The sequence below is a fragment of the Malaclemys terrapin genome, chromosome 9 (genome assembly GCF_027887155.1).
Source record: "Malaclemys terrapin pileata isolate rMalTer1 chromosome 9, rMalTer1.hap1, whole genome shotgun sequence".
Lineage (NCBI taxonomy): Eukaryota > Metazoa > Chordata > Testudines > Emydidae > Malaclemys > Malaclemys terrapin.
In genome coordinates this window covers 27,222,254-27,486,820 of record NC_071513.1, presented here as the reverse complement: position 1 = coordinate 27,486,820, position 264,567 = coordinate 27,222,254, and the positions used below count along the sequence as shown (strand labels likewise).

The 264,567-nt window shown below is 42.7% G+C and overlaps 2 protein-coding genes and 1 long non-coding RNA gene across 6 annotated transcripts; 2 read left to right on the top strand and 1 right to left on the bottom strand.

Annotated features, from left to right (window-relative positions):
- The first annotated feature begins 26,877 nt into the window (after positions 1–26,877).
- HMGN5 (high mobility group nucleosome binding domain 5) lies at positions 26,878–39,081 on the top strand. Its single transcript, XM_054039867.1, has 6 exons — positions 26,878–27,132; positions 28,906–28,935; positions 30,573–30,602; positions 31,628–31,678; positions 37,096–37,239; positions 38,404–39,081. Exons 1-6 carry the CDS (start codon positions 27,118–27,120, stop codon positions 38,449–38,451), a joined length of 318 nt encoding a protein of 105 aa, XP_053895842.1. The 5' UTR covers positions 26,878–27,117; the 3' UTR covers positions 38,452–39,081.
- An 86,307-nt stretch (positions 39,082–125,388) lies between these two features.
- Positions 125,389–128,552, bottom strand: LOC128842967 (uncharacterized). 2 transcript variants are annotated; one of them, XR_008446152.1, is made up of 2 exons: positions 128,255–128,552; positions 125,389–127,797 (listed from the first exon to the last, which is right to left on the bottom strand). It is a non-coding gene; the product is annotated as an uncharacterized LOC128842967 (long non-coding RNA). The 2 variants fall into 2 exon arrangements; XR_008446151.1 differs by lacking the exon at positions 128,255–128,552 and adding an exon at positions 128,089–128,201.
- Positions 127,810–221,669, top strand: BRWD3 (bromodomain and WD repeat domain containing 3). Of its 3 annotated transcripts, XM_054039359.1 has the most exons (40): positions 127,810–127,995; positions 128,078–128,136; positions 128,276–128,305; positions 128,641–128,700; positions 136,593–136,743; positions 139,783–139,881; positions 150,231–150,391; positions 153,465–153,686; positions 155,307–155,407; positions 156,379–156,449; positions 158,705–158,805; positions 160,545–160,585; positions 166,830–166,934; positions 169,826–169,979; positions 170,484–170,618; positions 171,087–171,215; positions 181,076–181,301; positions 182,324–182,494; positions 185,767–185,944; positions 187,047–187,140; positions 188,982–189,131; positions 191,341–191,417; positions 192,757–192,934; positions 194,065–194,181; positions 194,588–194,695; positions 196,202–196,326; positions 196,563–196,645; positions 197,916–198,027; positions 200,030–200,091; positions 200,194–200,349; positions 200,968–201,088; positions 202,051–202,176; positions 202,265–202,346; positions 205,500–205,556; positions 206,340–206,480; positions 207,112–207,264; positions 209,453–209,616; positions 210,122–210,219; positions 210,639–210,797; positions 213,866–221,669. In XM_054039359.1, exons 1-40 carry the CDS (start codon positions 127,959–127,961, stop codon positions 214,636–214,638), a joined length of 5,367 nt encoding a protein of 1,788 aa, XP_053895334.1. In that variant the 5' UTR covers positions 127,810–127,958; the 3' UTR covers positions 214,639–221,669. The 3 variants fall into 3 exon arrangements, with proteins under 3 accessions (XP_053895334.1, XP_053895335.1, XP_053895336.1); XM_054039360.1 differs by lacking the exons at positions 209,453–209,616; positions 210,122–210,219; positions 210,639–210,797; positions 213,866–221,669 and adding an exon at positions 209,248–209,332; XM_054039361.1 differs by lacking the exons at positions 166,830–166,934; positions 169,826–169,979; positions 170,484–170,618; ... (23 more) ...; positions 210,639–210,797; positions 213,866–221,669 and adding an exon at positions 161,891–161,965.
- The last annotated feature ends 42,898 nt before the right edge of the window (positions 221,670–264,567 follow it).

Here is a 264,567-nt window from a genome sequence, read left to right as displayed (position 1 = left end):
AAGCCCAGGGGCACAGGGAGGAGGTAACAGTTACCCCGGTGCTGAGATGAGCCACCTGCCGTGTTTGCAAAAAAAAAAAAAAAGGGTGGGGTGTAGAGGGGCTTTTTTATTTCCCCTCTCACAGGACAGTACCTCTCAGCATGGGCTTCCCAGGACTGGGTTCTTAAAGGCATGCCACTACCTAGGCATGGCAGCTCCTCGCTATCTGTTATAATGTGCTGATGGGCTACGGGAGACTTGAGCCAGCAAAATATTTTACATATTCCCCCTCAAGAATTATGTATCACACATTTTGGGTATTTAAAAGAATCCCTTATGAGATTATACGTCTACACAAAGTCTCATAACAGTTCACAAATTTGCCGTATCAGCTGCTGTGAGTCCCTGAGATGCACTCCCTTCCTTAAATGTAATCCATTTAAACACCGATTTGCTCCTTTTAAAATGTTACTTTTATTACTCTTTCCACTTCATCATTTGCCTTTATTCTCATTGTGCAGATGCATATTATTGTGCCATTTAATTTCTATTTTAATAACAAACACTCAAATATTTATAAGTAAATAGTTGCTAGTAGTTTTAGCAATGATGTGTTTCTAGTAGAGCACTTGCTATGTTTTTTACTGTGATTTTTAATTTGAAATTTTTAATTCTAATTTTTTCTTCTTATTTTTATAGTACATGTTTATTCTGTTGGCTCATGTGACTTCCAGTCTGACTGATTTCCTAGCCTGGTTTCAAAACTTCATTTGCATTTGATCCACCAATGGGGATTGTCTTTTGCAACTATTATTTTGCCTCTCAATCCAGCCCTTAGTGATTTTTCACATGTCATTGATTGTGCGTAGAACTTGATTCTCAAATATTCAATAAGGGCAGTGTACTATCTCATATGACATCCTTCTCAAGGGCAAAAATCTTCTGTAATTTTTGCTGAACATAAGAATAGCCATAGTGGGTCAGACCAATGGTCCATCTAGCCCAGTATCCCATCTTCCGACACTGGCCAGTGCCAGGTGCTTCAGAGGGAATGAACAGAACAGGCAATCTTCAAGTGATCCATCCCCTGTTGTCCACTCCCAGCATCTGGCAGTCAGAGGTTTAGGAACATCCAGACCAAGGATTGCATCCCTGATCATCTTGGCTAATAGCCATTGATGGACCTATCCTCCATGAACTTATCTAATTATTTTTGAACTAAATTATTGTTTTGGCCTTCACAACATAATGAACACATATCTACAATCCCAATATTGACAATCACAAGAATTCCAAAATCATGAGTTATACACCCTCAAGTCATGACATTTAAAAAAAATAAATGAATGATATTGGGTTCTTCTTATGTGTTAATTTGTTCCTGAGCCTTTAGAGTGTAGTAGGCCCGGTTCCACAAAAACAGGAGCCTAAACACCTGTATGAATCTTGGCCTATTCTCATACTTTTCCTGTTACCACTCCGACACATTTCATATACCTAAGGCCATATCTACACTTCAAACTTACGTTAATTCAAGTTATGTCATCATAGAAATCACCACTGTTAGTATGTCATGTGCACATGCCTACTAGACTCCTTGTGTCGGTGCTGAGCGTACTCACCAGAAATGCTTGTATCGATCCAGAGTGTGGTGCACCATGGAGAGGTATCCCACTGTGCAACTTGCCACCGTCCACCATACTGTATTTTTGCTGGGGTTAAAATGGGTCGCACAGGAATCAACTTCACATAGTGCAGTGTTCACCCTCCCCTAATTTTATATGTATCCCAAATGTAAAATTATACATAATTTTTGCACTTTTTTCCTAAATCTCACAAACCCGTGTGGTCCTTCTCACTGTCTGCCATCTCTGACAGAAGCATGGAGTCTGCATGGCTCTGCATTGTCATGACTAGCATTGCAAGCTCAGGGTACACAATCCTGCTGTATTTGCAGAGCTGCAGAATAGAAGTGGGGGCATGACAGAGGTGAAAGTAAGCCGGTACGGCATACCGGACCAGCTTCCCCAGGCGGCAATTTAAAGAGCCTGGGGCTCTCAGCAGCGGCTGGAGCCCCAGGCCCTTTAAATTGCCGCCAGAGCCCTGCTGCCAGAGCCTCCGGGTAGCGGAGGTGGCCAGGACCCCCGGGGCTCCGGTGGCTATTTAAAGGGCCCATTTAAAGGGCATGATGATTCCATGCAGAACAGATTGCTGTGGGAAATAGCGACAACCAATTCAAAACTGTTGGTGGCATTCATGGAGCAGCTGCAGATGGTGAAGTACCAGTTCTGGGCCCGAGGAACAACCTCCAACTGGTGGGATTGCATCGTAATGCAGGTTTTATAGCAAAATGTGTCGGTAGTGGGCTTTTAACCCAGTGGCTCTCACTAGCCAGGCAGTGTGGCACTCAGCGCTCCAGAGCCTGGAAGAGGCAAGGAGATTTTCATAGTGTGTAAATGGTGAAAAGGTGCAGGGAATTCTCAACTAGCACTGCGAGATATGTAGAGAGATGGGTGGCTGAGGTGTGCCTCTTCCCTGCTCTCTGCACCTTTCAGCACAGGATCATACAGGAAACAATCCTCCAAGCCCATTAAGGGTTACCTATTAAAATGCCACACCTAAGTAACAAATAAGGAAAAGAAAAGCCATAGTGGTATGTTTTCCTGCAGCTCGTCTCATGGAAGGGTGATGTCTAGTTGCTAGTAGGAGCAGTAATGTACCTAGGAGGATAGCTGAAGCCCTCTCCATTCTGTAAACAGAAACTGGTATAAAAATCAGTCCAGGGTTTGCTAACACCTCCTGGATACTTAGACCTGAGAGCACGTTCCAGAAACTGTGGAAAGGAACTAACATGCACTAAAGCAAACATGGCATCAGGCAACAGCATTAATGCCAGGCAATCAACCCTGCCAACTAGCAGTAATAACTGGGCACATTTTGCACGCAGAGACCATGTTTAAAAAAAATCTAAAGCGTTTGTTGCAGACACAAATTACCCCCACTAATTAACAATGCAGCAGCCACAAAATAGGACAAATCCCCAGAGCCCCAGCCCTACTTGTAAACAAAAATCAAAAAAAGAACAAAACCCACAGACATATTTTATGAATTGAGATCACATCCTTTTTAAAAATATGGCATGAATCTTGAAACCTAACCACTACAATTCCTAGCTTTGGATGCACAGGAGCAGATTTTTTAAAATGCACCATGATGCATGTGTGAGTAACAGAAATGAAAACTGAACCCCAAGTGGATTCATTTTGAAGTATATATGCTTGTTTAAATAGGTCTTTCTTCTTTACAGCCACTCCAACTTCATCATTCTTAAGTAAAGTCAGGACTTGTTACATTGTAATCGTTTCACAACGCCCAGTAATACAGCACAATCAACATTGAATTATAAATTAATTACAGTGTTCAGCTGAAAGAAGAGCTGTGAGAGGAAGAATCCTAGAACCTGATTCTGCAAGATACTAGTTCTTCTTGGGAAGGGCTGAGTGCCCTCAGCTCCGAATTGAAGCCAATAGGAGTTAGGAGGCTCACCCCCGCCCCTTTGATGCACAGCACCTTGCAGGAATGGGCTCTTACTCAGGCACATATATCTTCAACAACAAGAAGGGAGAGAGAGTGTGTATTTCTTTTGTATACGGTCATTGCATTACACTGCTTTTGTATACAGTTGTTGCATTGCATTACATCAATTCTGCAGTCAGTAATTTTCTGTTTCCCCTTTGCTGTTGTTGAAGATAATTGCTAACACAGTGCTATTCAAAGGGGGCTCCCGGTTCCAAACAACTTACAATAAAGCACAGGTGTAAAGAGAGGAAAATAAAATATAGAACAGACGCACAGCAGGGCTCATCTCTGTATTAGGAATGTTTCATGAACAGATGGGTCTCCAGAACTTTTTAAGAAAGGAGACTGGGAAAGGTGAATGAGGTGGCTCTTTCAACCATAAGACATGGCATAAAAGAAGGCACAAATTCAGGAATGGGTGAGGGAGATAAAGGGCCTTCTACTCCTATTTCCATTTCAGTTAATGGCAAAAACTTCCATTGATTTCTATGGAGCATGATCAGACCCCCAAAAAACTCAAAGAGAGCATAAAGAGTGGGCTGGGGTGTCCAGTAACAGACGGGAACAGAGATGTAGTGGTGCAGATCCTACAAGCTGGGTACATAAAGACGGCTTAAATCTGGTGCTGACTGAAAGGCATATATAAAGGGGAAGGGGCTGGAATCAGGGCATACCCCCTCCAGCCCCCTGCCGTGAGCACCCCCACAACCCCAGCCCACACCCACAGCCCTCTGCCCACCCTGACCCCGCACACCCCTCATACACACACCCAGCCCCCTGCCCTGACCCCTGCACCTCCCCCCACACACCCAGTCCCCTGCACCTCCCCCCACACATCCAGCCCCCTGCCCTGACTCCTGCACCCCCCCTCCCACATCCCCACTCCCATCCTGAGCACCAAACATGAGCTCCTGCACCCCCCACATTCCCACCTGCACCCCTTGCACCAAACAGGAGCTGCCCTAGGTAAGCGCTCCACACCCCAACCTCCTGCCCCAACCATGAGCCCCCTCCCTGACCCTAGCTCCTGGCCAGACCCCGCACCCCAACTTTTTTTACAATATTTGGAAAGATCATTAAGTGGTCCATCGAGACCCTCCGCAATTTTCAAGTGGTCTGTGGAAACATAAGTTAGACTACAAGAACAATCAAGGTACCTTATTTTATTTTCATTTACTTGCTATTAGTTATAGGAGGTGGATGAAGAAAAAAAGAATAAAAAAAACAGGGCCCACAAAAAGTTAATCTGGCCCTGATGACCTCAGATTACCTTAATTTCCATCATCTGAGGACACATACCCAATATGGCCACCTCATAAAATAAATTAATATAATTTATTAAATGGTTAGTCTGATAACTTTTTGCTGATTTATTATAGAAAATTCAAATTTCAGTTCCATAATGAGTAAATGTTCCAAATTTCAAGATTCTAGCTCACTGGGAACATGGAGATTTATTGTGTAAGCCAGTCACCATTAAAAGTGTCTGCATTATGGAAACTTTTTAGCTACAACACAGTTTGCTCTGAGTTGTTAAATTAGGCACCAATCATGCAAGGAGCTCCATCTACATGGACAGAACACTACAGCCACATGGACTACCTTGCATGGGGGTTGTACATTGTAAGCTCTTTGGGGCAGAGATCTTTGATTATATATTTGTTTAGCAGGAGAAGAGGCCTCTGGGTACTACTGCAATGGAAATAATCAAAATAACAAGGTAAGTATTAAGTACTATACAGTTAAATTGTGACACATTATAGCCTATAGGTTTCCTTTGGGCCTTTTGCTCCAATTCTAACAGCTAGCACTTGTACTCACAGCAAAACGCTGAAATAAACCATTCTCAATGGGCTAGGAGACCAAAGAGTGGCAGAAGAAAGTGAAGCAGAGACAAGATGGAAGTTGGCAGTTCTGAATGGAACATAAGGAGAGAGTTAGTTGAATATCTATTCATCAGCTCTTCTCTCCCTCATAAAAACTGTGTTTTTCTGTGTTGACACTCTAGGGACTCAAGCTGTTCCCTCTCTTCCTTGCCTACTAAAAAACCTATTCTAATCATCCATCTCCAAAGTGCACTTTAACAAGCAGTTTAGCTTCATGAAGGAAAATGTATTAAGTTAACAGCAATAAATGTGCTGGGCATTATTATAATAACTAAGTTTTCCTGACTCATAATAGTAAATTTTCTATAATTTGGCAGAATATTACCTATTATCTATTCCCATGCCATTCATCTAAAATCCATGCTATTTTTGTTTTCACTACTAATCAGTTGTTGAAGAGCTTAATTATCCTTCTCAGGGAAGACCAAAACCGCAGCCAAAACAAGGGAATCAGTATTTTCATTCTAGGGGGGAAAGGTAAATGTTTTATGCTGCCACCAAAGCAACACCTATTTTATTTGTATAAAGCGCTCAGAGCTAAGAGTTATCTCTGTGCTGCTAATGTCATATATATACACATATGGGGTCTTCATGTTAGGCTGTTTCCCTCCCTTCATCATTTACTGTGCATTTCACAACAAACTGCAGACACAAAATACAGGAAAATTAAAATAGTTGCATTCAGTTTTAGTTTGTTATATATATGTAGGTCTATAATATAATAAACCAAGGGCTTGATCTTACTCTCATTAAGGTCAATGGCAACAGTCCCACTGCCTTCTGTGGGAGCAGGAGTGGTTTTAAGTGTGTCCTGGATCTTGACATAAATCTTTTGCTCTTCCTATATGGTTTGCTGGTTGCCTGTGAATCTAAAGGCCAGATTCACACAGCAACTTAGGTGCTTAACTCTCATGGATTTCAAAGGAAGTTAGGTGCTGAAGTAGGTTTGTGAATCTAGGCAGGCCTCAGAGAAGAATTTTGCATCTAGTGAGAGAGAGAAGAAAAAATCTTCCCTTTTCTGACGCTAGAGAGTGGTGATGGTCTCTGAGCACTGACCAGTTAAACTGCATCTCTATCTAAAAAACAGATGTATTAAGATCTGGGGACTAAATATTTGTTTGAACACCAGTGGACTTCATCTTGTACAAAAGGTTAGGCTCTCCCCCCTGCACTGCTGTCTGCATTTCATGTAGCTGGAGCAAAGAAATAAGGAAGTTCTTTATATCCCTTTATTCCCTTGTGTGGCTGTGTAAGACCACTCAGAGCCTGTCCCTATATGAGGTTGGGAACCATGCAGAACAGAGTGCTATCTTCATTTTGTGTTTCCTTGCCTCTGATTATTTGTTTTACAATCATAGGACAAAAGGAGTTAGCCCTGCTTACAGTGGGTCTGAATTTGACTCTTCGGAATATAAAGCTGGATTTAGATATGACATAAAATCAACAAAAGTACCATAAATAATATTGTGTTACAACCTGAGCTAGTATGAATTTATATAACAAGTTTACTGTGCCAAATTCATCTCTAATGCCACTCCACTGAAGGCCATGATATTTGCCCTAAGAGTTTTAAGAGGGAGACCAATATCAGACACCTTTGCAAAACTCGGTCACACCTCGAAAGAGAAGGAAGTGCTCTCTTTGGAAATGAAGCAGACCATATGAGAAAAAATCTTGGATAAATAGCTTTTTGTGGCTTTTGTGACAATTCCTTTTTCCTCCCAAAATAAGTTAATTCCAAATACTCATGAAAACTTCAGTGACCCAGCTTTTATTACATAAAAATAAATATATGTTCAAATTAATATTCAAATCAGTTTTGAGATATCCCTGTCATTGTTTCAGACCTCTACTAATATGCATGGTCCCTCAGCAGAAGTTGTCACTTCTGTGCCTTCTAAGCAAGAGGCCCAATCTCATGATGTAGAGCAGAATTCAGGGAATTCAGAACACACTGGCGTAAAGGAGAATTTTAAAGCTCATAGACTCATAGACTCATAGACTTTAAGGTCAGAAGGGACCATTATGATCATCTAGTCTGACCTCCTGCATGCTGCAGGCCATAAAACCGTCCCTACCCCTTCCCTGGACTCTGCTGTTGAAGTCCCCAATCCTGTTTTAGGTGACTTCAATCGGCAGAGACCCTCCTGCTAGAGATCCCTGCCCCATGCTGCGGAGGAAGGCGAAAAACCTCCAGAGGCTCGGCCAATCTGCCCTGGAGGAAAATTCCTTCCCGACCCCAAAAATGGCGATCAGTCAGACCCCGAGCATATAGGCAAGAGTCACCAGCCTGACCCCTGTCAGCCATTATACGATTTACCTACCATTGTTTGGTTTTCCTTGACTACTATGTTTTACCATTAAACCATTCCCTCCATAAATTTATCTAACTTAATCTTAAAACCAGACAGGTCCGTCGCCCCCACCGTTTCCCTCGGAAGGCCGTTCCAATATTTCACCCCTCTGACGGTCAAAAACCTTCGTCTAATTTCAAGCCTGAACTTCCCCACGGCCAGTTTATATCCATTCGTTCTCGTATCCACATTAGTACTAAGCTGGAATAATTCTTCTCCCTCCCTTGTATTAATCCCACTAATATATTTAAAGATAGCAATCATATCCCCCCTCAGCCTTCGCTTTGTCAGACTAAACAACCCAAGCTCCTCTAGTCTCTTTTCATACGACAGGTTTTCCATTCCTCTGATCATCCTAGTGGCCCTTCTCTGCACCCGTTCCAGTTTGAGTTCATCTTTTTTAAACATGGGAGACCAGAACTGCACACAGTACTCCAAGTGAGGTCTCACCAGCGCCTTGTACAACGGGAGCAGGACCTCCTTATCCCTACTAGATATACCTCGCCTAATGCATCCCAAGACAGCATTGGCTTTTTTCACCGCCACGTCGCATTGTCGACTCATAGTCATTCTGCGGTCTACAAGGACCCCTAGGTCCTTCTCCTCTTCCGTTACTTCTAACCAATGCGTCCCCATCTTGTAACTAAAATTGTTATTAGTCATCCCCAAATGCATCACCTTACACTTTTCACTATTAAATTTCATCTTATTTCTGATACTCCAATTCACAAGCTCATTCAAGTCTCCCTGCAGGATATCCCTATCCTCCTCCGAATTTACAACACCTCCCACCTTCGTATCATCCGCAAACTTTATCAGCCCACTCCTGCAATCGGTCCCGAGGTCAGTTATAAATAGATTAAATAAAATGGGTCCCAAAACCGAACCTTGAGGCACTCCACTAGTAACCTCCCTCCAACCCGACAGTTCACCCTTTAATACGACCCGCTGCATTTTCCCCATTAACCAATTCCTTATCCACCTCTGGATTTTCATATCGATCCCCATGTTTTTCAGTTTAACCAATAATTCCTCATGGGGTACTGTATCAAATGCTTTACTGAAATCCAGGTATATTAGGTCCACCGCATTTCCCTTATCTAATAAATCCGTTACTTTCTCAAAGAAGGAGATCAGATTCGTTTGGCACGATCTGCCCTTCGTAAAACCATGTTGTAATTTATCGCAATTGCCACTAACCTCCAGGTCCTCAACTAGTTTCTCTTTCAGAATTTTCTCTAACACCTTGCACACTACAGATGTTAAACTAACAGGCCTGTAGTTACCCGGATCACTTTTTTTCCCTTTCTTGAAAATAGGAACCACATTAGCTATTCTCCAGTCTAACGGGACCACCCCCGAGTTTACAGATTCATTAAATATTATCGCTAACGGGCCTGCTATTTCCCGCGCCAATTCCTTCAATATTCTCGGATGAAGATCGTCCGGTCCTCCCGACTTAGCCCCATTAAGGCAATCAAGTTTTGTTTCTACCTCGAATACGGTAATCCCCCATCCCGAATGCCCCTCTGTAGTGGTGCTAGTATCCCTAATACCTTCATTGGCCTCATTAAACACCGATGCAAAATATTCATTGAGATATTGCGCCATGCCTAGATTGTCTTTAATCTCCTCTCCGGCAATAGTCTTCAGCGGTCCCACTTCTTCTTTCTTTGCTTTCTTCCTATTTATGTGGCTGTAAAACCTCTTACTATTGCTTTTAATTCCCCTCGCTAGGTCCAACTCTACACGGCCTTTGGCCTTTCTCACTCTATCTCTACATTCTCGGACTTCACTAAGGTAAGTTTCTTTACTAATCCCTCCCCTCTTCCACTCTTTGTACGCTTTCTGTTTTTTCCTAATCACCCCTTTGAGTCGGTCGCTCATCCAGCTCGGTCTAAATCTCCTGCTTTGTAATCTTTTTCCCTTTTTTGGAATGCAGGCCTCCGACAGCTCATGCATCTTTAACTTGAAGTAATCCCAGGCTTCTTCTGCCTTTAGATCCCTTAATACGTTTGCCCAATCCACTTCCCTTACCAGTCCCCTTAATTTGTTAAAATTGGCCTTTTTAAAATTATAAACCCTAGTCTTTGACTTAATTCTGTTACTCCTCCCATGTATTTTAAACCGAATTAGCTCATGATCACTGGAGCCCAAATTGTCCCCCACTAGCACTTCCTCAACGAGGTCCTCACTGCTTACCAGAATCAAATCTAAAGTGGCCTCCCCCCTCGTCGGTTCAGCTACCACTTGATGAAGGAATTGATCAGCAAGCACATCTAGGAACATCTGAGCCCTATTATTACTACTAGCGTTTGTGCCCCAATCTATATCCGGGAAGTTAAAGTCCCCCATAATTACACAGTTTCGATTAGTAATTACTTCTCTAAACACATTAAATAGTTCCTTATCCATATCCTGGGTCGATCCTGGCGGTCTATAGCACACTCCAAGCACTATCCCCGGAGAGGCTCTAGTAGTCCTATTACCCAGTGTGAGTATTGCCCAGACGGACTCTGTGTTATCTAATCCATCCACTATTATTTCTTTACAGCTTATTTCACTGTTGACATACAATGCCACCCCCCCACCTTTACCTTTGTTCCGGTCTTTCCTAAACAGCGTATACCCCTCCATACCTGTGTTCCAGTCGTGACCGTCATTCCACCACGTTTCTGTTATTCCTACGATATCCGGTTTCAGCTCTTGGACCAAGAGCTCCAATTCCTCCATTTTATTACCTAGGCTTCTCGCATTGGTGTATAAACACCCTAATGTATGTCGTTTAGCCTGTCTCCCATTAGTAGCACTATATGTTGCGGGCCTCCTTGCGCCCGTCCCCCCTGTCCTTCCTATGTCCAATCTCGTCTCCCTGGCTATGTCTCCTCTCATTTTACTCACCTTTTCCATACTGGAATCTGGCGTGGAGATTAACTGTGCATCTCCCAACCTTCTCCCCAAACTTCCTAGTTTAAAGCTCTTTTGATAAGATGAGCCAGCCTCCCTCCCAGAAGTCTATTTCCTTCCCTACTCAGGTGAAGCCCATCCCGCGAGAACAGGTGTCTGTCCCCAAAAGCCTCCCAGTGGCCATACATCCCAAAGCCCTCCTTATAGCACCACTCCCTTAGCCAAGTATTTATTCTCACAATCCTATCAGCCCTTTGCTGCCCTTCCCTCGGAACGGGCAGAATCCCACTAAAGATAATCTGAGCCTCTATCTCCTTGAGCGTCTTCCCCAGCCTGGCATAATCTCCCTTGATTCTCTCTAACGAGAACCTAGCCGTGTCATTCGTTCCTACATGAAGGATTATCAAGGGGTTCTTACCTGCTCCTTTTAGGATCCTTTTCAACCGCAGGTCCACATCGCGTATCTTTGCGCCCGGGAGACAGCACACCCTTCTGTTCTCCGGGTCCGCCCTGGTCACAGGCCTGTCCAATCTCCTCAGTAATGAGTCTCCAATTACATACACCTGCCTTCGCCTGGCAACAGTGCCATCTAGTAATCTAGTCTCTAATCCCTCTAGTCCTGACCTGAGCCTGTTCCTATCTTCCCTAATGCTCCCCCTTATGCCTTCCTGAATCCTCCCGGGGCCCAGAATTGGTGCTGTCTCCATCAACTCCTCCCCTCTCTCTCTCGGACTAGCCGCTCTTCTCTTCTTCCTCACTCTCCCACCTTCAGCCGCCACCTGCTGCCCCTCCACCTCGCTATCCAAACACTCGAACCTATTCCTGAGTTCTATTCCCCCCTCACTGGCCCTTCTTTTCCTTGGCCTGCTTCTGACAGTCACATGGTTCCACCTCCCATGCTCTCCCCCTTCCATTCCCCTATCACCCTCCTCTGCCTCTACCTGTGCCGCAGGGCGTTCTCCTTCAGCCCCTCCTTGCCTGTCCTCCATCAGCTGCTCAAACCCCCGCCTAAACTCCACCAGGGTATCTACCTGCATCTCTAGCCCCTTAATCTTTTCCTCCAGTAACACTATCAGGCGACACTTCATACACACATACCTGTGTTCCGGCTCCCCTGCTAGGACCATATACATACCACAGCTTCCACATGCAGCCATCTGCATTCTGTCTGCTGCTGCTGCTTGGCTCATGCCTGCTGGGCTCCCTGCCCACGGCGCCTGTGGACTCAGAGCACACACCACACCGTGCCCTCCTGCCTCCCCCCTTACCTCCCCCTGCAAACTCCCTCTCAAACTCCCCTGTTAGCCGCCCTGTTTGCTGCCTCCGGTGCCGCTGCTCGCAGCTGTTGTAAAGTATGTTCAAATTTTATTAAACAGTGGTTTAACCGGAGTCACTGGTGCAAGCAGCTAATATAGAAAGCTGACCAGAAATCCTAATGTACACTAGAGTAGTTCCTTTGAAGTTGATGACCCAAGACTAATTTACGTTTCTCTCCCCTTACTGTAATAAAGAAGCAGAAAGGATCACTGAACTGTCACTCTTGGCTGGCAGGTTGATAGATGAGGAAAGCAGAATGAAGTTCTGCCCCTATTCTAAATCTTTTAAAGGGACTAGAGGGAAAGGTTGATGGCCTGTCACAGCCCAAGGAGTGAATCAGGCCGCAATATCTAGTTTGGAGTGAAATAAAATTCTGAATAGTTGAAGTAAAAAATTTGTGGATTTGATCATTACAGTAGAGGAAAAACTTTACAACTAAACAGAGACACCTACTGGAGCAGATAGAGACCTTCAAAAACTTCTAGGCAAGGAAAACAGTTTAATTGCACTTTAATTCAAAATAGAAAAGCTAGGTAGTAGTATACTCTTAAAAACTGATGAGTCTTCATTGCAACTAGTATCAAGCCATTGTTTTGCTAGCCAGGGTCTACTTCAGCCTATCTTGAGTTCCTACAAATTATGATGGGAATATTTTTGACTTGCTGCACAGAGTTTCAGCCAGACAGCTGACACTGAAGGTGAATTGCAAAGGTTTTACAAAGAAAAAGAAAAAGAGAAAAAAACCCACACAGCTAATAGAATGGGCATGCCAAGGTAAAAATCACAAGGACATTTAAAATATATTTTAAAAGCACTTCCTCCTTCACTTATCTGCCAAGACTTGAGTTCATCCTTGGTGCAATCACACTGGGAGGTAATTTGGCCTGTATTCGGTTATGGGCCAATCCTATCCCTTCCATGCTGACAGGTGGGCATGACTTACCCTTGGATGACCAGAGATGCAAAGCAGTTTTTAGCCCTTGCTAAACACAATGTTAATGGGAGTCAAATGACTGCATAGCTGAACACTGTGATGAAATTTCATACTTTTCAGTGATTATTAATGGGAACTCATGATTTTCAGACATTCTGATAATGTTATTTTGCAGTGCGGCCACTTTCACTCCAGGTAGACTAACTCAAGAGAAGGATAGGATTGGCCCATAATCCATACAGGCCAAATTACTTCCCAGTGTAATTGCACCAGGGCTGAATTTTGGCCCTATAAGTGCTGAATTATGACTATATGATTTTTAAAAAAGAAAAAATCAATTTCTGTGTTACTTGCCTGACAAGATATGAGTTCAAAATTTTGTCTGTATCCTTCAAACAATCATGGCATCTGAACCTCCTCTGCAGTATTCCCTGTATTGTTTTTTGTAGTTGTGATATTATCAATAGTTGTACATTGAAAGACTTCTTTTAACTCTAATTTTATTTAAAATGTGTAATATACTAGAGCAAGGTGAATACTGCAAATAAATTCTGAAAATATGTGTTCTAATATTTACACAAATTTACTCCAAATGTGTTCATTCCCCTTTTGGGTTTGATGTCCATAAATATCCTAGATTTGTTTACTAACAGGAATTGTGGAGTGGTTATGGAGTTCCTGGTCAACTACAGTTACCAAAGAGTGTTGCAGTGGGGAGCTTAATCAACAAAGGAACTTCCTGGTTAGGGAGCTCTCAAGTTGCTGCTTAAAGCATGGCTCTTTGTGTCTATGTCTTCACACTACATGGTATCAGAAGTGCAAAAATGAGAACATGGTTTGGAAGGCTACAGACTTGATAAGGAGACATAGTGTAAAAACTGTAAATAGATCTAAGGAATTTGAAATTTATTTTGAACTGTTGTGCTTATATACATTGGTTTATAATTTAAGTTTAAATCTTTTATTGTAAAGAAAGGGAAATGTGGAGTGGTTATAGAGTTCCTGATCCTCTACAATTATCAGTAAGGAGAGTACAGGACGTGTTGCAGCAGGAAGCTTAATAAACATAGGAACTTTCTGTTTAGGGAGTTCTCTACTTGGGTCTTAAAGCATGGTTCTTCTTTGTGTTTATATCCTCACACTACAGGGATAATCATGGAAACAATTAATTTTAAGCCAATATCAGAAAATATTCACCAAAAGTAAATCTTGAATTCATAAACGCAAGGATCCTTCCTGATTCTCAGAGTTAAATTAATCCAATCTGGGAACAGGAACAAACCATGTGACTATGTCCAACTAATAGCTAATCAAAACAGCTCAAATTTTGAATACTGTACTCATAATGAACTGCTCACACACAATCTGTGAACCACAAGAATTATTTGTAGGAATTATTGAGCAAACAATCAAATGCAAAATAAATTTTAGAAAACTATAAGATTATGGAATATCCAAGATAAGGAAAAGAGGTACAATTATGTAAATAAATAATTCACAATACTTATTTGTTCAGCTTGTACAGATGACAGGGTAATTTTATTTTTATATATATATATATATATATATATATATATATATGCAATTATGCTGAATGTATGAAATGATAATTATGAATACCTGTGGGATATACTTAGCTAGTTATTTTTTATAACTTACAATATTTTAAGACTAGTTCAGGTTACTGAATAAGTGGAAAGAAATTATCAATGTTAATTGACTTGTAAAGAGGCTGGGGCAGCCTTGTCACTTCACCATTTCATTTCCTTGACTCATCAGAGTCCTTTTCAAACTACTCTCCTTGAGAAAGTGTTAGTACTTCATAAAGCAATGACAGAGTCTCTGCTCCAAGTATCCTCTTTACCCTTCACCACTACAATCTTCTGAGTAGGCCATCTTGCTTGGACTACCCACCATTTTGTGACTTTCGATAGACGTGCTGACCACTGGTGCAACACTTCACTTTTCAGTGCTTTGAGGTATACCTTTGCGTCTTCTAGCCATGAATTTGTTACTGTCACTGAATTTTTAAAAAAATGAAAATACCAACAGAACTTAATTTCATTTTGGTATTTTAATTCATTATTACGCTCTGTGCTCATTACCTTTTGATAGTCATCATATTACATTGGCTGTTTTTCTTAAGAACGTATGTGTTAGCCTAGATTCAGGACCGACTGTCAAAGTACATTAAAAATGTCAAAGTTTTATCATTTTAGAAGAATTGCAAGATTATAACTTTCTTTTTGCACAAAGGTGATTTACAGATTTTAATCTGCATATTTATAACATCATTGTTCAATTAATTTGCTTGATTACCCACTAAACTGATTGGCACACTTGAGCACATTAGCCAACTGGATGTTGCTGTGTTGTGTGTGAAGGATCACCTTAACCATGCATTTCCTGTTTTTGTAACACTAAAATTCCTTTTGGGGACATATGGGGAGACTTTAACTGGGCACTTTCTGGTGTGCAATAATAGATTATTGGTGCATACCTTGAATGCGTTGTGAGGCATGAGGCTTATGTTGCTACTAATCTGGAGCTTAGTCATTTAAATTTGAAAAAAACCCACCACAACTTGAGGCCAGTGGTGCCATGCTGGCCTGGTGCATTCCCTTCTTCATAGTTCAAAATAACAGAATTCTTTTAGCCACAACAGGTGGAGGGATTCTCTTCTTGTGGGGGAGGTGCCAACTGAGCACCATTCAATGCTGGTACAGGTATGAGTTGGATTAAACTGCTTTGAAACCAGTATGTGTGAGAGAGACAGAGAAAGAAAGAGAGAGAAATGGGGTGTACAAACCCCAAACTAGTGTAACCCTTCTGCCCCTCTGAGTTGGCAGCAACAAGGGCCGGGTTCAGTATCTAGAGGTTCCATTTCAATAACGCAATGCAAAACCGTCTCGAGCCCCCACCCAGTGACCTGGGACAATCACCCCGGGCGCCTCTAGGAGGCAATACTTCCTCTCTCGCAAGCATGGAGTCTGAGTGTAGCAAAAGCCTTTTAATAAAGGAGGGAAACAATGCGGCATTATGTTGGGGAAACACCACAAACAGGATTCATAACACAAACCATGAGCAAAAGACCCACCTCCAAGTAAGTTTGGCAGTGTCCTTTTCCCCTCAGGGTCCTAAGTCCAATCACCCCAAAGTCCAACAACCCCAAAGTCTCTGTCCCTGGTCAGTGCCGCCCCAGAGTTCAAAAGTTTATCTGCAAAGTTTTACCCCCCCAGCGTGGGCAGAAATGGGGGGAGGGGCACACAGGATGCTAAGGGGCACCTTACGTGGTCCGAGGCCAACTGCCCCACCTCTCCGTGGAGTTCTGCTGCAGCCTTTACCACGAATGGCTCCGGTCTACCAGCCGTCCCCGCAAACTGTTCCGCTCTGCTCCCCGTTCCATGGGCTGCTCCAACTGTCCCACAAACTGCTCAGCTCTGCCAGCCGCTCCACTCCACCAGCCATCCCATGAACCGCTCCAGCTGCCCCCGCAAATGGCTCAGCTCTGCTCGCTGTTCCATGGGCCACTCTAACCATCCCACAAACTGCTCGGCTCTGCTAACTGCTTAGCAATATATCTTCAGGCTCCCCCATTGGTTAACGCAGCACTCAGTAATCTCAGCTCAGCAATTTTAGTTCTTTTAGTGATTTCAGCTTGTAGTAGAGGAGCCCCAGTGCTAGTGCACCATTAGCCCAAAGTGAATTCAGTTCAGCAACTTCTAGCTAGACTCCTAATGGAAGCGAACTTAGCTCTGCTATTTAACAGTGGAGAGAGGGAGTAGTGCAATTGGTGTTCCAGACCCTCAAAAGGTGCCCATACCATCAGGCACACATACCTATCCCCAACCTCTCTCAATTCACTGGGTTTTGTAACCCATGCCCCTTGTCTAGCGAGTGCTACTTAGTTACTGGTGAGTCCCTCTGTCATACAACAGTTCCACTGGCCTTGATTCACAGAATCAGGGTAACAACACTTTATTCTTCCTGCCCCAATAACAGAGAAAGTGGGGATCCCGCACCAGCCAAAGTAACCACTTTCAGTTGTTGTTGTCCCAGGCTAGGCGGGTGGGTGTGCCTATGCAAACAAGATCAGCCCCTGAAGTTCTTTTCCACCCTCACCATAATTCACCACCAGATGTCAGGGTAGAGCTTATCCTGACTCTGCTTACACTAGAAAGGAAGGGGTTAAATAGTTACTTTGGACCCAGGTAGTCTCATCCTGCCACACCTGCAAAGCATGTATGGAATGGAGAAGGAGCTTAAAAGGAAAGCAGAACAGCTGAATAGTTGACAGACAGTGTATGCGTACTGACCTACACTCTGAGCCCTAGGAAGGAGCACTACAGGAGCTCCTGCTGCTTGAGACCTGGCTATAGTGACTTCGCCAAACCCACAGAGAAGAGGCTGGTGACTCTCGGAAGGACTGGCTGTTTATCTTTGATTTCAGTTATTAAGGGCTTAACTTTATCCATTGTGAAAAGAGGGGACTGGTAGGAAATTATCCAGGGAGGCAGAAGTATAGCACGTTGAGGTGCAAAACTTGGCTGCTTACCACTGGGCCCTAGATTGGAACCCAGTGGAGAGGGTGAGCCCTGGTCCCCTTATGTGCCCCTAGGGTTGCCAAAGGCATAAGTCAACCCATGATATGGGGAATAGATGAGAGAAAGCCCTGAAAACAGAAGGGTCAAGATCCTGAGACCTCTGGCCATAGGGAGGCCCAGAGCCCCTCACCTAATCCAGAGGGCTACCCCATTACTGGCCTCCTTATATAACGTGAAAGGGGTGGACATCAATGTGTGACCTGGTTGTAGGGATGAATCATGGAAAGGGCAGACTACTGCAGGGCTGGAATGCCTGTCAATTGGGGGCACCAGGAAAGAATGGAGACTGCTATGGCCTATCTGACCACTTCACAGTGTATAGCCACCACTCTTCATTTAAGAGAGTTGTAAGATGCCATTAAGCTCCTTTGTGGAACCAGGTGGTGAGACAATAGCAGCCTGTAGCCCAACCACAGGCATGTCATTGCCAAAAACAAAGGCCCATCTCAGGAGGGGTTTCGCTAGCTATTGTTTTGTGAAGGTTCATGTGTCTGTGAGAGACAGTAGAAAGACCAGAGATGCTGAGAGGCAATGCAGCAAGGAAGGTGGACAGATACTATGGTAATGAGCGCGGTATAAGAACTGAGAATAGGATAGAAGGACCAGACACAGCCTGAACAAGCACAGGTAACATGGCCCTGAGGAAAACCTAGAGACAGAGCTTATTGGGCCATGTGTTGGCTGAAGGGGGCTTGAAGCTGCAAGCTAAGAAACTATCTCCTGTGTTTGTTTCCTCCTGTATTCAGGGAAACAGGAGTTTGTACATTCTTTGTAAATAAACAGATACTATGCCTCATGATAGTGAAAACGGCAGCTCAAGTGAGAAACCAGCTTGTCAGTTTTTCTATGGACGTTGTCCTGGCTGTTCATAACTGGTATGGGGCACTACCAGAGATGGAACTAATCCTTGTTTCCTTGAGATTTGCTGAGGTGTCTTGGACAGAATTGGAGCTATGTTTTTGCCCCATTTGCCTGGTATATTAAGCAATTGTCAAATAGTTAAACTCCAATGTATATAGTACAGATAGTATTCTGACTGAAACAACTAATTTCCATGTTCTCATTAGATACAATATCCTTCTTCTTTCCTATGGAAGTAGCAACATTTACAAGTTAATGGAAAGGTTTGAAATCCATTTGTGGGCTTCAGGAGGATGCAGCCGTCAGCTTTGCTATGCTCATGAAAATGAAAAGATGGGGTACTTGTTCATAAGATGTTCGATAGTTTGGAGGTCTCCATATTCACACTGTGGTGAATCCTTGATTCTCCATTTGTGCATTAAATGCATGCATCTTCCATGTAATGTCCTAATACAGTTATGGTCATCCGCTGTCTTCGGCAGAGCAAGAAACCAGGTAGTTTGATGGTGGGATAATTTATAAGGCATCCGGAAAGTTTTCTGGGTTGAAGTTGGATGACAGAACACCTTGTCCAGCTGCCCAAAAAGGTCAGTGGAATGTAAGGTGAGTATAAGGCAGATTAACAAGTTTCTCTTGGCGTGAGAGGTTTTGGTTAGCAAGGATGTTGGAGGAAGGATGTTGGCGAGGACTGGAAGCCAAGGCAGTGGAGTGGACTTCAGGGTACCAGTCACAAGTCTCAAAGCTGCAATTAATTGAATATCAATGGATAGTGTACAAACTTCTTCCCCAGATAGGTGTGCAGTGCTCAGCCATGGAATAAACTAAAACCAGCGTTGCCATTCATAGCATTTGAGCCCAGCTAGAGCCTGCTAGCTTTTGAATTATATTGATGCAACTCTTTATTTTATGGCTCACCTGCTTCAGATGTTGTTTATGCAACTGAAGGTGACTCCTAGGTAGCAGAGGTTAGACTCGTGGGCAATTGCCTTGCTACAAAAGTTTACGTTCTGCATCCTCTTAGCTTCAGAACTGCTCAGATGGAAAGCTGACAAAAATGTGTTTGATGGATTGGGTGTGAGTCGTCACTATGGAATGACACCCTCGCCCCTTTAAAATCTGACACAGAGCCAGATTTTCCCATTTGCTTCTGGATCCCAGTGCATCGTTCTTTGCAATACAACCACAATTGCATCCCAAAAGCCCCACAACATGCCTCATGCAGCCGCCTGGAGCAGTGATGAGACCCTGGATCTCATCACCATCTGGGGAGAAGTATCGGTTCATGAAACTCTTGTGTCCAGCCACCAGAATCAAGGTCGTTTTGTGGACATTGCAAAGTGTATGTCCATGTGGGTCACGACCAGGATGTCAATTAGAGCTGGATAAAGAGCAAGCTGCTCAGGAGAAAATGCATTGACACGTGGGACAAAAGCACATAATCCGTGACCTGTCCATTGTTTATTCAAACAATGGTTTGATGATAAATTGTATAGTCAGTTGCCTGGCCACACTTTGGTTTGTTATGAAATATATTCAAGAGGCCACATAATCAATGTCAGTCAGCTTTAATAATATAGTGCAGGAAAAAGGTTCAATGTGATACTAGTCTCTGGGAAGCCGTCTCACACAGCGATGTTACATTCACCGTACACAGAATGTGGGCTCCCAAAGTTACACACTGCAGCTGGTATCATTTATGAGATTTAACAAATTACACATCTCTTTACACATCATTAGCATCCAGCCCATAAGTCTGTCCCAGTTCCCTAATCTTCCTTTTCTTTGTTTGGGATACTAGCATTACAGGTACTGGTCCATGAAGATACTTACCTCATTTGTGTTAAGTCATAGAATGAACATATCTTGATTTTGACAAATCAAAAAAAAAGTTGCATCCGAAGAAGTGAGGTTTTTACTCACGAAAGCTTATGCCCAAATAAATCTGTTAGTCTTTAAGGTGCCACCAGACTCTTTGTTGTTTTTGTAGATACAGACTAACACGGCTACCCCCTGATACTTGATTTTGACAAGTTTCCTGTTGATGCTAAATGTTTACTTCAAAAAATGCAAGGTGTTAGGATACATAGCATAAGTGAACATGATTTATGTCAAAGGTCTGTGTAATGGTATAGGCCAGTTTAGACTATATTACTGTTACAATATTTGTGCTTAATGTTATTGGTGCTTAATCATACTAATATATAAAGTGTGTGTGTGTGTAGATAATACATATTATTAATATGATATTATGCTAACCAGCATGTATTAGTCAACAGAAAATGTGGTTAATGTTCCTAGTTCACATGAGATACAATACTCATGATGTGATTACATTTGTTGTGTGCAAACAGTAATATATATACTTGGCGCTTTAAAACAGCCAGTTTCTCAAAGGTGAAAAGAATTATGAGCCAAATGAGCTGGGAGAAAGAATTTTAAACAGAAGAATGTGAATGATAATAGTAACTGTTTAGGAACATTTTAGTAGATGCCCAAAAGTCCACAATATAGAAAGACCACCATACTGATTTAAAAAAAAAAAAACCAACCTGGCTTAGATGGGAAGTGAAAACAGCTATAAATATATATAACAAATGTAAGAAATGGAAGCTGATAGTAATAAATATAAAATTAAAAGCTAGGGATTGTAGACAATTGATAAGGGAAGTAAAAGAATACAAGAGGAAATCTGTGGTCAGTAAAAAGAACAGGAGTACTTGTGGCACCTTAGAGACTAACAAATTTGTTAGTCTCTAAGGTGCCACAAGTACTCCTGTTCTTTTTGCGGATACAGACTAACACGGCTGCTACTCTGAAACCTGTGGTCAGTAAAGTTAAGGATAATAATAAGGAGTTTAAATATATTAGGAATTCTAACAATGGTATTGGTCCATTAATAGATGGAAATGGTACAATTCTCAATAAAAATGCACAAAAGACAGAAGTATTCAAAAATATTCCTGTTCTGTATTTGGGATAAACCCAGGTGATGCAGCCATATCATGTTGATTACTTTCCATTCCAACAATACCTAAGGATGTTAAACAGCAATGACTAAAAAATGACATTTTAAAATCAGCAGGTCTAGATAACTTGCATCCAAGAGTTTTCCAAGAGCTGGCTGAGGAGCTTTCTGGACTGTTAATGTTGATTTTGTTGAGTCTTGGAACACTGGGGGAGTTCCTGAGTACTGGAAGAAAGCTAATGGGACAATCTGGGTAATTATAGGCCTGTCACAAGTCTCCATTAGTCCCTCTCCTGCTATTGGATGCTCTATTCAAATGGATTGAGGTAGGGCTGGTTGCGACACAGAGATCCAAATTCCAGTAGCTGTGGGTTTATTTTAGTAATTGTGGACTATGCCACATGATACCTGGAAGTTGTGCCCTTGCACTTGGCAATGTCACAGGCCATAACTAATGAGCTATTTAAAGTATTTTCCAGAACAGGGATCCTGTATATGATATTAATTGATATGGGGAGTGCATTCATGTCCCAGCTAATCCAAGAGGTATGTTCTCCCCTTAATATATGATTAGTAAGAACCTCTATTTACCACCTACAGGCAGACAGGCTAGTAGAATGCTTTAGCAGGGAACTTAAGGGAATGCTATGAACATTTGTGACTACTGAATCCTGAACTTGGGATAAGATGCTATTGTACCTACTGTTTGCAGTCTGAGAAGTCCCATGGTCTTCCATGGGGTTCTTGCCATTCAAGTTACTATATGGGAGACAGCCCAGGGCCAGGGGTTTCTTAGACTTCTCGCAAGAATCCTGGCATGACCAAAGTACTGAGGCCCAGAATGTAACTCAGTATGTCCTCAGTCTATGGGAATGACTAGACTTAGTAGGGGCCTTTGCCAGAAAGAAGATGTGGGCAGCACAACATTCCTAAAATACAGGAGGACAGATTAGATTTTATAATCACAATGGTCCTTCTGGCTCTACAGTCTATGAACAATCTCTGAGGAACAGATTCACAACAGTACTTTGATGACTAATCTCTACAATCAGGTGTCTAAATCTCATTCTTAGGGCACCACTGCGATTCATAAAACTCCCGTTCAGTTGCGGCCTAACTCTGTGGACACCTAAACTTGGTCAGAGCCTACATTTTTGCAGCAAAGGCACCCATGTTTCTGCCTCTGGGCATACACGCTGCTCTCTCACTGTAGGCACCCAAACACCTCGCTCCTGCCTATGCTCCAGAGCGATTCACGAACCAGGTGAAGATAGACACTCGTCTCACATATGGGGCCTGATATGGTAGGCTTGCTTAGAAGCTAACTCCTTACCACATCAAGTCGATCCTTTAGTCCTGGGGTTTGTGCACTCACCCAGTCTATGGGAGACCACTGCTTCAAGTCCTCCTCTTCCCCATGAGAAGAAGGGATTTGAAAAGGGATCTACCACCTCCTGGAAAAGTGCTCTAACCACTTGATTAGAATCAGTCTCACTCTTTCTGGCCCAATTAACATTTAATTAAAGTGAAACATCTTCAATAGGCAAGATTGAGGGAACCCCACATCAGTTCATTCTTTAGCTCAGGAGTTAGGGCACTCTCCTGAGAGGTGGCAGATCCTTGTTCAAATGCTTTCGTTCTCATCATCAGAGGGGGGAACTCAAACCAGTGGTTTCCTGCATTCTGGTTGAGAGCCCTTACTCCAGACTAAAGTTTGTATGGGGGATCTACCACTGCCACAGCTGTTGTGTGTGGAGTTAGTTGGTCTGAGAGCATGCCTACCAGATTGGGCCCCACACACGAGTTAGATGGAATAGCACCTATCTTTCCCCAGTTCATGAATCGTTAGCAGAGATAGGCACCTAAGTTGGACTGCAGGGGAAGCACGTATAAGAGAGGGGCAGAGCTTAGCACACGCTCCTGTCATCGGCATCTCCCATTAGCTAGCTCCCCACCTAATATGCTGGCTTTGTGAATCACATTGTAAGACACCTACCTCTTTTCATTGTATAGAGTGCCTTTGTGGATCACAGAATTGTTCCTGTGATTTTTTGGATGCCTAAAAATTAGGCATTGCAATGCTGAGAGTCACAACACCAAAGTCCCTTTGTGAATCAGGGCCTGAGTATGTGGGGACACTTATTCTTACACCTAGCACTCTTTAATCTGAAACCGTCTTTGGCCAATGGCTGACTCAAAATGCGTTGAGTATGGCACAATCATATTGTTGCCCCTTTTGGCCCAAGTGGGCAGGCAATATTTGGGGACTTGCCAGGCTGCTTCCACTGGAAGGAGAAATTGACAATACAACTCAGGTACTTCTTTGGTGTAAATGTGTTTATTTACAAAGAAGGTACAGAAAGTCCTCTTTCCATGATCACAGAAATAAATAACAGCAGGCAGCCCAAGTCTGCTTTTCCCACAAGTAGTGTGTCCAAAAGAAGCTCTGTCTCATCTTCCTCCCAGGGACACGCTTTGTCACAATTTCAGGGTAATTGTACCTGTATCCCTTTCCTCCATGGTCCACTCCAGGAGTTTCTAGTTTGGTCTCAAGTCTCCAGCTGTCACCTGTCTCTGGGCAGGGACCCTTCTGACTGGTAGGTTTTAAACCTGCACTGCTCCCTGCCTTATATTGCAATACCTCCAGCAAGCCAATCTGCCTAAAGGCCAGCACTTTCTCTCAACAGGCTATGAACAGTGTATTGCCAGCAGTTACAAATTATCACACAGCCCTTTCTAAGCAAGCCTATTTATTCTTAAGGTAAAAGCATTACCAAAGAGAAAACATACACAAATAAATAAAAACAATACACATGCTAAAAGCTTACCAAAGGTCACCTATCAGTCTTATGGGACCCTGGTAAGACAAAGTCTTTCCAACCTTACGGCAAGGCTTGGGGCCCTTAGCAAGAAGATCCCATTTGTTTGCTGGATCGGAGAGAAGACTGAAGTCGGCTTAAACTCAGCATTTTTCTATCAAAAGCCCTTTCTTGGTCTGTTAGTTTCTGGAGAAACCAGTTTATGAAAGTCTCCTCCAGATGTGATACCTCTCTGTTTATAATCCAAGTGATTCACCTTAATCACCCCCCATTTTTCTTGGCTCTTAGCAAAGCTGTGGCAATCCCCCACTCCTCCAGGGTTGTATACAATCCCTGGCCCACAGTGATACATAAAAACACTCATACACTACAATACCCTCCACAAAGATATTGCATGTGGTTGCAATGTCTGTCACAACACTCACAATTGCTTCTCTCAGGGCAGATCTACACTACAGAAGGGATCCAGGGTCTAAGATCGAGCCACCGGCAGTCAGTTTAGTGGCTCTAGTAAAGACCCACCAAATCAAGTGCAGATTGCTCTCCAGTCGACCCCTGTACTCTACCCCTGACGAGAAGAGTAATGTAAGTCGACAGGAGATTTTCTCCCATCGACCACCCCCCCATAGTAACTCCAGCTAAGGTACATCGACTCCAACTACAATAGCCTCACTTTCTGTTTCTAGCACACAAAGATGCATACTGCTACTACCAATCAATCCCCTCACCTGTGCACTTGCAACTAGTCTCAGGGAAACCCCTTAGCCCACACTGCTTATGCTGTCCATTGCCTTGGGATGTGGCTTCTGATTGTTTGCAGCTATCACTATCTTCAAGAGATATTTAATTGTTCTTTTTATTTAGTTTGAAGGAAGGGTGCTTAGCATACCCATCAGCATTAATGAGGTCTGTGATTGTCTATAGATCAAAGACCCATTTCATGACAGCCATTAACACGTTCCAGCATAACAATATACTGCAGAAGTATCTAGGGAAAAGTAATTTCCTAGTGATTATTAAAATCAATTTGTTCCATGAACATTTTCAGAAAAATCAAAATATTTTTGTAAAACAACAAGATGAAAAGAAAAGTGTAATAAACATAATGTAAAAGTTAGTTGTGGAACTAACCCCATATGTTATAGTTTCTAAAACACTCAACAACACAAAGATGTTCACAGGAAGCCTCATATGATCTTGGGTCCCAGTTTAAAGTTATTAGGATGTTCACAAGCTACCCCAGAGGATCTTAGGTTGGTTTCAATGGAAGTTAGGAGCCTAAATACATTTGAGGACCCGCGCCTGCGTGCTTTTACCATTGAAGGATGCAGGTTGGACGGGCAGAAATCCTGAAGTGAATGGTGTCAATTAGCTATTGTGGAATCATCAGTGGAACTTAACCACAGCAGCAACCTGTATCTGAGACTTCACCACAGGACCCACCCTAAATACCTGGCCCTCCCACTCTAAAAGTGTGGTTGGAACAATATTCCAAATTTCAATAGTTTGTGAATTGCTTTTGAATCCTTCATGACAACATCTGTTCTACCATGCTCTCCAACATTAGAGGAAGATACAGAAAGATTTCGCATATCTTAAAGAAAGCGACTGCTTTTTTCAGAAGTCAGAGGAGAGGCAGGGGACTTGCCACACCCCAAATATAGGCACTTACTAATTTAATATGCAATTTCTTGTGATCTAGAAAGCACACCTTAAAATATAATTAATCCCCCCCCCCCAAACACCTTACTAATGTAACTGGTGCCAGTCCTGGACCTGAAAAGGATTCAACATACCTGCAGGAGGCTATGGCATGCACTATATACCTATTCATGCAGCAATTAAACTGTGTGACAGTACTTTTCAACAGGTAGGCTTATTAGGCTGGCAGGGCAGGGTCACCAGGGTTCATTCTACCAGCATAAAGCACCGTGTGCAAAGCCACAGGCTGCCTCCATCCTAGTAACACATAATAGTCATAAACGGGCTGTGCTGGGTATTGCAAATTGGCAGGGGAGCTCTGCCATGTCGTGCCAGGAGGGTGGAAGCAGAAGCCCCCATGGGATCTGGTGTGGATGGAGCCCTGCCTCAAAACCAACGGCATGAGACAGCCCATAATTACTCTCCCCCCCATGACTCCCAAGCCCATGGCACGGAGTGAGAGGGGCCCTGCTTTCTCCCTGGCTGCCCCCCCTCTGCTGGGCTCCAGGCCCTGCGGGGAGAGGGAAGGTGCAGCTGGCTAGGCAGCCATGTTGTTGGGCTCAGGGACGAGCAGACACAGTCCTGCTGCCCGTGGTAACTTTCAGGGAAGTTTCTGTCATAGCCTCTGGGGGGATGTGGGCGAGGGGGAGGAGGGAAGGGACCCGCAGCGGCTGCCCAGCGCGGCGCACACGGCCTGGAGACCCCTTCCCACTGCCCAGCGAGCCCCTGTCTGCCGACACCAGGCACCCCCGTCAGCACAGGCAGGCCACCACTGCGCTACTTCCCCCACCGGGCTGGGAACGGGAGCCTTATTCAGCGAGCGCTTTAGGCCGGCTCCCCTGCGCAGACAGCGTAAAGCCAGCAGCTTCCCCTTGCGTGCGCTGCGAGTCTCTCTCGGGCTAAGGCTCCGGCCCCGCCTCCCTTGCTCTTGCCTGAGTCTCCCATTGGCCAGCTGGTGCGTCACTCTCAGGCTGGACCCATCTCGCGCTCCCCATTCATGCAGTTTGGTTGCGTGTTGGTGTATTTTACTGTTTGCAATAAAGAGGGGGGGATTTTTTTTTTGTTCAGTTTCTGCTGCAATTAACTCTTGGTCCCTTATAAATTTTTTTGGCAATTTTGCAGAACGGTTGAAACAGTTTTTTGTTTTGTGATTGCATTTATTTTTTAATAGATCTCTTATCTATTTTGCAATCAACTATTAAGGTGCAACTATGCCCAAAAGAAAGGTAAGTACAAAAAATAGGGGGGAGAGAAATGGGGAATGAAGGGGAGAGATTAGGGGAGCGTTTGCAAAAATATCTATAATTTATGCGTGTGTATGTAGAGTTTTTGCATATTAATTTTTTGTGCATGTCCTAAAGTGGAGCTGGAACTGAAGGGCGATTATTAGAATGTGCGGTCGGGCTCATCTGTGGGAGCAGGGGAGCGTCTGAGTTCACTTTGGGCTGTTTTGTTTGCAAGGAGAAGGCTAAGCAGTGTCTCCATGCTGGATTACAAACAGCCATAGTGCTGCTGCTGCCCCTATGGAGAATACTGGCAGGCAGAGCTAGCCACGGAAGGCTGTGCTTCTCCAAGCGCCCCGAAAAGCGCACGGCTGGACAGCCAGAACCTTCCCATTAAGCGCCGGGGGCATTTTAGTGTTGATTGGGCCATTGCCTGGGAGAATTTGAGTCTAAACGGTGCCTCTTTCTCCTGCGTTTGCCTTTGTTCTCCCTTTTTTTTCTCTCCCACTTCTTGTCATACCAGATGGTTGTGCAATGGTAATTTGGAGCCATTAGGCGGCGCAGAGTTTGAAACTGTCCTTGAAGGGAAGAGGGGCTGGGAAGGATTCACAACCAGAATTAGTAACTTTGGCTCTGCTCAGCAGCTGGTCTTTCCTAGCTCGCTCTTCAGCAAGCCCAGAGCAGTTTGCAAAGGGGCAGCCTGCCCCGTGAAATTCCAGCTGCTAAAATGTTGCTGCCTAGCAGACGCCAGTACAGCTTTGCCTGGGTGTGCATTTTAAGGGTCAAACACTTGGTTATCTCAGCATCTCCCCTTCATTTATCTGTGTTGCATGTTTGCATTTTGAAGGCATTCTGCTATTAAGTGACGACACGGGCATTTCCTGCCCTCTGAGAAATACACTAGCTGGGGGCTCTTATTTCCCTGGGTGTGCTGGAATTGGGTGTAGCCTGTGCTGCAATGTCTGAAACGCCTCCCTTCCTCCCACTAATCCTGAGGGCACTAAAGCAGGTCCCCATCCATCCAACTGCTGCTGTCTCTTCCCCCTAGTGTAAGTGAGATGCCTCTGGGCGAAGCTAGTACAGCCTTGTCCTTGCATAACGCTGACAACGACCTTGTTGTTGCAGGTAATTTGGCGGGAACTTTTTAAATGTGGGGACGCTTTGACGCAATGACGTTAAACAAAAGTGGGAGTCCGAGGCATTCTGGGACTTGTAGTCTTTTGTCTGGGAACTTTGAAGTGAGCTTAGACTCTTGCACTGATCTGACTTGTAAGCACAGCTGCACATTTTTAGCTGTGGGAAGGGGGAGGGGTGGAGAAGTTACACAATTTTTTTTTTTGCTTGATCACTTCGCAAACTTTATTTACTGCCAGGGATAGTATGACTAAAAAGTGCACAAGGTAGAAGGGCAATGAGAAGAGCTGGTAATATGAGAAACTGCAAGGATATGAAACCAAGGAGATCTGTTTTAACTGGTGAACTAAGACATGAAGATAAAATTGACTGTGATATATTTGAAATTCGTGAGTTTACTTTTTAGTAGGTCTCCCCATGCTGCATGTAGACTTTTATTTAGAGAAAATGGCATGTTAGTATTTTCCAACCTCACACTGCAAATAGGTCCAGCATTAATTCCATTTTTACAGACTTTCTTATTCTGGTCACTGCTATGATAATTTTCAAATGCCTGTTTGCTAGCACTTGGCCTAATTTCCCCTTCATGACTGTAAAGAATGCAAATCTTTTATGTTTTCCTCTTTTAATTTTTTTATGTAGGCTGCAGCTGAAGGCGAGGTGAAGGAGGAGGTAGGTTTATAAAATATTAATAAAGTAAACTTATTTCTCTCAGAATTTGTGTGGTGGTAAACAGTTTAAAACAGTGATCACCAACGGGTAGCTCACGATCGACTGGTTGATCCTGGAGCTTCTGACAGTCGATCTTGATCTCCGGCTGCTAAAAATCTGACGGCACAGGAGGGCTAAGGCAGGCTCCCTGCCTGCCCTGGCCCCATGCCGGGTTCTTGGGAGCAGCCAGCATGCCCCTGTGGCCCCAGGGACGGGGGATTTGTCTCCGCGTTGTTCCTGCCTGAAAGCACTGCCACTGCAGCTCCCATTGGCCAGGAACGGGGAACTGCAGCCAATGGGAGCTGTGGGGTGGTGCTTGCAGGGAGGGGCAACATGCAGAGCCACGTGCCCTCCTCCAGGGGCTGCAGGGGCGTGCTGGCTGCTTCCGGGAGCGGCATGGGCCAGGGCAGGCAGGGAGCCTGCCTTATCCCCACTGCACTGCCGACTGGGAGCCGCCTGAGGTGAGTGCCACCTGGCGGGAGCCCGCACCCCTCCCACATCCCAGCCCTGAGCCCCCTCCCAGAGCCAGCACCCCATACTCCCTCCTGCACCCCAACTCCCTGCCCCAGCCCTGAATCCCCTCCCAGAGCCAACACCCCATAACCCCTCCTCCACCCGAACACTCTGCCTCAGCCCGAAGCCCCCTCCTGCACCCAAACTCCCTCCCAGAGCTTGCACCCCCTCCTGCACACCAACCTCCTGCCCCAGGCTCATTGCGGAGCCCCCTCCCACACTCCAAACCCTCAGCCCCAGCCCAGAGCCTGCACCCCAACCCCTTGCTCCAGCACGGTAAAAGTGAGTGAGGGTGGGGGAGAGCGAGCAAGGGAGGGAGAGGGGATGGAGTGAGCAGGGCAGGGCCTCGGAAGGGGCGGTGTAGATCCTGGGTTGCACTTAAATTCAAAAAGTGATCTTGTGCCTAAAAAGGTTAGAGACCACTGGTTTAAAAGGAATTACTAACTGAGGCCCCCCACTTCCATAGAGGTATCTGCTTGCACAGACCCTTGTCTGTGTGCACAGTCACATGGGTCTGTGCTAGCAGATTTTGATGCAGGTTCTGGAAGTCAGGAATGAAATATCAGGTGATATGGAACCCTGGGTCCAGTCCATTGGACTATAACATGAGAGACAATTTGGAGAATTCATTGCCTATCCCAGCTGTTAAGCTGTCTGAAACTGGGAGCTTCGATGAACTAACATGCAGAGATTTAGAGAGAGCTGTTCCTGGTACAGGAGAATTTGCAGTTCCACAGCCAAAGATCATCATTTTCAGGTTAAATCTGGTCCTTAGGCCACAGTCTTGGAGACTGCTTCTCTTAGGCACAGAGATCTAACTGTGCATAGGAGCTTACTGTATTGGGTCCTTGCTATTTACCTGGGTGTGGTGAAAAGGGGGGAAACGGTGAAAGAAATAGCAATTCTGTTTTGCTTTTTAAAACAAGGCAAACCCATTACATCCATAGCTCTATAAATGATCTTGGTGTTTGTTTTAATGCTTCATTAAATAATGGTTGCATCAAATTATTTGATGATGATGATATAATTCTGAGAATGTATGGCTCTTTCTTTAAATTTTAGTGACACCTCTTTCTTTTATGCAGCCAAAAAGAAGGTCAGCTAGATTATCAGCTGTGAGTATCTTTTTTTAAAATTGAATTTGTGATGTGATGATGACAATTCAGGAAGATTGGAGTAGGAAGAATCTCATGCTGATGAGCAGAGTATAGCTATATAGGTAGATGTGTGTTCACACTTACATTTAAAAATAAAACTCGTACTTCATGCTTCCATGGCTTATGTACCAACATACTACTGAATCTATTTGCTGATTTTACATGTGAGATAAAGCCGCTATGCTGGTTTGACATAAAAAACATCATATTCAGGAATGGCTGGATCCTGCAATCCTTACTCACATGTATAGTCCCATTGATTTCAGCAGCACAGCTCTTGGGAACAAGAACTGCAGATTGGGGGCCCAAGATCTACAAATACCAAAGAGTTTGAAGATAGGAAAGTTTAGGGCAAAGCCAAAGTACTATATAAGCCCAGTCCTGTAAGTGCTCTATGCCTGGGAGTCTTCTTCCTTGTGCAGAACACTCAAAGGATTGGGATCAATGTATGCTACCAAGGAAATTATTACAGGAAACAAAGTAAATGAATGCTGCCATATTGGTGAAAAGTTGCATCTCATTTTGGTAAAACAGAAGATACCTATGCATACCAGGAACCCTCTGCAAAGGATAGGGGTAAACGTCAACTCAGACAGCAAGAGACTTGAAAAAAGTTTAGTGTCCATTTCCACATCCTGTGGATCTTTACTTAAGATGCTGTCACATGTGTAGTAGTGCAGGACTCTCATCTCTCCCTACACAGTACATGTACTTATTAAATATTTTAGCCATAATCACTGCCACATACTTCATTTTTTCCTCATGTATCTGAGTGAAATGACACATACTAATTTATATATCTCAGTCTTGTAAATGATTATGGTTCATATTCTTTTCTGGTCCTTTATACACAGGGCCTGCATGTATGCTTTTATTATGTTTTAAATTTGTATACGGAGTAAGTATGTTGAGGTTGTTAATAAGACCACTGTAGTGCTCTTCAGGTGGTATATTTCTTATTTTACTATATGCTTTTTGTACAGAAACCTGCTCCACCTAAACCGGAGCCAAAGCCCAAAAAGGCAGCACCTAAGGTAAATATTTAAGACCTCTTTAATACAGCGGTTTTCTTTTTCAAAATGTTTTTATAGGAATAAAGTGCATAGCTAGTCAACTAGCTTTTTAATATTTTTAATGAGATTATGTATTTTGCCCAGTTAGAGGAATCTCCATCAATATCTTAGAAATTACAGATGGCAAAGAGCTATTGAGTGTTCTTTTTTGTCCTACTGCCAGTGCAGGAACATTCCCTGTGGTAAATTCTTGAGTGATTTGTCTGATGAAATTTTAAACAAAGTGTGGTGATTCTTTCACTGCTTGCCATGGGAGACTATTCAAAGCATCATTCTCCTAACAATATGTGTGGAATAGAGACCACAGAGCCATAATAGTAGGCAGTGCTGGTAGCTATGCCTATAAGTAAGTGTGTTTTACATTTTACATAATAAGGCCCTGTTTTCAGTTGCTTATTAATTTGTCAGACTTTAACCATTAGGATTAAAATTTTCCATTCTTTATCTTCTTCTCAGGCTAGATTTTTTTTTAAAATGTTCAGCAAAAATACCTTTTCTGAGAATGAAGTTAGCAAAACTACCTATTTTTTTACTGATTTTTTTATATATTAAGTTTCCAACCATTGATTTAAAGCTCCTTGATGCTTTAGAGCAGGAACTCAAAATTTGGCAGGGGATAGTTGTGGGATCAAAGAAGTGTCTTTTGTTGACCTGTTGAAAATTCACCCAGATGTGGCCAAATTATAGGCCTCTGAGCATTACCATTTGCACATTCTCAGCAGAGCAATGTTAGAGGCTTCCTGCTAAAATATCTGAAAAATCCAACTGTCTGAGCACGCTCTGCGACTCACAACTCCCTTTGTGGCTCTGAATGGATACCCAAGCAAAGCAGCAGCTGCAAAATATCCTTTACCCTATGGGAAGGAGTGCTAGGATGAAAGCCAGGAGATCATGAGTTCTGCTTCCACTTTCTGATGTTTATAATGCACTCTTAACAGCTTTTACTATTAAACCAGGGCTCATACACCTTAAAGGACGGCAACTATCATTCTCCCTCCCCATTTTACATTTGAAGTAACTGAAAGGTTGCACAAAGTCACTTCAGGGACAGCTGGGAATAGAACATAGGTCTCTAATATGGCAGACCCAAGTCTCATCCACTTAGGCACCGGGCCTTTCAGAACAAAGGTTACAAATCTACATACTTAGTTCTACAGCTGAGCCAGTAGGCCGCAATCCAGAGCCAGGAACAGAACTTAGGAAGCTTGAGACTGAGCATTCCTCTCCTGTCTTGCAAATAGACATGCGCAAGTCACTAGCAAAGTGTGATTGGCTATAGTGGCTAATCTACATAGAAGACGAGAACCTACTGCTACCATGAGTTTCCCTTTTAACTGTTTTGTGGGTCAAAAGGTCCTGGGTTCAGACTCCGCTGCTGACTCGTGCAGAAATCACTGTGGTGCCTCACGCTGCACTTGGTTTTTTTCAATTTGCTTTTTTAAAAACCTAGGAAACTACAAACAAAAAACTGTTAATAGAATGTTAGTTGCAAAATTAATCCTTCAACAGTTAGGAAATATCACAATTAAAGTCGACTGTCCATAAGTACAGGTTTCAGAGTAGCAGCTGTGTTAGTCTGTATCCGCAAAAAGAACAGGAGTACTTGTGGCACCTTAGAGACTAACAAATTTATTAGAGCATAAGCTTTCGTGGACTACAGCCCACTTCTTCGGATGCATATAGAATGGAACATATATTGAGGATATATATATATATATATATATATATATATATATATATACACACACATACAGAGAGCATGAACAGGTGGGAGTTGTCTTATCAACTCTGAGAGGCCAATTAAGTAAGTGAAAAAAAACTTTTGAAGTGATAATCAAGATAGCCCAGTACAGACAGTTTGATAAGAAGTGTGAGAGTACTTACAAGGGAAGATAGATTCAATGTTTGTAATGGCTCAGCCATTCCCAGTCCTAAGTTGATCGTATCTAGTTTGCATCTCAATTCCAGCTCAGCAGTCTCTCGTTGGGGTCTGTTTTTATATGATCTTGGGAGACAGACCTGTCCTCGCTTACAGACAACCCCCCAACCTAAAGCAAATACCAGCAACCACACATCACTGAACAAAAACACTGACCCAGGAACCTATCCTGTAACAAAGCCTGATGCCAACTCTGTCCACATATCTATTCAAGTGACATCATCATAGGACCTAATCACATCAGCCATACCATCAGGGGCTCGTTCACCTGCACATCTACCAATGTGATATATGCCATCATGTGCCAGCACTGCCCCTCTGCCATGTACATTGGCCAAACCGGACAGTCTCTACGCAAAAGAATTAATGGACACAAATCTGACATCAGGAATCATAATACTCAAAAACAAGTGGGAGAACACTTTAACCTGTCCGGTCATTCAATAACAGACCTGCGGGTGGCTATCTTACAAAAGAAAAACTTCAAAAACAGACTCCAAGGAGAGACTGCTGAGCTGGAATTGATATGCAAACTAGATACGATCAACTTAGGATTGAATAAGGACTGGGAATGTCTGAGCCATTACAAACATTGAATCTATCTCCCCTTGTAAGTACTCTCACACTTCTTATCAAACTGTCTGTACTGGGCTATCTTGATTATCACTTCAAAAGTTTTTTTTCACTTACTTAATTGGCCTCTCAGAGTTGGTAAGACAACTCCCACCTGTTCATGCTCTCTGTATGTGTGTATATATATCTCAATATATGTTCCATTCTATATGCATCCGAAGAAGTGGGCTGTAGCCCACGAAAGCTTATGCTCTAATAAATTTGTTAGTCTCTAAGGTGCCACAAGTACTCCTTTTTGTCCATAAGTAGTGTGCCCCCCCAGTACATAGCATCATGATGCAGTCTAATTAAATGGTCACATACTATTTGTTCTCCAAACTCACTGCAATGAGTAGTGCCTCATTCATTGCACAGTGAATGAAGTAGTGGGTTGCAAGGAAAAAGAGAACGTTCTCTTGTGTGTAAGGCACTGGCCTTGGATCCAGAGGAGTTGGGTTCTGTTCGTGGCTCTCTCAGAGACTCCGAGGAGATGCTGGGCGAGGCTATCAATATGTGCACACAAGGGGATGAAATGTAGGTTGCAGAGGCTATTGTAATTCCGGCACTGTACAATTTTAACTTTGCATCCTTAACATCTGCATCCTTAACTGTGTGTTTATAATTGTAAGAATAACTTTCATCCTCTTAAATATATCCATATTAAATAAAGTAGGGCTGGAAAAAAAACATGATGTATTAATCAGCTGGTGTTGCCATCTTTGTGCATCCCATCCGTTCAGGAAAAATTAGTAAAATGACATTGGCCCTCCTCCCATGGAAACAGATGCAGGAGGTGACCTGGGAATGAAAAACTCCATCAGGATTCCCTTGTGCAGGATCATTCTGTTCTAGGGAGAGATATCACACACCAATGTTGCAGAATGGCCAGTAGTTTTGTCCCCAGAAGCCAGGGATTGACACTGATGTCATGGGATCCTTAGCAGGCTATGGCTTTTTGTGTAGAGATCCTGTGTCTCCAGTCAGATTCCATGACAGCATGGCTCCCTAAGAGTTGTGCTACCAAGGAATCCCCAGTCATTGACTGCTCCTGGAACCTCTTTTAAGATGGTGCTTTCTCAGTAAAGAGGGGGCTGTGGAACAGTTAATAAGACTCCATTAGTTTTCTGTGGGAGAGAGACAGGAATGGATTCCCTTCTTCAGCCATCAATCCCCAATCCTATGGAAGGGACTTCACAAAGAAGGTGCTATGAAGGTAGATCACTACCATTCTTTTGTTTTGGAAGTGGTGGGAGGGACCATGAAGGGGACTCTCCACACCCCTAGTTCTGGGCAAATATTTTAGCCCATTAACCTTTATGAAGGTCTCTTGACGCTTTATACAAATGGTCCCATTTAGTGAGTTTTGTCATGTTAGTATAAAGTTATTGCCATACATTACTAGGCTAAAAGTGTTGAAGAAATAGGTATAGTTGTAACTGTGTCAGTCCCAGGATATTAGAGAGACAAGGTGGGTGAGGTAATTGGTCCAATAAAAGATAGTACCTCATTCACTTTGCCTCTTGACGAATTTATGAATTGTAATCTCTGAGACCACACCATCTTTTAAAGGATTTCTTATGAGCAGTAATTTTCCAAGTATTCATGGTTCCTCTGTCTTTTGGAGTGGAAGAAGATGTTAGGGTTAATAAAATCAGAAGTTTTGGCACTCAGGTGCAAATCCTTGGAATTGAAATCGGTGGGAGTCTTGGTATTTACTATTATTATGAAGTGGTGGTTTGATCCAAAAGTATAGAAGGCTGTTATGGTTATGGTGTCAGAGGGCTTTTTTCCTTGTTTTGATCTAATTGTGACTCCCATGTAAAAAGTTGCAATTATTGCAATATGCATTAAAACTTAATTTCAATGTTTTTTCTTTATATCTGTAGTGATTGTTGAATTTACACAACTCATACATGATATATATTGCTTGGAACAACAAGGAATACTTCTGCAATATTCTTTGGTGACTTCAGCTTTCCTCTCTCTCTTCTAATTTATATTTAGAGAATCTCTGAAGAATTCTAGGGTTTCCATTGACTGTACATATCTTTCTTTTAATGTCTTTTGGCAGGTAGCTCAACAGCCAAAATGCAAGCTCACCAACATTTTTAGTTAACTTAATAAAATGTATGTTTAAAATGGGAATTCCTTTAACCCCAGACATAGCTACCTTTGACCTTGCTTCTCTAGATTATTCATTCCCAATAGTATATCAAGGACAAGATAGAGGCAGGGCCGGCTTTAGGCCAATTCCACCAATTCCCCCGAATCGGGCCCCGCGCCTAAGAGGGCCCCGCGCCCAGTGCCAGGGCCGCCCAGAGTGGGGGACAAGTGGCAGATAATCCCTTCCCTGGCTAGAGGCGCCTTTTTAATTTTTACTCACCCAGCGGCGCTCCAGGTCTTTGGCAGCGGGTCCTTCACTCGCTCCGGGTCTTTGGCGGCGGGTCCTTCAGTGCCGCCGAAGACCTGGAGCAAGTGAAGGACCCGCTGCCAAAGACTAGGAGCACGGCCCGTTGTGTACAAGCCCCACATGTTTTTTTTAACGTGTTTTTTTTTTTTTTTTTTTTTTTTTTAGTCATCCCTGTTGGGGCCCCGTCAAAACTGTTCGAATCGGGCCCCGTACTTCCTAAAGCCGGCCCTGGATAGAGGATAAAGGATTTCTTGATAGAAATTTTCATCTGGTGCACCTCACCTTTGTTAATTGTATTTCCAATATGTAGTAATAAGTTATACAAACTTTAGACTTTGAAAATATTGATGCTTTAATGCAATCTCCAGTTTTGTGTGCATCTATCATACATTTTTGTTCATTTGATTACTCTAACAGAAAGAGAAGGCAGCAAATGATAAAAAGGAGGACAAGAAGGCAGCAGCAAAAGGGAAGAAGGGAGCCAAAGGCAAAGATGAAACTAAGCAAGACGATGCTAAAGAAGAAAACCACTCTGAAAATGGAGATACCAAAACTAATGAGGTACCTTAACTGCAGTGTATATATTAAAAAGCATAGTCACAAACAACTTTGTTTTTATTGCAGCTGCAGAGACAAAGGATTCCTCTTACCTTTCAGAGGGTGGCATAGTTAATTGATATCTATTGGGTAAGGGCTGGCAGCGATAACAGCAATAGGGGCCTCTTTCTGGAAGCAATGAGAGAACTTTTCCTTCAAACACACATCTGCTCTGTTGCCTCATGCTTTCCTTTCTCCATTGGGTCAGGGAAGAACCAGAAGACCTAGGTACCTGCAGCTCCCCTGATGTGTTCCCTCACCCACACTGAGCTGGGCTTTGTGCAGGGTATATGCATACTCTGTGCAGCCTCTCTGAATCCTGTTATGCTGGTTCCACTCTGTAGGGCCTATTGCACGTGCAGAGGTGGGCTCAGGTTTGTTTCTGTGCAGAAATTTAGTCTGGGCTGGGAGTGAAGGAGAAAGAGGGATGTGGAATAGATATCATGTGTGGGTGATTCTTCTCTCTCCCTCTTCCCCTGCTCTCCCAGCATGCCACTTCTAGTATACAAGCTTTCAGTTCAAAAAGGTCTCTCTTCAAGTCTTGAACATCCTTGTATTGTTTAATACCTTTAAAGAAAATGACTTCTTGACTCAACAGCCTGTATGATAAAAAGTGAATGTTGGAGCAGTATGTGCAGAAGTGTCTTTCAAAGGCTGTGAGTAATTTTTTTAAGGGGCAGGTGGAATCTGTTTTTAGCTAAGTTTGTTCTGCAGTAAGAACATGTTTAAAAACCAGTAGAAAGAACTATATTTGAAAAAGTTGGACAAAAGGGAAGCAGATCACTGCAGTTTTACATATACATTTCAGATTTCCTTTCTGATCTATAGAAATGAGGTCTTGAATCCTGCCACCAGCATATGGTTGATGTGAATCTCAAAAATATTCCAAATCTCCACCTGTTTGGATTTACCTTAATATTACAGTGTTAACTGCAGCATCAGTCCTGTTTTAAAATTTGTAACATTTGTCTACCAAGATTCCAGTCTGTTTATATCTCCCTGAATAATTTTGTATCCCTTTCTAGTTAGATATGTTTTTTTGCAAACTAACCTGTTCAGCAGGCAGGTTAGAATGGGGCTTTTCTAGAGTGAAAATGTAATATTTCTGTTCTTCCCAAACACTTCTAGGCACCAGCTGCTGAAGCATCCGATGATAAGGAAGCCAAGTCCGAGTAATGTTAACCTTGCCCTATATCTCCATCATCTGGTATCCATACCTCCATGCTGTATTGTTAACAGAGAGGAATATTTTTATCAACTATTTTATAAATGCAGGTTTTTTTAGCATGAATTTAATTATGGAACATCTTCATCTCGGTTACTTGGGAATTAAAATCCCTAACAAAACAAAACAAAAAAAAAATCATTGTTTTTAAATTTTGTGATTGTAATAGTTTGTATGGTACATGGAAAGAATAAGTGGTGGTAGCTTTCGACTTCTGTCAGTGTGTCCCTTTTTGTGTAAGTCATGCTTACAGACTTCAGATTTTAATTTTACCCTTGTATGTGTTGTATGGTTTCTTAAAGTGGGGAGGTCTCAAAACAAATAACTGCGTTAAACATTCCAGTGGTTCTGTGGGTTGCTTTTATAAAGAAGGTGAGATATTTTCATGAAAATCCTAGGAGCTGGAAATCTGTTTCCCAAATGTAACTTTATTTTGTCAGTTTTGGAGAAAAAAATAAAGTGTAATCATGTTTTTAAATGAAATACAAACATTTCTTTTAAAAGGGCAGGTTGGTTGTATGTACCCACTGTTAGGAATTTTGCTGGATTTATCTTAATAAAAAAGACTCCTCGAAAGTTGATTGTGGTTTGTTGCTTGTGCTGTAAACTTGTATTGCTGGAAAAGTAATAAGTCTCCTAAAGGTGGTCAGTAGCACAATGCTTTATCTTGAAAAACATGTAGGTGATGAGCTTGAATTCACAATATGATCAATGCTTGGGCCTCTAAGCCATTTTCTCCAGCTATGTAGACAAACACCACTTTATGGGCCATCTCAGTTGGTGGAGCTGGCATAGCTACATAGGTTTTTATGGAGTTTTGGTGTAAATCAGCATATCTGGTTCTACATCTTCAAGTGAAGATTTATGTCCTATTTCACAAATGTTAATGCTTGTGAGCTACTTCTATCATTTAAGCAAAGATGATGTACTTAGCACTATTAAAATATATGGCATAACCATTTTAGAAGTTAGGATGATTAATCTTCCCAAATTTAAAGAGCAGAACCTATTTAACTTAGACCTGCCTGTCCCTCTGGTATGTTTTCTCAGGTTCTCCTTGCTGTAAGACCATTGCACAAGCTTCTGCATAGAGGCTTAAAGGGTTTAAATCAAACCCTCAATAGTAAGAAAGGGCTTTCTGTAGTGCTAGGGGAATGTTCTATAGCACTAGATAAAATTATTAATTTTCACAATTGTTTATAATTTACTTATTTAAAAATGTATTGTGTACTCATGACATTCTTTTATAAGCCCCTTTACTCTCCTCTAGTAGGAGGCACACAGGTGCAAAAAAGTGTTTTCCATTAATGCAACACTCTTCCTGATTAGTGTCAGCCTCATTAATTTGGAAAACAGTAACTAGGCTCAGGGCCAGGGTTTGTATGGAGTAATAATAGTTTTCTACTTAATTTTATGCATGTGACCATATATCAAGGATGTTTTAAATTTTCCTCCTAAAGTTTCCTTTTATTCAAAAGGCTCAGTTCACACTGTTGGCCAGATATATCACATTTAGTAAGAAGCAAAATGACTGGCAGTGCAGAATTTAAAACCTTTACTGTATAAGACAGTCTAGCAAGCAGAATCATGAAATACTATGTGCTTGTGTTGTTGTTTTTTCTTTTAAATACAAGAAATCACTTGACACAATACATTTTAGTATAAGCCTTTGAAAAGACTAGGTTTGGTATAGGAAGGTACAGCAGAGAAAGAAACAGATAAAGCACACAGCTTATGAGAACAGAATATTATTCTGCACTTCTAGATTTATTTTTATAAGGGATGGTAAGGACAAAATGAGGGTTGTGAATTTGGCCCTTACTGTGCAAAGTCAGAACTGCAAACAAACAGATGAGTGTGTTAGGTGTGTTTAGTAAATAACTAAGTTGCAGCTCTCCAAACAGAATCTTTACCGGATATTTACATAACTAACCTGTTTCACTACATTGCATATAAATTGCAGAACTTGTTAGTATTTCCCTCCTTCCTCCTCATCGTTCTTGTACTCAAGGTCCCCATTTACATTACCACTATACCCAAGTGTCAACAGTTAGAAGTGGTTCTTAGGGGGAATGGGGCTTGTGCTATTCCTTGCCTTTTCTGCATTATAAAGTCAATTCTTGTCTAACTGACCAGAGAAAGAGTGAGATTGTGGTCAGAGAGATACAACCTCTTGAGCTTCTTTCTGAATCATAGAGAAGCAACAGCAACCAAACCATATAGACCACTCCAATTTATGTGTATTGCCAGATCACTCTTAAAAGTCAATGCTGTAGACAGAATTTAACTTTTTCCTATATGTCAGAACAAGCCCTGGAATGTCCATGATTTTTAACCCATTTATCTGATGTTGTCATTATTATTTAGTTTGTATTGCAGTGTTGTCCAAAGGATCTTTATAACACATAGTCATGGACCCTGCCCCCAAAGAGCTGTTCAGTTGTGTAGAAGTGGCTTAAAAGAATGGTAGCCAGTAGTTAAAACCATTAAGTTTCAAGATGAATAGTTGAAATTTCCCCAGATCACCTTCAATCACTAGTATTTCAGTATCTTCCCAACTTTACTAAGAAGGATTGTAAATGGTTTAGGACCTGCTCTTTCCTCCCATAGGAAAATCTCCCAAGAGAAAGAATACTTGTGTTGCTATTCTTCTAACACAGCTGGTCCACCACTTTGTCTCCTCAGGTATATGATAATGGCCTAGGGGAAGAAGCTGATGTCTCTCAACTGATTGGCCAGAACTCCTGTGAGTGACAAAATATCCCCTGTTCATTATTGTATAATCACCAATAGCTCAGCCAAGGGATATTACTAGATTTAGCTGGTGAAAGAGGGGAGTGGGTTGTCTTTTGGATCTTTATAAACTATTTTGATTTTAGTTCAGAAGAAACTCCATACCAGTGGGTGCCTATCAAAAGCTCTGGGAAGCTATACATACACTTAAAAACCTGATACCACAGGAGTAACCAAACATCAATCAAGGCAGCCGTGTTTCTTCTTCCCTTCACCCTACCACACCTCATCTGATTAGTCATGTGACCTATAAGAGGGCTTTAACCACCAACACCCCACCAGACAAATCCCACCTACTGCTGCCTCAGTCCTCCACAAATGCCCACTGAAACAGATGGACTTTTTCTGTGTGCCTGTCAATATATTTGGGCTGTTTTGGAACAGGTTGAGGAGAGAATATTGCAAAGGAAAGAGACCCTTACAGAGAATGCCTGGTCACCTTTTATTCTAAGGCAGATCTAACTCAAGCATTCTTGCTGATCTCAAATGGCAGCAGTATGGTATGGGGAGAGGGGTAAAGATTCCAGGCACTTTATAGGTCAGACTATATTGTGAACTATCTTCTAAATTAAAAAAAAAAAATCTCAGTGTTTGCCAAAAATGTTGCTGTCTCATTCTACAGATATTTGGCTGGACCATAGAAGATATAATGTTTGGAGAAAGATAAATAAAAAATATGCTAATTATCTTTCTAATTTCAAGGAAAGGTTCCAGTGATAACTACTAGTTTTCCAGTTATTGCAAAATAGCATTTCATCATTGGCACTCCCATAAAAGGGTATTGGGTACATGATAAATACTAGATGAATACTAGATACTTAGATGGACATAATAAAAAGTGAAAGTATTCTGTCTTTGTCACTGGAAGTATGTGTTTAAATTTAAGAAGTGATAACCAGCCAGAAGATAATTCATTACAATTCTACAAATGAAAAATACTTTCTGAATTGAGCCTATTTTTGAATGAGTAAAGTTCTACCACAGTTCTGGGGGGCCTATTCTTTGGATGAACCCATGTCATATAGGACCTGATCCAAAGACTCCATTCCAGATGGAAAGACTCCCATTGATTTCAGAGGGCTGTGGAGCAGGTCCATAATTCCATAAGAGGAAAATGTACTATGTTCTTATGCACATCTGAAAAAACAGTAATATAGTACCATGTATGCAATATACCCTACAAGATTATTTCTTCTAAAATTAACTTAAAATATCTGGACTGGATTTGCTAGAAATATAAGATGTTTCTTCAAACCAAAACACAAACTTTTCCCTTCACATTTAGCCTGTATTTGCTTAAAGTGAAGTGCTTTCAAGTCTTGTGATCTAAATAATTGTAGGCATAAAGAATATAATATTTTCATTCTAGCTTAGGGTCCATTCATATGCCAGGGTGTACATGTGCTAGTTATGGTCATTCTATGTCAAGTCATATTTCTGCATTTCAATATCCAGACTGTTACAGCGCTATTGTGTGTGTGTACCTTTTTGTTGGTACTATTGGTATTGTACCTTTCCTCCTCTTTGGTGCTAATGTAAGAGTTGTTCTTGGTTCTATAGTAATAGCAAGCATCAGATTCCATGTTTCCAACAAATAAAGAAAATTGCTTGAGAATTTTTACAGAAAAATCTCCTTGTGTGTTATTCATGGCTTTGCTATAGAAACTTGCACTCAAGAGGAGTTGCACAAAGTAAACAGATTACTTTTCTCCTAACAAATCCTCATCACTAGTTGGTCCTGCCATTTGGACACCGGTTGACTGATTTGAAAAGCAAACACCACTTTGACATCTAGAGCTTTCTTGATTGGTTTATGGTATATATAGATCAGGTCCAAAGGAGAAAAAAGTCTTTAAACTGACAATCAGATGGATACACATTTTTTATTATATGGAAAAGGCTACTGGGAATGAATTCAAGTATGACTGGGAATGAATTCAAGTATGAAGGCTCAGCAGGAATGCAAGGAGAAGACAATCATTACCTTTTATTGTGATTTTTGTGTTTTGTTTTTTTTTAAAATTAGTCTTATTTCTATAGGTGTGGAGGATTGATTTAGTTTTGAAATACCCAGAGCATGAAGAATTTGATGTTGCCTCTTTAGCGTCTGTTAAGAAAGAGTCACGGAGTTGCCAGCAATAATTGAACATGTGGGAGTTCAGTTATTGTTATTAAAAATAAAGATCCTAGAAAAAATATGATGTAATGAATGGATGCATGAGGCTAAGTACAGCGACAGTTCTGAAGCGTTGTGGTTAATGTTAGCCAGCAGGATAGATTTAAGGTCAGGTTGGCAGCAATTTACAGTGATAAAATGCCATTATAACACTTGAATTATTATACAAAATGTGTATAAGAGTAAGTATGGTCTTGGATTTTAAAATGAAACAGTAAATGCAGAATGGCAGAATGTAATATTTTAGATATTAATCCGTGTCAAATAGGCATGGTTTGACAAGAATCAATTCCTTGTAAACACAAAAACTAGCTGCTATTAATGTTTTCATTTAATAAACATAAAATCTCTGAAACATTAAGGTTGAGATTTAAAGAAAACCTCTAAGTTAAGGCTGGCACGACTTAGCAAATTCTGTTTCGTCTAGGTACGATAGTACATCTGCATTGTGAGTGTAAGGTTGTGGAGATGATGTGGTGTGAGGATGAAAGGGTGTCAATTCAGGTCTAGATAGGGTGACCATATTTCCCTATGCTGAATACGGGACACCTGGTAAAATTACTCGTATTCAAGTGAGTTCAATGGCAATCAGAACTGTGCAGTACAAACGTTCAAATTAACATTGAGTTGACTGAGCCCCTTTTAAAAAGAAATACTGCATACCTTCTTATCTTTAAGACTTTAGGGTTCACATGGGGAGAAGTGACACACATCCCTAACCCCCCCCCCACACACACATCCCTAACCCCCCCCGACACACACACACACACACCTCTCTCACACGGGGTGACCGATCGTCCCTGCCCGACGCTTTCCACCATCCATGCCTGGCTGGGCCCCTGGGATGGACCTGCCTCCCCTACTACCTGGCACTGAGTCTTCCCGAGGCAACGCGTGGGCGGGGCACGCAGGATCACATGCCCCCCTTCTCTAGATTTCTGCCAGGGTTCAAACCAGACTGTAGCCAGCAGCAGCGTTTGTGCACTGTGCAGGAGGGAAGAGACGGGAGCTGCTTCCAGCCACAGGGGAGGAGGGGAAGGGATGACCTGGTCTGTGTCTTTGCAGAGCTGATCTCTTCTCCTCCTATCGTGGCTAGAAGCAGCTTGTCCCGTCCTGCCCGCACAGTGTCGAAAAGCAGCACAGCTAACACCTCCAGGCTGCTGCTGGCCACCGACATAACCCAGCCGCCTCCTGTCCCCCCGCCCCCCGCCCCACTACAACACAGACAGGAAGGGGTTAAGCCCTAAGGACACATTGTGCACCAGGGCCCAGGGAACCTGACTGCAGGAGCTTCAGCAAACCGAGCCAGAGAGGTGGCTCAGCAGAGGAGGGTGCCTAGGGGATGGAGCAGCTGTGTGCTCCCTGGGGGCAGATTCAGGGTGGGTGAAGAGGGTGCTAAGCCCTTGCCTGGGGGGGGGGGGCTGCTGTGGAGCCTACAGGGTCAAGGCATGAACAGGCTGGAAATTGTTTCCCCCCCACATCACTCCAGAGCTTAGCTGAGGGGCGGAGAGGCTTCCCCGTGCTAGCACTGTGCAGGGCTTTGATACATGCAGTGCTCGGCTCCTCCTGGACAGTGCCCCGGGCTGATGGGTCTTGGGCTCTCCAGGGTGCTGGCCCAGCCAGAGGCAGTGGAGGAAGGAAGGAACCTGCCGGCCAGGCTGCTAGTGAGCTGAGTGCTCTGACCAGTGGCTGGTTCTCCACACAGCGCTGGGAGCGGGACGTGCCCCGCCAGGGGGGATATGGAGGAGCAGCGGGGTTGGAGGGGGGTGAAGGGGCAAAGCAGGGAAAGGACAGCAAGAAGGGGAGTACATAAAGGGCGCCTGGTACCTGTCCATACTCATCAAACACCACAGCTCGCAGTGCACAGCCGCTCCCAGGCAGAAATGGGCTGGGGGTGGGGCCCTGCTGGCTGAGAGCCGGCACGCAGCAGGGGCTGTGCTGATGGACCAGCAGGGGAAGCAGCCAGCCCCAAAAGCTGCAGCTTTGCCCCGCCACCAGCCTTGCACACCCACCCCCATTGTTGGCTACTGGACCCCCCCATTCACCACTGGCGGGCGGGCATCTGGCAAACAGGGATCTGGCCAGCAGCAGGACACGCCAGTACTGATGTGTGTGTGTGAGGGGGGCGGGGGGGGGGGGGAGAAGGAGACAGAAAATACAGGATAATTGGCCCATTTTAAAGAAAAATTCAAGACACATGCTGAAGGGCTTAAATACAGGACTGTCCCTTTAAAAACAGGACATCTGGTCACCCTAGGTCTAGAGAGATGACATAATGTCAAGATGGTGGCAAAGTGCTTCCAATGCAACTCAGTGGTGGAGACTACATTACCAAGTCAAAATGAAACATTGTCAGCACCCATCTAGAGAAAGTGTTACTATATCAAGAGGACAGCAAAACAATTTCAATGCAAGTCTGTAGAGAGCATGGTACCAGTTCAGACTCACCATCTCTTTTCTAGGGAGATCCATCAGATGGTTTGGTTTAATAATTTTTAGACAATGTGCTTGTTCCACATTACTATTTGTATTTTGCTTTTCAAATAATGTGACTGGTGAAGTAACTGCAGTGTGGTAGTGAATTTACTTCAAGGTGATCTGATAATATTGTAGGAGAAAGATTAGCTGGGAATTTCCGTATTCTAAACCTTCCCTTAATGTATTGTTTTTCAACAGAATCAGTCCAAATGGGGAAACAGAAGTTTCTTTGGTCACTTTGGAGGCAGTCAGAACGCTACAAAGAGTAGGTGCCATGTCTCAGCACTACTGTGAGTTCTGGGGGTGGTATTTTAAAAATGGGAGCAAGGAACCACAGACTGGTCTTCCTGGTGTCTGTTAGTGGCAAAGTTCTGGAACTCTACAAAGGGAGCAGTTAGGAAAGTAGGGTACAATCACCACACAGGAGACAAGGCCCACAGATTTTGAAGTAGATGGTGCTTAACCACAGTCTTCCTTTTTTTACTATAAAAGTCAATTGTAACAACGCACAAAAGGACTCTCATGGTGCTTCAGCAACCTTTCACTGAAGTCTTACAGGATGTGTGTTCACTCTGACCATGAGGAAGGATCCATGACAAGAAACCATGCAAACATGATTTTGGGATGTATTAACAGGTGTGTTGTGAGCAAGACATGAGAAGTCATTCTTCCGCTCTACTCTGCTCTGGTTAGGCCTCAGCTGGAGTATTGTGTCCAGTTCTGGGCACTGCATTTTAAAAAAGATGTGGAGAAATTGGAAAGGGTCCAGAGAAGAGCAACAAGAATGATTAAAGGTCTTGAGAACATGACCTATGAAGGAAGGCTGAAAGAATTGGGTTTGTTTAGTTTGGAAAAGAGAAGACTGAGAGGGGACATGATAGCAGTTTTCAGGTATTTAAAAGGGTGTCATAAGGAGGAGGGAGAAAACTTGTTCACCTTAGCCTCTAAGGATAGAACAAGAAGCAATGGGTTTAAACTGCAGCAAGGGAGGTCTAGGTTGGACATTAGGAAAAAGTTCCTAACTGTCAGGGTGGTTAAACACTGGAATAAATTGCCTAGGGAGGTTGTGGAATCTCCATCTCTGGAGATATTTAAGAGTAGGTTAAATAAATGTCTATCAGGGATGGTCTAGACAGTATTTGGTCCTATCATGCGGGCAGGGGACTGGACTCGATGACCTCTCGAGGTCCCTTCCAGTCCTAGAATCTATGAATCTATGAATCTATGAAAGGAAAGTGAATACAAAACTAATTGATTAAAAAAAGGCAGAAAACAAGGAATGCTTTTGGGAGTTGGTACATTCTTAGGGCCATATTGTCCCCTTTGTGGGAAAAGACTGCATAGGAATGAGGAAATTAGATTAGCCTGATTCTCTACTCAAATCAAAAGTAGCTTCTATGTAGTTAATGGAGTTATACCTGTGTAAACCTGGTGAAAGAAGAAACGTGTGTCCAGGAGTTGAAAATGATGGAGTTTCTTTCAAATGTCCCATTGGTGGTGTTGCCTCCCATGGAGCTTCTCAGGCTGTGGACCTTGAAACTTGCAGGTAGCTTGAGACCCATGGGGATATTCCACAGATCTTGGGACATCCATGGAGGCCTATTATCTATCCAGGAGCCCCACACATTTCATGAGAGTGCCATGCCACTGTGGTCTTCCTGCCAACTGCTGTCCCCTCCCAACCCCCTGAAGGTGAGAGGTCATAACAAGGTAGTAGGGTGGGTGAAAGAGTCATCAGTATCTTACAGTACTGTAATGCCCTGGGTTTGAAGGATGGAGTAAGGACAATGTGAGGAAGTGTGTCAGTTTCTCAGCTGTGTCCCCTACTGTCCTGGCTCCAGTGCCCTTCACAACAGTGGAGCATGACCTTACAGACTTCTGGCAGGAATGAGGGAAGGAAACAGTATGTTGTTCAATCCACTCCAGATCTTCCCCATTTAGTTCTTCTTAGCCAGTGGAAATGGGGGATGACAATGTGGTGCTTTAGTAAGGGATCCCATGAGAGTTCATTATTGAATCTCCACTGAGTATTGAATGCTATAGGTGGATAAGCTACTTTAAACAGTTAGCGTGTCATGGAAATTCATAGGTAAAAGCAGTGGTGTGCATTTATGACTCAGACAACACTTGACAAGTATTTAGCAAAACAAAAACAAAAATCCGAAGTTAGAAAGCTGTACTGCAAAAGAATAGATATCAAGGTGAAACCTAACACCTGTAAAGACACCTTCCCTAGGACTCAGAAGAGATCAAAAACTTCATCCTGTTTCTTGTCCAGCACTGAATATTACCCCTTTTAGCCAATGCAATTTTTGAGGGGGGTGGGGGGAAAAAGGAGGGAGTTCCACATCATGTGAGGAAAGAAGGAAACATTTATACGGATTTGATTTATGTGTTCAAGTAGCAATTGTCTGAAAGCTGATCAGAAGTTTGGAGTGCTACAGGTAGTGTGGGCGGAGTGCAGGGGAGGTGATCATAGGGTATAAATGCAGTTTATCACATGACTCTTCAATTTATCAGAGACACACGTGGTGTAATCTCTATCTATATGTGTATACATACACATGCAGATTAATGTAAATTCTCTGCCATTACAATCACAGAGAAACAGCAAACCTAAAAGACAACCAGACTCAAATCTGCTTAACTTTGACAGACAGGATCAGGCCTATTCAGAGCAGTAAAACCATCTGTGTTCAAGCATGCAGTTGCTGTCCCTTCAAATGCAATTTATTGCAACTCCTATAATTTATACATCCCAGAATGCATTTATATCTTGGTAATATCAGAACGTCATGCCATTAGCTTGAATGTTTAACACACTACTGCACAGACAGTGAAAAGCTAGGAATGGTTGTTATTATAAAGGGTGTTCACCCAGAGTAAAATTTCTAAGCTCTTTAGATGGTATGTAAATCTAAATTTCAGAATGATCTCCAAATCTGAAAGATTGCCAGGTGCAAACTGCCTCTTGCCTTTTATGATTGTATAGTCAAATAAAGGGATGTTTGTGCATCATACTCAGATGTGTACTTAAATGAAAAAAGTAAAGTACTGCACATATTGAGTGCATGACTTTCTGTCTCTGACTGTTGGGGCGGGGAGGGGGGGAGGAGAGAGTGAGAATGACTATGGTTCAGTGGTTAGGCCTATCTGGGAGGAATCATTCTTTCATTATTTATCCACAGTGAAACAGCTTCAACAGGAGAGCTCAAGGGAGGCCCACTTCAAAATATCCCAGAGTTCCCCACGCACATCACTTACTCTTGACTTTGTCCTCACCCACAACTATTTCACATTTGGGGACAATATATACCTTCAAGTCAGCGGCACTGCTATGGGTACCCGCATGGCCCCACAGTATGCCAACATTTTCATGGCTGACTTAGAACAACGCTTCCTTAGCTCTCGTCCCCAACGCCCCTACTCTACTTACGCTACACTGATGACATCTTCATCATCTGGACCCATGGAAAAGAAGCCCTTGAGGAATTCCACCATGATTTCAATAATTTCCATCCCACCATCAACCTCAGCCTAGATCAGTCCACACAAGCGGTCCATTTCCTGGACTCTACTGTGCTAATAAGCGATGGTCACATAAATACCACCCTAAACCAGAAACCTAATGACCGCTATATTTACCTACATGCCTCCAGCTTCCATCCAGGTCACACCACACGATCCATTGTCTACAGCCAAGCTCTAAGATACAACCGCATTTGCTCCAATCCCTCAGACAAGAGATAAGCACCTACAAGATCTCTATCAAGCATTCTTAAAACTACAATACCCACCTGCTGAAGTGAAAAAACAGATTGACAGAGCCAGACGAGTACCCAGAAGTCACCTCCTACAAGACAGGCCCAACAAAGAAAATAACAGAACACCACTAGCTGTCACCTTCAGCCCCCAACTAAAACCTCTCCAGCGCATCATCAAAGATCTACAACCTATCCTGAAAGATGATCCCTCACTCTCACAGATCTTGGAAGACAGACCTATCCTCGCTTACAGACAACCCCCCAACCTGAAGCAAATACTCACCAGCAACCACACATCATTGAACAAAAACACTGACCCAGGAACCTATCCTTGCAACAAAGCCTGATGCCAACTCTGCCCACATATCTATTCAAGTGACATCATCATAGGACGTAATCACATCAGCCATGCCATCAGGGGCTCATTCACCTGCACATCTACCAATGTAATGTATGCCATCATGTGCCAGCAATGCCCCTTTGCCATGTACATTGGCCAAACCGGACAGTCTCTACGCAAAATAATTAATGGACACAAATCTGACATCAGGAATCATAACATTCAAAAACCAGTAGGAGAACACTTTAACCTATCTGGTCATTCAATGACAGACCTGCGGGTGGCAATTTTGCAACAAAAAAGCTTCAAAAACAGACTCCAACGAGAAACTGCTGAGATTGAATTGATATGCAAATTAGATACAATCAATTTAGGCTTAAATAGAGACTGGGAATGGCTGAGCCATTACAAACATTGAATCTATCTCCCCATGTAAGTACTCTCACACTTCTTATCAAACTGTCTGTACTGGGCTATCTTGATTATCACTTCAAAAGTTTTTTTTCCTCTTAATTGGCCTCTCAGAGTTGGTAAGACAACTCCCACCTGTTCATGCTCTCTGTATGTGTATATATATCTCCTCAATATATGTTCCATTCTATGCATCCGAAGAAATGCGCTGTAGCCCACGAAAGCTTATGCTCTAATAAATTTGTTAGTCTCTAAGGTGCCACAAATACTCCTGTTCTTTTTGTGGATACAGACGAACACGGCTGCTACTCTGAAACCTATCACTTACCCTTGATTCTCTTACTCTTGAATTCTATATTAGATCTTGTCTCAACAGATAAAAATAAACTGAACTATATATTAATGTAATGTAAGTAACTTAGGTACAAACGATCATGACTTGATCACATTTATAATATGCAAACAGAATTGACTACAAACCGGAGCTATCTATACTTTTGTGCTTTAAAGGGGCCAATTTCACAAAGCTGAAAACCGTTATGTTACAAATCAGCTGAATGTAATCAGAAAAATGTGAATGATAAATGTGAATAGTTTAAGAACACTTTACTAGATGCTCCAAAAGCCACAATTGAGGAAGAAAGCAATATTGGTTAAAAAAGACCTGGTTTACAGAGGAAGTGAAGGCAGCTGTAAAATAAATAAACCAACCAACCAATCAACCAACCAAACAAACAAACACAAAAGGAAGAAAGGGGAAGTTGATAGCAATGAATATAAATCAGATGCTAGAAATTGTAGAAGATTGATAAGGGAAGCAAAAGAACACAAGGAGACCTCTGTTGCCAGCAGAGTTATGGACAATAAGGAATTTTCTTAAGTATATTAGGAAGAAAATAATCCTAACAGTGGTATTTGTCCATGACAAAGTGGAAATGGTAGAAAAGTCAGAAGTTTTCAATAAATATTTCTATTCTGTAGTTGGAAAAAAACAGACGATGTAGTTATATCATATAACACTCTTTCCATTCTACTAGTATCTCAGGAAGATGTTAAACAGCAGCTATTAAAGTTAGACATTTTAAAATTAGCAGGTCCAGATAACTTTTATCCAAGAGTTTTAAAAGACCTGGCCGAGGATCTTGCTGTACCATTAATGTTGATTTTCAATAGGTTTTGGAACATTGGTAACTTCCAGAAGACTGGAAGAAGACTAATATTGTGCCAGTATTTAAAAGGTTAAACAAGATGTAATTATAGGCCTGTCAGTCTGACATCGATCCCCAGCAAGAAAATGGAGGGATAATACAGGACAAAATTAATAAAGAATTAACATAATTAATGCCAATCAATGTTTATGGGAAATAGATCCTGTCAAACTAACTTGATATCTTTTTTGATGAGATTGCAAGTTTGGTTAATAATGGTAAGAGTATTGATGTAATATCCTTAGATGTCCATATGGCATTTGACTTGGTACCGCATGACATTTTGATTAAAAATGAGAAAGATATAAAATTAACATGGCACACATTACATGGATTAAAAGCTGGCAAACTGATAGGACTCAAAATGTAATTGTAAACAGGGAATCAAATGGGTCTGTGTCTCGTGGCTCCTGCAGGGATTGGTTCTTGGCCCTACACTATTTAACATTTTTATTAATGACTTGGAAAAAAACAAAAATCATCACTGATAAAGTTTGCAGATGACACAAAAATTGGGGGAGTGGTAAATAATGAAGAGGACAGGTCACTGATACAGAGCTTGAGCACAGCTTACCAAGGAAACAATATGCATTTTAATATGTCTAAATACAAATGGGTGCATCTAGGAACAAAGAATATAGGCCATACTTACCGTATGGGGGACTGTATCTGGGGAAGGGTTGACTCTGAAAGAGATTTGGGGGTCATGGTGGATAATCCGTTGAACTGAAGCTCCCAGTGCAATACTGTGGCCAAAGGAGCCATGTGCAGTGAGGCTAGCACAAGATCTATGAAGCACTTAAATCTTTCTTAAGCCCTTGAACTAGACAGCTTAAGGGTGCATGAGCCTTGTGCTCCCCCTCCGCACAAGGATGAATTGTACTGGGAAGGCCCTGGTCTCCTGTGCCCCCCTCCAGGGTTCACGGTTTCTGAGGGCAGAAGCTTGGGACATTTTAGGTGGGGGAACCCTTTGGTATGGAACCTGGGTACAGAACCTCAACCTTTCTATAGATCAAACAATCCAATGAAAATTCTGCAAGGAGATTTTTGTGGAGTTTTACTAGTCCAGCTCCCCCAAACCTCTTCCCACAGGGATTTCCATGAGGGGAGAGAAAGGCAGAGCTAAACCAAGGCTTGCACGGTTCTTATATTTCATTGCCCTTGTAGTCATAGAAGCAAAGTAAGAATTATTAGATTGTAAACTACTTAGATTGTAAACTCCTGAGGCAGAGACTATCTTTTTGTTCTGTGTTTGTACAGCACCTATCACAATAAGGCTCCTAGGTACTATGGTAATACAAATAATAATAATAGTTAAAGGGAAAGGGAGTGTACTGGTGCATTTTAGGAGTCACAACTGATCACTGGAAACTTGGAAATTGTCAAATGGTGGACATTCCTCGAACTGTTGGTATGTGGTGCACAGGTCTCATAGGTCACATTCAATAAAGCTTTAACTAACAATCCCTTTGGTACATTTGGACCCTTATTTTAGTGGATAACTAATATCTACTAAAATAAAGCAAGAAAAAATAGAAGTGGATCAGGATTGAATTACCTGATTCACACAGTTACCAGTGGGTATCCCCACAAATATCTTCCCAATGCCAGGGGTATGCAAGAGGAGAAAGACACCATATTGTCACTCTCAAAAGGTTCTCCCTAAACATAATACCTCTGGAGTGACATTTTAGCCTCCAGTCATCATTAGCAGATGTTGTCTCTTTCCTAGAAGGATTAGTTTGAAGCAAAGTTGCCAAAAATATTCTGCTTATATTGGGGGTCTCAGCTTCACAGTGGCTGGAGGTAGGCCAAAATGGTTCACACAAGTTTGGTTCTCTCAACTATAAATCTTTATAGTTTAATTTATTATCTTGCCTCTAGGTGGTGTTCATGTCTGAATATTCTTGTATCACTGCAGCGTAAGTTTAACTCAATAATCACATAGGACATTGTGAGTAAAAAATTCAATCATCAGGTGGTGTCAGTTAACAATTAGCTGCCTCTCAGGTTGGAAAGAAGTCTCCCACTACTACTCTAGCACCAGTGCAACTCCATGGGAAGAAGCAACAGAGCGGGAGCACTAGTGTAGACAGGGCATAGGTATATTTACCACCATGTCATCTAACCTATCTCTGAGCAACTTTAGATGTGACAGTGGTAAGCACACCTATGTTCTATCTAGAGTAGCACTCGAACCAGTGTAGTTGCACTGGTGCTAGGACAACTATGGAGATTTCTCTATAGTCAGGGACATTGAGTGCTCCTACAATGTGAAGCAAAATACAACTCTGGGGCATAGGAGGGATGTCATTCTGAAGTGCCAGCGCTTCTGTAGAATATTCACATTTCAAAGGCAGGCCACTGCATTTCACCGCTGCAGAGAAGCTGTGCCAGAAAACACTGAAGGGGAAAATGGCCACACCACGTTCTGTGTATGATTTGTCCTGTCTGGACTTGTTTTGCTTTGCCTTTGGATTTTAAGCCCTTTGTCAATTGAACCCGTGATCTGTCTGCCCTAAACAGTCAACCTGTGGAACTCCTTGCCAGAGGATGTTGTGAAGGCCAAGACTATAGCAGGGTTCAAAAAAGAACTAGATAAATTCATGGAGGATAGGTCCATCAATGGCTATTAGCCAGGATGGGCAGGGATGGTGTCCCTAGCCTCTGCTTGCCAGAAGCTGGGAATGGGCGACAGGAGATGGATCACTTGATGATTATCTGTTCTGTTCATTTCCTCTGGGGCACCTGGTATTGGCCACTGTCAGAAGACAGGATACTGGGCTAGACGGACCTTTGGTCTGACCCAGCATGACCATTCTTATGTTCTTAAACACCTACTGCCAGTATAATCAGAAAGGTGCTACATGATGCATATTTTCCATGCTGTGTCCTCAACTCTGGAATTTATTTCCTCCTTGATCTAACAGAGTCTGAGGCTGTTGACTAGCAGGGCTCCCTATAAACCTTATCTATTTTTAAGGTTTCCCAGAAAGGGGTGGACTAGGAGTTTGCAGGTTTTTTAAAGGGCTGGTCATACTTAAAAATCCAGAGAGGACAGAGGGCGAGGAGAGTTCTGTTGTTTGGTTTAATCTGTATGATCTATTTATATTTTAATGGACATCAGCTTTAAGGCAAAAGGACTTTTTAAAAATCCAACTACATACTGTTACACTGGAGGTTGGGCAATCACACATCCCCTGGAGGCTCCTGGGTGTGACAGCTAGCTTCCATTCAGCTTAAACAAGGAACAATGAAATGCTCCTTTGTTGAAACAATGGAAAGCCACCATCCAAAGACTAGACTGCATGCTAACCTGGGCAGTAGCTGGGTCATTTGGTCCACGGGTTTCCCAAGAGTCTGATAAACACAGGGGAAGGAGATTGATTTGATTACAGCTGTGTGTCTGTGTGGGAGAGAAGCAACAGAAACACCAGAGAAGCTGACGGGAAGGGGATTGATTTGAGTATAGCTGTGTCTCTGTGTGGGTGAAAGGCAGCAGAAACACCAGGGAAGCTGACAGAGAAACAGCAGAAAGCCAAGGGCATAGCCAGAGATGCACTTGCAGCATGACTCTGAGGGCAGGTCTTCACTACAGTGGGGGGTCGATTTAAGATACGCAAATTCAGCTACGCGAATAGCGTAGCTGAATTCGACGTATCGGAGCCAACTTACCCTGCTGTGACGACGGCAGCAAAATCGACCTCCGCGGCTCCCCGTCGACGGCGCTTACTCCTACCTCCGCTGGTGGAGTAAGCGCATCGATTCAGGGATCGATTGCCGCGTCCCAACGAGACGCGATAATTTGATCCCCGAGAGATCAATTTCTACCCGCTGATTCAGACGGGTAGTGTAGACCTAGCCTGAGAAAAGCTAAGAGAACTTTTGAGTAAAGCACTGGCTGGAAAGAGGCTTGGTAGTGTGAGCAAAAAAACTGTCTCCTGCTGTTTGATTCCTACTGTGTTGAGAGAAACAGAACTATCAGTTCATTCTTTGTCGATGAATAGGATTGTATCAAAGAATACCCAACTCCATCATCAATTTCTCCTCCTAATGGAAACAACCCACAAGGCCCTGAATTTTGGCTAACTATTCAGGTCAAGGGGTGTAACGATACTGCAGGTGAAATCCTGGCCCCATTCAAGTCAAAGGGAGTTTTGCTATTGACTTCAGTGTGGTCAGGATTTCACTCTGAGTCTATGTAAACTTAGAGTGCTGTATAAGTCAAAATGATTAATACATCATAAATTAATATTCCAAATTACTTGAAAGACTATTAGCCTCACTAGGAATTCACTAAAACCATTAACTTAGCATAGAACCCCTATGTGCACTTGGTATTGTATGGAAGTTCTATGGGCTGTACTTTATAATTCTGCCTGCAGTACCACAGTATTATTAGTGTCACCCCAGGTTGATATTATCGTTAAGGGACAGTAAAGCATTTCCATTATCATTCCATTTTTCCAGAGGTTTGTAATTCAGCTGCTGCAGTTTGCTACAACCTGAACTCTGAGGTCCATAGTTGAGCGCCTCATCATTTAACAAAAATTTTATTAAAAAAACACACCAGGAATGGGACTGAGTATCTCACAAAAATGGTATTGAACAGAAGCCTGCCGCCAGCAAGTCACTTGGTTGAATCTGGCTTAGTTTGGTGGTAGCTGAAAGTTGTTCCCATCTGATGGCTGTTCAGTGGCCTATGTAAAATGAGTTAATGGTCTCAGTCCAGGGATCTACATCACAAAAACCACTGCCAGAACTTACACTAATTAAAACCTTTGGTAGCCTTAGTAGGGAGGTAAAGGAACAAATTGGCATGAAGACTAAAATACTCTGTCATCACGTAGAGGTGGGGTCCTCAAGGTCCAGGATGAGATACATCAGCTGGGTGGGATTGGGAAGTGGGAACAGGCAGGGAGTGGGGAAGCTTGCACTGCTGCTGCCGCCTACAGAGTAATTGCTACGTGCGGATAAAAGAGGACTTTGGACTCCAGGGGTATCAGTCATTCCGGCCTCTTCCAGGAGAGATACATTAACTTTAAATTTTAAACAAGAAATTTCCCTCCCCCTCAGTATGATATATTTTAAATAGTACATACTTTCCAATTACATTAGGAGATTTATTTGTGCTTTGATGCATGAAAAGTCACTCCTATGTAGTTCCACATTGAGACAAGGCTCTACATCAAACCCAGAAGAGCAAGGAAATTCCTAAATTAGGCTACCCCACAATCCTTAACTCTTGATTGAGCCTAGTATAACAGAATACGTTGCTCAGAGACTCCGACAGCACTTGGTTGAGTGTAACATTACTCAGGTAACCTCTGCTTTGAAGTTTCCTTCTCTTACTGGATTAAACCAAAGGTGAATTTAATAGAGTAATTTATTATAGTTGACACCATAGCAGAGCTTATTCATATCACCACAAAATAAAGCAGTTGCTTTGGTTGAAACCTTGCCTCCATTGAAGCCAACGGAAAAACTCCCATTATTTCAATGGGGCCAGGATTTTACCCTTTGTTATATTCAATGGCATACCTGTGCTGGAAACAGCATATAGCATTCATACAGCCTATTCTTAGCTGACTGTAAGTAATGCTAAGGGTCTATTTTCATGCTATGCGAGTGTAGGATCACGTATGTACCACTTCTGCAGCATATCTTCTGCAATTTTCAGATATCTAGAACTAATTTGGCTGAGCTGCCTTTCAGATTATAGTCTAACTGTGTTTATATTGTCCAACTACAATGTAGCGTTCTTATACGTAAAGACAATTTTCATTTATAAACACAATGGGCTGATAGATGTCTTTGTTCTTTCATTCCCCCCCACTCCTGATAATCAGTTGTAATTACTACAGTGGCAAGGCAGAAAACTTGATCCTGTAGGATCTCTATAAAGGCATCAGCATTTAAGCTTTTGTAATGTCAAGCTCTTTAGTCAATGTTTTATGGCCATGGAAGGATCACAGTAATTGATAATCATGTAACCATGGTAACATTTATTTAGTCATTTGCATTTATTTACTGTGCCTCACTTATACTCTAGGTTTTATATAAAAGAGGCTTCTTTAATATATTAAGAAAGCAGGGTGCCCAAACAAGGGCTATAACACTAGATCTTAATAAAGGCCACCTACAACTTCCCAACTCCAAATAATATTACCCCAACCAAGCTCCCCAATTAATCTCCCCCAGAAAAGGCCTGGGAAAGGTAACATCCTGAAGTTCATCAAACGTGTTGATGGAGAATAATGTTAAGGACAAGAATATCCAGTGCCCGTTGAAGTCAACAGAAACCCATTTGTCCATTTATTTCAATGGCCTTTGGATCAGGCTCCAAGATATTATTTTCAAATATCTGCTACCTAATAAACATTTAACAGCTATACAGTGCAAGATTCCCAACTAGGATTGCCTGTTTAAATGGTACAGGTTCTACTCTTTAAGAGGAACCATTTATCTGAGACTGGTGGAATTACACCCACTCCCTCCACCCACCCACACCTGCTGTGATATTGACAAAAAACTTGGCAATGGCTAGGCAGCTGGTGTACTGTGACCTCTACTTACCTTGTTGACCAGTACTGACACATGATGTTCTTATGCTTCCCATCTGCTTGTTGCACCTACCTTTTGTATCTGTTCTTATACTTGGATTGCAACCTTATCAGGGCAGGAACCATCTCTTCGTTCTGTGTTTGTACAGCATCTAGCACAGTGGAGTCCTGGTGTATGGCTGGGGCCCCTAAGCAGTTCTGTAATACAAGTAATAAATAATCAGGCACAACCACTAAAAAACTGCCAGTAAGAAAATCTAAAATACTTCATGCTGGAGGAGGCGATGTGGGTACTGGCTTTCTGGGTCTTACATCACTGGGTTTACTTTCAACGTTACTCTCTATTCACTTTTCACTCACCATTTTCATTAATAGGAATTTTGCTTCCCAGCAATGCTGGTATCGCCCACGTCGCTCATCAAAATACCACAAAAAAGGGCTATATTTAATGGTTCCATCTAAATATGTAAGGTACAGCAGCATCTACTATCTTGAGCCAGGGTTTTATTTGTCTCTTGATCAGATTTATAGTGCTCCCCACTGAATCAGCCTCTCTGCTGCCACAGCATAGACTGTGAGTGGGGTCACTTTCCTTTCCTCATTCTCTACGGTCAGATGCTATGCATAGGAATTTCCCTGCAATACTTATTTGTGTTTCGTGATCACACTTCATCACAGATGACTTCCTCTCTCTTTTAAATGAGGTTCAGAAGGTTGGAAACAGGGCCGGCTCTAGGCACCAGCAAAACAAGCTGGTGCTTGGGGCGGCACATTTTTAGGGGCGGCATGGCCGGCGCCAGAATGCCGCCCCTAAAAATGTGCCCCGGCCGCCCTAGCTCGCCACAGTGTGCGAAACAGCTGATTCGCGCGCAGCTGCTCGCCCTCCCTCCCAGGCTCTCAAACCTGGGAGGGAGGGGGAGATCCCGAGCGACCGCGGCGTGCGAAACAGCTGATTCGCACGCTGCTGCTCACCCTCCCTCCCAGGCTCTCAAACCTGGGAGGGAGGGGGAGATCCCGAGTGACCGCGGTGTGCGAAACAGCTGATTCGCGCGCCGCTGCTCCCCCTCCCTCCCAGGTTTGAGAGCCTGGGAGGGAGGGGGAGACTCCGAGTGGCCACGGCGCGTGCGCCGCTTCTCCCCCTCCCTCCCTCCCTCCTAGGCTTGAGAGCCTAGGGGGAGGAGGCAGGGCTGGGGATTTGGGGAAGGGGCGGAGTTGAGGCGGGGCCAGGGGTGGGGTAAGAAGAAAACGGGGGGGCGGCCAAAATTGTTTTTGCTTGGGGCGGCAAAAATCCTAGAGCCGGCCCTGGTTGGAAATAACAGAAAAATCCTCAGACAGCTGCGGAGTGTTTTTTCTTTACAGTCCATTTGTTCTGTTGCAAGATTCAACCAGTGTCTTTTGTATGATATAAAGCCTCTTGTTTGGCAGCTAGAAGTAGCAGGACTTTTTGGGCACCTTGTACAGTATGTATTTTTGGCCACAAACTAGTTTTATGCTACATCAGTAAGATACAGCTATTGGGTTTGCAGTTTTGGTGTTAGTTCTTAAAACTAAAAAAAAAACCCAAACATCCCTCTATTGGCCTGAATGAGGAGCTGTTCCTTTAAATGGGTGGTATGAGATGGATGGGTGGATGAACACTTCTTCAGTTTCTGTGAATAGTACTGTGGTTTACATCTTCAAAGTATTGTATAAGCATTAAGTAATGAATACTTCTAAGAGCCTAGGAGAGCACCCACTCCCTGCCTGCTGTGGCATGGAGCAGTCACGGCTTCGCTTCTGTTTCCCACTTAGTCCCAACAATAGTCCTGCAACAGGCCTACCGTCCCACAAGGAAGCCCTCTCTAGTAGCAGCCTCTAGTCCAAACAGCATAAAATAAAAGCATCTTTCACCTCTCTTGCCCTTCCACTCCACTCCCTTATAGAGCGCTGACCCTCCAGTTTCTTCCTGAAGGCCCACCTCTTACCCAAACCACTGACCTTCAGGGCTACTTTCCCAGAGTCTTTCCCCCAGGTCTGGTTCTCTCCAAACTGGATCCTTATTCCCAGTCTATATCCAGGCTGCCTGCCTCAGGGTTAGCGTTGTCCCATGCCTGATACAGGGGCCTACTACCTTTTTCCTTCAGGCAAGTCACAGGACACAACTTCTTTCCACAACTGAGCTTCTCCAGTCCTTCCACCCAACTCTTCCTCAGCTGTGTCTGATAATTGAATTGAGCCATCTGATCCTCAGATAGTCAGGATCAGCTAGGGATTGGTTATCTGATCATCGCAAGCCAGGCTAAGCCTAACTTGCCTCAAAAGTAGGGTGACCAGATAGCAAGTGTGAAACATCAGGACAGGATTGGGGGCAGGGGGGGGAATAGGAGCCTATATAAGAAAAAGCCCCAATTATCGGGACTGTCCCTATAAAATCAGGACATCTGGTCACCCTACTCAAAGGACCAGTCAGCCTGTGACAGACTCATTTGAGCTAAGTGAGCATAATTATTATTATCCTCAATTTACATATGGAGACTATGAGACAGGGTGGGATTTTCTAAATCACCTAAGTGTCTTAGGAGCACAAGGCCCATTGATGTTCCCTATGCAAGTTGAAATGGGCCATGTGCTCCTAAGTCACTTAGGCACCTTTGAAAAATCCCATTCTAAATGATTTGTCCAGTGCAGGGAATCACTAGCAGAACTGGGATGAAAACTGAGGCAGTCCTGTTTGCACCACCACACTCATTCCTCTAAACCACACACTCTGCTCCTTTTATAGGCTGATGATAACATGGCTGATGATAACATGGTCTTGGCTGATGATAACATGGTCTCTGTTATCCACACCTTTGTCACTTCTCAGATGGATTACAGCAATGTAATACACCTAGGCATGAAGCTTTCAACACTTAGGAAACTCCAACTAGTACAGAATGCTGCAGCACATCTCCTCAGCAACACAGGCTACCATGAACACATCACCCCAGTCCTCTGCTCTTCACATGGACTTCCCATAGAATTTTGAATCAAGATCAAGGTCCCAGGTATGGCTCCACAAACGTACTGAGGCACCTAACCCTCACACTGTTTTTAGGTGCCACTGCGATCCACAAAATTGCTGTTTGGCTGCTGCCTATCCCCATAGGTGCCTAAACTCACCCAACACCTACATTTTCGCAGTAATAGTTGCCAAGGTGCCTAAGTTTCTACCTCTCAGCATGAGCACTGCTGCCTCCCTCTAGGCACCTATCCCTTGCTTAAGCCCCAAGGAGCAATCCATGAACCATGGAAAGACAGATGTTCACTCCCTGTCTCATGTGTAGGGCCCATCTAATAGGCATTCTTAGAGGACACCTAACACCACACAGAAGAGGAGTGATCCTTCCTTACAGCCCAGTGGTTTGTGCACTCACCTAGGATTCAGAAAACCATAAGTTCAAGTCCCCTTTCTGCCTGATGAGGTGTTCAGCTGTAGTTTTTGTAGGCCACCCCAACATTTTATGCACTATTTCCTTTTCTGTTAACTTGTTCTTCTTAAGGTTTTTATCCCTATCTACAGTTATCCTAACCCGACTCAGTATTGCTTTTCCCATTACTGTCTATGAACTACATTGTCCCAGTACAAGAAAACTCACAGTAAATGGCTGTGCAGAGACAAACCACCTCTTCATGGAAGTATTGTGCCTCAGTGAAAGTTATAAATATATAGCGACACATACATATATATACTCTCCCAAAACAAGGGACTCCACTTCACATGCTTCCACTGCACATGCATGTGACAGATATGTAGTCGAGTTGCTCAATGTGAAACTGGAAGGCACTCACATACTATGGTGAGGAGCACAGTATAAGAACCTATATAGAACAGGATAGAATAGAACAGTCTGGGATATTTTGCTCTGTATTAATGGCTAAATAACTTTACAGGTCATCAATCTGGCTTCAAATTAATTGCAGGGCCAAAACTGCAGAGATTCACTCTAATTGCTAGACCTCTCAGGGTTGATTTTTAAAGGAACCTCAACCTAACCTCCAGTTTTGTGCCCACAGTTAACCGTGGATACAAATTCAAGAATGTAGGAATCCAGCTACCTGATTTGTACATGCAGGTCAGGTAGCCAGATGTCTAAATAATAGCATTTACACCTGTAATTACAGGAGGCTGGAAACTCAGTTTTACATGACATCAGGTCCTTCTTGATGTAAAACATGGCTGGAAATGGAGGTACTGTCCTGAAATACCAGGAAAAAAGCTACCTCTAACCCAACCTAGAAAGTATTGGAAATTTTGGTGTGCTGGTACACCTCTACCCCGATATAATGCGACCCGATATAACACGAATTCGGATATAACGCGGTAAAGCAGCGCTCCGGCGGATCAAAGCAAGTTCGATATAATGCGGTTTCACATATAACGCAGTAAGACTTTTTGGCTCCCGAGGACAGCGTTATATCTAAGTAGAGGTGTAATTAGAAAAACACATTTTTTCATAAAGATAATTTGGCCTTTATTCAGTTCCTAGCTTAATTTATGTTGGATGGATCATATCCTGCTGGCTTTTGTCAAGCAGCTAAACCCAATGGATTTGACCCTTTGTGGAATTTTGAAACTAATCTATAATAACTGAGATACTTAGAAGTAACCATTTTATAAGGATTTTGTGACCCACATCAATGTCTAAAAGCTGTCTGTCTTTATATTTATTTAGGGAACCACAAGGCTTCTGATGAAGTCAATGAAAATTGTCTACGGGCTTGTCTATGCAAACATTCAGTTCATAGCATGCTGGGGTGTGAATCTACCCCGCACAAGCCTGCCACTGACTGACTGTGTGTACCTTGCTGACATGCATTAGCAGTTGGTTAATGGGTGTCAGCAGGGTGCACATGGACAATTAGTCCATGGCAGGCTAATGTGAGGTAAATTTACACCCCCAACTTGCAGTGAATGAAATGTTTGCATAGGCAAGCCCTAAGAGTCTGATTGAGTTCCTACTGAAGCCAATGGGAGTCTTTCCATTGATTTTAATGAGGTTGGATCAGGGATTTAATTACAATTTAGATGATAAATCAAGATGAATCTCAAAATTTGTCTGATATGTTTTAAAAAAATCCAACTTTACAGTACCAACAGCAATTGCTCCATATATGTTTTACAATGTATGGAATAAATTATACACATTTTAAAAATGATCTAAATAAATGTTTAGACAGAAGGAAGTACAATTTACCTTACAGCTACTGCAGGAGAGCAAATAAATAATGTTTGTTTTACCAACTCTGTGATGAATGTTCATATTTGTAAGACTAACCAGTTGCAATTTACAGTGTCAATAGGCCTCATTTTGAACTGCTCTGGTCTTAGATCAGTGTTTCATGTTAAGAATTAACTGATGATACAATCTGAATATCCTTGTCTGATGGTACAAAACATTAATATAGTTTAAATGAATAATAATACTCGTCACCAGGGCCGGCTCCAGGCACCAGCTTAACAAGCAGGTGCTTGGGGCGGCCAGGGGAGAGGGGCGGCACCTGCAGCAATTCGGGGGCAGCAGGTCCCTCACTCCCTCTAGGAGCGAAGGATCTGCTGCTGAACTGCTGCAGTTTTTGTTTTTTTTTTTTTGCTTGGGGCGGCAGAAATGCTGGAGCCGGCCCTGCTCATCGCGTAGGTAGTGCTTTTCATCCATAAAGCTCAGTGCTTTACAAAGATGGGGTAGTGTTAGGTCTCCTCTACATGACAATTAGTGCGTGGCAAGCTGGGGTATAAATCTACAGTGCACTAACCTCCTGCACGCTAAGTGACCATGTGGACTCTGCTGCTGCACACTGGGTCTATCAGGCACTTTGATCTACTGCTATGGAACTTTGTGTGTGCCAGGTTACTGTTATAGATTTACAACCCAGCTTGCCATGCATTAAATTCCCATATAGACATGACATTAGCTTCCCTGTTTTTACAGATGTAGAAAATAAGGCGCCTGTATTTTAGATCACAGGACCATCAAACTTCAGGAAAGCTTGAATTCAGTTCCAAACCCTGCAACTGGCCACTTTCTCTAGAACTGATCAAATCAGAATCTTCATCCAAATACTTCTGAACTTTGGAAAGGTTCATATCTGGATGTGATCTTTGTAACTTGGACTAAGCTCTGATTTGTAAGGGAAATGTAGATTTTTCAGGTGACCAAGAAGTTACTGTAGCAAGGTTCATTTGCAGGTAGTGAGCCCAATGGTATTCAGGGCACAGCGGCTCAGTGCATGGTAGCAAGTGTAATAATATAATTTTGGAAGTCCATTTCTCATGGCAAACCCATAGTTCCTTTTGTTTTAAGATCTATTAACTGATGTTAAGCACCAATTCTCCTGCACATAGTTAGCAGGAGAATGTAAGTGGGTAAGTACGATGTTTGGCTGGGAGCAGTGGTGGATTAGCCACTGGGCCGACGGGGCCCGTGCCCAGGGCTCCTGGCCAATTGGAGGCCATGGAAAAATGGGCAGCCTTGCGCCCTGCTCCCCGGCAGTAGCATCAGGCAGGCAGAGCGGGGCAACCCCCTGTGCCCTGACCCCATTTCCCTGAAGGGACGGGGTGGAGGGGGGGTACTGCAGGTAGAAGAGATGGCAAGGGGTCCCCATTTGTCCTTGCCCAGGACCGCACTGTAGCCTGATTTGGGGTGTGTTAGTAGTGTTGATTTAATTTATCCACTTAATTTTATTTTATTTAATTAATTTTAATTAATAATAATTAATTATTATTAATTATTATTATTTATATTAATTTGTATGGGTTTAGGCTCGCCAATTTGTTTGATCAGAAGATAAAGTTCGTCCTGAATCAGGCTTCAGAGAGTTTATAAAAGGACCTTCGGGGGTATGACAGGAACCTCACGCTGAGACAGATATAGTCATAAAGACCTTTTATTAAAATCAATGAAATAGTAAGCAAATGGTAAAACAGTTAGAATTACAGAGTTACAATTGTATTACTGTTATTCAAGAGATACATATGATAATACAATATTATGTGCTGCAAACTTTGGTTAATTCTCACACTCTGTTTTAATAACCTGGTGTTGGAAGATATGGGACCATGCCTCTGGCAGTTCCAGCTTCACACCTCTAGCAGAGGAAGCTAATGCAGAGCTGTTAAAGCTGTTTACTCTCTAACTTAACTCAATAAACCTTAAACTGAAATAAAGCATAGGGAAACCAAGCTTAGCCTAGTCCCCTTAAAACTTAAAGTTTGAAAAGAAACGAAGTACGGCCTATTAATAGTTAATAGCCGTCGTAGATGGGTAGCATTGATATGGTGTTGAAGATGGAGACAATGAAGAGTAGATAGGTGGATAGATTGCCTCTCAAATGGCAAGATGAATCGCCTTTTTATAGGGCACTGGTCGGAAATCCTTCCTCTTATGTCCAAATTTCATCTTTCCTCCACAGAAATGTTAGGGTACACTTACCCCATAGGCTAATATGTATGTGCGAATGGATGACAGATATGTATGCACTTGTGGTGTACTTGTTAAGTCTGTGGGTACAACTTTGAAAAATCCTCTTTGCCATCCTTCATTGTCTATTGGTTTAGGTAAAAGTCTCTAGATATTTGTGTAGGTGTTTTTTCTATTTGGGTAACAAATATAGGACATCTTTACTTTCCTAGGAAAAGGGTCCCAAAATATGCTAACTTTGCCTTAGCTTAACATACAGGGTTTTAGCCTATAGGTCTCTTGCACTGAAGCAAAAAAACTTATTTTTAATATAAATCTATAAACCTATTACATCAAATACTCAAATTTATAAGAAAAGATATATCTATGCAAACAAGCAGATTAAACCTTAGGGTTACACCACAAAACGGTAATTTGCCTCTGGCTGGGGGGCAATGCACTCTTTCACACAAAGAGCAAGTAGTGAAAGCAACTGTTTATTTGTGAGAATGTGACAGCAAGATTAGGATCACAGTAGAACAGGCTTTGACTGCAACATATTCTACAGGAATTGTTTACCTTTAAGCACAGGAGTTATACCACCATTAGAATTACTTACATGCTCACAATATCCAAGCATGTTGGGTGCCCTGCCCTCACCTGAGTATCCTGCCGCACCCAGCTTTCATTTGTGCTCCCCACATTACCATTAGAACTTCACCTACAGAGATCATGTGTCTTATGGGCAGAGTTCTTGGGCCAATAACTAGTCTCACTTTACTCCTTCGCTATTTAACCACCAGCCTTTCTCAAGTTTGTAATCTGTGAGCAGTTTCCAGTGATTTTTAATAAAATGTTGCTCTCTGTCTCTGACTCTCTCCATCTCCTGCCCTGTTCATTCTGGTTTCTGGGAGGAGTCTTGTCTGGGTTCTGTCAGTGATCACAGCGCTTTCTGGTTTCCTGCTTTCTTTCCTGGCTTCTTCCAGCATTTTTCCTCCTTCTTATGGGAAAATGTTTATTTAGTCATCTGTTCTCCATCAGCCTTTGTGGCCTCTGAGGCATAACACTCAGTTAATTATTTTAGTAATCTCTAATGTTCCTGTTAATGTATTACCCAAGCCAAGTTTTGGAGGCCTGTCTTTCCTGGGCTGGGCCTCATTGATTTTGTGCTTTAAATAGTTTTTGTAGTTCATCCCATCTTGTGCAATGTTTCCTTTATCATTTTGCTTTTCTTAATGTTTTTATCCCAATCCCAATCTATAATGACCACTCAGTATTTGGGTTTCTGTTACTTTTGGTGAACTACATTATCCCAATCGGAGAAAACTCACAGTAAGTGGCAGTGCAGAGACAAACTACCTCAGCACAGAAGTATTGTGGCTCAGTGAGACACACTAGAGAGGTGGGCTAATAGCAGCTATACTAGCCTGTAACAGTTCTGATGCTCAGGACAGTGCAAGGATGGCCATTGTACTTGGCCTTTGCCTGTGTCTACGAGGGAGGAGACAGACTCTTTACCCAACCACCATTTGAACTCTTCTATTAGGGCCAGTAGAAACTTTGCCCTATATATATTTTCCTTTTGGGCCCCTGCACCCCAGGCTATATTATAATTTTCACTAATACTCTTTCCTATCAGTTCCCCATCTGCTTATATAAGGGAGCTGTTTCAAAATTTTTCGCTGGTGCTGTACAATTGCCTGAATGCTTGTCCCTTCTTCTTACAGACTGATTTACATTAGGGTTGACTGAACAATTTCCGTCATAACTTGTTTTTTGACTGAAAATTGTTTTTTCATTTAAAAACTTTATTTTTTATTTTTGCAGGAAGTGTCTGCATTCCTCAAAGAAATTCAGTTTGTTCAGTTGAAAATTTCCAGGGAAAGGACCCCCCGCTATTTTGTGCCCAGCTCTAATTTACGTTCTCTGAGCCAGTACTCCGGTGAGCCTATTGTTTAGATGTAGGGAACCCCACCTGTTTCATAGAGAATCTCAGTGCCTCAGGAACTGAAAAATCTTCTGCTTGCATCATTTTTAGTCACATATCCAAGTTCCTACTCTGCTGTTGTGATTCTTGGCCATGAGGATTTATAGTGCTGATATTACTCTTAAAGTTCTGGTCCCATCCTATTGCCCTCAGTAGATCTGCCTGATGGAAGCGAGCAGAGAATTTCTCTAATTTATTTCCAAATTCCACCAGCCTACAGCAGTTTGCATGATTTTCTCAATCTAATAAGAAAAAAGTATACTGCAGAGTATCCTTCTCTGTTAAATTAGAGATCAGGCTAATAATGCAAACTTCTATTTTCTCACTCTGGTGGTGGATGCCCATGGAGTGGTGCAACATTTGGGGGACATGCTAGTGCAAAAAACTAATAAGATAACGGGTCATTTGTAGTTTATATACATAAGCCTCAGAACTTTAGATGTTTTTGCAAGATAAAATCTCCTTATGATAAATGTCAACAGCAACATTCAAAAAAGGACATGTGTAAAGGTAACCCACCTCAGAATGGGATCAGATCTTGTTTTTGAGTGGGATAGTGAAGTTCCACTGGAGGGGGACAGTATCTTAAACAATTAGGAAGATTGTATTTGCCACTGTAGAGTCAAAGGCATTCACTTATCTTTCTCTAGCCAGCCAAGCAGTTGTACAACCTATGATCTTATACTCTCTTTAGGGAGAAAAAACAAACCAAGGAATGCAAATGTTATTTCAAACATTTTCATTTCTTACCTAGCTGTGTAAGCTATGCCATTGACATTAGATATTACATTTGAAAACATAAGTACATAAGTGGGAGTGTGGGCTCCAGCTGGGGTGTGGGCTCTAGACTGGGGTTGGGGGGTTTGGGGTGCGGGAGGGGGCTCAGGGCTGGGACAAGAGGTTGGGGTGTAGGAGGGGGTGCATGCTGCAGGCTCGGGGAGGGGGGCTCAGGGCTTAGGCAGAGGGTTGGGGTGTGGGGTCTGGGAGGGAGTTAGGGTGTGGGAAGGGGTTCTGACCTATAGACTATAACAGCGTTTAAAAGAGGACTGGATAAATTCATGGTGGTTAAGTCCATTAATGGCTATTAGCCAGGATGGGTAAGGAATGGTGTCCCTAGCCTCTGTTTGTCAGAGGATGGAGATGGATGGCAGGAGAGAGATTACTTGATCATTGCCTGTTAGGTTCACTCCCTCTGGGGCACCTGGCATTGGCCACTGTCGGTAGACAGGATCTTGGGCTAGATGGACCTTTGGTCTGACCCGATAAGGCCGTTCTTATGTTCTTATGACCTGGGGCAGGGGTTTCAGGGTGTGGGCTCCGGCCAGGCGGCATTTACCTCAGATGGCTCCTAGTCGGTGGCGCCACGAGGCTAAGGCAGGTCTCCCTGCCTGCCCTGGCTCCACACTGCTCCCGAAAGTGGCCGGCATGTCCGGCCCCTAGGCAGAGATGCGACCAGGTGGATCTGCACGGTGTGCACTGCCCATGCCCATAGGCGCCACCCCTGCAGCTCCCATTGCCATGGTTCCCTGTGCCTAGGGGTTGCTTGGAGTTTCAGCTGCTGGATCTGAAGCCCTAACTGCACTTACATTTCAGAGTTATGGACAACCTCCGTTCCCAAGGTGTCCGTAACTCTGATGTTCTACTGTATGTCCCATTCCAAACTTATATTGCTTTCCCATACACTGATAGCATTTTACACCCAACTTGCACAGGTGTCAATGACCAGCAAAGAAAGCATGGGTGGAAGAGGACAGCAAAAAAGCATTTGTAAGACTGAGGATATAATGGAAAGTGTGTCAAGAGAAGTTTGAAGGGAAAAGGATTGGAACTCTGTCACAGGGTGCTCTGCTTACTGTTAGGTGGTGCCCCCTTTGGGCAATTCTGGGGATTAGCTCTGCCTGGCCAACACCCCTTTCCAGCAGTTGGACATTTCATCCCTCTCTGTCTGCAACCCCCTCTCTTGCTCTAGGAGCTGCTGCTTCCTCTGTGTGTCTCAACCCTCTGGCCAGGTCACTAAGTGTTTCCCCCTTCCAAGATAGGATACTTTCCAAGTCTCTGAGGATAAGCAGTATTCAATAGTCCGCACGCCCACTACCCTGACTCCTGCTGTGACTCAGACAGTCTGCTAGTTCACTGCCCCTGGTAATACCACTTGGTACTGGTTGGCGGGGGTACCCAGGCCTGCCCTCTACTCTGGGTTCTAGTCCGGGGCCCTTTACCAAGCAGTCAAGGTGTGCAGCTCCCTTCACCTTACTGCTCTTACCACTGGACTACTGCCTATCGTGCTTCCACTCTTCCTAGTCAGACCCTCTCTCCTAGGTCTCAGGGATTCCTATCCCTCAGAGAGAGTGACTACCACTCTTCAACCTTTCTCTGTTGTCAGTCTCTTGGGTTTATGTTCCCTCAAAGGTGAGCTTGCTTCCAATTAGCAGCCTCCTCATAGCGTAAATCTCTCCACTATTTACTGCTTAATTGGTTGATTGGGCCTGCCTGTCCTAATTCAACCTCTCAGGGCCAATGGCAGGGTGCCCACCCCATCACAAACTCCAAGACCTATGAACCCATGTCATGGACCAGGAGGAGTGGTGAAGAATTGTGGGCACCTCAGACCCTGTATAAACAAGAAATAGAGTTGAGAAATAAAGGTGTCAATGAATATGCATGGTGCCAGGCAGTGAAGAGTCAGGCCTTGAAGGGATTTGAAGTCATTAAAGAAATCGTGTGAGGTGAGGGCTAAAAAGACATATTTTTTCTCTCTCTCTCTCTTTTTGTAATTATAATTGTACAACTTGTATTTAGCACTAAAAGAGGAAGCTGTAATTTCTCACCTGAGATTCAGCGATCTAACCTCCCTCACTCCAGTCCCTCCCTTTTCAGTGTTTGCCTGGAATGTAACGAAAAGGGCGATCAAAGGAAGGGGCAAGGGTAGCAGTATTCTGTTTCCTTTGGCTTTTGATGTTGGACTCTTTTGAGGTTTCCTACGTGGGGGTGGAAAATGCTATGCTGCTACGTGGTGCTCCTTAGCTAAGGTTTTTATTGGCTAAATAGAGTGTACAAGTTGAACCCCATCAATTAGGGTTCCAGGAAAAACAGTGTGCTTAATGTACAGTGCTTTATGACCCTGCTGTGAGAAGAAATGCAGAGATTTGGTGGACCCTATCATCGATGTCATGTGATTCTAACAGATGCTGTTGTCGCTGTGGCAAGGAAGCCACGAGAGTCAGTTAGCTGATGCTTTGAACTTGGTTAAAGCTTAGACTTACTTTTACGTAAGAGCACACTGAAGGTTTCTGGGCATGCTCAGAAGGGAAAAGATTCAGTCAGTAGCAAAGGGACTGCATAATTATTTGCCTAACAGCCATATAGACATGGAAATGTAAGCTATAGCTCTTCAATACAGCCTGAAGAACAGAGATACAGGCTGCCTGTCTGTGAGGTTCATGCCTGGCAAAGGGGCTGTGCTTATTACCTGCCTTTTACTATCCAAGAAAGCGATGATTATATAGGTTTGTATAGCTAATCGGTGTGAGAATAGTAAGCTAGTCAGAGGAGTGGTAATAGTGTTAAACATTCCCTCTGCCTAATTTTCGTTGTGTTGCATTTTGAATTTAATTACAGTATATGCTGTACTCTAACAAGCGTAAAGAACCATAACCTTCCCTGTGGGGCCTCCTTCCATGTAGGAGACAGGAATCTCAATGAGTTTGCACATGGGGAGATTCCTTTACATTCTTTCATAAGGTCTGTGTAGTTTGCTCCCCACCACATGTCAGAAACAGGCGAGGGAAGAAGTCGGCCTCCAACACCAACAAAGCTCAGAGGTTCTGCTGAGGTCAATTACATGGCTCCCCCATTTCCTCTTCAATCTTTGGTAGCAGGACTCTTGGAGGAGTTGGTCCACCAGGGGCTCCCCAAACAGCTGCTACCCCCTCGGTATCTCTCGATGGAATTTCCACATCTCTGAAGGAAATATAGGCCCCAGTTCAGCAAAACATTTACACACAGGCTAAACTTTAAGCATGGAAGTCAATGGGGCTCGTGACGCTGCACCCCATGTTCTTCGTAAAAATACTGTTGTAATATGGATATGGCATAACTAAGATATGTTTTATGTGAGGTGGGTCATGTGAGGTATCATTGGAAAGGTTATGATTTGCTGAATGTGTGCATGTATCAATTTGTATTAATGTATCCACTCTGTATCTGAAGTTAGGAATATTGACTATATAACAATTACAACTGGATGTGCACTTGGGGAATGCCCACCAGACAGTAGGCAATCAGCCTGAATGGGCAATTAGGAAAGACAATATAATAGGTCTTTGAAGATGCTCATCTTTCATCTTCCTGGAGTTTTTCCTGTGGACATTACAAATAAACCTTGTCTCATGGTGGCTTTAACACTGCAAGGTCATGTGATAATGTCACCTGGTATAGAGTACCACCTTGGACACTGCTGGTATTTTTGCACTGGAAACAAATGTTTATGTAAATCCAATTTAAGGCTGAGAAGTGAGTCAACCAGGGCTCTCCTCCATTGCCTCCCCACCCAAGAAGGAAGACTTCTGAACGCACTTGAAGAAACAAAAGAACTAAGCTGGGGAAAGGCAAGAGCTTAGTCCAAGCTGAGACGTGCTCTAGCCTGTGAAGAGAAATAACTGGAACTCTAAGCTGCAGAAACTCTGCAACCTGCCTAAAACATTTAGGGTGAAAAATTACTATTTGTAACCTGTTTCTTTAGTGAATTAAGCTTATGTTGTGTGTTGTTTTATTTGCTCAGTAATCTGCTTTGTTCTGTTTGCTATCCCTTATTTAAAATTTACCTTTTGTAATTAATAAACTTATTTGTTGTTTATTCCAAAACCTAGTTTGTGCAATTCATAACTGGGGGAAAGACCTGTGCATATCTCCCTCCACACTGAAGGAGAGGGCGGGTTTTATGAGCTTACGCTATATAGATCTCTATACAGTGCAAGACAAGATAATGTTGGCTTTACACTCAAGAGAGTGTGTGCGCAGGAGAACTGGGCATTCCCCTAGCTGAGCCATCCCACAAAGAGCTAATCGCAGACTCAATGATTATACAGCTGGGTGTGTCCCTGCCTGTGTGTGTGCTGGAAAAGGGCTTGAGAGCAGCACAAGCCAAGGGAAACCCAGGCTGGTTGGACAGGTGGGCTCAGTGGGACCGCAGCACATCCAGTGGCACCCCGAAAGGGGGTCTAACACGTCACAGGGCTATTCATGCTTAAGGTTAAATGTGAGTCTAAGTGCCTTGCTGAACTCAGGCCTTAATGCTGATGTCTCTCTATTTATCTTAGATCCTTATATGGCCCCTGTTACCATGTGCAAGTGCCTCACAATCTTTAATGTATTATCCTCACAACACCCCTGTGAGAAAGGGAAGTGTTTTTACCCCCATTTTACAGATGGGGAACTAAGGCAAAACAGACTTAGTGACTTGCCAACAGTTACACAGAAAGTTTGTGACAAAGTGAGGAAGCTGGATTTGCCAAATCCCAAGCTAGCACTCCAACCACTACACCATGCATCCTCTCTCTATAGTTAGCATTAATTTCCTGTGGGGCCGGAGGGAGGTTCCCAGTCTCAACCTCTCCCACACAGTAGAAGTCAATGTCTGTGGATACCTCTTGGAGGAACTTCTGTGGGATCGGGGAAGGAGTATATTGCCATATAGACAGATCCCACTGGGTTTTTATCTTTTCTGCCTCAGAGGAGGAGGGGATAATTTGGTTAGCAATTAGGTGAATTACCACTGCAAAAAACAGTTCACCAGTGCAGCTGGGGAGGAGGTGGGGAAGGCCACTTTACCTTTCTGGTCCCTATGAGGAGTTTTGTTATGAAAGTCGAATTTTGGGGCTTTCAGCCTTGCTGTTACAATGAAAAATGAATGAGCCTGCACTGCTGGGACACATTGGGAAAACCAAACAGTAGAAGCTTGAATAAGCAAATTTCCCCTGTGTTAGTAGAACTGCTATGTCAGAGAGAAGTTTTGCACTGACAGAACTTGTGAGGGGAGTCATAGCTACTGTGGCATTGGCTTGGAGTAGAGGAGAGGAGCTATGAGGTTGCTGATGTAAACAGGAGAGAGAGAGATCCTAAATAAGCTGCACACAGCCTGTCTGTCTGCTTGCTCCTAATCACAGCTGGGCCAGAACTAGAACCACTGATAAACTTATCTACCCCCAAAACATTCAGAAAATGGGGACTGGATCTCAACCGCCCCTGGGTTTTGCTTCTACTCATAGCAGGAGTCCTGAAATAAACACCTGACCCCCTTGAAAAATCAGGGGCTTACATCCTTCAGTATATTGGCTTTTTGGCACAAGGCAGCTGGCTCTCTCCCTCACTAATGCTGGACATTCATTGGTCAATACGTAAAGCAAACTTACATGTATTTCAATGTTTAAAGAGTTCCTTCTGCCCACAAAGAGACCTTCCACTTCCCTGAAGCCTCATTGTTCCCTGATTCACCACTCATCTCAAGCCTCCACTGTTCCCCTTCCCAACCCTTCATCCTTCAGGCACACAACCACCAACCTTCCAGAGGTAGAGGGATCCCTCTGAAGTCTGTAATTAGCTGGCATGGTTACCACTTAACAATCACAGACATTTCTTATCTCCAGCAGGTGAGTGGCTGTCTCCAAAGTAACACCAACCCTGCTGGCCGAGCTACTGAGACTAGAAAAATGGCTGCTTCTCCCAGGGGAGCGTTACAGCACCAGGCCACTGGGCTCGTCCAATATTTTGCTTTTGATTCCTGACTGATTATAAAAAACACCCCCAGCAACAACTACCTTGTTTGTAATGCAGAAAACTGCTGGCACACAACCAAAATGCTGAAGACTTTAGGATCCTTAACCTCCTAAGGCTGACAATGTTATCATATAACTATACCATTTAAAATGAATAAATATATATATACCCCCACATTTACTACTCAACAGTGAGTGACTATTTTCTCTGACTAGCATGCTTATATTTAATGATTTATTTGAAAACAAAATAGATACACAGTACAGGGTTTATGTATAAATCATCCATATTTTCTATTTACTTCATACACCTGTTCTATATGAATGTGTATATATCTATCTTTGTGCATTCTATGCCATTTAACCAGAAACAGACTTGCATTTACTATCTCTTCTTTAGTCTATATATTTTCTAATGCTTATTTGGGTACCACAATCCCTCTGTCTCCACCCCTCAATAATGTAATAACAGTACACAAAAGCCTCAGTACTAAGTATTACAATGCCAGGAAATATGGAATGAGACTATATTTATGCATAATGTTAACAGTGGCAGATTTCTGGTTAAATGGCATAGCATGCATGATTTCTCTTTCACTTGGTGAGATTGGCTGAACAGATAAACAGTGGAAGACATAGCAGCTTTAGTTGTTACCCAATTAGAGTATTTTAATCTCAGTTTCACTTAAAATCAAGAACTGCACTATACAACTCCAAGCTAAAGTTCATTTTAGTGATCACTTGCACCAGAAAGCTTATGAGTTTCATCAAAAGCTGGAATGATTTTAGGGTCTCAGTTTTTATTCGTTACAGCATTGGCTGACAAAACCCATTACATCATCCACTTGGAACAGAAATTCTCTGCAGCTGCTTGTGTTGTGTGATGGGTTTTGTTTAAAAAAAATAAGACAGATTTTGGTTTCTTTCTTTCAGGGCAATTTTCCTTCAAATTGCTGAAAACTGTATGCTAAAAGGCTTAAAAAGACGTGAAAATGAAAAGGGCAGCACACAGCAGTTTTATCCATTCATTTTTTTTAATTTCCCTTCCAAAAAGACCTAGGGGGAAAAAATAACCCCATTACCCTGCATATCCAGTGAATCTAGTGAAGCATGAAAAGCAAAGCACAGTGCCATGGCAATGGCAGATGGCACAAAGAAAGTAGGGAGGGGTCAAGCTCGGAAACATTTGTTCAATTTCTGACCTCAGAATGGACCACGGTATTAATTGGTTGAGTAGCAGAGAGTAATTAAACTGGAGATGAGGAAAACGATTACTTTTCTTCAATGAGCAGAGGCACCGCACTATCAGTTTATACAGAGAAAAACTGCGGAGGACTGGAGTGCCAGTGCTTCACATCCTGTTTCCTTCCCTTGAATATCCATGGCTTTGTGCATATGAATGGTCTGCACTTGAGGCAGAGGGTTTTTTTAGTGTGCCAGGCAGTCCAAATGCTTTTCATAGCACATGGCTGATATAGCCACATATTTAATTCTGAGATATCATTTTAATTACAGCCAAGAACTCCTGCCCTCTCAGGGAACAACCGAACCAAAAAAGGCAATTTTCTTGTTTTATAAATGAACACAGGCTTTATATTAGGGAATAACAGACTATTGCAAAGGAATTGTGATGACATGAAGACAGGCAGTGTCTGGCTTCTATAGTTATGACATTAGAACATGTTAAGGAATTAACATTTGTTGCCGTTCTAAATCATTTAGTATTGCTAGGGTGTCTAGCTTTTTAATGAATTTGCTTAAATCAGCCCGCAGTTTTAACCCTCTTTTCTCCTCACCATCCTTTTCTGATCATCCCGTCATGCAGAACAGATTCACTTTTTGGATCCAGTTCCCCCTGATTTTGGTAGGAAACTGAATGATTTGAACTGAATTGTTTTGGTTACCTTTGAAATGGTTAGAGATCACCACACACATAAAAATAAATTTATAAACAGAAAGAAAAATGTTCATCTACTACTAAGACAAAATTAATTCCTTAATATTTGGCGTTTGCTGTCTATTATGATTAATGATTACTATTATTACAATAGACTTCACAGGCTTCAATCAGGATCAGTGCTAGGCACTCTACTAGCATAAATGAAGACGTGAGGCAGATCCTCGACTGGTGTGAATTGTGGAGCTATGACAATTGACACCAGCGGAGGATCTGCCCCATAGACCCTGCCCCTAAGAACTTCTCATATACTGTATTAAATAGACATACACCTCACCTTTGGTCTCCAGCAGGTTACAAAGTTGTAACAGTACCTAATCCTGCCAGGAAAATCAAAGTATTCCTCAGCTCAAACATTTGACAGCAGGCTCACAGACTGTGCTGATGGGATGGTTACAGCTGTACCCTATGTGACCTATACCCTACCTGGAACCCACTGCACCCTGTAGCATGACTGGGACCTTGCTCCTTTACTGCATTTAACCTGGCAATACCTTTCCTTTCTTCTTTGGACAGAAAGAAATTAGGCAAAAATCTTCAATGCTTTCCTGTGACTGAGCAGTGTGGGTGTTTCTGTGATAGAGAAGGTAGAGGCAATACATGCTAAGTATTACATTTACCCTCTCTACAATGCCTCTCGGGTCTCACAAGTCAAAGCCAGTGGTTCAACTCTATTTCTGAATCTGGGTGTTTCATAATAGGGCACAACATCTTGCAGAGAGGGCATCCATCTGGCTTTTCTTTAAGTGAACCATATCTTTTATAAAATAAGATGAATTAGTCAAATACTCTCATAATTCACAAGTCATGAATTCAGCACTAAAATGTGTAATGCACAGAGAGGTATTACAATTAAATTCATATAACATAATATACAAAAAAAACTATGCTATAAGAATGCTAAGGTTGCAAAGTCAAGCACTCAGAAGTAAGGAAATGCCAGAATTAAGGTTCCCTGTGCATGCTTAATTTAACTCCCTTGTGCATTTGCATTATGATAGGCTTTAATTACATCATCACATGATATTTTTTCCACGGGACCCCTGCCTCATTCAGTGCACAATGGATGGTGCTCACTTAATGGGCAGCTATTCAAAATGTTGTTTTCTCCTCATTGTTCAATGTGTCGTTCTAGGCCTTATTTACTGCTGTGAATACAGAATTATTAATTTCCGTATGGGCTTTTCTATGGTGCTCTTCACTATAGTATGAGTGCTTCATAAATATCAACAAATATATTTTCAAAACACCTCTGTGAGGTTAGTGGCTTTTATTCCCATTTTACAGATGGGGAATGGAGGTACACAGAGATTAATGTCAAAGGTGTCCACTAACTTCAGGTGCCCAATTTGAGATGCCTAGGGCCTGATTTTTCAGAATACTTCGCTTTTCTGCAGCTATGAGTGCACAGCCTTAGGGTCTCAGATTGGGCACCCCTAAAACAGGGAACATACAGTTAGTGGCCACCTATGAACAGTCTCATTTATATGCCTGGTCAAGGATGACATGGGAACTCTATGGCAGACGCAGGAAGAGAATCCAGTTCTCCAGGGCAGCAGTCAACTGCTTTAACTACTTGACCATCCTTTCTCTTCCTGCAATCCCCTGCCTCTTTCACTACACACCTTCCAACTTCTGCAAGAAATGACGCAGGGCTTCTATGGACAACAGCCTCCTCTCCATTACACCAGTGCAACAACATTACACAGTAAAGCCACAGCAAAGAGATTAGGGTTGCACTGGTATCCATGAAGAATTTTGCCCATATGGAACTTTGCCTGATCCTGATCCACATCTTGATCCTAACTTTTCCCAGTATGTTATTTATAGGGTTAAATATCAAAAGCATTATTAAAGTATTCAGTGTAACTAAATTAGTTTGATAACCATCTGGGATAACGGAGCAGAAGCTCTAGTGATTTGAAATTACATAGGTGGTGCTTTGTTTTGATTCTATTCTATATACATTTGATCGCATAGCACTTTGTCACTTGACAGATAAGCTAGATAGCTGGCTTTAAAACTTACTCGCTACCCACTTATACTTTGGAAGTGTATTCATTGTGCATATACTGCTGGTTATGAGCACAGGCACTTCTGTGCGTTATACATGTATGTAGTCAGTATCATTGGACTGTGCAGAAGATGTTGGATAGCTTTACAGCTACCTTCTGATGAAACCTTTTGAGGCTGGTTATCAACACAGCAAAAGAACCCTTGCCCTTGGCTGTCCTGTTTTGAGACATGAGAACTGCCATGATTACCTTATAAAGAAAAAGGGACAAGTTGGGGAAATTTCCAGTTTATTTCAGTGCTAATCAAAAAATGTAAGATTGTCATACAACATATGGCAGCACCACAGCTGGATTATATTATGCTAAAGAGTAGTTTAGTCTTCTGAGGGCTCTCCTACTTTGGAGTAGTTCCAGTTTTGGGGTTTAGGGCACAGGTAGTTGGGTGATGTTAGTGGCTTGTGAAGAAGTCAGTGTGGATGGTCTGGTGGTCCCTTCTGGCCTTAAACTGGACTCTAAATTTCACTCATGGAGAACAGGTAGGATTCATGAAGGAGAGAGTTGCGCCAAATAAATTTGTGAGCTCCTTTGAGGAACCATCTTAATCTTGCTTTCTCTTTGGATCCGGAAGAGACGTGTAATAAGATTGAATTAACAGTGTTAATATTTATATTATAGGAAGGCCCATGGCCCCTGTAGTATCTGGGATCCAATTTCAGGCTTCACGGCAGATGTTTGGTGTCTGCATAGAAGTGAGAACTGTGTGATGTGTGAGATCAGATGAATGCAGGAGGAGATAAGAGGCAAGCTATCTGAATCTTGTTACACAATGGCTCTATGTACTTGGCTTTTGTGTATGTGTGAGAAAAAAATAATAATCTCCCACTGTTATTCTAGCACCACTACTGCTCTACCAGTGCCAGCAACAGTGTGGGAGCATTCGGCCCAGCAGCTAGTGTTTTTGCCACTAGGTAACATGCTACAGATTTCCCTCCTGTTCAGATACTTGCAGCTTGAAAGTGGATTCTAGCTACTACCCTGGTCTAAGTAATATCCCTGGCGCTTAGTAAATTCTCTCCCAGCCTCTTCCAAGCAGACACCACCCACAAGTTCTCACTCTCTTCCCACTACTGTTTTTTGCAAGTAGCCTCACAAGGGTACCACGCCTTCACATCTGTCCACCTGCAAGCTTTGCAAGTGGCTGGGACCATTACCTAGATAACCAACCTGGGTTTGGGTCCATTGCAGCAGAATCTCAGTTTTCATTTAAAAACAACAACAACAACAGGCAGGGGGTGGTAAGTTACTAGCCCTTTGCCTTGTGAAAGCAGCTTGAAATGTAAACTAATCACTAGGGTTGAAAGGATACAGCAGCTGAGCTATATTTCCACAGCAGAAGGCTGGGGAACACCCTGAAGAGCCTCTGTCCCACATTTTTAAATATAAAAGGTCAGCCCAAATCACTGATCTCACCTCAGACCCGAGGCTGGGCCTGCACCTAATGCTATGATACTGGTGGACAGGAATTGTGCCAGGGGAGGGGAAAGATGGCAACAAATTGGCTCATAGGCCCATTCCCAAATATGCTAAATCCATGTCTGCGTGTTAAAGAGGTCAGTCCTCAGCAACTGCTACCACACCATGGGGGTGCCTGCCACTGACAACGGTGCTGCAAAAGGAAATCTCTTCCTGTGTCCCCCACCAGCACCCTTAGGGGTGAAGGATTGAAGAGCCAGTACTGGAAGAACACCAGGGGGACAAGGGGTTCCAATTCCTCACTACCTTCTATGGAAGATTTACTCCCTCACCTGAACCCCCCCACAACCTAGGGGAGACACCCTCACCCCTAAGAGTCACACCTACTATTGCCAACCCCAGGTGTTCAAAAGCCACGAGTGAGCCACCAAAAGTCATAACTTTGGCTTTAAAAAAAATAATATATTTTTCTAAAGTTTAGTGATTTATTATTCTGCTTGCCCCCTGGTTTCCAAGCCTTTGGAGTGCACACGGGTCATGTTTTCCAGTTTTTCCTCCCATCTCATGAAGACTAGAAACACTTTTAAAATGAAAGCTCATGTTCTCAACTAAAGCAACGGACTCCAGGAGCTGGGACTTTAATGCCAAATATCACGAGATGCATGACAAAATTGAGAGAATGGGCCATATTGCACACCCCCTTGACACAGGAGTGGTGGAAGCTCTCTGAAAGTATGTGTGTGTGTGGGCGGGGGAGGGGGCACTGGGATTCAGCATTTCACAAGAATATTCCTTGTCAAAGGATATTAAACAGCTTACTATGGCCCAAGACAAAAGGTAATCTGCTGGAGTTTTAGGAAACCACAATGGAGATTTAAAGATTAAAATAGATTAAAGGTGAGAGGAATGAAAACCTTCCAGCCCATTAATTCATTTTGAAGTCCTCCCAAGAAAAAAATAAACATCTGAGGACCATACTTTAATATGTTCTGCTTTGGATATTACTTGATCTTGCCTAGAAGGATTTATTATCAATAAGTTAACAAGGGCCTTCATGCCACCCCTTCCCCTGAGGCCCTGCCCCCACACCACCCTTCTGCTGAAGCCCCACCCCCTGCTCCTCTCCTCCTCCAATTGCTCGCCCTTACAGCCACCCTCCCACTTCTAAAAGTGATGGGGCAATGGCCCTTTGGCTGCCCCTGTTCTGGTGCTCCTGACCTGATACCACCATTATCAGCACATGTCCCACTCACTGCTACCACCATGACTATAGATGTGAGGAACAGCTGTCAGGTAGGGGAACCACAGACAATTTCCATGAGTGATGCAAAAGGGGTTATACAGTTTGTTGAATAGAGTTAGAAGGATTGATGGATTTGGATGCAAGGGAGAATTTATTGGGGTCGGGGGGAGAGAAGAGAGACGGAAAGAGACGACTAGTGGAATTAGCATGGGGGAAGGAAAGTATTAAATTGGAAGAAGCCTTGTGGGCAAGAGCATCTTACTATTTTCCCCAGGAAACTACTGGCCAAGGAAGTAAAATATTGAGGGAGCCCCTTGTTATGCTGGGGGGTGGGGTGGAGGGGGGGAAGTGTTATTAAAACAAGTAAGGTCTAGACTTATTGTTACTGCTAGAAATGCCTAGCAGGGATTACAGCTGTTAAACTAGAATGATTGTGCACTTTATGATGAAAGAAATATCCTGGCCTTTATCAGTCATTGTGTACATGTCTTTATCTTACTCATTTACCAAAGGGTAAATCCAATAAATCTCAGTATATTCTGGAGCATCCTTCAGCATATCAGAAGGATCAGGAAATCAAACCCACACAGTTCTCTGCCTTCTATCTGGAATACCCATCAAATTTTGTTTAGAGCATAACTTAACTTGATGAATGAATGGATTTATTTAGATCAGAAACTTACCACAGAGTAATCATGGTTTCCACTATACCATGCACCACGTTCACAGGATGCACGTTAACCACAACTACATTATACCCCTGAAAAACATGAGTACAGCTACGTAGAATAAAATAAACTCCTCTGAGCATTTGATCTGCAAGATGTTGTACACACTCTTCAGCACTGATCCCGCAAAGCAAGTAAGCATGTGCTTAATGGTAAGCATGTGCATCATCCTGCTGAAGTCAATGGCAGAATGGCATTTGGTGTAATCAGAGCTAGTATATGTCAAATGGTGGAGCAATGGCCTACCCTTTACTCCGGGTTCCAGCTCACAGACCATCTAATCAGCAGACAAAGTCTATGCCCTCCTGAACCTTGCTGCCACTTTTCCTGTCCTTTTCTACCTGGCTGGCTTCTCCCCACCTCTGGGTTTGCCAGCATCCCAATGCCCAGAGAGTAGGCCTAGACTACCGGCCTCTGTAGTCTCTAAACACAGCTTCCTTCTCCCAGAAAATGACTGCAAACTATTCTGTGATCAGCTTCCTGCCTTTATAAAGCCAGCCCAGCTGGGCCCCCTCATTCAATGAGGGACCACCTGATTTCCTTCAGCTGTGGCCTGTCTGATTAATTGGCCCCCCCTTCATCACCTATATTAACTCTTTCAGGGCAAGTATAGAGATGAACACACCATCACAATCTGTTTGAGATGTTTGCTCATCCGGCTTGGTCCACAACATTACCCTATGAACTTTTTCCCCTTGGGATGCAGGCTTCAAAAAGGTTCTGCAACTTTGACTTAAAGTAATTCCAAGCCTCTTCCTCATTTAGATCCTTGAATTCTTCAGTCCTGTCTGCATCCCTAACTAATTCCCTTCATTTTTTAAAGTTTGCCATTCACTTCTATATCAGAAATATTATGATTTTATTTTTAGTTACAAGTAACATATCTCTACTGTACAGTATTCTCATAATTCCATAATTAATATATTTTAAATTCTGTCTTGAACAGTACTTATAAGTTCTTATTAAAAAGAGAATAAAGAGAAAATAGAAAAGAATAAAGAAAAAGAGATTTATACTAGTAATAACTGTATGAACTGAATTTAATACAGCAGATGGAAGGGTAGCGTGTGGGCAAGTCTTTGGTATTTGTAAAGCAGCGTACATCTGCTACTAATGATGTTAATAGTCTGATTTATTTCACTTGCTAAAATAGAGAATCTTAGTAAGTTAAGTCAGATGAGTGGGCTCTTTCTCTTCCAGATGAATAGGACCAACCCCCCCCCCCCCCCCCGCGATAAGCCCGTTTAGTATACAAAAGGGATTTAACACAAGATTTTGAGTATAATTGAAGGCTAATGCCAAACATAAAACTGTAAAAATGGTGCCATCATGAAGAAATGGGTGCGAAGTACATCAGAAATCAAAGGTAGAGTTGTTTTTTTAAAAATCTTTCAAAAATTATTTTATAACAAATGAAAAAGAAATCTAAGGTACAGCTAGAGCTGTCAATGTGAATCTTATGTTCAGTGTTATCCCAGGGGATGCAATGAGGTAAGATTAGCTGTACTTTATGGTGAACATGGGCAGAATCTATTATCTGAAACATTCATGAATAAAGAAAGAAAAAGAGGTTGATAGACTCGGAAGACAGGTAAGCCGATGTGCTCTGAAACAGTCTTGTGTCTCTAATGCCTTTCCAGTTATTATTCTCCTCTTTCTTGATCTTACAACAGGGAAGCACAATTTTGGTCCGAGTGTTTTGTGACGTAGTGTCATTACCCTCATGTCTCCATTCCTTGATCCTAGAATGTTTAAGGATTAAAAGAAAGAAAGACCCACAACATCAAATCCCCAATATATATTACGGGCTAAACTGCATTTTATGCACAACCTTATTTCACTGGCCCAGGAGACACCATGGGGTGCACTGTAGACTGTATGGGGAAGTAATTTGCTAGAGCCTATTTGAGGGTGAAGCTTACTTCCTTGACACAGAGCCAGCAGCCCCTGTACTTCCCTTAGATTGGGGAAGCCCTACTATGGCCCTTACTCCCTGCATGGATGAGTTAGGGCTAGCCACAATCTAGCCCTATAAACACAGCAGTTGGCTGTATCACTCATCCCACAAAACATAATGGCTGTTGTTTTGATTGTCATTTCTCAGAGGTCCAAATTAGAAAAATTCCTTGCTGAACTTTGACATGCTCATTTTTTCAACATCTAAAATCTAAAAGAGGGGAAGTGAGTTGCTCAAGATCAAACAATGAATCAGCCGCAGATTGAGGATGAGAATCCAGGAGTCTTCATTCCCAGTGCCTTGTTATATTCACTAAGCAACACTCTCTCACTGTGTTTAAGGCACAAAACATCTCTTATGGGCACACCATGGATTCAGAGCTAGATGTTCAAAAGTTTGTGAACCTCAGCTGCATATGCACAAACCTTAGATTGAATGCATCAGTGTACAAATGTACACTCACTCTGGACTTTGTCTGAACAAAGTGCAAATGGAAAATAAGGCCCTAGTTTTATTTGGTTCTAAGGAACTCAGTTTTTGCCATATACTCAGTGAATAAAAGCACACATCTTTTCTTTCATATTCCCTTGCTTGCCAAGTACCTTTGCCACCTTGGCTTAATACAGTGCTTTATGGAAGGAAAATCACCCCATGCTAAGCTAAGCTACCTACATTATAAAATTACTGAATTATTAACATATGATGAAAATTGTGTCTTCAGAATGCAAACTGTGCTTTTTCCTTCTTAATTTTTTTGAGCATCTGCAGTCTGATGTCAGAAAACAACGTATCTCCTTGTGTGGAGACAACTATACATAAACCAGTAATAAAGGAAGGATTGTGTTTAGGCACAAGCAAAGCAAGATGTAATTTGGAGCAAGCTGGGCATACAAAATGGTAAGTCCTTCAATGTGCATATAATTAAAGACGAAATATACAAGTCTGAAGGAACTGGTGTGCTGTAGGACAACCTATGTTGGCACAAGTCTTGACTTAAATGAGTTCTTGTGAGGAAAATTAATCTGAAGTATTAAGAGACAAAAACAGGAGAAAATTTACCAGTGCTCTGGATATAAGGCAGGGAATCAAATGGGCCTCTGTTTATTGAGATCTCAACACATGTAAAACAACATGGTTCCATTGACTTCAATGCAGCAATGCTGTTTTACACCAGCTAAAAATCAAAATGTGGAAATGTTTTATGACATTTGATGGTAATAAAATCTAAATACGTTGGCTGTTCAGTGGCCTCTGTGGAATGAGCTAGTGGCCTTGATTCAGTTACTAGCAGACAGTGTTCAGTACATATCACAAAACCTGCAGTAACTCTTAGCTTTGTGGGCACTATCTGTGTCAGTACAGAGACCAAGAATTGGGTGGATGATGAGATTAAACCATTTCATCGGAGAAATAGCCTCCTTCAGATCAGTGTTGAGGCCATTTACTGAGGCAGGGGGATTAAGCAAGGCTATCATTGGGCACCTTTCTCCAGTACCATGTAAAAAGTGCTGTTCCTCTCAGTGCTAGATTCCCACTCTCACCCATGCCTTTAATTATTTACTGCATTATTACTACTATTGATGCTATAGTTAATTGATATTAGTATTAAGCATTATGTACTGTAAGTATTGACCAAATAGGGCAGTGCTGCCAGGGAAGGGAACATAGAAAGGCGATGGTCTAAACTAGAGGGTTACACACTTCATTGCTTAGAGAACAGGAGTACTTGTGGCACGTTAGAGACTAACAAACAGACTAACACGCTGCTACTCTGAAACCGTTCATTGCTTAGGTAAGCCGAGCTGTACTCCTAGTGGGAGAGAGTAGCATATTAAGCTGTGATATGTGTAGACAACAGCATGGGAAGTCCAAGGAGATCCCTTTCTCTACAGCACCGAATGGACATTCTGGGGGCCTGATTTTCTTCTCACTTACACCAATAGAAATCAGGCTTTTCTGGTTTTCCAATTTTTCACCAAAATCAGTACGATTATACCTATTATTGCCTAGAACAATCCTTGAAATTTTGGAATTGATCGGATGTGGCCTTCAAAAGTTACCACGTTACAAGCAGACAGACAAACAGAGAAATACAATCAGCTGAGTGTAAGGACTTGCTTCCCTCAACATGAGATTTCCTCTATCTCAAGCATGCCTCCCGCTCCTGAGATACAGAGGAAAACTCATTTAATCATCCCAGATCCATAAGTGTGGAAAGTAGGGGTGTCTTCCATGGCCATGTTGCTTCACCCTGGCTGAAGAGAAATGGCAGGCATTATGGTTCCCCATACACAAAGGAAGCACTCTTTCGTCTCGGTGGCTTTTATTTCAGATTAAAGAAAATAGAAAAGAAAGAAAAAAATAAATATAAAGTCTCCATGAGAGAGAAACTCTAGTTGCTCACTCTTTCAGTTCTGCATTTCTGCACCAGGTGTGTAGATTTCTGTAGGTATAGATTTTAAATCAGTTCAGCTCTTAATAAGGGCAGTTAAAAAAACCCACAACTATTCTCCATACTCTTCCATTCTTTAATTCCAGAAGGGAGGCCTTTCCTAGTCTGACTCCACCTCTACCTCCTGAAAACTAGGGTCCTTTCAGAAATAAATGCTCCTTCCCCCCCCCCCCCCCAGTGGAGGAGAAAACTGGGAAAGCCTCACTCAGCCTGATTCACCCTCCCCACAATTAGAGGGGTTCTCTTGGACTCAGTGTAAATCAGGAGTAACTCCAGTGTAGACAAGGCAGACAACAGCAGTGGTGGCCATGGCTGGTGACAGTAAAACTCATGAGGTCAGATCCAAGCCCTATAATTTAGTTTTAAACAAATGACTTTTTGGAGTGTGGTTACGCATAAGAACACCAATAAGCTCCAACCACAGTGTACATCTGCTCTAGCTGAGACTCTAACAATAACTCTGGCTTTAGCAGAGCCAGGGAGTGTGACTCAGACCCACAGAGTATAGCTAACAATAGCCGTGTGAAAGAGAGGTTCACGAGGCTTAAAATTTTAGTCAAAATGTTAAAATCACAATTAAAGGAGGCGGAGAAGGGTTGAACTTTTACTGTAATTTTATGCACGGTAACTAGTTTTGATTATAACTTTATAACAAAAGACATACTCTTAAAAAACAATGCTAAGATCCTTTGAAAGAACACTGTTTCCTTCTTAGCGTCATCCTGTTTAAAGAGTCACTGAGACCATAAGTTGTCCAGAAGGAATTGAAGATTTATGAAATATACTAGAGAAAATTAAAACAAGGGCCTACGCTGAACAGTGTGAGCCTGGCATGGAGTCAGACCTGTGAAAAATGTCTTGTCAGGTTTGCACCCGGGTCCCACCATTCTAGGAAGCACATTTAGATTTTGTTTTCTAGAAGACATGTCATACCTAAAGGGCCCCAAGGTTCTTCCCAAAGACCGGAGGCCATGAGTTGTATGTTTCGGATTCAGGAACCAACCTTGCAACAAGATTTTAAGAAAAAAGTCTCTTCATTATGTCACAGTCTTTAAGACAGGAGCAAACACTCATAGTGAACTGAGGACCTTTGACCACGGCTGATGGCCTCACACCAGGCACTGTGTGAATCCATGTGAATCCACGGCTCTCTGGGGAAGCCTCACAGGTAATGCTAGGTAGGTTCAGGGTGTGCACCTCTTTGTGTGTTGATGGAGAAGTTGAGAGCTCAGGATTTGGCACTGACAGCACATAGAGAATGCCTCTAGCCACTCCAAGTCTGCCTGGAAGAGAGTCCAGGTTTCTGACCCATATAGCAATACTTTTTACATACACACAGGGCCAAACTGAAGTCATAATTTGGTTTCTGCTGCAGAGGTCGGTTTTGATGAATTTTTCAACTGAAAAATGTTGAGATTTATTTTGTAAATGGTCAAAACATTTTATTTTGTCATTTTCTAAATGACAAATTTCATTTTTCCACTCTGAAATAACTTTTTGGTGTGAAATGTAAGCTAATTATAGTAAGAAAAATGGCTGAAGATAAAACTAAACTTTTGGGGGGATTTTCGGTTCCTGAAAAACGTTCAAGATTTTGACTTTCAGCCCTGATTCTAGATGCCAAATTTTTTCAAAATCTCTCAGACTTTCAGAGGACAGGAACATCATTTCCAACCCAGTTCTATTTGAAAATACAACCGCCCTGTAGAAACACTGGAGCATGGCTGATCTTCTTCCTCTCGCATTTATATAATTTGAAAGATGCTGCAATTTGCTGTTGGTATGGTTACATTTTTAATGACAACAGGATTAGCACTTCAAGAGCCCCTCAGCTGGCTCCCATGACAGGATGTCCAGGTTCCTCGGTGGCCCCTGGAGAGGACCATGCTACCCTGCCACGTCCCCACCCAATAGTTTCTCTAGGAGTCCCAGAGAGGGCATGTCTACACTGTGATAAAAAAACAGCGTCCCCAAGCTTCAGAGCCTGGGTCAGCTGGCTTGGACTGTGGGACTAAAAATAGTAGTGTAGACATTTGGACTTGAGGTGGAGCCCAGGCTCTGAGACTCTCTCCCCCTGCAGGGTCTCAGAGCCCTAGCTCTTGCTTGACCCAAATGTCTATACTGCAATTTTATAGCTTTGCAGCCCAAGGCCATGAGCTCAAGTCAGCTGACTTGGACCAGCTGCAGCTGTGCCGAGGGTCTTTTATTTAGTGTAGACATACCCAGTGTGACCTTATTTTTAGGGGTGGGGGGAACATGGTTACATCCCAGCAAGGTTCAAAGTCAGCTCATTGATGCAATTCCAGCTGAGAGGTATTTAAATTCAGCATGATAAAGAGGGACTAGGTTACTTCCATGGGAGAGGAAAACAAGGCTCTTGCTAACCAGAAGCAAGAAGTGTTAGGAAAACTGAGTGAGGAGTGAGCTTTTTACTAACGTGTGTACGTGTTTTGTGGTTTGGAATTTACTGGCTGTAATGCACCATGGCAGGAATGCAGCACCCACAGACTTTTGTCAAGTGTGTGAAGATCTTCTCCAACTGCTCAAAAACCATACACAGAGGTTTTTGTGTCTAAAGCTGACTCTCCTAAGATGTGTCCTTCTAACAGTCTAGACTCTCCCTGGTCCTGGCACAGGTACACATCTCTTAGGGCCAGATTTCCAAAGGTACTAAACATGCAAATAGGTGCCTAGTTTCAAAAGTGCCTAAGCTGGTTAGGTCATTAACACCCAATGATTTCAAGGACACAGACACCTAACCTGCTTAAGTGCTTCAGGAAATCCCACTAGGTGCCTAGCTGCATCTTTAGGCACTTAAATACTTTTGAAAATCTGGCCCTTAGTGCTAAAGTTTCATTGCTCTGCCCTGGAATTTATACATACAACTCTTGATATTATTAATAATACAGATGGATGAATTTTTTCTTTTTTTGTTTTTTCCCCCCAAACAAGGTTTTTTAATCAAAATGGAAATAGCGATTTTCAACAAAATGTTTTTATTGAAAAAAGTGAAAATGGAAGGTTTTTTGGTGGCTGAAAACTGAAAAAAATCAGCTGACAACCAACCCCCGCCACCCCACCCTACCCCCCTTTTTTTTTTGGCTGAAAAACCCCAACACATTTTGACCTGACCCCCAGACTTTTTTTAAAAAAAAGAACACCCAAAAACTTTCAAAGAAACATTTCTAAGAACATTAGAACTTTTTTCTGTCAAAAATGTGCATTGGAACAAAAAAACATTTTTTGAGCTAGGCTGTTCTCAGTGGTGGCAGATGACAGAACAAGAAGCAATGGTCTCAAGTTGCAGTGGGGGAGATCTGGCTTGAATATTAGGAAACACTATTTCACTAGGAGAGGGGTGTAGCACTGGAATGAGTTACCTAGGCAGGTGGTGGAAACTCCATTCTTAGAGGTTTTTAAAGCCTGGCTTGCCAAAGCTCTGGCTGGGATGATTTAGTTGGCCCTGCTTTGAGCAGGGGATTGGACTAGATGATCTCCTGAGGTTTCTTCCAACCCTAATATTCTATGATCAGCTCTAATCAATAATAATCAAAAAGTCTAAATACTTTGTTCTGGTGGACCAAAGGGGCTGGATAACTGTATTAAACAGACAGCCAGAGTCCCCTGTATAGGGGAATCCTTGAGTGGCATACAGTTGGTGTAGCCAGCTCTATGCAATCTACTCCTTGCCCAGAATGGTCCTTATACTGGAGACATGTGGTTGGGGCAATTCAGGGCTGGCAGAACTGCATAGGTTAGAACAGGGGTCAGCAACGTTCGGCACACAGCTCGCCAGGATAAGCACCCTAGCGGGCCGGGCCAGTTTATTTACCTGCTGACGTGGCAGGTTCGGCTGATCGCGGCCCCCACTTGCCGCGGTTCGCCATCCCGGGCCAATGGGGGCGGCAGGAAGCCGCGGCCAGCACATCCCTCGGCCGCCCCCATTGGCCCGGGATGGCGAACCGCGGTGAGTGGGGGCCGTGATTGGCCGAACCTGCCGTGTCAGCAGGTAAATAAACTGGCCCAGCCTGCTAGGGTGCTTACCCTGGCGAGCCGCGTGCCAAACGTTGCCGACCCCTGGGTTAGAACAATGGTTGTCCACTTTTTTCATAGAATTACCCCATGTTACAACACAGAAAAGTTTCAGGACTGCCCCTCCTCCAGAGTTTTGGGATCCCTTCCTGTCTAACTCTAAAGAAAGGGAGGATAATTTTGACATGTCTGGACCTGTTTGCATCTCTCCCTGCCTTTGGGTTCTGCAATGCTTAAGGGATAACACATGAGTTAGTGCATATCTGAAACGGCAGTAATAGGGACAAACTGGCTCCCTGCCAGGCCCAGGGGAGCACAAGGTGGCTTCCAGCCACCTTTACTGTTTTACAGGGCTTCTGTACCAATCAGGCTTGGGCAGGCTCAAGGATCTGGCCCAATGCCTTCTGCCTACAGAATCTCAAGCACCTTACACATATTAATAAAGTTAGCTCACAATGCCCCTATGAATTAGGCTAGTAGTATTATGCCCATGAAAAGAGAGGTATTCTGTGATTAAATCCCCTATTTTCAAAAAAGGCCACTGATTCTAGCTGCCTGTGTTTTCAGGTGCCCAGCTTGACACAGCTAGGGCCTTACTTTCAGAAATGTCTGCCATTACAATTAGGGCTGTCGATTAATCGCAGTCAACTCACTCAATTAACTCAAAAAAATTAACTAGGAGTAAAAAAATTAATCGCACTGTTAAACAATAGAATATCAATTGAAATGTATTAAATATTTTTGGATGTTTTTCTACATTTTCAAATATATTGATTTCTATTACAACACAGAAAACAAAGTGTACAGTGCTCACTTTATATTATTTTTGATTAGAAATATTTGCACTGTAAAAATAAACAAAAGAAATAGTATTTTTCAATTCACCTCATACAAGTACTGTAGTGCAATCTCTTTATGGTGAAAGTGTAACTTACAACTGTAGATTTTTTTTATTACAGAACTGCACTCAAAACAAAATAATGTAAAACTTTAGAGCCTACAAGTCCACTCAGTCCTACTTCTTGTTCAGCCAACCTCTAAGACAAACAAGTTTGTTTACATTTACAGGAGATACTGCTGACTGCTTCTTATTTACAATGTCACCTGAAAGTGAGAACAGGCATTTGCATGGCACTTTTGTAGCCGGTGTTACAAGATATTTATGTGCCAAATATGCTAAACATTCATATGCCCCTTCATGCTTCGGCCACCATTCCAGAGGATATGTTTCCATGCTCATGCTGCTCATTAAAAAAATAATGTTTTAATTAAATTTGTGACTGAACTCCTTGAGGGAGAATTGTATGTCTCCTGTTCTGTTTTACCCACATTCTGCCATATATTTCATGTTATAGCAGTCTCGGATGATGACCCAGCACATGTTCGTTTTAAGAACACTTTCACAGCAGATTTAACAAAACACAAAGAAGGTACCAATGTGAGATTTCTAAGGATAGATACAGCACTTGACCCATGGTTTAAGAATCTGAAGTGCCTTCCAAAATCTGAGAGGGATGAGGTATGGAGCATGTTTTCAGAAGTCTTAAAAGAGCAACACTCCGATGCAGAAACTACAGAACCCAAACCACCAAAAAAAGAAAATCAATCTTCTGCTGGTGGCATCTGACTCAGATGATGACAATGAACCTACGTCGGTCTGCTCTGCTTTGGATTGTTATCGAGCAGAACCCATCATTAGTATGGATGCATGTCTTCTGGAATGGTGGTTGAAGCATGAAGGGACATATGAATCTTTAGCGCATCTGGCATGTAAATATCTTGCGATGCCGGCTATAACAGTGTCATGCGAACGCCTGTTCTCACTTTCTAAACAACTTGCAGGAAAGTTGTTTAGAAAGTGAGTTTACTTTCTCACAAGACGTGGGCAGCATTATCTCCTGCAAATTGTAACCAAACTTGTTTGTCTGAGGCCTTGTCTACACTACGAGAGTAGTTCGATTTTACTTAAATCGAATTTTTGGAATCGATATTGCAAAGTCGAACGTGTGTGTCCACACTAAGGACAGTAATTCGACTTTGTGAGTCCACACTAACGGGGAAAGCGTCGACATTGGAAGCTGTGCACTGTGGGCAGCTATCCCACAGTTCCCGGAGTCCCCGCTGCCCATTGGAATTCTGGGTGGAGCCGCAAATGCCTTCTGGGTAAAAAAAATGTGTCCAGGGTGCTTTTGGGTAACTGTCGTCATCCGTCCATCACTCCCGCCCTCCCTCCCTGAAAGCGCCGGCGGGAAATCAGTTCGCGCACTTTTCTAGTCAGTGACAGCGCGGATGCCACAGCACTGCGAGCATGGAGCACACTGCAACCATTGCTGCAGTTGTGGCCGCTCTCAACGCCTCGCAGCTTATCATACACCTTTCCCTGAGGCAGATGCAGATAAGTCAGGCGAGGAGGCTACGTCACCGCGGTGATGGCCTGAAGTCCGAGAGTAGCACAGACCTCTCAGAAAGCAGGGGACCCAGCGCCGAGGACATCACGGTCGCAATGGGTCATGTTGATGCCGTGGAACGGCGATTCTGGGCACGGGAAACAAGCACTGAGTGGTGGGACCGCATAGTGCTGCAGGTCTGGGATGAATCCCAGTGGCTGCGAAACTTTCGCATGCGGAAGGGAACTTTCCTGGAACTTTGTGAGTTGCTGTCCCCTGCCCTGAAGCGCAATGACACCCGGATGCGAGTAGCCCTGACTGTCCAGAAGCGAGTGGCCATAGCCCTCTGGAAGCTTGCAACGCCAGACAGCTACCGGTCAGTCGCGAACCAGTTTGGGGTGGGCAAATCTACTGTGGGGGTTGTTGTGATGCAAGTAGCCAAGGCAATCGTTGATGTACTGCTGCCAAAGGTAGTGACCCTGGGAAACGTGGAGGCGATCATAGATGGCTTCGCAGCGATGGGATTCCCAAACTGCGGTGGGGCCATAGATGGAACTCACATCCCTATCCTGGCACCGGACCACCAGGCCAGCCAGTACATTAACAGAAAGGGCTACTTTTCCATGGTGCTGCAAGCACTGGTGGACCACAGGGGATGTTTTACAAACATCTACGTCGGATGGCCGGGCAAGGTTCATGACGCTCGTGTTTTCAGGAACTCTGGTCTGTTTAGACGGCTGCAGCAAGGTATTTACTTCCCGGACCACAAAATAACTGTTGGGGATGTGGAGATGCCTATAGTCATCCTCGGGGACCCAGCCTACCCGCTAATGCCCTGGCTCATGAAGCCCTATACTGGCGCCCTGGACAGTGAAAAAGAACTCTTCAACTACCGGCTGAGCAAGTGCAGAATGGTGGTGGAGTGTGCTTTTGGCCGTCTCAAGGGGAGATGGAGAAGCTTGCTGACTCGCTGTGATCTCAGCGAAACCAATATCCCCATTGTTATAGCAGCTTGCTGTGTGCTCCACAATCTCTGTGAGAGCAAGGGGGAGACCTTTATGGCGGGGTGGGAGGTTGAGGAAAATAGCCTGGCTTCTGATTACGCACAGCCAGACAGCCGGGCGATTAGAAGAGACCAGCGGGACGCACTGTGCATCCGGGAGGCTTTGAAAGCTAAGTTCCTGAGTGAGCAGGGTAACCTGTGACTGTAAAGTTTGTGTACAGAGAAGCCGAACCTGCCCCCGTTTCTTTACCCAGTTTATGTTGACTATCCTCTCCAGTTACATACCCCCTTCTCCCCCCCTTCCAACACACGTTTCGAAATAAAATCAGTTCTACTTTGTTAATGAACACCGTTTTCTTTACTACTGTTTTCGCGGGAATTTTTTAAAACTGGGACGCGGATTGTGGTGCGGAGCGGGTGTAGTGTAGTGACGCAAAGAAAGCTTCTAAACTCAAGGATTGACAGGCTCCGCTGTGGTGGGCTGGTTCTTTCAACGGAGCCTGTCACCCCTCCTGATCGGGACTGTGTGTATGGGGGGGCTATGTGACTTTGTGGCAGGGGGAGGACGGTTACAGATCTCCTGCTGTGTGGCTCTGTGATCCTGCATAAGGACCGCCGCTTAAGATCTGTAACTGCCCTCCCCCGCCACAAAGTCACAGAGCAACCCACCCCCCACTACAGAACATGAAAACCACCTCCCAGACTGACCAGGGCAACTAGTCACTGCACTGTGTATGTGCCCTGCTGCTGTACCTGCCCCCGCCTATGTACCCTGCCAAAGGTGACTGTCCTGTCCAATTACCATCCCCCTTTCCCCCCCTCCTCCAAAAGAACATGATGGAAACATTAGTTAACAGAAACATATTTTTTATTATCAACTACACATGGAACTGGGAGGTGAAACTTGGACGGGGGCTTGTGTCAGGCGGGAAGGAAAGAACTTGTCAAATTTTGGGGAATGAGAGCCTTCTGCTACTAGAGCTCTCTGCAGGGGTGGAGTGAGAGTTGGCGTGGACTCTGCCGCCTCTCCTTCTGTGCACTTTGGGTGAGGGGGGTATGGGACTTGGTGGCGGGGGAGGGCGGTTAGAGATGGACTGCAGTGGGGCTCTGTCCTCCTGCAGAACATCCACAAGGCGCCGGAGCGTGTCCATTTGCTCCCTCAGTAGTCCAAGCAGGGTTTGAGTCGCCTGCTGGTCTTCCTGCCGCCACCTCTCCTCCCGATCCATGTTTGCTTGCTGCATTTGGGACAAGTTCTCCCGCCACTGGGTCTGCTGTGCTGCCTGGGCTCGGGAGCAGGCCATAAGCTCTGAGAACATGTCCTCCCGTGTCCTCTTCTCGACTGCCTCGTCCACCTCTTCTCCTTCCTCATCTTCCCCGTCCGCTAACATGTCCGAGGATCCGGCCGTGGACAATATCCCATCCTCAGAGTCCACGGTCACTGGTGGGGTAGTGGTGGCGGCCGCACCTAGGATGGAATGCAGTGCCTCGTAGAAACGGGATGTCTGGGGATGGGATCCGGAGCGTCCGTTTGCCTCTTTGGTCTTCTGGTAGCCTTGTCTCAGCTCCTTGATTTTCACGCGGCACTGCGTTGCATCCCGGCTGTATCCTCTCTCTGACATGTCTTTAGAGATCTTCTCGTAGATCTTTGCATTCCGTTTCTTGGAGCGCAGCTCGGAAAGCACGGACTCATCACCCCACACAGCGATGAGATCCAAGACTTCCCGATCAGTCCATGCTGGGGCCCTCTTTCTATTCTGAGATTGCACGGCCATCACTGCTGGAGAGCTCTGCATCATTGCCAGTGCTGCTGAGCTCGCCACAATGTCCAGACAGGAAATGAGATTCAAACTGGCCAGACAGGAAAAGGAATTCAAATTCAAATTTTCCCGGGGCTTTTCCTGTGTGGCTGTTCAGAGCATCCGAGCTCGTACTGCTGTCCAGAGCGTCAACAGAGTGGTGCACTGTGGGATAGCTCCCGGAGCTATTAGCGTCGATTTCCATCCACACCTAGCCTAATTCGACATGGCCATGTCGAATTTAGCGCTACTCCCCTCGTCGGGGAGGAGTACAGAAGTCGAATTAAAGAGACCTCTATATCGAACTAAATACCTTCGCGGTGTGGACGGGTGCAGGGTTAATTCGATGTAACGGCGCTAACTTCGACATAAACGCCTAGTGTAGACCAGGCCTGAGTGATTGGCTGAAGTAGGCTGAATGGACTTGTAGGTTCTAAAGTTTTACATGGTTTTATTTTTCAGTGCAGTTATTTTTTGTACATAATTCTACATTTGTAAATTCAACTTTCATTATAAAGAGATTGCACTGCAGTACTTGTATTAGGTGAACTGAAATATATTATTCTTCTTCGAGTGCTTGCTCATATCCATTCCATTAGGTGTGTGTGCGCGCCGCGTGCACGATCGTCGGAAGATTTTCTACCCTAGCAACACCGGCGGGTCGGCTGTGGAGCCCCCTAGAGTGGCGCCTTCATGGCGCTGAATATATACCCCAGCCGACCCGGCGCCCCCTCAGTTCCTTCTTACCGCCCCTGACGGTCGTTGGAACTGTGGAGCGCTGCTTAGCTGTTCTCCACTCTCCCTAGCTTTGTTGGTTATTAGCAGTTATAGTGTTCTAAGTAGCTCAGGGGATTAAGGGGGTCGTCTCCCCCTTTCTTCCCCGGCCGCGGGGCCGGGCTCATGCCCAACGCTCCCGGCTTCAAGCAGTGCGCCTCCTGCGCGAAGCCTATGCCCACGAGCGACCCGCACGACTCCTGTCTGAAGTGCCTGGGAGAGTCCCACCAAACAGATAAGTGCAAGATCTGTAAGGCCTTCAGACCAAGGACCAAGAAGGAGCGGGACTTTCGGCTCAGGCAACTCCTGATGGAGGCGGCACTTAGCCCGGACACTCCCTCTACGGGCCAGACCCCGGCGCCTAGCACCTCGGTGCGCAGTGCACCGGCAGCACCGGCTTTGACGACCACGCGAGTGGCGTCAGACAAGCCTCCCCGGCACCGGACCTCGTCGGCACCGCAAGCAGTGCCTCGGCGCCGATCATTATCCCCGGGGCATAAAAAAGCCCATAAAACGGGGACGTCCGTGCCGAAGACACCAGCTCCCCCAGTGCCGGGGGTAGAGCCGCGTCCGCCGGTGGAGCAAAGGAAACAGGTGCCTCCAGCACCGTCGACTCCGGCACCGAAGCCGTTGAGTCCGGTGCAGATAGCGTCTCCACCGAGGCCGGCGGTGATACAGTGCCTACCGTCGACTCCAGAGACCTTCGCGGCGGCGAGAGACTTAATAGCTCTCACGGAGCCGGCACCGCCTCAACCACCGGCACCGACTGCACCGCTGACTCGCCCGGTCCAGTCGAGGGGGAAACCTGCCTTGATGCGCCCTCCACAAGGACTGGAACCTCGGCACCGCTCCAGGTCCCGAAGCAGGTCCCCACGCCGCTCGCAGTCCCGGCACCGAATATCATCTCGGCACCGGTCGTACTCGCGGCCAAGATCTTCTTCGCGGCACCGCTCTACGTCTCGGCACCGATATGATCGTCGGCACCGATCAACGTCGAGACGTAGCTCTCGGCACCGCTACGGTCGACGCTCGACGTCGAGAGGCCGCTCCCGGCACCGGGCATACTCCAGGTCCTCGTCGAGGTCCAGATCCGACTCCCGGCACCGACGAGGTCATCGGCACCGGTCGCGGTCCCGGCACCGATCGCCGGCACCGCGTGGAGATAGAACATCCCCGGACCGGCACCGTGCGGCACCGCATCCCACGGGATTTGTCTCGACGCACTCGGCACCGCCATGGCCATCGAGATCGGTGTCCCGCTCCTCTGAGGAAGTATCGAGATCGGCATACCCCCCTCAGGGTCAAGCCGAGGAGCAGGACATAGGCCATTGGCAGGAGGTAGCAGAGGACCCTGCTCATGGCCCATCTCACTGGTCGTTCTGGACCCCGTGGGCGTACCATCAGGCGCAAGGGGCTCCAATTGCGTCGACCTCTCGCTCCGGTCACTCCGTCAGAGGGGCCCCGGAGTCCACCATCTCTCGGCCTCCGCCAGGGGGCATGGAGGCCTCTGGGTCCGCACCACCTGACACCCTGGACCCAGGCACAGGTGATGCTCCAGCCCAGGAACAGGGAGACCAGGACCAGCCCTTGGATCCTGTTCCACCGGAGGCATCTTCCTCTTCTTCTCCCGATGAGGCAGTGGCGGGCACATCGTGCACAGGCCCGCCTCCAATAGATCTTCGGGCTCACCAGGATCTTCTGCGCAGGATGGCCCGTAATATGGACCTGCAGGCGGAGGAGATAGTGGAGGTTCACGACCCGATCGTGAATATCCTTGGAGCGGATGCCCCATCGAGGGTAGCGTTACCCCTGATCCGCACGATTCAAATGAATGCGGATACGATATGGCAGACTCCTGCCTCTATCCCACCCACAGCGAGAGGGGTGGAAAGGAAATACTTTGTCCCGTCTAAGGACTATGGGTACTTGTATACCCACCCCCAACCGTGTTCACTGGTAGTGGAATCAGTGAACGCACGAGAGCGCCACGGCCAGCAGGCTGCAGCGCCTAAATCAAAAGAGGCTAAGCGGCTCGATTTGTTTGGCCGTAAGGTTTACTCAGCCGGAGGGCTACAACTTAGAGCAGCGAACCAACAGGCGCTGCTGAGCCGCTACAGTTTCAACTCCTGGAACTCTATGGGGAAGTTTAAGGAGCTGATTCCCCAAGAGTCCAGGGAAGAGTTTGGAGCCATGGTAGAGGAGGGCAAGAAGGTGGCTCGGACCTCCTTGCAGGCCTCCTTGGACATAGCAGACTCAGCTGCGAGGACCCTGGCTTCGGGTATCGCTATGCGTAGGATCTCCTGGCTTCAGGTCTCGGGTTTGCCTCCGGAGCTGCAGCAAACCCTACAGGATCTCCCCTTTGAGGGACACGGATTGTTCTCAGACAAAACGGACTCTCGCCTGCAGAGCCTAAAGGACTCGAGAACAATCATGCGCTCCCTGGGGATGCATGTTGTGGGCCCTCAGCGCAGGCCGTTTAGGCCGCAGCCTCAGCGCTTCTACCCCCCCCCACCTCGTCAGAGACAGGACTCGGCCAGGAGGCGAGGGCGAGGTGGTAGAAGAAGGTGGACCGGCCCTCAACCTGGCCCAAACCAGGGGCCACCTAGACCACCTTCAGGCCCCAGGCAGAACTTTTGAAGGTGCGGTCGAGGACGGCGCCCCAGTCATCCCCCAGGATCCAACCCCCTCCTTTCGGGATCGCCTCTCCCACTTCCACCGTGCTTGGTCCCTTATAACTTCGGACCGTTGGGTCCTCCGCACGGTGGAAAGGGGATACGCTATCCAATTTTCTTCTATCCCCCCCTCCCCCCCCCCTTCCCCGTCCCTCTTCAGGGACCCTTCTCACGAGCAACTTCTTATTCAGGAGGTTTCTACGCTCCTGGCCATGGGGGCCATAGAGGAGGTTCCAGTAGAGTTAAGGGGCAGGGGATTTTATTCCCGTTACTTCCTGATCCCCAAGTCCAAAGGAGGTCTGCGGCCCATCTTGGACTTGCGCGGACTCAACAAATTCGTAGTAAAGTTGAAGTTCCGCATGGTCTCTTTGGGGGCCATTATCCCTTCCCTCGATCCTGGAGACTGGTTCGCCGCCCTCGACATGAAAGACGCATACTTTCACATCTCAATTTACCCACCTCACAGACGCTTCCTGCGATTCGTGGTAAACATGGTGCACTACCAATTTGCAGTCCTTCCCTTCGGCCTATCCTCGGCCCCAAGAGTGTTCACGAAATGTATGGCTGTCGTGGCAGCGTACCTTCGTCGGCAAGGGATACAGGTGTTCCCGTACCTAGACGACTGGCTGGTACGCGGTCGCACCAAGGAGCAAGTTCAAGCTCACGTCCACATAATAGTGCACACATTCAACGAGTTGGGCATCCTACTCAACAAGGACAAATCCACTCTAGAACCTACCCAGAGAATAGAATTCATAGGCGCAGTTCTAGACTCCAGACGTGCACAAGCCATCCTGCCAGACAACCGATTTGGCACCATCATGAGCCTCATTCAAGGGCTCCAGGCGTTCCCAACTACCACGGTGAGGTCGTGCCTTACCCTGCTGGGCCACATGGCTTCCTGCACGTACGTAACCAGGTATGCCAGACTTCGGCTTCGCCCACTTCAAACCTGGGTGTCATCAATATACCGTCCACATCGGGACAGCCTGAACATGGTGGTCACGGTCCCGATCTCGGTCCTGACCTCCCTCACCTGGTGGCTAGATCACAATGTGGTCTGCGAGGGGATGCCATTTCACGCCCCACAACCCTCTCTGCACCTGGTCACAGACGCTTCATCTCTGGGTTGGGGCGCCCATCTCAACGAACACCATACCCAGGGCCTGTGGACTGCATCCCAGCTAGCCCTGCACATCAATGTTCGGGAACTGATGGCGGTGCGCCTGGCGTGCCAGGCATTTCTCAACCTCCTACGTGGCCGATGTGTGTTAGTTTTCATCGACAACACCACGGCCATGTTTTACATCAACAAGCAAGGAGGAGCACGTTCGTCAATCCTATGCCAAGAGGCCATTCGCCTGTGGGACTTCTGCATCGCCCACTCAATCCACCTCACGGCATCGTTCCTCCCTGGAGTCCAGAACACTCTAGCGGACCGACTCAGCAGGTCCTTCCAGACGCACGAGTGGTCTATCCGTCCGGACATCATACATTCCATCTTCCAGAGGTGGGGGTTTCCCCAGATAGACCTGTTTGCATCCCGAGACAACAGGAAGTGCCACGTGTTCTGCTCCCTACAAGGTCGAGCTCCGGGCTCCCTCTCGGATGCGTTTCTCCTTCCCTGGAAAGACCACCTGTTTTACGCCTTCCCTCCGTTTCCTCTGGTCCACAAGGTACTGCTCAAATTGCGCAGAGACCAGGCACAGGTAATTCTGGTCGCTCCAGCGTGGCCGAGACAACATTGGTACACCACACTGTTGGAACTCTCGGTTCAGACACCGATCCCGCTTCCGTTGTATCCGGATCTCATCACGCAGGACCACGGCCGGCTGCGTCACCCCGACCTGCAATCACTCCACCTCACGGCGTGGCTGCTCCATGGTTCACCCAGGCAGAGCAGCAATGCTCGCACTCTGTCCAACAGATTCTGCTGAGCAGTAGGAAGCCCTCAACACGCACCACGTACCTGGCCAAGTGGAAGCGGTTCTCCTGTTGGTGTGAACAACGAGCCACGTCCCCGTTGCAGGCACCCATTCCTCTCATTTTGGAGTATCTCCTCTCCCTAAAACATCAGGGGTTGGCGATATCTTCAATTAGGGTTCACCTGGCCGCTATATCGGCCTTTCACCCAGGGGAACTCGCGTCCTCGGTATTCTCTAACCCGATGGTCGTTAGATTCCTCAAGGGCTTAGACCGGATGTACCCACAACAACGTCAGCCCGTCCCGACGTGGGACCTCAACCTGGTTCTCTCCAAGCTCACAGGTCCTCCATTTGAGCCTCTGGCCACCTGTTCACTTCTGTACCTATCCTGGAAGACAGCCTTCCTCGTAGCCATCACCTCAGCAAGGCGCGTTTCTGAACTCAGGGCGCTGACATCCGAGCCCCCTTATACAGTTTTCCATAAGGATAAAGTGCAGCTTCGTCCACATCCTGCCTTTCTCCCTAAGGTGGTTTCTCCTTTTCACATCAACCAGGACATCTTTCTCCCGGTCTTTCATCCCAAACCACATGCCACTCGCCAGGATCAACGCTTGCATTCCCTGGACGTACGAAGGGCCCTGGCCTTCTATATTGACCGCACAAAGCACTTTAGAAAGACGACGCAGCTCTTCGTTGCAGTGGCCGACCGAATGAAAGGCTCACCGGTCTCCTCACAGCGCCTATCCTCCTGGATTACGTCTTGCATCCGGACTTGCTATGACCTGGCAGGTGTCTCAGCACCGCACCTCACCGCTCACTCCACGAGGGCCCAAGCCTCCTCGACTGCTTTCCTGGCACATGTTCCGATACAGGACATTTGTAGAGCGGCGGTTTGGTCATCAGTCCACACGTTTACAGCTCACTATGCACTAGTGCAGCAGTCCAGGGACGATGCTGCCTTCGGATCAGCGGTTTTGCACACGGCAATGTCTCACTCCGACCCCACCACCTAAGTTAGGCTTGGGAGTCACCTAATGGAATGGATATGAGCAAGCACTCGAAGAAGAAAAGACGGTTACTCACCGTTGTAACTGTTGTTCTTCGAGATGTGTTGCTCATATCCATTCCAAACCCGCCCCCCGTCCCCACTGTCGGAGTAGCCGGCAAGAAGGAACTGAGGGGGCGCCGGGTCGGCTGGGGTATATATTCAGCGCCATGAAGGCGCCACTCTAGGGGGCTCCACAGCCGACCCGCCGGTGTTGCTAGGGTAGAAAATCTTCCGACGATCGTGCACGCGGCGCGCACACACACCTAATGGAATGGATATGAGCAACACATCTCGAAGAACAACAGTTACAACGGTGAGTAACCGTCTTTTTCTTTTGATTTTTACAGTGCAAATATTTGTAATCAAAGATAAACATAAAGTGAGTGCTGTACACTTTGTATTCTGTATTGTAACTGAAATAAATATATTTGAAAATGTAGAAAACATCAAAAAATATTTAAATAAATGGTATTCTATTATTGTTTAACAGTGCGATTAATCACACGATTAATTTTTTTAATCGCTTGACAGCCCCAGTTACAAGTGAAGTCAGTGGGAGTTGTGGAAGCTCCAACATAGGACTGAAAACCAGCACTTCGAAAGTTGCATAAAGAGTGAGGCTCATGGGGCTTGCCTATCAGGGCTCTCAATACATTCAAGTTGTTTAGAAAAGTTATTTGACTGTTTGGATGCTCATCTCAATCTCAACTGCAGTTCCAAATTACTGTCCAAAACTACCTGTCACATTAGAAATTCTGAAAGAAAATACCTTCATTCTTTAAGGTCCCATTCTCTGGTTTCCTTTGTGCGATCATCATTTTTGGAACACGGGTTGCGTTATTTTAAGACTTCTCCTAGCTGAGGAGCTTTCAGTTGTGTTTAGTTCACACTTCATTTGTCATAGAGAAGGTATTTTTCTTTTCTGAGTTAGCTTCTAGTAAATAGATCAAGAATTCAGAAATCAGTTAAAAAATGGTAGTACCTGTTTCCCTTAACAGTTGGAATACTGAGCACTTTTCCTTGCTTTGTGATATATGTTTTACTTTAAGGTAAGTTTTTTTTGTTGCCATAGTAAAATGCTCCCATCCTGAAATGTTATCATATTTGTTTTCCTTTAGGCTACACCTGTCACAGTCAGTCAGTATCCCAAGTCACTTCCTGTAGATGTGTATTACATAGTGTTGCAAATACCTTAAAACTTCAGTTTGAATCTGTAGGATGCATACTCAAATGTCTGCTAAACACAGAATGCAGAAGCAAATGAGCTATTCACAGTCAGCTATGGGCTGCTAGGGCTGAGTGAAGTTGGGGAAAAACCTCAGAAAATTCTCTCTGATTTGTTTTTTTGAGTCCTGTCCCGCTGTGCAGAGTACCCCAGGGAGCACTCACGGCTCTCCCTAAATTCCTAGCGGTGTGCTGAGGCCACGAGCTCTGTGCCTTGTCACCCTTATCCTCCCAAAGGATGATTTGTCAATAGCTCTGGAAGTTTCATTTCTTGTCCCTTTCCCCAATTTTTCCTTCACAAGAGATGATTTGGCTGACTTCAGTGGAGTCACACTATCGTTGAACATAGCCCAGTATGTTTAGTTAAATTTATTACTTATTATTAGGGCTGTCAAGCAATTAAAAAAATTAATTGCAATTAAGTGTGCGATTAATCGTGCTGTTAAACAATAATATAATACTATTTATTTAAATATTTTTGAATGTTTTCTACATTTTCAAATATATTGATTTTAATTACAACACAGAATACAAAACGTACAGTGCTCACTTTATATTTATTTTTTATGACAAATATTTGCACTGTAAAAAAGTGAAAGTAGTAGTATTTTTCAATTCCCCCATTGCAAGTACTGGAGTCAAATCTCTTTATCGTGAAAGTTGAACTTACAAATGTAGAATTATGTACAAAAAATCTGCATTCAAAAATAAAGCAATGTAAAACTTCAGAGCCTACATGTCCTCTCAGTCCTACTTCTTGTTCAGCCAATTGCTCAAACAAGTTTGTTTACATTTGCAGGAGATAATGTTGCCCGCTTTTTGTTTACAATATCACCTGAAAGTGAGAACAGGCATTCACATGGCACTGTTGTAGCCGGCATTGCAAGATATTTACATGCCAGATGCGCTAAAGATTAATATGTCTCTTCATGCTTCAACCACCATTCCATAGGACATGCGTCCATGCTGATGATGGGTTCTGCTCGATAATGATTCAAAACGGTGCAGACCAATGCATGTTCATTTTCATTATCTGAGTCAGATGCCACCAGCAGATGGTTGATTTTCTTTTTTTGGTAGTTGGATTCTGTAGTTTCCACATTGGAGTGTTGCTCTTTTAAGACATCTGAAAGCGTGCTCCACACCTTGTCCTTCTCAGACTTTGGAAGGCACTTTAGATTCTTAAACCTTGGGTCGAGTGCTGTATCTATTCTTAGAAATCTCACATTGGTACCTTCTTTGCGTTTTGTCAGATCTGAAGTGAAAGTGTTCTTAAAATGAAAAACAAGTGCTGGGTCATCATCCGAGACTGCTATAACATGAAATATATGGAAGAATGCTGGTAAAACAGAGCAGGGTATATACAATTCTCCCCCAAGAAGTTAAGTCACTAATTTAATTAACGCATTATTTTTTTAATAGGCGTCATCAGCATGGAAGCATGTCCTCTGGAATGGTGGCCGAAGCATGAAGGGGCATATTAATGTTTAGCATATCAGGCATATAAATGCCTTGCAATGCCGACTACAAAAGTGCCATGCAAACGCCTGTTCTCACTTTCAGGTGCCATTGTAAATAAGAAGCAGTCAGCATTATCTCCCGTAAATGTTAACAAACTTGTTTCTCTTAGAGATTGGCTGAACAAGAAGTAGGACTGAGTGGATTTGTAGGCTCTAAAGTTTTTTACAATTTTGTTTTTGAGTGAAGTTATGTAATAAAAAAAAATCTACATTTGTAAATTGTACTTTTATGGTAAAGAGATTGCACTACGTACTTGTATGAGGTGAATTGAAAATTACTATTTCTTTTATCATTTTTACAGTGCAAATATTTGTAATAAAAAATAATAATAATATAGAGTACTGTACACTTCGTATTCTGTGCTGTCATTGAAGTCAATATATTTGATAATCTAGAAAAACATCCAAAATATTTAATAAATTTAAATTGGTATTCTATTATTTAACAGTGCGATTAAAACTGCAATTAATCATGATTGATTAATTTTTTGAGTTAATCGTGTCAGTTAACTGCAATTAATCGACAGCCCTACTTATTATTATTCATTTGTATTGCTGTAGTGCTCAGAGTCCCCAATCAAGGGCTAATTGGGCTAGGCACTTTACACTAAATCTGAATCCTTGTCACACTGTCAGATGTCATTTAGGGCACAAACAAGGCTCCTCCACCTGTCTATCATGCTGTTTGCTGGAATGGCTACCTTGTTGTTTCTATAACTAACTCTTTCATGAGGATACATTATTGGCCTATGGCTCAACCCTCCACCTGGAGAACCAGTGGGCTGCTTTTCATCTGGTTCCTACTCTTTGACCTGTCCAGCTTGGGTGGTCTTACCAGGAGTTAAGACACATGCCAGCATAGCTTACAGGGTCAGTGAAACATACAAACTTTCCCACAGCATCAAAGTTCCCAGGCAAAGAGGTGCTGCGCACACACACATAATAAAAAAGGCAGTCACTGCCCTCAAAGGGCTTACAACCTGAATAAATCCTGTTAATATTAATAGGATACCTTCCTACTGTTCCCCATGTCCCTGGCTGGGTTTAGCCGGTGGTAGAAATGTATTTTGTTATTGAGAAAACTGTTCTAAATATAAAGACTTTAAAGCACCTCACCACTGATTTGAATGGGAAGGCACAGTAATAGCACAGAGAAAGATACAGGCGGAAGGAAGAGCCCCTGGTTAGAACTACTTCTGTAGTCATTTAAGTGAGAAGTGTTATTTTTAATTATTTTTTCTATGCTTCATTTCAGTTATTAAGGCACTTTTGCCACCGACTGTAATATGAAAGGTGTGTTGCAGAGTATCTTGAAAGATAGTGTGTAAGTGTCCTATTATATGATCAGACCACTGTACACTTGTGCCAGTTGTTTCACGGCACAATCAGAGCTGATTAATGTAAATCAGTTTGGAAAGTCTATTTTTTAAAATTTTACTGAGAGTAAAACATTTTCAGATTAACAAATCAAGGGTACGTGCATGTAGCAGAAGATGGGTATCCATTTAAGCCTTTCAGATATTCAGACATCTGGATAAATCCAGCATAGATTAATCAAGTCTGACTGTATAGCTTTCATTACCCAAACTCTCATTGAAATGAATAGGATGCTTGCAACATTGTTCTCACTGTGAAATTATATAGGTAAGTACAATGGATAGTAACACTGAGTAGGAAACTAATATGGAATAAGAATAATTTGGTGGTTAAAGCCTCAAGGCAACAGTATTGGGCTGTAAACAGTTATGTTGCAAAAATTTTTAAAAGCAGAAGGAATTAAATACACAAGTTATTAAAAAAACATTACAGGCCTAAACACACTAGGAGTCCAGAATAAAGCAGCAGTCTTAACACTGAGTTTCTTTGCTTTTATAGGTTTTAGTCAAACCCTTTGTATTATTTTAACACCCTTTTTTGTATTTAAATTTCTAATTTCTTTGGGGAAGGGTGAAAGGGGGGCAACCAATTTAATTCCATAATCCTCCTAAGCCTTACTTAATACAGTCACTCTATCTTGTGTCTGTGAATTTCATAATTGTGCTCAGGGAGTTGCAGCACTTCATGGGAAAATGTCCCATCATCTCCATTCAAGGCAAATTGTTTACTCTGGTAAGCACCCTATTCATACAATTCATATTGCCAAAAACCAAACCAAAACATAAAAAATACCCACCCCATTTATGGTCAGGTCTCTTTGCTGCTGTAACTATTTATGAGTAAGGAAGCTCATATTCCATTTGCAAGTCATTATAATAATAAATTACAAACAGGAACATTTCTCAGAACGATGAATCCCATTGAGGTTCCTCAGTGATACAATAGATGGGGCTTCCAGGAGCGTTGTTAAAATAATAGCATGGAACCAAGAGAGGGTGAAGGGGATTTCCATGACTCCAGTGAAGTTTGCCTTTTTGAATACTGCTAAACCACCCTTGCCAGACAGGGCTTTTCCCTGGAGCTTATACAATGTGGCTGAAAAGCAAACTTTTTGCCTTTAGATGGATGATGGCTGAAATAACAAAATATTTAAGAAAAAACCAAGGGAGAAGAAACTTCCTACAAGAACTTCATCTATAGTCCCCTCTTTAAATTACACAAGTGGGATACTGTGTCTTATGCTATCAATATACACCAGGGGTTCTCAAACTGGGGGTTGGGACCCCTCAGGGGGTGGCGAGGTTATTATGTGGGGGGTTGCGAGCTGTCAGCCACCACCCCAAACTCCCCTGTGCCTCCAGTATTTATAATGGTGTTAAATATATTAAAAAGTGTTTTTAATTTATAAGGGGGGGTTGCACTCAAAGGCTATGTGAAAGGGGTCACCAGTACAAAAGTTTGAGAACCACTGATATACACAGTGTAGTTAGCAGCACAGGGTATGATTTCCAAAGCTCCTTAAGTGACTCATGCACACAAGTCCTGTAGAAAGTCAATGGGATTTTTAAAAGCATCTACGTGTCTTAGAAACCTGTGCTCCTAAATCACTTGGATGCTTCTGAAAATCCTACTCAGTATGTTTTTCAGGAGCAAGGTATGAACATTTCCAGAAAAATGCAGCTTAATAAAATGTGTTGTCTCTTTATATGGTTGTGGCTATGCTGAAACATTTTTGTTTAAATGGGGAAACAAATGAACAGATTCCCTCAGTTAGCTAACTACTTGACAGATAATATCAACTAGATCAGGGGTGCCCAACCTACAGCCCATGTACCATACACAGTCCACCAGAGCATTTCATGAGGCCTGTGGCCTGCTTCAACATAATACACTAATGGCTGATTTATTAGCATTTTGTCATCATGTTTATATCATTTTAATTTACACAAGTGTGTAAACAGACAATACGGCACATTCTAAATACATACAAAACAAGCTGAACTTAAAATATAAATCAATATAGGTGACTTTAAATCTTATTAAAATATGTAAAATCTGTTTGGCCATACAAGGTTGTGCTTATATTTATGTGGCCCTCCTGTGTAATAAGGTTGGGTACTACTGAACTAGACCCTTGATAGTTTGTCTGACGCGATGGACACTGTGTCAGAGCAGGAGGAAGCAAAGAATCACCTGTGCTGCAATCTATGCTATCCCACCACAGCCCTCCTCCACAGACAGAATCCTCATACTTCTGATGTTCTCTATCTGCACTGCTCATTTCCCACCATATCTCTGAGATTCATTCAAATTACTGGATGGAAGTTCTAGATGTGCAGACAAACTTTTACTCAACCCGCTGTGAATTAGCAAAAGCCTCTTACTAATAAAAGTCTGGGGTGAGAGGTTGGGTTCATTGAAAGGAGCTGAGAATGCCTCTCTTAAAGCTAGACTGTATCCCATAAGCACAGGATGCTGCTGCATGCTGTGCCACTCCAGGATCATCCCAGGAAAGAAGTCGTAGCAAGGACAAGAAGTTCAGACTTAACGTAGGGGATAGGGATGGTGGTGTGTGTGTGTGGGGGTAACTTGGTCAGATTAATGAAGAACAGTGACAAAGGGTAGAGAAGAGAGGGGTTTGGAGAACAGATCACAAATGCAGTTTTGGCCATGTTAATTTTAACTTGCCAGTGGGGCAGCCAAATGTCAGAGAGACAATCTGACATGCGAGACGCTTTGGGATGCAGGATTGGATGGTGAGAGTTAAATAAGGAAGAAAGAGATGGTAGCTGAAACTGTGTGATGTTGACCTGAATTTATGGACTAGTTTATTACGGCTTGCCAATGATCTGACCAGAAGATATTTAGGTTCTTGTCCCATTTCAGGCTACAGGGTTAGAAAACTCAGAGAGTTCAACGCCATGAGAGGACCCTTGGGTTATGTGGCAAGGACACTTATACTGAGGACAATACCAAAATGTTAAGATCTTTATTAAAATGAATGAAAGAATAATCAAAGAGTCAAAAAGCAGTAATACAATTCTATGGCCCAGGGTGCTAACATTTCTATTCTAAAAGATTACCTAAACTAACATACTCACACCCTTCCCTGAAGACCTGGTAGTGGGAGACAGAGGACCAGTCTCATCTCTGGCATGCCTGATGAATTCGATGGTCCAGGCTTCCCAAGTTGGTAGGGATCAGACTCGAGTGTTGAGTAGCTAAGCTATATTGCAAAGCTGAGTTGATAGCTTGATAGAAGATAGGAAAGAGCGATCCCCTGCATGGTTGTTTACCCTCTTATAGGGTCCTGGCCCTGCCCAACCTACCATGCCCAAATCCTGTTTCCTCAGCCAGATAAATCTTCGGGTACACTTACTCTATAGGTTAACATATTATGACATGTATTCATACGTATTAATATCGATTATCTCATCCCCGAAACTGTTATCTTTGGCCTAAATCATGACTTCCATGTTCTGTGCTGTACCTTGCGGTTACCGGTCTGTTCCAGACTTACGGTAAACACATTCAGTTCTTTGTTTGGTTCCCCACTCAGTTCCCCAAAGTCAAAAGGGGTAACCGCTAGGCCATTTATCTATGCCAAAGCTTACAAACACTTATGCTAACTTACTCTAGCTAATCATACAGGATACAGCCCTGTAGGTTCCTTGCGTTACAGCCAACTCTTATGAGTAACATATACTGAAATTCAGCATAAACAAAACCCAAGAAAATAAGGATATAATCAACCAAACCAATGAAGAAAATACATTATACAGTATAGCAACTAGTTGACTGGCCTTATGGGCTACAGTGAGCAGATGAAATCATCTGAAGAGAGATTACAGAAGGAGAAAAGAAAAAGGCCCCAAGAACAGAGCCCTGTGGAACTAGGGTGACCAGATGTCCCGATTTTATAGGGACAGTCCTGATTTTTGAGTTTTTTTCTTATATAGGCTCCTATTACCCCCCACCCCGTCCCGATTTTTCCCATTTGCTGTCTGGTCACCCAATGTGGAACCCTCACAAAAATGGGTGGGAAAGGACCCTCCAAGGAGATTTTGAAGGAATGGACAGAGGGGTAGAAGGAGAACCTGGAGAGGACAATGCCATGAGGGAGAGGAAGTGATTGACAGTGTTAAAAGCAGCAGAGACATCCAGGAGAATGAGGCTGAAGAAAAGGCATTGAGATTTGGCTAAGAGGAGGGTGTCAGAAACCTTGGTGAGAGCAGGTTAGGGTGTGCAGCAGGCAGGAGCCAGACTGTAGGAGACATGTAGGAGAACATGACCTATGAAGGAAGGCTGAAAGAATTGGGTTTGTTTAGTTTGGAAAAGAGAAGACTGAGAGGGGACATGATAGCAGTTTTCAGGTATATAAAAGGGTGTCATAAGGAGGAGGGAGAGAACTTGTTCACCTTAGCCTCTAAGGATAGAACCAGAAACAATGGGTTTAAACTGCAGCAAGGGAGGTCTAGATTGGACATTAGGAAAAAGTTCCTAACTGTCAGGGTGGTTAAACACTGGAACAAATTGCCTAGGGAGGTTGTGGAATCTCCGTCTCTGGAGATATTTAAGAGTAGGTTAGATAAATGTCTATTAGGGATGGTCTAGGCAGTATTTGGTCCTGCCATGCGGGCAGGGGACTGGACTCGATGACCTCTCGAGGTCCCTTCCAGTCCTATAATCTATGAATCTATGAATCTATGAGACCCAGCATGGAGGTAGAGGAGGAGAACATTTAAAAGTAATGCTTATTAAAGGCTCTTGCAATAAGCTAACAAGTTAATGGGAAAAAGAAAAGGGTATGGCAGGTGCATCATTTTAGTTCAGTAAATGAAGGTAACACATTTTTAGGTACCCATTATAACACCATTTTAGACAGCCAATCATGAAGGCCCCTGGTAGGGTGACCAGACGGCAAGTGTGAAAAATCGGGATGGGGTGGGGGGTAATAGGAGCCTATATAAGAAAAAGACCCAAAAATTGTGACTGTCCCTATAAAATTGGGACATCTGGTCACCCTAACCCCGGGGCAACTTAACAAAAATAGCTGATTGTATCATTCTGGTACAGATGATACACAAAAACTAAATGATTTTTAAAAATCCTCAACACTTAATCTAAGAAAGGGAAAAAATACAGACAATATTTAGCACAACATAACTATTAGCTAGATCCATAATTCTATTAAAATTACAGTAAGATTTGTAAATACAGTGACATTGCTACAGAGATACTCTGAATCACATATTCAGCTGCTAAAGGTCCAATCCTGAAAGGTACTGAGTGCCTTCAGCTCCTATTTACTGCAGTGGAAGTAGAGGGTACACCGGATTAGCCTTTAAAAAAGGATCTACTTTTTTAAGGTTTGCAGCTGCTGAAGTACCTTATCAAGGAAATGTCATTACTGTTTCTAGGAGTAAGAGCCCTTCTGGGCACTGTCAACTTCCTAGAATTGGAGCTAAAGCTATAATGGTAGCAATTTGCACGAGAAGAAATGTCTTAGCTAACTAGAACAGCGGTTCTCAACTGGGAATCCACGGCCCCCTGGGGGTCCACGAGCCCTTTTGGGGGGCTGCAGAGCCCTGTGGCTGAAACCCAGTGCCCCGAGCCCCAGTGCTGAAGCTGGGAGAGGCACGGGGCTGAAGCCAGCGCCCCACCCCAAACCCTCGAAGCCAGGAGCCCCGTGGGGCTGAAGCTGGCAAACCTCCCTCCCCAAGCCAGGAGCAGCGTGGGGCTGAAGCTGGAAACACTGGGAGTGCCCCCACCCATACACAGCCCCTAGCTACTCCCTCCCTGCACTCTGAGCTACCCCCTGCCTTCCCACAGTCCCTTACTACCCCTCTCCCTGCACCCTGAGCTACTCCCCTGCCTTCACACAGCCCCTAGCTACCCGTCTCCCTGCAACCTGAGCTACCCCCCTGCCTGGACATAGTCCCTAGCAACCCCTCTCGCTGCACCCTGAGCTACCCCCTGCCTGCACACAGCCCTAACTACCCCTCTCCCTGCACCCTGAGCTACCCCCCTGCCTCCAGAGGTTCGCGGGAAGTCTGAAAAGAAGCAGGGGCAGGCAGGCAGCAACTGGTAAGCTGAGTCAGCACCTGGTAAGCTGAGCCCTAGCAGCTCCGGCCCCGGGGCGCCGGCCCCGGTTCTGGCCGAGCGCGCCGTCCCGGCCCGCTCGGCTCGGCTCCGTCCCAGCCCCCACGGCTCGGCTCGGGTCCGGCCCAGGCCCCACAGCTCGGCTCGGCTCCGGCCCGGCTCCCTTGGCTCGGGCCGGGCCTGGCCCCCGCGGCTCAGCTCGGGGCCGGTCCGGCTCGGGTTTGGCTCGGGCCCGGCCCAGCTCCAGCCCGGCCCCGGCTGAGCGGCGCCGGGCCAGACCCAAGCCCCACGACCCCGGCTGGAGCTCCGGCCGGAGTGCAGCCCGATTCCTGGGGGCGGGGCTTGTGGCAAGCCACGCCCCAGGAATCGGGCCCCGCTCTTGCTAAAGCCGGCCCTGCTCCCTGCACCCTGAGCTATGCCCCCGCCTGCACCCAGCCCCTAGCTACCCCCCTCCCTGCAACCTGAGCTACCCCCTGCCTGCACACAGCCCTAGCTACCCCTCTCCCTGCACCCTGAGCTACTCCCCTGCCTGCACACAGCCCCTAGTTCCCCCTCTCACTGCACCCTGAGCTACCCCCTGCCTGCACACAGCCCCTAGTTCCCCCTCTCCCTGCACCCTGAGCTACCCCCTGCCTGCACACAGCCCCTAGCTACCCCCTGCCTGCACATAGTCCCTAGCTACCCGTCTCCCTGCACCCTGAGCTATGCCCCTGCCTGCACACAGCCCCTAGCTACCCCTCTCCCTGCACCCTGAGTGGTTTTCAAACTTTTTGAACTGAGTCCCGTCTTCGAGTTATATGTTTTGACTGCGTCTCCTCCCCCACACCCGCAGCCCAGAAAGGCTCGGTGGCCTCCTGAGTGAGTCAGGGGGTGAAGGTGGTGCTCCCTCCCTGGACCTTGCTCTCCGGAGCTGGGTCGAGCCTTGCCAGGGCTTGCCCCCCACCGCCAAATAGAAGTAAAACTATGCCTATGCCCAAGGGTCTCCCCCCCGGCCCAGAGCCCTGAGTTCCCCCTCCCACCCCCACTGGGCCCTGGCATTTTTATAGCATGTTGAGGGGGGCCTCAGCAAGAAAAAGGTTGAGAACCCATGAACTAGAGGATGCGTGAACATTCAGGGCCCAATCCAAAACTCACTGAAGTCAATGGAAAGATTCCTGACGATGGATCAGGCCCTTAAACATAGATGTGTAAAAGGAGAATTCTAATACCAAAAATAATGAAAATTAGACAGTCAGTTAGGACCTATTCTGCTTTTTCCTAGTTTGAAAGGAACTGAATAACTTGTGAGTTTTCCTGTATACATTTTGTCTCCACAATGTTGTGATACATATATTAATTAAATGGTAAAATTATTTATCTTAGTGTCTAATATTTATTTCTATATCTGTGTGTACATATATGGACACACATTACCATTGTTGTTAGAATTACTTGTTTTCTTATACACTACATCCAATGTAAACACTTGCACCTACATGGGTGTGTATTACATATTTAGAGAGAGAATTATATTATGTGTGACCTTTGTAAATAAAAATTATCACAATTAAATCAATGACATACATACCATCTAGCAGCTCAACAGGACACTGAACAGCTCACACCACTTAATGGCTGCCATAACAGATATGAGATATGGATCAGTCCACAGCGGATCAGATGATATTATTCCACACAGATGGCATTTTGTATTATAGTGCATAGGTTTTAAGATTTGCAAGAGCAATAAATAATGTATTTCTATTTTACTGAATCAGAAGTCAGTAAATTGCAGTACAGATGGAATTATTATAATACAGAATTTAGAGACAAAGGAGACTGTCTTCTTGACTAAGACTATTTCTCGTGAGTCTTTAGAAAGGGATAGTATTAAAATGCAATTCTTGATTATGGAGCACCATCTAGAGGAACATTTGTATGGCACAGGAGTAAAATGAAATGGTATCAAATTGAAACAAATAGCAAAAATGCAAACTAAGATTTTCTAGACTATCACAACTATTTACTTAATAGCCACCAAGACAGCATGTTATAAAACAATGTAAGTTTTGAGAATTTTTTTTAGTATGTGGCATCATATTGGTCTACATAACGTACCTATATTTGTTTTCCCCTGAAATTCAGACACAACATTTTGAGTATTTATCAATTGCAATACATTAAATATGCTGCTAAAAATTCATATGAGGTTGTGATGTTTGACGTACACTTTAAGGAAGCCTTGTAATTTTTTATATCCAGGCGTTGGTCACCACCATTGTATAGTAAAGGACAAATTCTAAAGTTCCACTTAAGTTCATCATATGTTCAGAAAAATAACCTGTAGACATAAGAGCTTTTAATTTGATAGGACTTAAACCATATGTAAATTTGATATTCACATCAATTAAATAAAACCAGTTTTTCACTTTTAAAAAGTAAGTATGCTTGTGTAGGAATTTCCCCTACTCATTTGATTATATTTGCTAGGTATGTGATATGCAAGGTAGACATGTACAAAGGAGGATGGTGAATGTACAAAAGCATTAAAAACTGCTTATTTTGTATAAATTCTGTAGCCCTTAAACTTCACATGGACACATATACCTATTTGTATATATCTAAGAGTCAAGGCAAATCCAGATCCAGACATATGCCCATTTGTACATATTTAAGGGTGGAGGCAAATCTTCTCCCTAGCATGCCTATTCAATTCTACTCTAGACCACAGGATTTGTTTTGATTCATTTCTCCTCTCAGAGCTGACCTGGACAGGACATAGCCCTAGACCTTCAGTCACATGACAAAACATTCTTCTATCTTTCAAAAACACTATTTTCTGGAAGAATGTTATTTTTAGAGCATATTAAGGCAAGGACGTAATGTTACTGACTAGACACAAGTACAGTGCATGTTAGTGCCATGCATAGCTGGGCAAATTTAGTTTGGCTAATAGTAAATTTTCCAAAAAATGCATTTTTTCAAGGAACCGAAACTATTTGTGAATTCAGGTTGAATTCGGTGAATAGTTTTGGTTGAAAAAAAAAAAGATGACTTTTTTTTTAGAAATGTCAACAATTTTTAATCTACATTTTGTTTCAAAAATGTCTTTTTGAAATGATGTTTGAAACTTTTTGTTCAACCCAAACAAATTTGTTTTGGCCACTGAAAAATGGCTCAGCTTTAATGCTGTGCCAACTCCTCCTCATAAAACTATCAGTGAACTTCAGTCCTGACCTGGCCGGCATGTTTTGAGCAAAGACAATCATTTGAAATATACAGTGGTGTCAATTAGACTTGAAAAGTTGGTCCTAGATACTACATTGGAATTCTACCATATTTTAGACAGACCATCCTGCTGGGATCAGAGCTATAGGCCTCTATGTTACAGATAGGGTTGAACAGGTATAATTGAGGACAGAATGTGGTTCATTATGAGTAAAGTGCTCCATAAATACATTTAATTGATAATGTTGGAAAATGTAATTGATAGTGTTGGAGTGGACTGTATGAGAGACATGAACCCTCCTGAGGAACTATGCTTCAGTGTTCTAGGACCTTCTGCACCTTCCAACCCCACATGAGGTTATTTAATTGAAAACAAATGGACAAATTCTGCTGCCCTCATTTAGTCCTTTGTAAATCCAGTCTAACTCTGCTGAAGTCTGTGAAGCTACTCTGGATGTGTATAGCCAAGCCATGCATAGAGTGTAATATACTGCGTGCTGTCTCTAATGATTTCTACCTTAGACTCTTTCTACCGATTGAGCTTTCCATCATTTTGTTCCTTCTTTATGGAATTTAATCTTCATTCTTCATTAAAAGTAAAACTTTCAAAAGCACTTAAGTGACTTAGGAGCCAAAATCCTATTGAAAATCAGTGGTAATTAGGCTCCCAAATCACTGTTATCTTTATGAAAAATTTCATGTAACTGTTTCCTCTGTATCACATGACCATGTGGAAAGTGCTTTTTCCATGCACAAATGCTTCTGCTGACAGGCTCCTGGGTGGGGAGGAGGACAGAGGCATACATACAGGGCTCCATACAGCATATGCCGTTCTGTGAACTGGTATGGGGAAGCGGGCTTGGTTTCAGGAGAAAGGGGAAGTACCACCAGTTAAACCCACCCGTCAGCTGCAAACTACAGTGGGGATGGTGCAGAATTAACAGCATTAAGTGGAACATAAATTCCATGAGGGTTTAGATCAGTGGTGGGCAACCTGCGACCCATAAGGGTAATCCGCTGGTAGGCCGCAAGACAGTTTGTTTACATTGACCATCTGCAGGTACGGCTGCCCGCAGCTCCCAGTGGCTGCGGTTCGCCGTTCCCGGCCAATGAGAGTTGCGGGAAGTGGTGCGGGCTGGCCACCGCTTCCTGCAGCTCCCATTGGCCAGGAATGGCGAACCACGGCCACTGGGAGCTGCGGGCAGCTATGCCTGTGGATTGTCAATGTAAACAAACACTCTCGCAGCCTACCAGTGGATTACCCTCATGGGTCGCAGATTGCCCACCACTGGTTTAGATGGAGGTACTTATAGTTCAGGACCAGATATGAGCAGAAGCTGTCCCACACAGCAACACATACACATCACTGCCTCTATTCCAGCTACAGAGCCATTCCCTCTTCTCCCCCATCAGCATGCCATTTCAGACCACACGATCCTCTGCCATTCACACTACCACCTGCTGTCCAGCATCAAGCCTATCCTTCAGCCAACCAGACTTCCAATCTCTCTTCTGGCTCTAGCGTCCTTCCTTTTTTCCACCATCCCCAGCAGCTACAAGTAGAACATTGCTTATATATAACAGGACTGTAAGTTTCCACATACAACTTCCATGTGTAAGTTGTGTGTGAATACAAAAGACTGCAGTCTAAAGCATGTATTACTTATCAAGTACTGCTTTCCACACCATCACCGATGATCAGTTATAAGCACAACTTTCCCAAGAGGAGCACTGACCCATCTGTCTTTGACTGCAATGATTCTTACTGCCAAGTGTATTACAATCAGAAGGGCTAAACTTTCCTTTTATAAAAGAATGCTACTACACCTCTATCTTGGCAGGATGCTGCAAAAAGAGTAGAAGGTTCTAGGATGCTGTAAAAGAATGATTGCTATTGGTTGCAGGTAGTATTTTCCTGACCACTGCTCAGATAGGCCACACAATACATGGGATCCTGATGGAACACAGAGATGGGTACGCTCTTTCTCTCTCTTCCTGTTGGTTGCCATTTTTGCTGTCTCTCATTTTCTTATTTCACTTCATATTCCCTTCCCTTCCAGTGGTCTCCTCACACACTTTATCTTTTTACTATGGCAGATTGCTTCACCTTGGCCATGTTTTGGCATAGATGGGTCACTCCCTTTCTCTTCTGCTTTTCAGGTGTTTTTCTCAAGGACCTCGGAAAGCTGGACCCCTTTGAAATGTGACTTTTAAATGGTCTGTATTTCATTACATTCATAGATTCCAAAGCCAGAAGGGACCATTCTGATCATCTAGTCTGACCTACTATATAATACAGGTCAGAGAACTTCCCCAACGTATTTCCTTTTGCACTACTGCATATCTTTTAAAAAATTCAATCTTGATTTAAATATTGTCGGTGACAGAGAATCCATCATAACCCTTGGTAAATTATCCCAATGGTTAATTACTCTCACAGTTAAAAACATACACCTTATTTCCAGTCTGGATTTGTTTAGCTTCAACTCACAGCCATTGGATCTTGTTATAGCTTTAGCTTTCTGGTTTTAAGAGGCCAGATCTACACTAGGAGCGCTTTACCAATATAGCTATATTGATTTACTATACTGGCAACACACTCCTAGTGTGGACTGGCTAAACTGCACTTTTGTGGCATGACCCCCCTGAGCAAAATAAGTGGTACTGAAAGAAGTGCACTTGCTGATATAACTGTATCTACACTAGGCACTTTTGCCAACACAGCTATGTTGGTCACAAATCATATCTCATTACACCTCTGACCCAAATAGCTATGCTGGCACAAGTCTGTAATGTAGAGCTGGTGTTAGTATTCAACAGGTTACATAAAAGGCTACTAATAGACGGAGCGTGAGAGGAACCCTGATAGAGAAGAACACAAACAACCCTGGTGCAGCAGAACAAGGCTGATGGCTGGAGCAGAATGGCCTGCCTCTAAAAACTGATGTTTGTTCCTCTTGCTAATAAATGTGAATGTGAGAGACGTTCCTGATATTATCAAATGGGAGTATGGGTGGGGAAAGGAAGTGTTCGTGTGTTGCTGGCTAGGTTTCTTAGGCTATGTCTACACTACAGAACTTCCAGCAGCACAGCTGTACCGCTAAAGCTGCACTGCTGTGAGGTCTCCCATGTAGCCGCTCTTTGCCTGCAGGAGAGAGCTCTCCTGCTGGCATAATTAAACCACTCACAACAAGTGGCGTTAGCTATGTCAGCAGGAGACATAGCACTGTCCCCACCAGCACTTTTGCCAGTGACACTTATGTCGGGTCAGGAGGGTGTTTTTTTCACAACTGTGACCAATAAAAGTTTTACTAACAAAAGTGGTAGTGTAGAGAAAGCCTTAGACCAGGGGTTCTCAAACTGGGGGTCGGGACCCCTCAGGTTATTACATGGGGGGTCGCGAGTTGTCAGCCTCCACCCCAAACCCCGCTTTGCCTCCAGCATTTATAATGGTGTTAAATATATAAAAAGTGTTTTTAATTTATAAGGGGGGTCGCAGTCAGAGGCTTGCTGGGTGGAAGGGGTCACCAGTAAAAAAGTTTGAGAGCCACTGCCTTAGACAAAGGCTTTGACTGGTCAAGCTGTATTAAGTATGATGACAAGGCACTGGTATTTTGAAGATGGGCCTTTTGAGTTTACACAGTAAATGGTGTAATGAGAGAATTATGAGGGAGTTTTCCTTTTTTTCACCCCAAATATTTTTTATTTGACATACCACTAATATATGGAGACAAGGTATATTGGGGAAGGATGTTTAATTACTTCCGTGACAGAGGGAGATCAAAGATGAAGTGAGCAAAAGCAAAGGGAACTCATTAACATGTAGCTAGATGAGACAATGCACAAACATATAACACATGGAAACATCATAAATCAACTTGAGACCTACATCAATATCAACCAGCTCTCCTCCTTCATAGTAATATACTTTTAGTTCATGTGTAAAGGTTCATTACCTACCATTCCTACATTGTGTTTACCTGGGAGATTACTATAAACCAGGGGTCGGCAACCTTTCATAAGTGGTGTGCCGAGTCTTCATTTATTCACTCTAAGTAAGGTTTCGCGTGCCAGTAATACTTTGAATGTTTTTAGAAGGTCTCTTTCTATAAGTCTATAATATATAACTAAACTATTGTTGTATGTAAAGTAAATAAGGTTTTTAAAATGTTTAAGCTTCATTTAAAATTAAATTAAAATGAGAGCCCCCCGGACCGGTGGCCAGGACCCATGCAGTGTGAGTGCCACTGAAAATCAGCTCGCGTGCCGCCTTTGGCACGCGTGCCATAGGTTGCCTACCCCTGCTATAAACCATGAAGTGTGTCTGGTAAAGAATCCAATCTCTCTTATCATCATCTTAGAGTGATAATGACCGAGACCCTCGAGTACAGAGATTAACTAGGTATGTTAGCAGTGACTTAACTATTTTACATTGGTATAAGGAAGTTGGCTTTAATCTGTTGTAGGGTTTGTGGAGATGTGAACTTGTATTTAAAAGGAGATGACCAGAGAGAAACAATTGTGTATGAATGGGAGATATCCTTTAAATACAGCACACTGGCAATCTATAACTCTGGTCTACAGTTTTTGAGAAGTTGTCTGCTTCAGAGATAAAATGTGCTATTTATTATGTATTTTGATGTGCTGAATTCAAATATGACAATTAAAACAACTGATTGGCTACTGTTTCTAAGATATTTAAGTTTTTACATTTTATGTCTATGTATATTGTGTAGATAGTAGAGTTTTAATCATAAATTGTAAACCTAGGTCTTTTCATGTATTTATGGTTGCTTTACATGATAATATTTCACCTGTCCAGTTTATGTAACACTTGAAAAATCAGCAAAAGGGTTATATAAATAAAATTTATTAGGAAACAAAAGGCAAAAAACTATTATGTACATAGTTTAGTCCTATTCAGTGTCTACTCGGCACTTCTTGGCTTGTCTCTTGTATTCATTAAATGGAGCATCTCTTGTCACTGTCCAGCAATAGTCTGCAAGCATTGATGGGCTCCATTTGCCCTGATAGCGTTTCTCCATTGTTGCAATGTCCTGGTGAAATCGCTCACCGTGCTCGTCGCTTACTGCTCCGCAGTTTGGTGGAAAAAAATCTAGATAAGAGTGCAAAAAATTTATCTTTTTTGTTGCAACCAAGGCTTTTGTATGCCTTGAGGAGATTTTCCACCAACAACCTGTAGTTGTCTGCTTTGTTCTTTCTGAGAAAATTTACTGCCACTAACTGGAAGGCTTTCCATGCCGTCTTTTCCTTGCCACGCAGTGCATGGTCAAATGCATCATCTCAAAAAAGTTCACGAATCTGAGGACCAACAAAGACACCTTCCTTTATCTTAGCTTCACTTAACCTTGGAAATTTTCCACGGAGGTACTTGAAAGCTGCTTGTGTTTTGTCAATGGCCTTGACAAAGTTCTTCATCAGACCCAGCTTGATGTGTAAGGGTGGTAACAAAATCTTCCTTGATTCAACAAGTGCTGGATGCTGAACACTTTTCCTCCCAGGCTCCAATGACTGTCGGGGTGGCCAATCTTTCTTGATGTAGTGGGAATCTCTTGCACGACTATCCCATTCGCAGAGAAAACAGCAATACTTTGTGTATCCAGTCTGCAGACCAAGCAAGAGAGCAACAACCTTCAAATCGCCACAAAGTTGCCACTGATGTTGGTCATAGTTTATGCACCTCAAAAGTTGTTTCATGTTGTCATAGGTTTCCCTCATATGGACTGCATGACCAACTGGAATTGATGGCAAAACATTGCCATTATGCAGTAAAACAGCTTTAAGACTCGTCTTCGATGAATCAATGAACAGTCTCCACTCATCTGGATCGTGAACGATGTTGAGGGCTGCCATCACACCATCGATGTTGTTGCAGGCTACAAGATCACCTTCCATGAAGAAGAATGGGACAAGATCCTTTTGACGGTCACGGAACATGGAAACCCTAACATCACCTGCCAGGAGATTCCACTGCTGTAGTCTGGAGCCCAACAGCTCTGCCTTACTCTTGGGTAGTTCCAAATCCCTGACAGGGTCATTCAGTTCACCTTGTGTTATGAGGTGTGGTTCAGAGGAGGAGGATGGGAGAAAATGTGGGTCCTGTGACATTGATGGTTCAGGACCAGAAGTTTCATCCTCTTCCTCTTCCTCGTCTGACTCAAGTGAGAATGATTCTGGTGCATCAGGAACGGGCAGTCCTTCTCCGTGCGGTACTAGGAGTATAGCTGATGGAACGTTTGGATAATGCACAGTCCACTTTTTCTTCTTTGACACACCTTTCCCAACTGGAGGCACCATGCAGAAGTAACAATTGCTGGTATGATCTGTTGGCTCTCTCCAAATCATTTGCACTGCAAAAGGCATAGATTTCCTTTTCCTGTTCAACCACTGGCGAAGATTTGTTGCACAAGTGTTGCAGCATATGAGTGGGGCCCACCTCTTGTCCTGATCTCTAATTTTGCAGCCAAAAGAAAGGTGATAGGCTTTCTTAACCATAGTGGTTATACTGCGCTTTTGTGATGCAAAAGTCACTTCACCACAAACATAGCAGAAGTTATCTGCACTGTTCACACAAGTACGAGGCATCTCTGCTCACTTGGGCTAAACAGAAATCTGTCCCTTTGCAAAATCAAACACTGACAAAGAAGAGAGCATGACACTGTATGATTTCTAGAGCTGATATAGGGCAATTTGTTCAGCAGAGTGATGTAAGCTTCGTTATGATTGCATCATCCATGACTTCTAGGAATAACATGATGCAATTCATATCATGTATGACGCAATACCAGCTTCAGATTGCATCATTCATTGTTTTGCCTAAAAAGCAAGTACTGTCCAAACCCAGTCATAGATTTATTCATAGATCCAGTCAAAGATGTATTTTAGTCATTTCTGGTTTAAATTGAGATCCCTTCCCTTTATAACTCGCTTATCCTCCGCCATTCCCAAGTCAAGGGTCGTATATACTGACCCAATAGCATATCTTGAAAACTAGAGCCAATCAACAATTTTAAGCATCATTTTCGTTCTCAGTGACCCAGAATTAGTAAAGTTTGACTACATTTATTTCAGAAGCATTTTGGCTGTAGAGCAGTGTAATCATAAAGGAGCGGCAAGGATGCTGGGTAGACCTCTTTGAGTCAGGCTTTACAGCTAAGGCACAGAAAGATGTATAAATCCAGGCCTGTCTTCCTCTCCTTGCTATTTAAAAACATTAACAAACCTGGCAAATAAAGTTTTCCCCATACTCCTTCCATTTGATTTCCATATTATTTAATCCTGGGATCAAACAACTGTTGAGGCTCCCCATTATCACAAAGAACTGCGGGGGAGGGGCAAGGAGGAGGGAGGGTATAGTTGTTAGACTTGGTCACATGGTGCTACATGGCTTTCTATGACCTTTTTCTCCCCTTATCAAAATGATCCTGCAGATATCACTGCACTGCTTCAATTTTCCCCATCTCTTTCCAGTTGCTAAATAATCAGCTGATTCCAACATTCCATCTCTCCTCCTTTCGTATGTGGTACCCCAAACACCTACTTTACAACTGAAAAGCTGTAAAGAAAAATAAAATAAAGGAGAATGTAATGAAAACCGGGAAAGGTAAATGTCAGTTAACTTCTTTCAATCTCCCCCTCCCCTTTGACAATTTTGCTCTCTCTTGCTTAGATAGCAAAAATTATCATGCTAATTAATGTTCATGTTCTTCTTTATCCTTCCATACTGCTTCCCCCCTAAGTCCATTTGTATAATAAAATTCTGATGTGGCGCAATTTGCATAAGTGGACACTGGCATAGCACCTTGCTGTGGCTAAGAGACTCTCTGGTACTCCAAAAAGTGCTGTTTCTTGGATGAGGAGGAGCCAGAAAGAAGTGGGTCAAGGAGCTGCAGGTAGGAACCATTAGTGGAATAATGGTTTTAGTATGCCTGGGGAGATGGGGGTGGTGGTGGTGAGGAAACAGTGCTCCAGTGGAACTAGGGACAAACTTGCAAGCAGGCATCACTCACCAGAAAGCAAAGACCACTTAGTATGAGATCCATGGGCATGTGCAAAGCAGCACTGTTCACAGTCAAGGGCCTCATAATAACCCTGAGGGGTACTAAAAGGTGGCTGGCAGAATGGGAGTAATGTGAAGATGTAGTAGCTTAGAACCTGCCACATGAAAGAAGGTTGCTCAGCACTAGTAATCGCAACAACAATCTCTTGGATTGGAGGCTGGCCAGGGCGGAGCTATGCAGCTGCCGGTAGGGATGTGACTAAAGATCGATTTGTATTTGATTTGTACACATAGTGCCATGTTGCAAATATCTGTACGCTGTGAACATGAATTAACAAACAGTCAGGTGATTATTAAGGTGATGCTTTCTTGCTGATGTATTATTAAATCTGAACATTAGGGAATACTATATAGAGCTGTCATGTGGCAGGTTTGTGAGTACAGTGACTAGGAATCCTGTGAAATCATGCAGTATTTGGCAAGAGACTTCCATTTTGAATGTGTGGGAAGCATATGAGCAATAGAAAGGTGTGCCTAGCGTGGGCATTTTTTCAACCTGTATTAGGCTTTCAGTCTAAAGCCCACTGAAGTTAATGGAAAGATTCAGTGGGCTTTAGAATAGACCCTATGAAAATAATTCTGCCAAAGTTAAATATAGAATGGCAAAGCCACTCTCTGTTGCAGTGGTGCAGTTTCAAGGTATGCTACAATTGCCATGGTGAAGTAAGTGCAGGCCAGGCATGCAGAGATATATTAAGACTGGCACATCAATCAAATGGTTGCCAAGGAAACTTGTCATTTTCAAAATGAAATATGCTGGGTGACTGTTAACACTCAGAAGAAGGCCTGGGCCATGAAAGGACATGGTGCTACACAATGCTCTTGGTGAGATATTTGCACATGATATGGATCTATATTCAACTTTGGAAGACAAGGGATTTGTTATACTGCAGAGTATTCTCAAACCATATTATAAAATCTCATCTGAGTTTTTGTTCAATCAAATGTCTGACATCTGTGAATGAATATGCCTATAACTATTAATGCTGGGGGCGAGAGAAATATTACCTATGTTCTTCATCACTGACGCATAGCTCCAGAATAACACAACATGGTTCTTCATTAATTTTCCTGTCTCCTACATTGATAACTAATTTAACAGACCTGCAGTTTTGTACTCTCTCTCTCTCACAAGTGCAGGTATGGTGACTTTCAAGAGTTTTTGGGGAAATATTGGGAAAAAAAGTTACAGAGAGGAGATAATGTTGGAAACAAACACCAGAAAGCTGATATTTACAGTCTGACCTGTTTGTGCACAGCTTGCATCTCTGTCAGTAATGATGCTTTATCCAGCCACTATTTCATATCTGCTATCAAGAGCTACTGGGCTGGAAGCTTCTTGGCTATTTTAAACCCCCAGCATTAGCATTTTCTATACTACCATGTATACAAAAAAGACTATGCCTACCCATCAACCAGTTAATTCAAGATGCTGTAACAACATGGAATTACTATGTTAAAATGTCTCATAGAAAACAAACCAGCTTGGCGTGTGAACTGTACAGAGCAACCAAATGCCATAAGTCTAATTCCTTCTCAATGGACTATTGCTGAAACTAGGGCAGATAATACTGAAGTCATCTGAAAACCTAACAGGAAAAAATTAATGTAGGCCAGACTGCATCTCTGTAATAACAGCACTGAGGGCTTTGAAACTGTACTTCACAAAAGTTTTTAAACTATGCATAAATCTAATGAAAGCAGAAACAATTAAATTGTTTCTCATGTTTCAGCCACGCTGAAACAGAACACTAGGAGTCAGCTACTTATGTACTAGATCCATGCGCTGTTATATTTTTTCAACTTGGATGGCAACTTCTCTAATGCCAAAGCAGCCATTCAAAGCATTGTTAAACAAATACTGCTACAGAATGCCAAATATGTCAAAATACAACTTCAAAATAAAGAATTATTAATAAAGAAGTAAAGGGTTATTGACTTGCTCATCAAGAAACAAGTAAAGAGAAGGTAGGACTAATGAGATGTTCCCACAAAAATACACAGGATCTGTAGTGAATAGCTGTCATTTAATCTCACTGAATGATACATTTTGACAACCCCATAAAAATATAAAGCTATCAGGTTTTGACATCTTTTGGTACGGCAGAGTCATTTTCTGTAGCTTTGCCAAGCCATGTTTCCTATGAAAAATTATCTGCTGTCCTTGAGGATCTTTAAGTTGGTTGCTACTGCACCTTTCTTCCTCTGACGGTTGCAAACCTTTAAAAAAAATGCAGTTTAACAATAATGTCTGTTTTCTTCAACACGGAGGACAAATTATTTTTACTTGAGTGACTAAAGGTAGCCTACCTGTGGCCCTGATCCTGGAACTGGATGAGGGTAGGCGGACCCTGGTGCCTACATGGAATCTCATTGACTTAAGGGGTTGGCCCACATTGATCCAACTGCAGGACTGAAACTGGTCTGAACTTCAAAACAGCTGAACACTTGCAGTGTCCAGGCCCTACTTACTCCAACAGGAGGAATGAGTGCACAGCACTTCTGATGATCAGATCATTTATTTTGGTACCTATCTATAGGCTCTCAAATTTGAACATTTTATGGAGAATCATAGAATACTGGGTTAGAAGGGACCTCAGGAGGTCCTCTAGTCCAACCCCCTGCTCAAAGCAGGACCACTCCCCAGACAGATTTTTGCCCCAGATCCCTAAATGGCCCCTTCAAGGATTGAGCTCACAACCCTGGGTTTAGTAAGCTAATGCTCAAACCACTGAGCTATTTGAATACCTTTATTTAATAGTTATAGCAGAGAGTAAATCACTACAAACATATACTGGTATTATTTATAGGTCTATTTAAGTTCTTTATATGTCATTAAAAACACTAATATGCATATTGTTGTGTATCTTAGTTTAAGAAAACTTTGAATCATGAACAATGCACATTATTTTTTAAAATTAATACTTATTTCCAAATGGCTGCTGTATTCATGCTATCAAATGATCAGACATTGTCTTCAAAGCCCTGCTTATCAGTAGCAACTATTTGGTAACCAGTCAAACAACAAAAATAAGCATGACAAGGTGGGTGAGATAATATCTTTTATTGGACCAACTTCTGTTGGTGAGAGAGATAAGTGTGTAAGCTCAAAAACTTGTATCTCTTGCCAACAGAAGTTGGTCCAATAAATGATATTATCTCACCCACCTTGTCTCTCTAATATCTTGGAACCGACACATCTACAACACTGCATACAAAAACAGGCATCGCATCCGTAAAAGTAATCCCTATTACTTTGGACTGCTGTTACCATTGCAGCTAAACTTTACCTCTTTTCGGGTTGCCTAGATGAGATGACCTAATACTTTTTTCCACCTCTAACTCACATAATAGTAAAGTAGAACAATAATTGAATCTCATGAATTTCAGTCTTATATGTTAAGGGCTGAGTAAGGTCTGTTCTTGGCCTCACTCTTTCTTAACTACTTCCTTGTGTTGGCAGCAGGATTGTAATGTACTTCTGTAATCACACTTCATCTGTACCCCAGTGCTTGAAATACCTGCCTCTTATACCAGAGGTGCTTAAAATATTATACATACTTTGTAAAATGCTTAGAGATAAGGCTCCTTTAATTTAAGCAGTCATGACATTAGGCATAAGCAGACTAAACAATTGCTTAGGACCCAGGCAGCTCAGCCCCCACTCCCCCATTTAGTACTACTCCTCAAAATACCATTCATCTTAGTTAATGTGGGCTTTTTAACTTGTGTACATAAGTGCTGAGTTGATGGATTGTCTGGCCCGGGAAAGAATACACTTAGGTCACTGGCTGGATTGCACTAGAATAAATGGTGGCTCATCAGCCAGAGGTTATGGGCGTGCTGCAGATAGATGAACAGGACGGTTCCCTCTCGCCTTAAAGCCTATGTTTAGGATGGGGGGAGTGGTCCTGCTTAGAGCCCCCGCTGGGCAGGCACCGCCTCTGACCTTAAAGGCCTCCCCTGGGTGCAGCCGGCCCCAGGATTCCGAACCGGGTTTCACAGGCAGCTCGGTCAGGCTGCGCTGGGGCGGCTCAGCCCGATCTCCTGGCTGGGCGCGGCCGAGGAGGCCCAGCGCCAGGACGGCCGTCCGGGCAGTACATCAGCCGGCCACAGGGCAGCCGGCGGGCAGGGGGCGCTGTGTGCCAGGGGTTACAATGGCGGGCCTCAGCATCGCCCCCGCGGGGGGAGGGACCAAGTCACAGCGCGCAGGACGCAGACCCGGAAGCCGCACAGGACCGCGGCATCACCGAGTTTCCGGAAGACTCGTATCAGAGCGTCGTCCCGCTGTCCTAGCACGTCCCCCGAGTCCGTCCGTCCTTCCTTCCGCGTAGGCTTTCCCCTGTCTGGACGGCCGCCCCCTAGCGGCGGGCGGTAGCGCTACACCCTGCTCGGCGGCTGCCTCGGGCCGGGATATCTATGGGGCGAAACGAGATGCAATGAACCCGAGAGCGAGCGAGACAGCGACGAGCGCGGCGGACACGCACCGGAGCAGCTCCATGGGGGATCGGCCGCAGTAGGAGCGGCTCCCCCCGGGTACGATCCGCCCCTGTCCCCCCCTCGGGCCTCTGGAGGAGGATGGCGACAGCGGCCGCCCCGACCCAGCTGGAAGCCGGTGGGTATCGCTGCGGGGGGGAGGCGGGCGGCGCTCCCTGACGGGTGTCCCCCTTGTAACCGCGTCCCCTTCTTCTCCGCAGAGCTCTACTACCTGATCGCCCGGTTCCTGCAGTCCGGACCCTGCAGGAAATCCGCCCAGGTGAGCGGCCAGCGCGGGGCTCCGGCCGGCCCGGCCCCGCCGCCGGGGCCAGCGGGGGGACGGGGTTGGGCGGATGGGGCGGCGGAGCCGCCGCTCGCTCGGTGGGTGCCGGACTCACGTCCTTTGTGTCTCTCCCCAGGTGCTGGTGGAGGAGCTGGAGGCGCACCAGGTAGGGGCTACGGACTGGGGCGGGCGGGCAGGTGGGAGTCACCCGGTCCCGCAGTGGGGCCCCCTGCGGCTCTTGGGGACCCTTCGGGCAGCAGCGGGGAGCGATCGGGGGGTGCCTTGCGGCGGGCGCCTCTCCAGGTGCTACCCGTGCGGGGGTGGGCAGGGCCTAGGAGCGGGGTAAGGATCAGCCTCTCCCGGCCCCCGCGCGCCCCCCGCCCGGGGCCGGGCCGTGGAGCAGCCGGGGCGCGGGGCAGGGCTGGCTGGGAAGGGGGTTAGGAGGGGGGGAGGGTGCGGGAGATGCCGTGCCTGCGCTGACTGCCCCCTCCCCTGCCGCAGCTGATCCCCCGCCGCCTGGACTGGCAGGGCAAGGAGCACCGGAGGAGCTTCGAGGATCTGGTGAGTGAAGTTTCGCTCCAACTTCCCCGTAAGTTCCCCCGCCCGGCTGCCGCTCCCCACCGTGGGGTGAGCGCTGAGCCCCGGGGTGGGGCGGGGGGCGGCCGCCTCGCCGGTCACTGGGGGTGTGGGGGGAGTTACTGCCCCCGGCGCGTGTGTGCGGGAGGCTGCGAGCGAGGTGCCTGTTGTGGAGGGTTATCTGAGGGCACGAGAAAGAGCTGGGGGGAGCCTGGCGAATGGCATAACGCTTAACAAGTTGTAGTTCCGTGTTTGGGAATGGAAGCTGCCTTCTGATTGGCTGCAACTCCAAAATACGGGAACTGAGGACAGGGCCAGTGTTTCTACGTGTGGGGGCGGGGAGGACACCATGGCCCTGGCACAGTGGGAGGCTGCGGGGCAGCTAGGGGGACAGCTGGAGCCCAAGGGTCACTTACTGCGGCTGAGTAATAACCCTGTGAGCTGTGGACCCCTCCTCATTAATGGTGACAATACCAGCAGCACTTCTTTGGCCTTCTAGGATTTCAAAGCACTGACACACACTGTCACCTTTAAATGGGGTCTAAATAAACCTTTTAGTAAACCTACCAACTACAGTGATATTTCCACTTTTAAAAACAATTCAATATAAATAGTTCCCCCCCCCATTAAAAACAACAAGTAAACATTCCCCTGCAGTGCTGGAAACCCAGCCATCACTGCCAACACTAAGAACTTGTATGTGAAACCATCAATCAACAAATGAAACACTGCATTGATTGCTCTTGTCCTAGATGAGAGGAAATGCCAAATGTAAACAAAATATAGTAACAAGAAAATAGATTATTAGAACTGAAAGAACTTCCCTGAAATCCAATGTTACTGGTAAGGTAAAGAGAGTTGACAACATAAGATACTGCAATAGCTTTTTAACATCCTCAGAATGGCCCCTGTGAAGTAAGACACAAGCACCTGCCATTTGCAAGAGGGAAACTAAAAGGCAGGTTAATTGTTTAAGTGACACACAGGAAGTCACTGGACAAAGACAATATTATGATTCAAGGGTTCCTGGCTCCTGGCCTATGTTCAATCCATCACACCACACTGATGTAATTGACTGCCTTATTTAAACAATAAATCCTGCACAAGCTCACTTAAATGTTTCAGGAATGTGTAGTAAAAAATATGAAATGTTTCATATTATAGTTAGCAAATCCAGAGATTCCATGTGCAGAGACACAAGGCAATCAGAGAGAGTGACTCGTTTCTCGAGATGTTGGTTCCCCTCTGCACTGAAGCAACATATGGCCTTTAGGCCCCTGGAGATTTTGTGGGCCTGATCTTCAGAGGGGGTGGCACCTGAAGCCCCTGTTGACTGCAGATGAAGTACTTGGGCTTTAGGCACCTGGAGACACTCGCGGGGATCTGCAGTTCTTGCTGACAGTATATGAAGTTGTGGTGGTTCTGTATGGAAGCAGCAAAGACTGGAAGAAATGAGTTGGTTTTCATTGTCTTTGGAGGGTACAAATCACCCCCCGGCTCCGCGCTTTTAAAGTTACCGGGAGTTATATACAATAAAGCTTGGCACCAATATAGGACTTTGCAGTTCAGAATGACGTTAAATCATTCTTATTAATTTTCACAACACCCATATTTTGCACGCATATGATCTTGACTTGCCCTGCCTGTCTATCAGAAACTGAAGATAAGCACCTGTTTCCCTTCCACCTAACAAATTATAATGACTGTGTGGAAGGGTGACATGGTATTGCTCAAACTTTACTACATTGTTATTGACTGAATAATAAGTTTTTCACGTGGCAGTGTCCCCTGGAACAGTAACTTTGAAGTTAAACTAAAAGATGGGAAGTCCCCCTTACAGAGGGGACTTGCGACATCCATACCTTGTGGTTTTTCTTTTCTCTAAGCTATGGAGAGTTGAAGGAGAATATCATGCTCCATCTAACCTCTGTCAGATGGTAGCCCGGCCTGATATTTAAACTGAAAGAAAGGGAAGGGAGTAAGTACTGTGGTGAATAAAACTTCAGTGCAATATTTTTTTTTTTTTTTTTTCCCTAGGGAACCAAATATCTAGCTGCTAGGTTATTTCATGTTTGCTCTGTGATTATATCTGTCACCTGAGATGAACGCCAACAGTAGGGGAGACTGAATCTGATTTCAGGCATATATAGCATTTACTTCAACAGAAACATTAATCTTTGCATTTTTGTTCTTTATATTATTAAATCCATCCACACTTTATGGAGCACATTGGGGCACCTCTGGATTATCTTGTTTGTTTATCTAATGGCATTTTTTGAGGCCACATAAAATTATTTAAAACTTTAACCTTGTACCAGTAAAATGAAAACAATAAAAATCAGGTGGGGGGAAAAAAGCTGAGGAAAAAATAAGGTTTTGGAATTGTTTGGAAGTGGTTGTGATTTCTATATTTTAATAGATAATTAAAAGGTTTTGCTTTCTGACTTTAAAACAGGCAGGAAATTTCCCTCATTTGCTTTTTGTGTTAATATTACGTAACTAGTTAAGGTGGGTTACAGTAGAGTAAAGGAGTATACATTAAATATTGTGTGTTTGTAGCTCTCTGTTATGTCTGCCTTCATGTTGTTCATTTTCTTTCCTGCTAGCCTTTTCTATCAGTTCCCAGAATAAAGCTTTATCTCACCTGAGGATGTTGGAGGAATGGTTTTTCTCCAGCCATCATCATTCAGGGTTTGATATACGTGATGTCTGGATTCTTGAATGTATGTGACTATGTATATTTGGACTACTTGTCTGGCCTCAAGTGTTATGGGGGGAGTCAGACATTTGAAGGTATTGTGCAGAACAATGCCACCATCATGAGGTGCCCAGATCACGATGAAATTCATTTTAATAGTCTTTCTTGAAAATGTAATTGGGGATCTTGGAGATGCAGTTACCACTCCTTACCAATCACTTACACACTGAGTTAAAAACCTCTCTTTAAAAGGTTGCAGCATCACCGCTCCTTCATGCTGATGCCAATATTGATAACATAGAGAAGGCAGATAGGTGAATTGCAAAGGAAGAACTTTTATTTTTGCTTGTTCCTATGGTGTATAAAGAGAGGCCTCTTCTATTTTTTCTTTTTTTCCTGTCTTTTCCAAATCTTAAAAAAAAAAAAAAAAAAAAAAAAAAAAGACTAGCAAGTCTTGATTTCCCTCGTTCTTGCCGCAGGATTCTCTAGCGATCTTGTCCCTAATTTGAATAGAGAAGGGGTTGTTATACATCTTTCACAAAAGAAGCTTTTCTCCTAAATGATAGTCAGGAGCTTGAATTCAACAGGTTTTAACAAACTCAGTGTTTTATACAGTCTGACTAAATATTTGGCTTTTGGGAAGTGACTAGGGATATATCTAAAAACCTGCTTTGTAGACTTTCCCTCTGTTTATAATTTTGTTTTTAACAGTAGCCGTAAGCAATTTTTAAAAGTACATTTTAAAAACAGGGGTTTCTTTGTTGAATTTTAGAAAAAAAAGTTGCCCTCTGATTCTGTATAATTAACAATGAGAATATAATTAACAGGGATAAGAGAACTCTGGTTAATTCTTGCCTCCAATCTGCTCAAACCTGTGTGTTCTATCCAAAATCTTCTGAATTTCTGCGAAGATTTCTCTGTGTTTCTATTCTGTTTGGACCTGGTCTTGTACTTAAATGTCAGATAATATGGGACATAAGAAGAGTCATTTAAAATGTGCTTAAGGGCAAATAAGAATTTTAAACATACTTACTGAACAAACAACTGTAGAAATTTCTGGCCAAGTGTGTATGTGTATTACTCTTCGTTGAAAAGATGGGGGCGGGGGAAACAAGTGCTGTGACTAATGCCGTGCATCTGCTTGCATATGCAACATGAGCAACTAAGTAAACTCTAGCAGGGATAGTCAATAGGCGGATTGTGGGCCAAATCTGGACCACCAGGCGCTTTTGAACGGACCCCGAAATCTTTTTATTTACTTATAATTAGAGTTGTTGGGTTTTTTTTCTTTCCTCTGGAGTGTGGACCTTGATTATATCTTGACCAAGAAATTTGGACCTTGACAAAAAATAATTTGCTACCCCACTCTAAACGCTTGCCTTCACTAGACTTTTTTTTAACCTTGAACTATTGATAGCCAATGAACTTTTGAGCTACCTCTGGTGTGTTTGTAAAGGCTAATGTGGATGCTCCCATGTGTTTGTTACAGCTTGTGTCTACCCTAGCCTTCAGAAACACTCAACGTGCTTAGAGTTCATTGACAATCAATAATTTGAAGTTTGGATCGGGGGGAGGTCTAGTGAACACACCTGCTTGGCAGTTGTGCAGGCTAATTATCTCAGCTGGCTTGCCTCTAGCTCACTACTTTTACAGGTTTTGTTCGTTGCATTTAAAATGGATTGGCTGTGTCCTAGTTTCTGATGTGCTGTCTTATTTCATTAGGCCCATCTTGGTCTGTCTGCTGAAGATGTGTACATGGTTTCCTGGGTTCTCTGAGATCTACTGATTTTGGGTACTGATCCTGCAGTCTGATCGATGTAGGCATTAATTCAGTGGGACTTCATACCAATGAAAGGCTCTGCCAGTATGGATCAGATTGTAGGACTGGGTCCCAAGTTCTTACCTTGTCTATCTAAGTTACTTAAAAGTAGTTGTGAGATTGTGGCGCCATTATTGATTGACATTGTCAATGCCAGTTCTAGCAAGGGAGAAGGTATTGGAAATCCTTGTACATAAGTCAGTTTGCCTCATCTCAAAAAACAACATTGCTTGATAATAGGGTGCTTGTGATCCATTCTCAAACCTTTTATTTTTAGAGAAGGTAATTGTGTGGATGGTGGCTTTTCAGCCACAGGTGCATTTGAACACCAGTGACATCCTGGGTGAGTTCCAGATTCTGAACTTCCTTGTGAGCTGAAACTCCACTCATCAGGGTCTTGAGTAACTTCCTGCTTACCTTATATAACGGTCAGTTATCTATTTGGGTCCTTCTGGACTTGGTTGCTTTTTGATACGGTTGACCATTGGCTGTTGCTTTGGCAGCTGAGGGAAACTGGGTTTGGGTGAAAGTCATATCTAGAGGGGAGAAATCTATCGTTGATGACAACTGTCCGTCCACAAGGAATTTGGTATGCAGGGTGACTCAAGATGCTATGCTATCTCCTTATTAAATTCATATGAGACTGGTGAGATCACTTCAAAGAAGAAAGTGGGATCTGATCAATATGCTAATGAGATGTAAGTTATTAGTTCCTGCACCACAACTCCACAAAGTCAGGCTCTAATATGAATGAGTTAGCTCCAACATATCCATTTGGCAATCTACTCTCCATCTCTGGGAAGAAAGAAGTCTTGCTTGTGGATAAAAGCTGTCATGAAGACTCATTTTCTTTCTTTCACATTTATTGAGGGGCCTATTTTACAGACAGTGAGCAATGTTAAGAAATTAGTCACTTTTGACTTACTTGTTCTGCTAAGGGTCACCATAATACAATATACTCTTGTGATTGTGAGGCTTGATAGTTGAAGCTTCCTTCTAGCACTGAAACTTCTAGCACTGGTTACAGCTGCTCTTCTTCATTGCTTGCAGCAACTTGTTTGCTGACTAGTTTGGGCAATCATGGTCATATTACATTCACACAGTGTTCTTCATGTTGGCTGCTTATGAAGTGACAGATTCACTTTAATCAGTTCTGTTTGCTCTTTAAATCCTTAAGTATATTGGCTGTGGCTATATTGATGACCTCTTCCATGAGCCTCATCTTGCTATTAAATCCAGAATCTTTGGGAGAGCTCAGCATTATTGGAATTATTGTTGGTTTCTCTGAGTGCTACTTTTCCTTTTGAGAAGCAATGGTTGCTCAGGTGGCACTGAAGGGCCTTATTTTCTGATCCCTCTCATAGTTGAATGAGAAACATTTTATTTGCTTTTAATCAAGTATAACGTATTTGTCGTTAGAAAATCCTCCTTTTTCATTGGCCTGTTGATGTTACTTGTGGAAGTGTATTGTAGAGGATGTGACTTATGTTGTTGTGCCAGGATAATACCACTGCTATTGACCATTTTGAATCCTAATGTCGTAATAATCCACCTGACAAACTACTCAGGTTGGAATGCGAGTGCTCTGTGCGTGCATATTGCTTCTTTGCAATGGATGCAATGCCAGAACTTCTGACCGTTCTTTAGTAATAAGTAGTTAGGTCTGCTGTTTGGTGAAATGGAAAGACAGATTACAATATAGCAGGACAAGGTGAGTGAGATAATACTTTTTATTGACTTGACTTCTCTTGGTGTGAGAGACAAACTTTCGAGGTTACACAGAGCTCTTCTTCCATAGACTCATTTTAGCTGATGAAAATTTCTTCATTGCATCAGAGCATGTGGGATATAACCTATATATGCTTGCAGTGTTATAGTAGTACTGTTGGTCCCAGGATGTTAGTGAGATGAGGTGGGTGAAGTGATATCTTTTATTAGACCAACTTCTGTTGGTGAAAGAGAGAAGCTTACACAGAGCTCTTTTTCAGGCCTGGGAAAGGTACTCAGAGCGTAAAATAGCTATTAGTGATACAGTATATTTTCAGTATGTAATTATGAATGTTCCCTTGATGTTGACCATAAAAAGGAGGTGGAAGCAACTGTGTGTTCTGTGTTGGAAGAACAATTTAAACTGAAAATTTTAACACTGAAATTTATTAGAAATAGCCAAAAAAAAACTGGCTTAGGAAATTTCAGATGGCCAGCTGCTACTTGCTTGCTATTCATACTGGCTAATGAAGAAGCGATTTGCTTGTTTTTGTATTGGGAAATAGGCTATCATTACCTAGGAAAGGGCAATACTGAAGAAGAATGCAGACCATTTTCTTATGATGGGAGACTTGAATCTTACACCCTGTGGGTATGGAGTAAGTTCAGTTAATGTCAGGTCTTAATGGCACCCATTCACAACAGCTAAAAACTGAGCAGACAGACCTTGCAGCTACTGTAATGTTTTCAGGTTTTTTCCTCCACCCCCTATTGTTTAGGTTTTAAATGGAACATGTTTGTAACAACAGTATGGGGTTAAAATATCTGGCAAGTGAGGAAGGCCATAGTTTCTTAGGCCTTGGCTACACTGGCAATTCACAGCGCTGCACTTGCTGCGCTCAGGGGTGTGAAAAAACACCCCCCCCGAGCGCAGCGAGTGCAGCGCTGTAAAGCGCCAGTGTAATCAGCGCCTGCAGTGCTGCAAGCTCGCTCGCAGCACTGCAAGCTATTCCCCTCGGAGAGGTGGAGTACTTGCAGCGGCAGCGCTGTGAATCCGCGAGAGTAGCCAAGCTGAGTAGTAGATACTTTATGTGATAAGAATAAACTGGTGTGGTGAGATAGAAAATGATTCCCCAAACTGCCCTCTGCTTACTCAAAGTACTCCATTGAAAACACTGAGGTTTGGGGGATTTATGTTTCTTCCTCTCTGGCTTTCAGAATTTCAAAGTCATCATGTAATACTTGAAACTATAATACAAGCTATTGAGTTGGCTATTGGCATGACCTTACTGGTCAATTTTCTTAATGTCCAAGGTATTTACAGGATTCTGTTAGATATACTGTGTATTCACCCACAAAAGCTTATGCTGCAATACGTCTGTTAGTCTGTAAGGTGCCACAAGACTCTTTGTTGCTTTGTACAGATCCAGACTAACGTGGCTACCCCTCTGATACTTAGATATACTGGGTATAATTCATATTGAGTTTTAAAAAAACTGTTTTTGCTTGTCTGTGTACTTAGATATTTAAATATGAACTGAATAAATGTTAAATGAAAAAAGCTCAGATGAAGAGGAAAGAAATATTTTTTTTCTACTCTTACCTCCAATTTAAGGAAAAATTAAAATGGTGTGTGGTGTTTCATGTGTTTAGGTGGCAGCCAATACACACATCCCTCCAGACTATCTTCTGAAAATCTGTGAGAGAATTGGACCCCTCTTAGACAAAGAGATCCCACAGAGTGTTCTTGGAGTGCAGACTTTACTAGGTGTAGGACGGCAATCTTTGCTAAGGGCAGCAAAAGGTAAGATTTAAAGTCCACGTAATCACAACTAATTTAAACAGTTAAAAGATACTTTGCATTAAATATTAATCATTCTTAAGTTTGGTGTCTGAGGCGTTTGCATAATTGTGTGAGCACTCTTCATGCTACTTTCCATGGTCAGTTTATAATATTTATAATTATATAATAATTAATGGAGATATCCCATCTCCTAGAACTGGAAGGGACCTTGAAAGGTCATCAAGTCCAGCCCCCTGCCTTCACTAGCAGGACCAAGTACTGATTTTGCCCCAGATCCCCAAGTGGCCCCCTCAAGGATTAAACTCACAACCCTGGGTTTAGCAGGCCAATGCTCAAACCACTGAGCTATCCCTCCCAGTTTCTATGTTCTAGTTACAGAATTGCTAAAACACAATCACTAGGAGAAAGTTGGGCCTTCTCTAAGGCCAGGATTACGCTAGAAACGGTTTGCTGGTACAGTATAGCTATAATGGCAAACCATCCAAGTGTAGATGCAGCTTATACTGGCAAAAAAGTGCATTCACTGATGAGGCTTATGTTGGTTCTAGAAGCAAAATATACTGTACTGGCAAAAGCCTTTTTATACCAATATAGCTGTGTTTACACTTGGAGTTCTGACAGTACAATGTTGCAAAAAACCCATTGCCCCTAAACAGCACCTGCAAAAGGCGCACTGGCCTGAGGCTATGTCTACAGTAGCACTTTTGTCGGTCAGGGGTGTGGGAAAAAACCCTCCTCCCAACCGACATAAGTTTCACCAACAAAAGCGTCAGTGTAGACAGCACTATGTTGGCGTAGAGCGGCTTAAATGGGAGATCTTATAGGAGTGCAGCTGCAGCAGTACATCTGTGCCACTGTAAGGTCTGTAGTGTAGACGTAGCCTAAAGTTGGTAGGAGGTGTAGAAAAGGGATGTGTGCAATATCCAAACTGGACATAGGGGCCATTGCTTTCCTTGTAAGCCATCAGCTATTGTTATCCTGAGGAATGGGAGTCTTGAGATGTTGCCAGCAATTTAATTATATCCCAGACTTTAGGTTACTTTAATATGTTGTGAAAAAAACCAAACCATAAACTTTGCATCCAAACCCCACCATATACTTGTAAATTTAAGGTGCTATAGTTCAACATACAATAACCTATGAGATAGAGCTTTTCTTGGGAGAGGATACACGTTGCCACTCAGCACTATGCAGTCATCCCAAGCAAGTGTCCATAAAACCTTTATTCCATACCAGCTTTTAGTCTGTCTATGCGTATGTGGGATAGAAAAATTATTTTAGAAATATTCAGTTATTTTAAAAGATGTTGCTGAAACAGTGTTTAGTATCCCTGTTCATGTAAAACTAGGTAGTTAGTTTTGAATGTACATTGCTAGATACTTTACTTTGAATGTAACTGTGTGACACTTAGGAGAAGAAATGAATAAATGTAAGACAGCTGTAAAAATAACATGTAATACCTTTTTCTTATATCTAAAAATGTCATAAAACTTGAAGAGCTGTATCTGTTCCTACAAGGGAGTGCTGGGTCCCACTGGGAAGCTGGGAGTCTCCTCTTTCATTTGGATGTTGTGCCTGAGGGTAGCCCTGCTAAACCATGGGATATTACTTGAAAATTGTGCCATTTTTAGGTACAGAAAAGCTTAATTTTGCCTGATGTGAGCCCTTGGCAGGTGTAATGTGATGGAGAAATTCCATACTTATAGGGAGAAGAAGAAAACATTTCTGTGGCAGATTGATAAAACAAACAAAAAAACAATGGCTGTTTGCAAACCCCTATTCCAGTTTAAATGTTAGAATAAATCCCAGGGCAGATGATTACTGGGCAGAGCTCAGATGAGTCAGTCAGAGATATAGGATAACTTGAAGATCAGTGTGATGAATTTGTATGTATTTGACTTTCTGTATAGAGAAAGTATATTGCCTTGTGCCGCTTGGTGGGTAAACAGTATCTTTGTTCTAAGAAGTAGTTGTTCTTTCCAGAATGACACTTTTATGGATCTTTTTAAAGTTGCACTTGAGTAGTCTAGATAGTGACAGAAAATAGAGAGCTCACACCTTTGTTCTAGAAAGCTTAAGTTGCACTTCTATATATAAGTATTACAATAAGAGAAAGCTATAGTAGAATTTGGGTTGTACTTAAATATTCCATCAGGGTTTTGCCTGGATTTGGACACTCCGTGTTCATAGATTCAATGGTGATGCATGAGTCCATCCGTCAGTGGCATTAGCCTTCTGCTCCACAGCCCTTCCTCATCATAGAAGATCATTTCTCTCCTTCCAGATGGCCGCTAATGGAAAATGCCCAGCTCTGATTTCCGAGGCACTTTGAGTAGGCTCAGAAAACGCACTATTGTTTCCATTAGAGGGAAGGCTGTCTGAGGCCAACTGGCAGCAAAGTAGCTGGAGAACCTTAAAAGAAAATGGCCTTAATTTTAAAAACAATGTTTTAAAAGAGAGAGAATGTGGAAAGCACATTACCACCAATTAAAGGAAACCAGATTTATTAAAACAAAGATCTTACTCACTCCCATCCCAAGTATAAAGTATTTGTGTGTACTGTCTCCCAAATGTATAACACACTGGGACTTTCTTAATGCAAATTAAGATGAAAAGTTGAGATTTTTAATTTTTAGTGTTCCTTCCTCATGTGAAGTTTATGAAATGTTGTTATTACACTGGTAATTACATGTACTCCTACACTCTTGCAGTTCCCTTCCCCCATCAAATTTAGACTTTCTAAACCTGAAAAGCCAAGTAAATAAAGAGAGAATTTGAAAATGTTTCTAAGACTTTATCACATAGTAAATACAAATCAGAGGTTCATTATCATTAGTTTGTCTGAAATCTGACTCTTTAAAATGATTCAGCTGCATTTTATGAAAACTGTGATTCTCTGTAGCCAGGACATACTAGAAAGTAAAGGGCTGCTGAGTTTTTGGTGTTATCAGTATTTGGACAAATAGGTCAGTTGAATGCAGAACCCACCTCTGCAGCTTTTTTATTTTTTTTGATCAACTGTTAATTTCATTGATCTAGACTGCAGGCATACGCTATGGAAGGGATCTGCATTTGCAGCTCTTCACAGAGGCCGACCTCCCGAACTACCTGTAAATTATGGGAAGCCACCAAATGTGGGTAAGTAATATCCCATTAAAATATAAAGTGTTTTGAATTTTATTCGTATCTTTATTAGCTTTTTCAATTGAAACTTTTGTTATTAATCCAGATGCTACTTTAGGTTTTCATTTACATTTTTTGATGAATTTCAAGATGAACTCATCCCCAAAGCTTTTAATTTATTCTACAAGTGTTTTGCTTCTTCCATAGACTTTTTCATATGCTCTCTTGCTTTCTCATTTTTAAATCTGTGTGTGCATGCCTATATATACATAAATTATATTATTGCCCCTCTGCCAAGTGGTGGTGGATGTCAGAGCCTGACTTGTGAGCATCCCTTTGGAGGAGAAATCAGTGATATGAAATCTGGATATGTTCTTGTTTATTTAACCTATATATGACAGTCTTTTCAACAGAGTTGGTCAGAAACAGCATACAGGCAATTCCTTCTTCCAGGAATCTCAGCCAAAACACCAGTGCTTGGTTCTTGGGGAACACTTCTGCCTTAAGGATTGATTAGAGAGATTAAGACAGAGCGAACTGCTTGTCACAGCTCCCTCAAAAAGAAATTGAATCAGAAAACTAAGAACCCAAGCGCATTGTGTCAGTCTGAACAGCACACACATGTTAAGGAAAAATAACTTGTAAGACTATGTATAATAGCACCAACTGGTGATTCCCACCATAACTATAAGACATGTAGGCATGGAACTGTTTAAGCTCTTTTCTACATCAGAGTGCTTTATTAGGTATACAGCTATAGTTATATTGGTATATTTCCCTCCCCCGCCCCCCCAGTAAAGATGCTTTCATTCTGATATAAACATTCCTTTTGTTGGTTTAGTACAAACGCCTTCCCAAATGATTTAAAATAAACTAAAATAACAAAAGGAATGCTTATACCAATACAAACCCTAATGTGGACACTCTTATTGTGATATAACTACATGGATTTACATTCACCGTTAGTCTGTGCTGAAAAAAAACCTCCTGTAGACAAGGGCTAGAACTTAAACTAGCCATTGTTACAGCAAAGAAACCAACTTGATGGCTTGCCGGGGGACAAGCAGCTGCCCTCTGCGTACACCTTCTTTGTTATTTTATTATTTTATTTTTCAGATGGGCACACGCATGCACACTTTTTTGTTGTCTACTGAGGAATCTGTTTGCTGTCACCCTCACTTCTCGCAAATAGAGCAAGTTGACAAATGAAACAGGGAAGACTTTCTAAGTTTCTTTAGCATCCAGTCCAATTATTGTTGTTAATTTAAAATATCCAAAAAAAAAAAAATGAGTTTTTTCTTTTTTGTCTCTTTCTTCCTGCTATCCCTGCCTTAGCCTTTTTGGAAATTTTCCCCTTCACCTTCTTAGTGGGTTTCTCTATCCTCTACCCAAAACTAGGACCCTCCCATCTGGGATTATTTTGATTTTCTTCTTCATGTTGAGGATGCTTATTTTTTTGTTCCTACTGTCCCCATTCCATTTTTTGTGTTTCTGGTCTCAGTCTCAACCTTTTTCCTCCTTTATTTCCTAAAATCAACATTTGCTGGGAATGAAACTAACACAACTTACTTGGTTCAGCATTGTGACCGAAACCCCTCAGTGTCACTCTGCACAAGATGTGTGTTACATAAGTAACAGAATGACAGAATAGTAGTAATAATGAGACAAGGCAGTGAGGTGATATCTTGTATTGGACCAACTTCTGTTGGTGGGAGAGCGAGAGATGCTTTCAAGTTTACACTTGAAGAAGAGCTCTGTGTAAACTCGAAAGCTTCTCTCTCACCAACAGAAGTTGGTCCAATACAAGATATCACCTCACCGCCTTGTCTCTCTAATATCCTGACAAATAATATGCAACAATGTAACACTTGTAAATTTTCCTTCTGTTGGCTAATAACTCATGTGATCCTGATAGTTAGAGGTCACAAAGGGATTATGGCTTTGTATTACATGATTACTTCTCTCCATTTATTCTTTTAAACTAGCCTAGTAATGATAAAGCAACAGTTGTGTTAATGGACTGTTAATGGTCTGATCTTAATCATTAACATACAACTTTTATTGATGGAAATAGAAGTTATACATATGTAAAGGATTCTGGATCACAACCTTAATTAGGTGATTCAGCCAATCAAAATACAGCTTCTTTGGATAATTTGTATTACCATTCATTAACTATAGTTAGGCTCAAAAGTTTGATTTGTTTTTTTCATGGCTGTTATGTGAAAGAGCTATATGTTACCTCTGTGACATAACAGTTGTAAAATGACTTTACGATGGTAAAGAGCAGAATAGTTTTCTGTTTTTTATGGTTAATAATTCTTTGCATCCTTACTGCTTCATCTCTTGTCACTTCTGAACCCACCAAGATAAAACTGTGATGGTAGAAGCAGCTGTTATGTACATTTTTATTTATTGTATAAATATTAATATGTATGGTTACAACTTAAAAGGTCTTTTCTGCTTTCCATATATATGCATAACTGCTGTTAGGGGAGACAGGAAACTTAGTGTACAGGTATATGTAAAAAACACACTCCCTAAAACTTGGTTATAGTTGAACTATATGGTCACTTTGGGATATGATTTCACAACAATTCCTACTCCTTCCATTTCTGAACTGTTGTCCGAAGTCTCCTCTTGTATATAATAGGTTGTCTTGGGTATGATAGGCTGTAAGGTTTTTAAAGATGTCTTATTGTATGTTTGTTAAGTACCAAGCAAACTTATAATGCTGTTCTCGGAGCATTCATTGAGTAATCTGCCATACTTAATATTTAAATAATTAAACATTTTGTTGCTTAGAAGGCAAGATAAGTGTCAGTGTTACATACTTTGTAGAATGGGTTAAATTCTGGTAAACAAGCAGGTTAATATTTTAAACCAGAAATGTTAAACTCCTGATTGCCACTGTGACAGGTGGAGATGCTGCAGAATAAACATTTCATCTTAAAATTAACAAATTCCCCTTTCCCTCCACATCCCTCTATTTTTTTATATATATAATATGAACTCATGTATTTCTGTCTTAGACAGCGGGAAACAGCTCAAAGTGACCTGGGGTACTTCACAGATCTTTTAAATAATAAGTTAATTCTGAAGCCTAATGTTGCTTTAAGTGTCATTTTTCCAGTAACATAGGCACATAATTGTTTGGTTTGTTTATGAAATTATTGTGGTTGTGCATACAAATGATTTACACTCAAAGATAGATAAATAAGCAAAGGGCAGAAATAGCAGGTGTAAAAGTGTCTGATATTTTTCCCTCAGTGAGTAATATTGACTTCAGTAGTAATTTAACTAAGGACTTGAGTATGCAAAATTTTACTAACCGATATGATGCTACTTCTATTGGACTGCTCATGGTTATCTCCTCATCCTTAGGTTGTGTGCTGCACAGCACCTAGATCCTTTCCCTCCAGGTCAGGGGATCTGTGGGGAGTGAGGAATGATCATCATTTCCTCCCCCTCCAACAAACACTCAACCTACAACTAGGAGAGCTTGGGGAGGAAATGCAGTAAGAGTACTGGTATGCAGTGCAGTTGTGTGCTTCTACACAGACTGAGTGTGTTAGGAAACTCTTTGGGACAGGAGGAGGATGTGTCTGGGGAAACTACCTATCCATAAAAGAAGAACTTTGTCATATCAATGACTATGAAGGCTACAATGCTCTATTCTTACAGAAGCTGTGCCAAGTTCAGCTCCTTTTTTTGGCCATATGCACAGTCCACAAAAATATTTTATAAATATTTCACTATACAAATAATGTACTGAAGGCAATTATTCCCCAGCTCAGAGCCCAATTCCCTTGTGTGTGTTGTTCCTAGTCTTCTTGCTAAATCAGGCCTTCTGATTGTGCTAGCTAGCCATGCAGGTTTCATGTCTCCATATACAACTCCATATGCCCAGATTATGAAATTACAGTGCTTACATGAAAAGAATAAATATTAATGTGGTGACAAAGCACCACACCTAGTATCGGAGACATGTGTATATGGTGCTGACATTGGCGTTCATGTTCTGTGGCTCACGTTTTCAGTTCTCCACCCATAAGGAAGGGATCTAAAGTAGTTCAAGCATTTGTACAATTGAGCAACTGTTTCTCTGTTTTCAGATTTTTGTGTTTCAGCCGTTAACTCTCAATTTCTTGGGTGTGTATTTTTTTTTTTTTTTTTTAAATTGTGTTTTATTTAAATAACATGCTTGTTGGGAATTTTACACTTAAGTTACTAACGTGTGTTCATGGCTTGGACTCTAGTTTACGTATTTGTCTGGGAATTGGAGTAATGTAAGAGTGTGTGTGTGTGTGTGTGTATATATATATCTATGCATTGAGGGGGTGGAGCTAGCTGTCAGGGAAAAGCAGGAGAACAGCCACACCTAAAGCATGCTCCTCTAGTTTATAGGCAGATTTTTCAGATGTAAAGTTCATCCAAAGTTAATGCTGTTCCTTGATAAGGTGAGGAGGGTTAATATACCCTGTGGATCAGGGAATTCAGTGCCTGCACAGCCATGGAGCTAGCTGTGCTGCCTTTGGGTGGGAGAGGAGAGCTAGGACATTCAACAGATGGGTTGGCTTTCCCTTGGGATGTCCCAACATCTATGAGTTGGAGTATAAATTCTCCATGGATCTACAAGCTTCATGCACGAGGGAAGATGCATTCTGGATTCCTGCTCTGAGAGAAGAATCCTCTCCTTCCTGAGGGGAGAATAACTCAGGTTATCTGTGGCATTAAACAATTGATATTTTTGGGAGCATGGATCCCAATGTGTAAATTAATATTATGGCTGCAAATGGCAGTAAATAACAAGAAGATTTGCTGGCACTTATATGTCTAAGTGATGAATCATTTAAGCAGCTAGAAATTAAGCTCTTGCCCAAGAAGAACACTCTAAGGATGCACTCTTTTTTTTTTTTAAAGGGTGAACTGGATGTGCTTATGTTCTGTCCATCATGCCATCTGCAGTTAGAGAGAGCCCATCCTATGAGGGGGTTGCTACATGGAAATACAGTTTAAAAAGATCCTCCCAGGAGAAAATAATTGTGGTCAGATAGACTATTTGGCTGCTGTTATGCCCAACGTAGCATGAAGTAAAGCAACTAGTGAAATATGTTGCTAAAATTTCTTAGGGCTGGCTTGTTGCTAATTCTCTGTGTGGGAATCCCAGTTTTAAAGTTTTAGGCATTATGAGCACAATAACATCATTGTACTAAAGGAACTAGCCTTCAGAAAGGCTTTTTGGAGAGTTTGTGTTTGCGCATGCGTGCAATTCCTTGTTATATCTAAACTTGTTTTAATCTTCCACTGAAAGATGTGAGAGCTGGGATTGCATATTTTTGTTTGCAGTGTATCTGAAAGCAGTAATTCACTGAAATATAAGAATATAGAAAACCAATCGCAGCCTAACTTTTGTGTGTGTGGTATGCATGTGTTAATGTTGGCTGCTTTTTAAAAAAATGGGAATCCAGTGTGCGAATGCTTCAAATTTGCTAACCATCTTCTTTTTGCTTAATGGTACGATAATACTTGATATTTCTTTAGCTCTTTCTATTCAAAGATATCCAAGCACTCTACAAACATGAATATATTCAAGTTTTATAATCATCCACTTAAAGTAGGGAAGTAATAGTATCTCCATTTTACACATGGAGGAAGTGGATGCAGAGAGAAGTTAAAGGGGCTTTCACGTGGTCAAGGTGTGAGCCAATTGCAAACCTGAGAATAACCCTAGGATTATAAACGTGGAGATAGATGCCAGATTGCCATTGACTTTCAATTGGAGTTTTTTGTGTTTTTTGAAAATTTCCCTGATGTTGTATATCGCAAATGTGGAGGAGGGGAGGGAATGGTGCTAACATTTTCAAAACAAGTCACATAGGCTAAAATTTTCAAAAGCATCTAACAAAATAAACCATATACTACTTTTCTTAAAATAGGGTTTCTGGTGTATTTAATTTTAAAATTAATAACACGGTGAGAAAAGGGTTGTGGAATTTATAGTACAGGGAAGATGGTGTTTTTTAGCATATTTTGACATGTATGTGAACCTTCCTAGTTCATGCTACTCTTAAATCTTTTAAACATTTATGTTCCAAAAACAAAACTCTGGTGCAAAGCTGTTTGAAATTGCTAAAGGGCAAATACGTTGTTGCCTATTGTATCATTTACAAAACCCAAGCACTGCAAAGCAGTAAGAGTGGTTGAGGTTAAAGGACTACACCTTTATACTGTTATGACTGTGTCCACACTAGGGGGTTGTACTGCTTTGACTATATAGGTTTAGAAACTGATCTAGTTAAAATAGTACAAAAACTGTGGCCTAGTCTTCACTTACCGGCTGGTCCGGAGGCACGCCATCGATGTTCTGGGATCGATTTATCGCGTCTGGTTAAGACGCGATAAATCGATCCCGGATTGATCCCGGAAGTGCTCACAATCGACGCCGGTACTCCAGCTCGCCGAGAGGAGTACGCGGCGTCGACGGGGGGAGACTTCCGGCCGCATCTGGACCACGGTAAGTCCAGAGTAAGGTACTTCGAATTCAGCTACGTTATTAACGTAGCTGAATTTGTGTACCTTAGTCCGAAGTCTGGACTAAGTGTAGACCAGGCCTGTGTGTAGGCAAGCCCTTCCTATGTATGTACAGAACCTAGCCCAATAGAACCTCTATGCACTACTGTAATGGGGAAAAAAGATACACGAATAGTTAAGGACATAATTCTTACACTGCCTACATAATAAACACAATGTTCTCAGGGACAGTTAAATGGAAAATATCAGTTAATATTTTGGCATAGTACTAACTGTTTCCTGAGAAGAAAGTTGAATATATATTTTAATAGGAAAAGTGTAAGTTGATGGACGGTAAAATTATGTTACTTATATTGTGGACTTGTATTTGAGGCTGATCACTATGTGTAATGTGCACTTACTGTAGATAACTCTGAAATAAAATGAAATACCATTTTTCATTACTAATGTCAAACACTACTCATCTGGAAAAAAATGGTGTATGATATGAAATAAGTACAGTATTTCTTTATACTTGAAAACAATGTTTTTGTTGTCTGGGCAGTTTATCTTTATTACCTTGCTTCTATGTGCTTGGGACTTGTAAATGATGTGATAGGTGTGTATATATATTGTTGTATGCAGTGTTGTTGTAGCTGTGTTGGTCCCAGAATGTATAGAGAGACAAGGTGGGTGAGGAATATCTTTTATTGGACCAACGAGTCAGTTGGCAACCTTAATTGGCTTCTGAAATGATGTGTCCCCTCCACACACACCCTCAGGTTTCATAAAAAACCTTCATAATCTTTTGTGTATGTAGCTAAAGGATGATAACATTAAAAACAAATTATAAATGGGACAAACAGTTCACCAGATTATTAAACTAAAGGAGTGAGAGGTGCTAATAGTGGCTACAGAGGAGACCTTCGTCCTTCAACGTTCAGTTGATAAGATAAGCTTAAATTCATAGGATATGTCTACGCTGCAATTAAAAACCCACGGCTGGCTCATGCCAGCTGATGCATGCTCATAGGGCTCATGTTAAGAGGAGGTTTCATTGCAGTGTAGACATTTGGGCTTGGGCTCTGGCAGCCTCCCACCTCGCAGTGTCCTAGAGCTCAGGCTCTAGCCTGCGCCCGAACATCTACACTGCAATTAAACAGCCCCTTAGCATGAGCCAGCTGATACAGGCCAGCCATGGGTTTTTAATTGCATTGTAGACCATAGATTCCAAGGCTGGAAGGGACCGCTGTGATCATCTAGTCTGACCTCCTATATAATACAGGCCTTAAACTCCCCCAAAATAATTAGTAGAGCATATCTTTTAGAAAAACATACAATCTTGATTTTAAAAATTGTCAGTGATGGCGAATTCACCTCAGCGCTTGGTAAATTTGTTCCAATGGTTAATTAAAGTCACTGTTAAAAATGTGTGTGTCTTATTTCCAATCTGATTTTTTCTAGTTTGAAAACCCATTGTCAAATATTTACTCCCTGTGTAAATACTTATAGACTATAATCAAGTCCGTCCCGTCCCCCCCCAAGCTCCTGGAGTCTGTCACTATAAGGCACGTTTTCTAATCATTTAATTATTTTCATGGCTGTTCTCTGAACCCTCTCCAATTTATCCACATCATTCTTGAATTGTGAACACCAGAACTGGACATAGTATTCTAGCAGTAGTCACACCATTACCAAATACAGGGGTAAAATAACCTCTCTACTTCTACTTGAGATTCATCTGTTTATGCATCTTTTTGGCCACAGCGTCCTGTTGGGAGGTCTTTACAAAGCCATTAGCCATGTATGCACAACAAAACCCTATCGATGCTGTGATAACCAGACCTTTAGCTGGTATAAGTTTGCCTATGCTGATAGACACCAATTGAGTATAGGGTCCTGAATGTTGGTTTAGAAAATATACTGAAAACAATAGCAAATAAAGCACCAAACCCAGGATTGGAACTCTGATCACTGTTTGATTCTACAGCCAGTGCCTGTTCTATTAGGCCACAGTGCTTCCTAGCCAAGTCACTCACCCTCTTGTTCCTTAGTTACCTCATGGGGGTGGGGGGGGGGAGCCTAATAATAGTGCTTTTTATTTATTTAGCATTTTATGTACATAGAACTTGCGGTACTCTACCAAAGTGTTATTAGTTGGTCTAAAAAAAGATTTTAAGTAATTTTGTGTGAGAGGCCCTGATCTAGGGCAGTGACTCCTAATCTTTCCAGACTCCTGTACCCCTTTCAGGTGTCTGATTTGACTTGCATACCTCAAGTTTCAACGTATTTAAATAACTACTTGCTCACAAAATCAGACATAAAAATACAAAAGTGTTGCATCACACTATTAGTGAAAAATTGCTTACTTTCTCATTTTCACCATATAATTATAAAATAAATCAATTGGAATATAAATATTGTACCTACATTTCAGTGTATAGTATATGAAGCAGTATAAACAAGTCATTGTCTACGTGAAATTTTAGTTTGTACTGACTTTAATGCTTTTTATGTAGCCTGTTGTAAAACGAGGCAAATATCCTGATGAATTGGATGTATCCCCTGAAAGATCTCTGAATATCCCCAGGGGTACGTGTACCTCTGGTTGAGAACCACTGATCTAGGGGATAGGCTGTGGGGCTAATGCCTCTTAGATCAGGGCTATGTTCTCAGTTGCACCACAGATTTCCCATGTCGTCTTTTTTTTTTTTTTTTTTTTCTCAAGTCACTTAAGGAAACTGACAACAGAGATTCCATCTGGAAAATGGACCCGTGCTCCTTCTCTGTAGGCTGTGGGGAATGTATGTGGAGAAACCATTTTATTGGGTCCTGGAGGTAGCTCTTTTCACTTGTGAAAAGTAGCCCAAGCCCGTTCAGAGGGTAATCATAGTATTCTCTATCACCATATTCTTTTATTCTCCATCATGTACTTCAATTACATCAAATCATACCTTATTTTTAAATAATGGCACCCACTTTGAAAATTATTTCTTGCTACTGTTTTAGTGTTTGTGTTAAAAGCGATTTATTGAATGTGGTAATTTTAAAAATAGGAGCATCCATTCTGCTTCAAGGTGGTAGCTTCTTAAAATGTGCAAGAGAGACATTGTAAGTGCTCCCGTTTGCACATGTACAAAGATCACTTTTGCACTTTTTGTTGATCTTCAGGAATTTTTCTCTTATCTACAGAATGTAAGTTAAGGGTTGGGAAATTCTCCCTGTGTTTGTTGCTTTAGTGTTGTTCATTTTTATTGATGTATTACATGTTCAGTTGCCTACAGCGTTAAACACAGATGCTTCATTTTTTACCATTGACCCTTTCTTATTCTTCTCAGAAAGCCAATGGTGGTGATACAACTAAAAATTTATCTTAAGTTCCTCCTTCCAGTTCTCCACTTTTCATTTATCTGGGTTTGATTTTGTTCATTCTTATTTCTCTTTGCTATTTCTGTATGATTAATTTTTGCTTAATAACACAACTAAGCTGTTTCTTAGAAGGATGGTTAAATATGAGAAGCATAGAAAGGATTGTAGCTATGGTCTGCAACCCCCCCCCCCCCCCCCACGGTGGTCTGATTAAAAAGACACTGACTTTATTTTTATTTTTTTGCCTTAATTTTTGCCAGTGCGAGCTGTTGTTCTTATTATTTGCATTGGCATAACCCTCGGAAGCCTCAATCAGGATTGGGGTTCCATAGTACTAGATGGTGTACAGATATATGTAAGAAATGGGAGAGTCGGTCTTAAAAAGCTGTAGAATCATACTTTCCTGATATATAAATGATATATTTAAATGATAACCCAGGCCAAACAAGGTCTTAGGAGATGATTATGTATTTTTTTTCCAGTAAATATAATTTCTGCCAAGCAATTAACTGGATATGGACGCTTCAACCATTTGTTCCCATCATCCAACTATCAACATATGAAGATGCACAAGAGGATTCTGGGGCACTTATCATCTGTATATTGTGTAGCATTTGACCGCAGTGGGAGACGAATTTTCACAGTGAGTTTAAAAATTGTAATATCTTGGATCACTGAATGTTTGTTTTTATTATTTTTTTTCTCTTGATGCCCTAAACAGCTCTTCCTGGCTTACAAAGAATGAACTTGTCATCCAGGAAGAAATAAAAACAAAGGTTATGAAAGGCTTAGAAATTCAGCTCTTTCTGCACTACCTCTCCCAGAATTTCCACCTTCCCAAGCGCAGAGTCTGTGTAGTATTCTTGTTTTGTCTTTGTATTTTTTAGAACAGCGCACCGCATCAGTGGACAGGCAACTGAAACTATTAGTCAACTATCCACTTCCCCACATAGAACTATAGGAGAGTTGTTTACTGCTCAAAGCTCTGTGGCTTGTATCAGTAAATATGTGTTATGTTTATAAGCTTTCTTGCTCAGTGGTGCCAGATTCCTGTGATATTCTGGGGTTTGGAAATACTTCAGATGCGTCTTACTTGAGTGAGTCTGGTTTGTTTTTAAACCGTCCACAGAAATCCCTCACTAGCCTGCATTTTGCTAAGCTACACGCTTTGAAAAACTGGCAGTCTTTCCCTTATCTCTTATTAAAAACTAGATAGCAGATGCTGTAGTGAGGTCTCTTATTACTAAAGTTTCATTATTAAGATTATCTACTTCTTAAAAAATAAAAACTACTCATACATTTATTAGCATAGTATGAAGTATAAAAAATAAAACTAAACTGCAGCTGTCAAAATAAGTGAACAAAATATATTTTGTGATGTTATTCCTTGCCTTTTATTGTGTGTATTCACTTACTAATCCACAAGAGTTGCTAATTCACAGTTTATCTTGCAGTTGTAAATCTGAATTTGTGAGGTTTTTATTGTACTTCAGTGTTCAAAGGCAGCTTTTTTTCCCCACCATAGAAAAAACATACGTTATCAATACAAACCCTTCTGTTTTTATTTTAATCTTCTTTCTCTTTTATGCCTGTATTCCCAGCAACAATTACATGCAGTCATGTAACACATTTATCTCTGAAATTTTATTCACTTAAGTGGAATTCAATGTAAATCCCCATTACACTTCACATTATATTCAATTGTGCTAGCATATTTGGTTACACTTTTAAAAATGTACTGGCAAGATTCTCTCCTGTGCTGAGCAGAGCTTTCGGGAGGCAGAGCCAACCTAGATCCAAAACAGTAATGCCCAGCAGAGAATTCCCCTGTACCAGAGGACTTTTCTGATGGGTATTACGTCTAGATCAGGGGTCGGCAACGTTTGTCACGCGGCTCGCCAGGGTAAGCACCCTGGCGGGCCGGGCCAGTTTTATTTACCTGCCGACGCAGCAGGTTCGGCCAATCGCGGCCCCCACTGGCCACGGTTCGCTGTCCCGGGCCAATCGGGGCGGCGAGAAGCCGCGGCCAGCACATCGCTCGCCCGCACCACTTCTCGCCGCCCCCATTGGCCCGGGACAGCGAACCGCAGCCAGTGGGGGCCGCGATTGGCCGAACCTGCCGCGTCGGCAGGTAAATAAAACTGGCCCGGCTCGCCAGGGTGCTTACCCTGGCGAGCTGCGTGCCGAACGTTGCCGACTCCTGGTCTAGATTATGCTATCTGAGTGGTTTACAGGGCCATAAACTCTGTTGAGCCCTAAGTGTTTGGTTGTGTTACAGTTTCTATTACAGGGTGTTTTTACACTAAAAAAAAATCAAATCTTGTAGTTAGTATAATATGTAACGGTATTTGTTTAATCTGGGTAAAAAGGTGTTTAACAAATTCAGTTTACCTGGGATTCACTGTACTTGCATGTCAGAAGGATGAAAAAGAAGAGAAATCCTATTCACTCTACCATAATGACCAAATTCAGTCCTGATGAGCAGCTTTTTCTCCATTAGCTTTCATGGAACTACACCTGCTTATGCTAATACTGCATTTGGGCCATTATTTTGAAGTGTGTGTATGTAAAATGTGTCATCTGGGGTGATGTGGTTTGGATAAAGGCTTCATTGGCATGAAATTGGGATGGCTATGTCATTCCTGGATGGTGAGGCCATGAGCATGTTGTGTTGTCATAAAACCTTTTGTAGCACACAACACTAACCTATATTAATCTCTTTAAAAGAGTTTTTAAAACATCATGTTGTAGCGTGGCTTTTTTGTATCATTGCATCTCTAAATCCTGGTGCCTCAGTTATTACTAGTCCAATTATACTCAATTCAGGGAGAGCCAGAGAACCATTTTAAAACCAACCAAACAAAAACCACCTCCCAACCTTAAATGCTTTTCTGTATATTAAAATGTCATGATTTTAAAGTCCACAACTTCTATCAGAACTAGTAGTGGGTGCTGGAATATCCTCTTTTACGTGTTCGAAGCTCTTTTTCTACTGTTTGGAGGTGTGTGCAATATTGTTGGTCCTGTTTACAGAAGAGCTGAATGACCGTCGCTCCAGCTAGTCAGTGTAAACTGTAGGTGTTCCATGACATTGTTGTGTATCAAAAAGCTATCAGAGGCTCAGGGCTGAGTCTTATCCCAAGACCTTGGTTGGTGTAATTTGGCTGGAGAAATTCCACATTTGAAGTTTCATTTAAAAATATTGAAGGTGTACAAAACAGCTCAAAGGCTGGAATGTTAGAATAATAAATCCTGGTAGGGATGGATTATTGATCAGAGATCCCCTTAGACAAATGTATTTATTACGTAGCTCTGAAACTTCATGTGGGTCTTTAGTCTATCAGATACGGATCATTTCCACAAATGTGATGTGTATATGATTTTATTATATAGAATAAAATGAGTTGAAAATATGTGGTAGGTTCCTATATGTACCTCAGTTATTGCTGACCTGATCATATTGCAGAAGGTAATATTAACATTAGTAGTCTTCCCTTCGTGTTCCATGTTCAGATATTTTTGTCACTTTAAGAAATATTTAAAGTCCTGATCCTGTAAAGGCATCCACGAGCTTAGACTCGTATGTTCGTTGGAGCCATCTTGTAGTCATTTCTTGCAGTCATGGCCCAGCGACTGTTGTGTTTTGTTTTGGATTCTCATCTGTCTAAAATATATGGAAATGTCTTTGCCTAATCTTTGTGTTTGTGTAATATTAGGGCTCAGATGATTGTTTGGTGAAAATTTGGGCTACAGATGATGGTCGTCTGCTCTCAACGTTGCGAGGACACTCAGCTGAAATTTCTGACATGGCTGTTAACTATGAAAACACGTTGCTGGCTGCAGGCAGCTGTGATAAGGTAGTCCGAGTATGGTGTCTTCGAACCTGTGCACCAGTTGCAGTGCTGCAGGGCCATTCAGCTTCCATTACGTCCATACAGGTAAGGGATAACACTTGCTCCAGATTCCCAAGTGTCTTTTAAAATGGTGGGGAAGGGTGTGGAGTAACAATGGGAAGCAGACCTTTCACATCTAAGTCGGCAGTTCAGATCTGCCTCAGCTTGAGAGTGACCTAAAGTTGTTGCCATGTAACCACTTTTCTGTGGCTTGTGTAAAATCCATTGATTGGAGTAGTGCCTAGTGATCAGGTATCTAAAGGCTGTCATCACAACTGTCACCCTTTCGGCAGTCTGCACAGAGGGCTGTGACTGAAAGGACGCTTTACTTTTTCAAAAAATATCTGTTTGCTAAAAGCTTTTTATTGCAGATCACTTGCATTTGTTTTGCATATATCTTAATCTGAACTTCAGGAAGCTGTGCTGGAAACTGTGGCATATGTAGACAGAGGGCAGTATAACTGCAATGGTGTGGCACATGCAAGTGTGGATAAGGGGCAAAACTGAAATAGCATGGTCACTGTGTGTAAACTGCTCTAGTAGTACTTACGCTGTTACATCCTCCGTTACGTTACCAGCAGTTCCATTCTGTAGTGGCAGTGTAGTCTGTAATAGCCGATGAAATCATGTTACATTGTTGTAGTTGGCACCATGTTTAAACCAAGTTCAAACACAGTTCCCTAATATGGGAGGAGGCACAATGCAGACTGAGCCTTATGCTACTGGGTTATAAATGGAAACAACTAATTTACACTGATACAATTTCATGTAGGTGGATGTTGAAAGGAGCACATCCATATGAACACATAATTTGAAAACTAGAATTCATTCAGGAGTTTATTCAGTAACTGTTGGATGAATCAGTACGCTGTGTCCAAGGAAAGTCAGTTTTATTTCCGAGTTAATGGTTTTCATTTAAAATATTTGACTTTTTTCGCCATGTTATAATGAATCATAAAATGTGTAGCTTCTTTGGCGGTTTATATACATGTACAGAATGCAAAAACTGGTTGTAATAGCTTTCTGTGACATTCTTTACAGAGATTGTAAACTTGTATAAGAAAGTATGCTGTTTTAAATTCGTTTTATTGTTTATAAGCAGAGCTTAAGCAATTTACGAGATACTTAGTTGCAAGAGCATTAAACTTCTTATCCAGACTGTGTCACCAAAGACAAACCTGTGGCCACAGGGTGACACCCTGGTGAAAAGTATCATTCCCCTTTTCCCCTCCCCCAAAAAAACAAAACAAAAAACTAACCTGCTGGGAAGTGGGAGGGTGCTCAAATTCCTGCCAGGGTGCTATCCTGGATCCAATGTCCAGTTTTCTATCAGTCTCTGCTAATGTGTGTCAGATAAAACTCAGCTGCTGGAAAAGAGGAGCATTCTCTCACCTTGTCCTGTAAGAAAGGAAGGTCTAGGCTACTCACCTTCTCCCAGCCTCCTAGCTTCTGCATGGCAGAGTGAGTGCCTTCGCTACTCAAAACATACACATGCTCCACTTCCTTTGTTTGATTTTTATGAAAGCTTAGATTCTCTGTGTTAGTCTTTTTATACACTCAGAGAAAGTTCATACTGTCAGTGGCAAGTAGATTCTTTTCATAAGATATCTGTATTTAAGAGGGCAGGGAAGTCAGCTGATTTAACTGCCATAACTGTATTTTTAGTTTTCTCCAGCAAGAAAAGGAATAACCCGATACCTCACTTCTACTGGTGCTGATGGAGCAATCTGTTTCTGGCAGTGGCATGCCAATACAATTAAATTTAAGTAAGCTCATTTTGGTGTTTATAATCATTCAATTAAAGAAGCAATTTATTTTAACTTATTTTAGAAAGTGCTGAAGCGTGTGGAACCAGAGAGGGGGCAGTGAGATGTGTGTAGAGAAAAGGTGTGCGTTCTTTTTGGGGTAGATCAATGAAAAAAGAGCAGTTTCCCTTGCCGTTTATTCCTTTGCCTGGTTGGCATGATGCTTTCAATGAAGAACTCAATCTGCAAGTGGGTCCTTGATGCCATTCCCCAGTGCCGGATTGCCATACTGGTCTATGGGATAGTGTGGAGTCTGAGAAGTGGCGTGGGTGGGTAGCCATATAAGCCTTTGCAGCTATCTTAGGGGGTGTGCTTTCTCCTCGTGTGCTGTGACTTCCACAGGGCTGCAAAGGATTGGTCCCTGAGTTCTTTGCTCTGTGCTTCGCAAGCAATAGTTGTGAGATGTTTTCCTCACTTTTAGGCCCAAGGCCTGTATGTTTAGGCCCCATGCGGGCAGGGGACTGGACTCTATGACCTCTCGAGGTCCCTTCCAGTCCTAGAATCTATGAATCTATGAAATTCTTCTCTAAAATGTGCAGGAATGCAAATTCTATTAACTTTAATTGGAGATGTACACCTCTTTAGACAGAATTTCATCCCTAAAAAGTGTGGGTTTGATGACATGCTACAGGCTGGTGGCTTGTCAGTTTCTATTTTAAGTGTTTGGCTTGTTGAATATAAACAAAGAAATTTTAAAAAGTTAAAAGATCTTTTTAACTCTCAAAAGTAGAGAGCATGAGTTACTTTTTTATTAAACTGATTTTAAGGGTATCTAGCTGATGGCAAACTTCAAGTTACAAGTTCTGTAATAAAAGAAAATGGAAACACTGACCTTAATTTTAACCACGGAGTTACTCTGATACTGCTTGTCTTGGGGGACATGAAGATAAGGTCATAAAATTAAAATTGGCATGTTATTTTCTTGCATTAAGGGATCGCCCTGTGAAATTTGCTGAGAGATCCAGGCCTGGGGTTCAGATATCTTGTTCATCTTTCAGCTCTGGTATGTATAGAAGTCAAGAAATAGCAGTTCAATTTTACTTTTTGTGTGTGTGTGTATATGTATATGTATATATGTGTGTATATATAGCTTTAAAACAATCTCTGGTCCTCTGTAGCTACTGAAAAATAATGAAGACAATATATCTGGGAATATATTGATATTCTATAGAAGAAAGTTTGCTAATGATTTGAGATTTTTGGGGGGAAACAAAGTGATTTAAATTAAATATTCAGTGGCAATTTGTACATTTAAATTGGCTAATTCTTCAGTAGGAAAGATGATTACATTAATTTTGCCCTCATGTGGAAAGTGAGGAAATCTATAATTGGGAAGCATTAATTTTTCATATGGTCAAATCACAAAGTCCATATTTAGAAATCCCTCCTATTTACTTCAGAGGGAATTTTGCTTCAGCATGGTGGCTGGTAGAAAAGAAGCTCCATATCCTTTTAAATTTATCTTAATATTAAACGCTCTATTGCAGTATAATGTAAAGGAATTACTATTTAGATCCTGTCGGTGACATTGGTACTGTTATAAAACTCTGAGTCAAACTCTAACTCATTCCTGGATTAGGGTCCAGGGTTTTCTAATTTTTATTTTATTTTTTTTATATAAGATCTGTTTCCAAACTGGGAAGTCGTCATGTTCTCAGCCTGTATTTCCTGCCACTGTTGTGTTCATGGCTTTGTCCAACATTTTGTGGTTCAAAAGAAAATATATATTTTTTTACCTTCCTTTCCCTTTTTAAAATCTTTATATTTTTAAAGAGCATTCTATGAACTTAAAACTGGATAGAAAACAGTTTGATATTGAAAAGATCATGTGTGTTCCCTATAATAGATATCCTAGGCAGAGCTGGGAGCACTGCCTACTATTATGGTAGTCTGACACTTCCCATTATAAAATCCTATTTTATTTTTCTATTGCTTATAACTTTGCTAAACTTTAAATTTTCTGTCCTTAGGTGTTTTTAAATTTCAGCCAACATAGTTAATCTGTTTCTGAGAATGAGACTGGGGGAAAATACAGTATTTTGCCCGTGTAAAAAATAATTCTGGTGACTTTTGTTGAAAAGCTCTTTCATGGCCCTCCATACTTTGGAGCGCAGACTTGAAATTTAACAGGGGTGTGTCCTCTGTGTCAGAGCTGTTCCTTTTGCTATCCCTGTGAAAATCTGCCCAAATTGGGCCAAATCTGGGGGGGGAAAGTATATGATTTAATTACTTAGACTGTGTCATCATGCAGATGCTCAAGGTGCTGAATTAAAGTTGTATAGGCCTCCTTAATTGGGGCATTTCCTAACTTTTGGGTCCTTGACTTTGCATCCTGAATAATGTTTTTTTGACATGACAAACTATTACACACAAAAAATGTAACATAGATGATATTGTAGATTATAAGTAACAAAACTAATCCCAAAGTGTCAGGGACTTGGTTCAATAACATGTCTGTCACAGGGCCATTTTTTGTGGTAATGTATATTTTCGTGTCACGCTGTGTCTTTCAAGATCTATAGTCTGTTTCCCTGTTTTGATCCAGCCTTGTAGCCTGCAAGAGAGAAGATATCTTATTGTGGTACTTATCTACAGAGTGAAACAAAATCATTTACCTATAATTGTCTTTATCTGAAATTGCTAGCCTGTTTCAGGTCCACATTAACCGTGCCATTTCCCCCCATGAAAGTTAGGATTTCAGAAATCACTAGAGCACTTTCACTATCACAAGTCAGGCATCTCGTACTGAATAATAACTCTGTGTGACACGGTCATCGGAGAACAATCATTACAGGAAAATAGTTTACGCTGTCAGGCCCTGATTCAACAAGCATGTGAAGACACTTCAATAAGAATTTGCTTAAGTACTAAGTGTTTTACTGAATTTGGGCCCAGAGATTTGCAAACCATTCTTTGCTTTTTATTTCTGTGTATTGGTCTGGCTGATAGAACTGCGGTAGACTTGCTGTAACTGAATGCTGTATTTTGAAATGTTATCCTTGTTTGTTCAGTAACAGGTCCAGTAATTTCAACGCTTCTTTAGCAGTAAGGAGATACGTTGAAGTGTAAATGGTCTCAGAAGGTGCAGATCAGGGAAACATTTAAACCAAGATTAAATGTTTATGAACAAGTTTAATTCCACTGAAAATCCTCAATTTAAAACTGTGAATTATGCTCCTCTAGCAGTAACACCATGCTCACAAAGTTTTTAGTTCCTTTAGTGGCTTTTCTTCTCACAGAAAATACTGTCTTTCTCAGGTGGCATGTTCATTGCAACAGGTAGCACTGACCATGTGATAAGAATATATTATTTGGGCTCGGAATCGCCAGAGAAAATTGCTGAGTTAGAGTCCCATACGGTAAGAGCTGAAAGAGAAATTAAATCTCTTTCCATTTTTAACTCACCCTGGGTATTTAGGTTTGGTCTTGTAAATCCTGTTGGACTAATTTTCTGTCTGTCTTTGGTGATGGGGGGCCGTTTAAGTACCTTAGTATCTGAGCACATGACAAATATATTTATCTTTATAACAAACTTATGAGGTAGGGAAGTGCTATTGAACAAACACCTGCCAGGGATGATAATATTTAGTCCTGCCGGGGACTGGATTAGAAGATCTCTCAAGGTCTGTTCCAGTCCTGTGATTCTGTTCTATGATTCTATTATTCCCATCTTACAGCTGGGGAAGTGAGGCACAGAAAGGCAAAGTGACTTGCCCAAGGTCACAGGGGAGGTCAGTGGCGAAGCAGAAAACCAAAACTGGACCCTGTACTCTAGTGCCTCAACTACCTGAGTACACCCTCACCCCTTCATTTTATTTTTAAGTATCTGACTTTAATATTGATATAGATCAGAAATGCCTGTAATGAGAGAGAACAAGTGTTCTGGTTTTAGGGTGTGAAATCAAACAGAGCATACAAGTGTGGTTTCATTTTGAAAGAAAAAGGTTAACGAGAATCTTTTTATTTCATGTTTTAACAAACAGCATTTTTTGAAAAATGTTTTAAATATCAATCTGTCTTTAACGAAGTTATGAGTCTCAGTGGCTTTTGTTATAACTAATGAATTTCGATGAAGGCTGATAGAAAAAAATTGGAAATTGCTAAACCCAGCATTAGAACATTTCTTAATACCCCTTTGATATTGAGCCCCGGCAGTGCGCTTAGTGGTTGGACAGCGCATGTTAACATCACATGTTCTCTATATGGTTACTGCTGGCTACTTTATAGCCCCAACCTTGCTCCTCCTAACTTTACAAACTGCTGTCAGCATGTTCCTGAAAGGATGAAACATCAGGGACGTGTTCAGGATAAATCTTCATTATTATTTTTCTTTTAATTATAGTCATCCAGTCAGGGAACAGAATCAAAACCATATAATTAAAATAAGCAGTCAGGAATAGTGAATAAGAAAGGCACATGGCCAACATATTATGTGAGCAATCCATAAGCTGACACTTGTTTGCATGAAATAGTAATCAAAAATATGAATAGTCAACAAATTTGTAATGTGTCTATATCTGAACAATTCAAAAATGGGAATATGGTTGAAATTTGAGGAATAAATTGATCTCAGATCCTGAAATAATCGGTCCAAAAACACCAGCAACTATTATGGTTTTGAACTAAAACAGTCTTCCCCAACCTCCTTGGGAGTTGGCACTCACTGGGCCTCAGTAGCTGAGAAAGGCTCTGGTCCTAGTAATTCCCCAGTTATTGTGAGTTCATAAAATATACAGCTCCCAGCCTTGATTCCACCTCATACTCATGGCAGTATAGCTATATCAACACATCTGGGAGTGTGTGCTGTGACAAATATGCATCTTTTGCAGCATGCCCCCTCACAAGAACAGGTGGAAGTTTAGTAGCGAGATTGATTTCCTAAGCCAGTTTTCTTCCCAGGCTGCTCCAAGGGCAGTACAATAACTAACTACTACTTACTAATGGTATAGATCATAATGTCTAGTAATGTTTGTTTCTGGAAATTTAACTCAAAATATTTTTACTTCTGTATTCTGAAATTCTATAAGATCCAATTTGACTAGTTTAAAAAGAATTCCAGACTTACAAAATACTTTCTGCTCTGTTTGTTTGTTTTTAGGACAAAGTAGTTGCAGTTCAGTTCTGTAACAATGGTGACAGGTAAGCATGTATTCTGGGCTTTTTCCAGTATGACATGTTGTTGTATTTAATTTTCCAAAAAACTTTTTGAGAAAGTCTTTTGTTTTATAACAGTAGTCACACTTTACACAGGGTCCTCTCATTTTAATTGACTTGTCCAAGGTTATGTAGCGAGCCAGTGGCAGAGCTGAGTCTGGATTCCATGTCTCCTGGTGTAACCACTACTTCTGGGGAATTCTGCACCAAAAAATTAAAAATTCTGCACACAATATTTTAAAATTCTACATATTTTGTCATAACTCAATATAGTCATGCCAGTTTGTTATTTTGGTAATTTATTTCAAAATACCTGTCAGCAAGTATGTCTGCAAGAAAAAAAGATTCCTCCAGGGTAGAGAGTTAAAGAAATCTCTACGACTGCCCAAGTCCCGTTTCTCTGTTATTCTTTTGTCAGGTGCCTCTGTCTGGGTGTGTCATGTACCAGTGGGGCACATCTTGGGGCGGAAAACTCTGTGCCTCCAGTCGTTTAGTCAATTCTCATTTTTCACCCTGCTGTCATAGGGTTACTATATTTCAAGTTCCCAAATAAAGGAAGCTGCCTGGGGGATGGGGAGTTGGAGGGGGGGATATGTTTGAGGGATGCTGGAGGGGTCTGTACTGGGAGAGGGTATTTGGGAGGTGCTGGGGGGGGGAGAAATGCGTGGGGCTCCCCAGACCAGAAGCTTGCACGTGCACCCCCCCCCCCCCCCCCCCCAAGCTCAGTTGCAGGCTCCGCTCTGCACAGCTTCGTTACTGTCCTGTCAGGGGAAATGGTGCAGCCCTGCCCTTCCTCACCCTTTGCCAGAGCTGGGTCTCTGAGGCCCACTCCCGTCCCCTGGCAGATGAGGATCAAGCCCGGCAGCCAGAGCGTGCAGAGCCACAGGGCTCCATTCCTGCTAGGCCAGGTGCTCCGCTCACTGCAAGCTGGGGAGCCTGGCTCTGCTGGGTCCAGTGACCCCTATTAGTGGCCAGCAGTTATGCATCACCAATTCTATGGGGGAAAAAATGAAATTCTGTGCAGAATATTATTTCTGCACAAATTCTGCATTGCGCGGTGGCACAGAATTCCCTCAGGAGTAAACCACTAAAAATAGTAAGTTTTTTTTTTTTTTAAATGGTTTAGTAAAAACAAATCAGGTGCTCAGTTCCGTATCCTTATTTCTGTTTAGTAGACTTGTACTCCGCAAGTAGCGTTATTGAGTACAGTGGGATTACATAAGACAATAAGAATGGGCATGCCAGGTCAGAACTACAGTCCATCTAGTGCAGTATCCTGTTTTCCGACAGTGGCTGGTTCCAGATGCTTCAGAAGGAATGAACAGAACTGGGCAATTATCAAATGATCCATCCCCTGTCATCCAGTTCCAGCTTTTGGCCGTCTGAAGTTTAGGGATACCCAGAAGAAGGGATTGTGTCCCTGACTATCTTGGCTAATAGACATTAATGGACCTATCCTTCATGAACTTCTCCATTCCTCTTTTTTTTTTTTTTTTTAAAAACCCAGTTCAACTTTTGGCCTTCACCACATCCCCTGGCAAATAATTTCACAGCTTGACTGTGCATTGTGTGAAGAAATATTTCCTTATGTTTGTTTTAAACTTGCTGCCTGTTAATTTCATTGGGTGATGCCTGGTTCTTGTATTTTGTGAAGGGGTAAATAACACTTCCCTGTTCACTTTCTCCACATCATGCCTGATTTTATAAATCTCTATCACATCCCCTCCACCCCCCTGAGTCATCTCTTTTCTAAGATGAACATCATACTCATGGAATGTGGTACTATTCCACACGACTAAGGGTATTGGAATCTGGCCCTAAATGAAAGATTAGCAAAAACGGTAGAATTATCATGGAGACAGGTTACCCAGCAAGTAAACTTGACGTTATACTTTAGAGGGCCTTGCTGCTGCAAAGTGCTTAGCACCCTCAGTCTTCGTTGAGTTTAACAGGAATTGAGGGTTCTAAGCATCTCATGGGAGGTGCTCCATGCCTTGTCACTCAATGTGAACCTAATCCTACATGTCTGTATTTTTGTAATTCTAGTAGGACCAACTGTGCCAGTAAGCCTAGGTTTCTGTATATCTCCTAACAATAACTTTTCAGCTGGAAATTGCATCAGGTTAAAACATTTCATTTAGATTGTCAGCTCTGGGGCTTTAGTCACATTAGAGCAAGTTTTTAAAAATATGCAAGTTCTGGGGGTTTTGTTTGCTTCAGTGCAGACTAATACCCTCTGGGGGTGAGAGACATGTCAGATTTTTTTAGAAGGTAAATCATCAAAAACACAAATTAAGCTCAAGCATGTAAGTACAACTACTTCGTTTCATCAAACCTATGTATTTATTAACATACTTTCTTTTAACGATTACTGTAATATACAAACAAAGTATATCTAGGTTTAAAGAACAGACCTACTTCAATGATTTTTGGTAAGGGCTGCGAGAACATTGAGAACCAAAGGGGTGCAGGCTGCAGTAAAGGTTAAGAACCACTGCCTTAGAGCAATGATGTTTCTTACAGAAAGCAGGGTCAATGCTTCCTGGAACTCCAGAGAGCACAAGGAGAGTGGTTACTGTACCACCCTTGCAACAGTCAGCCAGCTTTGATGGCTATTTCAGAAGAGGTGAGGCCATGACCACAGCCCCTATTTGGAAAAGCTACCACTGGCAGTAGTGCTTTTGTTAATGTAGTTCTTGAATTCAGATGAGCTGTATTTTTCCCCATTTCCTACATTGAGACACCAAAGAGGAGGCTACTTGTGTCCTCTTCCCCCACTATTCATTGCACAATCCTCCTTTTGCATTTAGGCACAATGCAAAATTCTTTGATTTCAAAAGAAATGTGCTTGGATCAACATCCTAGTGATGCAATCAACAGTGCAGCTGGCCAAAAGAACCCATGAACCCAGTGTGATACTGAATGAAAAGGCAGTTTTATTTCCCCCTTTTTCCCTTTGTTGTTTGTTTTTTAAAGATGGTGTGGGAAGGCAATTAATTTAGACTCTAATTTTTTGTTAATTTAGCATTTCATATTTAACAAAAGCAAGGAAATTAATAACTAAGGCTCCCTTTTTGTCCTGACCCCATCATGTACTGATTTCACTTCTGTAAGAGAGGTATTGGGATTAAGAGGGCTATTTTATTTTTGTATCTGATTTAATAGAAAAATATGCCCCCAGTGCATAGGCTTCTTGGGGGCATTTCCATTAGTGGTTGGTTTTTTTATTTTTTATTTTTTTTAAGCAAATAGTTGGCATATTTTAAAACGCTTTCCAAACGGATAAAAGTGCTGATATGCTACTGCACGACAAGAACAGCAACCGCTACTAACTGACCTAATTCCTTGACGTCTGACTTCTTCTGTCAGGCCTATCTTGGGCAATGGCTTGAGTAAGCAAATAGTCCTTTCCCATGCCTTGAAGTTTAGCAAAACAGAGTTCTGAAAATCATGCAAGAGAAGCACGTTTTTAGTTACAAACATGCTGCCTCCCGTCCCCATATATTTTGATGTACGTGCTGTTCAATGAAGCACCTTAGCTGATCTCAACTTTTGGGAGGTTCTGTAGGGAGAGATGTACTGTGTAGGGATAGCCAGGAAACTCCCCGTCCTCCATGTTTTTGGCTCTGGGATTTGTGTTGGTTTGTATGTAAAGGACAAAGCAGAGGACCACTCTTCAAAAGGAGTGGGAGATGCAGTTTATCTTCATGTAAGAATGTCAGATTACATCTGTTTATAAAATAGATAACAATTCATTTAAAACAAAAGCATATTTCATCCCTCCCATTTCAGATATATTGAAACTTACCTAAAAGCAGCTTTCAGTTAATTGTTCTCCTTGTAATCAGCAGCAGAGAGCACTACAGTCCAATTTTTTCCACAAGAATACAGATGCTTCATGTATTGCTTAGTATTCTCTCCACATTTTTTTGGTTGTTTATGTACACCTTTCCCCCCCCCCCCCCCAAGAGTCAGAGTGGAGGAACTATATTAGAGTTTAATATTGTGTAGCAGTCTTAATATTTCCCAAACTGAAATACCTCGTGTGTGTCTGGCATGAATTATTATGAATGCCGGTACAGATTTTTAGTAAGAATATTGCCCTGTGTACTCTATTGTGGATCCATATTACAATAAGTAGTTAAGGTACGTATGCGGCATCTGCTCTCTAAACCCCCAGCCTTCTACTGGCTCCACTTTTGCAGGACCAGGATTTAAAACCTTAATATCTTAGTGTAAGAGGGTCCAGACTCACCGCTGTGGCACCTCCTGCTGGTCATCCAGGGAATTAGCTCACCAGCCTCTGGAGCACCCTCTGCAGGCCCGTGATCCACTTTTCCTCTTCTCTGGCCCCCATGTCCCTCCCAGGACCCCGGTGCCCCTTGCTCTGGGTGCTGCCCCCTGGCAATACCCATACATATGCTAGGTCGCCCCTCCCAGGGGAACCCCCACCCACTAACCCCACCTCACCTCAGGATAAGGCCACTGCCAGTCACCAGCTAGCCCCCACTCTCTGGGGCAGACTGCAGTATAGGCCACTCATCATCAGCAAGGAGGGTTTGGACCTGCTGCCTTAGCCTAGCCCTGGGTTGCCCTCTGCAACCCCGAGTACCCCTTGACCTATTACCAGGCCACAGCCTGGGGCTATCCAGGCTGGAGCGCCTCAGCCTTTCCCCAGCCCTGCTCTACTCAGGTACCCTGTCTAGTTCCCTGCAGCCAGGCCCTTCTCTCTCTGAAGGCAGAGAAAGTTCCTGGCTCCCAGCCTTCTTATACAGGCCAGCTGGGGCCTGATTGGGGCATGGCCCAGCTGTGGCTACTTCCCCAATCAGCCCAGTAGCTTTTCCCTTTGCCCCAGCCCTCTGCCAGGGCTGTTTTAAACCCCTCAGGCAGGAGCAGGGTAACCATCCCGCTATACTTAGCTATCATTCCTTTGGTATGTTTTATTCACATTTGTTTGCTGTCCTCTGACAATGTTGCTGGCACTCTGCAGAAAACTAATATATATGCTGTCCCTACTTGCAAGACCTTTTGATCTAGAAGATAAACACTGGAGGAGAGTTAGAGAATAAAACCAAACCATGGCAGAATTTTCAAAAGTTCCTAAGTCCGGCTCTGCCCTACAGATCTTTGCTGGCAAGGCTCTGTCAGTCAGGGGTGTGAATAGGTGTGATTTCTGACCAACGTGGCTGTGCCAATCAAAAGCTCCTACTGTAGTTTATACTGGCAGAACTGTGCCCTTTTTGCCAATATAAACTATGTAGACCATAGGAGTGCTTTGCCTGTGTAGTGAGCTGGTATAGTTATACCAGCAAAGTGCTCCTAATACAGATCTGGCTTAAGTGATGTAGGTGTAAAAGTCTCCTCGAAAGTCCTAAGTCACTTAGACACTTGAAAGTTCCCCACTCAGCCTATTATATTGATGCTTTTAATATAAAATCCACAACCCCCTGTTTAGATTGTAGGAGTAATGAAAAGTCCTTGAAAGAAAATAAAGTCAAAGTAAAGGAAGAACCTAGCATAAGTGTATTGATAGGTGGTTTTTTCCCTTCTTTCTCCGTTACAGTAAGAATTAAACTTAAAAGAAACTATCACTTATTAAAATAAATTTGGGTACGCTTGCATTTTTACACGGAAAGCTTCAGGTGAATTTTTTTTTCTTAAGAGTAAAAAAATTTTGCTGGGCATCCTTGAATTAAATGTACAATACTTGGGGAATTTCTCTATGTCAAGAAAAACTAAATATTGTTTCATTGATGACTATGACAGTTTTATGTAGGTGAGTGTCATTTTATTAAATATTTAACATTTTAACCTAAAATAGTTTGAAAAATAAAGCTGTGTACATTCATCTTCACCAACAGCACTATTCATTGGCAGATTTGGGCATAATCTGTACAAATGTTAATACAGTATAATTTATAGTAGAACCTGGCCATATATTTTCTTTTCTCCTGCCGTTGTAAACTGTTTCAAGGGATTCCCTGATGTCGTTAAAAAGAGAAAGTGCAGCTTATATGAAATACAACATTGAATTCGCTCCCAGGCCATCTGCTAGCTGTAACTGTAATTAATCTTGTGTACAATATCTAATAGAAAAAATATAAACTCATTGTTTTCTCATTACACTCTGGAACAGAGATGTACAAACAAAATAGAAAGAAAGATTAAATATTCTCTGGCTTTGATGCTGACAAATTACGTGACTTATTTTTTCCACATTTGTCTACAGTTTAAGATTTGTCAGTGGGAGCAGAGATGGAACAGCAAGAATATGGCAATACCAGCAGCAGGAATGGAAGAGTATAGTCCTGGATATGGCTACTAAAATGACAGGGTAAAAGAAAGCAAAACACTAATTTATATTGTGCCGTCATCTATGTGTAAGAACAAAACCTTTCCAGCAACTAATTTGAAAAATGTTGTATTTTATATTTTGAATTAATCTCAGTGCATGTAGTTTGATGTGTATTGAAAGTGCTGTGTCCTTGTCCATTAAATGACAATTCTTCTGAACATTTGAAATTAATCTATTAACATATCTACTCAGCAGTTTCATCGCTCCCATTTAACATAAGAAACTAGAATGTTGAATAGTCTCTCTCTCTCTCTCTCGGAAAGAAGCTGTAGTGCATGGGTGGGCAAACTTTTTGGCCCGAGGGCCACATTGGCTTTGCAAAACTGTATGGAGGGCAGGGTAGGGAAGGCTGTGCCTCCCCAAACAGCCTGGCCCCCACCCCCTATCCGCCCCCTCCCACTCCCCACCCCCTCAGAACCTCCGACCCATCCAACCCCCCCCCCCCTGCTCCTTGTCCCCTAACCACCCCCTCCTGGGACCCCCCTGCCCCTGACCACCCCCCCCCCCCCGGGATCCCACCCCCTATCCAACCCCTCCTGCTCCCTGTCCCCTGACTTCCACACCCCCGCCTCCTGACAGGCTCCCTGGGACTCCTACACCTATCCAACCCCCCCGATCCCCGTCTCCTGATCCCTATCCACACTCCCAGCCCCTGACAGCCCCCCTGGGACTCCCACACTTATCCAACCCCCCCTGTTCCCCGGCCCCTGACCGCTCCCCCTCTGTCCCCGAACCTCCGCCCCATCCAACAACCCCCTGCTCCCTGTCCCCTGACGGACCCTCCTGCCCCTTATCCAGCCCCCTGGCCCCCTTACCATGCCGCTCAGAGCAGCATGTCTGGCAGCTGTGCCGCCCGGCCGGAGCCAGACACGCTGCCGCGCTGCTTGGCAGGAGCGCGCAACCCCGCCGCCCAGAGCGCTGCCCGCGTGGCGGCGAAGCAGCGGGGGAGGGGCCGGGGGCTCAACGACTGGGCAGGGTGGTCCAGCCCGCGGGCTGTATTTTGCCCACCTCTGCTGTAGTGGAACCTCGCTTGGGTGCAGTTTGAGCTGCACATTTTATAAGATGCACAAAAAAAGTGTGGTTTCTTCCACCTATCAGTGAAGATTCAATTGTAGTTGCTGTAGTGTGGCCTTAAATTCCAAAGATTTATTTATTTTTTACAAAATATGCCATATTATATTTATTATATACTATGAAGTATTATAATAAACATTAAAACTAAACTAAGAATTGACAAAAATAAACGAAGTACATCCTGTGATTCATCTTGGTGTTGAATCATATGAATTCAATAATTTTTCATGGATCGCCCCGTCATTAATGTATAGTGAAGATTTTCTGCAATTACAGTTAGAATGCTAGTGAATTAATGTTTTCAGTAAAAGGGTGCGAGGTCATTCTGGAAATCGTCTTGTATAGTAGAAAACAAATGGCAGAGAGCAGAAAAATGCTGAAAAGATCTGAACTTTGTTCTTTTTTTTTTTTCCATATTATGTCCCTTTTAAAATATATTTTGGGATTTCTTTATTGCTTCATCTAATATGGTTATAAGACTTTAATCTGAATGTTTTCATAGTGTTTCTTAACATTATTTTTTTTTTTTCCCTGTTGGAGATGCAACATGATGTAAGATTTGATATGCTGGTTGGGTTTTTAATTTTTAGGGTGGTTTTTTTTTTTTTTTTTTTTTTTTTTGCTTGTTCTTCAAATGACTTCAATAAGTGGCCCAGTATTAGAACAAACACAGGCATAGAAAATAGAGATGGAAAAGACCTGCTGGACAATTCTGTCCATTTCCCTCTGCTGTTTCGGAAAATATATATGTATCTCTCAAAAGTTACATGTGTAACACTAAACATCTTTAAGGTGGCCATCTAACTATAATTTAGATTTATTTAACCAGTGGGTACTCGTGATGGAGTTTACTATAGCAAATAACAGTGGTGGGTGTTTAAAAAAAAAAAAAAAAAAAAAGTGCCTACTGGAAAAAGGGGGAAATGATTAATTTTCTAGGAAAAAGAATGATCTGTTACATAGAAAAGGAAGTGAAACTACTTCAGCTTTTCAAAGAGAGTGAAAATCTTTCAATATAAACCAACTTTTCCGCAGTTTTGTAAATATGGTTATGAATTCCAAATGTTTATAAATTGCATGGATGTGCATGCATCTCTCAAATTTCCACAGTTTCAAAACAAAAATTTATTTTAAGACTAAAGAGAGAAAAATTCTTCCTACCTCAATTGTAAGTTCCTTGGGGCAAGGTCTGTCATTCATTATATGTTTGTACAGCACCTAACACAATGGAGCTGAAGCTGGTTGCAGCCTGTAAGTGCTGCTGCAGTGTAAATGTTTAATAATAGTAAGAGCTGATTTACTCAAATAGGGAAGTGAAGGATTAAGGTTAATGTCAAATGTATTTAATATTTCCTGTATCCTGCTTCCACCACAACAAAATATATTCTAGAATTGCATGAACCATTATTTATTTTCAAATTCAATCAAACTTCACGGTCCTGTTCTACCCAATAGTATACAGCAGGGATTGGCAACTTTTGGCACGTGGCCCGTCAGGGAAATCTGCTGGCGGGCCGGGACAGTTTGTTTACCTGCAGTGTCCGCAGGTTAAACCGATCGCAGCTCCCATTGGCCACGGTTCGCCGTTCCAGGCCAATGGGTGCTGCGGGAAGCGGCGGCCAGCACATCCCTCGGCCCACACCCTGACGGGCCGCATGCCAAAGGTTGCCGATCCCTGGTATACAGTATAGTGGTGACAGCCAATCTCCCACTACTTTCCAATTGAATTGCTACTGAGAGGTTTTGCTATAGTTACTGAGGTATGATTTGTATTTTTCAATTATGAATTTCCACAGTAACAACTTGGTATCTGGGGAGGACAAAGTAACTAAATTGAAGGTTACTATGGTGGCTTGGGATCGATATGATACCACTGTCATCACTGCGGTCAACAACTTCCTTTTGAAAGTATGGAACTCGACCACGGGACAGCTTCTTCATAGTTTATCTGTGAGTAAAAATCCAGTGTATATTTCAAAATTCTGTACTTCTGTGTCCAAAACAAGATTAAGGGCTGGAGTCTGCCATCCTTCCAGGCACTAAGTAATGTCTTTCTTCTGAAGTAGGTCAGTTGTATGCTTCTCCTGATCCTGGTTTAAGGAGTGTGTATTATGGGGAGAGAGGAAATTAGCACGGTGCTGCTGCTCTCCAGCAATTGCTGGCTGACATAAGAGCCTCTTAGGGCCATAGCCAGCTTGTATTAAAGTAGCTCCAAGATCAGGGAGCTGCAACTGTCCTCTTTGTTGGCCTCCACTTTACCTTTGCCCAGCTGGGAATCTGGGCTATGAGATAGTGAATGATAGTAAACGGAGCTAAAAGTCCTCAGAACAGTGACTGAAAAGTGATACCATCTGATATACTTACATATCACTGACCTCAAAATAAATATTTAGTTGCACATTGAGCTGTTATATAGAAACATTACTTTCCTTTCCTACTTTGCTTTCATCACAGGGCCATGATGATGAAGTTTTTGTTTTGGAAGCACATCCATTTGACCAAAGGATCATGCTTTCTGCAGGTCATGATGGGAACATTTTTGTTTGGGACCTTGATAAAGGAACAAAAATTCGCAATTACTTTAACATGGTAAGAATTGTCAGGAAATATTTTCACATTTGTATGAAACTGGGCTTTAGGAAGGAAGGATTTTAAGAATTATTTTAAGAATAATACCAAGTCATTTGGTAATCTATCATGTTTACATCTCTGAAAATCAATGGAATGTTTTTGACCAACTTTTTCACAATGGAGCTTTAAGGGTGTTGGCATTAAGTTTTGACATTAAGGTTTAGGAAAGATGGGACACTAACTTAAAACTTAACTGAGAATTGTAAATGTTAAAAAATAGCTAAATGGGGAGAGGGGAATTAGTGAAATTCCATTTAATTGGTGTGAGATGGATCTTATATTAAATTGGGACCTATAAACAGAATGTGTGTGCAGTTATATAATGATATTTGAAGAATTTGAAGTACGGCTGATTAAATCGTCATATTGAAGCTAGTCTAGAAAATAAATGTTTTAAAATGGGTATGCTGTGTTTGTATGTTACAGATTGAAGGCCAGGGCCATGGTGCTGTTTTTGATTGCAAATTCTCGCCAGATGGACAGCATTTTGCCTGCACAGACTCACATGGGCATCTGCTATTATTTGGTTTTGGCTGCAATAAATATTATGAAAAGGTGGGTTGACTGAATCTTAGACTTTTCTGCATTTTGGGCTGGTTTTGTTTGGGAAGTGTTGTTTATGGTACTTCTCTCATGATGAGCTCTAAATGATACTTGAATTATGTGGCAGTCACTGGTTCTCTAAATTAAAATCTGCATGTGTTTAAATATCCCACAGTAAATTTTCTTTTGTTAGTGGGAATAGAGGATGTTTGGCAAACCTGGAGAGAATGTGACTGCACTACATGTCATTAGCTTAACCTGGCAAGGAAAAGTGTCATTTTGCGAAAAAGCAATCCGAACACCAAAGAAGGTCTGTAGGCATCTTAAGGAAGAGAGAAGGGTTTTATTTGATCAAAATGTGTCACTCTATTCTTTTAAATTTTACACAAGTTCTTTTCTCCAACATAGGTTGTCAGTTGGTGTCATGTTCTGCGAGATCCAATAAAATCCTTTCTTCCGTGTGCAAACTGAACAGAAAATTGACTAGATAATTATTGTTCAGTGATGCCTTTTTCTACATCAAAGAAAGTGATGAGATTAACTCGTATAATAAATGCTCCAGATTTCTTTTCTTATACCTCTGAAAATTAGGAAATAAAGAGGTGTAAGGTTCAGGCACTCCTGAAATTTAACCTTAACTCTGCCCTCTGGAGCTGGTAGTTGCTACTGGGAATAGTTCAGTAGGGTGGAGCCATAGGTAGACATGAAAAACAACACAAACAATGACATATTCTTGTAGTCATGTTCCAAGTAGGTATTGTGGCATTTATCTGCATGCACTTTGGTTTCATTCACTTTGTTATGTACCTGTATTAAATGGAGCAGGGATCAATTGGAGCAGATTGGAAGAGCTGTCACTGTGATAGGAGGAAAGTACACGTGTACCTTGAGAGATCAAGTATGCCTGATTTCATTGCTGAGTTCTGTAGCTTGTATCGGTAGCAGCACATAGGACTCTTCTTGCCAGGGGGATTGTCAGCCGTTCGGTGGCATATGTGATTTTGGTCTCCACAGCTTAGAGAGGGATACATGAAGGCAATGTCTCAGATGTAATCCTCAGGGCAAGGGTAAAGTAGTCTGGGGTGGACTGTGCGGAGTTAGGCTCAGTGTTTGAGTGTAGGCCAGGTGTAGGTAACTCCTCTTTGCTAAACCCAGCCTAAACTCAAGTTTTGCCTAAGCAAAGAGAAGATGTTAGATTTTGTCCTAAAGTGCTTTTGTATCCATTTACGTGAAATAAATGGACCCAAAGAGACAAAGGTGTAAACATGGCCATGAAGCTGTCCAACATGAGACCGCATTAAACAGGGTTTGAAACAGAGACCTCAGCCTGCTTAGTACCATATCATACGTGTAATTAAAAATCCTTTAAAACCTTTTATTAAAGATACAGAAAAGGGAACACAGAGCTTTTTATATGTGAAGTATTAGTAGGGCCATACCAAATTCAAGGTCCATTTTGGTCAATTTTGTGGTCATAGGATTTTTAAAATGGTAAATTTCATGATTTCAGCTATTTAAATCTGAAATTTCATGGTGGTGTAATTGTAGGGGGTCCTGACTGAAAAAGGAGTGTGTGGGGGGTGCAAGGTTATTGTAGGGGGTTGTGGTACTGCTACCCCTACTTCTGCACTGTTGCTGTCAGTGGCGCTACCTTCAGAGCTGGGCAGCTGGAGAGTGGTGGCTGCGGTAGCCCAGCTCTGAAGGCAGAGCCGCTATCAACACCAGCACAGAAATAAGGATGGCACAGAAGTAAGGATGCCATGGTACGGTATTGCCACCCTTACTTGTGCACTGCTGCTGGCGGGGCGCTGCCTTCAGAGCTGGGTGCCTGGCCAACAGCTGCTGCTCTCCAGCTGCCCAGCTCTGAAGGCAGTGCAGAAGTAAGGGTGGCAATACTGTGACCAACTTCCCTGTAAGCCGCACGGCTGCACAGCAGCCTATTTAGCGCTGCACAGGTGCTCAGGGAACCTGCCTAGAGACCTGCTGCAGCCGGAGAGGGGGCACCTCCCCCGCCCCAACCTAGCCTGGCTGTGGCGCCCCTCCACCAGCCCCAACTCTGCTGTGGCCCAGACCTGCTGTGGCCGGGGTGCCCTTACCGCGGCCCGAACCCAACTGGGGCAGCCCGGACCCGCCATGGCCAGGGCACCCCTCCCCCGCCCCGATTCTGCCACAGACCGAACCTGCCGTGGCCAATTCTGGCACAGCCCGGAGCGCCCCTAGCCTGGCCCAGACCTGCCACGGCGCCCCTCCCCTGGTCCATACCCAGCCCCGGCCAGGACCTACTGGGGAAAGGGTGCCTATCCTGCAGCTCCAGACCCAGAACTGCTGCGGCGGGGAGAGGTGCCTCTCCCCCCCCTCCCCCCCAGCACAGGTGCTGCTGTGGAGAGAGAGAGCTCTCTCCCTGCTGTAGCCCCGAAGCACCCTCCTGTACCCCAAACCCTTCATCCCCCGCCCTCACCCCAGAGCCTGCATGCCCAGCCGGAGCCCTCACCCCCTGCACCCCAACCCTCTGCCCCAGCCCTGAGCCCTGTCGCACACTCCAAACCCCTCGGCCCCACCCCCACCACATGAATTTTGTTATGTGCACCAATATTCAGGTGATGTGTCACACATCCCCTCCATATTGGTGAACATAACAATTCATTCCACACCTGGGTTGGAAAAATTAGAGGGAACACTGATCGTGGACCCCCCCCCCCTCGTCCCCCCCCCCCCCCCCCCACAATATCCTTGTGACACCTTTGCAACTCCCTTTTGGGTCAGGACCCCCAATTTGAGAAACGCTGTTCTCTTCTGTGAAATCTGTATAGGGTAAAAGCACACAAAAGACCAGATTTCATAGGAAGACCAGATGTCATGGTCCGTGATGCGTTTTTCCATGGCTGTGAATTTGGTAGGGCCCTAACTATTAGGTAAGGCTTTCATTTAATTATAACCCTTGTTCCCTTTCTCTTTAGCTGGAGAGAGTTTTAAGAAGGAAATTCCCTTGTCTTGAGCGTTTTTTAGATGATATTAATGATGGTGATAACTGTCCTATTGGGGACAGAGAAGAATTTTTAGTTGAGACAGGCTGGAGGTCTCATTGTTTCTATTCTTAAAATCTAATCCCATTTCATAGAAGACAAAACAAGAAAAGCTCACACAAGAGGGGTGGGGTGGTGGGGAGAACAGCAAAGATTAGAAAATGCTTCTTCTGTCTCTTGTGTTGACTCTCATTTGTAACCTCACTGCTGAAGAAACATAAGCACAGTACATGTTACACAGCTCTACAGCCAAAATGCTTCTGATATAAATGTAATCAAACTCTACTAATTCTGGGTCACTGAGAACGAAAATGATGCTTAAAATTGTTGATTGGCTCTAGTTTTCAAGATATGCTATTGGGTCAGTATATACGACCCTTGACTTGGGAATGGCGGAGGATAAGTGAGTTATAAAGGGAAGGGATCTCAATTTAAACCAGAAATGACTAAAATACATCTTTGACTGGATCTATGAATAAATCTATGACTGGGTTTGGACAGTACTTTGCTTTTTAGGCAAAACAATGAATGATGCAATCTGAAGCTGGTATTGTCATACATGATATGAATTGCATCATGTTATTCCTAGAAGTCATGGATGATGCAATCATAGAATCATAGAATATCAGGGTTGGAAGGGACCTCAAGAGGTCATCTAATCCAACCCCCTGCTCAAAGCAGGACCAATTCCCAACTAAATCATCCCAGCCAGGGCTTTGTCAAGCAAGGCCTTAAAAACCTCCAAGGAAGGAGACTCCACCACCTCCCTAGGTAACGCATTCCAGTGTTTCATCACCCTCCTAGTGAAATAGTTTTTCCTAATATCCAACCTGGACCTCCCGCACTGCAACTTGAGACCATTGCTCCTTGTTCTGTCATCTGCCACCACTGAGAACAGCCGAGCTCCATCCTCTTTGGAACCCCCCTTCAGGTAGTTGAAGGCTGCTATCAAATCCCCCCTCATTCTTCTCTTCTGGAAACTAAACAATCCCAGTTCCCTCAGCCTCTCCTCATAAGTCATGTGCTCCAGACCCCTAATGATTTTTGTTGCCCTCCGTTGGACTCCTTCCAATTTTTCCACATCCTTCTTGTAGTGTGGGGCCCAAAACTGGACACAGTATTCCAGATGAGGCCTCACCAATGTCGAATAACATAACGAAGCTTACATCACTCTGCTGAACAAATTGCCCAGTATCAGCTCTAGAAATCATACAGTGTCGTGCTCTCTTGTCAGTGTTTGATTTTGCAAAGGGACACATTTCTGTTTAGCCCAAGTGAGCAGAGATGCCTCGTACTTGTGTGAACAGTGCAGATAACTTCTGCTATGTTTGTGGTGAAGTGACTTTTGCATCACAAAAGTGCAGTATAACCACTATGGTTAAGAAAGCCTATCACCTTTCTTTTGGCTGCAAAATTGGAGATCAGGACAAGAGGTGGGCCCCACACATATGCTGCAACAAATCTTCGCCAGTGGTTGAACAGGAAAAGGAAATCTATGCTTTTTGCAGTGCCAATGATTTGGAGAGAGCCAACAGATCATACCAGCAATTGTTACTTCTCCATGGTGCCTCCATTTGGGAAAGGTGTGTCAAAGAAGAAAAAGTGGACTGTGCATTATCCAAACATTCCATCAGCTATACGCCCAGTACCCCACGGAGAAGGACTGCCGGTTCCTGATGCACCAGAATCATTCTCACTTGAGTCAGACGAGGAAGAGGATGAAACTTCTGGTCCTGAACCATCAATGTCACAGGACCCACATTTTCTCCCATCCTCCCTGTCTGAACCACACCTCCTAACACAAGGTGAACTGAATGACCTTGTCAGGGATTTGGAACTACCCAAGAGTAAGGCAGAGCTGTTGGCCTCCAGACTACAGCAGTGGAATCTCCTGGCAGGTGATGTTAGGGTTTCCATGTTCCGTGACCGTCAAAAGGATCTTGTCCCATTCTTCTTCATAGAAGGTGATCTTGTAGCCTGCAACAACATCGATGGTGTGATGGCAGCCCTCAACATCGTTCACGATCCAGATGAGTGGAGACTGATCCTTGATTCATCGAAGACCAATCTTAAAGCTGTTTACTGCATAATGGCAATGTTTTGCCATCAGTTTCAGTTGGTCATGCAGTCCATATGAAGGAAACCTATGACAACATGAAACAACTTTTGAGGTGCATAAACTATGACCAACATCAGTGGCAGCTTTGTGGCGATATGAAGGTTGTTGCTCTCTTGCTTGGTCTGCAGACTGGATACACAAAGTACTGCTGTTTTCTCTGCGAATGGGATAGTTGTGCAAGAGATTCCCACTACATCAAGAAAGATTGGCCACCCCGACAGTCATTGGAGCCTGGGAGGAAAAGTGTTCAGCATCCAGCACTTGTTGAATCAAGGAAGATTTTGTTACCACCCTTACACATCAAGCTGGGTCTGATGAAGAACTTTGTCAAGGCCATTGACAAAACACAAGCAGCTTTCAAGTACCTCCGTGGAAAATTTCCAAGGTTAAGTGAAGCTAAGATAAAGGAAGGTGTCTTTATTGGTCCTCAGATTCGTGAACTTTTTTGAGATGATGCATTTGACCATGCACTTTGTGGCAAGGAAAAGACGGCACGGAAAGCCTTCCAGTTAGTGGCAATAAATTTTCTCGGAAACAACAAGGCAGACAACTACAGGTTGTTGGTGGAAAACCTCCTCAAGGCATACAAAAGCCTTGGTTGCAACATGTCACTAAAGATACATTTTTTGCACTCTCATCTAGATTTTTTTTCCATCGAACTGCGGAGCGGCGAGCGATTTCACCAGGACATTGCAACAATGGAGAAACGCTATCAGGGCAAATGGAGCCCATCAATGCTTGCAGACTATTGCTGGACAGTGACAAGAGATGCTCCATTTAATGAATACAAGAGACAAGCCAAGAAGCGCCGAGTAGACACTGAATAGGACTAAACTATGTACATAATAGTTTTTTGCCTTTTGTTTCATAATAAATGTTATTTATATAACCCTTTTGCTGATTTTTAAAGTGTTACATAAACTGGACAGGTGAAATATTATCATGTAAAGCAACCATAAACACATGAAAAGACCTAGGTTTACAATTTATGATTAAAACTACTATCTACACAATATACATACACATAAAATGTAAAAAACTTAAATATCTTAGAAACAGTAGCCAGTTTTTTTAATTGTCATATTTGAATTCAGCACATCAAAATACATAATAAATAGCACATTTTATCTCTGAAGCAGACGACTTCTCAAAAATTGTAGACCAGTGTTATCAGCCAATCTGAGACCTGGCAAACTTGTACCAACATCGAGTGTTAAGGGAATTACAGTTAGCTGTCTTTCTGGTCACAGGCTTACAGGTGTGTTGCAAAATATATAGTCTTGGCCAGCTAAGCTGGACTTAAAAGGCAAAAGGAAATGGAAGGAAAAGGATGTGCTCTCCTACAGTGTGTGTGTGTGTGTGTGTGTGTGTGTGTGTGCGCGCGCGCATCTGTTCTAACATCCCAGGTGATGTTTGGGAAGAAGCTGGTGGAAGTGGTGATGTCACCTGGGTCCCTGTCCAGTCAAGATGTCTCTTAGGATTAGGATGAAGAAGGTGTGTGATCCCAGGAGATGTTGGAGGTGGCAGCCATAATATTAAATCCTGCTGCAATGTTTGTTGGTAGACAGCTGATGCTTCTAATATTTCCCAGAAATCTTTTCTTTTTAAGACTCCTATAGGGGAGAGAAGGGCAGACTAGCCCACCCTCTCATTACTTGGTTCACTGATTAGGCCTAATTTGTGACACATCAATTTTGGTTCACTGATTTCTGATCCCACATTTCACTGTTTACCAGGCATGATCTTTATACAGTCCTTAAGTTATATCAGTAGGCCTTTTTGTTTGGACATAATTCAGTCTTTTTTGTTGTTCTTACACATTTTTCACCCCATCAAAATGCATTGTTTCCCTCCTTCCCCCCCCCCCCCCCCGATTTAGTCAGGGGTATTTATAGTGTAAGTCATGGAGAGGTCACCAGCTGTGAATTTTTGTTTGGCTGTGACCTATCCATGACTTATACTAAAAATATCCATGACTAAATCATAGCCTGAGCTATCAGCACATTGGGGAGCCATTCAAAGCGGGCAGAGCTAAGGTTGCATTGTGAATTGAGCATGTACCTTAACTTCGTATGTCCTGATTTTCAGAAGTTTCAGTGTAGCCACTCTCCCCATTCTGGAAGAGCATGAAGCACCACTGGATAACTTTAACTTTGAGGGAAACGAAATTCTTGGACATTTAATGTTCTTGGTTTTCTAAAAATAATTTTTCTGCATCCCCATGCACCACAGCCCAGCTCTCCCCTTCCATTGCCTCTGGCTTCTTGTCAATGATTACTCTGATCGCAGAATGCATTGGCTTCATGTTAGTTCCTTTGCTCCCCCATCGTAACCTTGTCTCTGGCCTCTCTGCTTGTCCATGTTCTCCCTCCTCAGTCCATCCCTGTGATGAGGCAGATTTTGGCATGGGACCCATAGTGCTGGGGAAAGGATGCATGCAAGTTCAGGGACTAGCATGAAGTCATTGGGGACAAATATGGGGGCATGTGTGTGGAGGATTTTGTTGGGACAGAGCTGAAGCCCACTGCTCAGACAGCTGACATCCCTTCCTTTGCACCCACTCCTTCCCAGCACCCCCATATTTTCCATCACTGCTCAGATGCCTCTCTGCTGCTCTTACACTGCTCCGACTCCTCTAATATTCTCTTCATCATACCCATCTCTGACCACCCCCCCGTGCCTGCTCCTCCAAGGCCTCTCCACATGTCCACCTGCTCCTTCCTCTGCTTTGCCACTCAGTCCATGGCCCTGGTAAACTAGGAATGGCTGTGGGGAGGGATGAGGGCTTGGCTGCGAGGAGTGACATGAATGTTGGAGGCAGGAAGGGACAGGAGGAGCCCCTTTCATTGGTGGAGGCAGCATCCAGAAGGTGGAGAGTTCTGGATTCCTTCCCCCTTATTGGTGAGCCTCGGCGCCCCCTCCTTTAACCTAGTTGAGCAGTCACAGGGAGCTGGGGAGGGAGGGCACAGATGGCTCCAGTTCCCTTCCTCCGAAGTATGTCACTAAAGAAGATGAATTCCAGCTTCCCCTCCTTATTGTTTCTGCTCCGTCAGTGCTTCTGAGCTCTCAGAAAGGAAAGGTCCTATTGAGGATGATCCTTTATTCATTGAGGGATCCTAGAAAAACTACTCTTTTGGAACCCTAGTTATTTGTCAAAGTTCTAACCATTGAACTAGATTTTCAAAAACACAGTTTTTGGATGTTCCCTTACGGTAATAAGGGTCATTATCGAGGTGTACTGGCTCCTCAGTAGCTGTGTAAGAGCACAGCACTAAGGGATGATGGTTGGCAAAGGGGCATTCCCCACACCACCTCCCATTCCCCACACCTCATGCACTGCTCTAACACAGCCCTGCATCCCCCCACTCGGCTCTGACCCCCCTCTATTCCTTAGCTCTGCACCAAAATAGTTATAAGAATCAGAAAATGTTATAAGCAACTTTTCTTTTATCCTACTTAGTCCCATTGCTCAGAAGGTTGAGGCATGAGTGCATTATCCTAACTGCTTACTAGAGTCTTTCATCTTTCCTCTGTTTAAATTAACACTAATTTCATTGACAACGCTTCTACAGTAGAATCAGTGTCTCCTTGTGGATTTTTGAGCTCTGTAAAGTAGACATGTTGGTCTCAGTGCCAAACTTTCAAAAAGAGCCTTTGCAGAATGCAGGCAAAGAGCAAGGAACATGTACAGGGCACACTTGGAAGCTGTAGGGTTTGCCCTTGCGGTACATAGGTGTAGCTCAGGTTCAGTGACCATAGGATGTCACCTGCCAGCATTTGTAATAACTGTCTGGCTGCATTTTATTTTCTTTGGCATGTCAGTTTCACTCATGCTTACCTGGAGTTTTAAACTTTTACCCTCAATAGCTTTTGAAATGTGCTTCTCCAAAAGGGAAGTGGGTCCAAGCACTAGATAAATTCCTAATGGTGATACCAGTTTGGAGCGGATCAGAGCTATAGTTTGAGACCCATGTGTGGGCCAAAAGAGTTAGAACTGCCAGGTGATTTTTGTAAACACCATTTTTGGGGGGCTGTATCTCAGGAACCCTTTACACACATGAGCCTAAATTTGGACCCCACACTCGTGAGGTTCAGTCAGCATGTGGATTTTAGTGCATTTAAAATAGTCGCCTTTCAAACAGTGACTCTGAACCTTAAATAGAGCAGAACTGCTGCTCTGCTATAATAAAAATGAAATGAGGCCTTTTCAGATACATTCTGGGATATGAGTAGTGGTGGGACCAGTAGTGGTTTTGGCTTTGGATTTTTTTTGTAGCCTATAATAGAATTACGTTTAGTTTACAGGAAATGTGAAACTTGGTCTTCTGAGCTCCTGTTGGCACCTGGCTACCTCATTCACACTCTCTTCCCCATCTACTTACATGATTAATTTTTGTTATTTCTCCATCTGCTCTTCATTATGGTGCGTGGAGGACTGCACACTTACTTCCAGACTCCAGCAATGTCATTCTTTAAGCTGTCCAAGGAGAATCATTAGAAAGGGGTACAAGGCACTCTTCCTGCCTCGCTTGGCATATCCTGCTGCTGAAGTTTGCTCCATGGCGTCAGAATTTTCAAGCCTTGGGTATAGAACGTATTTGTGTTCTTCATCATGTAATTGGCCCTGCAGATCCCCAGTGTCGGAGTTGTGTTCTGTGGATGCAGAAACTGTTCCAAAGCAGACTGCTGTTAGTGGACACTCGCCTCTTACTAAATTGTCCTTCATGTAGATTCCAGATCAGATGTTCTTCCATACGGATTATCGACCACTGATCCGTGATGCTAATAATTATGTGCTGGATGAACAGACCCAACAGGCTCCACATCTCATGCCTCCCCCATTCCTGGTGGATGTGGATGGAAATCCACATCCCACAAGATATCAACGTCTTGTACCAGGACGTGAAAATTGTAAGGATGAACAACTTATTCCTCAACTGGGATATGTGGCTAATGGTATGTTATCTAAAATTCTTGTTTAACAAACTTATTGAAAAGTATATGAATGCTAATTAACTAGGGCAACACTAGAGGGAATGATCTATTATCACTCTTTTTCAGCTAGACAGTGATCTTCAGCCCAATGTTAATATGTGGGGGATGAATTACAGCATGAATGAAGCAATGCAAGTGTACGGATTGGCCTGTCTTAAAATCAGAGACAGGATTTGAGTTATTGTAGAGAATCTGTAGCACTCAAACATTAGTGAACCTTATTCTGTATAGTCAATGAATCCATTAATTTCAGTGGGGCTGTATGCAAGGCTGGCAGAATAGGGCCCTGTACTTTATAGCTACTGTATTAACAAAATAAAGTAATCTTTGGAAAGGAAGAGGGTTTTTGGTTCTGGAATCAAATTTGTTCTTTGTAATTTAACCTTTGCTACAAAAGGATCTCTAAAAAAAAAAAAAATCTGACTGTCAATACCAAATGAAACATTAGTACAGTATTTGTTTTCTCTACTGCTACATGTGGCTTTAGGCTTAATACTTGCAACGGGTGGGGAGAATCTTTTAAATTTTGGACTCTGTGTAGATAAGTAGTTCCCTATATGGCAAGAGAAATTTGTGTAGCAAATAAAAAGGTATAAGAACCAGATCGCAAGAAGACTTTTCTTGGTTCTTTTTTGAGTATATGCTTTCATACAACTGATAGTCTTTGGCTCTTGCTTCAATCCATATGAATGATAAAATAGTTTTTAAAATCTGTAGCATGAGTGGAATGAGAAACCGCTAGAGCTGAACTTAATGGGAAAGTATTCAGAGGAGCTAGGTATCTCATGGAAATCTTTGTAGTTTACCACCTTATTGAAATAGTTTGTAAGCAATGTATCTTACAATAAAAGAGTCAACTTGGCGCTGTACAAATAAAATGCAAAATTATATAATGTATGTGAATTGAAGGCAGGAAGGCACTAGGTGTGGAGTTTGTGTGTGTTTGGGTTGTTAGTAAAACTGGTGTTTTTGTTCTCACTAAGGTGACGGTGAAGTGATTGAACAGGTGATTGGGCAGCAAACCAATGACCAGGATGAGAGTATTCTGGATGGAATGATTAGGGAGCTGCAGAGAGAACAAGATCTGAGGCGAATGAATGACGGAGAAGCTATCCCAAACCCTCCATACAGTAGATCACACTCTATTAATGGTGGTAAGTATTCCCCCTCTTGTCTTGATTACTCATTTAGTCAGACTGCTAGGAAAGCACTCTGAACAACTGTGACCAGGTGCCTGGATTGGTTGCACTGAGAATGCCAATGCTTTTGCAAATTTGACCCAATAGTTTCAGCTGGGGAAATGTTTTTCAGGGTCAATTTCAGAAAAGCATGTGTGTTTGCCTGTGTACATCCAGATTCAGATCTTCTCTGTCTGATTCAGAGGATTGATTTCAATCCACATCTCCTATCTCACAGGTGAGTGTGTTAATCACCAGGCTATGGAGGCATTCTCTCTCTTGGCTGAGTGAATATTTATGCAAAGTGGAATAGCTTCAGCCAGAGAGATTCAGAACAGAATAGCCTATAGCCTGGTGGTTAGGATTGTTACAAAGGAGAGAGATGTGAATTCAGATCCCTGCTTCAAACTGGGGATTCAAATGTGAGTCTCCCAATCCTAGACAAGTGCATTAACCGCTGACTAAAGGTTATCAAGGGACACCACGCACACTCCCTCACAGCCTGTTCCCCCTCCACTCCCTGAAAATGGGTTTTTCTGTTTTTTTGACAAATGCCTAACATTTACAGAATATTTTCTCTGGTTTTTCAGTTTGATGATTTGAACCAAAATATCATTTATTCGCCCAGTTTTACCATAGAATCATAGAATATCAGGGTTGAAAGGGACCTCAAGAGGTCATCTAGTCCAACCCCCTGCTCAAAGCAGGACCAATCCCCAGACAGATTTTTATCCCAGTTCCCTCAATGGCCCCCTCAAGGATTGAACTCACAACCCTGGGTTTATGCAGGCCAATGCTCAAACCACTGAGCTATCCCTCATCCCTTAAGTCTTGTGTGTGTTTTCTTTCCCTGTCTTTCCCCATTCATTTAAGCCAGAGGGTCTCAACCTTCATTGCACCGCGATCCCCCTTCTGACTACAAAAATTACTACATGACCTCAGGCGGGCAGTCCGAAGCCCAAGCCCCGCTGCCTTGGGCTGAAACCCTCGGCTTTGGCCCTACACGGTGAAGGTCGGGCTTTGGCGCTGGGCCCCAGCAAGTCTAACACCAGCCCAGGCAACCCCATTAAAATGGTGTTGTGACCCACAGTTTGAGAACCACTGATTTAAGCATTAATAACCCATCTGGAGGTCTTTGGAGCTCAGGTGATGACTTAGTAGAAGAACTGAGAGTGTGAGGTACAACTGAGGGCACTTGATGATCTAGCTGGGCAGTGCCTGACTGCTTAAGATAATTAGACCATAATTCTCTTACAAACTTTTTTTTAAAATAAACTTTTATTATATTATCATTTATTTGCTGCAGGGATGATGCTTTCTAACTTTTCGTATCTTAATGTCACCACAACAGAGTATAATTAATAAGTAGACAAAGTTATTAGAGTACAGTGCTGCAAAAGGCTAATGCTCTCTTGCTGCTGCCTATATGCATCAGTGTTCATAAAATAAACATATCTTCTTTGTCCCAGTGTTTCATTTCAAAGCTTGAATTTGTTCTCCTGTCCCACTGTTCTGTTTCCCTGACTTCTCTTCTGATATAGACCATGATTAAAAACTAAAATCAAACCCAATCAGATCTGACCAGCTGATTACAAAGCAGCTAACTGTCTGTTGTAACAGATGCTGTGGACTTGTGCTGTGAGTCAGTTAGTCACAAATCAGTTTATTCATAGTATCCAAAGCTCTTAAAAAGTTTACTGTACATTTGCTAGTAATCTGGTTTTAGGTTTTAAATGACTGAGTGACTTGCTTATGTTTAAACTATCTATCTGCTCCTGATACAGATCCATGGGAGCAGTATGCTTAGAACTGCCTTTCCTTAAACCAAAGTGATAGGAAAGAATTACCAACAGAATGCCTCATTTTATTTTGATCTAAATCAGTGGTTCCAAACACCCAGCTCACAAGCCAGGTCCAGCCTGCTTGAGGTTCTTATCTGGCCCTTGTGACCGATTTTTAAATTTTGCATAGTGCAAGCTTTTTTTTTTTTTTTTTTTTTTTAAATGAAAGTCTAGTCCATATGATTAAGACAACCTTCCAAACATGAACGGAGTGTAAACAGATGCCCCATTGTCTTCCAGAGTTTGCAGGCTACTTTAAACAGTAGCTGTGGGACACGTGAACTGCCCGTATTCACCTCAGTGAGGTGTTTACATTTAAGCCTAATTGACACTTTAAGAACCAGATTTTCATACAATTTTACATAATTATGAGTGTACTTTGCATGTGCACCATATTTGTGCATATAGAAATTAGATAATTTCACTTCTAAATAGCCAAGTAAACCAAAGATAGGAATAGCTGTGGTACTAGTACAGCCCAGCATCTTCTTATCCCCACTTGACTGACTAAAGGAAAGATTCAGACTTTGTCTGGCTCTGGGTAAGTGGCAGCATGTAGCTGTGCTGCCTTGAGAGCAGCTCAGGGACAGAGTTGTTTTGAAGAATATAAGAACGCCCATACTGGGTCAGACCAAAGGACCATCTAGCCTTGTATCCTGTCTTCCAACAGTGGCCAATGCCAAGTGCTTCAGAGGGGATGAACAGAACAGGTAATCATCAAGTGCTCCATCCCCAGTCGCCCAGTCCCAGCTTCTGGCAAATAGAGGCTAGGGACACCATCCCTGCCCATCCTGGCTAATAGCCATTGATGGACCTATTGTCCATGAATTTATCTAGTTCTTTTTTGAACCCTCAAAAAAGGCACAACAGGGTAGGTTATAGAAACAGTACAAGCGGATGTGTTGGAGCCTACAGCGATCTCATCTGCTTTTGTAGCATGACATTTTCAAAAGCTCCTAAGTCAAAGTCCTATTGAAAATCAATGGGACTTTGGCCCCTAGGTACTTATAAAAACTTTACTTACACATCTTATGTTGGCCTAGTTGTTACTTGGCTGAGAAATCTCCTCGAAAACTCCAGGTACCGTAGGAAGTCACAGCACTGACTGATCACTTTTTTTATGAGTGTGCAAAGTGGTTGGTAACATTCCAGAGACACATAGAAATAGGTATTCCCCTAGATATTCATTGAAAGCATCAAAACCCCTCACCTCATGTTAGTTACTGATTTTCAGTTGATCAGTAACTGTGATAAAATTGCCCTCCTCTGGACCAGCGCAACTATGCTCTGCCATTTGCAGAGGACTGAGAAGAAACTCTCTGTCTGGCTCTAAATTTTTATGCATAGATTTTTATTAAAATAGTTGTGGAAATGAAAGGGAAAAAGATCTTCATTTTTGTGTTTTAGCTCTTAGAAGTCCAGGTTTGGACTCCCCACCAAACGTTGGTCTCAGACGTAGCGGTCAGATTGAGGGGGTCCGGCAAATGCATCTCAATGCTCCTCGCAGTCAGATGGCCACAGAGAGAGATCTCATGGCCTGGAGCAGAAGAGTAGTGGTGAATGAGCTGCATCCAGGGGTTAGCAGGTAAGATGAAGCCATTGAATTTCTGTTGGAACTATCTCCATTCCTTTGCAGTACAAGAATACTAAAACATATTGAGTTAATTTGTCCATACTTCTTTATGAATTCAATATGTGCTGTCCATATGGAATCAATTGTACAAACATTATGAACTGTATATACTACTAAAGATCATGTTATAACTGTAGGGAGTCTATTGTTTCCTGGGTGTGCATGTATAACAGGGGTCGGCAACCTTTCAGAAGTAGTGTGCCGAATCTTCATTTATTCACTCTAATTTAAGGTTTCGCGTGCCAGTAATACATTTTAAAGTTTTTAGAAGGTCTCTTTACATAGAACAATAGTTTAGTTATATATTATAGACTTCTAGAAAGTAAAATTTTTAAAATGTTTAAGAAGTTTCATTTAAAATGAAATTAAAATGCAGAGCCCCCCCCCGGACTGGTGGCCAGGACCCAGGCATTGTGAGTGCCACTAAAAATCAGCTTGCGTGCCGCCTTCAGCACGCGTGCCATAGGTTGCCTACTCCTGATGTATAATGTTCCAAAGAATGCTTGGGGGAGGAAGAATAAATCATATAGTGTTTCAATGATGCCTCTTTCAAAAATGAGAGAAATTATTTACATTTTTTTTTAATAAATTGATTTTGCAGTACCATATTTTCTTCAGACTTAGTTAAAAATTAGGATTATATTCTGCTTGGGAATTTGGAGACTGGTAATTTCTTACCTATATGGTTATTTAACTCCTTCTTTGCTGGTTCAGATATTCCATTCTTACCTTTTGGGGGCCAGTTTTATTTCGACTGTTCTTGAAAGTTTTTTTTTTTTCCTAGTGCAGCTTTTAAAAATTTTAATAGGTCGTCATGCTCAGTGAAAGATTTCTTGAGCTATCATCAAAGATCCAGCCAGCTCCCCTTTTATAGGGAAATGACATCAAAAGAGTTTGTTTGTTTGTTTGTTTTGTTTGTTTGTTTTTAACAAAGCAAAATCTCTGGGTGCTAGGAGGACTTATGCCCACTTAGCTGGTAGCAAGGAAGCAAATACTGTTGTCAGTCTGTTTAATGACTTAGTGAATAAGCTGAATGTCTGTCGTATGTTTTAAGGGTTCAGGAAGAATGCCGAGCTGTCAAAGGTGATATGGAAGTTAATCTTTACACTGTTGAAAAGAAGAGAAAACCATCCCACACCTTGCAAAGGGTGAGTAATTTTCACTAGAAGAAAAGGGAAAATAAGAATGGGGACCATTTTAAGCATTATGCAAAAAAAGTCCAACAGCAATTTTTCTAGATGTTTTAATATCCTTGCTACTTAATCTTTCTAATTTTATTATTTATGTCGCTCCATTTTTAATTTAGTCTGTGCTGCAGAACAATTTGCTGTTAGCTGTGTCAACCATTGTCATGGGAGGGTAAACAGTGAAGTACATGGTTTAAGTGAGTAAAGGCTCATCTTAGATTAAAAAAAAATGTTGGTACCAAGATCTAGATCCTACAACTTGCAACATATGGGCAAATGCTGCATCCACATGGAGCCTCCTGTTCTTTAGTGGGGCTCTGTGTGGATGGAAAGAAGTCTTCCCGCATGATGATTTTTTGCAGGATGAGGGCCTAACGTATTTTCAGGCTCTCAGGAATGCAATAAATATTTTGTTATGCATAGACTTTGAGGACCAAATATGTTAGATTTTAAATAGAAAAATAGTTTAAATGACTGATGGCTTGACAAATTAAGTGTTGTATATGGGTAACTACTTTACTCACTTTTTAAAAAAAGGATTCATATAACGTCTCTATTCTGCAACTGCTGTCATGAACCCCTGGGTCTATGTGAAGTCCCAGTGTTTGGGCACAGAGGCCCCTAAATTGCAACAGCTCTGTTCTAGGAGTTCATATTACACAGTCAGCTTAAGATACTACATCCAAGATCTGTTTTGTACACCCACCAGATGATAGTGATATCATTCAAAGACGAAGTCACACACTCTGCTGTAAGGGCTTTTTAAAAAGTGCCATTAATTAAAATACAAAACACCATTTTTAATACGTCTGTATTGGATGAAATCCTGTCCCCACTGAAGTAATTGAAAAAACTCCCATTGATTTCAGTGGGCCTGGATTTCACCCATTATATGCAAGTATTGCAGCTGACAGGATCCTTTTTTCAGGAACGTTCAGTCCTCATCTTCCTCCTCTCTATTAATATTATTTGGATTACCATAGTGCCTAGAAGTTCACTGTGCTAGTTTCTGTACAAATACAGAATAAGAAGATTGTTCCTGCCTGAAAGGGCTTTCAGTGATGGAGACCTTTTACTTAGTTAAAAAACACACATTGTTCATGTTTGTTACAAGTAAAAGAGATGAGGTTCTTTTTCCAAGTGCCAGTTCTGCAAACTCAACCTGAGATCTGAAAGTCAAGCTGGCTTCGTTGCTGCTGATGCGTAATCAGTAAAATCATATGTTCAATCCTATGTTTTTCTTTGGAATCAGACATGTAATAGAGGGTAGGCTTTCTCTTCTTGAACAGCAGTGGGAAGGTTATTTGAACCTTTTGTGCTTTTATGCCAGCAAGCTACATCCACACTAGTACTGAAACAGTATTTAGAGTCTTGTTGAAAGCAAGTCTAATCTCACAGTTTGATTTGTGGCATTTTTATACATGCATTTTACAAGTATGCTAGAGGAACCACACAGTTCTTAGAATGGTAATTTCCTTTTTTGTAGTCAAGACCACAGGGAACAGCTGTTCAGCAAGAAAGTGGTATTTTTGCATAACCAATTTTTCAGGGTCAAATCACTTCTTAAAACAATGGGCAATATTTTTTCCAGCAATACCGAGCCAAGCCAGAATAATTTAGGGATGGCATTTCAGCCCGAACTCCAGATTTTCTGGTTTTCCGTTGAGAGTTGGACAGCATCCATTCCTTTTAATATGGCATGTTTTTGTAGTGTGTGTGTGTGTGTGTGTGTATGTATATATATATATATATTTAACTGCTAAAATATCTAATCTTTGTCTTTTTCCCCCCAATAACAAAAGAGCGATTATCAACCTGGGAGTGGACGATCTTTGAGAAGAAACCAACGCAAACGCCAGCATGCCTACCAAACACGCTCCACCATTGAACACAATCAGCAGGGAGCAAGTCAAAATGCACGTACAAAGGAAGAATCTGAAAGCTCCTCTGAGGTATGACACCTCAAGTGATTGTTTCAATAGGTTTCTTGTTCATAGATTGTGTAGTTTGACTACAGATGTTCTCAAAATGGTGTTATCATTAAGACTCAGGATTTTCTCTTCCTTTATGAAAAGGATTTGATTCATATTGTTTTTAGGATTCATGCCATTATTTTATTAAATCAGTCTGGGAAGGAGATGAGCCATTTATTTCAGTGCCTAAATTGGCAGAAATATAAAAGTATTCAAATCTAGTTAAAAATGGATTGTTTTATGGACATCATCTGCTAGGAAGTCTTGAAGTGTTGTCAGGTTAATTTAGCAACAGAGGGTCCTGTGGCACCTTTGAGACTAACAGAAGTATTGGGAGCACTTGCATCTGAAGAAGTGAGGTTCTTACCCACGAAAGCTTATGCTCCCAATACTTCTGTTAGTCTCAAAGGTGCCACAGGACCCTCTGTTGCTTTTTACAGATTCAGACTAACACGGCTACCCCTCTGATACTTGACAGGTTAATTTAGGACATTTGCTATTCTGGTGTTTCATGCAAATAAGAGACTTCATATTGCACATGTATTGTAGATGCCACTAAGTAGGTTGGTTTCGTGGTTTCTGTGTAGCAACTTTTAAAGATACTGTGTTGGTGTTAGTGGTTGATATTGGCGAGAGTAAGGATTGAACATTTCACAGATTAAATGGAATTTCCTCAGCAAGGAAAGGGGAGCATGTAAAATAAGAAGACATATTATACGTATTCTATGTATTCACTGCCTTCTCCTGCCCTGTAACTTAAAACTAAAATACATGTGAATTAAATGCTCACCATAGTTATCAGAATTCTGACCAGAAGAAAAAGCTTAGTATTAGATTGATTAATGGCCATACTTGTATATTAATGGATATATGTTTCAGATATTAGAAATTAATACCTTTTACATTTTTAAGAAAGAAACCATTTTAAGTATAATTTTTTTTTATTGTTTTTACATCTGATGATATGAAGTTCTTCCTCATGCATCTGCTTTTGCAACTTTCCACTGTAGGAGCTCTTTGCCTTGCAGACCACAAACCTTCAGTAGCAGCAAGAACCATTAAAGGGCTATGTGCATCACCCATCAAAAAATCAGGCTATTCTTCTTCCACCTGTTCTGCAGAGGCAACTTGTGAGAGAGAAACGATGGTCACGTACTAGTAACTGGAATTCTCTGAATATATTTTGGGTCTGTAGATCTGCGATGACCACATCCAGCCTTTCCCTTTCCTGTGGATTTTGGGTCTGGTTTTCTGAGGCTGAAAGAACCTAAAGGACAGTTTTTATAGGGGTGTGGAATTATATATATTGGTTCTAGAATGCTGCCAGAGTGGGTGCTGTCCCACGCCTTTAGTAGTTCATGCTACTATCAAAGGTGCAGTGGTTTGTGAAGGGAGTCATGTCGTGTAACTCCTCCTACATCACTCTGGAGAGACCTTTTTTTGAGAACTTGAGTTACTGGTAAATAACTTTCCTTTGACAAATGACATCCAAGTGTTTGCATCATGACATTTTCAGGCGAATACAGTAGAACCTCAGAGATATTAACACCTTGGGAGTGGAGATTATTCATAACTCTGAAACGTTTGTAACTCTGAACAAAATGTTATGGTTGTTCTCTCAAAAGTTTACAGCTGAACATTGACTTAATACAGCTCTGAAACTTTATTATGCAGAAGAATGCTGCTTTTAACCATTTTAATTTAAATTAAACAAGCACAGAAACAGTTTCCTTACTCTCAAATCTTTTTTTATACTTTCCCTCTTTTAGTAGTTTGTGTTTAACATAGTACTGTATACCTCTACCCCGATATAACACGAATTCGGATATAACGCGGTAAAGCAGCGCTTGGGGGGGGGGAAGGAGGGCGGGGCGGGGCTGGGCTGCGCACTCCGGCGGATCAAAGCAAGTTCACCTATAACATGGTTTCACCTATAACGCAGTAAGATTTTTTTGGCTCCCAAGGACAGTGTTATATCGGGGTAGAGGTGTACTGTATTTGTGGTGTTTTTATTTTCTTTGTCTCTGCTGCTGCCTGATTGCATATTTCCTGTTCCAAATGAGGTGTGTGGTCGACTGGTCAGTTCATAACTCTGGTGTACTACTGCATATATAATGTGAAAGAGAAAATATTTTAGTGAAAATGTGGCAGCAGGAATAACAACATGATTCTTTTGTTTTTAATGCAGGAAGATGAAACAGTTGGCACAAGTGATGCCTCTGTGGACGATGCTGTAGCTGTGTGGCAAAGTGAAAGCAGTTCCAGGTAGCTTTTCCTGTCCTCCTAAATATTTCTTCTTTGCCTTGTGATTATGTAGTCTTAGAAAGCCATACCGCGACGGCTGGTATTTCTGGAGCCATGACTACAATATGGAAAAGAGTATCTAGGACTTATTTCACTATAAAATAAGTAAATCTGTTACTCCTGTGAGAGATTAAGGTAAGGAGGAGAATCACACCTTGTTTAGTAGATTTTTGTGCTCTGCACTGCTCACCATTGACGTTCACATGCTCCATCACCTTGGACAGAATGTTTGTCTCTCTTTAACTAGGAAGTATCATAGTGAAACTGACCAAGGTTTTTACAAAAGCACTTACCTTTTGTTAAGGCAGTGTGAAAGACCTGTACTTAGGTGGGAGGAGGGATAGCTCAGGGGTTTGAGCATTGGCCTGCTAAACCCAGGGTTGTGAGTTTAATCCTTGAGGGGGCCACTTAGGGATCGGGGGCAAAAATCAGTACTTGGTCCTGCTAGTGAAGGCAGGGGGCTGGATTCGATGACCTTTCAAGGTCCCTTCCATATATATACCTAACTTTCAAATGTTTTTTAGACCGAAGACTTTCTTCTTTTTTTTTTTTTCTTATCCGCTATACAGTTTTTTGTATTCTCTGTGCAAGATTAGGAGCTAGTATGAAGTAGATCTGCAAAATGAAGCGTTTTCATATGTGTGAGTCAGCTACCGAAAACACAAATGTTAGTTGATTATTTGACTAATGAAGTAATAGTATTGACATGGGATGACTGCATTATGCTAAAGTGGCCAAATCTGTTCTGCTCTCTAATGAATTTTATCAAAATACCTTCGTGCATAATTTTTAGAATTTTTTAAAAAATACAGTGCTTCTGTGTTTGGAGGGACGAGAGCTAATATTAAATCAGAAAGTGTATGTCGGTTACTGTGATGTTATGGAAGTCAGCAGTATACATTTAAAGACTCCACTACTATAGCCTAAAACTTTGGCAAATTCCAGTAATAAATCCATTAAGAATTGATGTGAAACCACGAGGGCAATAAAATATGTCCCTACAGCCTTTTGTGAATGAGTGGAATCATTACTATGATGCAAATATTAAATATAATGCTGGACTGTATATGAATTTGCAACTGAAATAGTATGCTGAAATGTCTAAATTATGCACGATTTAGGCTTTCTATAGACTTCATGTGAATATAGTTCTAATCCTGCCAGCTGTCCTCTCAGCCACAGGAACCCTCCCGCATGGAGCAGCTTGTAGGATGAGGCTTAGGACTGTATTGTGTGAAAGTCAGAGTTATGGTTTTCTTGATACCTTGTTACTTAGCTTTGTACTTTGTAATCTTTACAGTGATTCTTCAAGCGAATATTCTGACTGGACAGCAGATGCTGGAATTAATCTCCAGCCTCCAAAGAGACAAACCAGACAGGCGACTCGGAAGATCTGTAGCAGCTCTGAAGATGAAAACATGAAGGAAGCTAAAGGGTTGGAAGAGAAACGAAGGAAACCCAAACAGACTAGAAAAAAGGTTAGCTTAATAATAATGCAGTAGTCACAGTTCACCTTAAAGTAGAACAGAATAGGATTCTGGATGTGTAACTTTGTTATGCTATTGTTGTGTAGTGGTAATTTTGATATTTTAGTGATTTGTAATTAGGACGCTGAAAAGAACAGATTTTTATAAGAGCTAGGTTAGTGAGAGAGACCTTTATATTTACTCGCTACAGACCAAGTTATTTTGTGTTTTCTGAATAAGTGTGGCCAGAACCAGGCCCACATGAAGGTCCTCTTTTGTCTGAGGATTTCCTTGGCTAGTGCAAAGCCAACATAGTAGGCTCTATGCATTGGAGGAGGGATGTAGTGTTTTGAGGATTGGAGAGGTAGGACCAGAACTCACTTGTGCTCCAGCAGTCGCCACTGGTGCAACATCCCTTGGAGTCACCACAAACGAGAAGTATGTCAGAGCAGCCATTAATAAACTTGCACCAGGGGCCAGTTCAGCTCCTAGCCAGCCTGAGGTTCTTTGCCTCAAAGGTGACTTGGAGCCACTTTTGTCTCATCTCAGCTGTGCCAAGCCATGCTCTGGAACAGCTGAGGAGTTAGTCCTTAGGTTTTCAAATTTTTCAGCTGTCTGTTTTACTTCTATGTATATATTGGGGTGGAGAGGATGGAAAAGGAAAAAAACAAGTGATTAGCACCCCCCTACATCTTTCATTTTGTATAACTTCATCTCAAAGGGCAAATGTAAAGGGTCAGATTCACACTTGAAGTGAGCCTATTGACTTTGAATTATGTCCCAAATAGACAGAACTACAAAGGGTTAGTGGAAGGGCTGCGACATTAAAGGATTTATGTTAGTTCCATATTTTAATTTTTTTTATTATACGCTTCTCTTGAAGAATGTTTTGGTTTTTGTTGAGGCAGATGTTTAGCATGCTGTTAGGCCTGTTATATATATCTTAAGAAATGAATTCTTTCCTTAGTCTGCCATTATATTGCTGATGATGGGTGATCACTTGATCTTCTTGGAGACTTGGCATTTCAGGATTTGCTTTGCTCATAATATTTAATCAGCTTTGTTCTACATAATGACTTGTTCATATGCCTTGCCAGTAGTAATTACAGCTTGTTCCCTAAAAATAATGTAATTTGTTTAAGAAACCAAGTGGATTACTTTCGATGGAAGGTGAACCCAGTGAAGAATGGTTTGCACCCCAGTGGATCTTGGATACCATACCACGTCGTTCACCCTTTGTCCCACAAATGGGAGACGAGGTAATGTTGTGCGTGTTCTCACTGACAGCAGATGAAATTGCCTTAACTAGGGCCAATAACGATGCTTCAGATGCCTAGATATAAATATCCTGCTGCTCAGAAGGAGGAATAAGAGTGTTTTCCAAGAAAATAATCCTTATGGAAATATCCTATAGAATTTAAGAGGGATGATCCTTGAGTGTGTGTGTGTGTATGTATGTATGTATGTATATATATGTATGTATATACATATATATATATATATATATATATATATATATATATATATGTGTGTGTGTGTATATTACATATACACACACACATATATAGTATATATATAGTAAAGAAAAAGAAAAAAGAAAATAACCCTATGGATCAACTGTATGAATAAAATGAAATCTACACATTCTCTTTTCTTTTCTTTAAGATTATATATTTTAGGCAAGGCCATGAGGCTTATGTGCGGGCAGTAAGGAAGGCAAAAATTTACAATGTTAACATGCAAAAACAACCATGGAACAAAATGGAACTCAGGGTAAGTCAACTTAACAAAAAAAAAAAATACTTCCACGATCTGTGAATCATGTCATTAACTTCTGCATTAAAGTCAAATGTGAACAAATAAAAGAAAAATGCTGTTTAAAAATGTTGCTTTGCAAACCAAACTTTAAAGATTTTTTTATGACATACACCAATCAATCAGTCACTGATGGTGGGAACTCAGTAGGAGATTCAAGTTGAAGGAAGATGTTTACCTGGAATGGTATTCTTCACTAACAAAAGTTAGACAACTCTAATTTGAAATACACCTCTACCTCGATATAATGCAACCCAATATAACACAAATTCTGATATAACGCGGTAAAGCAGTGCTCGGGGGGGGGGGGGGGGGGCTGCGCACTCCGGTGGATCAAAGCAAGTACGATATAATGCAGTTTCACCTATGACGCGGTAAGATTTTTTGGCTCCCGAGGACAGCGTTATATCGAGGTAGAGGTGTATTACCTTCTCTTGCATTCGATCTCATGTAGAACTAGCAACTCTCAAGTTGTTAATATAGTCACTTCAGCATTCTTAGAATGAATGAGCATACAGATACTGCTCATTGTTTCAGAACCTGAGAGTAACAAATAGGGGTCCCAACTATATATCATCAGTGGTGGCTGTTTGGGGCCAAAGATGAGTCTTCAAAGATGTCTTCAGTTTGAAGGGGATGGGAAAGAACTACTCCCCTTAAGTTACATCCACACTTGGAACTAGGGTGTGATTCCTAGCTCAAGTAGACATACTTGTGCTGGTTATCATTGAGCTAGTGCACTAACAATAATATTGTACCTGTGGTGGTATGAGCTAGCAATCCCAAGAACATACCCATGGGATCCAGGTGGGTTTGTGCTCGGGAGTGGTTAGCGTGTGCCACCATTCGCCGCTGCCTGTGCTGCCACAACTACATTTCTGGTTTTGACATGCCCATTGGATGAAAGCTAGCACGAGCATGTCTCTGTGAGGTGGGACTCACACCCCTATTCCCAAGTGCAGACGTAGCCTTAGAGAGGCATAATGCCTCCAGGTATTGCCTCTCAAGTCCTAGCACTTCCAGAGGCTTTCATTTAGCTCATGCTAAATCTTCTTTTTAAAAAGACCATACTTTGCTTCTCCTAGTGCTGCCTCCTGATGTGCAAAGGTTTGAGGTTGTGGCCTTGGCCAGAGATGTCCACCTGGGGCCACTACTGCTTCTGGAGAACAAATGCACTATCCCCAATACACTTTCCAGTGCAGTTAACCAAATTATGACCAGCCTTGTGGAATATGTTATGGGGGAGGAGTACCGTGTACCCTCTCATCCTTCTTTGTTAGAGAGACCATTATGCTCTTGGATTTTTAGTGATGAAGCATATGACTGATAGAAGGATCTAGGCTGGAAGGAAGAAGTAATCTATAAATACATATCTTTCTTGGTACATATATACGAGTGAGTTTAAACATGAGTACGCTACTTTTAAATCATAAACATTGACCCACACTGTGTTTTGATAATTAGGAACAAGAACTCGTGAAGACTGTAGGAATTAAATATGAAGTCGGACCTCCTACACTCTGCTGCTTGAAGCTTGCATTTCTAGATCCAATCTCAGGCAAAATGACAGGAGACTCTTTTTCCATTAAGTGAGTTACTGACTAAATCATTTCTCCAAAAAAACCAAATATTCTTACAAATGGTCTAGAATCCCTTTTTTCTGATCTCCTTGCAGTTGAAGGCTTCATGTAAGTACTTGTCATTGCTGCAATGAACATGAAATAGTATTTGAAGACTAAAAAGATTGCCTATGGGATTCCACGAGAACAATTACTGTGGAAGCAGTATCTTGTTTAGAAGTAATATTGTTTTCTGTTATTCATAGGTATCATGATATGCCAGATGTTATTGATTTCCTTGTGCTGCATCAGTTTTATAATGAAGCCAAAGAAAGGAACTGGCAGATAGGTAAGTACCGTTTTACCACATCCTTGTGTTTGGCATGCTGAATACAAACAATATTAGACAGGATGCAATTCATTGTCTTTATTCTAAATCTAAAATGTAAATATTTGTCCAGCTTTAATGAAAGAGGCACTTGTAAGTCATTGGTTGTTCACTTTTAAATGTACTGGTTATTTTTCAAATGCAGTCTTCTCTTTGAGAGCATTCTAACACACCTTTTGATGTAAACACCTTATGTTTTATTTTCTAGCATTTAAACTTACTTAAAAAAATTATGGTTTGTCACTTCTAAAATTTGCGTATTAATAATTTCTGATCATGACTGGTATGTTTTAAAGCCAGAATGCTCAGATATGCTGGTGATAGGAGCCATATAAATACCCACACAGAATACAGTTGTGACTTTCAGAGAGACAATCTGTATTTGTGATCCACCTTCACCAAGTTAGTGGAGGCCGGTGTACTGGTAAGATCAGGTACTTGATCAGTTTCAAATTATGTAAATTACACTGATTGTCTAACTTCTACTACAGGGATCGGCAGCCTTTTGCACGCGGCCCGCCAGGGTAAGCTCCCGGCAGGCTGAGATGGTTTGTTCACCTGCTGCGTACGCATGTTCGGCCGATCGCAGCTCCCGTTGGCCGTGGTTCGCCGCTCCAGGCCAATGGGGGCTGTGGGAAGCGGTGTGGGCTGAGGGATATGCTGGCCGCCGCTTCCCGCAGCCCCCATTGGCCTGGGACGGCGAACCGTGGCAAGTGGGAGCTGCGATCAGCCAAACCTGCGGACGCGGCAGGTAAACAAACTGGCCTGGCCTCCCCAGGGGGCTTACCCTGGTGGGCCACATGCCAAAGGTTGCCGATCCCTGTTCTACTATATGATAATGATGGAATCTTTATGGCACCATTGGAAGCTGTGCTTTCAGCAGCAAGGTGACTAACACAGCAGCAGTAGTAGGAGAGGAAGAGAAATGTTATAATATTGGAGGAGAAAGTCAATTGGTCCATAATGACCAAAAGAATCTATGGCTAGGTTGTGGTCTGAGGGTAGGGGAAATCTGCTGTCAATCTCCAGAAATGTAAAGATGCTCTCCTTTGGTCTTTTTTAGCCCCTGTATGCTGCTGTGATGAAGGGGGTAGACATACAGACTCCTGTCAATTATTTACTTTATTATATAAGTAAGGTGTTTTAGCTGTTACATAAGAAATGGATACATTATAATCTGCATTACTCCATTGCTAAATAACTTAAACAAATTTTTTTTTTTTAATTACAGGGGATAGGTTTCGCAGTATAATAGATGATGCTTGGTGGTTTGGAACGGTGGAGAGTCAGCAGCCTTTCCAGGCAGAATATCCTGATAGTTCCTTCCAGTGCTACAGTGTTCAGTAAGGATTACTATAGTTGCAGCAAATCCGATATATCTAAGCATTTATGGGTCTTTTCTCCTCTGCGTATTTATATGTAATTTACATGTGTGCATCAAGGAAAAAAATTTAGATGAATAAACAGCCCACCTTTCTTTCTGACCTACCTACTCCTAAAACCATAATTTTGCACTAAAATCACAATTTGATATGAATTAGAGCCCCAGACAACTACACTGAGTTCCTGGTTCTTGTTACATTGGAATTGCCTTACCAGATCAGACTGTAGTCTTTGTCATCCAGTATCCTATTTCTGACACTGGCACCAAATGCTTCAGAAGAAGGTGCAAGAAACCATGTAGTGGGAGTTATGAAATAACCTGCTCATAGGGAAGGTTTCATTCTTACTCTGGCCAATGGTTGTCTTTTATGCGCTGGAGCATGAGGCTTTAAATGTTTTTAAGAAATTAATCCTATCTAATGTAACCGTGACGTTCTCATTGTCTACAAAAATGTAGAATTCCCTTTCTGAATCCTACTCAGCTTTAGCCTCACTGATCATGTGACAGTGAGTTCCACAGTTGAATTATGTTGTTTTTTTAAAAGTTTCTTTTTACTAGTTTTTAACTTTGCCTTTCAATTTCATTGACTGTCCCTTAGCTTTATTATAAGGGTAAATAGGAACACCTGATTCCTCCTGTATACCATTCGTTATTTTGTATACATCTATGTCTCCTTTTTATTAGTCTCCTTTCTAACAAGTCCCAGTCTTTGTAATTGCTTCTCATATGGAAGTCTTTCCCTGTATCTAATAATTTTCATCACCTGTCTCTGGACCCCTTCTTTTTCTGTTATCTCTTTTGAGATGGGGCGACCAGAACTGAGCCAATATTCCAGGTGAGGGCATACTATTGATTTGTATTATGGCATGATAATACTGACAGTATTATTGTCTATTCCATTCATTTATGCGTAATGTTTTGTTTGCTGCACATGCAGCAGATGCATTTCAGTGTTTAAAGATGTAATATAATTAATATTGAAAATAATAATTTGAACTATTCATACACATTGTTGAATTCTGTGACAACTCCGGCTTTTCACCTGAATAGTTACAGTTAATTTGAAACCCAGCAATGTGTGTAAATAGTTCAGATTTGTCTTTCAATGTGCATTACCTTGCATTTGTCAACACTGAATTTCATTTAACGTTGTGCTGCCCATTGGCCTGGTTCTGTTGGATCCTTCTAGTGCAGGGGCAGGCAAACGTTTTGGCCTGAGGGCCGCATCAGGTTTCAGAAATTGTATGGAGGGCCAGTTAGGGGAGGCTGTGCCTCCTCAAACAGCGAGGTGTGGCCCAGCCCCACCCCCTATCCGACCCCTTCTTCTTCTCGCCCCCTGACACGCCCTCCTCCACCCCCCAGACTCCTGCCCCATCCACCCCACCCCGCTCTCTGTCCCCTGACCACCCCTGGGACCCCTGCCCCTGACTGCCCCATCCAACCCCTCCCTTCCTTCCTGACTGCCCCCCCCCCCCCCCCGGGCCCCTACCCCATCCAACCACCCCTTCTCCCTGTTCCCTGACCGCCCCCGGAACCCCTGCCCTTGACTGCCCTCTGCTGCCCCATCCAACCCCCCCATCCTAACTGCCCCCCAGGATCCCTGCCCCCATTCAACCCCCCCTGTTCCCTGCCCTCTGACCACCCCGACCCCTATCCAAACATTGGGTTTTATTAATTGTTGTCATTGCTAAGGCAGATACATTGCTGAGATTTGACCAGTACTCTGTGTATTAGAGATGGGCTTGAAGAAAAACCCTGGGTCTAAATACCCCCAATCAGAAGGGAAGCTGAGATCCACTTGTGACTTTGGCCCATCTCTAATATACTTCTGGGAAGATCACACTGCCACTTTATTTCAAGTCTCTTTTGGAAGAAATTTTACACTCTACATGCATCAATGAAAATAGGTAAAAATCAAATATTTGCATGTAAGTAATATAGTTTTCATTTGTTTTAAATAGCTGGGACAACAATGAAAGAGAAAAGATGAGTCCATGGGACATGGAACCAGTTCCAGAAGGAAGTAAATATGCTTTTGAATTCATTATAATTTCCATGTCAGTACGATTATACTGGCATGGCATTAATGGCTCACTATTTTTGAAATTCTTCACATTTCTTTTAGCTGCTTATCCAGACGAGGTTGGTGCTGGAGTTCCTGTGTCCCCAGAGGAACTGACATCTCTGCTGTATAAACCCCAAGAAGGAGAATGGGGGGCCCATTCCAGAGATGAAGAATGTGAACGAGTTATTAGGGGGATTGATTATCTTCTGACCCTTGGTATGTTGGGCATGAAATAAATTACAGGAGCATCAAGAAAATCAGCGTGATGCCAAATGACTCTTTGGGGGGGGAAATTTACTTAACAAAAAACCATTGGAAATAGCCTCTTATTCCTCTAGGTACACTTTGCAGGCACGCTTTCATCTTTATAGGGTTTGATCCTGCTCCAGTTCATGTGTAATGATAGCAAGCAAACTAGACTGAGTCCCTAATGAACAAAATATAATTAGTTTTAACGAGTCTTGGTACAAAACTATTTTATTTAAATGTTGTTAAACAAGGAAGGAATCAGGTTTACAATTTCTGATGTTGGACATCCCTACTTCAGGGTTTGTATGAGATGGCAGTTTTCAGCAACAGCTACTGGCACTGAAATCTCAAATGCAGTTTTTAAACTAAAAATGCATTTTTAAATCTAGTAGTTCATGCAAGGGGAAATTCATTTTCATCCCGTGGGCATTCAGAATGGCTCACTGAGCAACATGACTGTAGATATATTTATCATTGGGCCAATGATTGCTGGATTTTTCTTTTTATAAGGGATCTAATTCTGTTATCATACAGCCAGGGCTGTCATCTGTGGAGTCTAACTGATTCTGATCTTTTTATTTTTAGATATTTCTAACCCCTTTGCTGTTCCAGTGGACCTTAGTGCCTATCCCATGTATTGCACTGTAGTTGCTTACCCAACTGACCTCACCACAATCAGGAGGAGACTTGAAAACAGATTTTATAGGTCAGTTTGATTTGTACCTCGTTTAAATTCCTGTGTATTTTATCATGTATCCCACTAGAACCGGGGTTCTCAAACTTCATTGCACTGTGATCCCCTTTGTACAATAAAAATTACTATATGACCCCAGGAAGGGGGAACTGAAGCCTGAGCCAGCCCTTGGGCTTTGGTCGTGGTTCACAGCAAGTCTAAGCCAGCCTTTGGGGTCCCAACCCACACTTTGAGAACTGCTGCACTAGAATGATCTGCTGAGCTGAATGTACTGCAACTCCACAAATAACTTCAGTGAATATTGTCACTTACTGTAATCCGTGTCCTCAGCAGGTCTATGGCATAAGACTAGACTCCATACCCCATCTTCAAAGAATAGGTCTTGATAATTTTTTTTGGGGGGGGCTGGGGAGGTCATATTGCAAAAACAAAACCAGATTTCTGGATCTTGATCTCTTTCCTGATCTGAGACATCTGCCTTGCGTCTTCCATCCTGCAAATATTGGAGGCAGTTCAGATTTGCTTGATAACGCCTCTTCTTGCTCTTGCACCTGATTCTTTCTCTGCAGTGCAGCAAACTTAGAGGCAGTTCAATATTCCTGCCTTCATCTAGTAGCATCTCAACTTTTTGAGCTGATTTTGGGGCAGCAGCAAATAATACCTTTGTTAGCCCCATCTCCTTTCCCTCAGAGGACAAACATTTACCATTGGGACCACTCAGCCAAGTTCCTTCACTGCATTTGTTTCCACCTGGGGCAATTCCTTTCCTTTGATTGTGGCATGTGAGTTCCCTTACCATGTAATAGGCCATGGAGCCTGCTACTGCCAATCTGGCATGGGCCAGACATCCTGGCCATCTGAACAGAGGCTTTGTGTCTTGGTGCTGGGTTTGCAGGGACTACCTCTTTTTCTAACTAACTTTTATGGCACCAAAGGAAGGTAAAATTTTTCTTTCCTCTCCTTCCCCCACTCAGGAGAATCTCAGCATTGATGTGGGAGGTTCGATACATCGAACATAATGCTAGGACTTTCAATGAGCCAGACAGTCCTATAGTTAAAGCAGCCAAAATTGTAACGGATGTCTTACTTCGCTATATTGGGTGAGTACTTTGTGTTTCCTTATGCCAGCATTTCTGGGTTTCCAAACCAGTTCTGAAATGTATTTTGACTTGTCCTGTTGCTCTGCAGGGATCAGAGTTGTACTGATATATTGGATATATATAATAAAGTGAAAGCAGAAGATCTAAGCAGTACTGATGAAGAGGAGGAGGTAAGAGCAGTAAGCATGATCATCAGAAGCATAATTGGCTCTTTTTTATTCAATAGATAGACCGAGTTTAAAGATTGTTATGGGTTTTTTTACGTGTAATCACTTTGGGGTTTGATACAAGAATGGTTGTTATGTAACTTTGTGTTGCATGGTCTTGGATGATAAACTCTCCTCATTTAGTAAGATTGATTCTTTGAGTCTGGCTAGCCATCTGAATCTTCCCAGAGTGCCTGAGTTTCACACTCATCTGGAGAGGAAATGCTAAGAGTGGAGGGGAAATGCATGAGGTAATGTAATATTATATTATTCACTCCAAAGAAACCAGGTGGATAGTCATCTCTCTGCAATCTGTCCACCTTCCAAGTGGCACCATAGTGGATTTTGTCTATTGAGACTTTACTTTTTTTTTCATTTCTTGGTTTTACCTTGTAAAGATGACTGACAGACAGAAACTTCTCCAAAGCTTAACACGATTGTCCTTTTATCATCTATTTAAAAAATGCAGTTTTCAAGAATATTACAGTGTAGCAGTTTCCATTGTGATGTGGTGACTGCCAATAGCTGGAACTTCTTAGTTTTGCCTTTAGTTCTTTCAGGCTCTGGTGTATGAGCCATTGACAGTGGGATACATTTATGATGGTCATTTGCATCCACCCTCTCCAGCCCCCTTTCCCCAATATATCTATTATTCAAATCTTTGAATGAAAACTGATTGCTGGATGAACATCTGTACCAAGTGAATAAACATCACACATCGTTCATAGCTTTTTATAACAGACTAGCATGAATACAGTGGAATGATTGTGTTTGAGGGTAAGAAAGGAGTGGTTGTTACTTTTGTCCTAATCACTATTGCTGTGAATGCAAATATTTTTTTCCTTTAACAAATTACTCCCCACCTCCCCAAATCTAACCATGTTTAAGGGTCTGCTCCAAACCCCACTGAAGCCAATGGAAAGTCTCCCTAGTTGACATCAGGGGGCCCCTTGATCCAAGTAATTAATGTAATAAAGTTCTGATCCTGCAAAAGGCTCTGTGTGGGAGCACCACAGTGTCCACACAAAGCAACATTGACTTAAGTCGGCAGTGTGCAGTGTACCTTACAGGTTCAGGGTCTGTGCCATTCAGAGGTGATACCAAAATATGAAAATCAGTGCCTTCTTTAATTAGATGCCAAGATTGGCTTTTAGGGGTCTTTGTTTCCCTTCTAATTATCATGATCTCATGAACACCTGTAGTAGTGTGACCTTGGAGTGGCACTTATTGCCCTTTAAGCTCTGGTGTCTTTCTTTCATCTGTCAGTAACCTCAGGCCAGGCAGCCAGCAAATGGTCCCACTACTACTGCACCAAGAAGTAGAAACACTGCAGTTTCCTGAAAGAAAATGGTGAAGGAGGGGGATGGCTGAGACTGCCATTAAACAAGCCAGGTCTCTGGCAGTTCCTTAACAAGAGAAACTGGCATGGGAGGAGGCTGGAATAGGGATAACTGGCTCTCTCGGCCATTCTTACACATTTTCACGTGTGCAAGACAAACCCTGCAGTTTCCTGCTCAGCCCTCAATGGTTTTGAGAGAAACTCCTAGCCAGAAAGATTCCCCTCCCCCTTGATTCTGGTGTTAAAGGAGAACTCTTGTGTGAAATCATTAAGATTTTAATATTGTAAAATGCTGCTATTTTATAAAAGTGTTGAAGGTAGATTAACCCTTTGCTAGGCTGTATAAATAAATACATGGCGGTGGTGTTGTAGCCCAGACTTGAAGAGCTCTGTGTAAGCGCGAAAGCTTCTCTCTCTCATAAACGGAAGTTGGTCCAACAAAAGATATTACCTCTCCCACCTTGTCTTTCTGAATAAATGCATGGGTTTTAAAAATAAAATAAAATAAAGGGCTCCTGTAACTTAAAATCCTGATGCTTCCCTTCACAAACCCACTTGAATCATGTGGGAGGACTGTACCTCCTAGGTCGGTATGTGAATCATCCTTCCCATGTGGTTTGGTGATCAGCAGTGTCTGGCATTGTTGCCATATCTTGTTCCCTTTTTCCAGACCCCTCTAAGTGTGAGCAGGTTGGGGGAAGGAGTTGACAGGCCTGGTGGGGGAAATGCAGTTTTCCCCACCCTCTGGCACCACACAGCTCACCCAGAAAAGATAATACAGCATAGGCCTGTATTAGCTTTCTATGAAGCCCTCTCTGCAGTGAGGATTTTCCTTTGAGGGGGGGGTCCCTGGGTGCAGCTGCAGTTACGGTGAATCCCTGACAGTAATGCTGCTCAGTGGAATTGCTGGGACTGGTGCTGGAGCCACTCATCCACACACATGCTGCTGGCCTCCTGCAGATACCCTGGGATCCATATTTACTTGGCAAACCTCGTGGCTTATTGCTCAGGGCAGCAAATCCTACCTCCCCCCAGCAGAACAACGTGAAGCTCCACAAGGGCTCACCATGGAGTTTTCCACCCTGAAAGCTTCCTCCCATGGGTTTTTTTGGGGAAAGAAGGGGACTGTCAATCAGGACTTTCGTGTTTAAATGTTTAGCTTCATTGAAAAAGCCCAGCGTAAGTGTATTGTGCTAGATATGTTCGTTAATATTAGTAATGTAAAAAGCACAAAACATCTCTGCATTTTCTCTTTCCTCACAAATGTGGGATAAATAATTTTAATAAAATATGTTTTGTTGCCTATTTTTGTAGTACAATAGCTCTTGCATTTTACCTGTCAAGTAAGGTGTTTTTCTGTTTGTACTCCTGTGCTATTTCTTGTTCTAGTAACCTATATGTAACTAAATGAATAGAGACTTCTTTAAAAATAAGAGAGCACTGAACATACATTGTATATTCTCTTTGGGGTCTTACAAGACTCCATCTCATCCATCCATCCATTTTAATTTTTGTATATATATCTGTATAGATATATACGCGCACACACACATCAGAAACAAACTCAGGGAGTTGAAGCAGCTTTTCTGTTTAAAGATACTAAAATCTAAAAAGTGAAAGTTCTAGTAAAAAAAAATCACTCTAGCTTTGCTTAAATCATTTTTTTTTTAATTGCAGTAATCTTACCCAACACGTTTATTCTCACAGTAATAGTTTAGTTTTGTTCTTTGTGTTCATGCTAACACTTGTTTGAGCGTAATCATTACCGTTTCCTTTAGGTGGCAGAAGTAGATGTAGAGTCAGATGGGCCTGGAACTTCATCTGGGAAAAGAAGAGTGAGTAAATAACTTGTCTGCGTCCAGTTTATGCTGCAGGAGTTGGGTTGGTCCACGGAATTAACAACCCTCACTTAGGGCCTGATCCTGCAAAGATTTAACTTTACACAGGCTGTTGTCAGTCAGTCACTGCTTGTACATATTAAGTTTAAGCACATGTGTAAGTTTTTGGCTGAATCAGGACCTTATATTACTATAGAAATAATGTGATGATTGCTTAGTTACTGTTACTGTCCTGATACTTTGGATATCTGTACAAGAGCGTTAACCAACAATATACAAGCTGCTTGTGCTCCTTCAGTCATGGAAGTAGACAGAAAAATATTGAATTTGTTTACTTTATAAATACATACTATTACTAAATTAATGACCACGGCAGTCTGCCTATATTACATTTAATAGATAAAAGTTTAACTTTCAACAAGCTATTATTTTCCCATGGTAATTAATGAGCAACTTTCCCTTCAGCCAATAAGGCATTGTGGCCTTTCCGAAATATACAAAGCTCTGAACCACAGCTCTTGCATCTAAAATGTTGTATGGATATTGAGTTGGGTATTTTTATATTATTAAAAGAGAAAATCCATTCTTCAGTAAATTGCGTAGTCCATATTGTTATGCCACTCAACTTTTGTTGCATGTTTTTAGTTATGGACTTCAATTTTGAACCATTTTCTGAGCACATTGATAGTAATTTAAAGCCAAGACCAGTAGATACAAAAACCTTTATACTTTAAATGTTATTAAAATACAACTTTTATTTTGTTCCCTTAAAATCTTCAGGTAAGACGACCAATAAAAAGGCAGCCCTTCAAAGCAAGCCCTGATGCTTGGAAAGAACAGTGCAAGCAGTTGTTAAGCCTGATATATGAACGTGAGGACTCCGAGCCTTTTAGACAGCCAGTTGATCTCTTCTCCTATCCTGTAAATATATTTCTACTTTCTGTAATTTTAAAAAAATTCTTATCATAATATTTCAGTCTTTTTTTAAGAAGTCATATATTCTTCATGCTGCTGCATACATTACTGAGCTCCTCTTTGTCAGTTACAGTCTGTCTTCTTCAATGAGTGCTAAATTAATTCCCTCTGAGAAAATGAGGGACCCGTAGCCTTGGATTGAGCAGGAATAGAGCCAGCAGGAAATAGCCACCTTCTTCAGAGAGCTCAGTCAGTGCACTTCAGACCCTCCTGTTGTTCCTACATCTCACGATCTCTTGAGCAGAGACTGCCAGACACATTCTGTTAGTGCTATTGAATGGAGGAACATGGATTAGCCCATTAAACTCATTTTCACCTCTGATGGAATGTGAACCCTTGAGTGCCAGCAAAGCCCCTTGGAATTTGTAAATATGAGTCTTGTAGCTAGAAGATTTAAGTTTAGTCTAAAACAGAGTTTGTGGAACAGTTTGATTATTTTGTGGGGTAGGATAAATTTGAGAGATATTGGACTGTACAGGGACATGAAGCAAAACACATGTAATGTTTACTTAACCAGTTCATGGCAGCTAGTGATAACTTTACCTACTTGTTAATATTGCATACATTATTTTTGTAGGACTATCGAGATATTGTAGACACTCCAATGGATTTCAGCACTGTGAAAGAAACTTTGGAAGCAGGAAATTACACCAATCCTCTGGAATTTTACAAGGATGTTCGCTTAATATTCTGCAACTCTAAAGCTTACACACCTAATAAAAAGTCACGGGTAAGTGATAAAAACATGGATACGTGACATCTCAGGCCATTTCTGCTAAGATCTTCAATCACGCTTTCATATAAGGAATGAATGGCACTTGGAATGTGCAGATGGAGGTTGTAGCATGATATTTTAAAATATAAATGAACAGTCTTTGTCATTTTAAGAACCTAGGATAATAAATCCCCTTTGCAAAGCCCTCCCAGAACATGCTTCAGGTGACTATGTCTCAGTTTCTTGAAAACTTTCAGGCACAACATTCAGAAATACTGTAGTTATAGTCTAGATCAGTGGTTCTCAAACTATTTCCCATTGTGGGCCGCATGTGCAGCTCTCTGTGGTATGTGGGCCGCATCCACACCCTATATATACTACCTGTATGGATCTTAGGATGTCACATGGGCTGCAGCACTGTGCTGATAGGGCCGCAAGTGGGCCATGGGTTGAGAACTACTTGTTTAGATACTATAGGTATATCTACACTGTAGGAAAAACCCATAGCAGTGAGTTGGAGAGCCTGGGTCAACTGACTTGGGCTCGCACTGCGGGGCTAAAAATAGTAGTGTTTATATTATTTATATTTGGAATGTCGTTGTTGTTGTAAAGTTACCCAGACTGGCAAGTGTAGTTACTAAAACTACTTTTAATTCATCTATTGACGCTGTCTAAAGTTGGAGCTTCTTTTTCTGGTAATATATGCGAGAGCTGAAACTCAGTAATGTTACTGTGATTCCAGAAGCCAAGCAAAACCAATGTAGGCATGATCTTTTGTAATGCAGGAAAATAATGCATATTAAAAAGTAATGCCCTTGTCCTGGCACACTCATTTAACGCCACCATTTAACATACTTGGAAAGAATGCCGGTTCCCATTTCAGGTACCGCTGCCATGCAGGAAATGAAATGTGCATCAGGTATTAAGAATGAAACATGTTTGGGGCTAGATTGGGCTGTTAGGCTCAGCTCTGAGTATTGGGTGGCAGATCGCTGCACTGTCCCGTGCTAAGCATGTGGAATGGGCTGTGGCGCAGGGTGGTCTATACAGAGAAAAAGCCCACAGTAGCTAGTGCTATAAATACAGTGCCCTTGTGTGCATTAGCTTAATGCACTTTGGAAAAGCATTAAGCTAAACCTCCCAAGGGCACACTTGGAGTGCAGTATGAGTGTCTACATGGGGAGTTAGTGTGGAATATCTAGTGCACTTTGAATTCACACCCTACCTTAATGTGCACTTCCCCATGTAGACAAGCCCTCAAGTGTTCTCGTCTTTGTTCTGGTGTGGAGGAAATTACTTCACCCTTTTTTGGGGTAAAGCGTCCCCCCACCTCCATACACCTGGATACAATCTGCTAGCCACTGTATATGGAGGTAAAGCTGTGGCTTCTCCCACTCTCATTCCCTTCCTCTCCACTCACTCAGCAGTAGGGGAGTATCAGATATACAGCCCCTGCCCTTCCCTCTTTGTGCTGGAGGCATGATCCAGGCAGCGCTAACTTGGCTGCGCAGAGGGTGAGATGCCTTGGCTGTACTTACGTTGAACTTACCAGGCTTCTCTGTCAGCTGTATTGGGGCTAATCCAAAATCTATCCTTTAATTAAATAGGCTAAACTTGATTTCATGCTAAGGGGGGAGGGATAGCTCAGTGGTTTGAGCATTGGCTGGCTAAACCCAGGGTTGTGAGTTCAATCCTTGAAGGGGCCATTTAGGGATCTAGGGCAAAAATCTGTCTGGGGATTGGTCCTGCTTTGAGCAGGAGGTTGGACTAGATGACCTCCTGAGGTCCCTTCCAACCCTGATATTCTAAAAATAAAAAAAAATGTTTAACTTCACTTGAGACTTCAGGAGGTTTAATGAATTGTTTTCATCCTTTCTTATTAAGGGTATCTCTTAACTTGTTTGTCTAGTTTGTCATCTATTTGGTTTGTACAATAAAGAAGATTAATTATATTTTAAGACCATAAACTCTGAAATACTTCATTATTGATTTCTACAGCTAGAATACAGATGACTTCTTTATACTAGTACAATGCAGGAAAATAATGCATTGTCTGATCTTCGCAGTTGTCTGTCAGTATGGATTTTGCTTTTGGAATATTAAGGTTGATATATTTCTGTGAATCTTTGCAACATTATTTTGCATGCAATTGATCTCCACAGTTAGAGCAATCAGTAAATATGGCCATAACTTCTTTTTCCAGATCTATAGCATGACGCTTAGACTATCTGCCTTATTTGAAAATCATATTAAAACCATCATCTCTGAATACAAGTTGGCCATGCAGTGTCAGAAGAGGAATAGGCCACGATACCGAAAACGACTAAGGAGCAGTAGTAGTTCACCATCTAGTAGCAGAGCATCCAGGTAACTAAATAATGAAACTCTCTATCTGCATATTTTGAAATCCTCTGTTTTAGGGGGAAATAAACGTTCAGATAAGAAGGCAGTAACAATATGGCTTATTTTATAGTACAGTCTCTCCTGTGGGTGAGTTTAAACACTGGAGCTCGTATAAGGGGTGGGTGCTGTATAAAAGTGTGAAAGGAGCTGTATAAAAGCCACATTAATTTCTATAACACATTAACAAAGAAAATTGTATGTTCCTTTTAGGAAAGCAAGATAAAATCTTGTTCTTGAACAGTTGTATTCCTTTAATAAATTCAGCAGTATTTTTGCTTTATTATATATTTTCGATTACTACAGCTATGTAATCTTTGAGACAGAAAATCAGATGCTCCATTTTACATTTAAATATCAAATTTACACTGATAACCTGATAACAGTGTTATGTCTGTTTTTTTGTTTTTTGTTTTTTTAAATCCTTTTGCATTAACATTTGTATATTTTGGGGGATGTTTCATATCTTCAGCCCTAAAGGGAAACAGAAACAAGTGAAGGTGCAACCTAAAATCAACCAGAATACCTCACTGCCTTTGACTAGGACTAGCTCTTCAGTTTCATCTCATGGTAAGTAGAATAAAAAATGGTGTACATGGCAGAACCAAAGTCTGAAAACAGGAGTGCCTAAAGTATTTCCACTGCTGCTTCCTAATAACGGCAGTATGAAGAAAAGCTGTGGGGTATTTATTGCTGATCTTAAACAAGCTCGTTGTATTAATCTATCAAAGGCTAGTATCTAATTGCCGTATAATTAAAGATTTTGGTTATGTAAGTATGTTTGGCATAGATTACATGCAAACTAGATACATCCCTCAAGTTCTTGGTAAGTTACTAGTGTATAAAAAATTTGGTTTCCCCTGCATTAATTAAAGAAAAAATTGAGCCATTTTGGACCTGTGAAATCTGATGGTTTGCACGGTGCCCTAGTACGTAGGTATAAGGAGAGATGAAGGAAATCGTTTGAGTTTATTATGTCCTGTTTTAAGTTTCAGATACTACAGAGGAGGCTCTGGGTTCAGCCATTGGTGAAGAAACGGAGGGCCAACCATCCTCATCTGGGTTAAATACACAGAACCGAAGTGGAAATAACATTGATCCAGGGAAAAATAGACTAGTCAGGAGTAAATCCACACCCGTTAAACAAGGTTGGAAGTTATATGCTTTCTTTGGATGACTAATTTTACTAGAAAAGAAATCTGCTTCTGGCATCTATGGACTACTGTAGACAAACACTTACTGCACTGCAAGTTGTGGTATAAATCTACAGTTCTCCAGTGTGCTCCTCAATCTCTGTGCGGACTTCGGTCGCCAACTTTCTAATTGTTGAAAACCAGACATCCCTGCCCTACCTCTTCCCCCAGGATGCCCCCTCCTCCCCTGCTCGCTCTCCCCTCCCAGGAAGCTGGTGTGATTGAGCAAGATGGTGAAGATTTTTGAGACTTAGAACAGCGTGAGAAGTTTAAAAGAAGTGTTTGTTCTTTGCCTTTTGGAAAACTTTGTTTTCTCCTCATACTTGATACTTTTCTACAACAAAATTCTCCACAGAAAAATCATGTAGAAAAAACCTCTAGCCGTAGGAGCGTTCATTAAATGTCTCACCTATTCTGTAGGTAGGCTTTCCCCACATACCTTTTCAGGGTTTTTTTTTAATTATTATTTTTAAAAGAGAAACCTGATTGCACACTCAAATGAAGCAAACATAATGAACTGATTCAGTGTGGTATTATACAAATACATATTGACATTTACCCAATGTGCATGTATTTGCAATTGTGTCCTAATGCTTAGGGCTTGTCTATATTAGAAAAATTGTGCAATCTTAACTAAATTAATGTTGAAGTCTTTGTAGTTAAATAGATGATACCCCCTAATGTAGATGCACTTCAACCCATTTAATCCTTGTTTACCATGTACTAGTAAACTACTAAATTAAATTAAACTGATTTAAGTGAGGGTTAAACACATTTAAGTACATCTGCATTAAGTGAGATGTAGCACTGCCACTAACATCCAAAAAAAAGTTGAAAATGTTTCCTATAACTTGGTTAAAAGCCTATCCCACCTCTTTTCTATGTGTTAGATACCAAACAGTACAGGAATGTGAGTTTTTTCTTGGGGTGAAGGTGAATGAGAAGTTCCACAAACTTAGAAAAGGCAAGTTTCAGCTATACAAACAAGAATGCCTTGCTATAACGTAATATATCAAGATCACACCAAACAAACCTGGCAGCATATGTAATTCTGCTATAAAATGCAGCAAACCATTTGCCAGGGTGCTGTTAACTACCAGGCCCATTTTCCATATGTCTGATCATCTTGTTTCTGTTTTAGAGTCTCTAAATTTGATACAAATTTTATCGCTTTTGGCGTATTATGCACACTAAGATTTGTTTTTATAGAGATTAAGTCTTTTTAGGTGTCTAAATAGTTCTTTGAAAAGCTGGGAAGTGATTTTTGGCTGTTTAAGAAAGTATTCTATTTTAAATCAAACTTATTTTAAAAACTGTCGCTAGAATAGGCATCTCAGAATATTGTTTGAATAGAAATGTATTAATCGACACTCTTGATAACTTACAGAAAAGTAGCCTTGCCCTACTTTCCAAGTGTGTGTGGAGGAGAGAGGGGGGAGTAACTGGCATTGAGGGGTGCTGGTACTGTAGGGGCACTAACTGGCATTGAGGGGGAACGCTGTGTGTGAGCACTAGAATTTTAGGGAGAGCAGTAAGTGTCATTGAGAGGACTCTGGGGGTGTGGAGGGAGCAGTAAATGGCATTGAGGGGGTATGAGGGGATGACTAACTGGAATTGATGGAGCATGCTATGGGTGGGGGCACTAACTGGCATAGAGGGGGCGGTGGAATTGGGGGAACCATTAACTGGCAGCGGCAGGACACACAGTGTCCTGTGTGTGTGATGGGGGTGGGGAAATTGGGCCACAGCGGGGTGGGGTTGGTCCCCAGAGCGAAGGGCCAGGACAAGAAAATGAGGGCACAGCGGTGCGGACGAGGGGGGCAGACAGGATCTCCCCTCGGGCAGCAGCGGTGCCGGTACTTGTCTCTCCACCCGAGAGGTTGGAGCTGGGTCTGGGAGCCAGCCAGTTCTCCCCATTAACATCTGAGCAGCTGCTGCTCTTCCCGCCATCTTGGTGTGGAGGCTGATCGTGATTACTCTGGTAACCGGACTTTTAGCATCCAGTCAGCTGTGCTGACCAGACACTGCCAGGTCCCCTTTTCGATTGGACTTTCTGGTAGAAAACTGGACACCTGGCAACCCTAGAGTGAGCCCTGTACTGAAACAGTTACCTAGTGGGCTTAAACCCTGCTGTTTCAAACAGCTAAATGTACTTGTGATCTCTCTACCTGAGTGCAGTATTAAATTGAGCTTATTTCCCTGCTTTGTCATGTATCCAGACACATTTTTTACAATTCTGAAATCTGTTATCTAAATTATGGGATAAATGTTCTCCAAAGATTCAACCAATGCCCCTAAAATGTTGCCAAGATGGGAAAAGTTGATAATTCTCAAAGAAAGTTAGGAGTTTCCCAAAGGCTTTTAGGAAATCGCTGACATTTTATTTGGCATATTAAAGCTGAAGAGAAGGGGGAAAATATTTTAAAAGTTGAACAGACATGTCCTGACTAGCTCATGGCTTTTTTAATCTGGGGTTACACAGTGCTTAGAATTTTCACAAGGCTATGCTGGAACAGGTATAAGTGTTTCACTCTTCTGAAACTGTCAAAGGGTACACACACGTTTGTCAACATCTGAATATTTTTGTAAATAAAATTGCTATCATGTTAAAGTGCACTTACAAAAATGTGTTCTTTGTTATGGGGTAGGGCTTCACTTTTCCAGGATTAATGTAATTTTTCAACCTTCACAAGCAGCATATGTTAACTGTGAAAGGAGAAACATTTTAAGCCCCAACACAGCAAAGGCACTAAAGCATGTGCTGAGCTTGAAGTACCTAGTAATCCCATTGATTTCAGTTGGACTACTCACATGCTTAATATTAAGTATGTATTGAAATGCTGATTGGGGCCTTACAGAACAGATGTTTGATGAGGGCTGATACCACAAGCTATTGGAGAGAAATGTAAATTTTAATAGAAAATCCTTTTTATATTTGAAAAGAATTTTTCCCTTGAATTGCTGCAGTTCAGATTTAACTTTATCACACTGTTAACAAGTGATTGTTTTTTGTGTTTGTTTAGATCAGTCTCTTGATGGACCACTTACAAATGGTGATAGCAGAGAGCCCCGGATAGCAGTCAAGAGAAAGTTAGTAAGTGCCTCAGAAGAGGAGGAACACCTAGAGGAAGAGGAGAAGAAGAGAGAATTAAAAGAAAAACCTGGTTTATCTTCATCAGAAAGTGGGGAGTCAGGATCCAGTTCAAGCTCTGAAAGCAGATGTGGCTCTGATTCAGATTCTGAATCGACCTCTAGAACAGATCAGGATTACATTGATGGCGATCATGACTACAGTAAAGTTGTGCAAACTAAACCCAAAAGAAAAATTAAAAGGAAAATTGCTAGTGGGAAAAGAAACTGGCAGGGTAGAGGGACAGGGAGGAGAGGTAGATGGGGCAGATGGGGTAGATGGAGCAGAGGGGGAAGAGGTGGCAGAGGAGGAAGAGGAGGCTGCGGCAGAGGAAGAAGAGGCAGGGGAGGAAGAAGAGGCAGAGGAGGTAGAGGAGCTTCACGAGGAGCAACCAGAGCCAAACGTGCACGAATGGCAGATGATGAATTTGAGAATCTGTTTGGCGGCCGATTTGGCGAAAATATGTTTGGAGGACGATTCAGTAGGCCACCACGAATTAAAACAAGGAACGAGGGCAGGAGAACTGTTTTATATAATGACGATTCAGATAACGACAACTTTGTGCACACCGAGGATCCTCTGAATCTTGGTACTTCCAGATCGGGCAGGGTGCGGAAAATGACAGAAAAAGCCAGGGTCAGCCATCTCATGGGATGGAATTATTGACAGATAAACATCTTTGAAAAATTTCAGATGAACTTCAAAGGCCTTCTACTGCAGGGATTTTACCAGAAAATCTACCAAGCAAGTTGTGGGGGGACTCCACTCACTTTCTACAGTGGTGCTTTTCCATTATGCCAGTATACATTTGTTTTAAGACTTCAGATTGCCACACTTCATTGGTCAAAAAAAGCCTTACTTATTAGGCCTTAAATTACAGAAATTCTTCCCCACGCACTACAAGTTCATTTTTGTTTCAAGGAGCTTCCAGCTTCTCAATAATAGCATGACATTTTGAATCATGATTATAAAATCTCTCCCTTGTTTTGTTTTTTTGTATTATAGAAATAGCACCTTCTTACAGAGTTTTTATATGGTTTGTCATAAATCCTTATACACAGTAATAATTATAACTTTTGCACAATACACCAATCCTAAAGGCAGCTATAAAATGTTTACCATTTCTATATTGTAAGAAGGATCTGGATTATTTTAATCTTCCCAGGCCAAACTTCATGAATTGTGCTGAATTGAAGTATATTTATACTACAGTTTAGGAGGGTTTGAAATGCTTTCTGTTGGTTCGTAATTCATGTAAAAAGTGAGAAAAGGGTTGGTGCCTTGTAAATATGTAGCAAACCTTTGATGTGGTGTGTCCTAATGTGTGCATTAACTTTATTAAAAAGAGAATACTTGAGAAATATGAATATCTAGACAGAAGGTGCCAAATGCAAAAGTTACTTGCATCTATTTTCTTTTTGTCCTCTCATATTTTTATAGCATTAATAGAGATTGTGCTGCAAAGGGTTAATTTCAACATTTGAAAGGTTTCTCCTCTTCAAAGCATTACATGTCTTAATAGTAGCTCAGCTACCTCTGTTTACAACTACTGGAAACTTAAAAGAAAATAGAGGTTATTCTGCAGTGCTTATTGAAGAAGAGGCAAGAATGAGAATAGCAGGGATGGAATTGCTCACATTGTGAAGTAACCATTTCTTCATCATATTGGTACTCTGAAACAAACCTTAGTGTAGCTATCAAAGCTTTCACAAGCCTAATATGCTTTTAGCAGATGGTAATTTGTTGGGCAAACAGCCAGTGGGCTCTCACACATTTCTGGTATCGCTTATTCAATGAAAGTCTGTTTATGTTTTTAATTTGATTATTGAAACGTTCAAAGAAACCTAAATTGAGCTATCGTGTCTCTACTGGCTACTCATATTTTTGTATCATTACTGATAAGTTTCCATTCATATCATTGACAAGAGTCCTTGTAGCTCAAGCTTCCAGAAGAGAATTCACACTGTACTGTACTCTTACCTTGTAAATGTTGCATTGAAAAATAATAACTTGCACACTGAGGTCATTCTAGCAGTAATAATACAGTATGCAATGCTATGAGGGAAATGTAGGGTTAGGAGATTACTCTGTATCTTGCTCTTCAGACTGAATGACTGGCTGTGTTTAATTAATTGGAACATGCTTGTTCTTGTGGCATGAGAAGGAGAGTTGCAGCCTTCTACTTTGTAGGGTCCAGTTAAAAGATTTGTGGGACTCTGTCATGTTAGACCAAGGAAGAGACATCTAGCTGACATCTCTAGCTGAGTTGAGATAGTGAGTCATTGATTACACATGGAGAAAAAGGGATGAGAGAGGAGGTTTGGAAATCGAAATAAATGAGGGATGCAATTCTGAAATTTCTTCCTCAATGTGCAACTTTTATCACTTTGTCAGTAATTCTGGAAAACCTGGTGGGAAGGAGGAATAGTGAAGTGTATATTTTCATACATAAATAGATTTGGTTCTGGCCTTTTTTCTATGACAAACATTAGCAGGCTGATCTCTCTTTGCAACAGTTCTAGTCAGGTGCAAGATAACTGGAACAAATGCTGTGAGAGTCGTCGGGCTTGGGAGTGGGGAGAAGAAAGCAGTCTAAGTAGTACATGGTAATGATCTGAATTTATGGTACAGTAAAAATCTCTAAAACTTTTTGTTACAGTTGTTGTCCTGATTATGCCAAAACTAATTTCTGGGCATGACTCAGATGGTCCATTTAACAAAGAAATGGATACAGAGGATCTCCTAGCTCTGTATTGGGCTTTAAAATACAAATGCCTGTCCTATCATCTCTTACAATATGTATTCAGAAGAAAATGTATTCTTCCCTAGAGTTATTGGTCCCTATATCTATGTAATCAGGAAAAGCATGGATATGTCAGTTCCTAGACATAATCGTATACTTTTTAGATCAAAGTTCTTTCCAACCAATATAAATGCTAAGATTCCTATGCTAAAATCCTGAGATTCTGAAGAAATGCTATTCATATGTTTCTGGCTGGCTGAAGCTGTAATTATTAATTTATTTGGGGGTGGGAGGGAGGAAAAACATGGATTCCTGAAAAAATCATGATTTCCTATGTTTAAATGTATTTTAGCAACAATTAGAATAAGAGTAAATATGTTCTTAAATGTATCTTTTATATGTAATGAAGTACTGTGAAGATAACAGTAAAACAGCACTTTGCTGTGGTGTAAGTATTAATCTAAAATGTGTTATGTGATTAAGAGCCAGACAGCAGGGTGTGCTAGAACAACAGAGCTATTGCTTATTGTAAAGAATCTGAGAATTTTTTTAATTTTATTTTACTTTGTGCATGAAATCCTTTTTATAAGCATGAAAGAAATAACTTATATTTTTGAATGCTATTTTTACTTGATTTCGTATCTGGATTTTTTTTTTTCCAATTTAGATATTTGATTTCTCTCTCAGCCTCATTCTGTGGATGAATTCTAACTTGGTGATAAGTTGGACGCTTTTTTTCTTTTTTCTTTCTCAGATGTTAAATTCAGTTAGAAGCCACGTACTTAAAGCTGCACGACACTTGATTTTTACCCTGACAGCTGCAGCAGGAGCAATGAAACAAGAATAGCCCTTGCACCAAAAGGGTTGCAACCCAGTCCTTCAGACCCCAATCCAAAACTTCTGTGCCCATGTAATGCCTCTTTGAAATCAATGGGGTTCCATGCAGGCACAGAGCTCTGTCCACCCCGAGTTCATTGCAGAATCATCAGCATTGTCTTTATTCATACAGTTTTAACCAAAAGGAACTTCTGTTTGGGTCTACTCTTTAACACTTGTGTATGAAGGTGTTTTGATCATATATTTAAAATACTAATGGTTAACAAAATCCCTAGTTGGGCTGTAGATTGCTGATATTTAGTTAATATTCAAGTACCAGTGCTTCAAGGCTTTCTCCAGAAATGGGTATGAATGTTTATGGAAGTTTTGGATGGTCTGACTCCCTAGTGTCAACAGTTCGAGGGCATCCCATTACCAGCCTTAGGAAACAGGACTGCAAATAGAGCCACCAGCCAGCAGTTACATGTGATTTGTGGGTGTTGGAGGGCTCCTTTGGCCCCCACCACCCCCACACTTTCAAGAGGAGGGGGCTGAACGTTTGTGTGTGTGTTTTTGAATACCAGCTTACTACCTCTGGAGCACGCCCAACTCCTGCAGGCCCAGGGCACACAGGCCCAAGCTTGGTCCTGAACACTGATCTCTGTCACTAGGCCTTCACCCCAGTCCCAGACTTCCATTTTGCCTCCCCTTATTTTGCGTGTCTCTGCTCCGTCCCTTCCTGGGTTTTTTCGCTTTGTTCCATCCCTTTTGCCTTCCGTTCTTTGTTTCTCTGTCCTCTCCTAAGAGCCTGCCTGTGCTGCTGCTCCTGCACTCCGTAGTATTCCCCCCATTTGTGTCAGCAGGATCAGCTGAAACTTAAACTCTGATGCTCTTGCTGGGCCATTAGGAATACATTAGGTTCTTTCTCATCTGTCCACCTAAAGTCACTTGTCTGTAAATTCAAGTCAAGCTTTTTTTCTTGCCATATTTTGCTTATTAACAAACCTTCCAAAAGTGTTAGTAGTAAATGAATAGAAATGTAGAAAGTTGTTGGGCCTGATTCTCCATTGTCTTGCACTTTAGGTCTTCATTTACACTAGCGTAAACACTCAACTCAGAGCAAGTACTGTTTGCACTCACTCTGAGGTAAAGGTACAGGCCAGTTCTGACTATTTGAATTAAAAATTTAGGTCTCACCTGACCTCCCGAATAAATTATCACATTTTCTTTATCTGGACATGAGTTAATGTAACACCTGTAAAGCTCATATGTTTCCTTTCCAGTGTCTGAGAACGTGGGATTAGCATACAATTTTACCTGCATTTTGGAATATTCAGTTACAACTCAGCATCACAAACACCAATCAGCATGGTATATTTTGAAGGTTTTGGTTATCTGTCTGTTTAGTTTGGGGGGGGGAGGGGTAGAGGGAGAGTTTTTGAATATTAAAATCTTTTATGGTACATGAAGCATTCTGAAATGCTGAAAATAGCTGAATAGTATTCGTCAATTACTAAAAAGTGTTTTCTCCATTGCCTTTAGTGTATGTGGTTTTTTTGAAAAGGGAGTAAATCTTGGGTTTTCATGAGATCTTTCAGTTGGAAGCAACCTATACTACTTTATTCAGGTTCTTACACAGATGCATCACTGTAGTATCTGATTTAAGTTTCTCACTCCCTTTTTTTCGTTTTGTGTCCGTGTCAAGAGGATTCATGTCTTTTTAGCTGTTATACTTACAGAGTATGAGGTGTACTCAAGCTTCCTAATGAAGTTTCCCTCTTCCGTCTCAATATCACATCCTTTCTGGTGTCATACTTATCCCCACTTGTACTCTTTTTAACAAAAAACCCAAACCCTACAAAATGACTCATAGCTATAGTCTGTGCAAGCTTGAGCCCTACAATAGCAAGGTCTTGCTAGGACAAAAGTGAAGTGTATTAACTGAACTGTGAGGGGAAGTTAACTCAGACCTATGTGTATCTATATCTGCTTCAAGTCTGCAATAATCCCTCACTTTCAAACCTACTAACTGCACAAACTGCAAAGCAAAGATAAAAAAGGAGAGACACGATGGTATGTTTTCTTTAAAAAGAGAAGTATTAGAGGAGTAATTCACCTGAAAAATGAGCCACGTAGGAAAATTATTTGGCGTATTTATAATACAAGACTTGTGATATGTAAAAGTAAGAGGAGGCAAAAATATTTACAGATAGGAAACCAACTTGTGGGTGATTTCAGTTTAAGTTCTTTATACTGTTTGTGTTAATCAACTTCCCTTATGATTAAAAAAATAAATGTAGACCTGGCTGTTTCTACTGCACATAAATATGAAAACTGTATAGTATAGAAATACTGAAGAGAATTGAAGTCAGGTCTGTGGTGGGTAAAATATCCATGTACAGTAATTAAAAATTTAGGAAAGACCAATTAAAATGTATTGCTTCTGACAATGTTTTTGAGGAGCTGACTACTAAAAGTGAGATGAATCTTGGCAAATATTTGAAAATATGGCTCCCAGATGTCTATAGAATGTGTCTGATGAACATTCCAAATCATGCAGTATTAAAATGAGAAAATGCATTTAATAACTAACTCAAGACTAATAATTCACCCTTAACCTGTGCAGATGATGACAGAGTAAACAAACCAGTTTTAGGTTAAGGATATTATCAGCCTTCACTTAGTGTGTCTTACTATTGTTGGTCTGTATCACAACTTTAATGTTTTTAAAATGTATTTTTGTGTTTACATTTCTTGGTGTTTTTTTTTTAAACTGTCATGGAAAGTTTTATAAAATGCTAATTATTTACTTGATAGACTGAAGGAGCAGTTAACAATCTATGGATAAATTTATATTTAGTAATGTAGGAAGCTGTCATGTTCTTGCAAGTATGTATTATAGACAATTACTGCGCATGTGCAGTAGTTAACTTTCAAATATTAGTATATCAGATGTTTACACACTTTTTAAAAAAAACCTCCTTTATGTATAGTAAGTAATAGCCTGCAAAATTTTGGTTTAAAAAGTTGTCTTTTTTAGTAATAGAAACACAAAGACCTGTTGGAAGCTTGTACATTTTTACTATGTTATGCTTCAGCCCACAACAAATTTCTGCAACTGCTATGAATCCCTGAAAAATTAGATTTCCAGTGGAACTGCTGTCACAGCCTTAACTTGAGTATGAAAATGGTGCTTAAATACATATATATGCATGGATGTGGGTACCTCAAATCTGATGAGTATTTAAATGAGAACTTCTAAGTTCAGCGTTTGGTGCTGAAAATGCAAACAAACTAATGCTCCTGTTAGATAAGGACAGCCATGTTTTGTGAATTCATCATTAAATATTTTAACTTCCAGACATATTAGAACAATTTCCGAGTCTCTTATAAATAAGAAGATAGTGCATACCTTCCTGGTTTCTGGATGCATTAAACATTTGTGAAACTAAGGGCAGGGCAAGAGGAGAGCACTTGAAGTGTTAGAGAATGAAAGGGTCTGTTTGAATGCAAGATAAATTGGTGTTTCTGTGCTATTTGGTGTTACCATTCATAGAGGTTTTCTTTTGACGGACAAATACCCCACTTAGTTTTTCAAAATGCTTTCTCAGTAAGTGGCGTTAACCCAACATACTCCTATATCTAAGGCTGTTTTTTTAATTTTCCCTAGGAATATTAATATAGGTTATTCATTCTTTACATAAGAATCATTACAGCAGACTTCATTTAGAAATATCAGTTTTTACAGTTGAGGGACTTGGAACAATGAAATGGTGCTGTCTAGCCTCGCACATTTCGGTGTTCTTGACAGTTTAAAATACTCCACCAAAAATGCACAAAACTGATTTGAACTGATGTGTCTAGTTTCTGTATTGATTTTTTTTCAAGGGGATATTTATGCCCCTATCTTCACATCCGCTATCTCAGGTCCCTTTAAATGAATACTTCAGGGATTTTTAATGCCACTTGATGGCAGACCAAATGTAATATTTATATGCAACGAGCTGTTAGTTTTTGTATTGTAAAAATGTAAATTTGTAAAGATTTTTTTCTAGAGTTTTTTTGAAGTCACTTATGTAATTTAGGATGTTTCATTTTTCCAGCTGTGGGATTGTCTTAATAAAAAAAGTAAATCTTACTTTGATTTTGCATTACTTATTAAACAGTTTAGACATTATAAAGACAAGTGAACTAGTTAGAACTTTAACTAAGCATACCTAAAATTCAACTTTTGATTTAGCTCTGGATAATTCTACATTGAAGTTAGAGAAAATTGTTCTTTTTATACTATAGTAATCATTGGAACATCAATTGGCTGGTTGATGGAAAGCTCCCACATCCTTATTTAAGGTCTTTGGGCCATACAGGATAAGCCAGGATGGGGGGGAAGGAAATACAATCAGTTCCCACTCATGGAGTGTTCTTTGAATTTTTGTCAGCAGGAGGGGAGCAGATCCTGGCACAGAAAGGGCACAGAATACCATGGACATCCATGCTTCCTAGAGGCATTTTGTGCTCAGGTATTAATGGCAACTGCTTCCTCCAAGTCACTGCTGTGGAAGTTTTCCACTGTGGCAGGTCTCATGGTACTGGACCCCTTCTCCCCCTGCAGCAGCCTATAACCTTAACCAGCATTTCTCCCTCATTTAGGAGTGGAGAGTAATGCTGAACAGCTTGTTCCCTGTGGAGCACTTTGCTAGTGGCATCTGTCAGGTCAGAGAAAGGAAACAATGCTGTGGAGCTGACCCTGCTCAGAAACGTTGGGTCTGGGTCACCTCTGTTTATGGGAATGGAGGAGACAACCTAGCACTTTCTGATACCATTAATTTGAAAATTGCTCATTTAGGATGAAATTTGCATTGTAAAGCTTGAGTTACGTGGCTTCCTGTGGGGAAGCATGAAAGGACTTGGGGAGATTAAATTCATCTTCAACTACAAAGCAGGAAGAGTAGGTCAGGAGAGTGCATTATAGACCACACCCTGGGACAGTTATTTCAATCTCAGAGAGCAGGAAGGCAGGGCTCCCAACTTCCCCTACCCTCTCATGCAGCCACAACATGGTGTTATATGATGAAGAGAGCATTGTGTTGGCTCCCAGCCCCAGGGTGAATTTCACATTTTAGAGTGATGTTATTTTGAGGAACAAAGTGAGCAGAGCCCTGACAGTGGCTTTAGTTTGCCCGAGTGCTTTTGGAAGAAGATTTTTAGCATTGTACCAGTTACAATTTAAAGCAAAATACTGTGAAATACAGTTACATTTCACTTAACGTTGTAGTTATGTTCCTGAAAAATGTGACTTTAAGCAAAATGATGTTAAGCAAATCCAATTTCCCCATAAGAATTTATGTAAATGTGGGGGGTAAGTTCTAGGGAAATTTTTTTACACACACACACACACACACACACACACACACACACACACACACACTAGAAGTTTTAAACAATTTAATACTGTGTACAGCAATGATGATTGTGAAGCTTGGTTGAGGTGGTGAAGTCAGAGGGTGGGATATTTCCCAGGGAATGCCTTACTGCTAAATGATGAACTGAACAGCTGAGCCCTCAAGGGTTAGCACATTGTTGTTAATGTAGCCTCACACTCTACAAGGCAGCACAAAGGTAGGGAGGGGAGACAGCATGTCAGACAGAGACCGAGACACACAACCTGTATATGTGAGAGAGAGATGTGCATTGCCCCTTTAAGTTCGCTGACCCCACTCTAAGTACATTGCCTTTTTAAATAGATCAGCAAGTTGAGACAGCAGCTGCTGTGGGTAAGCTCCCTCTGTCCTGAGCCCTGTCGTGTCCCTTCACCCCCACCCCCCATGGAGATGAGGTAAGTGGGGAGCAGGAGCAGGGGGGGAGGGGACCCCCTGACATTAGTGTCCCCCCCCTCCTCCTTGCATAGCAAGCAGGAGGTCCCAGGAGCAGCTCCAAGGCAGAGGGCAGGAACAGCACAGGGCAGTGGGGGAGGGACAGTTGAACTGCCCGGCAATTGATAGCCTGCTGGGCGGCTGCCGCACAGGGAATTTAGAGGAGGGGGGAGCTGATAGGGAGGCTGTCGGTCCACCCTGGTTCCAAGGCCCCACCAGATAGCTCCAACGGGCTGCTCTTCCTGCAAGCAGTGGACAAAGCAGGCGGCTGCCAAACAACGGTATAAGGGAGCATTGCGCAACTTTAAACGAGCATGTTCCCTAATTGATCAGCAACGTAACAATCAAACGTTAACTGGGATGACTTTAAGTGAGGAGTTACTGTACCTAGTTAGCAGAACACATGGTCTTTCCAAGGGGCATGGAATTATGAGGGTAAAAACCCCATTCTAATGGAAATGCTGGTGGACTCCATTTGACTCTTCCAGCTGGTCTTGGATTTCTGCAGGATGGCCAAAAGACTAATAAATCCAAGATTATCTGGCACGTTGCAGCCCTTCTCCAAGAACTATACCTATGGGAGGAGCAGATGCTGTCCTGATGATTGGTCTCTCACCTGTCATTTTGTTACATGTTTTGTGTAAAGTTCTTATCCACCTTCTAAGCATCTCTCACAAACCACCTGCTTTGATCTCCCGACTGTTGTGCACTATTCATGAACATGGATACCTGTGTGTGATTCTCTTGCTCCCATAGGAGTGATGGAATTTCAAAACAATTTTAAAGACTATTCTCTTTGGCTCTACAGGGATTGTGTGGGTGTCTGGAGTCAAAGGGCCAGGTTAGACAAGCTAACTTCAGAGTATCAACATCTGTCTAGCTTGCATTAGTACATTTTTATGGTGCTGGAGGACCACAGAAGTCCCCAAGACCCAAAATAAGGAACGAGGAGCTGGCTTTTTGTGCTGTAAGGGAAAAGGAAATTTGGAGGCAAGATTACTGGAGTGATTGTAAGAATTGTGGGATGGGGTGACCACCCCACACAGGACTGAAAGGGGTTAAGGTGGCCACGCAGGCCAATCAACTCCACAGGCTGCACCTGTAGGAAGAGCCGGAGAGCAGGGAACTAATTAGAAGCAGGTTCAGCTGTGAAGGAACAGGTGGGGCCTGTATGAAACAGGTGGCTGGCAAGAGATGGGGGCTGATGGGGAAGGCTTCAGAAAAGCAGGTAGCAGTCACTCCCTGGGAAAAAGGAAGCGGGTTTGGGGCTGGTACACCTAGAGAGAGAAAGGGAACAAGGTGTGGTAGGAAGCAATCCAGGGAAGGAGCAGTGAGGGTTGAGAGGGCAAAGCCCAGAACTGCTAAGCTGAGGGTCCCTGGACTGGAACTGGGAGTAGAGGGCAGGCCTGGGTTCCCCTACCAGCCACTGAGGGAGTGGCATGGAGGCAGTGGAAGGGAAGACTTTCTAGAACTACTAGGGAGAAGGGACTTTGCTACCCTGGAAGGGGGAATGCTGAGTTATCTGGCCAGAGGGCTGAGTCACAAAGAGGACACTGCGGTTCCTGGGGCTGCAGACTAGAGGAGGGGAGAGCACGTTCGTGTGCAAACTGCGGATGGGGCGTCCACCTCAAGAGTTAATCACCAGAGTGACCAGAAGGAGATTCCAGGCCAGGAGTGAGTGGTGCACCCCATGACAGAGGGATGAAAGGAGGGTTTGGAGGGAAGAAAAGAGAGTGAGATGGGAGGGAACTTTATAATAGGGAAGAAGTGATGTGATGAAGAAAGCATGGAGTGAGCAGAAAGGAAAGTGGCAAAGAGAGAGAACCACAACCCTTAATTTGTTTTGTTTGGAGTTTGGCAACTCAGAGAATAAGAAGGGAGAACAGAGGACAGAAGGGATGAAAATATTGTAAGTATAAAGGAAAAGGAATGAAAATTGAAAAGGTCTGATGGAATGAAACTAAAATGGGAAAAAGTCAGAGAATCCCAATAACATATTGCAAGTTTGTTTTTCCACCTCCCTTCTTTTTATCCATAGATGAAGGAAAATCTACAGAGAAAAAGATTATAGTTTGCTAAGAAAGTGCCCATTTATGTACTCGAAATAAGATGGTGGCACATGTTTTCTAGAGACTTTTTTCATATGTTGCCAGATTTGCCCCAGAGAGGGGTCCTATTTGGACTCCACTCTTGTACAGAAAATATCAAGATGTCTTGCTGTGAATATACTGGATTATGATGAATCCTCAAGGTTAGGGCAATAGAGTATTTCCATATTTTTTCCCATGATGTTAGTACAATAAATCCTATTGTGCTGTGCAAATGAACGTAATTGCTGCTTGTATTTCAAAGAGATCATAATGATGCCTGTTATTAAGTTATCATATAATAGTCTCTCTTTGTTGCTACTGTAAAGAGTTGGCAACAAATTATATGCACAACTCTGAGCAGCATTCTAAGATGATTATAAGCTTTTGATTATATGCCTATAAAAGTCAGCAAGATAAAAGTTAAAGATGCACGACAACACTTTTCCTGGAGCGAACCAGTAGGGAATGTAAAGATTTCATGTGAAAAGGTTGCATCAAAGGCAAATACGATAATTAGTAGCAGACATGAAATTGTCACAGCAGCATTCTTCACCACTGCTGTGTAGCGTGACTGTGGGGAAGAGACTGAATCCTAAAGACATCAGTAACTGCCTGGGGCTGTTCTAAGGACCAACCTGGATGCAACTCCTGCCCCTTAAGAATCTTGACCTAGCAATAGATGTGTGCTGAAGTTTATTCCCAAGCATGGCTAGTTACTCTACTCTCTAGACTGTAATGTGGTCCTTGTATGTACATAAACACCCTTGATATTTAAACAAATCTTCAAGGGAAATGCTCATAACTGCTCTTAGCAGAGAGCGACTTTCAAATACTAAGTACCAAATACCTGGCTATTCTGTAGTCTGCAGCATGAGGCCCAATGTTCTGGTCTGCTATTGAGAGGTAACGATGCACTGAGAGTGTGACCCTTATGAAACTTGAAAAGCTGTAGATTCCAAGGTAATGTGGAAAGCAAGCAAGCACGCACGCCCTCTCTCTCTCTCCTTCCTGGGGCCCAGCCCAGCAGAGCCATGAACCCATGGTACTGGCATTGGAAGGAGCTGGAGCGGGCATGAGTTCTAGAACATAGAGAAGAGTGCCCTTGCCAAGCCAGGGATGTTTCACTGCCTTACTTGCACTTTCTTTCTTTATATTACTGTAGTGCTTAGGAACAGCAGTCATGGACTCAGGCTCTGCTGTGCTCCATGCTGTACACACACACACAGCAAAAAGATGGGCCCCACGCTCCAGCGTGGATTTCCCATAAGGCTTTGACAATGGCACTCTTCTGACTTAAGATCATTCTCCCTAATGGCCCAGCTTCTGCACTGAAGCTGTAAAATCCTGTGTTTATAGCTTCACAGTGTGTCACCAAGGAAATTATCCTGCAGAGAAGTCACAGTACTGAATTTGTGATACTACAATCTAGACTTGCAAGGAGGAGAACCCTAGCTGCGTAGGAGAAAGCTCTTATTTAAACAATAATATCTCTAATATTTAGTAAGAGGGCAAGGAAAACTAATGACAGAGGAATGATTTTGTATTCTAAGTGCAATATACTTTAAAGTTGTGCACAGCCTGAGAGTCCCCTTTAACAACCCACCAGTATTAGCTGGATTCAGAGTCTGCTTGAATAATTTAAAATTGAAATGGCAGGAAGATATATATATAGATGGGTCAGTTTCATCACTGGTACAGCTCAACTCAAGGGATTAATTTGGGCCAATATTTTCAGAAATGCAATATTAAGATTCTTAAGTCTGCTAAAGAGGCAAAATTAAAATTCCTACTGTAAAATATCCTTTCCGTGTATATTGGTCATCAGCCAAGCTAAAACCGGTTGAGATAACTGTTTGATGTGCAAAGAAAATGAAATTTGCCAATGGACATATGCTGTGGAGCAGCATCATTTAGATAATAGCAAATGCAGCCCATGTAGCAGGACTAGAGAAATCTACATTTATTTGCTGCATGATTTCAGTGATGTAGCAAATTCTAATGAGATTATTCTAGTCAGGGCTTAAAATTCTCAGAGTATTTCCCAGATGCCCCCACGTCCCTCCGTGCCCCCAACATGCTATGAAAACTCCAGCGGGGTTGAAAATATTTTCTGGAGCTCCACTCTGGACAGCTCCAGCTGAATTTAAGTCTTGATTCTAGTAGTACATGAGCACACAAGACAGATTAATATTAAGGGCCACATTTTCAATGCTTGTGTATGTGCCAATCCTCAACTTTCACCTTATTTTTACAAGTGGAAGAGAGGTATACATGGGATTTTCAGACAAAGCTACTGGGCACGATCATGGTAAAATAATTATTGTAATGTGGCCTAGCACCATCCCAGGAAGCTTTAGCCCATCCAGTAACACTGAATAAACAACCCCCAAAGTTGAAAAATTGGAAGTCCAGCTCGCCACCCCCCTCTGAAAAAGAAATCAAGAACATTAAATGCGGGGGGCGGGGGAGGGGGATTGGATGTCTTCTGATTTTTTTTTAACTCCCCCTGCTTACTCCCAATATTTGTGTGACAGTTGCAGTGTTGCCAACCCTCACAAACATATAGTAAGGCAATTTTGGTCCTCACTGCAGGAGCTCTTATAGACCAAGAACCCAACTGAGATGGGGTCTGTATTGTGCCAGGCACTATACAAACATGCACAGTGGGATAAGTCTAGTGAGGGTTTGCAACATGCAAGCTGGAATTGGGACCCATTAGCCTCCTCTTGGATAGGGAACACTAGGCGTCCTCTAGGTTGGAGCAACTTTGATTCTCTGCTGAGTTGGACTGGATTCAAACAGACAACTGTAAGGATGAAAGGCTCTGTAGCTCAAAGTGTGAACAGTACAAATGAAACAATAAAACAAATTGTGATGTAACTGGAATATGCTTTATGCAAAAGGTCTCTTTACAAAGCTTATAATTTACTGATTATCCTATTTATACAAATGTATCATTCTTGTATCTGAAGCTAGAAATATAAAGTATTACTCTGAAGTCCTATTGTAACTATGCAAAGTATGGGCCATTAATGGTGGTTTAGAATATTAATGGCTCCCATTAACCAGGACAATTTGTTGTAAATGGCTCTGTTTACTTGTAAGCCTTCCTGTGTTCATATGAGTCAGGCCGGAAAGAATGGAGGCTTGGGGTCTCACAGAACATGTGACCATGTCACCTGGTACTGGAATCCATCTTAAACCTGGAGCTTTTCAATTTAGAAGGAGGGGTGGAGATCCAGAGAAACACAAGTTTCCTGCCTTGTGCTAAAGCTATAAGAGGGAGTGGAACAGAACAAAGGAGGCTGCCAGTCATGAAAAGTCCCCTAGTTACCACCTGAGCTGGAACTAACAAGAACTGTACCGGAGAAAGGATTGGGCCCAGACTAAGAAGGCGTCTAGTCTGTGAAAGAAGCTTATTGGAACATCTCTGAGGGTGAGATTTCATCTGTATTCAGTTTCTTAATGTATTAGGCTTAGACTTGTGTGTTTTGTTTTATTTTGCTTGGTAACTTACTTTGTTCTGTCTGTTATTACTTGAAACTACTTAAAACCTACTTTTTATACTTAATAAAATCAGTTTTGTTTATTACTAAACCCAGAGTAAGTGATTAATACCCAGGGAAGCAAACAGCTGTGCATATCTCTATCAGTGGAATAGAGGATGGACAATATTAAGCTTTATACAGAGTAAAACAGGTTTATTTGGGGTTTGGATCTCATTGGGAACTGGGTGTCTGGGTGCTGAGGACAGGTAACCTGCTGAGTGGTTTTCAGTTAAAGCCTTCAGCTTTGTGGGCGTGGTTCAGACCTGGATCTGTGTTGCAGCAGACTAGCATGTCTGGCTCAACAAGGCAGGGTTCTGGAGTCCCAAGCCATCAGGGAAAATGGGCTCAGAGGTAATTTCAGCACATCATCCAAATTTATTACTAAATACAATGTTCTGACATACAAAATCACCCCAACAATTACTCCCTGGCCCTTACACTAACTTTATATATAGGTGTGTGTATATTTTTTTCATTCCCACTTGGCTCATCATCAGAATTTGAACCTGCAGAGCCACTGCACAGATCTCTTGTCCTTCAAATTTTTTTTTTTTTTTTAATTAATGGAGATATCCCATCTCCTAGAACTGGAAGGGACCTTGAAAGGTCATCGAGTCCAGCCCCCTGCCTTCACTAGGCAGGACCAAGTACTGATTTTGCCCCAGATCCCCAAGTGGCCCCCTCAAGGATTGAACTCACAACCCTGGGTTTAGCAGGCCAATGCTCAAACCACTCAGCTATGGGAGTAACTGGTGGGACATAGCACGCTATTATAAACAGTTTAGATATTAGACAGGGTTATATTCCAAAACCCTTGGAGGTGCTAAGTCACAGACTAAACCCTGGTCCTCCAGGGTATGCTACAGTAACCAACTGTGAGTCCACAGACTAAACACAGTGTCTCTCACTCACGACGCCAATCATTCTTAGGCTCTGTAGGCAGACGTCCTCTTGACCCAGATACAGTGCACTTCTCCCTTGAAGTCTTCAAACAGGGGTTCTACCCAGAGCCCAAACACTTCTATGGAACTACTGCTTCCCACATACGGTTCATCATCTTCCTCTCCCTCTAAAACTTCCCTGCAAGGAAGCTCACTAACCACTTCCCCCTTTTGCTGTGGGCACAGCACCTACATCCTGTATTATTATTTTTGTTTGTTATAGTAGCACCTAGGTGACCTAGTTATGTGTCCAGCTGTCTCCCGCCTCCCCCCCTCCCCCAGCCCACCGTGGGTTGCCTTGGGACAGGTTTAAAAAGAAATCGCATAACAAGATACCATTTTCTTTGATAACTTTCTCTCTTCCCAGGATATTGTACATTTTGAACAGCACCTTCATTCAGATGGATCCCATCAGGGCTGAGAGGGGAGGGAGGGAAATAGCCCTTCTTTGTTAGTCTCAAGATGTATTTGCCTTCACCTTTCAAGTGACCAGGCAATTATATATTTTTTCTCACTTACTCTCTTCCTGTTGCACTTTCCTCCTGCTGTTCTAGTCTTAATATAGGCCCTGATCCTGCAAACACTTGAGGGAGTGAATAATATTTACCCATTTGAGCAGCCTTATGGGGAAGCCAATGGAGTTGAACCAGGAATGAATTTGGGCCTGTGTGGTCACTATCTAACATCCTCCCAAAAATCTGAACGAGTAATTCTCTGCCCAAGTCTAGAGCATAGTTGGGGAGGTGTATTACTTGATAATATGCCATACAAGGAGCTTTGTTTGAGGAGCTGTCTGTGGAGCCAACCCAGTGTTTCTCATGCACCACAAATACCTCCTGAAGTCAGTTTTATGTGCATGAAGAAAGCAGGATCTATCCCCAAATGAACTATGGAGGGTTTCCTGAGCTGAATGTGGCCTGTGAAGTGCTTTTGGTCTTGTTTCAGAAAATTGTTTTCTGAACTCCAGGTTTCCTGATTGTCATCCCACTCCAGAGCTTCAGTGCTGCCTTTACATTGGGGAGTGGAGACTCCTAGGCTAGCAACCCTTCTTTATAGGACCCACCTCTCTTTGCACTAATCATTGTGTATGTACTTACTGCAAATATGAAATCTGTGTTTTTGAAATCTATCCCTCACTCTTCACTGATGTTACTGTTTCTATTAATCAAGAATATTACAACCAGCCTGTCCTACTTTCATTACATTCAGTATGTTGTCAGCCATAATAGAGCTTTGCCAGTCTCCTTGCTTTCATTTTATGTAACTGGTTGATTATAATGATTCAGGGAAACTCATTGTGTACCTGAGGTGAAACAAACAGGGCCTTTTTTTAGATGCATCTCATAAAAAGCACTTTTAACAAACAGAACTCAGCCCTCATGTTTGCTACCAGTTTTGCCATTCATTTTCATTATATTTTTAATAAGTCAAATTAATTAGGCTCATCATGACTGAAGCTTCATGTTTGTCATGACCATGTCTGCCTGTGGCTGAGCAAGATGTTTTCATGAGCTGCAAACTCTTCTCTGTACCTGTCCAGCAAAGAGCAGTGTAGGGGAAAGTATAGGTTTCAATTGTAAACCCATCATTCCCCCCAAAGTACTATATATTTTCCTCAAAAAGAATGTGCACCAGATAGTCCTAGACTATCCCTGATGGGTGTTTGTTGAACCTGTTCTTAAAAACATCCAATTGCAGGGATTCCACAACCTCTCTTGGCAGCCCATTCCAGAGCTTAACTACTCTTACAGTTGGAAATTTGTTCCAAATATCTGACCTAAATCTCCCTTGCTGCAGATTAAGCCCATTACTTCATGTCCTACCTCCAGTGGACATGGAGAACCATTGATCATCATCCTCTTTATAACAGCCCTTAACATATTTGAAGACTGTTATCAGGTCTCCCCTGCAGGGCCAGCTCTAACTTTTTTGCCACTGCAGGCAAAAAAGAAGAGCGCCGCCCCGCCGTACCCCCCCCCACGAGCGCTGCGCCGCCGTACCCCCCCAGCGCCGTGCCGCCGAAATCCCCGCCCCCCCCGAGCACCATGCTGCCCAAAGCCCCGCCCCCCCAAGCGCCATGCTGCCTGAAGCCCCCGCCGTCCATCTGAGTGCTGCGCCAAGCCCCTGCCCCCCCTCCGAGCACTGAGCCGCGCCGCACCAGCCTCTGCCCCCCTCCGAGTGCTGCACCAAGCCCCCGCTCCCCCATCCAAGCGCCAAGCCAAGCCCCCCCCCGAGTGCTGTGCTGCTCGAAGCCCCACCCCCCCCGAGCGCCGCGCCACCCGAAGGTCCCCCCCTCCCCCCCGAGCAATGCGGAAACAAAAAAAACCCTCCAGCGCTGCCCCGACAAACCAATAAATAAATAAAAACCCGAGCGCCGCCCCGTCCCAAGGTGCCGTCCCAAGCTTGTGCTTGGTCGGCTGGTGCCTGGAGCTGCCCCTGCTCCCCTCAGTCTTCTTTTCTCAAGATTAAGCATACTCAGTTTTTAAAACCTTTTCCCATAGGTCAGGTTTTCTAAACCTTGTATAATTTTTGTTCTCTCCTCTGGACTCTCTCCAAAATATTCTCATCTTTCCTAAAGGGTAGCGCTCAGAATTGGACACAATACATCAGCTGAGGCCTCACCAGTGCCAGGTAGAGCAGGACAGTTACCTCCTGTGTCTTACATACAACACTCTACACTCTAGAATGATGATAGTCTTTTTAGCAACTGTTGGCTCATATTCAATTTGTGGTCTACTAGAACCCTCCGATCCTTTTCAGCAGTATTACCGCCTAACCAGTTATTCCCCATTTTAAAGTTGTGCATTTGACTTTTCCTTCCTCACTGTAGTACTTTGCACTTGAGTATCTTCTTGTTCATTTCAGACCAGTTTTCCAATTTGTCAAGGTTGTTTTGAATTCTAATCCTGTTCTCCAAAATGCTTGTATCGTGTTTTAAGATCTAAGTAAAGTTGCCATGCCTGGAAGTCCTAACTCAGATATAGCAGCTAAACCCTAACATAGTATAATAGTCGCCTTTGGGCCAATGGTACCAGAAATAGATATAAGAGGGAAGAAATACTGATTCTGGGTAATACAACCACTATCTGAAAAATACAATCCATATAATATGTAGCTCTTGCAGTGTTGCCAATTTAGCTATTTTTGTTGCTAGATCTAGTAACTTTTAGGTGCCTCCTAAAGAGCTGTCATGGTTGAGGTAGGTTTGAGGATGAGCTCTCACTCCCTAGAAAATGCTTCATGCAGCTGGTGTAATGTGTAGTCTCTGACAGCTAAATCCTGCCACTTGCCTTGTTGTGGTAGAGGTGTTCTTAACCGAAAGTGTGCATGGTGGGGTGAAATGTAGGTGTTGGATACCCTATAGCTAGATTGCTCCAGGGCTTGTTAGCCGTTGTAGGCAGTCCGCCTTGAAGAAGGGACTCCAACTTCAAATTAAGAATGTCAAGCCTGGCCAACTCTTTTTTTGTAAAAGTTGTGTCAATTACACATGACCTAAGGGTCTTCGTCTTCAGGGAATATATTAGTACAATGCTAGGACAATCCCCGGAAGTGATGCACGACCCCTTCGCTGGATGGCTGTGGAACATGGGAAAAGGCTATTGAATTTTGGACATGTGGCTAAAAAAGAGAGTCCAGGAAATACATTTGTCTTCCCTGATTTGTGTGAACAGTGACTGGGAAACCAAGAGAAGTAACCAAGATATTAAAAAGAAGAGTGTACATTGGCAGTATACAGGAGACAAAATGGAAGTGGTCAAAATCCATGAACAGGGAGGGTTAGAAGATAATGTATCATGGTTCAGTAGCAAGGAATAATGGAATAGGATTAATAGTAGCAGAAATAATACAAGATAAGGTAGTGGATATCCAAAGGAAGAGTGACCAGCTGATGAAAGTCAGAATAGCACTGAGCAGAGAACAGCATGGAGCAGAGAACAAATATTTAATGTTGGATGGAGATGCATACTGTAGGTTGGTTGTATAAGTGAGGAGAAGGAGGAATTCCAAATAGCACTGGACCAAATGATAAAGTGAATTACCACAAGCTGAGTACTTGGTTATTGGAGCAGATCTCAATGAACGGGTGGGAGAACACAATGAAGGCTACGATGATTGTCACAGAGGATTAGGCTTGGAAACAAGAAATGAATGGGGAGAGATGCCTTCGAATTAACCAGCGACCATCGCCTGATTTTTGACAATACATACTCTGTAAAGAGGGAGAAGCACTTGATTACATACAAGAGGGGGTGCCAACAGATCCAGCGATGTGCGAGAGGCAGTGGAGGAGGAAAGGTTTAAGCAAAAGGTTTAAGTAGTGGAAAGTTATGAGGATTACAAGCTGGGGAAGCGGGTAAAGAAAAGAGTGGTTGTGGAAGCTGAAGGTCAGGCATTTTAAGCCTTGGACACAGGACTACTGATGAAGATGGGGGGGAAAAGAATTATATAGATTAAGCAGGATTAGGCAAAGAAGCCCAGAGGACTTGGGAGCTGTGAAGTATATCAAAGATGAAAACAGAAGAGTACTGGTGGAAGACAATGACATCACTGGGTGGCAGCTGTTCTATGAGACACTGCTCAATTAAGAGAATGTGAAGAAGCGGAGTATGTGGAGGGGGAGTATGTGCAAGCAACAACTTCACAAGACTTATCACCATGATGGAGACTTAAGGAGCACTAAATATGATGAAATGGGGGAAGGTGGTGAGACTGGAGGGGGTATCCAATTGAGGCATGTAAAGCATTAGGCCATGAGGGAAGGTAACAATTTTTTCAACTTAATTCTCCTTACTGGCAAAATGCCCAATGAATTGAGGAAGAGAACATTGGCCACATCTTCAAGTGTAAAGGAGATGTGCAAGAATGTAGTAGTTTCCTGGCTGAGACATACCAGGGTGCAATCCAGATCACTGAGGGTCTGGATCATCCCTATCCTGCAACCTTGGGTGCCTTACAATGCCTTGCTGCAGTAGCTCCCACCTGGGCTGCTCACAAACATCCTTCCAGCATGCAAACCACACCCTGAGTGTCTGTGTGTAACTGCAGCCTGCTGGCCACACTTGAGTTACACTCTCTTTTACCAGCCATGGTTGCTTCTGCCAGGTGACCCCAACAGACTCCCAGATTTCCCCCCAAAATGGTTTATAAATCAGCCAACAAAAGACAAAATACACACAATGCTTCACTGAGAGGGACAATGAGAAGACAATAAAATTAGCTGGGATAGAGTTAAAGTCTGCAATGCTGAGCCATGATGGAATGTAGAGTGGATGTTAGGAGACACATGAACAGTGCTTAGTGTAAGTGGAGGGAGTTGCATATTCTCTGCAATAAGAATATGTCAAGTAGGAGCAAAGTGTATAAGATCATAATTAGACCCGCCATGATGTATGGGTTGGAATGCTGGACAATGAGGAAGAGAGGAGTGCTACTACTTTACACTGTTGAAATGAGAATACTCAGGTGAATGCTGGGTAAGATGAGAACTGATGGGCTATGCAATGAAACAGTACAAACCATGTTATAGGTAGCCCCATCATCAAAAAGTTTGAGGGGGTATTGACTGAGCTGGCTGGGTGATGCGACAATGAGATGTGGGATATATTGGCTAGAGAGTATAAGAGCTATTTAGTCCTGGGACAAAGAGCATAAGGAAGACCTGAAAAAAGTGGTTTGAAATGCTGAAGGAGCACATGAAGGAGGTTGGTATGTCAGCTTGGTAGACGCACTTGACAAGAACACTTGGAGACAAAGAACAAGAGCTGTCAACTCTGGCAAAGAAGATCTAGCAACTTTGTAGGTCTGCTGGAGATTTTTCAAGCTTTGCTTGTGGTGGTAGCGGGCAGGGCTCAACAGCCTCGGGGTTCACTTCAGTTTTATGACTTATATTCCTAAAGCACAGGATTCAGGGTTTCAGCAGGTCACTGACAGGGGGTCAGGAAGGGATTCCCCATGCAATGTGTGCTGGGAAGTTTTTTAGAATCTCCTTCCTCTGAAGTATTAGAGATGGCCATGGCTGGAGATGGGACACTGGGGTAGGGTGGGCCAGGGCTTTGAGGTGGCACCGAGCATTCTGTCTCTGAAGTGCTTGGCTGGCTCGTTCTCACTCACATGCTCAGGGTCTAACTGATCACCATATGTGGGGTCGGGAAAGAATTTTTCTCCGGGTCAGATTGGCAGTGACTGTGCAGTTTTTTCGCCTTCCTACCCAGTATGTGGGCATGGGTCACTTGCCAATATTATCTGCCTGTATCTTAATCATTTCCCTGCCATTGCAGGGGCCTCAAGCACCTCAGTCCCTCCTATTCTCTGCCTGTGGCACATAATAGTGTAGTCTCCTGTGGGCTGTAATGCTTTGGTCTCATTTCCTGTGGGGTTAGTGTGCGGGTGCTGGGTGGTGGTGTGGGATGTACAGGAGGCCAGACTAGATCTAATGGTGACTCCTGGCCTTGAACTCTGACACAAGTCACTAACCTGTGACTTGTAAAATCTAGTCTGGTGACATTCAGGTAACTTCCCATAATCTTAAGTACAGAATGAAAAGATTCTGTGACATGCCTGCCTGGGCTCAGGGAGGGGCTGAGTTTGGACTTTTCTAGAGCAGTCTTGCTGCTGGAGGCACTTGTACACTGGAGCACCAGATTGGGTGCAAGGTGGAGTGTCCAAAAAGCCCTTTGTTTGATGGCTACTCTGTTTACCGAGTTTACTCTTTAATCTCAACCTGTTTGCTGTGCCGGAGGGGCATTTTAAGCAGCAAGAAAGCATAGCACTTCAATCAGCACAGGACTCCCCTTCCTCCCCCAGTAGCTAGTCCCAGGATGTTCCTGAGACCCAGGCACAGGTGAATTCTTTGCAGCATGAAAGCGTGTGTGTGTGTTTAATAGCCCATGTATGCAGGGATTTTTTCTTCAGAGTTAAGAGTGGTTTGCCAGAACCTCTTCATGCCTGTCAGACTGTACATGGGGAAGGGGAGAGGGCAATCTCAAAAATTCCCCCCTGTGCAAGATCAAATGAATAGAGAATTACCAGCTCCTCCCCGCCCTACCTCTTGACCTCCCCCCTCTATCCCCTCATCTCAAGATGTTGGGAAGATTGCAACTTGCAATACATTTTGCAAGTTGCTCAGAGACAGACATCTTGCCTGGGCTGTGCATTACAGGCATGGCTAAAAATTAAAAAAAAAAATGCCAATGGGCACAGGATTTCCACTTCAACTTGTTGCCTTCAGTGATCGGTGCTGAGCTGCAGTGTGATCTCCTCCACTGGAGATGCTGAACATACGGCAGATGTAAGGCAAAAAAAGTCAGCCTTGTTCAGTGGCTGCAGGAAGTTAATTTCCATTTAATTTATTCTTTGTGGAGGTGGGTGGCTGATAGGCGGTGTGAAAGGAGGCGATGGGCAGGGAAAACACTCTTTTTGCAATTGAAGATCCTTTATTTTAATGACTCCAGCTCTGCCCTGCTCACCTCTTGTTTTATAATTATGCCCAACAAGGCTTTTTATTTTTAATGCACACAGTGCTCCGCACATGTCAGAGCCTGAACAAGCTTTTTAGCAAGATGAGAGCAGCTTAGACTTTGGCAGGAGGGGATGGGGTCAGAAGAAGAAGGGCATTTGGCAGGAAATGTTATGTGATGCTCCTGTTGTGGATTTCCTCCTTCTCTTTGGGAATGGTGCAAGGGGAATAGACCCCGAGCTGTGTTGTGGGAGTGGTGAGCTGAAGGTAACTGACCATTGCTGCTCCCTTCCCTCTCGCAGTGGCATACATTAAACTGGAAGGGAGAGAAGCACCTGGTGGCTGCTTCTGCCACTGAATAGACAGAGACACAGTGCATGACTATTTCTACAGGCTCTCTGGAGTTGTGGTGGTGTTTTTTTGTGCTATTCTAATGACTTTTCAAGGCTCATCCAGCAACTTTCACTAAGTGGCAGTTGGGCAGGGTGGCCACTCAAGCATTCCCAGAATATTGGACATGCGGTATTTCTGGGAATGGCGAGGGCCGGTCCCTGCTGGCATGTCCCAACCCCTGCTTGCATGACCTTGTGCGTACAAAGTCACACCACATGAAGGATGCTATTTTGAAGAGCGTGATTTCTTATGCCTGGTGAATGTGAGGTCATGCCAGTGGAAGCGGAGCAGCACAAAATGGGGTGCTCTTCAAAATGGCGTCCCATGCCTGATATCGGACAAAGCCACCTCTGGTTTTGTCACAGTATCAGACAGGGGACAAACCACCCAAAAAGAGGACTGTTTGGTTTAAAACTGGACAAATGACTTGCCTATTTGGCAACACTGTGGCCTGCTCTCCCAAACCTCTCCAGTAACAATGGACAAAAGCTGAGGACCCTCTGGTTTACTGTTTCCTTCATGGGGACTATGTGACAGTGAAAATAAGTAACAAAGACACTGCAAAGGAATTTATGAATAGCAAAAGAGATATAGAGACCTGCAGAAAAAATCTGCATGCAAACCCCTGCCTCAGTTTAATGACCTCTCCAAGAGCCTTTTGGGATTTGGTCACTGTCTTTTCAGGAGGTCCAAGATTCCTTGTCTCTTCCTGCCCTACCTTGTCTTTTTCTGGGCCTGGTCTGCTCCCCATGTCTTGCTGGAGCGAGTCTTTTTTATAAATTGCGGTCCTCTCTGTCAGGAGTCCACCACCCTGAGCAGCGTCAGGTCCCTTTCACGTGATCCATTGCTTGGTTATGTCTGGTAGAATGGGATCATCTGGATAGTTGCCACCTCATGTCTTATTGATCTTCCATCAAATGATCTTCCATCTTATTGATCTTCCATCCCGGTAAACAACTCTGGATTGCTTTCCATTGTGAGCCCTCTGCTAGGTGAGGGATTTCTCTTGACACCTCCTGGTGTTTTCCATTCAAGGCAGAGGTTAAAAGACAACAGTGAAGGTACAGTGCAGTCTACCGTCAAAATTGCATTCACAAAACAAAATGGAGTTGGTAGTTTGATGATAGAGATACAATGATACAAATCCATCACTGGGACTTACTAAAGATGGCAGATATTTTGTTTTATAGGTAAACACTACGGGCCACATCCTCTGTGCAGCAAGAGTTTGTGTTCTTTAGGGAAAAGAAAATCCCTAAGGAACAACATAGTTGGAAATCTTTTTATTAGAGTTGGGCAGAATTCCTCCTCCCTCCAAAAAATTATGAAAATTATTTTTTTGTTGAAATTTTCAACTGAAAATTTTGACTCTGTCAAGAGTCCATTGAAAAAGCCCAAAATTATTTTGATGTGTTTTGGTGCAAAATAGGAGTAGGCTACACTTTTTTTGGAGCATGAACTTCTTGAACTATATGTTACGCTGGAAGGTATTAATGGCTATCATCAAGGGTGTCTTTGATTTATATGTAAGCAGGGTCAGGATGAGCTCTACCCTGACATCTGGTGGTGAATTATGGTGAGGGTGGAAAAGAACTTCAGGGGCTGATCTTGTTTGAATAGGCACACCCACCCACCTAGCCTGGGGCAACAACAACTGAAAGTGGTTACTTTAGCTGGTGTGGGATCCCCAGTTTCTCTGTTATTGGGGCAGGAAGAATAAAATGTTGTTACCCTGATTCTGTGAATCAAGGCCAGTGGAAATTGTTGTATGACAGAGGGACTCACCAGTAACTAAGTGGCACTCACTAGACAAGGGGCATGGGTTACAAAACCCAGTGAATAGAGAGAGGTTGGGGACAGGTATGTGTACCTGATGGTATGGGCCCCTTTTGAGGGCCTGGAACACCAATTACACTTCTACCCCTCTCCACTGTTGAATAGCAGAGCTAAGTTTGCTTCCATTAGGAGTCTAGCTAGAAGTGCTGAACTGAATTCACTTTGGGCCAATGGTGCACCAGCACTGGGGCTCCCCTACTACAAGCTGAAATCACTAAAAGAGCTAAAATTGCTGAGCTGAGATCACTGAGTGCTGTGTTAACGAGTGGGGGAGCCTGAAGATATATTGCTAAGCCGAGCAGTTTGTGGGACGGTTGGAACGGCCCATGGAACAGCGAGCGGAGCGGAGTGGAGCTGAGCCATTTGCGGGGGCAACTGGAGCAGTTCATGGGATGGCTGGAGGAGCGGCGTGGCGCGGCTGGTAAAGTGGAGCCATTCGTGGTAAAGGCTGCAGCAGAACTCCACGGAGAGGTGGGGCAGTCGGCCTTGGACCACTTAACATCCAGTGAGCCCCCCCCCCCATTTCCGCCCAGGCTGGGGGAGTAAAACTCTGCAGATAAACTTTTGAACTCTGGGGCGGCACTGACCAGGGACAGAGAATTTGGGGTTGTTGGACTTTGGGGTGATTGGACTTAAGACCCTGAGGGGAAAAGGACACTGCCAAACTTACTTGAAGGTGGGTCTTTTGCTCATGGTTTGTGTTATGAATCCTGTTTGTGGTGTTTCCCCAACATAATGCTGCATTGTTTCCCTCCTTTATTAAAAAGCTTTTGCTACACTCAGACTCCGTGCTTGCGAGAGGGAAAGTATTGCCTCCTAGAGGCGCCCTGGGGGTGGTATGTAATTGTCCCAGGTCACTGGGTGGGGGCTCGAGCCGGTTTTGCATTGCGTTATTGAAACGGAACCCCTAGATACTGAACCCGGCCCTTGTTGCTGCCAACTCAGAGGGGCAGAAGGGTTACATATAGATCAATTGCAAACTTAGGACTAGTCTACACTGGCAACGCTAAAGTGCTGCTGTAGCAGCGCTTTAACGTGCCTTGTGTGGTCGCTGCGCAGTGCTGGGAAAGAGCTCTTCCAGTGCTCTAAAAAACCCACCTCCATGAGGGGTGCAGCTCCCAGCGCTGGTGCAGTCTACATTGGTGCTTTACAGCGCTGAAACTTGCTGTGCTCAGAGGGGTGTTTTTTCACACACACCGCCCCCCGAGCCAGAAAGTTGCAGTGCTGTAAAGTGCCAGTGTAGACAAGCCCTTAGTTGAAGTCAACCACCTTTCATTCAGGCTAAATGGAAGGAAAACTGAATGACTCTTTGTGCAGTGGTAGCTGAAAGAATAGAAAGTCACCACCCAAGACAATGAGCAGGAAGGCAAGCCTGAGCAGAAGCTATGCTGTGTGGGTTAAGAGGCTTTCTTGGGGACTAATTGCAGGTGCTGGGGGATTGATTGATTACACTTGTGTATCTGTGCCTGAGAGAATCAGAAAGTCAGGAGAAAGCAGTTGTGAGCATGGTCTTGTGAGGAAGTCAAGAGACTGAGTTTCTTTTGGGCACAGGATTTGCTGGAAAGGCAGACTGATTTCTGAGCAAGGAAACTGCCTGCTGTTGTTTGTACCAACTGTGATCTGGGAAACAGGACTTTGTGTCCATTCTCTGTAAATAAACGGGATTGCACCAGACAAATAGCTGACTCCATCACCAATTTCTCCTTCTAATGCAAGCAACCCAGATTGGCTAACCACTCAGACTAAAAGGGGCAACAATAGTCTGTTATAACCTCACACCCAAACAAAATGCCCCAGAGGGAATATAAATGAAATGTTCTACAGCGATGGGGGAGCCATTAAAAATATCAAAAGGGCTGACACAGAAACCTGAGAGATTCTGGGACTGTGGCTGTGTCCATATCATTAGAATTTTGCCAAAGGTGTCAACTTTTGTCTCAAAATAGGCCGTGGCATTTAACCCCACAGTGTCTAGCCCTGCTAAAAGCAGGTCTAACATTAACATTTTTTACTAAGGCTGCAAGCTGTCTGGGGCATGGACCAGCTTTTTGTTCTCTTTGTACAGTGCATAGTACAATGGAGTTCTGGTCCATGAGTAGGGCTCCTGGGCACTACTGCAATGCAAATAAACAATAACAGTAGTGTACACTGGTGGATGAGGGGAGATGTCTGTCTGTTTATCTCAGATTTATATCAATCTCATCTTTGTAGCACCTAAGTGCCTCCCAGTCTTTAATGTATTTATCCTCACCACACCCCCATGCTATTGTCCCCATTTTACAGATGGTGAATGGAGACAGACAGCGAGAGAGAGACTAATGACTTGCCCAAGGTGACACAGGAAAGTCTGTGGTTCAGCTGAGAAATGAGCCCAGGTCTCCAAAGACTCAGGCTAGTGCCCTTACTACTGCACTATCCTTTCTCTCTACTAGCCTTGTCTACACACTAGGGCTTTCACCACTGTTATCGCTAGTTGAGCTGAATCTGTGTTTGCAATAGTGGGAATATTTTTGTCAAGAAACCCTATTCCCAGGTCTGAGGGAAATGGCAAGTAGCTGTAGTGATACAGACCTTCCTGCCAAGGGACCATCTTGCTTTAGACAATACCTTGTAATTATGAGATCCAGTCTAGCTATGCTTCCAGTGTAGTCTGAGCCTTGTTGTGATTACACTCTCCTCAACTTTCATTTGCTGCAAAACACTTTCGTACTGTAAGGCAATTGGAATTGGTGATTGATATGTTATGGGACAGTTGCTAATGGACACCTGCCAGAGATAAAGTTCCAGGTTTTCAAAAGAGCTCCTCTCCCATTTAGGCACTGAAATAAATGGCTGGATTTTCAAGAGAGGCTCTTAATTATGACCATTTATTTTTAACTGTGCCCAAAGCTGCATTATGTACTTTACAGAATGAATGAATTCATGACCTCTGCCCTAAAGAAACCTAAAGCCCATCATGTGACCTGGAGAGAGCAAGGAATAAGGATGGTAGCATGGCCACCTTGGGGGTAACTGCAGGTTTGCTCCCCAAAAGGTGTTTCAGTGGTGCAGGGGGAACACTGGGAAAGCTAAAGGTCATGAGTAGAGCTAGGCCTCAGTACAGTTAGTGAGGTCTGATGTGTATGTCTATATGTATTGTGAGCTCAACTGCTGAGAGCTTTCCCATCTTGTCGGGTAATGCCTTTCTCTAGGAAACTGATCACAAATCTCACACAGGGGATGAGAGTCATTTTGGTGAAATCAGTTGTGGATGTTGCCACGTTGCAAAATTGACTCTATGGTGCCAGGACAGGTCCTAAGAACTCAATCAGTGCGATGTGCAGTCACCCGCACAATGCTTGCTAGTAATAGCTTGGCTACGTGCGAGGACTCTCTCATTCACGAGCACTCACTTTAATAACAGCAATGGTAGCACATCCGCTAGACTGTCAATCAATGTGAACTGCAGTAGGGCGTAATTACTTTTGAGTGTAAGCTATTTAAATGATCACTTGACTGTACCTGTTCCCTCCTGTTAACAATCTGATCCTCTTGTATAAAACTAAGTAATATATCCAGTATCTCCAGAGGCACTTTGTGGAGAAAGTAAGAAAACTAGCTCTTATTAACACAGCACAGCTGTTAACATCTGCTTAACATCTTGCAAACCTTAATTAATTAATCCTTCCATAGCACCAGTGAGACAGGTACATACTATTATCTTGATTTAACAGATGGAGGAAGTGGGAAACCGATATTAACTTGTGTTCGCCTTGATTTTTGCACAGGTGGTTTGTCTTTAGTGAGGCTTTTACTGAGGAGGATGCCTTGAAAAAAACCAACAAATTAAAAGGAACAGGCTGGTTCAGGCAAGAAGGAGCAGAGGGGAGATTCTTCTGGCACTCTACAGAAGCTATAATTTGTAAAGCAAAATGATCCATTAAATATATTGATGATAAATGCTCAGATATTTTTGGACTGTTTTTGTTAAAGTACCCTTCATACGATGCCAGTACTAAGTTAACTCAAGCGTTTAATTGTCTATGACTATCAGTTACATGGTGCTGCATCCATCTTTGTGTTTATCATCCTTAAATAATATTTTCAAAGTACACAGATATAGCACAGAGAGCTGGCTTAACTGGAAGCTTGTTGACCACTCTTTCATCTGACTTCCTGGAGGGAGGCAAATAGGCTCCCTGCTTCCTAAATAACAAGGTTTTCTGGGATGCAGAGAGCGTGCCCACTCCTTTCTGCTTTGGACAGTAGCAGGGCAGGAACAACTCCTGCTCCTAAAGCTGCTACATTCAGCCCTCGGCCAACCTGAGAGGTCTCTAGCTACCCTATCTGGTAACTGGAGTTTCTGCTTTAGTATCCTGACAGTTAGGAAGTTTTTCCTAATGTCCATCCTAAACCTCCCTTGCTGCAACTTAAGCCCATTGCTTCTCGTCCTATCCTTTGAGGTTAATAAGAATAATTTTTCACCCTCCTCCTTGTATAACAACCTTTTACATACTTGAAAACTGTTGTCATGTCTCTAATCAGCCTTCTCGACTCTAGACTAAACAAACCCATTTCCCCCCACCCCCAATTTTTGTTATAGATTAAGTTTTCTAGACCTTTCATCAGTTTTGTGGCTTTAGTCATTGCTTTAATAATTTTTGTTGAAGAGCTGTGTGCAAAGGACCGTCCCAGCAGCCATTCATTTCTGCGTAGGGCCACAGCTAGAGTAATGAGCGTTAAATGTCCAGGGGGTTTTACTTTCAATTACTGCTCACTCCTATATAATTAAAGTAAAAAAGACAAGAATTGGATTATTTGATGGTGCTCAGTCGGACAGACTGCAGTGGAACCATGTCACTCTCAAAGCCTTTCAGTCCCGAGACAGAACTGAAGAACTGTGGCAGTACTTGGAACAGGAAATGACAGCAGTGGGTAAGCAGGGCACGTAAGTTCAGGCTCAAAGCCATCATCTATTTAACTCTTCCAGCATATTGGATAAGCAGATATATTATCATTGGTCTTGCTTAGTAGGTGCATCTCAGCATGTTGCCTTTTAATGTAATAGTTCTGTTCTCTTGATTTCCACATTTAAACATTTTCTTTTGAAGGTGGTTAAGTGGGAAACATCAGCGGCTATATTTATCAACTGACTATAGTGGTTTTTGATTAAATATTTATAATGGCTGTTTAAGGAGAAGAAAATATATATATAGTTTAATGGGAAAGTATATAACAGTTGATTTATGGTAAAATTATGCCTGGGGACTTGTTTTTGAGGCTGGTCATTGTGTGCATATCTAATGTTGATGTTTCTTTTTCAGGAAAGTTTTTTATTGAGTTTGATATTTTGAAATTACTGATGAAAACTAGTATCTGGTACGAGGGTCTGTTGAGATTAAATAAACATTTCTTTATAATTGAGGAGAATGCTTATATGGATATGCGTGAGACTTATGATATCCTTAACTATTCATTACCTTGCTGTGAAGGGCTTGGGTTTGTATGTGATGGGATAGTTGAGTGCATTGCTGTCACTTATAAAACTTAACGATTTTTAAAACAAAGTTTTTTGTGTTTGGAATATACTAGTTCTGGTTCCCTTATTGCCGGAGACTAACCCAAATGATCAAGAGACAGTTTTGCCTATATTTCTCTAAGGAAGAGGCTGCAGTTATGCTTTTACGGTGAGATAATAAAAAGATGCTGTTTGTTACAATCAAAACAGCACTGGGAACGGATCAGTGATTTGTTTTGCAATGTCTGTGGCCTTTTCCTCACACTTACGCAGTGCACACTGCTCCTTCCTGGGACATTACAGGTCCAAAAGCCTCTCTCCTGTGTCCCAGTGCTTCTCTGCCTGCTCCCGGTGCCTGCAAGCCCCGCCCCTGCAGCTCTGATTGGGCAGGAGGGAGCCGGTGCAGCAAACGGAGACCCCCTCCGCCTCTGTGCCTAGGGGCTGCCCATACTGCAGGCTCCTGCTGGTGGGCGGGCACCGGGAGCTGCCCCAGGAAGCGCCGCCAGTCCCGGGACTTTGTTAGGGTTACCATATGTCCGTATTTTCCCGGACATTTTTAGATATTTAAAAATTCCTCCCAGACGGCGATTTAAGAACTAAAAAGCCGGATATGTCTGGGAAAATATGGACGTATGGTAACACTAATTTATAAGTGATCCTGAGAAATAGCTGAGAAAGACAGAACTTTTGCGTAAAGTGGTGTCTGGAAAGAGGCTTGGAACTGTGAGCAAAGAAACTGTCTTCTGTTGTTTGATTTCTTCTATGTACAGGGAAATAGGACTTTATGTACATTCTTAGTAAATAAACAGAATTGCATGAGACTAAAACATCAATTTCACCTCCTAACAGAAACAACCTGCAAGACCCTGATTATTGGATATTTGGGTCAAAAGGAGTAACAATAACAATATATTGGCTCATGCTTTCCGTTGTTTTCAAAGTCAGTTTTTTGCCCTCTTTGTACTTATTTAAAACGTACTTCCAAAATGTACTGTATTCCCCCACTCCAATCCAAAGAGATTTGTTTGAGGCTCCTCTTAAATCAGTTCATATTTATCATGCACAATATTTTAAGCTGTAAATCTCAATAAAATCTTGAGAGATCACACAATGGAATACTTTAGAACCACAAACAATGCAGTGGGGGGAGAGAGGGGCTTTCTGGGCATTAATAACCCTGAAAAATACTTGATTGCCTTAATTAATGTTTGAAAAGTTTTAATTGTGCTTATACAGTAGTCACTATTAAAAAGTAAACAGCAGCATCTGAGATACCAAGCTTCTCCATATACTTAAAAACAGAAAGAACTACTGTTTATTAGAGAGCACTATTTGTTAACAGCTTATCAACAATGACTCTTAATAGCAACCACTGTAAGTTGCCAAGCAAGTTGCTGCACTTTTGCAATGCTCAGTGATGTCCTCTTGTCAAATACTGAGATCAAATACTGCTTTTGGTTGTGGTGTGCCATCTATACTGTCCAATTTCAATACTCAAGATCAGTAAGATTAGACCGTTTGAAGACTGAAAGACAAAGACTGTGAAGTTCAAATATTAAATAACTTTTGAAAACTTTGGGCCAGATTCTCTCTCTGGCCAGAGCTCTGCTTGGTGCAGGAGATTGGGATGGTATCAGACCACCAGTTACAGCTACCTGAATCTCAGCACTGCACCTAAAGGAACAATCTAGCCCTAAACCTTTAAGAGGGTTTTGGAATACTCAGATTGTCTGTGTGCATGATGATTTTGCCTGCTCTTCTGTGGCACTGTTTGGGGAGGGAGACTGCAACCTTTTCCATGACTTAGAGATAGGGTGACCACAGAGCAAGTGTGAAAAATTGGGATGGGGATGGGGGGGTAATAGGCACTCATAGAAGACAAAGCCTCAAATATCAGGACTGTCCCTATAAAATCAGGACATCAGGTCACCCTACTTAGAGACCTTTGTACTGAACTGTTAATTATTCCTGGCACTGCCTCCCTTGAAGTTCTTGATTTTTCTCTCTCCAAGGTGACCATCAATAACTGCCATCTTTGATCCTCCCCCTAGGGTCCTCGCCTTTTATACCTAACAAACAGACCCTACATACACAACTTAAGCATATTCCTGTTTCCGCTGAGATCACTGAAGTCCTGTCAACATACAGGGGACAATGTAAGAATCTAAACATGTAACAACTTTACTGCCCGTTCTGAAAGTCCTACCTGTACAACATAAACAGAATGATGTGCACTAAGAATGACATCTCTGCATCCATGTATGAGGTGTTGTAGTTATGTTGGTCTCAGGATATTAGAGACACAAGGTGGGTGAGATATCTTTTATTGGACCAACTTCTGTTGGTGAGAGAGACAGGCTTTCGAGCTTACATAGAGGTCTTCAGAAGCTCTCTGCTCCCTTCAGTTAAAATATCAAGCTACAAGGGTTATTTTAATGAACTTTTGTGCCTAATATACTTTCTTCTCCAAAAGAGACCTTTCTAATTCCACAATATGTTCTGAATCCAAAAGAGAGAGCACCAGCTGTTCACATTCATTGAATACCACAATGGCCTGTGTCGGAAGCCTTGCTCTAGAGCACTACATCAGAATGGAGCCATTGTCTCTTGGATTCTGTCTTGCAAGTACTGAGGAAGTAGATAATAAAGCTGACTCATAGTACAAGAAAAACTCCCGCATGAATCTTCTAATGCATTGAAACATACTAGCCTGCACTTTGTAAAATGTACCTCTAATCTACTCTCTTCATTTCCCAGCTTGTCATTCCCATCTCATTTTCATGGTTTCTTGTGTTTATTTCCATCCTTTGTATAATATATTTTTGTAGCAATTTTCATTTTTTTATATTCTTTCTGCTATTGCAATCACATCTGCAGATGTTCAGACAGTGACTTACTTGTATTACATAGTATGGTGTGGAGGGGAAAGTCCTCTTGTACATACCCAAATCTCTGAGGGCAAGATCCTGCCATCCTTACTCACACTGAGTAGTAACTTCCTCCAGGAGTTGTCCCCATTGATTTCAATGTTAATACTTGTTGAGTAAAGTACTACTCAGCGTGAGTAAGTAACACTACTGGTGTTCTTTCTTATATTTGAAGTTCATGTCATGGTGCATCAAGCCTGCTTCCATTAAATGATTGTAAAGTGAAACACACACTGTTTGATAAAAGAATAAGCAATTGGAAAGTGATCCAGTATAGTGGTATCTAAGGTAGGCCATTTGAAGCTACCAAAAAGCTGAGTTAGGGGCACATTGGTTTCATATTCTGGTACCCTGTACTCTGGCTCACTAAATTAGCTTATCTAAATATTTTGCCCTTGCCAGAATATCAAACTACTTTTTATCCCTTCCGTTGTTAAATATGATTCCTCCTTAGGGTTGAGTGTGTTGCTGTATGTCTGACCTTTCTTATCCACAGAGCAGGCACTGGCAGCAGTAGGCCATCTTCTTCCATTGTCTTCCATCACTGTGCCTCAGGTCTGACATGAGGTCAGTGTCTGGCAGTTTTTGTATGCATTGATTCACTGCCCCTCTTGGGCTGCTGGCTGCTTTGTGATGTAGACACCTGTCTATGGGTGCCATTTACTTGGAGAAGGGTTTACACAATATTCATATTTTGGACACTTGACTATCTTGCTTGTCACCTCATGCTCCTTCAACTCATCACTGGTATTTCCCCAGCATTTTTCAGGTTACAGTCCCTCAAACACCACCCTTTATAGGGAAAGGACTCCATTCTCCATGGCCTTTTGATCAGTGGGCTGGGCTTCAGATACTCTCCCTGCCTCACCTCCTCCAACTTCTGAGAGTTATTCAGCCTTTCTGAAGTGGCTTGAGTAACATTCCCAAACAACACTCTGATCCAAATGCTGAATTAAAAACCATTCTTATTCACCAGAGATGGAGAAGATCAGATTAAAACCAAATGAATGGGCCATGTAAGATATCTAGTCTGAACACCCCTGTCCTCTAGATAGGCTAGGGGTCAGAGATAAGTTTAGTTACCGTGAATAAAAAAAATCCACACACTTCTATAAAATGCTGCTGTTCTCTTCTCTTACCCTAGTGGCAGGTCAGCCTGTCAGCAAGGCAGCATTTGGTTTCAGGTGTCTCCCCTTCTCTCCTTTTCTTGTTTCTCAGCCCCATTATATTTTTTATACTCCTTTGGTGTTGCTGGGATGTTGTTGTGACAAATGTGAGGCCTTGGAAGAATGGACACTTCGAGGCTATTTGTAACATGGTGGTGTGCTCTTTAAAGGCCTGGATGCCTGGGGCTAGTCAGCCTTGTTCAGTTAGCCCCATGCTGCTACACCTGGGCTGGTTAGTGGAGTTAAGAAGAGGAAAGCCCAGCAGCTGAGGGGAGGAAAGTGCACAGACTGCTCCTATCTGGGGGCAAGGGAGCAAAGACTGTATCATGATGGTGGTCTGCCAGAGCTCTTTGCAGAAGGGTGGGGCTGGATTGTTGAGTGGACCAGAGCCCAGGTACCTGTTGGCGGACATTGAGACAGGCTATCCCAGCTAGGGTCCCCCTGTGAAGAAGGGCCCTGGATGCTGAGGCCAGCTGAGCTGAAGATTCCTTTGTTTTGTGCTTTTGTTGGACTTGTTACCCTTAGAGGCATGGAATTCTGTAAAGTGGCTTGGACTATATGACTGGAGTAGGTAAAAGACCTTTGTGGGGAAACTGAGGCAAAGTGCTGCAACGCCAGGTCTTCCTGTTTGGGGTGCTCCGAGATGGTGAGTTTGGTCACATTGTTATATTGAGATGTGCCAGACACGACGGGTACGTGGGATTGTCAATATCTGTATGCTGTATCCATAGGAGTTACATGTACCTTTATGTTCCTGCCTCACTGAGTGGGTCTTCTGTGGAATCTAGAATCACTGTGGGGTGGGTAATTAATAAAAATCTCCAATACTGGTTATGCAGATATCCAGCTCGCCGTAGCTTTGCCACCAGGGGAATAGGCCAGAGATTCCAGCACTTTTGGGAATGTCGTGACTCTGCCCCTGCTGGTGTAACCTCGCACGCACTGTGCACGCCAGTGGGGGCGGGGCAGCAGACTCTTCCAAACAACATCCCTCATTCGTGATACTAGACAAAACCACATTCGGTTTTGTCTTTGTACTGGAGAGGGGACAAACGTTCGGAGAAGAGGACTGTCTTGCTTATAGCCGGATGAATGGCCTGCCCACTGTGGGAAGTAGCAATGACTGGTCCTGGTTTATGAGGCCCGGGAAATAAAATCCTCCAAACTGTAGAAATACTCAGCCTGATCTGACTTGTGACCAGACTCGCTCTGGAACTGACAAACTTGTGTGAGTGCCTCCTCCTAGGAGCCCATGCTGATGATGGCTAATACCTGATAAGTTTAGTGTGCATGAAGATGGTTTGTTGGGTTATAAATGTTTTCCCTGTGATGCTTTTATCCTAAATACATGTACTGTGCTTTATGAAAGTTGGCTGGGCACTGGTTAACTCTGTCATTGTCCCAGAGAGAGAGTAGAAGTGAAGGTACTGAACGAAAGTCAGACCTTCTGGGATAAATAATACAGTGAACTGCATGGGGATAGCAGCCCTAAAATTCTCAGCTGGAGGGAGAGGAATGTGGGTTCCTGCTTGAGAAAGGTGGCAGTTAGACGCCTGAGTTCTAAGGGGGCACTTTTGAAGAGGCCATGAAGGGGGCAGCAGAGGCATAGGTGCCGATTTTCTAATGTGCCGTGGGGTGCTCCCCCTGGCTCTGACCAAGGCCCCACCCCCACTCCACCTCTTTTCCCAAGTCCCTACTCCTGCCCTGACTCTTCCCGCCCTGTTCTGCCCCCTTCCCTGAGCATGCCCTGCCCTTGCTCCTACCCCCTGCCCCCCCAGCGCCTCCTGCATGCCACCGAATAGCTGATCGCGGTGGGCGGGAGCCGGGAGGCACTGGGGAAAGGGGAAGGTGCTGATCGGCAGGGCTGCTGGTGGATGGAGGGGATGCCAGTGGGTGCTAAGTACCCACCATTTTTTTTCGTGGGTGCTCCAGGACTGGAGCACCCATGGAGTCGACTCCTGTGGGCAGAGGTGCAGTTAACCCCAGGGCTGTAACAATTGTCGTACCAGACAAGCCCGGTGCCCCCTCATGTCTCTCAAGCCATGCCCATTGGCTAGATCCCAGATCCATTCAGGATTGTGCTCACTGCTTTGGAATAGAGTTCAGTTGCTAGTTTTCCTGTTCCATCTTTGCATCTTATTACCCCCCAGCACCCTGCAAGGGCTGAATGTACCCTTTGTTCCCTGCCAACCACAATGTTTTTTTGGTGTTAATTTTCCTGAATGGGGATATTAATTGTCAGACTCCGGCTATTCAAGTACAAGACTCATATAATTCATTTTAACATTAATTCCACTCTTTATCAAATATGAAGAGGACAGATTAGAGAACCTGTCACATGGCTGTATTTTAGGCATATATTGAGTGAAAGTTTACCAGTCCTTTGATTCTGTCAGTCATAGGTGGATGGTTTAAGACTCAAAAATACTTATTAAAAGATATCCTTTATTAATTGAATGTCTATGATAGCTGAATGGTACGTGTGAGGTTGTCTCTCAAAATAAATATATCCTGTGTTATTTCTGCAATAGATCATTTTAAGTACATTCAGCCTTTTTCTGTATTTAGTCTAATGATTTATTTGACACTTGTCAGACAAGAACTCCCAGTCAAATGAAAATTCCCTTCTTTTGTGCATCTGTCTCTTCATTTGCAACATCTGTACTCCAGGCTCCAAAACCAGAGATGCCTTTTTCTTTAGGGTCACTGAGAGCAAGATTAAACCCATATTTCACATGTATTGAAAAATAACTAGCATATCTGTCAAATAGCCATAATAGGAAGAAATAATGCTTCTTTTAGAGCCAATCCCACCTTAGTCAACCCACACCAGCTGTATTACTAATTTATGTTCCTGTAAGTTATCAGTGGTGAAAGGATTTGATTAGGATTCTCAGGTGCTTGGAAAACCTTATCGTTTTGCAGAAATAACTTTCATTCATGGTGTTAGTTTGTTTGGGTTTTTATTTTATTTTAGCACATTTCAGTTGAATCTGTGGGCATGATGTGGGAGTTACAGGCTGAAATTCAGTGGCCTGTGTTATGCAGGTCAGACTAGATGATCATCCTGGTGCCTGGTGAAATCTCTGAAACAGGCATCATTTAATTTATCCATAGCTTGTACATTGTTAAAATCTCTCATCTTGTCACAATTAGGATTTTAATCCTGCTCCCTCCAATTGTATTCTGAAAAGTCAGCTTCTGCCCTGTATACCATGGCCGTGGAAAGATGCATAACGTACTCTACTATTGAAACTGATCAACTTCCCCCATTTTGGCAAAGGGGAAAAATAAAGTGTTAAAAGCTCAATCCACGATTTTCAAATGAAGCTTCCTAAAAGTTAAGGGCCTAATGCAATGTTTAACCACCTACGGGCAAACCAGAGTAGCCTGATTTTTTTTTTCCAGAGGTGAGTTCAATGGGTGCAGATCACTTTGATTTAAGAGCAGACACTCCCATACATCTATTTATTTGCAGTTATTAAAGCCCTGTATACTCTGTTGCAAACTACACCCACATTCAGCAGGTTCTTACATTCTGTAGCACTCTGATGAAAAGAATAAAAATTCTTTGCAGCTCCATTGAAGTGAGAAATGGAGGTTTATTATGAATGCATCATGTCTGTGACTAATATAATCCTGACAGTAGCCTCCTGTGCAGGGCCGGCTCCAGGCACCAGGCAACCAAGCACATGCTTGGGGCGGCACCTGGTAAGGGGCGGCCAATCTTGGGGTGGCAGGGGACAGCATGGCACTCGGCGGGGGGGCGGCGCGGGGCGCGGCGCTCGGGGGGGGGGGGTGTTCCGGCGGCGCGGCGCTTGTCGGGGGGGCGGGCTCCAGCAGTGCAGCGCTCGGTGGGGGGTCCGGCTCCGGTGGCGCGGCGCTTGAGGGGGGGCGCTTTTTTTTGCTGCTTGGGGCAGCAAAAAAGTTAGAGCTGGCCCTGCTCCTGTGTTTTTTATTTTGATATTACATCCATTTTATGTTGTCGGCCCCTGTTTGGAGTTGGATATTGCGAAGGTTTTTGTACTGACAACCCACAACTCTATGGTAGAGAGCCCAGTGATTCTGGCTTATGGCCTGGGGTCAGATGGAGCTTGGGTGCCTGGCCCCTGAATGTAGGAAGCAGTTTGAACCAAGCATGTTATCCAGCTGTTTCTACTATTCCTAACTTCCTTCAAACACAGTGAGAAACTGAGTTATAAAAACATCTCTTCAAAGGTTGAAATAAATAAAAACCATCTGGTTGATTAATCTGCAGAATGTTATATAGCAAAGCTTTTTGTCTGACATGTTAAAAGCTGATATTTGCTTCATGTGAACACACTGACCTCAATTAATTGTCAGGTCTGAAAACACCCATGAAAGTGCACTGCAAACAGTGGTGGTTGTCATGCTGCTAAAGCCTCATAGCTTCATAAATGCATTCAGCTGAACAGTTCTCTGTCTGTCCCCCTCCAAGACTGCATCTTGGAGAAAAACAACTGAGGAGCGTTGGCAGTTTTTCAAAGGGACACTATTAAGGTCCCAAAAGTAAGCTATTCCGCTGGTTAGGAAAGATAGAAAATGTGGCAAAAGATCACCTTGGCTTAACCACGAGATCTTGCATGATCTAAAAAATAAAAAGGAGTCATATATAAAATGGAAACTAGGACAGATTACAAAGGATGAATATAGGCAAACAACACAGGAATGCAGGGGCAAGATTAGAAAGGCAAAGGCACAAAATGAGCTCAGGAATAAAAGGAAACAAGAAGACTTTTTATCAATACATTAGAAGCAAGAGGAAGACCAAAGACAGGGTAGGCCCACTGCTCAGTGAAGAGGGAAAAACAGTAACAGGAAACTTGGAAATGGCTGAGATGACTAATGACTTCTTTGTTTCGGTCTTCACTGAGAAGTCTGAAGGAATGCCTAACATAGTGAATGCTAATGGGAAGGGGGTAGGTTTAGCAGATAAAATAAAAAAAGAACAAGTTAAAAATCACTTAGAAAAGTTAGATGCTTGCAAGTCACCAGGGCCTGATGAAATGCATCCTAGAATACTCTAGGAGCTAATAGAGGAGGTATCTGGGCCTCTAGCTATTATCTTTGGAAAATTATGGGAGATGGGAGAGATTCCAGAAGACTGGAAAAGGGCAAATATAGTGCCCATCTATAAAAGGGGAAATAAAAACAACTCAGGAAACTACAGACCAGTTAGTTTAACTTCTGTGCCAGGAAAGATAATGGAGCAAGTAATTAAGGAAATCATCTGCAAACACTTGGAAGGTGATAAGGTGATAGGGAATAGCCAGCATGGATTTGTAAAGAACAAATCATGTCAAACCAATCTGATAGCTTTCTTTGATAGGATAACGAGTCTTGTGGATAAGGGAGAAGCTGTAGATGTGGTATACCTAGACTTTAGTAAGGCATTTGATACGGTCTCGCATGATATTCTTATTGATAAACTAGGCAAATACAAGTTAGATGGGGCTACTATAAGGTGGGTGCATAACTGGCTAGATAACCGTACTCAGAGAGTTGTTATTAATGGTTCCCAATCCTGCTGGAAAGGCATAACAAGTGGGGTTCCGCAGGGGTCTGTTTTGGGACGGCTCTGTTCAATATCTTCATTAACGACTTAGATATTGGCATAGAAAGTACGCTTATTAAGTTTGCGGATGATACCAAACTGGGAGGGATTGCAACTGCTTTGGAGGACAGGATCATAATTCAAAATGACCTGGACAAATTGGAGAAATGGTCTGAGGTAAACAGGATGAAGTTTAACAAAGACAAATGCAAAGCGCTCCACTTAGGAAGGAAAAATCAGTTTCACACATACAGAATGGGAAGAGACTGTCTAGGAAGGAGTACGGCAGAAAGGGATCTAGGGGTTATAGTGGACCACAAGCTAAATATGAGTCAACAGTGTGATGCTGTTGCAAAAAAAGCAAACATGATTCTGGGATGCATTAACAGGTGTGTTGTGAGCAAGACATGAGAAATCATTCTTCCGCTCTACTCTGTGCTGGTTAGGCCTCAACTGGAGTAATGTGTCCAGTTCTGGGCATCGCATTTCAAGAAAGATGTGGAGAAATTGGAGAGGGTCCAGAGAAGAGCAACAAGAATGATTAAAGGTCTTGAGAACATGACCTATGAAGGAAGGCTGAAAGAATTGGGTTTGTTTAGTTTGGAAAAGAGAAGACTGAGAGGGGACATGATAGCAGTTTTCAGGTATCTAAAAGGGTGTCATAAGGAGGAGGGAGAAAACTTGTTCACCTTAGCCTCTAAGGATAGAACAAGAAGCAATGGGCTTAAACTGCAGCAAGGGAGGTTTAGGTTGGACATTAGGAAAAAGTTCCTAACTGTCAGGGTGGTTAAACTGGAATAAATTGCCTAGGGAGGTTGTGGAATCTCTATCTCTGGAGATATTTAAGAGTAGGTTAGATAAATGTCTATCAGGGATGGTCTAGACAGTATTTGGTCCTGCCATGCGGGCAGGGGACTGGACTCGATGACCTCTCGAGGTCCCTTCCAGTCCTAGAATCTATGAATCTATGAATCTGTGTCCTGTAGGCTTTCTGGTCTCTGATGGGGGCAGTGAGGTGGGTAGGAGGAGAGACAATATTGTTTGCCTGCAGACATTATTCCTACTGATACTAAGCTTTTTCCCTACTACGTGCTTTGATCCGATCAGCAGTAATAGCCCCTGCCTCAAACCAGGCCTCAGATTGGGGGTTCACACAGTGGTACTCTCCAAAGCTCCACCCAATTGCATTACCAAAATCAGATGCCACTTACAGCAGAATGAGAAAGTGTTTAAAATAGGATTTCATCCCCTTCATTCTTGGTTTGCCCCTGGGAGTGGGGGAGTTGGATGTACTATGGGGCAGGACTGGATCAATGCAGTGAGTTGAGGCTTAACTTGAGGCTCAAACCATGGAGTGGAGACCAGGGTTGCTAAATGGTTTGTTTTGTTCCAAAAGTGTTGAAAATGTGCAAAACTAAAATAAATGTTAAACCCCATATTGGGGGATTACTAAACCTAACATTTAAAAATATATAAGGCATTCTGTGATGAAATTGCCCTTTTAATTTTATGATTATGTTGGATCTCACCATTTTACCATGGGTGCTGAGAGCCAACACACCAGCCATTTGCTGCTTACTTGCAACATTATATGAGGGCTAAATGACACATGTGGGATTGCTGGTGTTACAGTTCAGGGCAACTGCATTTGTATTCCCCCTCCACAGTCCATCAAGGATACCTACTCTAGGCCCTGGCTCCTCAGCCATCACCTATCTTGGAGGTGATCCACATCTACCTCCCTCCTGACTGGCGTTTTTTCAGGCTGAACAGGTCCCTGCATACACTGTATTATTCCCCACAGCTCAGACTGCCTAGATAGGCCAGCCAGGGCCAGATTAACCTTTTGTGGGCCTGGCGCCAAACATATTTGTGGGCCTCCATGGGGACAATGGTGCATGGCGAGGGGGTTCAGTCCCTGGAGCGAGGGGCCAGCCAGGGGCAATGGGGCATGGCATGGCAGGGGCGGCCCCACTCCGGCCAGCCCAGTCCAGTGCGAGGGCACTATTTACAAACCGGCAGTTGCCAGACACACAATGGGCCACCCGGCCCTGTGCTGCCAGCATGCCCCTTCCCCTTGGGGTGGGCCCATGTCGTGCCACACAGCCCCCCCTGCCCAACAATGGACCCCCCCGCCCCGATTCCCTATGGCCAAAGCCCCCCCGGACTCACTATGTCCAGCCCCCGGCAACCCTGCCACAAATGCACAGCGTCCTGCACAACACCAGAACTGCCCAGCACCCCACACAGAACCCCCACTCCCTAGTGCCCCAACACACAGAGATCTTCCCTGCCCCCTCACAGCCCAGCACACCGCAAGGCCCTCCAGAGATCCACTCCCCCATGCCCTGCTCCTGGCCCCACTCACTGGCCCTGCTGGGAGGCGACTGTCTCTTCTGAGCCACCAGTGTCCTGGGGCAGGAAATCACTCTGGCTACTTGGGAGTTGCGCAATCAGCCAGGGCCTGCCCCACCCAGGCTCCCTCAGGACCCACTTGCCTGGAAGGGCCCAGCCAAGCCCCGCACACTGTTCCCCTCTCCCGCAACTGGCCAGGCTTCTGCATCAGTCCCAGGCGGCTCAGCTCCAGGGAGACAGGTGGGGCCCCTCAGGTGGTGGGAAGCAGAGACTGCCTGGAGCCGGAGGTGCACTGGGGTCCAGCCAGGAGGCAGAGAGAAGCCGGCGGGTGAGGCCAAGGGGTGGAGAAGAGCTCTCGGCCGGCTGGCAGGCAGGCCGAGAGGAGCAAATGGTGGGCAGGGTGCGGAGCAGGTTGGCGGGGTCTCAGAGCACAGTGCAAGCAGAGCAAGCCAGGGCCCCTTCTGAGCATGGGCCCAGCTCAATGGCACCCCTGGCACTATTGTAAACCCAGCAGTGAGGCCAGCATCTGCACTTTTGTTTCTCCTCACAGGCTATGAACCAGGGATGTAAATATTGTTTTAAAAAGTACCTGTTTAAACTATTAAAATCATATTGGTTAACCCAGGGGTCGGCAACCTTTCAGAAATGGTGTGCCAAGTCTTCATTTATTCGCTCTGATTTAAGGTTTCGCGTGCCAGTCATACATTTTAATGTTTTTAGAAGGTCTCTTTCTATAAGTCTATAATATATAACTAAAGTATTGTTGTATGTAAAGTAAATAAGATTTTTAAAATGTTTAAGAAGCTTCATTTAAAATTAAATTAAAATGCAGAGCCCCCTGGACCGGTATGAGTGCCACTGAAAATCAGCTTGTGTGCCGCTTTCGGCACACGTGCCATAGGTTGCCTACCCCTGGGTTAACTATTTATTTGTTAACGAGTTCACAATGTAGCCCACATATATATTATCTTTGTCAAGTGTCTTTACTAACAACAAAAACAGACCATCTTATGGGTGGGGTTTGGGCTGAGTCCGGGATCAAGGGCTGCCGCTTGGCCCTGCACAGCAGGAGTCAGGGGTGGCCCCCCACAGGGCTCAGGGGCTACCGCCCTGCCCCACCCCACATGGCAGGGGTCGGGATCTGGGGGCTGCTGCCCCGCCCAACATGACAGGAGTTGGGATCTGGGGGCTGTCAGCCAGCCCTGCCTGGCAGGTATCTGTGGCTGCCACCCGGCCCCACACAGCAGTGGCTGGGGTCTTGGGTCATGGGCTGCCACCTTGCCCCATCCAGTGGGAGTCATGGTCTGCCACCCATCCCCACCCGGTGGGGGTTGGTTTCATGGTTGGGGCTGCCACCCCATAGTCTCTCACACAGTGGGGTCCAGGGTGCTGCCAATCTGATTTAAACACTAACTGCAATATATTAATGGTAAGACTAATACTTATTGATTAACCATTTAACATCCCTCTTAATTCCCCTCCCTCCGTTATATCACACTGCTCTTTCTAAGCAAGCACGTTTATTCTTAAGGGGAAAGCATTACACAGAGAACACTGAGTTCCCATTTACATGGTAAAAGCTTAGCAACAGTCATTCATCCGTTTTATGGGGCCACTGTAGACCAAAGTCCTTCCGACCCTTAACAGGAGGGATTAGGGGGCCCCTGTCTGTTTGCTAGATCAGAAAAAGCCCTGAGTTAGTTGAAACTCAGGCTGTTTATCCAAAAATCGTTTCTTGTGTCTGTTGGTTTCTGGAGACTCCAGATTGAAGAAATATATACAAGTGTAGCACCTCTCTGGAGCTGTTACAGCCTGAGGAAGTTTGCCTAATTTCTGCACCTCCCTCTCCGGCAGTTCTTAGTTCCTGGTGGGTTGTAGTTATCCTCCCCTGAGGAATTGCATAAATACCTGGCCCACAATGATACATGGAAACTTAACACGGTAAGATCTCACAAAGGTATTGCAGGAAATTGCCATATCTCCCACAGCTAGAAGAGACATCTCAATGGTGACAGACTTGCAGGAGATGTATTTACTGTTGCTGATGCTTGTTCTGGATGAGCAGTAGGAGGGCAACACCATGGGAATTGCCCCAACCCTACAAACCTCTGCATGGCCTCTGTCCTTGCAGAAACAACTTATTTCCCTTTCCCACCAGAAGGCATCTGAGCTTTGTCTTGGTAACCTGACTGAGGCCTGTAGTTGCTACTGTAACATAAAAAGGGTGAAAAAATCTGAACGCTTCCTGTGAAGCTTCTCCTTCTAAACCACTTCATTTTAGCAAGCATTTCCCTGAAACACCCTCCTGCTCCTCCCTCATCTCCTCAGGAGGAATGGGCTCCATGGCAGCCTTTTTGTGTATTTGCAATAACCACGTAATGAGGTTTCCTGCCCAGACGAACGCTCTTTCCCAGATTCTGCAACAGCTGCGTCATCAGAATTCACCTCTGTGCAGACCCTGCATCCTTCAACCTTAAAAAATGCTCTGGTTGACTGGTTGTTTCAGTCACAAATTAGCCATAAATTCCTTTGTGGCAGCTCTCTGTGGCTGGCTGCATCCAAAGCTGCCAGACTGGGACGTGGTGATACAAACCTGGCCTTTTGCCTTTTCTGAAAGCTTCTCTCTCCCCTTTGCCAGTGGATTATGACCATTGCTTCCACTCCCCCTCCATTTCATTGGGGTGAAAGTCACTCCTGTGCTGAGGCCTATGCTCTTACCCTCCCCACAGTGAGCGATCTGCCCCAGGTTTTATTTGTCATTTGAGATGACATGAATTGCTTGTTTGCAGCTTCACAACTTGTGAATGATGCTGTTATTCCAAACGCGTGCTAATAAAACCTTTATATCACATTATACCATCATGCATTGCCCCTCCTCCCCCAGACACAGATGGAGATAGCTAAAATGTCTCTCTCTATAGCAAGATTGTGTCTTCATTTCAGGTAGTGCCTCCCTGCAACCTTTCAGCAGATCTGACATGCATATGCATACAGTACACAGGCATGTCAAAATGAGCGTGCCCTGTAGATTAATTACAAGGCATTCAAAGGTTACCTTCAGAAGCCAGCCTGTAGTCATTTATACTCCTCCATAGACACTAAAGTCCATGTAAACTTCAAGAAAACTCCATAAACATTTTTTGGTGCATTTATTGGCAATTGTTCTCAATGCTTTTAGGCATCAGTACCTGTCTTACCCAGTCCCCACTTCTCTTTCTTGGATTTTAACTCTTTTCTGGATTCCCAAGGTTCCAGGGAGCAATATTTTTCCAGTGATCTCAATCACATCAGCATGTCTCCAACAGGGCAGTGCTGCAGCTGTAAATGATTTGTTCTCTGCCTTTCCCAGAGCAGGTGACTCATTTCAACTTTAATTATTTGGGGCTCTGGGAGTTAACTATTAATCCAAAAAGTAAGAGCTTGTTACACTCTACCTCTGATTATTATTTTTTTTTAATTTTTTAACAACATTTTAGTTAAGTGTCAAAGAAGGAAGAGGTTTTGCAAAACCTGCCAATGAAGTGAGGATAGTTAAAAGAAAACATTCAGGGAGTGTCAGTGTCCTCCAGCATTTACTGCTGTGACCATGTCAGAGATGGAAAACCACATCAATCAAGTGAGTAGCACTGCTGGTTTATTTATATGAACTCCATAATTTATGCAGATAAAGATGCCAATCAAGGGAAGTATGCCTCCAGTGATCAGCTGTGAAAGTCACTTAAAGGGAAAACACCAGTAAGGATAATTTGTGGGAGGGCAGTAAGGAAGGCCAGAGACAAATAGGAAGAGCAAAGTGATAGGACCTTAGACAGAAATGGCTTCAACAATGCATTTTCCCTTTATTTAAGCCTTCTCACCTTTCCCTATAGCACTGTTTGAGGTTGTCAGAACTGATTCAAGGGAGATTGTTTGAGAGCGAACTTAATAGTTTATGCTTTATATAGAGCTTTTCCATTTATAGATCTCAAAGCTCTTTACATGGGTGGATAAGCATTATCCTCCATTTTACTAAGGGGGAATGCTTAAAATACAGAGAAGTTAAGTAACTTGCCCAATATCACAAGTAAAAGCACTGTCTGAACCAAGGTTGGAGCCTAGGTCTGCTGGTTCCTAAGCCTATGTTTAATTCAGTAGGCCACAGTGCATAAGACATCTAGATGAGTGATACACAAGCGGCTTCAGTGCGAATGGGCTGACATTTAGCCCAGAGCTGATGGACATTTTGGCCTCCAAACTACTTCCAAAGCAATGTGATGATACCTTTCCCGCATACATCCTTCACAAAGAGCATGATGTGGCAATACTGAGTGAATGGTGCTCTGATGCTATAGCTTGAAGTGAATCTTTCATGATGTGAGGTTCTGTGAGGATGGGACTGGAAGCTGGATCTGTAGGGTAAGGATGACTGATGCCTCCGCGCCACTTCCTGGCAGCCATGGTAGGGCTGTATGCAATTACCACATAGACTCTGTGGAGATAAATACCCCAGGAAGTACTGCCTTGGAAGATGAGTGACAGCTTCTCTCATGGCCCCTGAGTGGTCCAGGCACCCTGCTTAAGCCCAGGAGGAGTTCCAGGAAGTCTCTGTGCAACAAAGTGGACTCCTCCATCAGCCATAATGATGGACTGACCTCTTGGACTCCTGGCCCCAGCTCCGACTCTTGGCTCTGATTCCTGGTTCCTGACTCCAGCTCTGACCTTTGATGCAGGTTTCTGACCCCACTGCTCTAGCTATTAGGCCTGACCACCTTAGAGTCATCATTGGTTGTTTTCTGAAAACATCTGCTCAGTGTACAGTGGCAGTCAAAAAGGGCTAACAATGTTAGGAGCTATTAGTAAAGGGATAGAAAATAAGACAGAAAATATAATCATGTCACTATATAAATCCATGGTACACCCACACTTTGAATACTGCATGCAGTTCTGGTCACCCAGTGTCAAAAGAGCGAGACTAGAATTAGAAAAAAAAAATCACAAAGAAGGGCAACAAAAATCACTACGGGAATGGAACAGCTTCCATATGAGAGATTAAAAAGACTTGGACTGTTCAGCTTAGACAAGAGATGACTCTAGAGGGATATGATGGAGGTCTATACAATCATGGATGATGTGGAGAAAATGAATAATGAAGAGTTACATAAGAACATACTTCTTCACACAATGCACAGTCTATGCAGCCTCTCTAGGCAGGCCTGAAGGACCCACCTTTGCTACTGCTTTCCTGGGGCCTGATGTGGTAGGACTGTGGGGCCTCTAGCAGGAGGCCACAAAGGCCAAGAACATCCCATCACACATTTTTACAAATCTGTGTTGCTTTTCAATGGATGGCACAGCATGTAGGGTCAGAATAACTAGAGAAGGAAAAGACTCAGTAGATTGCTGTATCCATTTCTCTACCAATGGAATAGAGGACTTGACAGAGATTAAATGGGCACTATATATGAACCTTAGTCAAAAAGATGTCAAGCAGTCCTTTTAATAATTGTTTGGTATTTCATATATTAAACTGAGGTCTACATTAAATGCATATTGGGGAAACTTAAAATGGTAACTATTACAGATTTTGTTACAAGACCAGAAAGCTGCCTAGTCTGCAACAAAATGAGCTCTTGAGGTAAACAGGAAAATGTCTATTCCAAAAAGAACCTTTCCATCTTTAAAATAAACACTCTGTGACCTTTACACTAAAAGTCTCTTACATTTCCAAGTGCTTGGCCAATCAGAGAGTGTCGGAAGCTGAGCACAAAGCTTCAGTAGTATTAATAAAAGAGGGCTTATCCGTCTTTTAATGTTGAAGCGTAAGGGTTACTTCAAGGAGCTGAGATATATACATCTGGATGGGTAATAGATGTTGTGCACAGGGAATAATTAGCTCACTAACAAATCAGTATCAGCCCTGGGAAGAGTTGGGGGGAAGGAGAAGGGAAAGCGTGGGATGGGAGGGAGCAGAAAATAAAGTTTTAACAAAAGTGAAGGGGAAAGAAGAGAACAATGCAAATCAGTCTTGGCAAAGCATTTGCATTCACTACAGAGCCAGATTGCTCTAAAGAACAACAAAGAGAGAGGATCAAGTCACCTGTAGAGCTGATTGGAGTCTTGAAAGAGGGTAGGGTGTGTGTGTGTGTGTGTGTGTGTGTGTGTGTGTGTAAAAGAGTAAAATATTTTGTTAGCTTGCTTTAATATAAATATATAGGATGCCTCTAATAGTGTAGTTTATGGGCCAAGTTCAGCACCCTGTTAAATCTGAATGACTCCACTGGAACGGAGAGCATATGGATTTATTCTGGATTTACACCATTGTAGCTGAAAGCAGAATATGAATGAGTGGCCCTGATTCTAAGCTGCATTTCAGACCCTTCCAAATTATACTGTTCCAGACGATAAAGAAGCCCAAATCCAGGCAGATCTCTCTGAAGTGTGTGTATGTGGGGAGAAGAGGTGGTTCTATAGGGCTGGCAAAGGAACCCCTCAGAATTTCTGGTATAGAGTCTTGCCCAATGGTAGAAATGTACATTGTCGGAGCACTCTGGTCTGCAGCCATTCAGGTCATCATAATTGACAGCCATTCCTGTGGTTGTGCTAAATTGTGCTGGGGGCTGATTAGGAATTTGGAAGAAGCAAAGGGGATTTGTCTGGGCTGTGCCAACTGAGCTGCGACATTCAGAGTCAGAGATACCAGTGCCCCTAGATTTCCATGAATGATGGTTTTGGTTTTTAACATGACCAGCTATAAGCAAGTAAAACTATAACTAAATCTGCTCACCTACGTATGTTAATTACAGATGGACCCAGCCAGGAGTCTAGTGTCCAAACCACCTGCTAACTAACCCTGGGGGTAGCTTGGAACTGATTCCATTTCTGGAGTGAACAGCTTGCGCTCCCCTACAGCACTCATAGACAACTAAAATATAAGCTTCCAATATGTTTGGATGCATGTTGTTGTTTTTTGGTCTGTGTGTTTATATGTCATGTCTGTGATATTAAGACTACACTGACAGTTATTTAAAGGAATGACTAAAAAAATGAACCCTAGTTGCAATCTCAGTACTGATTCTAATGGCTAGGTCAGTGGAGAAGTCTTTTCTCTAAACAAAAACTGCAAGGAAACTTGCAAAATTTGCCTCTGCCAGGAAATGGGCAGTGGTTCTTCTAAGTCCCACAGGAATGGATGAAGTAGGCAACGAATGTGGACAGAAAGAAACTTAGTGCTCATAACACAATGTCTCAAGTTCATCCCAGTTAGTCTAGGAAAGCAGAGAGGTCCAGTGGATGGGACATTGATTGGGGATGGATGGGCAGACTTGGTTTCTACTCTCAAATCTGTTTATGGCTTACTGTGGTCTCAATCTAGCAAAATACTTCAGCACATGCCTAACTTT

Coding starts and splice junctions, on each gene's coding strand:
- HMGN5 (XM_054039867.1), top strand. Junction 30,603..31,627: donor GGTCAGCTAGATTATCAGCT/GTGAGTATCTTT, acceptor CTTTTTGTACAG/AAACCTGCTCCACCTAAACC. Junction 37,240..38,403: donor GAGATACCAAAACTAATGAG/GTACCTTAACTG, acceptor AAACACTTCTAG/GCACCAGCTGCTGAAGCATC.
- BRWD3 (XM_054039359.1), top strand. CDS start 127,959: ATGGCGACAGCGGCCGCCCCGACCCAGCTGGAAGCCG. Junction 153,687..155,306: donor CTTCCATTACGTCCATACAG/GTAAGGGATAAC, acceptor CTGTATTTTTAG/TTTTCTCCAGCAAGAAAAGG. Junction 210,220..210,638: donor CTCTTCAGTTTCATCTCATG/GTAAGTAGAATA, acceptor TCCTGTTTTAAG/TTTCAGATACTACAGAGGAG.